Genomic DNA, 277,848 nt, shown 5'->3' with positions numbered 1-277,848 from the left:
TGTTCAAAACACTGACGCTGAACAAACGCTCATATAGCGTTAAACGTGCATTAAAGACGCATTAAAAACACCCAACAAATGCCCTATGCTTGTTTGACTGGTGTTAAGGGTGCATTAAAAATACACCCCGGACGTCTATTATTTATTTGCTTGAGTTGGCTTTTGTGAAAAAGCCTAAAGCCCCATACACACTATCAGTTTTCCTGACAGTTTTCTCTTCAGGTTTACCAAAACCATCTAATATGAGGTAAAACCTCAAGAGTTTCAATTTGTATGCAATCAGGCAGGCCCTTGCACTACATGGTTTTGGTAAACCTGAAGAGAAAACTGACAGGAAAACTGATAGTGTGTATGGGGCTTTAACGTGCTGCAAACACATTGCAAACGCGTGCTGGCGCGTTACCGCAGACTTAAATCGAATGGGTTAAGATGCTTCCAAACTTCACATTAAGCTTAATTTTTAACTGCTTGCTGGCCTGCAACAATACATCTGTGACAGGTCAGCTCCTACAGGCAAAATCATGTACCTGTACGTCGCGGCTTTCTTCTGGGTCCGCACGTGCACGTGGACCGGGAAGACTGTGCTGTTATTTGCTGTAGCACAAGCCAATCAGCTGATTTATGGCTGATACTAAAACAGGACTCTCTTCATATAGAAGCAATGTGCCGTTTTTTTTTTTTTTTTTATCTCTCTGCAAAGCATTTAACCCTTTGATCGCTCAAGATGGTAATCTATTCCCAGCCAGTGTCATTAGTATAGTGACAGTGCATATATTTAGCACCGATTACTGAATAAATGTCCATGGGCATCCGCAGAAATTTTTCAGGGGGGGGGGGCATCATTTTAAGGTCACGCATGCTCCGCCCCTTTTTGACAATGTCATGAAGGGCCTTCCCATTATCACATAAAACGCAGACATGCAAAGGTTTGAAAAACCTGATGCAAAAGCTTAATAGAAGGATCAAGCTGCCATTGTCTGATTAGCAATTTCTAAACTGTTTTAATGTTTACAGGGGTTTCTGAAAATGGCAGCACCTTGGCTCTGTTATTCCAATTTTTATATTCATTAACCTGGAGGAGGTATGCAGATAAGAATTTTTAAATGGGTCTTGCTAGAAAAAGTGCATAAAACACAGGGCGACTAAATGCTGTGAATGGTAATATTAGAGTGTACCAACGTCCTGATAATATGTAACTGGAATTTAATCTGGACTAAATGAAATGGACTTTAGACGGTACAAGTAAATATGGTAGAAAATCTATAGATATATTTATTCATAAAAAAAGGGTATACGAAGAAAGGGATGATATACAAAACTTTGTGAACAAAATAGTACAATATCAGCATATTATCACAGTACATAATTTAGGAAATATTACATAAAAGTTTATACTAGTGCACATATGCTTATAAGGATAAAATCATACAGCACCAGGAAGTGTAAAAAACTTTTAGATCCTTAGGACTGGATTCGATATGCGGAGTGATAGATGTTGCTTTTACTCAACATGTTTCGCGTTGAAAACGCTTCATCAGGAGCATAATGGTAAGTAGGATAAGTCTCCGCAGGAATGTGTGAAACAGACCATTGGGAATCAGTATATAGCATATACAATGCTGTTACCTGACCAGCCCTGTAGGCATGTGAAAGGTTATTTAAAACACCATAGTATATGAATGTAGAAAACTTCGGGCTAATGCACAGTTTATAAGGGTAAAAATGTTATCAAGCGGCAGAGGATACTCCGACTGGGTTTCCTAGATCGAGTCCCAGATATGGTAGTAGCTGGAATGGCTGGATAGCTTGTAGGCTTAAAGCGGAGGTTCACTCAAAAATCAACTTTCTGCCATTAAATCCAGCATACTGCTGACATCTGCAGTATGCTGTTTTTTTTTTATTTTGTACTTATCGTTTTATCAGCCGTTGATATCCGGCTCCGAGCGGGGATTTCTGCGGGGAATGTGCGTTCCTAAGCCAAGCGGATTTGATTGGTGGGCTGCTAAAGAGCGTCACGCCTTCCGAAAATACCCGAGGTGACACTCGGGTGTTTACGGCGCCTGCACCTGCCGTGTAGAGCTGACTGCGCAGGCGCAGTAAACATTTGAGTGTCACTTCGGGTATTTTCGGAAGGCGTGATGCGCTTTAGCAGCCCGTCAATCAACTCCGCTTGGCTTGGGAACGCCTATACCCGGAAGGAATCCCCGCTCGGAGCCGGATAACAACGGCTGATTAAACGATAAGTACAAAAAAAAAAAAACAGCATACTGCAGATGTCAGCAGTATGCTGGATCTAATGGCAGAAAGTTGATTTTTGGGTGAACCCCTGCTTTAATAGCCAGCGGAGCTTCAAACCCGGATCCAAAGGGAGCAGAGAGGGAGTGTGTGGTTTCCTTGTCGCACATACATGTGCAGCCTATTTTGTTCACAAAGTTTTGTCTATCATTCCTTTCTTCGTATTCCCTTTTTTTATGAATAAATATATCTATAGATTTTCTACCATATTTACTTGTACCGTCTAAAGTCCATTTAATTTAGTCCAATTAAATTCCAGTTACAGATAAGAATTTTTAAACTTTCCTTAAAGTTGATGTCACAATGTAGAGAATAAGATTTCCTATCATCTGTGCCCAGTCTTGCCACACAGAGTTAATCCAGCTCTGAGCAATCCTCTTTTTATTGTTCAGTGAAAATAAAAAGAATTGCAGAGAAAAACTGAAGTCCTTTCCGCACCCTTGCTTCGAGTGACAGGTTTTTTACATATCTCGTGCACTAGTCTGGAGTTCACAAAAAAAAGTTCACAATTCACCAGCCCTAAGTGGGTGTAAGTATAAAAAGTGAGAAATCCACCCCTCCCCCACATAACACATCCTGGTAATATAGGAATGTTGTATATGTGATCTGGTGACCTCAGACACACACACTGCAATATAACAATAATAATAAGAAGATCACTCAAGCTCTGACTAAATACATCTCCCCTAATCACTTGTCTATGTATATTCTGATGGCTGTTCACTGCAGCATCACACTGAACTGTGGATCACACCCCATATTATGAAAAACATCCAGGCAAAACAAAGGAAAGGCAGCCAATCCTGGGAGAGCTGGAGGGGAGAGGAGAGGGGGGGAGGGGGATGGGAATTGTGAACTTGTTTTTGTGAACTCCAGGCTAGTGCACGAGATATGTAAATAACCTGTCACTCGAAGCAAGGGGGCGGAAAGGACTTCAGTTTTTATTTTCACTGAACAATAAAATGAGGATTGCTCAGAGCTGGATTAACTCTGTGTGGCAAGACTGGGCACAGATGATAGGAAATCTTATTCTCTACATTGTGACATCCACTTTAACTAGATCCCGACCAGCCGCCGGGGTTGTAGTGCGGTAGGTTGGCTCTCCTGCACGAATCAACATCATTGTATTTTAGACGCATACACGCGATCTGTGGGTGCGCACGGGGGTGCCAATCAATCCACAGAGAGGCAGAACGGGCATCTGCAAGTGTAAACAAACAGACCCCTATTCTGTCAGAGGAGTAAAGTGAAATTTTCTGTTCCTAGTGATCAGGAACAGCGATCTCTCCCTACTCCCTGTCAGTCCACTGTTAGAAATAACCTTCCCAAGGAACATTTAACCTTTTGATTGCCCCTGGTTTTAACCCCTTCCCTGCCAGTGTCATTTGTACAGTAATCAGTGCATTTTTACAGCACTGATCACTGTATAAATGTCACTGGTTCCTAAAAATTGTCAAAAGTGTCCGATCTGTCCGCAGTCCCGATTTAATGTCACAGTCCCGATATAAATCACAGGTCACCGCCATTACTAGTAAAAATACCATAAATCTATCCCCTATTTTGTAGACACGAACTTTTGCGCAAATCAATCAATATACACTAATTGGGATTTTTTTTTCATCAAAAATATGTAGAAGAATACATATTGGCTTAAACCAGTGTTTCTCAATTCCAGTCCTCAGGCCCCCCCAACAGGTCAGGTTTTCAGGATTTCCCTCAGATGAAAAGGCTGTGGTGATTACTAAGGCAGTGAAACTGATCAAATCACCTGTGCAAAATAATGGAAATCCTGAAAACCTGACCTGTTGGGGGGGCCTGAGGACTGGAATTGAGAAACACTGGCTTAAACTAAGGAAGAAATTCTTTTTTTTTTTTTACTTTTTTGGGCATATTTATTATGGCAAAAAGTAACAACATTTTTCCTTTCCTCTCCATGAAGATTCTTCGGCTTCTCTCGAATCTTCTGCAATTGTTCATAATGAACTCTAAAATAATCGTGAATGGCCTCAAGCTGTTCAGAAGACATTGGAGGAAATGGATATAATCAACCACATCGATTTGTTTTTCTCCTTACAGCAATATCCAAAAATCTCAATTGTGCCATTGGTACCATTTTTGATTGTGTTTAGCGTGGGTATTTGTGTTTTTTTATTTTTCATGTATCTATTATGACTCTCTAATATAGCACACGTCAAATAAACCAGAATACTGTCTGTTTATCTATATATACAGTATATACATGCAGTTGTGTGAAAAAATATTTGCCCTCTTCCTGATTTTTTTTTACATTACACATAGATAACCTTAGTAAATCCAAGATGCAGTTTTTAAATTATTATTTCATTTATTAAGAGAAAAAAGCTGTTATAATGTCCCTGACCTTATGTGAAAAAGTAATTGCCTCCTCCCATGCTGAATCATAAATGAACTGTGATTAACCACAATTTTTGGGAAAGCTGAGTTAAATTTTACTTGCCACACCCAGGCCTGATTACTTCTTGAATCAAGAATTTGCATAAATAGAAGCTGTCTGACAAATAAAACAAGCTAACAGATCACAAAATGCCACACATCATGCCACAATCTAAAAAAAATTTAAAACAGATTACAAAGTAATGTACATGTATCGGTCTAGGAAGGGTTTCAAAGCCATTTCTAATGCCGCGTACACACAATTTCCTCCAGCAAAAGTCTGATGGTGTATGCTCCATCGCACTTTGGCTGTTGGAATTTTCACCAGCAAAAGTTGAGAGCAGGTTCTCAATTTTTCAGACGAAAAAAATTCTGATTGTCTGTAGCAATTCCGACGCGCAAAATTCCGACGCATGCTCGGAAACAATTCGACGCATTCTCAGAAGCATTGAACTTAATTTTCTCGGCTCATCGTAGTGTTGTACATCACCGCGTTCTTGACAGTCGGAAGTTCAGAGAACTTTTGTGTGACTGTGTGTATGCAAGCCAAGCTTGAGCGGAATTCCGTCTGAAAAACCATCCGACGGAAAATCCGCTCGTGTGTATGGGGCATAAGGCTTTGGAACTTCAGTGAACCACGGGGGGAGCCATTATCCATAAATGAAGATAACTTGGAACAATGGTGAACCTTCCCAGGAGTGGCCGGCCTACAAGAACATGACGAAGTAGACTTGTGCACAACAGAAAAATTTGTTTGGTTTCGCTTCTTTTCCGTCCTGTTGATTCGTAATCATTCGTAATTTTGCTAAACTGGATTTTTCGTGTTTGGCCTAATTAGTATTTTCGCAAGCGTAATTTTTTGTTGAATTGGAATGATTCGTATTAATGTAAGCCTTATTTTTAGTTGATTTATAATTCGTACTTTCGGTAGAGTACATTGTTTTTCGTTGATTCGTAACTTTTTTTGGTTCGTTGATTCGTAATTTTTTGTGTCTCTCTCACAATGGCACTGCCTAGCGTGCTTCGAATGGATTTGTACTTTTCTAAATACATTGCGGTTATTTGTAACGATGTGAAATCTCATATTTTTTTTTTGTTTTTTGACATGCGGCTATAGCCTCCGCCCCTGTACACCATTTTAAGAGGGAGTTTAGCATGGTGAGGGAGGAGCAGAGTGCAGAGCAGAGCCGAGGGTGTTATTGTTGGATGTGTGGTTGGGATCACAACAAGTTGACTTACTGTTGAATTAGGCCGCATTAACGCAACAACGAATTATGCCGAAGGCATTCGCTATATGCGATATAATTTATTTATGATTCGGTTTTATTTGTAATTGTTTTGTTCGGAAATTCGAATGCTTCCGAACCTCCGAAAGTTGCTAAATTTGTCAGAATTTTGATTCGTTACACAATGAATTGCACAAGCCTATGACGAAGACTCATCTAGGAGGTCATAAAAGAACCCAGTACAACATCTAAAAGAACTGCAGGCCTCACTTGCCTCAGGTAAGATCAGTGTTCATGATTCAACAATAACAAAGAGACTGGGCAAAAATGGCATCCATGGGACAGTTCCAAGGCAAAAGCCACTGCTGACCAAAAAGAACACAAAGGCTCATCTCACATTTACCAAAAAACATCTTAATTATCCCCTGGACTTTTAGGCAAATATTCTGTGGACTGATGAGACAAAAATGTAACTTTAACATTTTGGAAGGTGTGCGTCTCGTTACATCTGACATAAAACTAATACAGCATTTCATAACAAGAACATCATACCAACAGACATTCATGTTGGTGGTAGTGTGATGGTCTGGGGCTGCTTTGCAGCTTCAGGACCTGGACGACTTACCATAATTAATGGAACCATTTCTGAGCTCCAGAAAATCCTAAAGGAGAATGTCGGCCATCAGTTCGTGACCTCAAGCTCAAGTGCACTTGGGTTATGCAGCAGGACAATGATCCAAAACACAAGTCCACCTCCAAATGGTTCAAACAAAGCAAAATTTAGGTTTTGGAGTGGCCAAGTCAAAGCCCGGATTTAAATCCAATTAAGATGCTGTATCATGACCTTACACAGGCCATTCATGCTGGAAAACCCTCCAATGTGGCAGAATTAAAACAATTCCACAAAGAAGAGTGGGCCAAAATTGCTCCACAGTAATGTAAAATACTCTTTGGCAATTATCGCAAATGCTTGATGGCAGTTGTTGCCACCAAGGGTGGCACAATCAGTTGTTAGGTTTAGAGGCAATTACTTTTTCACATAAAGCCAGGCAGGTTTGGACAGCTTTTTGCCTTAATAAATTAAACCATTATTTAAAAACTGCATTTTGTATTTACTTGGGTTATCTTTGTGTAATAATAAAATGTATTTGATGATCTGAGTCATTTAAATGTGACAAATATTCAAACAAATTATAAATCAGAAAGGGGGCAAATATTTTTCACACAACTGTATGTACAATACACATGGGTCAATGGGTCCTGCTGTCAGAATACACTGATCAGTAACTGCGGTCGCTGATCGACAACATTTTCCCAATTTTTCTAACGACCAACTTCTGTTGAACAGGGATGGCTATACATTGTTCGAAATTCAGTTGGTCCCTGCTGAAATGGCTGAATTTAGATCCATCTATGGCCAACTTATGGGTGATGCTGGATAGCAGGAGTACTTGCAGAAACTTCAACAGCTCCAGAAGTGCTCTATAGAGTGGCAAGCTGTCAAAGCAGAGATGTAATATTGTAGCTTATGGTGCCTGCTATCCAACATCTGCTCTATGGCACCCATAGGTACAAGATGATGCTAGCTAGATACTTGCCATTTAGACTTATTCATTAATGAGGATGTGTGCTGAAAATCATACTAGACATGCTCTGCTGCTTACTGTTGGCTGAACATTTGACAGGGCTCTCCTGGGAAATTTTTATTTTGCGTGGAGGTCACTGTCCAACAAAATGGGATATCTCTGGTCTTTCATGGAATGTCAAAATGTTAATGATGCCAACGCACATGCATGGAAAATTTTAATGAAATTGTACTAAACAGTACTGATAATTGTGGTAATAATTTCCTATTGCTCAGAAGAGGTTCAGTATATCTATTTACCTGTCAAACAATGACAATGGAAGATACCATCTACACACTAAAAGCTGAACTCCAGCCTTCCTTTCAGGCTTGCACAATTGTACAGACTAATTCCCTATATTAAACATTGCTTACTCTGATTTCACTATATAATGTGAGCTTGTCACAGTGTTCATTAGAAGATGCAGCAAATCAGCTAGAGCCCACCTCATCTTGGCTGGAGGATGCCCAGCCTCTTCCAGGTCTTTCCTTTCCAATGTACTGTCTGTGGTACGCCCCTTTCATTCAATGGATTTCATTTATTTTTTTAATCATGGAGGCTCAGCACCACATGTGGGCTTTACCAGCATGCAACTGTGCTCTGCCTAGGACCTCCCACTTCCCAAGACTGACATTAACCCTTGAAAGCATTTTAGTATTTGCATTTCTCCTCCCAAGAGACATCCCCCTGCTTGCATCAGGGAATAGCATAGAGGCAGGTGCTGTGATGTTTTTGATAAGCTACATACAGCACTCTTCTGGTTCCTCCTACCAGCCATTATGTGCCCACATTACATAGAGAAGTACATAGACCCATCAATGACATCACAGTATCTAAAATGCAGTAAACTGCATTGAAAACTGAAAGATTTTCTTTAAAAATTTCAACAGCGTGGTGATGGGCAAAAGGGATGGAGGGGAGTCAAAATATCAGCTTTAACCACTTCCCGCCCGGCCTATGGCCGATTTATGTCCGGGAAGTGGTTTTGAAATCCTGACTGGACGTCCATGGACGTCCTGCAGGATTTCATGCCGCGCGCACCCGTGGGGGCGTGCAACGCGGCGATCGGTGATGCGGGGTGTCAGTCTGACACCCTGCATCTCCGATATCGGTAAAGAGCCTTCAGCGGAGGCTCTTTACCACGTGATCAGCCGTGTCCAGTCACGGCTGATGACGATGTAAACAGGAAGAGCCGTTGATGGCTCTTCCTCACTCTCGAGTAGAGGAGAGCCGATCGGCGGCTCATCTTTAGTGTTGCTCACGAATATTCGCATTGCGAATATTCGACTCGAATATAGCATATTCGAGAAATCACGCTATATTTCGAATTTCGCGGTGAATATTCGCAATTCCGAATATTCGATTTTTTACAATTTTTTTTTTAGAACAGATCACATCCTAGATATCTCCATCGACGTCTAAAAGCATTGTTGGTATGATTAGAGACCCTGGGCCGAGTAGCTGAAGCGTTCATTGAATTTTGCCGAAAAATCGCAATGCGATTATTCGGCAATCGCAATATCGCGCGATTATTTTCTTCGCCCCTATCTTCCGCATCAGAGCGATTTTTACAGTTTCATTTTTAAAACAGATCACATCCTAGTGATCTCCATAGACGTCTAAAAGCATTGCTGGTATGATTAGAGACCTTGGGCCGAGTAGCTGAAGCGATCATTTTATATTGCCGAATATTCGCAATGCGAATATTCGGCAATAGGAATATTGCGCGATTATTTTCTCCGCCCTTTTGCATCAGAGCCAATCAGAGTTCTCCTTCCACACTCGTCAGAGGTTAGCAACCAATAGGAACCTGCCTGCACGGACATTATATAAGGTCACTCCCAGCACCATTTCATTGCAGATTCAGAAGCTGGCTAGAGAGTGTGGAGGCTGTTTCTGTGTTCCTGTGTCTGTTCCTGATTGATTTATATCATCATCAGCATAGTGCTGCATTGCTATTTAGTGATTCCAGTGCATCTTTTCCAGTATATCAACTGCTTTTTTCAAAGCAATAGACCCAAGAGCTTTTTTCAAAGCTACGTTTTGTGCTGTTTCGTGCTGTTTTGTTCATCTTGTGTTACTGTTTGATCTTGCATCTTTGCTGTTCAGTGATATTTGCTAGTGATTTCAGTGCACATTTTGCTGAGCTTTCTAAAAGAGCTTTTTTCAAAGCTAAGTTTTGTTCATCTTGTGTTACTGTTTGATCTTGCAGCTTCGCTGTTCAGTGATATTTGCTAGTGATTTCAGTGCACATTTTGCTTAGTTTTTCCTAAAGAGCTTTTCTAAAAGCTAAGTTTTGTGTTCAGTTTAGTTAAATTTTGTGTAGTAAGTGTACACACTGTTAGTGTACATTTATTTCATCTAGCTTAGCTTAGTGTGTGTTTAGTGTCTGTGTTTTGTGTTTAAAAAAAAAAAAAAAGTTAGTGTTTGTTTAGTGCTTTTTTTTTTCTTTCATTTTGTAGTCCTTGTCTTTGGTGTACTACTTTTCTTATAGTTTAGTAGCTGTCTGTGTACGTCTTTGTCTGCGTGCCTGTCTTGTAAAAAAAACACATAAAAACACATTTTCCTCACATTTCCCCCCCCCAATAAAGTTTACCCCCCCACACACACATCAGCAATCATGAGCGGCATCCGTGGCCGTGGCAGCAGGGGTAGGGGAGTTACTCCCAGTGCTGGGTCGCTGCCAGCACGGGGTACCTCTCGTGCCCCTACTAGTGGTAGAGGATCGGGTGCAAGGGGAGTCCGCCTGATCCGGGAGTTCTTCCCATCGGGCAGCCGCCCGATATTGCCATCTCAGGCTGAAGTAGTGGTGGACTACATGGGGCACAGCAGTGCCACTGAGTCGTCGGTCCCGACTCACAGTAGTACCACCATTACACCGGTGCCTGTAGTACCCCCCCCCAGCCCCCAAGAGTCCAGCATCTTACTGTTCGACAGCGACAGTGAGAGGGATATCTTGGGGGAGGCCATGCATCAGGCAGACCTCCAGCTCTGTCCTGATGGTCAGGACCTTTTTGAAGGGATGGATGAGGAGGATGGGATACCTGCTGGCAGTATCCCAGAGACATCCCTTCAAACTGGTGCTGCTGTTTTGGTGCAGGAAACAGCAGCACCTAGTCAGACCCAGGCGTGGGTGAGGGGACAGCGGAGCCAGGCTAGAGGCTCCATGTCAGTTGGTTCCCTCAGACCAACACATCTCAGCCCTTGGTCTGACATCTCTGGGGGCGAAGAGGGTGACCCATCATGGTTGCCATCTGACGCGTCGGCTCACTACGTCAGTGACGACGGGGAAGGTAGGCACCCTGGTGAAACGGTGCGCCAGGTCACCACCAGGGAGACCATCGTCAGGGTCTCCACTGGTGATGGCAGCAGGAGGTGTCAGGAGGAGCAGCAGCAGCAGGCAGCTCCACCTGTGCGCACCGAGTCCCAGCAGGTGCAAGTAAGCGTCACCCCATCTGACAGGAGGGCGGTGCTGAAGTCACCTGTCTGGAACTACTTTACCCTGGTGGCAGACAACCCTACCGTGGCCATCTGCCGGATTTGTAAAGTGAGGGTGAAGAGAGGGAAGTGTTTGGCTCGGGTGGGTACCACAGCCCTGAACCAGCACCTGAGGATAAACCACTGGGCGGTGTTTGACGAGATGAAGCGTGGTGGTGGTAGCAGCGCCACCACCACAAGTGAGCAGGGTACAGCAGCCCCTGCCACATCTTCATCTCTTTCCAGCAGGTCATGCCCCCCCGCTCCCTCTAGTAGAGGTACTGGTACCGGCAGCCAGACCTCTACTTCCACAGGACCCTCCGCGTCTGTGTCCCGCACTGCCGTCCGGCGCCAGGCGTCAATTTCAGACGCCTTTGACCGCACCACTCCCTTCCCCCCTGGAGACCGACGTGTGCGTTCCCTCAATGGGCTCCTGGCAAGGGTTATTGCCCAACATATGCTGCCCTTCAACATAGTTGACAGCAACCCCTTCAGGCAGATGTTGGAGCAGGCCCAACCCCAATGGCGTGTCCCCAGCCGCCATTTCTTTGCCAGGACTGGTGTCCCTGCCCTACACCAGCACATTGTGCAGAATGTAACCCTGTCGCTGGATCACGCTGTCAGCGACAGGGTTCATCTGACAATGGATGGCTGGACCAGCAGGCATGGGCAGGGGCGCTACATCAGCTTCACGGCCCATTGGGTTTCCCTCCGAGGCGTCGGTGAGGGATCGGCGGCAACCGATCTTGTGGTGCCGCCCCGGGGTGTCCAGGGGAGAACTGCTGGTCTCCCTCAAGCCACTGTCTCCGCAGCTGCTGAGCCTCCCAGCAAGCGCCCCCGTAGCTACTCAAGTGTGGGGCACGTGCGCTGTCAGGCCGTGCTCCAGCTTATTAGTTTAGGGGACCGGAGACACACTGGACAAGAAGTGCTGAAAGCACTTCAGGCTCAGGTCCAGAAGTGGCTGACACCCCGAAGGCTCCAGGCAGGTATGGTTGTCTGCGATAACGGCAGCAACCTACTCGCCACCCTCAGTGCTGGCAGTCTGACCCACGTGCCCTGTCTGGCACATGTCCTAAACCTGGTGGTGCAGAAGTTCCTGCGCACTTATCCCGTGTTGAGTGACATTGTGCCAAAGGCGCGTAGGATTGCCAGCCACTTCAGGCGCTCCCCAACCACTACCGCGTCCCTGTCCGAGTTGCAGCGGATCAACAGGCTGCCCCTTCACAGGCTGATTGTGGACAGTGTGACGCGGTGGAACTCCACCCTCCACATGCTGAAGAGGTTGTGGGAGCAGCGAAGGGCGGTGAAGGAGTACCTGATGGACCTAGGCACTGAGAGGACTTCACTACAACTCCCTTTCATCACCTGTGCGGAGTGGGGGCAGATACACCAGGTCTGCCAAGTGTTGTCCTCCTTCGAGCAGGCGACCAAGATGGTCAGCAGTGAGCATGTCAGCCTCAATAACGTGCTGCCAATAGTGTTCATGCTGGAGAGGACACTAGATCGCCTGCTCGAAGCTGGGGAGAGTGCCTTGGTGGAGCAGGAGGAGTCAGCAATGCTCCACCGAGACCAGGGCCAGGACGAGGAGGAGGAGGAGGATGATGATGATGAGGAGGAGGTGGTTGCTGGTGTCATCCCGGAGTCAGGGCCTGGTCAGGAGGGAGAGCCGGTGTTGGGGGCACCGATAGTCCGGGGGTTGGGCATCTCTGAGCGTGACCAGCAGCGCCTCAGGGATGAAGAGTCGGACCTCATTGACCTGGGCAGCAGTGAGGAGTCACAGCGGGCTGTGCTCTTCCCCATGGCTGCCCACATGCTGAGATGCCTCAGGAGGGACCCCCGGGTTAAGACCATCAAGGCGAGGGATGATTTCTGGATGGCCACCCTTTTGGATCCCAGGTGCAAGGGGAAACTGGAGCAGTTCATCCCAGCCAGCCGGAGGCAGCACCGGATGGAGGAACTGCAGGCAGGCATTGTCAGGCGGTTGGAGCAGGCAACTCCCCGGCCTCCAGTTGTCCCCCCTCATCTCACCCAGCAGGTGGCAGCAGCCGAGCAGGGGACCTAATGGATGAGATGAGGATGTTCTTCCAAACCGAGCGACCCAGTACCAGCACCAGCAGCAGCAGTCACCACCAGCGGCTGGCCCACATGGTGGCAGACTACATGGCGTCCGTCGGTGCTTCTGACAGTATGAGCACCGACGACCCCATGGAGTACTGGGTTGCCAGATTGGACACCTGCCGCGAGCTCGCTCAGTATGCGCTGGAGTTATTGTCTTGCCCCCCCTCCAGCGTACTATCTGAGCGGACATTCAGCGCGGCAGGTGGGGTGGTCACGGACAAGAGGACCCGTCTGTCCACAGACTCCGTGGACAGACTCACATTCATAAAGATGAATGAGTCCTGGATCGGCGGTGACTTTCTGGCACCCGTCGTCGGTTCAGGGCGCTGAAGGGTCCCTTGTCATGCATTCCCTGATGGAGCCCCGGACCTGATGTATTTACAGTGCTGAATATAACTATTTTAACACCTGAGAAAATCAATGTTAATATTTGGTACAGTAGGCTTTCATTGCAATTACAGCGGTCAAACCTTTCTTGTAGTTTTACACCAGCTTTGCACACACTGGAGGAGGGATTTTGGCCCACTCCTCCACACAGATCTTCTCTACATCAGTCAGGTTTCTGGGCTCTCGCTGAGAAACACGGAGTTTGAGCTTCCTCCAAAGATTCTCTATTGGGTTTAGGTCTGGAGACTGGCTAGGCCACGCCAGAACCTTGATATGCTCCTTACAGAGCCAATCCTTGGTTATCCTGGCTGTGTGCTTTGGGTCATTGTCATGTTGGAAGACCCAGCCTCGACCCATCTTCAAAGCTCTAACTCAGGGAAGGAGGTTGTTGCCCAAAATCTCGCAATACATGGCCACGGTCATCCTCTCCTTAATACAGTGCAGTCACCCTGTCCCATGTGCAGAAAAACACCACCAAAGCATGATGCTACCACCCCCATGCTTCACATTAGGGATGGCGTTCTTGGCATGGTACTCATCATTATTCTTCCTCCGAACACGGTTAGTGAAATTATGATCAAAAAGTTATATTATGGTCTCATCTGACCACATGATTTTCTCCCATGACTCCTCTGGATCAGTCAAGACACCTATGTCAGCAGTTATTTCACACTCTATATACTCTTATTACCACTGCTGTTCATCATGGCACCTCCTGCCCAAGTGATATGACTCTGTATCAACTACTACTGCTAATACTACTACTGCTGCTTCTGCTGCTGCTGCTGCTGCCCAGTCAAGACACCTATGTCAGCAGTTATTTCACACCCTATATACTCTTATTAACACTGCTGTTCATCATGGCACCTCCTGCCCAAGTGATATGACTCTGTATCAACTACTACTGCTAATACTACTACTGCTGCTTCTGCTGCTGCTGCCCAGTCAAGACACCTATGTCAGCAGTTATTTCACACCCTATATACTCTTATTACCACTGCTGTTCATCATGGCACCTCCTGCCCAAGTGATATGACTCTGTATCAACTACTACTGCTAATACTACTACTGCTGCTGCTCAGTCAAGACACCTATGTCAGCAGTTATTTCACACTCTATATACTCTTATTACCACTGCTGTTCATCATGGCACCTCCTGCCCAAGTGATATGACTCTGTATCAACTACTACTGCTAATACTACTACTGCTGCTTCTGCTGCTGCTGCTGCCCAGTCAAGACACCTATGTCAGCAGTTATTTCACACCCTATATACTCTTATTACCACTGCTGTTCATCATGGCACCTCCTGCCCAAGTGATATGACTCTGTATCAACTACTACTGCTAATACTACTACTGCTGCTTCTGCTGCTCAGTCAATACACCTATGTCAGCAGTTAATTCACACTCTATATACTCCTATTACCACTGCTGTTCATCATGGCACCTCCTGCCCAAGTGATATGACTCTGTATTGTCAATGTCTACTACTACTACTACTGCTCAATCAAGACACCTATGTCACTAGTTATTTGCCACTCTATACTACTATTACCACTACTGATGCTGCTGCTGCTGTTCATCATGGCACCTCTTGCCCGAGTGATTTGACACTGTATTGTCAATGTCTACTATTACAGCTCAGTCAAGACACCTGTGTCCCAATTTTTTGGTACACTATTGACTACTATGACCACTACTGATGCTGTAAAGTCTTCCCCAAGTGTTTTTATGCTATCTAGTACTATTACCACTACTGCTTGTAAATCCTGCCTGTGTGATACTTAGTGGGAATGCTTTAATAAGCATTCCCAGTATGGATACCCGTAAATGTATTAATCTTAATTAGTGTGAATGCTTTAATAAACATTTCCAGTATTGATATCCGTAAATTTAGTAATCTTATTATTCCTTACGTTTTTTGGTTCTGCGTAACTTCGGCATACTTTCAGCTATTGAGACCATTCAACTGTAAAAATGTTCGTCTCGTTCAGCTAATGATGGGACTTCTTCAAGTTTTTTTCGACTATTTACACTTTTATAAATTTTAAGCTTTTAGACCCTTTTTTTTAACATTGAAGTCAATGAGAACATCCTTTTCCCCTTTGAATTCACATGCCCTGCCAAAAGTTTCAGCTACTTCATACTTTCACTTACAGACACTAAACAAACTTTAAAGCGGTCACAAAATATTTAGCTATCCGGCTATGACTTTTCAGATCGTTATCGTTTACAATTTTTTGGTGAAAACGCAATTTACGTTTGGCGAATTTTTAACAAAAATGCAATCGGTTATAATGTAATCCTATGGAGGGGATTTAGAGTCTGTCATGTGACCTTAACATTGGAGATCTTTGTAATTAAAAATATCTTTAGAAAAAGGGGAAACAAATTTCTCTCACGCCCACAAGATCTACTTTTCATACACAATTTTTATATCAAAACGTAGCTATGCTTGTCTGGTTTCTGGCAATGTGATCAATTCTGCGATACGTATTTTAGTTTTAGTTATTGGAGCAACAGCCAGAAATTATGTCTCATAGACTCTCATGTTAAATTATCTAAAAAATGTTGCTGCAGAACTCACAAAGACGCTCTTTTCTAAATCGCAGACATGGCCACATTTTTAAGTTTATCAACATAAATTTCATATCGATGCGTTCACAAGGGCCGTGTTTTTCAAACGGTGTAGTCGTTGTATCGATCGCATGTACGGTTGAGGATTTATTAAGCTTTGTTTGGAGGCTTAAATCATGTATTTGATCTGTGAATTAAAAGCGTTTGTAATGTTATTTCTTTCCATAAATAACTTTCCTGACCTCAGTGCAATATTCCTCCTCACTGACCTGGGGGGGAGGGGAAACCTCTTGAGGGGGGAGGGGCGACCAGGAAGTCAGCATACTCTATACTTTGCAGATAGAGAAAGAAGCTGTGTGTCCTAAAGATAGTGTAGTGGTTATGGTGAATGTCTTTGGCAAGGGGCTCAGCAATTAAGCTATTCAGCATTCCCACTCGCATTTTCCTCAGGAAATGCATTGTCTAGTTACATTATATTTTAATACTACTGCTGCTGCCTCCATGCTGAGTAAAGCTTCATGACCTCTCTGGCACAGCGGATCCACCAACAGCCTCCGCTACAAGCTACCAGACCGGATCTAAACAGCAAGTGTAACTATAACAATGAACCTTATGTTAAACCCTGTTTTGCGGCATTTATACTGCAACCATTGGGCTGTCTGCAAGAGCTCATCTGCATTCTCTCTCTTTCTTGCTCTCCCTCTCTCTCTCTTTGTATATATATATATATATTGTTGCTTTTGTTATGTTCATTTTTCAACAGTTTATTTTGTGTTCGTCGTGTCTGTGTCGTGTGCTTTAGTTTGTCCTAGGTTACTGTTAAATAAAATAATAGTATAAAATGTTTTTGCTTATTATGAAGTTAAATGTGTTGATGTTGATTTGTTTGATGTGAAGTTAGATGTGTTGAAAAACCTACAAATCTATCTCAAAAAGAAATGAAACATTTCCAAAAAATAAGATTTTTTAATAAAAAAATAAATTCAGATATAACTCTGATTGAGTTTCTGAAGCCGTTCCATTTCCGCAATATTTTTGGATTGCTGCTGCTCTAGCAGCGCATTTTGTTGCGTCAGGTAGCGGATCTTGCGTTGGTTTCCCAGGATCCTCTGGTGGGTTTTCTTGATGAGTGCGTTCTGCCTCATCATCTGTCTTGATACTGTTAGGATATAATAAAAAAACATTTGGATTTCAAAGAACGTTACCAAATAAATAAAATATTTTTTTTGCTTATTAATCAATCATTATCATGTGTATACACTTGTTATGTGTCTAACACATCCCGGGAGTGCAGAATTATTAGGCAAATGAGTATTTGGACCACATCATCCTCTTTATGCATGTTGTCTTACTCCAAGCTGTATAGGCTCGAAAGCCTACTACCGATTAGGCATATTAGGTAATGCACATCTCTGTAATGAGAAGGTGTGTGGTCTAATGACATCAACACTCTATATCAGGTGTGCATAATTATTAGTCAATTTCCTTTTCTTTGGCAAAATGGGCCAAAAGAAGGACTTGACAGACTCTGAAAAGTCCAAAATAGAGAGATATCTAGCAGAGGGATGCAGCACTCTTAAAATTGCAAAGCTTCTGAAGCGTGATCATCAAACAAAAGAAGCGTGTGGAAAAACAAAGGCGCAAAATAACTGCCCATGAACTGAGAAAAGTTAAGCGTGCAGCTGCCAAGATGCCACTTGCCACCAGATTGGCCATATTTCAGAGCTGCAACATCACTGGGGTGCCCAAAAGCACAAGGTGTGCAATACCCAGAGACATGGCCAAGGTAAGAAAGGCTGAAAGACGACGACCACTGAACAAGACACACAAGCTGCAACGTCAAGACTGTGCCAATAAATATCTCAAGAAAGATTTTTCTAAGGTTTTATGGACTGCTGAAATGAGAGTGAGTCTTGATGGGCCAGATGGAAGAGCCCGTGGCTGGATTGGTAAAGGGCAGGGAGCTCCAGTCCGACTCAGACGCCAGCAAGGTGGTGGTGGAGTACTGGTTTGGGCTGGTATCATCAAAGATGAGCTTGTGGGGCCTTTTCGGATTGAGGATGGAGTCAAGCTCAACTCCCAGTCCTACTGCCAGATTATGGAAGAGACCTTCTTCAAGCAGTGGTACAGGAAGAAGTCACCATCCTTCAAGAAAAACATGATTTTCATGCAGGACAATGCTCCATCACACGTGTCAAAGTACTCCACAGCGTGGCTGGCAAGAAAGGGTATTAAATAAAAAAAAGTAATGACATGGCCTCCTTGTTCACCTGATCTGAACCCCATTGAGAACCTGTGGTCCATCATCAAATGTGGGATTTACAAGGAGGGAAAACAGTACACCTCTCTGAACAGTGTCTGGGAGGCTGTGGTTGCTGCTGCACGCAATGTTGATGGTGAACAGATCAAAACACTGACAGAATCCATGGATGTCAGGCTTTTGAGTGTCCTTGCAAAGAAAGGTGGCTATATTGGTCACTGATTTGTTTTTGTTTTGTTTTTAAATGTCAGAAATGTGTATTTGTGAATGTTGAGATGTTATATTGGTTTCACTGTTAAAAATAAATCATTGAAATGGGTATATATTTATTTTTTTGTTAAGTTGCCTAATAATTCTGCACAGTAATAGTAGTCACCTGCACACACAGATATCCCCCGAAAATAGCTAACATTAAAAACAAACTAAAAACTACTTCCAAAAATATTCAGCTTTGATATTAATGAGTTTTTGGGGTTCATTGAGAACATGGTTGTTGTTCAATAATAAAATGAATCCTCAAAAATACAACTTGCCTAATAATTCTGCACTACCTGTATACTTCTATCATAAATACCATATTATGGTTCTACAATCTGACAGGTGCGCTTTATATGTTGTCCATTTTTATATCTACATTTTATTGTTGAAATGTTATTAATCATTGTGCACATATTTACCTTCCTGAGCGAGGCTCACAGGACCGCTGTCTTCCTCCTGCTCGTCTGCTTGAGAAGTTGGGGTGGGGGGGGGAAGCTCCTCAGCTTGCTCCTCAACAGGAGCTGGGGTTGGCGAGTGGGAGGGCCCTGGCTGCTCCTCCTCATCCATGTCCTCCTCTGCCGCATCCTCCTCTGCCGCATCCTCCTCCTCCTCCTCATCGGCCTGGCGCCTTCTGCGCTTGGCGCGAACAACTGGTATTGGAGCTCCTATAATAACACAATGTTCATATATTATAAAAATGTTTTCTAATGACGTATGCAAATTCTGTGTACTCTGCTGTATTGTATATGAATACAAATTGATTTATATAGACAGTTAACCAATGGGACAATGTTATATTAAAGGGTCTTGTGGGCACTACAGGGGACTAAGCGTGAGCTGGGATGCCACCATGTTAAAATGAGCTGTTTTTGTCTCCTTTGTTTTGTTCAGACGATCTCATGTTAAAAAAAGGGCCTGATGGAGCACACGGGATTACTATAACAACCCCACGGCTAACACAGGAATTTAGTGGGAATCTATATATATAAAACTCAACGTGTGTGTGCATGTATGTATGTATGTATGTTCCAGCATCACGTACAAACGGCTAAAGATATTTACATGAAACTTGGCACACAGGTTACTTATATGTCAGCCACAAACATAGGATAGGTGGTTTAACCCTTACCCACCCCCATTTGCCATGGTCGGGGTTTTTCTTTAAAGTCCCATTCAACTCTATGGGAAATACATGTTACTTCATAACAGCTGTAGATATTTCAATAACACTTGGTCACATGTTACCTATACGTCCACTTAAAGTATAGGATCGTTAATTTATCCCTTAACTACCCACTTTGGTGATGGTCTGGGTTTTTCTTTAAAGTCCCATGCAAAGCAATGGGAAAAGTATGTTCCCACATAACTTCTGTGTTCCTGTCTGCTGTCCCATGTCTTTTTTCAACAGTACTATGAATACCTTGGCTGGTGGTGATATATGTTAGCACAACATGGCATATTGGTTAACAACATCTGACCTTACATGAATTACATATGACCTTACATAACTGTCACCAAAGGAGCTGCGGTGGCTCCACGCGATTGCCACTGCGCTGACAAGCGATTCACCTCTGCAGCTAGGGGTTCGGATCCCGCTCTCGGCTACATGTGAATATAGTTTGGTGGTCTCAGCCCCGCCCCCGGTGGGTGTGCTATGCGAGGTGGGGTTGGGAGGACCCCCTCACACCCGCCATTGCCACCCGGGGCATGGAGAAAGGTGGCAGATTGCCTCTGGGGGAGGCCTCCCAACTCCTGCAGGCCGGCTCCTCTCTCTCTCGAGTTCACGCACAAAATACACTTTTGAAAAAAAAAACATAACTGTCAACAATAACTTACCTGGATGATATCTATCCCGAAGACGTCTGACCTGTTCCATGTGGCGCCTCTTCAGGTCAGACCACTTCTTCACAATCGCCAGCTGATTGTGTTGGCCGCCGAAGTCGGCCATTAGGGCGCTGACCACAGCCTTTTTCTCTGGCTGCCTGCGGAGCTGGTCGTACCCTGTTTCCAGGAACTTCTGCAAGATGAAGAACAAAGTATATTGTAATACTTCTGTTGACAGCCTTATGGATATATGACGTAAATGTATGCTATTCAACAATTGGAAGCATTCTCGCCTTATTAATCAATGACAGGGGTAACATGACAGATTTTATATCCTGCCATTTCGGTCGCCACCTTTTTTGCATAAATATAGCAGCCATTATCATTTGCATAATTATGTATATATTATTAACAACACAGGATACACGTATAGGGGAGATATGCGTTGCTAACTCTTTTCCCTGTCAGGAGCCTAACGCCCCGGGGGGTCAGAGACGGGACCTTTTCGGAGGACCACTGACGTATGCACCCGTCGCAGTTTTTTGTGATGTCACTCTTTAGGTGTGTGCACATTTTTCACTGCACCGGGTGGAGTTTTTGGGTTGTGTTTTGCACGCCACAGGCTTTTCAACAGAAAAAAAACAGCTGGAGGCAGAATGGTTGCAAAACACTACGGGTTTGTTACCTAACTCAGGGTTTCAAGACCAGTCCACCTCCAGCTGTTGCAAAACTACTACTCCCATCAGCCACGGTCTGTCAGTGCATGCTAATAATTTTACTTTTGCTGCATCTAGGGTGCCACAGTTTAGAGACCCGTGCATAAAGGCCTGAAAAATGTGGGCCTGCAGAACTTACAATACTAGAAGTGCCATCATTCCCAGGCATGCTGGAAGTTGTAGTTCTGCAACATCTAAAGGGCAATATGTATTCGAACGTCCTTGGGCCTTGAGGACCCTGAAGTCAGGACGTTCGCATACGTCCTATGTCCAAAAAAATGTTAAATTCATTATGCTAAATAACAAGGAAAAGTGCCTAAATACACATTTACCAACCAGGGTGTCTGCAGCTGTCCAGGCATGCTGGGACTTGTAGTTTTGTAAAAGCAGGAGACACATTGTTTGTGAAATACTAATATCTGATCATATATACTAACTTTTAAACTAGACTAAAATGCAGTTGAAGATAATGAAATAACAGTGGTCAAAATACTTACACAAATCAGCATCTTTTCCTCAGATGCAGTGAAATTACTTCCAACCATCTTGCTCTGCGATTGCGTTGCGATCATAAAGTTGGAAACTGGCAAGGCTCCAGGAAATGGTCGCGTGTTGTTCGCGCGATTGCGCATGCGCGATCGAAAAATCGCAATCGCAATATGTTTTTTGGCTAAAATATCATAAATATTCGATTTCAGAGTGCTGCTACAGCAGTTTTCGAAATATCTGCAATCAATTTCGCATTCGCATTTTGTGAAATTGCGTTAAAATATCTCGAATATTCGATTTCAGAGTGAGCCAATCAGAGCGCTCCTACAGCATTTCTCGAAATTGCGCAATAAATATCGCATTCGCATGTTGCGATATTTCGATAAAATATAACGAATATTCTGAGCCAATCGGAGTGCTCCTACAGCATTTCTCGAAATTGCGCAATAAATATCGCATTCGCATGTTGCGATATTTCGATAAAATATAACGAATATTCTGAGCCAATCGGAGTGCTCCTACAGCATTTCTCGAAATTGCGCAATAAATATCGCATTCGCATGTTGCGATATTTCGATAAAATATCACGAATATTCTGAGCCAATCAGAGCGCTCCTCCAGCATTTGTTGAAATTGCGCAATAAATATCGCATTCGCATTTTGCGAAATTTCGATAAAATATCACGAATATTCTGAGCCAATCAGAGTGCTCCTACCGCAGTTATCAAAAATTCGCAATTATTTTCGCAATAGCGAAAAATCGCAATCATTTAATTTCGATAAAATATCACGAATATTCGAATTTAGCGAATATATCTCGAATATTCGAATATATATTCGAGATATATCGCGAAATCGAATATGGCATATTCTGCTCAACACTACTCATCTTGACATGGGGGGTTCGCGCTGATTGTTTATCAGCGCAGCCCCCCCTCGGATCGCCACACTGGACCACCAGGGAAGCCCACCCTGGACCACCAAAAAAGTATTGAAAAAAAAAAAAGTCCTGAAAAAAAAAAAGCTTTAAAAATAAATAAATATGCCAATCAGTGCCCACAAATGGGCACTGACTGGCAACATGGGTAGATCAGTGCTGCCCCACAGTGTCCATCAGTGCCACCCCAGTGTCCATCAGTGCCACCCCACAGTGTCCATCAGTGCCACCCCACAGTGCCCATCCAAGCCCAGTGCCCACCTATCAGTGCCCATCTGTGCCACCCATAAGTATCCATCAGTGCCGCCCATCAGTGCCGCCCATGAGTGCCCATCAGTGCTGCCTATGTGTGCCCATCAGTGCCACCTATGTGTGCCCATCAGTACTACCTCATCGATGTCCATCAGTGGCATCTCATCGGTGCCCATCAGTGCCGCCATATCAGTGCCCGTAATTGAAAGAGAAAACTTACTTATTCACAAAAAAATTAACAGAAAAAAAAATCTCTGGTCATCTCGTGCAGTATGTCCGCAGTCTCTGGTAATCTCCTGCAGTATCTCTGCAGTCTCTGGTAATCTCCTGCAGTATCTCTACAGTCTCTGGTAATCTCCTGCAGTATGTCCGCAGTCTCTGGTAATCTTGTGCAGTATGTCTGCAGTCTCTGGTAATCTTGTGCAGTATGTCTGCAGTATCTGGAAATCTTGTGCAGTATATCCGCAGTATCTGGTAATCTAATGCAGTATGTCCGCAGTCTCTGGTCATCTCATGCAGTATGTCCGCATTCTCTGGTCATCTTGTGCAGTATGTCCGCAGTCTCTGGTCATCTCGTGCAGTATGTCCGCAGTCTCTGGTAATCTTGTGCAGTATGTCCGCAGTATCTGGCAATCTTGTGCAGTATGTCCGCAGTCTCTGGCAATCTTGTGCAGTATGTCCACAATCTCTGGTAATCTCGTGCAGTATGTCCATAGTATCTCGTAATTTCCTGCCCATTTAGAGTCCTTCATAACAGTGTAATTTTTTAGTTTGTTTGCGCCGATCTGTAAGGCTGCGCTATATACCATGATTTGTGATGCTGGGGCTATATACTCTGTCCTGTGATGCTGAGCTGTATACTCCTGACACTATGAGTGGAAGCAAGTGCAATACAGGGGACGGAGTGGGTGGATTCTATAAGGGTTGTGGCCTTATGAGAAGTGGGAGGGACCAAACATGGAGGGGCGTGGTCTTGCGCCCCCCCCCCCCATCCTAAAACTTCACCAGTCGCCACTGTTGGCTACCAGGAACAGCTGCACTAGATTTTGTAGTGAAATGAATCCCTTTGTGTCATCGTTTTTTTTTTTTTTATAAACTGGACTGGTTTATGGTCTAAGATATATGGGGCAATGCATAACAGCGAAATGTTCTCATGGAACAAAATAATCAGGAGGGTTAGAGATTTTTTAATATATTTTATATACAGGTTAGAAAGCTTTGCCCAATTACTTATTTCCCCCATTACAGGGCTGCATTGCAGATTACAGCTCTCTTTCTCTTTTCCTCCTAAGCAGGAGCAGTGGAATACCTGGGCTAGATGATATTCTGAATCAGTCAGTTTATACATGACAATGCAATCCTTCTCTGATGTTTATAGCCTGCTAAAGGGTGTAAAAGTGACAAAAATAAGCATTTATAATTGAACCAAACAGGCAGGCTAGTCCTAAAATAACCTACACAGCTGCCTGCATTCCTTTCCAATTGAAACATACATGTCAAGCTTGTAGAATATGGAGAAAGTGTGACCAATTATCAGAAGCCATGCAGCCTTGTGCCTACAAGAACTTTTAAAAGACCCAATTGCTACAAACAAAATTTGTACAAAGTAGATCCCACTCCTTGTAGAAAGAGACATGTTTAGTAGGCTGCCAAATCCAGTGACTGATGGTGTCCTTGGAAACCACATTCCTTTGCATCCATTACCACAATAAAGGAGTCAAACTTCCAGAAGACTAAAGTGACTTTGAGTTCTCTGGTCTCTGACCACATACTAAATATTTATAAAGATTCACCTCTCGTGCATATAAAGAAGGATGGTAGGAAAACGAAAGGTAGGGCTTTGTTCTTGTTAAGAAACTCATGCAGAAGAAAGTGGAGAAATGTTTTATGTTTATGTAGAATCAATAAAAAGTTTGCAAGGAAGCCCTGACAATTTTTAGATCCTCCTGACACAAGCACGACTACTAAGAATACAATCTTTTGCATTAAAGGGAGCAGTAGAGTGTCCCACAGATATTAGAATGTCAGTTCTGGAAAGGCCACAGCATCAGACTAAGATCCTATGGAGTGACTGAGGATTTGTTAGAAGGGCAAATATAGGCCATTGCTTTAAATAAAGGTGTAAATACTCAGATTGGAAGCCAAGAGGCACTGGCGTAGAACCCAGAGAAAACAGATCTGTCTCTCTTTGGTCAAAGTGAAAGGCGACTGTCAAGGTCTTACTGGAGGAACATGAGAATAAGAATAACATCACAGGGTTGAAACTGTTCCTGAACATTGAAAGTCAGATGGGATGGCATATCCTAGAAGTTAAAGGTCTGTTTTCTAGGGGCATCATCTGTATAGCAAAGTAAGTCCTTTTCTTTCAAAATTAAGACTTCTGCATCCACACTAAGTAAAGAGGGTTAAAGGGGTTGTAAAGGTAAAAAAAAATTTCCTAAATAGTTTTCTTTACCTTAGTGTAGTCCTCCTTCACTTACCTCATCCTTTGATTTTGCTTTTAAATGTCCTTATTTCTTCTGAGAAATCCTCACTTCCTGTTCTTCTGTCTGTAACTCCACACCAGGGAGAAAGCCTCCTGAGGGGGGAGGGGGCGAGCAAGAGTGTCAGGACGCCCACTAACACACAGCTCCTCTCTCTATCTGAAAAGTAGAGAGTGTTCTGACTTGCCTGCTCGCCCCCTCCCCCCTCAAGAGGCTTTCTCCACACCAGGGAGAAAGCCTTGAATTACTGTGTGTAGTTACAGACAGAAGAACAGGAATTGAGGATTTCTCAGAAGAAATAAGGACATTTAAAAGCAAAATCGAAGGATGGGGTAAGTGAAGGAGGACCGCACTAAGGTAAAGGAGGCTATTTAAGGGAATTTTTGTTTTACCTTTACAACCTCTTTAATAAAAACATAGTTGAAGTATTTGTGTCTATGCGAGAACATGTGGAATATAGGGAAGGTACAATGGGGCGTCTAAATGCCTGAACCAGTCAAATGTATCAAGAAATCTTTCTCGTCTCTTAGAAAACTCCTTTTTTCAAACCATGACCTGGTGCCCTGCAGTTGTATTCATGGTGCACTCTTGGGAATGGCTGCCTTGGATCCAATTAGAAAAGCACTTTAGTGGTCACCTTTAGTTGCTCAAGGAGACAAAGATGGGCTTCAGTTTAAGCTGAGCAAAGAAAAGAAGCACATCCTATATTTTTCCCCCTCCTTTGCATTTAAAGGAACCATGCACTAAGAGAAACATTGTGGCTGTCATTGGTATCCTCCACTTATTATTACTAGTGTTACTATTTGAGTCACTCACCTAGGACAAGCATATGGTAAGTAAAGTCCAGAGTATTTTCCATTAGTAAAACAGCCATGCCACTAACAATGCAAGGCCAGGCCAGGCCAGCATTGGCAGCCTACATATTTTCTCAGTCTAGGAATCCTTTAAGAAATTTTTTTATCAACAATTTTAATTTGGTTAGCCAGTCTCCCTATGAAACAGCCTAATTGCTTTATAATTATTTTGGCTTTGGCAAATTACAGGGATATTTTGTTTCCTTCCGGTTAGTTTTGTCCACAAAATAGATAGTACATGGCAATGGACATAGCAAATAAATATGGAATTTTCTAAATTAAATTCTGTCCAAGTTCAAAATAACCACACATGACATACACCTTGTAGCAGCCAAAATTTAATTAGATGAGTCAGAAGAGTTCTTTGAAAATAAATGCAGTCCCTCAATATAAAAGCTAGAATAACTGTTTTTCTACATAAAGTGGGGTTGATTTACTAAAGGAGTAGTAACTATTCACTTGGCAAAGAGAATGTTCACTGAATTTAGATAATAAAGTGATGTTGTGTTCTTTTTAGTCACCCTATCACATGTGTAGCATCCTCTAGTCTGTGTGCTAGATGTTACAGTAGGTACATTTAGTCACTCAGGGCTAAGTCTGAAGCGGCCGGGAATCTCGTCGGGAAAAAAAACGTTGTTTTTCCCGACTAAATTCCTGGCAAGCTTTTCTTGCAAAGCCGAGTGTACACACGGTACATTCAAAAGAACCCCCATTCTTATAAATGGCAAGAACGCGGTGACGTCATCGACACAACGAGCATGCGCTAGTGACATTCAATGCCGTCGCCGCCATCTTGCTTCACCCTACACTACCCTTGTAAGCTACCACGCATGCGCTGAAGTCTCATCGAGCATGCGCAGGCTTACAGGAGGACAGGTAAGCTTGTAGCCGCATACACACACACACACAGTTTTCTCGTCAGGAAACAGGCCGATGAGAATCTCAATGAGAAAATAAAGAGCAGGTTCTCTATTTTTCTCGTCGAGATTTCAGGCAGTTTTCTCAAAGAGAAAACATACACGCGGCCGGTTTTCTCTGTAAAAAGCTCTACCAGCAGTTTTCTTGCCGAGAAAACCGGCCATGTGTACGAGGCTTACGAGCTGTGAATCTGGTGTCAGGGACTCATCCAAGGAGCCTCTCTGGTGCCTCCCCTTTTTCTGGGACATTGAAGAATGTTCTAAACATAGTGAGTGGAGGTTAGGAGGAGCTGCTTGGAACATTTATATTGGCCTCAGCAAATCCCTAGTAAAGAGCTGACAGGGAGCAAGCCACCTCATAAATAGGTATAATTAATTCCAGAGGGGGAGTTGGTTGGAAGATGGCGATGGGTGCTAAGGAGGTTGTAGGTGGCCCTTTAGGGGTCCCCCTAGTCTGGCGGGTTGCCTTGGGACAGGGCTCAGGTGCTGGAAGGATCCTGCCAAAACACACAAAGCAAGCTCTACTGGGACATCTTTTGAGAGTCAGCCATGTGGCCTGGTGAGTGTCAGTCTGGAGGACTGTGGTGGAGAAGTTAGCCTGGAGGGCTAGTAAAAGGGGCAGCTGCAGCCAGTGCCTGAAAAGGTGGTGCTGTGATCAGTAGCCATAGAAGTGATACAAGCTGGACACTGTAAATTCTTGTTACCCAAAGAAGGGGCCTCAGGTAACTGCCTGTAATGGACCATTGCTTATAATCTGACTGAGTGACTGTCAAATCTTCACAGTGATCCAGCTGAGTTCTGCAAGCAAGTGCTGGAGGAAAAAGTGGAGCTGTATATAGAGGCTGTATATAGGAAGAGAGTTTTCTGAAGTTTATTGTTGAAATGTAGTGGGCATCGCATAACCTCCCATCCCTATACAAGTTGTTATCCCTCAATAAATAAAAAAAACAAAGTCATGGACTGTTCTTTGACTGTGGAGTGCCTGTGCCTTGCTGTGCAGGATGGGTTATCCCAGTTCATCAGCAGTCCCTACGGTGTGCTACAAAGCAAGAATCTTGTTTTATTTCATTTTCGTGGCACATGACTAGGTATTCAAAAGTAATATAGATTCAGCTTATTTACTAAACTCAGTGAGCATTCACTTTGTTATGTGAAAAGTCTTCGCCATTTTAGTAAATAAACCCTATTGACATGGTTTAAAATTAGCTGCCCTGTTCTATACTCAAACTTACCAAGATTAAAGTATTTCTAAAGGCAAAACTTTCTTCTAAACTTCGTATGGACTTGGATTAGAGCACCTATTTGTTTTTTATTGCTGCCAGTGTCCCTGTTAGGGAGATTCATGCTCTCTATTTGTCCTATTTATCATTATCATTGAAAGTTAAAGTAAATAAAAAAAAAAAAAATTTGGGTTGTTCCCAGAAAAGTAATAGAGGGGAAATCTTTCAATGAGGACACTAGTTTTGGTGAAGGCTCAACTCACAAAAATGGAAGCCTTCAGGTGAATACTGCCACCTTGAGGCTGCAATGTTTATCTGCCATATATTTAACAGTTAAACTGTCAGATGCAGTTGCACCTAATATAAATAATAACAGTTTAATAAAGATTTTAAAAAATTAAGACAGTGTAGAAAAACCTTATACGTCCTTAAAGTAGAATTACAGGTTTTGTTTCACTTTAAATAGTTTGTTTGGGTCAAGGTGAAAACCAACTATTTCTATTACTAAATGATGTGACCATTGTGTTTGCTGCAATACACTGTAGAAGCATTACCTACATACAGTAAGCTGCGTTGTGTTTTGGGAGAAGTATGGGCGACTTCATGTGTGCTGCCAACGAGAGTTGAGCTAAGTGCTTCTCCACCACTCAGGAGAAGCGTTGTATTTTATTAGTGAATATAAGGCTTCCTCTGATTGGTCGAAGTGAAAATTGTGATTTCATCTGCCCGTCACTTTGGCCAATCAAAGTTAAAATTTGTATTCATTGATAAAATCACAAGGCTTCTTCTGAGCAACTGGGAAACATTCAGCCCAACCTTCTGTATTTTTAACAGCGGACAGGAGGTTATCCGTACTGCTTCTGGATGCAGTACTGCTTATTGTATGTAGCTAATGCTACTACAGTACATTACAATGCACAGAACGACTACATCATTTAGTACTGGAAATAGTTTGTTTGGACCCACTTGTCCCAAACTAACTATTCAGAGTGAAATCAAACCATGAATTTTACTTAAAAAATATGTATATAATTATTTACTTGAAAATTAGTCGTCAGAATGGCATGGCTGCGCAAAGCAACTCGATGTCCACTGGTGTCCCGCGATCGTGTCACGGAGCTGCAGAAGAGGCATTTCCCTGTTCTGCCTAGTGACAGGACAGTGATGTACTGCTCCCTGTCACCGGGAGCAGTGATCACTGTCATGTCACTTGTAGCCCAGCACCCCCACAGTTAGAATCACTCCCTAGGACACACTTAACCCCTTCATCGCACCCTAGTGTTTAACCCCTTCCCTGCCAGTGTCATTTACACAGTAATCAGTGCATAGCACTGATCGCTGTATAAATGACAATGGTCCCAAAATAGTTTCAAAAGTGTCTGATGTGTCTGCCATAATGTCACAGTCACGATAAAAATCACTGATCGCTGCCATTACTAATAAAAAAATAATAATAAAAATGGCATAAAACTATTTTGAAGACACTATGGCCCAGATTCACAGAGAGCAAGGCGCACAGTACGCTGCCGTAGAGTAACCAATGTACGCTACGCTAAGGCAGCGCAGAGAGGCAAGCATTGAATTCAGCAAGACAGTGCTCCCAACGCTGCGCCAGCGTGGTGCGGGATTCGAAGGCGTACGCCAGCGTAGGTGGAAGTGGGCGTGACCCTTGCAAATGAGGCGTGATCCCATGCAAATGATGGGCCGAGCGCCAGACAGATACGTATCATGAACTGCGCATGCGCCATGACGTGGACGCATCCCCCTGCGCCTGCTCACAACCACGTCAGAACAACTGCCTAAACTACGCCGGATCACTGTGTATGGCGTGAACGTAACCTACGCCCAGCCAGACACACGTCCAACGTAAAATACGCCGGCTTGTGTTCCCTGGTGCAGACCTTTGCATGTCTGCTGCTGGGTTGCACCTCCTTTATGGGGAATAACTTTACGCCGGACGTACAACTTACAAGCAACCTTGCGTAGCCTGCGTCGGGCGCACGCAGGTTCGTGAATCGCCGTATTTCCCTCATTTGCATGTTTGAATGGCTAATCAATGGGAGCGGCACCATGCACCCAGCCTAAATGTGTGCCCACCCTACGCCGGCGTAGGCAGGCTACGTCGGCGGGTGTAGCCTGGTTTTAGGCGCATATCTGTTTGTGGGTCTTGCGCACAGATACGACGGCCCACATTTGCACTTACGTCGGCGTAACTTGTTATAGGTCGGCGTAAGTGCTTTGTGAATCTGGGCCTATAACTTTTGTGCAAACCAATCAATATATGCTTACTGCGATTTTTTTTACCAAAAATATGTAGAACATTACATATCGGCCTAAACTGTGAAAGAAATTATTTTTTTATATATTTTTGGGGGATATTTATTATAGCAAAAGTTACAAAATATTGCTTTTTTTTTAAATTGTCACACTTTTTTGTTTATAGCGCAAAAAATAAAAACCGCAGAGGTGATCAACTACCACCAAAAAAAAGCTCAATTTGTGGGGGGAAAAGGATGTCAATTTTGTTTGGGTGCAATGTCGCTCGACCACACATTTGTCAGTTAAAGTGATGCAGTGCCGAATCGCAAAAAGTGCTCTGGTCAGGAAGGGGGTAAATTCTTCCGGGGGTGAAGTGGTTAACCAACACATGATGTTGCTGATAAACTTGGTCTCCACATCTAGGTATCAATGACCCCTGGTCACAAAAGGGTTAAGGTAGTAAAGTTTAATAACTTAGCAAAGGTAATGCTCACAGAACTTAATGAAAAATGTGAAGCAGAGTTTACCTTGGGTATCTATTCTTCTGCAAGAGGAATAAAAAAAAAAAAAGATTTTATTTGTATGATTAAAATGAAACTGTATTCACTAATCTACAAGAACACTAAAATGTTCAGTTTGCATGTTTACTCTTTTAGTAAATCAACCATCTATGTACAGAATGCTCCCAAATGTTTACAAGCTACATTTGCATTTTTGTTTTCCGGTTTTAGATTGGCTACACACTGAAGTGGTAACATAACTTAAAGTGGAGTTCGACCCTAAAAATTTACTTTCTATTAACATTTAACAGCTTGCCTTTAACCTCCCTGGCGGTATGATTCTGTCTGGAATTACGTACCAAAAGCGGTACAATTATTTTGCAAGGAAATTTGGCTGTTTTATACTGTAGGCCTGTAGTTTTTAGAAATAACTCACTTAAATCTGACCAAGCAAGAGTCTAGTAGACATCCCGGGTATGATTTTTTTTTTAAAACAAAATTATAAATTATAATATAATAAATAATTATAGATAATTATAACAAATAATAATATAATTATAATAAAAATTATTCAATAATGTAATCAACTCAAAATCACTGAAATTTGCTCAGTTGCAGAATTGTCGCTGTCATTATTTTTTTTTTTTTATGACGAATTTCCCCACAAATCGCTATCGCATATTTCTGCAAGTGATTATAATTTATTATCGCTGTTTTCTAGCTGATCTAAAACCATTTTTGACATTAAGGGAGACTTTTGGACAATCTACAGTTTTTAGGCAGAAATTACATTTTTTATTTTTATAAAAGTACATGTAGGGCACTGGGCAGACCACTAGGGACAAGGGGGGTGTGTATTTTTTACATACAGTACTGTAATCTATAAGATTACAGTATACTGTATGTATTGTGTTTGTTTACTTTTTTGAATTTGGCGCCGTTCTTCGCTCCCGTGCGTCGTAACGTCGCAGGGAACGGAGATCAGCGGCACACGGGGAGACTGTGAATCGAGCGAGGAGGTCCCGCTCGCTCACACAGCGGGGTGGCATCGCTGGATCCAGGGACAAGGTGAGTAACTTGCCTGTGGATCCAGCGAAAGGTAAGCCGCGCCGCTGCACGTCCACCCCGAGCGTGACTCGGGGATACCGATCTTAGCATTGAAAACCAACCCCGAGTCACGCTCGGGTTTACCGCCAGGGAGGTTAATTAAAAAATTTTTTTTTTTTTTTACTCGCTTCTATCTGGCTGTTACTAGGCAAATTTCGGAATCTGCCTTGTTCCTGGTCCTAGGTGGTTCAACTTCCTGTATTAAGACCCCATTGCCTCCTGGGAATTGATGACACTCATTTCCCAGGAGTCTCTGGGCATTACTATGCCTAAAAATCGCCCAGCATGCACCTCTCCCTGAAAACCATGAAGAAAAAGGAACTGGGTTTCACATGCCCACACATATGATGGATACGGCCAAATATATTCCTTTGAAGAATTAAATATAGAGCATTGACAGCGTCACTATCTCTATAGGAATATATAGAGCAGCCTTTCTCGACCTTTTTAACACAGAGGAATTCTTGAAACAACTTTTAGGTCTTAGGAAATTCTAACTAATAATTACTGTATGTCCAGTAAAGTAGTGGGAACTTTAAGCAGAGATAAGTGAATAAGGAACATTGCATATTTTGTGTATTTGACACCAAAAGCTATTATATTTATCAATATTATTTTTGGTAATTTTTTTTTGGTAATAATACTGAAAGTAAACAATAAATAATATTGGCCAGAAAAGAAAGGCAGATAGTGAAAATTGTAGTCTCCCCTTGGCAGGGCCGGTGCAAGGATTTTTGCAAACTCAGGCGAAGGTGCATTTTGTCGCCCCCCCCCCCCCCAGCACGCACACACACCATACATTATATATGTATATATATCAGACCCCCCTCCACTAACTACAGACCCCCATCCCGCAGTATGGATTCCCCTCACTAAGAACAGACCCCCCTTCCTCAGTACATACCACCCTCCGCTAGTATAGACCCCCTCCCTCTAGTACAGACACCCCATCAGTGTAGAATCCCCCTTAGTGCAGACCCCCACAGTATAGACACCCCCCCATAGTGCATACTCCCCCATCAATATAGACACCCCCATCAGTATAGACATCCCCGTTAGTACAGACCCCCGCAGTATAGACACACCCCTTAGTTCAGACCCACCATCAGCATAGGCACCCCTCTCCCCTCCCATAGCGCCCCCCCCCCACATGTCCATCTACTTATAATAGCGTAATAAAGTGTACAGTACAGACCTCAAAACAGCGCGGCAGCAGACGTATACACACAGCAGTGTGTGTCTCTCGGATCCTCCTCCTCATTGTATGTAAAGAGCGAGGAGGAAGCGCCGGCGGCTTCAGTCCGCTACACCGAAACAGAGCAAGGTCAGATCAACAGGACAGCAGGCGGTGATAATGGTGCCGCTATCCGCGGGTGTCACCCAGGTGCAGTCTGCACCCCCCCGCACCCACCTAGCAACACCTGTGTCGGGCAGGCGACTGTCCCGGTCAATTTTCCGCCCTGGGCGGCGCTGGTGCCGTAAGGCAAGTGCGCATGTTGCCTTGCGCCAGCGCTGGCCCTGCCCCTTGGACAGTTCCTTAACCACTTAAGGACTGCCTAACGCCGATATATGTCAGCAGAATGGCACAGCTGGGCACAGGCACGTACAGGTACGTTGCCTTTAAGAGCCCAGTCGTGGGCGCGTGACCGCGACCTGGTCCGAAGCTCCGTGACCATATGACTCCAAATTGGAACTAGACATTAATTGCTCATTTAATGCTGCTGAATTGTCTAGCATATGGTCCGCCACTAAGTCTGCTTCTTCTAATCTCATTGCTGTGGAAGCAAATTTTAAGGTGGTAACCCGTTGGTATTTGGTCCCTACTAGAATATCCAAATATGCTTCTGATTACCCTGGAGCTTGTTTTTTTGGCTGTTCAGAGTCTGGCACTCAACTTCATATTTGGTAAAATTGCCCAATTGCCCAAAAATTCGGGAAGTTTTTGACTTAGCCTCCAAAATCTTTGATACACCTATACAGCCCAATCCTGCTAAAGCCCTATTAAACCTGAAACCTGATGGGATCACAGAGAATCAATTTTGCCTTCTTTTACAGCTTCTAACAGATGCAAAACAAACTATTTCTAAAACTCAATATTTAATTCTAGCTGAAACCATACACAGAACTAATAAAGCTCTTATTCATGCTAAAATGGAAGAAATTGAAAGAGATTGAATTGGTCAATTTGAGAAACTCTGGCCTCCTTGCTTTAAGCATTGTTTACCTCCAGACTTTGATGACACACTATTATTGTCTTGGCAATTTTACTCTCTTTGCCTTAACTATACTTTCTATTCATTTGGGATCGCATCACCACTTGTAAACCCCCCGTCATCCCCTTCCTCCATTTTTTTACCCTCTTCTCTCTATCTATTCCTATTTTTTGTTTGTTTTCTACCTTTTTTTTACTATTGTGTGGTACTTATAAACACATCATCTCTTCTGTTTTTAATATATACCTATTAAATTGATCTCCTAATTACTATTCTTGCAAAATTAACCAATAGTCACTAGATTACATTTTTCCTTCTGATGGAATTTTATAATGCTTTCGAAACTTTATTGGTTTAATCGTTTCTCTACTCATTCAATTTTTACATTGTTATGTGCTCATCCTGTAATCAATAGGTTTAGCTTTATTGCTATTTGCATATTGTACCACCATCATTGTATGTACTTAATTTGTAAATTTGTGATACACTTAAAAAATAATAAACAAATTGATGAGATCTGCATACTTACATTGATCCAAGCTAGACCAATGTCACTATGCATGACATTTCACATTTAGGCTTCAGCTTTAAAACATGGGTTAGGACCCAGCTGCGTCACAAACATGTTTGTGATGGGTCTTCAATTCACTGTGTAGCCTAATTTGTCCAAAATGTGAAATCAGTGGTGAACACATTTTTTGATGTATTATACAGTTGTGCTCATAAGTTTACATACCCTGGTAGAATTTATGATTTCTTGGCCATTTTTCAGAGAATATGAATGATAACACAAAAACTTTTCTTTCACTCATGGTTAGTGTTTGGCCGAAGCCATTTATTATCAATCAACTGTGTTTACTCTTTTTAAATCATAATCACAACAGAAAATACCCAAATGACCCTGATCAAAAGTTTACATACCCAAGTCTTTTGTGGTATTTGTGGATGAGGCTCTTTATCTTCTCAGATGGTAAAGCTGCCCATTCCTCTTGGAAGAAAGAAAGTCACCGCTCCAGGTGGGTCTACTATATGGTCATGCACTGGTACAGGATTCCAAGGGTGCTGGCGGTGCACTAGGCAAGCATAAAGGTTGAATGAAGGATGGATGGCCGCACTCCAAAAACCATACAGGTTGTCTTTTATTAAATGAACAGCAAAAGCATTACCAGATCACAGCAACAGAAACAGGGGACAGCCGACGATTCGCACAAAATCAGTGCTTATTCATGCCCATTCCTCTTGGCAAAAAGCCTGCAGTTCCTGTATATTCTTGAGATGTCTTGCATGAACTGCACGTTTGAGATCTCCCCAGAGTGGTTCAATGATATTGAGGTCAGGAGACTGATATGGTGGCCACTCCAGAACCTTCACTTTATTCTGCTGTAGCCAATGACAGGTCGAATTGGCCTTGTGTTTTGGATCATTGTCATGTTGGAATGTCCAAGTACGTCCCATGCGCAGCTTTCTGGCTAATGAATGCCAATATTCCTCCACTATTTTTTGATAACATACTGCATTCATCTTGCCATCTATTTTGACCAAATTTCCTGTGCCTTTGTAGCTCACACATCCCCAAAACATCAGCGATCCACCTCCGTGTTTCACAGTAGGAATGGTGAACCTTTCATAATAGGCTTTGCTGACTCCTCTCCAAATGAAGCGTTTATGGTTGTGGCCAAAAAGCTCAATTTTGGTCTCATCACTCCAAATGACTTTGTGCCAGAAGGTTTGAGGCTTGTCTTTGTGCTGTTTGTCATATTATAAGCAGGATACTTTGTGGCATTTGCATAGTAATGGCTTTCTTTTGGCGACTCGACCATGCAGCCCATCTTTCTTCAAGTGCCTCCTTATTGTGCATCTTGAAACAGCCACACCACGTGTTTTAAGAGAGTTCTGTATTTCACCTGAAGTTATTTGTGGGTTTTTCTTGGCATCCCGAATAATTTTCCTGGCAGTTGTTGCCGAAATTTTAGTTGGTCTACCTGACAGTGTTTTGGTTTCAACAGAACCCCTAATTTTTCACTTCTTGATTAGAGTTTGAACACAGCTGATTGGCATTATCAATTCCTTGGATATCTTTTCATATCCATTTCCTGTTTTATATAGTTCAACTACTTTTTCCCGCAGATCCTTTGACAATTCTTTTGCTTTCCCCATGACTCAGAATCCAGAAATGTCAGTGCAACACTGGATGAAAGATGCAAGGGTCTGTCAGGAGTCCAGAAGCTCATTGACCTTTTATACACACACACTAATTACAAGCAAACAGATCACAGGTGAGGATGGATACATTTAATAGCCATTCAACCCCCTTTGTGTCAACTTGTGTGCATGTTATCAGGCCAAAATCATCACGGTATGTATACTTTTGATCAGGGTCATTTGGGTAGTTTCTGTTGTGATTATGATTTAAAAAGAGTTAACACAGTTGATTGATAATAAATCGCTTCAGCCAAACACTAACCATGAGTGAAAGAAAAGTTTTTGTGTTATCATTCATATTCTCTGAAAAATGGCCAAGAAATCATAAATTCTGCCAGGGTTTGTAAACTTATGAGCACAACTGTAAATACAGAGATGCAGTGATGTATATCTTTTATATATACCTGGAGTGTAGCTTTAAATAGGTTTAGTATATGCGCAAGCATTTCAATTGGTATAGAATCTGTTCTCTGTTTTAAATTATACTTATCCTTTTGTTAATAATATCTTAGCTTTTCACTGCTATTATTGTATGGCTTTGCTGACATTTTGGTAATAAGTCTCCTCTTGGGTTCCAGTATGGTAATAATTTTCCTATTTGGGTTTTCGGATTGAAACATTTATGGACCCATGATTTAGATTCAGCAGATGGGCTTTGGTTCACTTTAGAACTGCTTCTTTTCCTAAAACAATTCTATGGAAATGCAAAAGCAGCTGAAGTCAAACAGAGGTTAACTGTACCTGCAATGACATCAGTTTAAGTGGAGTTCCACCCTAAAATGGAACTTCGGCTTTTCGGAATCCCCCCCCCCCCCTCCGGTGTGTCACATTTGGCACCTTTCAGGGGGGGGGAGCAGATACCTGTGTAATACAGGTATTTGCTCCAACTTCCGGGTACAGATAGCCGCAGTATCCACAGCTATCTATGCCATTGCCGGGCCCCTCCTCTGGCCCCCCGCTGTCTTCTGGGAGACACATGGGTCCCAGAAGACAGCAGGGACCATTTGGATCGCGCAGCGTGACTCGTGCATGCGCAGTAGGGAACCAGGAAGTGAAGAATGTTTCCATACTTAAGCTCAGATTGCCTAGGTGGTCTGAGCTGAAGTAGGAGTGGGTGCCTTCCAGAAATAGGTACCTGCTCCCTAAAAAAAAAGGGAAGTTCCGCTTTAAAGAGAGATTTTTCAAAGAGGTTAGGAATATGCTGTATGAAATAGCACTTCTCTGATTGTCTGGGGTGATTATTATCACTCCATATCATTACAGCAATGGCCTGAAAACCACAAGACATGCTCATAATCAGCAGTATCACTTGCTTTCATTGAGGTTTTTATGGCCATCTTTAGAGTTGTAATGTTAAATTGTACAAACAAGCCGAGGCTGCTGCAACAAATAGTAGATATGAAAATCATAGCCTCAGGGATCTTTTACAGAATTGTATGCATCTTCTGTGATGTTAATGTTTATGTTTAGTGTCACCCTATCTTAAAGAAATCCTGTATTTAGATTATAAACTAGCCTGATATGGTAGGAAGGCAACAACTTGCTTGCAGATGCCATTGCCAAAATTCAGTGATGTTTCACAACAACCTAGCAACCTACAAATCTTTGTAGAGAATGTCAAAGCAAAAAACACTCCCTGTTGTGCAAAAAGCAATTAGTGAAGATGCATTTTTGTACATTTTCAAAATAAAGTACAATGACTCTTGCATCATAAAAACTGCAACAATGTATAACATGCCAAAAAATAACATTGCTAAAAATAAGCATTCAAGGAACAAATCAGTACAATTTAACAACCACTATATACAGATAAGGATCCCTTGTAACAGCTAGACAACAAAGACATAAAACAATATTGAAATCAAGAATTCCTACTTGGATCACTATTTCATCTTTGATCTAATCCTAAAGCTCCATACACACGGTCGTACTTTTTGACAACAAACTTAAAAATTTCAACGCTTTCCAAAAAATCTGACCGTGTGTATGCTCCACCGGACAAACGTTTTCGCTTTTCATCGGACAAAAGTTCGCTCTGCAAATGGACAAACTTTTTGGTATCAAAAGCCCTACGGTGCAAAGTCCTGCCGTGTGTACAGAAATCAATTGGACTTTGTTCTGAAGTACAAATACACATGCTCAGAACCAATGTTAAAATCAACCAACAATAGCAGAAGTTGACCAAAGGGTGGCGGTAAAGAGCATAAAAGAGCAGAAAAAACATGTGATTTGGGGAAATTTTGTTGAAAAAGTCCTGTCGTGTGTATGCATACCAAGTTCACGGCCAACACCCTTCAAACAAAAATCCACGGAAAGGTTTGTTTGAAGTCCAACCGTGTGAATGAGGCTTAAAACTGACAAAGTTTACAGTAGCTATCATATCAGTACCGATCACTTTTCAAAGAAGGAATGGGTCAGTAAATGGCATGTTTACCAACCCCTTCCCCCGCTTTTCATCCTGAAACATCCCCTGCAGCAGGTGTCAGGAGAGGAGAGGAGGAAAGCTGGCAGCACTGTGGGGGGAAACCTGGGCAGCAGGGGGAATCAGCGTAGCACAGGGTGATTTGGGTGTTCCCTTGCACACCCCATGCGCATGTCTGTGTATACGGTATATGGACATTCAAACTCTTTGTATTACATAATGGGTATAGATTCTAAAGGATAACTAAATTTTTATAAGACTGGGGCTTATATTTCAACTTACCAAACCTTAAAGTGGTTCTATAAGATATATAATAGGATTTTTTAATACAGCTTACCTGTAAAATCCGTTTCTTGGGAATACATCACAGGATACAGAGCCTTAATAACTTAATGGGTTTTGTAGTCACCACAGGTGATTGGACACTGGCAAACCCAATTAAAATTGAGTTCCTCCCCTAGATAACCCCTCCCAAATGGAGAGTACCTCAGGTTTGTAGCAAAGCAATAAGTGTTCCACCTTAACTCCGAAGAGGGGTGGGAGCTCTGTGTCCCGTGATGTATTCCAAAGAAAAGGATTTTCCAGGTAAGCTGTATTAGAAATCCTATTTTCTTGATCATACATCACGGGACACAGAGCCTTAATTACTTAATGGGATGTCCCATAGCAATGCTAAAATTTGAGGGGAGGGAGACACAGATCAGAAAAAGACCACCATTGAGCCAGAGGATCTAAACTGCTGCCTGCAGCACACTACGCCCGAAGGCGGCATCCTCGTAACTTCTCACATATACCTGGTAGAATTTAGTAAATGTATGGACCGAAGACCATGTAGCAGCCTTACCTATCTGAGCCATGGAGGCCTGGTGATGCACTGCCCATGAAGCACCAACTGCTCTAGTCGAGTGCGCTTTCACCTGAAAAGGAAGGATCTTCTTTTCTAAACCATAGGTCTGAATAATGACTTGTCAAATCCACCTTGCAATAGTGGATTTTGATGCTGCCTGGCCCTTCTTCGGGCCTTGTGGCAGAATGAATAGACAATCAGTCTTCCTTATCTGAGCTGTAGCTTGCAGATAACCCTTCTTACAGCATCTAGAGAGTGTAGACTCTCTTCCTCTGCAGACTGCGGATCTGGAAAAAAAGATGGTAGGACTATATCTTGGTTCAGATGAAAGATGTGAGAAGAATATAAATCGCGCTACCTCTAAAGCAAAAAACACTTATTGAAAACACAAAATTATGAATTTACAAATAGGTGTTATATGGTGATATATATAGAACACACTACTATATTAAAAACATTGGAGTTTGATGGCCACTAGGGTGCACTATACAGCAATCTCAAAACCCCTCAGTAATAATGAAAAAGTGATATAATGGTGACTAATACAAGAAGAAAAAATATTACATCCTGCACACGGGAGACTTCAATTCGGCAAGGTCCGGCGGCTGCCGGTCCTTTAGCCGAGGATCCCCGCTGCGTATGCGCCGCTGCAATCAGCGGCGCATTGCTGGGGGAATATCTCCTAAACCGTACAGGTTTAGGAGATATTCTTTATACCTACAGGTAAGCCTTATTATAGGCTTACCTGTAGGTAAAAGTCAAAAAGTGGGGTTTACAGCAACTTTAAGGCCATCCTTGTCTGGCTGTGAAACTCAGAGGGTCCAAATCATTATCTCTCTGCTACAGGGTGACCCCCAGGCTTGGGCCTTTAACCTTGAACCAAACCATCCAGCCCTGCTAACAGTAGATGTCTTGTTTGAAGCCCTTGTGTTGCTGAATGATGATCCAGATCGCGCTGCTACTGCAGAATCAACCCTGCGTAACTTAAAGCAAGGAACTACCACAGCTGAAATGTATTGCTCAGAGTTTCACAGATGGGCCACGGAATCTGTCTGGAATGATGCAGCTCTACGCAGCCAGTTTAGAATAGGTCTTTCAGATGTGATTAAGGATGCTCTGGTCAACTTCTCCTACCCAGCCTCACTGGAGGAGGCTATGTGTCTAGCCATTAGAATTGACAGCCTTCAGCAAGAGAGGAGGCGAGAACAAACTACAGCTGTGGTGAACCATATACCTCCCTTGCCACCTGACCATTCCACCTCCAGTGCCAGTTCAGTGGAAGAACCTATGCAGTTAGGCGCCACCTGGTTATCTGCCCAGGAACACTCACGCCGGCGTAACATGGGACTTTGCTTATATTGTGGCCTCAGGGGTCATATGCTCCGTTCGTGCCCTACACGTTCGGGAAACTCCAGGACCTAGGTGATTATGGGGAGGTCACCTTAGGTCTGCTTTCATCTCCCCAGGGGGGGTTATTCACTTTGGGACAGAGACTCACGAACTGCTGGCCTTGGTAGATTCTGGAGCTGCTGAGAATTTTATTGTTAAGACTCTGATTACCTCTTTGTCCCTGGAAACTCATACGCTAGATTGCCCAGTCCGCCTGATTTCTCTGGATAATCGGCCTCTTTCACAAAATCTAGTGCTTTTTTTTGTGTCACATTTAAAGGAGAAGAACAGCCAAAGCCAAAGAAGAAAAAACCCACTCATGCTCAGAATCAAGTCGACGCATGCTCGGAAGCATTGAACTTAATTTTTCTATGCTCGCCATAGTGTTTTACGTCACCGCATTTTGGACAGTCGGAATTTCGTCTGACAGTGTGTATGCAAGACAGCTTTAACGAAATTCAGATGAAAAATTCCATCGGATTTCAGGCCATCGGAAATTCCGATCGTGTGTTAGGGGCATCAGTGTTAGGTTAGCACTTGCAAGTTAAGTTTTACAAGGTTTTTAACCAAAATATTTGAATAAACACAGTTGGTTCCCCCCTTCTTTGTTATATATGTTTTATATTGGTATCTTTGATGGTTTCTCCTTTCTTTGGTATATAACCAACTCCTGCATAATGCAGGAGTTGGGAAAACAGGAATAAGCACAGTAGACATATAGTAGATCCATAAGCACAGTAGACATATATATTCATTTAAGAGGTCAATATTATTCAGTGAGTTGCTCCCCAAAAGCAGGGCTAGACTGGGACAAAAATTTGGCCCTGGACTTCATCCAGACTGGCCCACTTTGACAGGTCTCTCCTATTGCGGCCGGACAACTAAAGCCCCCCCAAGCCCCCTCTCCCCCTTCACTAGCCGTTCTACTTTATTAGAGTAGAACGGCTGGTACTAGTACTCTTATAGGCAGTACCAGTGGGGAAGCTAGACATTATTTCACCCGGGGCAAAGAATCAGTTTGGTGCAGAAGTGAGAAACTCCCAGGCAATAGCTGTTGAGTCAGCAGTCTGTCCCCTCCCCCGTGCTCCTTATGGTCCCCCCCCATGTTCCTCTCTCCCCGCTCCTCTGGTCCTCCCCCTGCTTCTCTGTTCCCCCCAGGTGAGCACTGCAGGGAGGGAGAGGAGGTGAGCACTGCAGAAAGGGAGAGACAGAGGAGCGGAGGGGGGCCTATAGGTGGCAGCATATGGGAAAGAACAGATTTTGTGTATCCAAAAATGATGTCAAATCGGATGAACATACATACAGTATCTAACAATTGAAGTATATCTTCAATTACCTTACAACAGGGTACCTCAGGAATCAAAGGTGGGATAAGCAGATGCTTCAAACAACATCCAGGCAATCTTGATGGTGGTGAGTCACGGGGTGGCGCTTTTACTTGGTATTCACCGGTAGCAGCTAAATGCAAAGATCCCCTGTCAGGGATAAAACACTTTGGCAAACAACACAAACACTTAGGTGGTGGCATTACTTATGGTACACATGATACTACAGCACATACAGGGTCTGAGAAATCTAATAGGAACTCAGCCAGAGCAGATGATGATTTTTTAGAGCACAATTCCACACAGAGACAGATGCAATTCAAACACAAACACTATCCTAGAAAGCATGGATCAATACGTACTAGGACCCAATCTACTCCTCTCTGAGCTTGACAAATTCTGCAAATAGAGGACAGGTGGATACATAGGCTACAGAACACTGTTCTCCCTGGTTTGAATGATTCTTTGAGCTTTGCACCATTTCTGATAGAGACATGATGACGTACATATCTTCAGGTTTAGGCAGTGTGGGGTAATATGTTTAAATAGGGGTTATACTAGTATATGACCAATATTCTCAGCACTATGATATGTCATTGGGATTTTTTGAGAATGGAAGCCCCTTCACTTTCCTTTTGTTTTTTGTTCGCCTTGGGATTATTCCCTTTTGGGGTACGAAGTGTGCAGAAATGAATAAGTAAATATTTTTATTTATTTTTTGCATGGCTTTGTAGTCATCTTCTTCTGTTTTGTCAATTTTTTAATTGTGGTTTCACCGCTTTTACTTCCTGTTTGCGGCGCCATCTTGTGATCACGTGGTTATAGAGCAGGCCTTCTCTGAAAGAGAAGGGCATTTGCGGCCATGTGCAGAGCTGTCGTCCTCCTCCTAGAGCAGCCATGTTTCTTTGAGTTCTTTTGGTACTTGTCTTTGTCTGACGGGGAAGGGACTCCCCCTATCCGCATGGGGCATTTGCTGCAGGTGTGGCGAATGCCTGCTTTTTTAGGATTTGGTGGGTGGGTCCCCCAGAGGCCCAGAGACTATTTAAGGGTGGGGACTGTGTTTTGTCTCTTCATCTTTGGCTTGTGAGGACATAATCACTGTAGCTGAAAATTGTGAGGCAGGCACTTTTTGATATACATATAGCTTTTGGTAGTTTAGGCAGCGGCTCAAGCATATTTGGCAATCTGAAGAAGCGGCATGTTACTGCGAAACGTGTAATTGAACCATTGCATTGGACAGTAATTCTTCCTTTTTCTGTATGTTTTTTATATGTGGATCCAATTATGTTTCTAATCTTTTTCCATTGCTGTACAATAAAAGTTTATATATAAAAATTTTGTGTGTGTGTGCGTAATTGGACAATCATGTAAATACCAGCAGGCCACCCTTGGACCCCCTTTTTGGTTCTCTTTATGTTACTTTTCACTGGTTAGGCACGAGTCCTCTGCTTAAGTAAAACATCCAATTACTTTATTCCACCAAATAAAATGCGTTTTGTGGCATTATAATATTACATGTGACCCACCTAGATGACTTCCCTGCCACAAGTTCCACATTACACCTAGGGGCCAATAAAGAATATTGTCCAAGTGGATCTCACTACCAGCTATTCCTAGATACTAATTTTATCACTTTGATCTGGGGAAGTGGCAACTTAAGGCGGGGTTCACACCTATGCGAATTGGCTTTGTGGCTTAAACCAATTTCAATTCGCATAACATTATAAAATACATTGATTTCAATGAGGCTGGTTCACATATGTGCGATGCATTCACACTGCGCATTGCCGAAAAAAAAACGTGTGCATTTTCTAGGCATTGCAGTGTGGCTCAGGTGCGAATTCAGGCCCATTATCTTCTATGGGTACGCATCTAATTCACAGATGTGTTCATTTCTCTTCAGGATTTCTCTCATTCACCTCAATACACTTCCCCCCTCCCCTCTCCCAGGTCTCCAAATTCGCAGCTAAAATGGAGATGATCTGCTGAACAGTTCTCTTATCTCTCTGCAGAGATAAGAGAGCTGAAATTCGCACTGCACAAGTGTGAATCCGGCCTCAAGCCACGAAAAGTGTTTTATTTGGAGAAATAAAGTAATTGGATGTTTTGCTAAAGCAGACAACGCGTGCCTATCAGTTTAAAAACCACATTGGGTGCCTCTACCAATGAAACTAATGGCCCTTTTGCACTTTCCATTAGAAACATGGGGATCTTCTCCACCCACTCACTGTCACTATTAGTGCATATAATTGATTAACCACTTCACCCCCGGAAGGTTTTACCCCCTTAATGACCAGAGCAGTTTTTGCAATTCGGCACTGCGTTGCTTTAACTGACAATTACGCAGACGCGTGACTTTGTACCCAAACAAAATTGACGTCCCTTTTTCCACACAAATAGAGCTTTCTTTTGGTGGTATTTGATCATCTCTGCGTTTTTTTTTTTTTTTTGCGTTATAAACAAAAAAAGAGCAACAATTTTTTTTTAAACAATATTTTTTACTATAGTAAACATCCCACAATTCTTTTTATTTTTTAAATTTCTTCATCAGTTTAGGCCAATATGTATTCTTCTACATCTTTTTGGTAAAAAAAAATCGCAATATGCGTAATATATGATCAATCAATCAATATGATTGGTTTGCGCAAAAATTATATACAAAATAAGGAATAGATTTATGGCATTATTATACTTTTTTTTTCTAGTAATGACAGTGATCAGCGATTTTTAGCAGGACTGCAACATTGCGGCAGACAGATTGGACACTTTTTTTGGACCATTTATACAGCGATTGGTGCTATAAAAATGCACTGATTACTGTATAAATGTCACTGGCAGGGAAGGGGTTAACACTAAATGGCGATCAAGGGGTTAACTGTGTTCCCAATGATTGTTTCTAACTGTGGGGGGGGTGGGCTTACTGGGACATGACAGCAATCACTGTTCCTGACCACTGGGAACTGTGTATCCCTGTCATGTCACCTGTCAGAACGAGGAAATGCCTTGTTATATAGGCATCTCCCCGTTCTGCCTGTGTAAAAGGCAATTTTGGGCTGCCATAGGAAACCGAGTCCTCCCGACTTGAAAGCACACGCCCACAACTGAGCCTGCGCCACTCGCCTTAAGCCTACAGTGATTTGAGCAGGAGAGCCATTGTGCCACTGTCAAATGACGGCAGCCGGTTCTAAAGTAGTTAAATACCTCCAAAAGAAACCTCTATTTGTGGGAAAAAATATATAAAAATGTCATATGGGTACAGTGTTACATAACCACACAATTTTCATTCAAAGTGCGACAGCACTAAAAACTGAACATTGGCCTGGGCAGGAAGGGGGTGAAAGGGCCTTGTGGTTAAATATTCAGGTTTGAGGTTTATTAACATTTTGGATTGACTGAGAGCACTGTAGTTGTTCAATAATTAAATGAATCCTCAAAAACACAATTTGCCTAATAATTGTGCACAGGCAGTAATAATAAAATAAATACCCGAACAAAAAAATAATAATAATAATAATTTATGTATTTATTTTGTGTTAGGGTGTTTATTATTTTTTGAAGGATTAGGAGTTGTAAAGAGGGGTTGTAAAGGTTCGTGTTTTTTTGTCACCTTAATGCATCCTATGCAATCAAAATGGTCCCTCCTGTCTTCTGTCTCCCAGATGTGACGTAGACTCCCGCAGATACTTTGGCTGTCTATGCCCGGAAGTGGATGCAAATACCTATATTATAGAGGTATCTGCACCCCTCTCCCCCCTGAAAGGTGCCAAATGTGACACCGGAGGGTTCCGAAAAGCAGAGGTTCACTTTTTGTGTGGACCTCTGCTTTAAGGTGAAAAAACATCCGATGCTTACAGGCCCCCTCAGCCCCCCATTTACTTACCTAACTCCCTTGGGAAAGTGCTTCTCAGGGGGGTTAGCTGGGGAGGAGCCGAGACAGCCGCCGAGGGACTCCAGAAGACGAGGATCGGGGGCCACTCTGTGCAAAACGAACTGCACAGTGGAGGTAAGTATGACATGTTTGCTATTTAAAAAAAAAAAATGTAAACCTTTACAAGCCCTTTAATAGGGTGACCAGACATCCCCGGTTTCAGGGGACAGTCCCCAGATTGAGGACACTGTCCCCTGACCAAGTCTGTCCCCAGTTTTGTACCCGGATTCGATTTGAACAGGGGCTTGGGCAATTTCAAAGACAGTCAGTGCAGAATAAAAAAATTAAAAAATAAATAAATCAGAATTACACCTATTTTTTTCCATTATCTGTTCCCCTTTCTGATGATCATGTGCTGGTCAGAATGAATATTTCTTCAGTTTCGGGTGCATGCCCATTCATCCCTGCTCGCATGTTCTTCTGGCTCACGTCTCAGCCAGCCACCTGCCTGTTTATCTCCTTGGCTTCCCTGGCGGAGTGATCTTCCTCCACACCCCACCCAGTAATAGCTGGGGCCCGGAGAGTAAGACTTGACAGACTGTGAGGAGGCGGGGGTGGGCAGAGAGTCGCTGATTGCCGCCATTACTAGTAAAAAAAAAATATGTCCCCTGATTTCATTTTAAAAATCTGGTCACCTTACCCTTTAACTCTAACCGTCTACCCTAATGAATAATAATAATAAAAAAATAAAAATAAAAGCTGAAAAATCTAGTAACAAATAATGCAACATATTTTGCTCTATTGACTAATAAAAAAAGCTATATAATTAAAAACACACAAAAATACACCAAAATTGTGCATAAAATGTGCAAAAAAAATGCTTTGAAGATGCTACGCTCAGGTGTGAAAGCACCCGTAACATTTGACTTTGGAATGAATGGACATTATCGAACATAAACCACATACACTGGTAAAAAATTCTCGAATGAACATATTACTATCTGCTCCCTCAAAATTTCTCTAGATTGAGGTTGAAAAGAAAAGACGACTGATCCACTAATGATTATAAGAAAAAAAAAAATTCTTAGAACCTTCTTTACTTTTTTTCTTAAAATTACTGAAATTTCCCTCATGTATGGCCAACGTCAGACTTCTCGTGCTACCTCACAATTGTGTGGTGTTATTTCACAAGCAGACACATCTCATTCATTAAAGAGTAAGTGCTCCTCACAGTACAAGGACATACAAGTATTAGAATGGACTGAGCAGTAAACCCTGAGGTACACAGTCTCAGCGTCTAGCACACGTTTCACTATGTCTCTCCCTATCACACACACGGTCCACGAAGCCACCGCTCTACAGCCAGCAACACATTGCCCTCTTGTGTAAACTCTACTGAGATATTAGTGCGGAAGTGAAGCGACCGGTGACGTCATCTTAAAAGGGGCGTATTCTTTGTCGGCGTGCTTCAGGAAAATGGCGGCGCCCTTGTCGCAGGAGTTGGAGAGTTTGCTGAACCCCCAACCGCGATTTTGGGACCCCGAAGATGATGGGGACGAAGGTGAGAGATTCTTTTTAGTTTATTTACACCGGCGACAACATAAGTCTCTCTGGGAGGGAAAGGGTGGCTAGTTGAGGGCAGTCACGTGTGCTGGGTATGCCTAGCAACAGCACTTTTCAGCCAGCGGCAGCGAACATGTGCTGAGGGGACGCTCGTTATTTTCTCTATGTTATGGCTCTACATAGGGTTTCAACCCAGCCATGCTACTAGCTGCTGCGGAGTTCATAATGCAGACAGTCCAGTCCAGTGTTGGCATTAGCAAGTGATGTTATGCCATTAAAGTGGTTGTAAACCTAGTTGCACCATTTGTACCTACAGATAAGCACAAGGCTTACCTGTAGGTACTGTAAATATCTCCCAAACCTGCGCAGTTTGGGAGATATTTACCATATACGCTTGTGCCTATGTTATTGATGCGTGCACACTGAAGAAATGACCCACTCGAGCCGTAACTGACGGCTTCCACTTGCATGCGCAGGAATGGTGTTATTGTGGCTCTGGCCAATCACAGTGCCGGAGCCCGCGAGACATGTTGGCGGTCATAGCCGTGTTAAGTTTGGCAGCAAATTTCCTTGTCAAAAGATTTTATTGGCCCGGATTCTCGTAGCACTTACGCCGCGTAAGTGTTAATGTGCGCCCGAGTATCTATGCGCCGTGCCCATAGAACTAGATACGCATGAAAATATTCTTCCTCCGACCGACGTAACTTTCCTATGCCGTCGTATCCTGGGCGCATATTTACGCTGGCCGCAAGGGGCGCTCCCATTGATTTACGATTCAAATATGCAAATGAGTGAGATACGCCGATTCACGAACGTACTTGCGCCCGGCGCATTAATATATGCGGTTTACGTAAGTCGTACGTCCGGCGTAAAGTTAAGCCTCATAAAGCAGGTGTAAGTCATGTTAAGGTATGGACCAGCCGTCGTATGTTGCGTCGTTTACGTAGTAGTACGTGAATAGGGCTGGGCATAGGTTATGTTCACGTCGTAGGCAGTGATTCGACGTATCTTAGGGAGTATTTCCGACGTGATTCTGAGCATGCGCACTGGGATGCGTCCACGGGACGGCGCCGTTCGTTCGGCCCATCATTTGCATGGGGTCACGGTTCATTTAAATGGATCACGCCCACTTCAACCTACTTTGAATTAGGCCGGCTTACGCCGAAGAATTAACGTTACGCTGGCGCAACGTTGGGAGCAAGTGCTTTGTGAATACTGTGCTCGCCGCTCTGCGCAGCGTCTATTCGATACGCCGGCATAACTATGCGCCGAGGTGCTAGAATCCGGGCCATTGTGTGTACAATCAGGGTTCAAAATTTCAAGTCCTGAGCTACTAGCCAGGCCTCAAAGGTTCCTCGCCACCAGTGCCCCACTCAACCCCTACCATGCCCCGCCCCTAGACACGCCCTCATAAATTATCTCATGAAATGACACTTAAAGCGGAGGTTCACCCTAAAAAAATTATCTACCATCCCATCCAGCATACTTGCGTCACCTACAGTATGCTTTTTTTCCCCGCTGTACTTACCGTTTAATTGTTGATTTTCTTTTTTTCTTCCCGCGTGGAATAGGTGTTCCTATCAAGGGGCGTAGATGATTGACGTGCGGCTACAGCGCGTCACGCTTTCCAAAAATAGCCGACCTAGGACTCGGCTATATACGGCGCCTGCATAGTCAGCTCCTAGTCTGTGCGCAAGCGCCGTATAGCGCCGTGAAGAGCCGAGTCCTAGTCCAGCTATTTTCGGAAAGTGTGACGCGCTGTAGCCGCACGTCAATCATCTTCGCCCCTTCATAGGAACGCCTATTTCCCTGCGGGAAGAAGAAAAGAAAATCAACAATTAAACGGTAAGTACAGCGAAAAAAAAAAAAGCATACTGTAGCTGACGCAAGTATGCTGGTTGGGATGGTAGATAATTTTTTTAGGGTGAACCTCCGCTTTAAATGTTTTATGCAAAACTAAGTTACAAAAATAAATATTAACAACAACTTTATCAGTGCAGCCTCACCTGTGCCCACCATTGCAGCCCCACTGTGCACCAATCATTGCAGCCCCACTGTGCCCGTTGCAGCCCCACTGTGCCCGTTGCAGCCCCACTGTGCCCATTACAGCCCCACTGTGCCCATTACAGCCCTGCTGTAGCCACACTGTGCCCGTTGCAGCCACACTGTGCCCGTTGCAGCCATACTGTGCCCGTTGCAGCCATACTGTGCCCATTGCAGCCATACTGTGCCCATTGCAACCTCGCCTGGGCCGAGGAATGCATTGCTGGAGGAAGAGGAGAGCCGTGGGATAGCACGCTGTTACTGGCACTTACATTATGATTGTCTCCGCTTTGCTGGAAAATGAGTTCTTGCGAGCTGGGCTGCCTGCCTGGGAGAGCACCGCCGGCGGGGTGGATTGTAAGCATGGAGGAAGAGGAGAGCCGTGGGATAGCTGCTCGACTCAGCCCCTGTCTCTGCAGGTCAGGAGGAGGCGGGGCTGTGTGGAGCAGAGCGGAGACATCATGTAAGCGCCGTATTAGCGTGCTATCCAACGGCTCTCCTCTTCCTCCATGTTCACGATCAACCCCGCTGGCGGTGCTCCCCCTCTCCCAGGCAGGCAGCCCAGCTTGCAAGACCTAATTTTCCACTCGCACTTTTGTTTCACTACCCGGCTTCCGGCTTCCGGGTAGCTCCACTCACATTCTCCTGGAACGGATTATGCTTGTAATCCAAGGTACCACTGTATGTTATTATTTATGGTACTGAGGTATGAACATGCTGCATTTTTTAACTTAGTTTTTTAAAATGTCGTTTTTCGGGTTGTAAAAAATGATCGTGTGTGGGCTAAAATGACGTTTTAAACCCCGCGCATGCCCAGAAGCAGACGGAAGTGCTCGTTCTGGTAAAACTACCATTCATAATGAAGTAAGCACATTCATCACGCTGTAACAGACAAAAAAGCGCGAATCGTCTTTTACTAACAAGGAATCGGCTAAAAGCAGCCCAAAGGCGAATAGAACTTCCCCTTCAGAGTGCCGTCGTATGTGTTGTACGTCACCGCGCTTTGTTCATAATTTTTCAAAAACGATGGTGTGTAGGCAACATCGTTTTTAATGATGAAGTTGGAAAAATTTCGTTTTTTGGACATGCTGAAAAACGTCATTTCTTTTTAATGCCGAAAAACGACCGTGTGTACGCGGCATTAGTCTCTTTACTAAAATGCCATTTTAGTTTTAGTAGTATTTTAGTCATCGCAATTGTTTTAATTTTAGTCGATTTAAAATGGTATTAAAGTGGAGGTTCACCCGAAAAGTTAATTTTTAACATTAGATTGAGGCTCATTTTGTGAAGCAGAATCGGGTGTTTTTTTTAAAATCGAAGCCGTACTTACCGTTTTAGAGAGCGATCTTCTCCGCCGCTTCCGGGTATGGTCTTTGGCACTGGGCGTTCCTATTTGATTGACAGTCTTCCGACAGGCTTCCGACGGTTGCATCTATCGCGTCACGATTTTCCGAAAGTAGCCGAACGTCGGTGCGTATAGAGCCGCACCGACGTTCGGCTTCTTTCGGCTACTCGTGACGCGATGTATGCGACCGTCGGATGCCTGTAGGAAGCCTGTCAATCAAATAGGAACGCCCAGTCCCGAAGACCATACACGGAAGCGGCGGAGAAGATCGCTCTCTAAAACGGTAAGTACTGCTTCGATTTTAAAAAAACTACCCGATTCCCCTTCACAAAATGAGTCTCAATCTAAGGCCCCGTACACACGATAGAATCCATCCGCAGATAAATCCCAGCAAATGGGTTTCTGCGGATAGATCCTATGGTGTGTACACGCCAGCGGATCTGTTTCCGCGGAGAAATCTCCTCTGGGATGGATTCCAGCAGATCGGATATTTGCTGTGATGCACCACAAATCCATCTGCTGGAATCCATTCCAACGGATGGATCCGCTCGTCTGTACAGACTTACCGGATCCATTCGTCCAAAGGGATTCCCCGCACGCGTCATAATGATTTGACGCATGCGTGGAATTCCTTATATGACAGCGTCGCGCCCGTCGCCGCGTCATAATCGCGGCGACGGCGCGACACGTCATCGCCAGAGGATTTCCGCGCGGATTTCAATGCGATGGTGTGTACACTCCATCGCATCGAAATCTGCGGAAATCTTTGAGAGGATTTATCCGTGGAAACGGTCCGCTGGACCGTATCTGCGGATAAATCCTCTCGTGTGTATGGGGCCTAAGGTTAAAAAAAATTTCGGGTGAACTCCCGCTTTAAGGTAGTCGACTAAAATGTTTTAGTCGCCAAAATTAACACTGGCCACTGCAACAGTTTCGATCTGAGGTAAGTATACTGTAAAAGTGAGATACCCCTGCGAGGGGGGAGTAATTCTGGTGAGTGCATTACCTAAAGGGGGCACTGTAATAAGTACAAAGGAACACGTTTGAAGAGCACTTGTCACTTTTTTTAAAATTTAATTTTTTTTATATATTTTTTTATATTCTCAATTTATTACTTTTTTTTGCATATGGACTGAATAGCAAGGCATAATTTTTAAGTTTGCAATACTGCATAACAACCAGCACTGTTTTTCATATTACAGAATAACTTGGCACTTTGTACATAATTTACACAATTGCATATCATATCTGTATAGCAGATTTATGTTTACATATAGCATTGGCATATTTTTATTTACTTCTATAGCACTGTTAATTTACGCAGCACTTTACATACTGTGGGGCAAAAAAGTATTTAGTCAGCCACCAATTGTGCAAGTTCTCCCACTTAAAAAGATGAGAGAGGACTGTAATTGTCGTCATATGTACACCTCCACTATGAGAGACAAAATGTGGAAACAAATTCAATTTGGAAAGAATTTATTTGGAAATGATGGTGGAAAATAAGTATTTGGTCTCCTCTACAAACTACCGTAGCAAGATTTATGGCTCTCACAGACCTGTATCTTCTCCTGAGTCTCCTCTGTCCTCCACTCATTACCTGCATTGATGGCACCTGTTTGAACTTGTTATCATTATAAAATATACTTGTCCACAACCTCAAACAGTCGCACTCCAAACTCCACTATGGTGAAGACCAAAGAGCTGTCGAAGGACACCAGAAACACAATTGTAGACCTGCACCAGGCTGGGAAGACTGAATCTGCAATAGGCAAGCAGCTTGGTGTTAAGAAATCAACTGTGGAAGCAATAATTAGAAAATGGAAGACATACAAGACCGCTGATAATCTCCCTCGATCTGGGGCTCCACGCAAGATCTCAACCCATGGGGTCAAACTGATCACAAGAACGGTGAGCAAAAATCCCAGAACCACACGGGGAGACCTAGTGAATGACCTGCAGAGAGCTGGGACCAACGTAACAAAGGCTACCATCAGTAACGCACTATGCCGCCAGGGACTCAGATCCTGCAGTGCCAGATGTGTCCCCCTGCTTAAGCCAGTACATGTCTGGGCCCGTCTGAGGTTTGCTAGTGAGCATTTGGATGATCCAGAAGAGGATTGGGAGAATGTCATATGGTCAGATGAAACCAAAGTAGAACTGTTTGGTAGAAACACAACTCGTCGTGTTTGGAGGAGAGAGAATGCTGAGTTGCAAACAAAGAACACCATGCCTACTGTGAAGCATGGGGGTGGCAACATCATGCTTTGGGGATGTTTCTCTGCAAAGGGAACAGTACATGAAAGAATGAATGGGGCCATGTATCGTGAGATTTTGAGTGCAAACCTCCTCCCATCAGCAAGGGCATTGAAAATGAAACGTGGATGGGTCTTTCAGCATGACAATGATCGCAAACACACCGCCCAGGCAACGAAGGAGTGGCTTCATAAGAAGCATTTCAAGGTCCTGCACTGGCCTAGCCAGTCTCCAGATCTCAACCCCATAGAAAACCTTTGGAGGGAGTTAAAAGTCTGTGTTGCCCAGCAACAGCCCCAAAATATCACTGCTCTAGAGGAGATCTGCATGGAGGAATGGGCCAACATACCAGCAACAGTGTGTGACAACCTTGTGAAGACTTACAGAAAACCTTTGACCTCTGTCATTGCCAACAAAGGATATATAACAAAATATTGAGATGAACTTTTCATATTGACCAAATACTTATTTTCCACCATAATTTGCAAATACATTCTTTCCAAATCAGACAATGTGATTGTTTCCACATGTTGTCTCTCATAGTTGAGGTATACCTATGATGACAATTACAGGCCTCTCTCCTCTTTTTACACGGGAGAACTTGCACAATTGGTGGGGACTAAATACTTTTTTGCCCCACTGTATGTATTGTACATTCACATCAGTCCCTGCCCTCAAGGAACTTAGTCTAAGGTCCCTAACTCACCGTCGTACATATACATACTAGGGCCAATTTAGACAGGATCCAATTAACCTACAAGCATGTCTTTGGAGTGTGGGAGGAAACCGGAGTACCTGGAGTAAACCCACGCAGGCACAGGGAGAGCATGCAAACTCCAGGCAGATAGTGTCATGGTTGGGATTCGAACCAGCGACCCTTTTGCTAGATGAAAGTGCTACCCACTACACCACTGTGCTGCCCATCTCAGACCCTGATTAAGGGGTTGTCACCTGAACACACATCTTTTTGCAGGTAATTGAAAATGTTTTTTTTTTTTAAATTGTGACAGTAGGTTATTTCTACTGTTACACTATGGGGGCACAAACACATATGTCTTTATTTTATTTAAAAAACTTAATTGCTTACACTGTCTCTTTAATTATAAGCATGAGCAGTGACAGGTACTCTTTACTGAGACATCTGGGGCCTATTAGACTCTCCTCTGCCCTTAAAAGCATCTGATCAAACCAGTTTGAAATCGGTTTGATCAGTTATTTTCACTGGCCAGTAAGGGTCTGTTTACATGGGACCGAAAGTGGAAATGACAAAATACTCGTCACTTCCGGTTTCTTAGACCATAGAGATGATCAGGGATGTTCTGGTCATCTCTAGGATAAGCCAGAGGAACGCTGCCTGTAAAAGCAATCCAGCGGCTAATCATCAGCTAGGATTGCTTTTAGATGAAAAAGCATCCCCCGTTTCTAAAAAAAAAAATACTGTGGTTATGGCATACAGCTGCAACCATAACCCCAGGATTAACCACTTTGAAGCCAATCACGTACATGATGATATGGCGTCAAGTGGTTAGACGATCACTTGCCCATTCCTTGGTTATTAGCGCCTTGGTAGTTCATTGAGAACTTCAAGCCGACAGCCGCAATGGCTGGCGGTAGTTGTAGTTCCCCCATTCACAGAACTTTGTGAATGAATGATGCAGACGGTGGGTGGAACCTCGGCTGTGTGTTTTTCCAAATTGTGACAGTGGGTGCAGGGAGATCTCTGACTCGGAGTGGGGGGGAGTACGGTTGTAACATGTTATAGAGGGTGAACCTACCCTTCAAGTATACATTATTTTAGAGGTGCACCGAAATTTCGGCAAGCCGAAACATTATAGCTGAAAATTGTGTTTTCGTCATATTGCAGAAATAAAATGCAGATAATTGCGCAGTAGCGGTGGCCACTCCGCCGGGTGCCACCCATTGTGGGGTTTCTTCCTGGTAGCTCAAGGTCCTGCCCCCCCTCCTCCTCCTCCTTGCAGCACGGCAATTTCCCTGTATCAGGGAGCTGAATTGCCCGGGTCGCAGTAACAATGTTCCACCTCCTGTGATATACAGCAGATTGATCCAATGCCTGGACATTGATTCAGTGTGACAGTATCACAGGAGGTGGGACATTGTTACTGCAGCCGGGTAATTCAAATCCGCTCTGTGACACAGCGGGAGATCAACGTTCTGATCCAGGCACAGGCAGTTTGCATCCCACGGGCACTGGTGAGGGGCTGCGTTGATCTCTTGTATCATGTCTCCTAGAGGTGCACCAAATGGAAATTTTTCTTTTCGTCCATGGACGGACACCGCTCCTTAAATCTTGACAAGTTGGTTATGTTCCCTGTTTACAGGAGAGGACTAGGCAGAAACATGTTGGATAATTAAATACATGTTACATTAACAGAGTTGAACAGCCCCGCCCAGGGGGCGGTCCCTCCAGACATAACCCTCCTCACTGCAGCATGCAGCCTCAGTTTCGTTCTGCCAAGCAAGGAGAGGGACGTATGGCTCCCTTTGGGCCCTGCGCCCTGAGGAGAAATGTTATTTTATTTTACTTTTTCTTGAAGAATCTTCTTTCAACTGTCGGCTGAGAGACAGGCTGGATAATATAGATCCTTGTAGTCTACTCAGTCCGACCAGCAAGCGTGGGCACACCTTTGCAAAAAGACTGGGTCTGCCACGCCATACCCCATGACTCCTGCGGTGGCCGGTGAGCTTTGCTCCGAGGTCCACATATGACTGGGCTGTGGTGTTGTCTCACTCACAGTGGACCCGGCCGACAGCTACCTCCATTGCGGTTGTAGTTCTGTCAGGAATGCGTCAGCGAGTCCTCGCTCGGACAGGTAAGTACAGTCCCTCCCGCTTCGGGGGGTTGGTACGGCTGGGCATTCCTGGGGTTCGGTGGTCCTCTTCTCCTCCCTTCCCTGCTCCTTTCCATTTGCTGCATTGCTAACATTGCCGCTGTCAGGGGGGAGGGGGCCTTCCTGAGGGGACTGTGTTTTCTGGCCTGTGTTTTTTTTTCTTTTTTGTATGGAGCTTTCTTGTGAGGGGCTTTTCCTGTTTAAACACTGCATTTTGCCGCCATTTGGCACACAGGTCCCTGCAGATGCCGCACAGTTACCTCACGGTTCTTTCCTCTCGCACTGTGTGCTGAGAGCGGACGGCAGCGCTGGGCAGTCTCCTCCTGAGGTGAGTCTCCTGGGTACCCCTGATCAGCGCAGCAAGTGGGTGAGAGGCCCTGAATAGGGCTCTAGGAGCTTTTGTTTATTTGTAAGGACAGGTGTGCATATTATACATACACACTATGTAAATTTTATTAATATTTGGAGTCAGTATCTGGGTCCTTCCCCAACATGCTGGTGGTGGCAGCAGGTGTTAGCACCTGGGATTCCCACAGAGGTTTTATTGTTAGTCCTGGACACGTTTGTACCAGGGTGGGGGTGGACTGCGGACGGGCGGTAAAAGAGTGCCCCCTTCCCCCGTTATCCCCTGGGGAATTTTCTGTTATGGAGCCATGGACTGGGTACTGGGGTAGTAAAAAAAAAAAAAAAAGCAGGATAAGGCATTTATGGGTGCGCTTCTCACTGCTGCAAGGGACTCTCTTAAGCTGGATAGTGCAGCTGGGTTTCCGCCGAGGGCTCAGTCTTTTTTGGACCACACAAATCAGACCGCTCTGTGTAGGTTTTTTCCTTCTGTGCCCTTCTTTGATAATTTCTAAGAGGCGGAATGAGAACAGCCGCTGAGGGCTTTTGTAGTACCTCACCGCCGGGCGGTTCAGTGCCCATTTGAGGAGAGCCTTTTCAAAAGATGGGCTTCTTCTCCGGTGGTGGACCCTCCGGGTGTCATGTATAGGTGACCACTTTCCCTATTGTGGGAACCCCCACTTGTATGGATCTGACTGATAGAAGATCCGAAGTACTGACCCGTTTCATGTTTACCATGCTGGGGTCTGACTTACGGCCTATTGTGGCCACTACTCTGGGGTCTCAGTCGGCGCTGACGCCATTTTATGGGAAGTTTTTCAATTGCATTGAAAACTCTCATTGGCGGCCATTTTGTCGTAGCCGCGCTATGGCGCAGCTTACCTTGTGGTCGGCCATTTTCCTGTGGCCGCGTTCTGAACGCTCGGTGGCCATCTTGGAATAGTCCTGACCCCTAGTGCTGTATACAACTCACAGAGTGAGCATTTTGCACCAGACAGTGGAGGAGCACCGACTCTCTCCCAAAGTTATTAGGCTAGAGGACCAGCTGGTCCAGGGCCTCATATAGGTCTGTGATGCTTCATTGAATGCTGCACCCTTGTTATCCAGGGCTTCTGTTTCAGAATGGTTTTATGCACACGGAGGTGTAGTGGTTAACTCCATTACTTGGCAGCAAGAGAGTCATTGGTTTGAATCCGGAAACTGACGCCAATCTGCCTGGAGCTTGCATTGTCGCTCCCTGTGTCTGCGTGGGTTCCTCCGGGTACTCCGGTTTCCTCCAAAGGCATGTGCGCATACACCTACATAATATACATACACCCTATGTGTGTGTATTATTTAGGGGCAACCCTCCCAGGCTGTCAAAGGCCCAGCTGGGGGACTAATCCGTCCCTGGGTGCGTAAGCCGATCATGCCGGCACCCAAATCCTGCCAATGTATGTAGCCTTCCCTCCCTGTCTCTAGGTTGGGAGGGGCGGCTTGCAAGTTCACAATTCAGTGAAACCTCCCTGCTCTCTGACCAGTGGGTCTGCAAGGTGGTCTCTTCGGAGTACTAGATAGGGTTTCCTCCTATCCACAGAACAAAGTTCTTTCCTCGTATCCACAGAACAAAGTTATTTCCTCGTGTCTTCCTCCTCCGGCCCGTCCGTCTGCCTTGGGCAGTGTGGGACTTGCTAAGCTGCGGGGTAATTTTACCTTTCCTGCAGGACGAGAGGTTTGGGGTTTTCTTTGGGCCTCGGGCCCTAAATACCTTTTGTGAACGTCTGGTAGTTCCGCATGGAATCCATTCGTTCGGTGGTAGCTGCGCTTCATCCGGGGGACGTCCTGGCGTCCTCGGACATCAGGGACGCATACATGCATGTCCCGTTTTGCGCATGTCACAGTGTTTTTTTTTTTCTGTGCTTCGTGGTGAGAGAGGGTCTCTGCCAGCCTGTGGCCCTCCCTTTTGATCTGGCGTCAGCACCATGGGTTTTCAGATGGGAGCTCGCACTTATCCTAACTTTGTTGGGACAGCGAGACTTTGCCTCATTGGCTACTTGGATGACTTTCTTCTGACAGCAGCTTCTGTCTCCAACCTAGTGGATGTGTTATTCCCATTCAGACCCTCCGAAGATTCGGGTGGGTGTTAAACATTTTGACCAGAAGGTGTAGCTCAGTGGCAACAAGCCTGCCCTCCATGTGTGCGACCCAGGGTTCAAATCCTGGGCATGCTAGGTTCCGACTCAGTGTTGGAGTATCTAGGGTTGATCCGGACTCCTCGGTGGCGAAGGTCCTTCTTCCCCTGGAGAAATTGCAGACTCTTCAGTCTGCGGTGAAGGTATTGGCATCACGCAATCTGTCTTCTCTCCGGGCGCCTGCTGGTCTGGGTCCTGTGGGTAGCCTACTTCGAGGTGGTACTGTATGCCCAGTTCCACACTCAGGTTTTCCACGGAAAATACTGACCAGGTGGTAAAAATCTCTTGTCTCTGAAATCATCAGATTCCGGTGTGCCACCTAGTCAGTCTCTCTGAGTTGGTGACGGAGATCCCCCTGACTCTTCGGTCCGGGAAGTTGTTTCTTCCTTCCAGTGGTCGGTGTTTACGACGGATGCCAGCCTCACGGGTTGTGAACCTGGGGGGTCCAGTCGGCCCTAAGTCGCTGGACTTGCGTAGACCCACGGCCACACCTACCTGAATGTGCCCGCTTTTGTTTGGTCTCAGTAGCTACCCAGGGTTGGGCCTGGCTAGTGCCTGGGTGGGAGACCGCCTGAGAATACCAGGTGCTGTCTACCGTTCATTGTCCTACTATTTTAGGCGACCAGGCTATGCTTCTCCTCGTGGTCGAGGAGGTTGCAAGGTCGTCCGATCTGGTTTCAGCCGGACAACGCCACAGCCATATACCGGCAGGCGGACTACTAGAGTCGCCAGATGCTGGACCGGGGCGACTGGTCTTTGTGCTTGGGGTTTTTTGGCTCCCTTGCAGGGGCCAGGTCTAGTGATCTGTTACAGACGCGTAAGTCGCGCTGGTGGCCCTGTATCGGCGACTTTTTGCCGTTCCTCCATTGTAGTTGCTTCCTCGGCTGCTCCACAGAGTGGAGCCTGAGGAGATCCCGATGATTCTAATCGCTCCAGATTGACCTCAGCGTCCTTGGTACGCCAATATCGGGCACCTGGTAGCGGAGGTACCCTGGCGGTTGCCAGGGCGTGAGGTCCCTCTGTCTCGAGGTCCTATACTTCCTCCTGTTGTACAGTCACTGACTTGCTCAACATGGCTATTGGAAGCCAGACTTTAAGTGACCAGGGTCTGTCCGACTCGGTCATCTCAACAATGCTGAGGGCACGGTAGTCTTCTTCCAGAGGATCTACAGTCTCACCCGGCAGGCCTACATCTCTTGGTGCGAAGGGATGGAGTGACGTACTCGGTGTCCAGGGTCCTGCTGTTTTTAACAGCGGATCTAAAAATTTGCTTTTTGCAGCCCGTTCCCTGGTGGGTCCCTTTTTGTGTGCAGGGGGTTTGTTACATACTTTACCCTCTTGGCCCATCTCTTCCCCCCCATGAGTTTTGACTCTGGTGCTCTCGGTTCTTCAGGAAGGAACCTTCCTTTTGGAAACATCAGAGAGATTTTCTCTTGACACTATCTCAGAAGGTGGCCCCTTTAGTGGCCTTTACCTCTGTTAGAGGGGTTTCTGAGTTGGCGGTCTTGTCTTGCAAGCCGCCATGCTTGATCCTCCATATTGATTAGGTGGTTTCGGCCTTTCGCCGCAATAAGGACATTGTTCTTCCATCCTTCTGTCCTCGGCCGGCGCATCCTACGGAGGTTGTCTTTCATACTTTAGGCGTGGTACGCGCTTTGCTGGTGTACCAGCCTGCTACGTATCCGTTTCAGAGTTCTGACTGTCTATGCTCTTAAGGGGCGGGCCCCCCTTTCCGGTCACGGCACTTTCGACTAGGGCAATTGGTGCTTCCTGTTTTTTTTCCCGACATCATACGTCGGTCTCGCAGGTGTGCGAGGCGGCAACTTTCTCGTCCGTTCATGCTTTTTCCAGAATTTACATGGTTGCTGTGAGTGCATCTTCTGATGCTTTTTTCGGCCGCTAGTTTTTGCAGGCGGCTGTTTAAAGTTGCACCTCCTTCGTTGAGGAGCTCTGTTTGTTTTGGGGTGAAGTTAAAATTGGTTTTACTGATATATTTCCCACCCCTCGTTTTTTACACTACTTTCGGACGTCCCACTTGTCAAGATTTAAGGAGCTGTGTCCGTCCATAGACGATAAGAGAAAATAGGATTTTTTGTACTCGCCGTAAAATCATTTTCTCTGAGTCCATGGACGGACACAGCACCCACCCCTCCTTTTTTAGGTTTGTACTGCTCGTTACGAACTAAGGCTGCATGCTGCAGTGAGGAGGGTTATGTCTGGAGGGACCGCCCCCTGGGCGGGGCTGTTCAACTCTGTTAATGTAACATGTATTTTATTATCCAACATGTTTCTGCCTAGTCCTCTCCTGTAAACAGGGAACATAACTCATTTGTCAAGATTTAAGGAGCTGTGTCCGTCCATGGACTCAGAGAAAAGGATTTTACGGTGAGTACAAAAAATCCTATTTTTGCTAATACTATTAGCAGTGTGTTTTTAAGTAAGAGATTGCAGACATGATGCAAGAGATGGTCAGAGACTGCATTTTTCTTAAGCTTTTCTTGCACTAAAGGTGCCAATAATGACCAACAATAAATTCATGTTAATTTAAATGGATAATATTAAAAGTTGAATATATTACAATTTTATATATAAATATTTTTTTAAAACTGGCATCCAGCATTTTCTGTTTCGGCACCAAAATTTCCATTCAGTTATCCTTAAAGTATACCAAAGGCAAAACTTATTTTTTATTTATTTTTTTAGATTTGATATATTGGTAAGGGGTTGGAACCAATGATTTAAAAAAAAAAAAATCAAAATATTTTTATATATATATGTGTGTGTGTGTGTGTGTGTGTGTGTGTGTGTTTTTTTAAATCAAATTGTGGCATAAAAACTATTGAAAAATCGTTTTCTAATTAAAATATATTAATCGTTCGTTAACTAAGCTCCATTTCATGCTGAATAATGTAGCATGAGGCTGTATATTCTGCAATATTTACATTTTTGCTAAACTCATTCAATGAATGCAAGCTGTGATAACATGCACTGCATTGTGTGATATTCACACAATTTTACCATAGCCATGAGCTACAACGAAGTTTAGGAATATTCCTTTATGCTATTTTTTTGCAAAACTATGTACACTACAAACTGATTGAATCAGTTCCGATATCGCTGTTTAACTGACCTGATCGCCTATTATTCAAAATAGGAAAACTTAATTGTGTTTGCAAATCTTATAGATTCTAACTACCATCAAGAATAAGTCCTTACATTTAAAGAGCACCTGTCATTTCAAAACCATCATGGCAGCGCCTTTTAGTGGGCATCCACTCACCTGCTGCCTCTATGTCCCTCACCTTGTTGTGTCACTGCTGCATCACCAGCTATCCCATTAAAGTGAATGAGACTGTCGATGAATCAACAGCAGGTCAGAGGAGGAGCCGATACGGGACAGAGATGACAGCTGCTCTTTAAAAATTATGATTTAAATCAAGCCTTTTTACTAGTGATTTAAATCAAATCCACCCTGGTTAGAACTAGGGTTAAAAAAAAGTTTGGTCCAAACTTAGGTTCAGATTGAACCTGAAAGGAAGTGGTCACATGAGCACACAATCGGGCGCATCCAGGGCATTCCCTGCCTCAGGCTGGGTTCACACTGGTACGACACGACTGTGGATCTGACTTTGACTTGCGACTTGAAGTCTGACTTCCATCTGATTTCAATGAACTGGCTCTGACTTTGATCCCAACAATACCAGGCCCCTTGAGTCTTGTATGAATCTTTAGGGGAAACCCAACGCCAAATAAAAACGAAAAAAAAAGCAGGGTTTGCCATTCCAAGGGTCTGGTATGAGTTTTAAGGGGAATCCCCACGGCAAAATAAATGTGGGGAGTCCCCCCAAAATCCATACCAGACCCTTATCTGAGCACGCAGCCCAGCAGGTCAGGAAAGTGGGTGGGGATGAGTGGGCCCAGATATCGACCCCCCCCCCCCCCCACCCTATGTGGATGAGTATGGGGTACATTATACCCCTACTTTTTCTCCTAAAAAAAAGTGTCAAAAACCTGTGTGCCGTTTTTTTGTTTTTTTTGACAAAGTAATTTATTAAAGCAGCTCCGGCGTCTGTTTTCCTTCTGATTTTCTTCTCCCTCCGGTGATGTCCTCCATCCTCTAGTTCTTTTCCCTCCGCTGATGAACTCTTCCTCCGGTTATTCTCCTTACGCTGATGTCTTCTTCCGCTGCCGGTTCTCCTCTCTGCTGTCTTCTCCCTCCGGGGTTCTCTCAACGCTCTCTCCCACTGTAATGCTGGGTCCACAATGTGCCATTATTGATATAGCCATGGGTTGTGGCCACCAGGTGATGTCATCCAGAGGCCCTGCCCCTTGTGATGTCGCCTCCCCACCATGCCATAATTTTACTATAGGCTACAGGAGGGAAGTGGTTAAAATAAAGTTAATTTCTACTTTGGCATCTGTGCACCTGTGTGAGGGTGGCACTGATGAGCACTTACTGATGGGCACTGTACTGGCACTTTAGTGGCACTGATGGGGCACTCCTTGACTTTGATGGGGCACTCCTTGCCTCTGATAGGGCACTAATAGGGCACTACCCCACTCTTAGGCAGCCTCACGCTACAGCTTCAGCCTTTTCTCACACGATCGGTGTGAGGAGGGAGAGAACAGGTCATGGCGCGGGTTTGTTGACAGTGTTCGCTCTGTCCAATAGACCAATCACATGGTAAAGGGCCGAATCTGTGACACGGCGGATCCCTAGAACCCGGGAGTGAGACACTCCCGGGTGCGCGTCCCATGGGAGTGCGATTCTGGGAGGATGTCATAGTACGCCCTCCCAGAGTTATTCGACTGCGGTATAGCCATCATTCGGCTATGGCCTGGTCAGCAACTGGTTAATATTTTGTTGAGAATCCTAGTTTACGGGCAATGACTGCCTGAAGTCTGGAACCCATGGACATTATCAAAGACTGTGTTTCTTCCTTTCTGATGCTTTGCCAGGCTGTAACTGCAGCTGTCTTGAGTTGTTCTTTTTTTTGTGGGTCTTTCTGCTTTTTAGTTTTGCCTTCAAGTGAAATGCATGCTCAATTGGGTTGTGTTATTCCACTTTTATTCCTTTAAAAGCTCCTGGGTTGCTTTTGCGGTGTGTTTTGCATCATTGTCCATCTGTCTGACAAAATGTTGAAGACCATACTCACCCCTCTGGTTCTCTCTGTGCTCATTTGGCCACCAATATGGACCGACCCTGGGCTGTGCTCTCAGTTTTTGTGCCTGGCATCCTACTCCTGTGGGTAGCACTAAAACCAAAAGATCAATATCTCTGCTGTGTCCTTCAGTGAACTCTGAGAAGTATTTTACAGCGAGTACAAAGAAAATCCTATTTTTATTGGCTTGGATAAACATTATAATGAATAAAATGTAAATTCATACAAAGGCTAGGGTATGCTTTCCCTTTAATAATACTTTTGTTCATTTATTAAATAATGGTCCACATTTTCCCTAGACAGTGTGATTTGTTGGGGAGACAACATTGTGACCTAATTCTCATGTATCATGGTGTTAGACAGTGTAATATGACAGATCTGCACATGTTGCTGAGATTTGTGACTGCTACAAAGACATGAGCCTGTTGTCCAGAAGCTTCTTGTTAACTAATTATGATTTGGTAGAATTGTCATTTTCCAACATATATTGGTGTCTATGGCGTCAGTTGACTAAGCTGATTTTTATTTATTTTTTACAACTTTGTTGTTATACCTCATACATTTTTTTTCATTGTAACTGTAAGTTCACTTTTATAAATTTGTGTGTTTATATATATATATATATATACAGTGATACCTCGGTTCACGAACGCTTCTGTTCACGAACAACTCGGTTCACGAACAGAAAAGTTCATAGAAATATGCTCCGGTTCACGAACTCCGCCTCGGTTCACGAACAGGAGCCGCGGCCATTTTAATGCTATTTCCAGGCTCTCACATGGTCGTGACTTCCTGTAGGAAGACCGTGGAGAGAAGAAGACACACAGAAAGAAGTACTGTGAGTACTCTGCAAACATTTTAAGTGATGTTTGGATTTTTGGTGTGCTTTTTAGCACATACAGTACTGTACTGTACTATAGTACTGTAAGTGCGGAGCAGCAATGAAGGTGACAAGAACAGCAATGCAGGTGACAATGTGCAAAGTGGAAATGCAAGTGATAATGTGCAAAGTGGAAATGCAAGTGATAATGTGCAAAGTGGAAATGCAAGTGACAATGTGCAAAGTGGAAATGCAAGTGATAATGTGCAAAGTGGAAATGCAAGTGATAATGTGCAAAGTGGAAATGCAAGTGACAATGTGCAAAGTGGAAATGCAAGTGACAATGTGCAAAGTGGAAATGCAAGTGATAATGTGCAAAGTGGAAATGCAAGTGACAATGTGCAAAGTGGAAATGCAGGTGACAAGAATGTGCAGCACAAGCATGGTGGCAAAAAGAAAGTGCAGAGCAGTAGTAAAGGTGACAGCAAGGTTGTGAAGAAAATATACATTACTATACTGTACTAATGTGTATTGTAATTTGTTTCATATTTTTGTGCTTCAAAAACCCCCAAAAAAAGGTCAGCACAGATTAATCGGATTTACATTGAACCCTATGGGAAAATGTGCCTCGGTTCACAACCAATTCGGTTCGCGACCAGAGTCAGTTCACGAATTAAGTTCGTGAACCGAGGTATCACTGTATATATATATATATATATATATAGTGTGTGAATTTATATTTGTTGCATTAAATAGTTATGTAACCATTGCAAACCTTTTGTAATTGTTGTTTGGTACATTTTTGCAAAAAAAAAAAAAAGTCAATTAGAAGGCTAGCAATATTTCAAAGTTAATGTAAATGTAGAGTCTATTGATAAGCATATAACTAATGTCTTTATGTAAATAATTTTGTCTTAGTTTTTTGGTTCTGTGTATAATTGTAACTAAAAATATATCCATGAAGACAGTCATATTTGCTCATTGAATTATGCTTCACAGTACAAGTCGAAGTTGACTCGCCATGCACTAACTGCATGATGATTTCTTTGCTTATACTGCCCCACCCTCTATCTCAAATTGTTGTATTCTACCCGTATAAAATAAAAAAAAGAACCTGGGGAAAAATGTTAACCCTAACACTATAATACAAATTATAGCAGTTTACCTCAACACTTACCTTATCTGCTGCCACTTACCATATTTTTCGCACCATAAGACGCACCTAGGCTTTAGAGGAGGAAAAACAAGAAAACAAGAAAAAAATATATATAAAATATATAAATATGAACCAAATGGTGTACTAAAATATTTTCCAGTGCCCATAGGAATTGCAGCGTGACCATTGCCCATAGGAATTGCAGCGTGACCATTGCCCATAGGAAATGCAGCGTGACCATTGCCCATAGGAAATGCAGCGTGACCATTGCCCATAGGAAATGCAGCGTGACCATTGCTACAAACGCAGCCTTACCTGATGTTATCACTTCCGCCTTCCTCTGTCTCAGGAACCAGCCGGAAGATCACCTGGCACCCACAGGGGATTTGGAAGTCTGTCATCCGCTCTCCTGCCTCTCTTCCGGTGGTGGCGGCAGGGGGCAGTGCCAGCGGTGGCAGGGGGCGGTGCCTGTCATCTATTTGCACCATAAGACACAGGGACATTTTCCCCCATGTTTCTGGGGGGAAAAAGTGAGTCATAGTCCGAAAAATATGGTATTTTTCTTCTTTCAATGCTTGCCCTTCCTAAATGTGCCAATCCATATATCTCCGCTATATGTTTCCTAAGACGGCTCAGATGCCTCTGGAAGAGAAGACTCCAAACGAATGTTAGGATGCTTCCTGATTAGACACGTAGAGGCAACCAAAGAAGACTGGATAGGGCACACATGCATAGTGGTGCTTGGAGTTTTGCTAGCTTTGGTCCCATTGAAAGAGGATGTTCTGAGCAGTAGTGAGTGTGTTACCCGACCAGAGATTCGGGGAAACGCAAGTAAAAGCTGAGGATTGTTGGTTCTAAAAAGCCAATTGTCAGAGATTCTGTATTTTGGAAAGCAAACACTTTTTAAGTCCTTTTCTCAAAGGGCCAATGCAAATGTAATTGGGACAAAAACTATTTGGCTTAAGTACCACTTTAACTTACTATTCATCTATCGAAACTGCATGTACATGTGGCAAATTTAAATGTTTCAGGCTGTATTCCCTGCGATTAACGTTTGAATGCAGAAAATGACACCTTATGGCCATTGGGTGGCGCTGACTGTCATAGGAGGCAAGTGTGTTTCTCAGCCCCATAAACGTGGCCATATTGTTGTACTTTCCACATTCACACATTCAAATTTCAGAGAATATTGCCTGAGCACATTCAGATTTTCATATAAATACATCTTCGATCAAATAGGACTTTCCATCATGGCGCAGGAATATTTTTTTCTTTTTTTACTTTTCATATTTTTTTGGGGGGTGGTGGGAGCAGTATGTGAAAAAACAATTTTGCATTTTACTGCAGGGTCTACTTTAATAATGGAAGGTCATTGATATACATTGTTGGCTAATCCTATATATATATTTTTCTATTTTAAATACAATAACAAAGTATAGGAATATGTGAAAGAAATGTAAAAGTCGTATGAAAAAAGTCTGTGATGGTGATAGTGATATTTTCCCTTAAGGAGTAAAAATCTATTCAATAATATATATATATATATATATATATATATATATATATATATATATATATATATATATATATATATATATATATATATATATATATATATATATATATATATATTGATATATATATATATATATATATATATATATATATATTGATCCTTGTGCTAAACAAATACATTCACAATTTCCATACGTATGTTTACAGTTTTAGCTCTAAAGCCTCATACACACGACCAGATTTTCCGTAGGGAATTTTGTGTTGACTAAAATCCAACCGTTTTGTACGCTCCATCGGACAATTGTTGACGGATTTTCTGCGGACAATTGTTGGATGTCAGACTTTAAAATTTTCCATGGACACCGGTCTGTTATCAGATTTTCCGATCGTGTGTACACAAGTCCGTCAGTCCAAAGTACAAATACGCATGCTCGGAAGTAATGCTCACCAAACACAACATTAGCAGAAGGTGCCCAAAGGGTGGCGCTAAAGATCTGAAAAACCATGTAGTAAGTCACTACGTTCGTGTTTGTTGGCTGACAGTTGTGTGGCGTTTGGGTAGAAGACAAGTTCCTGGCCAACGCTCTTTGGACAAAAGTCTAACGCTTTGTCTGAAAAATCGGATCGTGTGTACGAGGCTTTAGGCTGCTTTCACACTGGGGTGGTAGTTTTAGCAGCGCTTTACCGTCATTTTAGCAATGCTATTCTGCCGGTATTAGGGCGGTTTTAACCCCCTAAAGGGTTAAATGCGATTTTATAGCACCGCTGCCGAGGCGCTTTGACAGCTGTGCCCATTCATTTCAATGGGCAGGAGCGGTGTATACAGCTCTCCTTCATCGCCCCAAAGATGCTGCTTACAGGACTTTTTATAACATCCTGCAAGTGCACCGCCCCGGTGTGAAAGCATCAGGGTGTTTTTCAGGCGCTATTTTTATCCCAAAAGTGCCTGAAAAACACCCCAGTTTGAAAGGGGTCTTTTTGTTTTTTTTGTAGAGCTAATGCACATCTGTACAGGCAGGAAGGCAACACTAATATTTCCTGCTTCAGCAATTATAGAGTAAAGGCGACCATACACGGTTTGAATTTCGAAATAATTTTCTTTCGAAAATCGTATCTAAGAATTTTCGTACGAATTTCGCACCGTTAGTGGGCTGTAGCAACAGCCGATTTTCGTACGGCAAACTAATTTGAGAAATCCGACATGTTGGACATTTTTTGAAAAACAAAAGATTTTCTGATCAATGATGGGAGAATCATGCGAGAAATGTAATAGAAAAAAAAATGCGCATGTGCTAGAAACGAATATTCCCGGCAACATGAAGGTTTTGTCGAAAATTTCGAAAATCAATGATGGCATAATCGGAGCACAAAAAAACGAACTTTCTGATTTTGAAAAAAATCCTACTTTTGTTATGAAAAAAAACATTCCCCTCTGGGTGATCTATGTACGTTGCAAGGATTATAACAACCTTTGTTGCAGATTCCTACCTTTTTGTTATTCTGAAGTAATCCCTGTATGTTCCTTTGAGCCTCAGTGATGAGTGGGTCTAATGGGAGTGGTTTCATAATTATCTATCAGGTGCGCACCTGCAGAACACTGAGGAAAGCTGCTGGGCCTGCATCCCCTTGGATGTGTTCCTACTGGGAGTGTCTCACCAAAAATGATTTGATAATTTTGTAAAATAATTGTTGCAGGGGATGCCTGAAATTTATTTTAGGCAGACTTCTGTGAAAATTTGGTGAGCCAATCACACAAGCACAAAATGTATGTTTCTGGGGAGTGTAGAGAACAACTCCAGGTAGCCATATTGCAATGTAGTATCAGAAAATTACAGAGGCTACAGATTAAAAAGGAAAGGTAATTTTCAATAACATTTAATTACGACTTGTATTGCAATTGCATAAGCTATATATATATATTTTTTTTTTGCCCCCCCCCCCCCCCCACACGAAAGTAGAATCGCCCTTTAAGGGTTTCTATGTCACCTTTCCACTCTGGCTTCTTAATTTGAAAACAAATTCCATTCATTATATTTTGCCAATTTTTAAACCGGTTTTCAGGAAGTAGTAAGGGTGCATTCATACCCTAGTATGGCATTTTCATGCTTCTTTGTAGATGCGCTTTGGAGCTCTGGTGTTTTTGTATTAGCTAGAAAAAAATCATGTGCAACATCCATTTGTTGCTGTGTGTTTTTGCTTCCTGGGCTATTTTCATTGCCTTCCTGGTTCTATTTCCTTAACCTCCCTGGCGGTATTCTCGAGAGTGGCTCGGGGGGAATTTTCTTTACCAAAAGCGGTAACCCTTAGCCACACTCGGGCTTGCATCCCAGGATCCAGGCAAAGTTACTTACCTTGACCCCAGGATCCTGCGACGTCTCCCCGCTGTATGTGCGAGCCGTGTCCTCCGCTCGATCTATTACAGTGACAGGCTTTGTTCCCTGCAAGCAACGCATGCTTATTTTATGGCATTTTTATTCTTTTTTTTTTTTTGATAGTTTTTTTTCTATCGTGACTGCAACATTATGGCGGACACATCAGACACTTTTGACACCATTTTGGGACCATTGTAATTTTTACAGAGATCGGTGCTATAAAAATGCACTGATTACTGTAAAAATGTCACTGGCGGTGAAGAGGTTAACCACTAGGTGGCACTGCAGGGGTTAAGTGTTCCCTAGGAAGCAATTCTTACTGTTAGGGGGCGTGGCTACACGTGACATGTCACTGATGACCGTTCCCAATCATGGGGAACGGTCATCAGTGTCACTAGGCAGAATAGGGGAATGTCTTGTTTGCCATTCGGTCGATTTAACCACTTGCCTACTGTGCACATACACCCCCTTCCTGCCCAGACAAAATTTTTGCTTCCGGCACTGCGTTGCTTTAACTGACCATTGCATGGTCGTGCGACGTGGCTCCCAAACAAAATTTACGTCCTTTTCCCCCCACAAATAGAGCTTTCTTTTGGTGGTATTTGATCGCCTGTGCGGTTTTTATTTTTTGGGCTATAAACAAAAAAACAGCGTACATTTTGAAAAAAAAACTATTTTTTACTTTTTGCTATAATAAATATCCCATTAAAAAAAAAAATATATTCTTTTATCTCAGTTTAGGCCGATACGTATTCTTCTACATATTTTTGTAAAAACAAAAATCGCAATAACCGTATAGTGACTGGTTTGCGCAAAAGTTATATTGCCTACAAAATTGGGGACATGATTTTTTTATTTATTTATTTTTTTACTAGGAATGGCGGCGATCTGCGATTTTTTTTTTCTTTTTTTCGGGACTGCGACATTATAGCGGACACATCGGACACTTTTGACACATTTTTGGGACCATTCACATTTATACGGTGAACAGTGCTATAAATATGCATTGATTACTGTATAAATGTGACTGGCAGGGAAGGGGTTAAATGTGTAGCCTAATGAGTGTTCTAACTGTAGGGGGAGGGGGGGTGACTGGGGGAGGTGACCGATCTGTGTCCCTATGTACAATGGACACAGTATCGGTCTCCTCTCCCTGACAGGACATGGATCTCTGTTTTTACACACAGAGATCCACTGTCCTGCTTAGTTACTGGGCAATCGCGGGGTGCCCGGCGGCCATCGCGGCCGCCGGGCACACGCATTGTGTTCCCAGTAACGCGACGGGTGCACGCGCGCGCCCCCTAGCTGCTTTAAATGACAGGGTCAGAACAACAGGGTATTCCGCCCGCCGTCATTTGACGCCGGGCGGGTGTTAAGCGGTTAAATAGGCGTGTGGCGGTTGGCAAGTGGATAAAAAATGTAACTTATAATAAAAATTTGTTTAAAATAAATAAGGATTTGTGTGTAATTTCAGGTATAGCATATTTCTTTAATATTTTATTGGGGGGAAGGGGCTGTCAGGTAGGCTGTATGGGGCCCCATGATTTCAAAATGCAGCCATGAGTGTAAAGCAAACGAATACACAGGTTGCAACCATAGCATTAGATGTCATTGCTAAACAGATGCAAAACATTACCTTTTGTCATCCGTGTCAGTAAAATCTTCCCAATTGGAAAAATCTTGCCCATCAATCTGCACCAGTGCCCTCCCCTTGGTTGCTCTAGGCTCGTAATGGGAGTCCTGAGGATCTTACAGATGGGAGTGCCTCCCTCACCATCCGAATAAAGGTCTCACGATTGAAAAGAGACACCATCTCTGCCTTTATTTTGCTTGGCATTGCTGACCAAAATTGATTTCCGTTGATTTCATTGACAATATTTGGCTTCAGGTGTTATGGAGTGGAGATGTTAACCACCACCATAGAAATGCATTGATTTTTATTTCCAAGAGGAGTCGTTCTAATGACCAACTCCTCTTGAACAGTACTACTGGTAATATTTGTATTCAATAGTGCAGGCTGCAGAACTGATCATTGTATTCTGACAGAGGAGACTAGAGGATTCAAAACGACTTAAAGAATATAATAGCGGCGAGGGGGAATCCATGAATCAATACATCTGCAGGACAGCCTTTTCTTACTGACTAGATCACCAATATTACTAATGTAGCCATCACATTTGGCTTTATTGAAGATTGAAATTGATTTAAATTTAAATCATTGATTTACCCATGGAAGTTCCTGTTCGAGAGGAGTGGATCGAATGGCTTATCAATCAGTGCTGCAGCCAATTGGTTGCAGTGCTGATCAGTGTATTCTGACAGCGGAGAACTCCCGTTGTCAGAATATAATAGCTTATATGTATGTGTAGATGGCGGGGGAATACAATTTTTTTTTTCAGTCGGCCCACTGGCTGATCAAAAAAAAAATGATCAATGAATGTCAGGCTTAAGGCTAATGCATGTGGGGTGTTACAAACATAGTACAAATTGAAATGGGGGTCACACAGTCTTTAATAATGCACAAAACTGACGTAAGGATTTGTTGTGGATAGCGTAATTCATTCTGTGCTTGACTTTTTAAATTCGACTTGCGTCGCTCCTATTAGAACGGTTCCATTGCATTGAATGGGACGCGACACGTCAGGTGGCTGAGCCGCCTGTCGTGTCGCCCCAGTGTGAACCAGGTCTAAAGATTTTTATTTTAATATTGTTTCATTTGCTAATGTTTTTTTAGTGCCTGTCTCCTTGTTTCACAGATTTTGTTTACTCAATAATGATGTTGCTGTCTTCTTTTCATTTGCAGCCACCGCAGCAAAAGTTATTGAAAAATTTGATGAAGGGGTAATTGAAGATGATGACGGCGCTATTATACTGAAGAACCTCAAGAAACGCACAGTAACCTTCCTTTCTGATGCAGATAAAAGGTATCAAGGAAAGACGACATCTCGGAAAGATTTGAAAGCAGAATTAGGGGAGCAGTCTTTCTCTGAAGAATCCGGTAAGTTTAAATTAAATGTAAAAACTTTTAATCATAGTGGGCTATTCATTGTGGTTGTCACTGACCACTTTTGGTCCCTACTAACAAGGTGAAACTAATACTGCACATGCAACAGTTAAAACATTTTTTTCAACTTGCAGAGACCACTGCAACCTGTCAGTGGCAGTATGCCTTTTTTGATACTGTAATTGTTTGATGCAATTTATAGTATTACAAAATTAGAACAGGAATATATAATTTAACAACTTCAGTACCGGACACTTTTACCCCCTTCCTGGCCAGGCCAATTTTCAGCACTGTTGCACTTGGAATGACAATTGTGCGGTCATGCAACACTGTACCCAAACTAATTTTTTTTTATTTTTTTTCGCACAACTTTCTTTTAGCGGTATTTAGGGATGAGCCGAACACCCACCAGCAGAGTGTGTGTATGTATGTGTGTGTGTGTGTGTGTGTGTGTGTGTGTGTATGTATATTTATATATATATAGTGGGAGATTAGCTTGTGGGATCACCTTTTCTGAAGCACAGTCCACAAACAGGCACTTTTCTTTAAAATCTGGCGGAAGGCAGGTTTATTTGGGAGAGGTTGCAAAAATAAATAAATAATCAAAACAGAAAATTAAATCCTTGCCGTCCAGCGATAAACTAAACAAAAGATTTATTTTTATTTTGACACATTTTTGGGACCATTGTCATTTTCACAGCAAAAAATGCATTTAAATTGCATTCTTTATTGTTAAAATGACAGTTGCAGTTCGGGAGTTAACCACAGGGGGCGCTGAATGTTTTAGGCTTCACCTAGTGTGTGTTTACAACAGTAGGGGGGTGTGGCTGTAGGTGTGACGTCATCGATTGTGTCTCCCCTATAAAGGGGATGACACGATCGATGCGCCGCCACAGTGAAGCACGGGGAAGCCGTGTTTACATACGGCTCTCCCCGTTCTTCAGCTCCGGGAAGCGATCGCGACGGAGCGGCTATAAACATCCCTGAGGTAATCCGCACGCAGCGGGGGGGGGGGGTCCCCGATCGGACCCCCCACCCGCGTCTAGGCAGGGACGTATATATACGTACTTCTGCCTGTCTGTGCCATTGTGTGGACGTATATAGTTGTGCGGCGGGCGTTAAGGGGTTAAACAAAAGTCAATACCAAAATGTCTAAAACGTAAACAATTACATTTAATGTGCAGCGATGCTTTGCATGTAGAGAAGAATTGGGTATGGGTACTAGTGGGATGTTAGTAGTAGCGTTGTCCTGATATCGATACTAGTATCGTTACCGAGCATTTGCCCGAGTACTTGTACTCGGGGGGGGGGGGGGGGGGGGAAATGCTCCGATACTTCACTCGATACCTGTGCAGTTAGTGTGATCAGTGCTGTGGAGGAGTTGCAAGCACTGATCACCCTGTATAGATTTAAAAGTCTGACAGCCACAGCCGGTCCTCTCTCTCTCAAACCCCCCACCGCGGCTTTCGGCGGTGATCGTTGCTTCTCTCCCACACATGATCACCGCTGGCTTTTCCCAATACTCCAGTCCCCATCCGTCCATCCTCCATGCTGTTCCGTGTCTCCCTCCATGCATCTGTCCCCCTCTCTCCACCGTGTCCCCCTCTGTGCATCTGTCCGCCTCTCTTCTACCCCTCCGTGCTGCCGTCCCCCTTGGTATCTCAGGATGGAGAGCGGAGGTAGGAGCCGGTGAACCCGGCTCCCTTGTTTTCTGAATGGACAGTCAGTGATTACTGACTCTGTCCATTCACATAACTGAAACATCGTAACCTCCTGTGATTACGATGTCTTGGTTAATGAATGAAGAGAAGCCGCTGTCTTCTCTCCTTTCATTTTCAGTGCAGCGGAGGCTGCTGAGAAAGGGACTGGGGAATATGTGTCCCTAGTCCCTTACTCTTTCTCAAATTTATTGAGGCCTAAAAATGTCAGGACGGTACAAATATCCCTCACACGACACCTTTTTTGGAAAGTTGACAGTCCATGGTATTTTTTTGGAAAACAAAAAATTTAACTATTTCAGGCTCGAAGAATTTACCCTCTTAATGACCAGGCCATTTTTTGCGATACGGCACTGCGTTGCTTAAACTAACAATTGCGCGGTAGTGCGACATTGTACCCAAACAAAATTGACGTCCCTTTTTTTCCCCACAAATAGAGCTTTCTTTTGGTGGTATTTGATCACCTCTGTTTTTCTTTTTTGAGCTATAAACAACAAAAGTCCAACAATTTTGAAAAAACTATCTTTTTTACTTTCTGCTATAATACACATCCAAAAAAAATATATTAAAAAAAAATGATTTATTCACAAGTTTATGCCAATATGCATTCTCTTACATATTTTTGATAAAAAAAAAATCACAATCAATAATCTTAATTAGTTTGCGCAAAAGTTATAGCGTCTAAAAACTATGGGATCGATTTATGGGGAACCACCAAGGCTGCCCACTCTCACCGCTCTTATTTTGGCTTTGGAGCCTTTGGCTGAGGCGGTTCGTACGCATCCAGATGGAGGCGTTGAGGTTGCGGGATCTGCTCATAAGATTTTGTTATTGGTTGATAACATATTGCTGACCTTAACACATCCTAGGGTCTCTTGGCCTAACCAATCTCTACTAGATACTTTTGCATCTCTCTCAGGACTGCATGTCAACCCGACTAAGTCTAAAGCAATGTTGGTTAATCTCTCATCCTCTGAATTGGCTGCTTTCCCATTTCAATGCCTTTCTTATTTGCCCTACCTTGGCATCCGGCTTACCCCCAGGTATGAAAGACTTTACCAGGCTAACCTTCCACCTCTTGTCAAAAAACAAACTGACTTGCTTTCCTCTTGGTCCCATTTTCCGTTGGCCTGGTTTGGCAGGATCGCGGCGGTTTGTATGACTTATCTCCCGAAACTGCTTTACTTTACAGTGCAAGCATTTGAAATTTATTTGGATTTTACCCATCCTCGAATTGGCAAACAGGTTCTTTTACGATCACAGGATCAATGGTGGCTTGTCGGTTCCCAATTTGCAAGCCTATTATATGGCATTGAATATGGCTCCCTTATCACATTTTCATGAAATGTTCCAATTGCCATTGTGGACCACCATTGATCTGGTGGATTCTCATCCTATCCCTATTTCCTTCCTGCCTTGGATCCCACCTATTCATTGCCCAACTACACTAGGCCCATGCATTGCTCACTTTCTTTGATGAATGGGATTCTGTCAAATTCTCTGTGGGTCTGATTTCTTCCCACCTACCTCTACTTTGCCTCTCTCATTGCCCACTATTTCCCGCTAGCTGTGAAAACCCTAAGCAGTTTTCCTGGTGTACTGATATTGCATTTGTTGATATCCATTCTCTGTTCACCCTCACAAGTATCGTGACCTTTCAGAGGCTTTTAGATCCTTTCACGATGTTCCTTTCCGTGAACATAGTTCTCTACAACTTAAGCACTTCCTCCAGCAGCTAATAAAACCCTGACCTACTCCATATACATTAACCCCCTTTGAAAGCCTTTGTAGAGCCCATCCTCATTCCCCAGGCCTAATATTACTGTATTCCTCAATCCTCTCCTCTAGGAGACCCCCCAGTATGCTCCTATCATTTGCAATGGGAGAAGGAATTAAGGAAAAGGTTAGATCCAGAGGATTGGCAGATCCTGTCGATTTAGTTTTCTCTAAAAGCTCTAAGGATGTCCTAATATTGGAAAACGCTTAGAAAGTGTTGTAAAGATGGTACTATACGCTGGCTAGACTGGCACAATTTATTCCATCTTCTCTTTGCTTTCAGGTAAGCTCTCAGGAAGGCACTATGGCACACAGGGATGCAGACTATGGGTTAGAGTATATTCCCTTCTTCGTAACATATTCCATTCCAACATTAAATTGGACCCTTACAAGGCCCTTCTTTATAAGCTGATTGTAGAATTGCTTTGCCCGGAGCGCCAGTTGGCCTTGCATCTTTTTAGTGCAACTAAGTTTGATCATAGTGAGGGCTTGGAAAACTCCTCTACTTAGCTTAGTAAGGCGCCGAAACACACCGTGTAGAACTCCTCTTCTTCTTTTTCTCTTTTGTCTGGCTTTTTTTTTTGTTTTTGCTTCAGTTTTTCTTTTTGTGCTTGTTCACTTTTAACACCCACTTAGCCAAAGGGCATGGTTTGGGCGTGTATGGTTACAGAGATGGTATCCTTTTAATAATTTATCCTATGCTTACACATATGGATTTCCATTGCTAACATGTTTAAATATTTTGCTCTCTATTATTATGCTGGATGTCTATGCTTTTGGTACACCATGTAGCATAATCCGTAACCTTGAGACTCTCTTTTAATCAGGGATTTATGGACTTTAAGAAATATTGATAAATTGCCCTCGCAAGTTATACAATTTATCTTGTTATATTCCTTTTGGGATTTTCTTTCCTGTTTTGTGATGTAACCATCTCAATGTTAACCTTTTACTGTCTGATCAAATTTGTTTTAGAATAAAACCCTTTGTAAAAGAAATGGTTAAAGTGGATGTAAATCCACTCTCATCCTTTCTAAACTACTGCCGTAGTGCTGATCTATAAGATTATACATGCCTCCTGCATGTATCTTTACCTGTCAAATGTCTCCCCTCTGTCTGTTCTAAGAACTGAAAAACTGCAGATTCTCTGGGTGGGTCTGTTATCTGGAGCTCGGTGGGTCAGTAGACTCCCCACCCTCCTCTACACTCCCCTTGTCAACATGCATTTTCTCCTGTGTATTATTTACACAAAATTCTACTATGATCACTAATATCCAGTCAAAATCCAGAAAAGTAACCATGTGTGGGAGTGGGAATTAAAAAATGCCTGTCTCAGGCTAGTGCATGAGATATGTAAATAACTTGTTATTCACAGCAAGGGGGAAGAACGGACACAAGTTTTCTCCTGTTTGTCCGTTTATCTCACTGAAAATAGAAAAGAGGTCTGCTCAGAGCTGGATTAATAACTCTTTGTGGCAAGACTGGGCACAGATGATTTATTCGTAGACTGAAGCACCACCTTATATATTCCATTGGTGACTCAAGCTAAAGTATTTCTGCAAAAAAATCCATTTATGGTCATCTGTTTATTAACCATAGCAAACAAATATGGTAATTTAGAAAAACAATAAATATCAGCAAAACTGCATGCTCCCCCCATCAGCCTATGTACAGGTTTACCAGAAATTAACCCCTATAAACTCCAAATCTGTACAGGTACAAAAAAAGTTGTGAGTTAAATGGTATCCTAGTATTCTTGTAGCTGGTTAGAATACTCAATGTGCATGACAATATATAATTAAAAACATAACACCCCTAAGACTAAATAGGTAGAAGGATATCTTTGCTTTTTCCTTAAAAAAAAAAAAAAAAATCGGTAGCAGTCCTGAGACTGTGAAAATGGCTTTGTTTAGTTTCACTACAAATGATTCCATTGCATTGGAGCTTGTCAAAATGTCTGCTTCCATTAGAGGCTTCAGTAGCATGAGTTTTGCCTCTTTACAGATTCTGTTTAAAACCGGCCATACACGGTTCGAATTTTGAATGAATTTTCTTTCGAAAATCGTATCAAAGAATTTTCGTACGAATTTCGCACCGTTAGTTAATTGCATTAACTGCAGCAACAGCCTATTTTCGTGCGGCAATCAAATTTGAGGAATCGGACAGGTTGGAAATTTTTAGAAAAATTTACGATTTTCTAATCAATGATGGGAGAATCGTGCGAGAAATGTAATAGAAAAAAAAAATGCGCATGTGCAAGAAAAGAAAATTCTCGGAGACAAAAGAATATTCCCGGCCATGAAAATTCTTTTCTGTAGCAACATGAATGCTTGGTCGGCCGAATTTTGAAAATCAATGGTGGCATGATCGGACCACAAAAAAAAAAACGAACTTTATGACTTTGAAAAGAAAATTTGTTCGAAATTCGACCGTGTATGGCCTGCTTAAGTAAAGCAAAGCTTTCATCCATGGTCATTGGAAATGTTTTAGACTGTAGATAGCAGTACAATTCTCCGTGTAGAATAATACATTTGAAGAAAAAGGAGCTAGATACGCTTTTTTGCATTTTTTTTGCACATATGTTTAAAAAAATTGTTTTAGCCCTAAAGATTATCCTCCTGCAATGTTGTACCTGTTTGTCTACAGTTATCTGTCCTGTAGATTCACCTGTTAATTGCTGACTAATAAGATTTGTTTGTTTTTGTAGATGATGCATTGGACAGCAGTCTTGAACTGAGGAGTGGTGATGAAGACAAAGAAACAGATGCTGAAGAAAATGAGTCTGAGGAGGGGGAGGATGATGATGACGACAGTGTCGATGATGATGAAATTGCTGAGCAGGACAGCAATGAAGATGAAGTTTCAACTCGGCATGATAGGGAGGAATCAGATTTGCAAGATGAAATGCAGACATTCTCCAAAGAAAAGGTTTCCTCAGATGTTGCTAAGGGTCAAGGCATTAAGAATCAGACCAGTAAGTCATATTTGTTCACATTTCACAATAAGGAGAGTGGTGTAAATGATGTGTAATGATCAGTGTATTTTTCCTTTCCTAATTTCTTTTTCTTTTACTATATTGCATTATTGTGAGTTGTACAATTTTAAGCCCCGTACACACAATTTTTTTTCTGCAGATTTTTGTCTTCAGATTTACCAAAATGTAGTGCAAGGGCCTACCTGATTGCATACACATTGAAACTCTAAAGCCTCGTACACACGATAGGTTAACGGTCTGAAGGACCGTTTTCATCGGTCAAAACCGATCGTGTGTGGGCCCCATAGGTTGTTTAACCATAGGTTTAAAAAAAGCCAACTTGCTTTAAAATTAACCTATGGACTCCTAACCAATGGGTCAAAACCGATCGTTGGCATGCAAAACCATCGGTTAAAAACCCGCGCATTGCTCAGAATCAAGTCGACGCATGCTTGGAAGCATTGAACTTTTTTCAGCACGTCGTTGTGTTTTACGTCACCACGTTCTGACACGAACGGTTATTTAACCTATGGTGTGTAGGCGTGACGGACCATCAGTCAGCTTTATCGGTTTAACCTAAGACAGCGATCCTTCAGACCGTTGTCCTCTGGTTAACCTATCGTGTGTACGAGGCTTTAACGTTTGAGCACCTATTATATGGTTTTGGTGAATCTCAAGACAAAAATCTGCAGAAAATCTAATAGTGTGTATGGGGCTTTAGCCACAAGTTTTGCTATAGTTTTTGTGTAAAGCTGTAACCATGAAGTAATATTTACCGGTACTTTTATTTGAAGAAATAAAACGTGTCTTGTATAGATTCCAGAGTTGAAAATGCTTTTGTGCATTATGGTTTGGCACCTCCCAATCACAAAATAAAAGGTGTGTCGTCCTTAAAAATGTTTCCCTGACAGAAGTCACTGAAAGCAGGGGATGCTAATGTATGAGCTTACGTTGAGTGTAAAAATGTTGCTAAAAGAAGCCATGCATTTTATTTTCTTAATGGGTCCCTTCTAAATGTTTTTTTTCTTTGTTTTCTTTGTCTGAATTTCTCACTTCCTGTTTCTAACCCCCAGCCAGAACGGCTCGGATAATGGGGACAAGCTTACTGAGGAGAAGCAGGAAGTGAGAAATTCAGACAAAGAAAAAAACATTTAGCTTAAAGCGGGGGTTCACCCTATATAAAAAAAAAAAATATTATTTTTTTTCCTCTAGCATTACATTCGGCATAGTAGCGCGAGCTACAGTATGCCTGTCTGTATTTTTTTTATCCCCGTACTCACTGTGCTATTGTACATTGAAGATTCCGGGGAATGGGCGTTCCTATGGAGAGAGAAGGTGATTGACGGCCGGCCCTGGCACGTCACGCTTCTCCGGAAATAGCCGAAATAGGCTTGGCTATTCACGGCGCCTGCGCATAGCCTGTGCGCAGGCGCCGTGAAGAGCCGAGACCTACTCCGGCTGTCTTCAGGGAGCGTGACGTGCCAGAGCCGGCCGTCAATCATCCTCCCTCTCCATAGGCACGCCCATTCCCCGCGGGAGTCAGAATCTTCAATGTACAATAGCACAGTGAGTACGGGGATAAAAAAATACAGACAGGCATACTGTAGCTCGCGCTACTATGCCGAATGTAATGCTATAATGATGTTAAGGAGGGTGAACCACCGCTTTAAAGAAACATAGTTATAAAATGTAAAAACGAACCTTTACAACCCCTTTAACCACTTAAGCCCCGGACCAATATGCTGCTAAATGCCCAAAGGCGTTTTTACAATTCGGCACTGCGTCGCTTTAACAGACAATTGCGCGGTCGTGCGACGTGGCTCCCAAACAAAATTGGCGTAATTTTTTCCCCACAAATAGAGCTTTCTTTTGGTTGTATTTGATTACCTCTGCGGTTTTTATTTTTTGCGCTATAAACAAAAATAGAGCGACAATTTTGAAAAAAATGCAATATTTTTTACTTTTTGCTATAATAAATATCCCCCAAAAACATATCTAAAAACATTTTTTTTCCAAAGTTTAGGCCGATACGTATTCTTCTACATATTTTTGGTAAAAAAAATTGCAATTGGTTTGCGCAAAATTTATAGCGTTTACAAATAGGGGATAGTTTTTTTGCATTTTTATAAATTTTTTTTTTTTTTACTACTATTGGCGGCGATCAGCGATTTTTTTCGTGAGTGCAACATTATGGCGGACACTTCGGACAATTTTGACACATTTTTGGGACCATTGTCATTTTCACAGCAAAAAATGCATTTAAATTGCATTGTTTGTTGTGAAAATGACAGTTGCAGTTTGGGAGTTAACCACATGGGGCGCTGTAGGAGTTAGGGTTCACCTAGTGTGTGTTTACAACTGTAGGAGGGTGTGGCTGTAGGACTGACGTCATCGATCGAGTCTCCCTATATAAGGGATCACTCGATCGATACGCCGCCACAGTGAAGCACGGGGAAGCCGTGTTTACACATGACTCTCCCCCTTCTTCAGCTCCGGGGAGCGATCACGACGGAGTGGCTATAAACGAAAAGCCGCGCCGTCGTCCCGGATCGCTCCCCGCGGGAATCTGCCCACCGCACGCAGCGGAGGGGGGGGTCCCCCGATCGGACCCCCCGCCCGCTAGAAGGCAAGGACGTATATATACGCCCTTCTGCCTGTCCGTGCCATTTTGCGGACGTAAATAGTCGTGCGGCGGGCGTTAAGTGGTTAACTGTTTTGCTTAACCACTTGCTTACTGGGCACTTAAACCCCCCTCCTGCCCTGACCATTTTCAGCTTTCAGTTCTCTCACACTTTGAATGACACTTACTCAATCACGCAACACTGTACTCTTTTTTTTTTTAAATATTTTATTGGATTTTTAAGAGAAAAATATACAACAATAAATAGGCACATAAAAGCTTATGAATATATAACGAAAACATGGTACATCATTACAAAGAGATACATGACGTGTCCATAAACATATTGAAAAAATATATATGAGTAGGGCAGGGTAAGGGAAGTATAGAGAAAGGTAAGAAGAGGGAGAAGGAGACGAACAGATCAAATTAAATCGGAAAAGAATATGAGAAACACAATATGGTATATTCATAAGATGACAATAGTAAGAACACAGTTCAGGAAGCTTTCAAAGAAGATAAATATAAATAAGGCCATATTCATGTAGTCAATAAAAGTTGAAATTCATTAGAGTTAGCAAAATGAAACCAGCAAGCCCATTTGTCATGAAAACATTTAGGAGAATCTCTGGATTGGTGAATTAAATCTTCCATGTTAGCAATATGTTGGACTCTGCGTAACCAATCTGAGACAGTAGGGGGAGAAGATTGTAACCATTTAGTGGGTATGCAAAGTTTAGCTGCATTGATAAGGTGTAGAATGATCGTATTTTTGTATACAGAATGAGGCAAGGAAGAGTGATGTAACAAATATTGTGCTGCCGTGAAATCTGGGACGTAGGACGTAATAAGGATAATTAAACGGTGGATTTCCTTCCAGAAGGGCTTAATAAGGTCACATTCCCACCAAATGTGAAATAATGAGCCTTGAGAAAAGTTACATCTCCAACATAAAGGGGAAGTTTTTGGATCATATTTTTGTATTATGCAAGGGGTTTTATACCATCTAGAATAGAGTTTAAAGCCATTCTCTTGAGTCAAAACATTAAGAGACCCCTTATGTATACGGCGGAAGATGACCTCCCACTCCTCACTGGAAAGGGAAATATTAAGATCTATCTCCCATTTCTGATTCGTAGAATCAGTATTGAGCTCACAAGTTGAGAAAAACATAGCATATAATGACGAAATCAGATGTCTCTGAGGGGAGTTTTTAAGACAAATAATTTCAAAGGGGGTTTTGGGTCTATACCAGTCTGAGCGTATATTGAGTTTATCAAAAAAACGAGTAATCAAACTGAAGTCAAATAGAGAGATATTACTGTCTGGATAATTGGTAAGGAAAGATTCATAGGGGACAAGATCATTATGTTCGAAAAACATTTCAGCTCTATATGTTTCATTAAGAGAAGTATTAAAAGGATTTTTTGCGGAGCGTTTTACAAAGACTTCAGGGTTGTTGTTTAGTGTAGTTATAGGACTATACACAGATGAAATATCAAATTTTTTACATAGGCGTCTAAAAATTTGCAAGGTACTTCCTGTAAGAAGGTGGGAAGCGATTTCTCGCGGAATTTTGCGCGTATTAATCCATGGTAGAATTTTTAGTGGTACAGATTGTGAAGAGGAGAGTTCTTCAAGAATTACCCAATCCCTAGTGTGAGAATGTAATTGCCAATCAATGATGCGCGTTAAAAAGCATGCCCAATAATACCTTTGTATATCAGGCAAGCCTATGCCTCCCATGAGTTTGGGTGTAATAAGTTTGTCCCATTTAATTTGTGGTTGTTGCATGTTGCAATTAAATTTCAAACAAATTTGCTTAAATTTTTAAAAAAATACAAGCGGAATTTTAATAGGCATAGTTTGTAATAAATATAAAATTCTAGGAAGAATATTCATCAAATTATTTTTTGTCCCTTTTTTTTATTTATTTTTTACAAATAGAGCTTTCTTTTGGTGCTATTTGATCACCTCTGTTTTTTTTGTTTTTTTACGCTATAAGGGCCAGTTCACACCAGACGCAATTCCGTACAGTTTTGTGTGCATTTTGTTCTGCACTAAAAATGCATGCACAGTGTTTTCCATGTATTCCAATGGCTCTAGTGCACACCATGCAGTCAGTTTCCAGTCAGACTGCATGGTGTGCACTAGAGCCATTGGAATACATGGAAAACACTGTGCATGCATTTTGTGCAGAAAAAAAGCACACGGAACTGAAGGAACTGCATCTGGTGTGAACTGGCCCTAAATGAAAAAAGACCAAAAATGTAAAAAAAAAAACAAAAAACAAATCTTAATTTCTGTGATACAATTTGGCAAATTTGTATTTTTTTTTTCATAAAGTTAGGCCACAATTTATACTGCTACATATCTTTGGTAAAAAATAACCCCAAATTTGTGGAAATTATTTGGTCTGTGTGAAAGTTTTTTTAGTCTACAAGCTATGGTTCAAATCATAAAAAAATTATCACATCGGGTGTACTGGCGGCCTATCTCATTTCTTGAGACCCTAACAAGCCAGAAAAGTACAAATGCCCCCCAAATAACCCCTTTTTGGAAAGTAGACATTCAAAGGTATTTAGTAAGAGGCATGGTGAGTTATTTGAAGTTGTAATTTTTTCCCTACATTTTTTGCAAAATTAAGATTTCTTTTTTCTTTTCTCAAAATTGTCATTGTAATGGCTTATTTCTCTCGCATGGCATGTGCATACCACAAATGACACCCTAAAATACATTCTGCTACTTCTCCTGAGTATTATGATACTATATGTGTGGGATTTTTTCACTGCCTGGCCACATACAGAGATCCAACATGCAAGGAACACCGTTAGGTGTTCCAGGGACACATAGCATGCACATACCAAGAATTACACCCCATAATATATTATGCTGAGCAAAGCGTAAACAAAAGATTACCTGCGGTTTTAGTAGCGCAGTTGTACACAGGAGGATAGCACTGGTCCAGGCAGCTGGCAGGGACTTGGTTTGCAACGGCATACACAATTGTCCAGGCAGCAGGCAGGGATACTGTCCATATACAGTCCAGGGTCAGTGCAGGCAGATATATTGTCAGCAGTGCCAAAAATATTGGTCATGGTAGTAGGCAGGAACATGTGGCGCGGTCAGTGCGACAGGCAGAGACATAATGGCAGTAAGTCCTACAGGCAGAAGTAGGGCCTTGTTCAGGAATCCCAATAGTCCAGTAGCAGGGTACAAGATCAGTCCATGAGGCAGGTAAAAAACATGGTCAAACAGTCCAAGGTCAGTTCCAGATCAGGCAGAGGTATGTAGAGATTCGGCAGACAGAAGCGTGGTCAAATAACAAGCCAGGGTATGTTACAGAGCAGGCAGTGGCATAAGGTGTGTGTGTGAAGGCAGGAACTGAGGATTACCATACTTCACTAATACAAACAAATATAGTGAAGATCAAGGCCTACTTTCACTATTTTGGTGCTATGGGCTAAAAGGAATTCGTAACAGAAAACTGATGATTAAAATTCTTATCAGTTACTACAGCGGGCTAGTTGTCACTATAGACTGTGAACCCTCTTTCCTATGACCATGCATAGAAGAAAATATTATTAAGATGAAGGGACATAAGCAAGAGTTCAGTGAAAGAAGTGCTCTATAAACAGTGATGAGCTCTCCACTGCAGGTGACATCAAACGTGCGAACTCCACCCTTCAGGCTTCTCCCTTGTCAATCTCCCCTCATGGGTAAAGAATGGGGGGTCCCAGGGAATCCCCACAAACCCTGAGGCTCCAACAGGAGAAAAGGTGGGCGGGGAGGACTATACCGGTACTTTAAAGATTGGTTGCAGACAACCAGAGTGAGTCACTCACTCTGGTTGTCTGCAACCAATCTTTAAAGTACCGCTATAGTCCTCCCCGCCCACCTTTTCTCCTGTTGGAGCCTCAGGGTTTGTGGGGATTTCCTGGGACCCCCCATTCTTTACTAGAATATTAGGATGATGGTACATTTTTTATTTTTGATTATATTCCCTCAATGATAAAAGGTTAAATTATATCTCCCCTCATGGGTATCTACTCACCAAAAGGTAGAGTTCAAAAATCTCTGAACCTCTGCATTATCCAACTTCCTCCAATTCCAAAGCCTGTAGTCGATCAGCACGCTATGCTCCTATTGATCCTGCTAGTAGATCTGTCATGTTTTTACTCCTGTGAGAATATAGGAAAAATAGGACAGAAGATTCACAATTAGGCAGAAAGTTTTTAGCTTTCTCCGTATTCTGTAGTTCAGTTCTGGGTTGAAACTTTCAATCTTGTGTCTGGGTTTTGCTGGACGCCTGCAATTTAATTGTTGGTTAATGGTGGTGATGCAACTACACAGGTGTGTGCTAAGCCTGCACTGATTATACAGATGTGCACTGATGAGGTGGCACTGAGTGCACAGATGTGCACTAATGAGGTGGCACAGATGGGCACTGATGATGCCATCACTAAAGGGCACTGATGAGGTGGCACTGAGGCGGCACAGATGGGCACGGATGAGGCCGTCACTAAAGGACACTGATGAGGCGGAACAGATGGGCACTGAGGTGGCACAGATGTGCACTGGCACTGAGGTGGCACTGGTGGGCCCTGATGAGGTGCCACAGGGGGGAACTTAAGTGGCACAGGTGGGCACTGATTGCAAAGTTGTGCACTGATCACTGATGGCACAGGTGGGTACAGATCCCTAATGGGTACCGATGGGGCACTGTAATTGCACAGTTAACTCACAGATCGCTCTCCCTCCTCACACGTGGTCTCTGTGTGAGGAGGGAGAGCCGGCAATGAGAGATGATCGCATATGTTTACATTTGAGATCATCTCTCATTGGCCACGCTGATCGCATAGTAAGTGGCCGCTGTAATTGGCCATTTACAGCGATCTGTGATTGACTGTGTCCAAGCGACACAGCCAGCACAGAAGTTCCCCCGATGCGCGCACAGGAGGGCATGCAGGGAACGAGGAAAGGGGAGGTCTATTGACGTCCTCCCAGCATTTCAGGTCCGCTCTGTAGCCGTCATTCGGCTATAGCGCAGGCCCCTAGAGGTTAAAAAGGCCCTGTCCCTATAGTTTTTTTGTTCTTTTTTGTTAAATTCTGTACTTACTGTTCATCTAGGTAAATATCTCTTGCTAGCACAAAATGCAGTTTTGATATATCGTATCAGCAGTTCTGGATCTTGTGCATGCCTGGTCTGATGCCAGCGAAAGTGTGTTCAAGGTGGCGTCTCCTTGTGTTGCATGTATTGTTAATCAGTAATGTGAGCAGACAGACGCATCAGTATAGAAATATTGCCAAGAAGTGAAAAAGTTAGCCCAATTTTTCTATGTAATGTGAAAGATGATGTTATGCTGTGAGAATTGTGATCTTTATTCTAAGAAAAAAAAAATTGCAGCTCTATTCGCAATCCTTGCAAGTGAAACTGACTGAACATGCTGCACATAAGTCTACTTAAGCCTAGGTTCAAAATCACGGTAAAATGCGCGATTTTACCGCGATTTTGCCGCAATTTAATGTAAATCGCGGCCCAAAATCGCAAAAAGTAGTACAGGAACTACTTTTTGAAATCGCAGATGCGGCGTCGCACTGATTAGGACAGTGCCATTGCCGACAATTGCCGCCGATTTGAGATGCGATTTGACATGTCAAATCGCATCTCAAATCGTTCCAAATCGTACCCAGTGTGAACCAGGGCTAAAGGATAAGTTCAAATTTGTAACATGTTCCACCCATATTTAGGGTGGAACATGGTTACATATAGTAGGTGAGGTTGAAAAAAGACACAAGTCCATCAAGTCCAACCTATGTGGACATGTTCCCGCTTCTGCCGCCTCTTCCCCTGAACCCCTTTCCCTCTGCACCCGCTGTCACTTTTGAACATAGCGGGGTCGTGTGGGGCTCCGCCCACACAGCTGCTTTATTCATTCACAGTTTCCTGTGAATGAATGAACTACAAGTCCTGTCTTCCACCATGGAAGGTGGCTTTTAGTTCTGAATGAACTGCAAGGGTGCCGATGAGACGGTTAACAAGGGATCAGAACAATCTGACAATTTGCATTAAGGCCAGGTCTGAGCATATAGGCCCTTTACAAGATAATTCGATGTCGATGACTGTGGACAGAGAGACAAATCTATCAAATATCTTCTTCAGCTCTGTTCATACAAAGAAAATGGTGGAGCTAAATAGCTTCCTTTACCTTAGTGCAGTCCTCCTTCAGTTACCTCATCCTTCGATTTTGCTTTTAAGTGTCCTTATTTCTTCTGAGAAATCCTCACTTCCTGTTCTTCTGTCTGTAACTCCACACAGTAATGTGAGGCTTTCTCCCTGGTGTGGAGTGTCGTGCTCGCCTCCTCCCTTGGACTACAGGAGAGTCAGGACGCCCACTAACGCACAGCTCCCTTCTCTATCTGCAACGTAGAGAGCGTCCTGACTCTCCTGTAGTCCAAGGGAGGGGGCGAGCACAACACTCCACACCAGGGAGAAAGCCTTGCATTACTGTGTGGAGTTACAGACAGAACAGGAAGTGAGGATTTCTCAGAAGAAATAAGGACATTTAAAAGCAAAATTGAAGGATGAGGTAAGTGAAGGAGGACTGCACTAAGGCAAAGGAAGCCATTTAGGATTTTTTTTTTACCTTTTACAACTCCTTTAAATTACTAGTAAAATAGCTGGATAGCTTTTGATCTGGTCAGCAACTTGCTTCCTGCCTTAGGGTGCCTTAACTCTGGATCAAGGAGAAACAAAAACTCCTTTTGGACAGTAGCATTATTATTCTGGGGGGAGTGAGAATTGGATGCACTAGCAGATTTAGATTCACATACAAAATTGAAGTCAAACTCCAGCTCACACATTTTAAATGAATTACAGCAAAATGTATTTTTCCTTTTTGGGATAAAGGTTTTGCATAAATTAACAAAAGATCATTGTAAAGCATCCTGTAAGTGTTCAAATGGGTTGTCTCAACCCTCAAAATGCTATATCTGCAGGACAGCTTGTTCTGCTGAAAAACAGATTTGCTGACCTGAAGCGCAGATTAAAATAAAGGAAAGAAAGCCTAAAAACAAAACAAATGCAGCTATCGCGTCTAAGAAGGGGTAAGCTGCAATATACTAAATGTACTTTACTTTACTTTAGAGTTTGGCAAAAAACAAAAGAACAAAAGCTGGACAGCCGCACTCCAAAATTTTCTTTAAAAGAGATGTCTTTATTTTCAACTGTGCATACAGTCACTGCAAGCCCACAAAAATCAGTATGGCCAACGTTTCGCACTGGCGTCAGTGCTTAGTCATGGCTAGCAAGGTTCACACTACAAATGAAATATATACACAAAACATACAATCATGTGATGAAAAGCCCTGCCTACAGCAGGGAGGAATCAATTAAGTTAATCAAGCAGTAAATCAAACGGCACTTTAAACAGCTGAAATATGGGTCAAACCTCCCATGTTTTTTGCCATTACCGCATTGCCAGCACCCTGGTGGTTCAACAACCCCTGATCATCACGAGGCTCACCTGGAGCGGTGAGAATTCTGTCTGTGTTACTTTAGAGTTTAATTCCGCTTAAAAAAGGGATTGTAAAGGTTTGTTTATTTTCTAAATAGGTTCCTTTTAGCTAGTGCATTGTTGGTTCACTTACCTTTTCCTTTGATTTCCCTTCTAAATGTTTGTTTTTCTTTGTCTGAATATCTCACTTCCTGTTTCTCCTCAGTAAGCTTGCCCTCATCATCTGGCTGGGGGTTAGTTAGCCAGAACAGCTTACTGAGGAGGAACAGGAAGTGAGAAATTCTGACAAAGAAAAAAAACATTTAAAAGGGAAATCGAAGGAAAAGGTAAGTGAACCAACAATGCACTAGCTTAAACGAACCCATTTAGAAAATAAAAAACGAACCTTTACAACCCCTTTAAGCTCCAAAACCGTTACTACTTTAATCTACATTATTTGGCCGTATGCTGGTTTTTTTTTTTTCCCTACATTAATATTCTGCCTGATAGTATATTAGCAGTTGTATCTGTGCATGTGTGGGTGTGGTTCCCCCACTTATTTTTTTTCCTTTTTTTATTTTGCATTTCATACCTGCAGGCCTTCAGGAGCCACTTGGGCGTTCTGAGATGAATGTTGTCTCTGCTCTTCTTACATGGAAGGCATGGTGTCTTTGATGGTAAAACCAGTTGCGCAGCCGAATACAGAGCGCGTTAGAAGAAGGAACCTATTTTGTACAGTGTAGAAGTGGTTGAGTGGCTTTGCTGTTTACAGAAAGAGCTGCATGATTAATCGGGAAAGGATCGCAATCTCGATTCACCCCCACCTCCCGCGATCTCCAGGCTGGATGAGCCACGGTTTTCTGTTGCGGCCATAGGAAAGTCCTCGGCTTCGGCCTAGCTCCAGAGCTCAAGGAGAAACCCTCGAAATGCAGGCCTTCAGGAGCCATTTGGGCGTTCTGAGATGAATGTTGTCTCTGCTCTTCTTACATGGAAGGCATGGTGTCTTTGATGGTAAAACCAGTTGCGCAGCCGAATACAGAGAGCGTTAGAAGAAGGAACCTATTTTGTACAGTGTAGAAGTGGTTGAGTGGCTTTGCTGTTTACAGAAAGAGCTGCATGATTAATCGGGAAAGGATCGCAATCTCGATTCACCCCCACCCCCCGCGATCTCCAGGCTGGATGAGCCACGGTTTTCTGTTGCGGCCATAGGAAAGTCCTCGGCTTCGGCCTAGCTCCAGAGCTCAAGGAGAAACCCTCGAAATGCAGGCCTTCAGGAGCCATTTGGGCGTTCTGAGATGAATGTTGTCTCTGCTCTTCTTACATGGAAGGCATGGTGTCTTTGATGGTAAAACCAGTTGCGCAGCCGAATACAGAGAGCGTTAGAAGAAGGAACCTATTTTGTACAGTGTAGAAGTGGTTGAGTGGCTTTGCTGTTTACAGAAAGCTACAGTATGATGTAGCGCTGCATGATTAATCGGGAAAGGATCGCAATCTCGATTCACACCCACCCCCCGCGATCTCCAGGCTGGATGAGCCGCGGTTTTCTGTTGTGGCCATAGGAAAGTCCCCGGCTTCGGCCTAGCTCCGGAGCGGCGGCCATCTTGGTACACCCGGCGGCGGCTGTCTTGTCAGGAAGTGACGTTTCGTCGCTGCCATTTTGCTCCGCCCCACACTCCTGCAGAGTAATGATCGTGAGAAGGATGTAAGCGGACATCTTGTTACACCCAACAGAGTGTTAGATTTCACAGTTATTTTCAACACAAAACGGAGCTTATGTGCTTAAATACAGTATATGTAAATCTGGACTGTTTACATGTTAAATTTTAAAAGCAGCAGCAAACCTTACATGCTTGCTAATGTGAAAGAACACCTCTGATTTTCACGTTTAGTTAAATGTGAAAATTAGGTGTTCTGTCACATTAGCAAGCATGTAAGGTCAGCAGTTTTGCTGCGGCTTTTTAAATTTAACATGTAAACAGTCTGTCAGATTTACATATACAGGGCTATATTCGGTAAGATTTCGGCGGGCGTAGCGTATCTCAGATACACTAAGCTGCCGTAAGTTATAGCAGCAGATCCTGTATTCACAAAGAAGTTGCGCTCTAACTTACGGCGGCGTAGTGTAACTGGGCCGGCGTAAACCCGCCTAATTCAAAATAGGCTGGTTGGGGGCGTGTTCTATGCTAAATACTGTTGACCCCACGTATTTGACGTTCCTAACGAACGGCGCATGCGCGATCCGTGAACGTATCCCAGTGCGCATGCTCGAAATCACGTCGCAAATAGTCAATGCTTTAGACGTGAACGTAACTTACGCACAGCCCTATTCGCGTACGACTTGTGTAAACAATGGAAAATTCTACGCTGTCCTGACGTCCATACTTAACATTGCCTGCGCCTCATATAGCAGGGGTAACTTTACGCCGGTCTGACGCCTTGCGTAAACGACGTATATAGATACTTCGGGCGCAACTACGTTCGTGAATCGGCGTATCTAGCTCATTACCATATTTGACTCGTAAATCTACGGAAGCGCCACCTAGCGGCCAGCGTAAATATGCAACTAAGATACGACGGCGTAAGAGACTTAAGTTGGTTGTATCTTAGCCAAATTTCGGCGTATCTTGCTTTCTGAATACAGAAAAAAGATACGCCGGCGCATCCTAGAACTTACGCGGCGTATCAATAGATACGCCAATGTAAATTCTTACTGAATCTAGCCCACTGTATTTAAGCACATAAGCTCAGTTTTTGTGTTGAAAATAACTTTAAATAAATACATTTTTGAGAATCGTGAGAGAATCGTGATCTTCATCTTATGCAAAAGAATCGCGATTCTCCCTTTTCCCAGAATCGTGCAGCTCTGGTATGATGTAGTTGTGTTACTGAGATAAGGGTTGGATAACAGCTGTGTACTCTTTGGGGCTAACCTCTCGTGAAGCTCTGATGCCTTGGGGCAATGCAAAAGAGGTGTGTATAGTGTGTGGAGTTTTACTTTTCCAACAACAGGACTCTAGAATGATTTCTCTGTTTCTAGGTTAAATCATCTTACATGTGATTGTATAATATTTTACAAGTTAAAGGCTTTTGGTAAAAACCATGATAATAGATGAAAATGTGAGTTACTCAAAAGGTAATCCTTTTTATTAGTTCATTTGAAGGTGTCTTTGGGAGGTAATTGTTTTAAAGAATGAAATCATTAATTTTCTGCAGCCAACACATCTCGGCAGGTTTGACAAGTAATCCTGCTGGCTCACCATACATAATGCACCGCCCCACGGTTCAGACACACTCTCTTTAATTATGGGGCTTCTAATTTTGGCTTGTGCCCAGATGTGACTGTCTTTTGGAACTGTAGGAGATTATATGAGCCCACTAAAACGACTCTTCCCCCACAATTCATTTTATCATACAGACAACTGGTATAATGAAGCACGGTCTTTTCTGTATGATAAGTAAAACGCTGTTACATTGTGGGTGCTTTGTGTAATTTTCTATAGACCTTTACTTCATGTATGGAATAAAATATTTATTATATGGTCTTGTATACATTGGTCCAGATCCCTATGAGAACTCGGAGGATGCACACATTGCCTAGGCCAGTTCTCAAAATATGAGGTGTGCAAAGGCTTCACAACTTGATTTGCTGGTTGAACAATACCTGCTGCGTGCACACACTTCTCTGGCAAAACGAGGGCATGTTCAAAGGCAGTGACTTATACATTTTAAGTATAAATGCATAACAATTTAAAGGTTCAGTATTTTTTATTCGGACATAGAACTTAAAGCGGAGTTCCGGCCACAATTTCACTTTTTAAATATAAATACCCCTGTAATACACAAGCTTAATGTATTCTAGTAAAGTTAGTCTGTAAACTAAGGTCCGTTTTGTTAGGTTGTTACAGCATTTAGACACTTTATAAAATAGAAATTGACTGGGGCCATCTTAAGTGTGGGCATCATGAAGCCAGACTGTATGACTTCCTGGATTTCAGCCTTGCAAATCTCGCACATGCTCAGTGCTGCACAAGCAGTGTCAGATCAGGTTTCAGCACCTGTGCTGTCCAAGTCACATGATTCTTTGAGACTGGGGAATGGACAGACTCCTGGAAAGTTACACCCAATACATTCCCAGGAGTCTGTGCGGTGTAGGTTAGGAAGCATTAAGCACCTAGGTGCAGGAAGTGGGAAGATTAACTATTCTGCCTAGCAACAACACTTTGAATTTTAAAACTACTGATGTAATGTTATATTTATGGGTGGAACTCCACTTTAAGTTGGCAGAAAAGCAGAAATGTTTTGATTACATAATTAATCACCTATCTTAGTCAGTAACTAGATTCACCTTTGGTTGTAAACGCAGCTTAGAGTCTTTTCACAATGGAATTCTGCAGCATTGCCCCTTTTCTTGGCCACGTTTTGCTAGCTTGCTCAGGTTGGATGGTACTGCTGGTGAAGTTGAGGTTTGGGCATTGATTCAGAAATCCCAACACACAACTTTTGGCTGTGTTCTGCTGGAAGATGAGTCTTCTTCTCAGATACAGGTCTCTTGCAGGCTGAAACCGATTTTACTCCTAGCTGTGTTTTGGTTTTATTTAGCTCGTTCACAGGCTTGATCAGTTTCTATGTTTCTAAATGAAAAGCCTTTCCACAGCATGTTACCACCATGTTTTACCATTGACATCTTATTCTTTAGTTGATAAATAATGTTGGCTTACTACCAGACACAGTGGGTGATATTTACTATAACTGCAGTGCTCAGAATCTGGTGCAGCTGACCATGGTAGCCAATCAGCCACTAACTTCTGCTTGTTTAACCACTTCAGCCCCAGAAGATTTGGCTGCTCAATGACCAGGCCATTTTTTGCGGCGCTTTACCCAAACCAAATTGACGTCCTTTTTTCCCACAAATAGAGCTTTCTTTTGGTGGTATTTTGATCACCTCTGCGGTTTTCATAAACAAAAGAAGAGCGACAATTTTGAAAAGAAATACACTATCTTACTTTTTGCTATAATAAATTTCCCTTTTTTTTAAACACATTTTTTCCTCATTTTAGGCCCATATGGTATTCCTCTACATATTTTTGGTAAAAAAATCACAATAAGCGTATATTGACCGGTTTGCGCAAAAGTTAGCGTGTACAAAATAGGGGATATACAGCGATTAGTTCTATAAAAATGCACTGATTACTGTATAAATGTCACTGGCAGGGAAGGGGTTAACTCTGTTCCCTAATGTGTGTTCTAACTGTAGGGGGGTGGGACTGACTAGGGGAAGAGATTGATCAGTGTTTATACATTGTATGAATACACGATCATTCTATTTGCCCCTGAGAGAACCGGGATTTGTGTGTTTGCACACACACACACACACACATCTCCATTCCCGTTCTGTAATGAGCAATCGTCGGTGTCCGACCCCTGGACCCCTTTTTGTCGCGTGAATTGGGCTGATTTGGGCGTTTTTGAACGTTTGTATTCCCATAGAAACTAATGTAAACGCTCGATTCAAGTGTCTAGTGCGACAACAAGCGTTTCTACTGGCGTTTTGTCGTTTTAATCTGTTCTGTGAAATAGAATATTCACCCTCGAAGAAGATAAAATAATCTATAAACATAGCAACAAATGATGAAAGAGATGATCATTTTTCCTATTGGCTAAAATAAAAAATGACGAAGTTCAAAAACGTCGGACAGCGCTGTATGCATACGCGCGACAAAACGTGCGTCAAAACGCCGGAAAAAACGCTCAGAAACGCTACACTCAGGTGTGAATGGGGCCTAAGAAGTTGGTTACAACCCTGACTGTAGGTCTACATTGACGAGGGTTATTCACCTAGTGAGTGAATCCTAAAATGTTGTATGTTTAGCCTTCAGTCTGAGCAACTGATAATGATCAGGTTTAGAATCTTTAGGGTTTAAAGCGGGAGTTCACCCAATGGAGTTCTTTTTTCTCTTTTCCCCTTAGATGGATGCTCGTTTTGTCTAGGGGAATTGGCTAGTTGTTTTAAAATATGATCCGTACTTACCGTTTTCGAGATGCATCTTCTCCGTCGCTTCCGGGTATGGGTCTTCGGGAGCGGGCGTTCCTTCTTGATTGACAGTCTTCCGAGAGGCTTCCGACGGTCGCATCCATCGCGTCACTAGTAGCCGAAAGAAGCCGAACGTCGGTGCGGCTCTATACTGCGCCTGCGCACCGACGTTCGGCTTCTTTCGGAAAATCGTGACGCGATGGATGCGACCGTCGGAAGCCTCTCGGAAGACTGTCAATCAAAATAGGAACGCCCAGTCCCGCAGCCCATACCCGGAAGTGGCGGAGAAGATGCATCGCGTAAATGGTAAGTACAGCTCATATTTTAAAACAACTAGCCGATTCCCCTAGACAAAACGAGCATCCATCTAAGGGGAAAAAGTGTTATGTGCGGGTGAACCTCCGCTTTAAGCCGTATAATATAGTGTCAATTCATACTACTTAAAAGACCCACTCCAAGAAAAAAAACTACCTTCAGTAAGTAGTCTGTTAGGCAGATGTACGCCTTTTAAAAAAGTTAACCTCATTTACTTTTTAGCAGCAGCATTATCATTTCATCCACCCAAATAGACAATTTTCAGAGGCTTTCTTTGCCATTTTCTGATACCTGTGGCTGCTATATGCTAAGCAAGGTGATCAGTCCTCTCATCGTCCTGTGTAGTCTGAAATTGTACAACCTCATCATGTGAGTGTGAAAGAAACAGTGGGCAAATCTATTATATTTAATCATGCAATTGCTGCCTGTCGGTGCTTATTCCTGCCCAGCCATGCCCACTGTTGATCAGCTCACCCCACTGTACCATGTATTCCCGTATGATACTTGCACATCGTTAGAGCAGAAGATTCTAAGCAGGTAGCTAGCAATTACAAGAGCTGCTTATGTGGGGTATTACCTGCCCTGCAATATAATGCACTTCATCATTCTTTTCACATTATTGTTTATTAATCATGCTGATTAGAAACATAGTGGTGGTGGGGGGTTGACTTTTTATTTTTTTTAATACTAGTGACATAACATGCTGTTACATACCCATCTGCCTAGCATACGTGGTGAGCAGCTACTGGGAGGTGATGGCAGATGACAAGATAACTCCCCTTACATCACCTACAGACCCACCCAATAAATGTTTTACAATAGATTACCCACCCCCTTCCCCATGGCACATCAGGAAGTAAAAGGTGCAAACGGTTACATCACAGGTGATTATTTTTTTGGTGTCATTTTTAGGTTTTGTTCCTCATGAATAACCTGAGGAGATCTTTAATAAAGGTTAGGCAGTTTCTTGTTTGTAACCTGGAGATATGCTTTAACATTTCAGATTTTGTAAGATCCCTTTGAGGTAAAACATTTGCTAGATTCATATACCTTTCTAAAATTGGATGCAAAATCTTTCCAGTGCAGTTCTTGGCTCTCCTCATTTTTAACTTCCATTCTTATTTTTCCTATTTTACCGGAAACCTTTATGTCCTCCTAGCTTTTGTAACATTAAGTAAATTAATTCTGTAATGGGGAGCGTCGGACACCTCGGGTCCTGTGTGGAGCACAAGAGTGAAGCGGGGATTTTAAGTGCATTGATCTTGCTGGCGGAGACAAAAACAGATAAACGCTGCTGCTTGATTCAGTTTTGATATATACATAAAACTAAAATCTGTTTTTGGGAGACATATCCTTTCCTGTAAATGAGCGTAAATCTTACAACGAAAATTACATTTCTAGATGTGTTCCACAAAGGTATTTTAAAAAAAAAGTATTTTTTAATGAATATCGTACATTTCTTTCTGCAACATAAATGGGAACTCCAAAATAATCCAGCCTTGAAAAAACCAATCACTCCTTTTTAAAATTGATGTACTACTTTATTGCTAAAACAACGATTTGCTGTTTGCATAGGGTGGTATATTTTTATAACACTGGAAAATAATTTTGCTTCCATTTATGTGCTGATTTCAGAAATGCAATAAATGGATTTTATAAAAATGTGTTTTGTGTTTGCTTTTTAGCCATTTGGGACCAGCTTCTGGAAGGACGAATAAAAATTCAGAAAGCACTTCTTTCAGCTAATCAACTTCCACAACATGATACGCTTGCATTGTTCAAAGAGAGAGGGGGGCCTGAGCTGGTAACCCCGCTAATGAATAGTAAGTATATTTTGTCTCTCTTGTGTAGGATAGAGGAATATACACATAAGTTCACCTTTAGTAATATCTTATATGCTACACATGTTCAGAGTGTAACATGTTACTAAAGCACCTGCCCGCAACCCCAGAACTTCAGTTTTTATTTTATTAATATAACAAACATGTTATCTACCTGCTCTGTGCAAAGGTTTAGCACAGAGCAGCTCTGATCCTCCTGTTTTAGGTCCCCATCTGACGCTTCTGGCTCCACCACCAAGCCTACTGCCCCTATAGCCAGCCGCTTGCTGACGGGGCACTCGTACATGCTCTTTCCTGAAACCGATCTCGATCATTGGCTCCCGCTGCTGTCAATTGGAGCCAGTGCTGAGTGATCTCCTTCAGCACTGGCTCTAATTGACAGCAACAGGAGCCAATGACTCCTGCTGCTGCATTTGAGTGAAAGAGAGTCTGGCCCATTAGTGGTGCTGCTTTTCGTTTACTGACTAGCCAAAGGGTGGGAGATGGTCAAGGCCTGTATGCATTAGTTAACTGTAGCAGAGAAAATTAGCATGTGCTTTGTGTCAACACAATGGTAACCTCAGGAATAGATAAATAGATGGCAATACAAATCATTTGCCAGGAAAACCACAGACAAATATGTTTTCATCTGTGTATTTACCTGTTTTCTGGAGTTCAGCTTTAATGTGGACCTGAACTTAAAACATGAAGATTTGCAAAGTTAAACGGAACAATTAGAAATGTTGTTTGTACACTATCCCTAACCACTTCAGCCCCGGAAGAATTTACCCCCTTCCTGACCAGAGCACCTTTTGCGATACGGAGCTGCGACTTTGTACCCAAACAAAATTGACGTACTTTTTCCCACACACATAGAGATTTCTTTTGGTGGTATTTGATCACCTCTGCGGTTTTTATTTTTTGCGCTATAAACAAAAAAAGAGCAACAATTTGTATATATAAAAATTCCTTTTTCAGTTAAGGCCGATATGTATTCTTCTACATATTTTTGGTAAAAAATCGCAATAAGCGTATATTGATTGGTTTGCACAAAAGTTATAGCGTCTACAAAATAGGGGATAGATTAATGGCATTTTTTTTATTCGCAATGGCGGCGATCTGCGGTTTTTATTTTTTTATCGGGACTGCGACATTATGGTGGACACATTGGACACTTTTTTGGGACCATTGTCATTTATACAGCAATCGGTGCTATAAAAATGCACTGATTACTGTGTAAATGACACTGGCAGGGAAGGTGTTAACCCCTTGATCGCCGTCTAGTGTTTAAGTGTGTCCTAGGGAATGATTCTAACTGTGGGGAGGGTGAGCTACCACTGACATGACGGCGATCACTGCTTCAGATGACAGGGAGCAGTAGATCCCTGTCATGTCACTAAGCAGAACAGGGAAATGCCTTGTTTACATAGGCATCTCCCCGTTCTGCCTCTCAGTCTCACGATCGCAGGCCACTGGTGAACATTGAGTTTGCGAGACCCGTGGGCACACTCCCACGGTGGGCACGCACGCAAGGCAGCAAATTCAAAGGGACGTACCTATATGCCCATTTGCCTGTTTGTGCCATTCTGCCGACGTATATGTGTGTGCGGCGGTCGGCAAGTGGTTAAAAATAAAAATGGTACCCATTGCCTGGAGTTCCTACTAAAACACATCAGTGCAATACCTGGTGTGTAAGATTGCCCCTTGTCCTTATAGTTGTATATCTGTAGTGTGAGATCTAAGGCACTGTTACCTAGGGGTGGCCCATCCATCAGTCAAATCCAGTGATGATGAGGAGGCAAGGTGGGACTGAGCTTCACTACGCATGTTAATAGACTGTGTGGCTCTGGATCAAGTCTACATGAGCACACCCCTTGCAAGCAGCTTGCTTGGGGGGCATACTTGAAGGCAGGGGGAGCCAGGAGTGCCATTGGGGGACCCCAGAAGAGTAGGTTTGGGACTGCTCTGTGAAAAACCATTGCACAGAGCAAGTAAGTATACCGTGTTTTTATATATAAAAATATAAATAAAATCCTTTACAATTACTTTAACGTACACTTGAGTTGCAGCCTTCATTGGGTATGAACAACGCATTTAATTGCCACAGTGTGTTGTTTGTACAGATGTCATTTACTGAAGTGCTGTAGATCATTCATGCAAGGCATGTTTTATAGTGGTGATTCTCATATTTTAAACCAAAAGGGAATTAAGGTTGTTATAGAGACATTCAATGACCTTATAAAAGTTTAAAGCCAAATTAAGTGTTTTTACTAGTCCTGCCATTTTGTTTCTTTTTGTCTTTTTTTTCTTCATATTTCATTTAATAACTGCCTTCAGAGATCTCTGATAAGCCTTGTTTTCTAGACCTCCAGATAAAAACAAAATTATTTAACTAGTTAGATTTTGAAAGGGCGATGAGAATACTAGTCCACAAGAGCTATATTTCTTAAACGTGGATCCATGTTTTAAAACAAGCTGTAAATATTACTCTTTTATAAAGTGCCTTTATAGCTTTGTATGTATGTATGTATGTATGTGATTCTAATACAGTTTAAAGTAAAAGATGAATTGGTACTGGCCCTGCATCACTGCTAAACTGGTAACTTCTATTCATTAAGAAGGTAACTATGACAGGACACTTTAAATTAACCTCAATTTGCATTTAAGCTAAAATGGAGAAGGCACATGCTGTGTCCATGCTGCTTTGAGTAATGAAAATGCGTATCTACGAATAACTACAAGTCTGTGGTTGGCTGAGTTCATATCTATGTATTACTGGAGTATTACTGGTTTTGTCCTGTAGTGCAGATATAATGCGCGCACACACACACACAGTTGTGTGCAAAGATAAGTACACCCAGATGGAAAGGGTTGAGTCTTTTTTTTTTTTTTTTTTACATATTTGGACAGGCAAACATATCTTGATTCCGTTAGAACCCCAAAACAAAAGTGATATACTTAGGACAAATAACATATAAAATATGAAGTGGTGTATTCCTTTTTATTATGTGAATTACATGTAAGTAAATGCCTACATTTACTACCATTTTCAGTCCATGAAATTTAAGTTGGTGTTTATAATTGGGTGTCAGCTATATATTCTGCATCATTTAATGAAAATGTGAGGTCATCTGTCCAAAAGTTGAGATTTAAACCAGTCTTTCAACATAATGATCTGAAGTTTGCTAGGAAACCTACAAAGAGATGTCTCGGAAAAAAAAAGAAATGGAGAATTACACTAAATGTACCCTTATTTGAATCCCATTGAAATGTTGTGGAGGGATTTGCAATAGGAAGTCCATGCAAGGAAACCCACAAACCTCTTGCAACTGAAGGAATTTTACTTTAAGGCTCCATTCACACCTAGGCGTTTTAACGCCTGAAGCCCGACGCTATTGCAGCCTAAAATACGCTGGAGGGGTGATTTAACATTGTTCTCTATGGAGATGGTTCACATCTCCACGCCATACGCCTGAAGCTCAAAACAAGTCCCTGACCCTTTTTTTCAGGCGGCTTCGGCGTTCGGCATAGCAGACATGTGTAAATCACCCCTCCAGCGAAAACCGCGCATTTGTCGCTGCAAATCGCGGTAAACGCTGCAATTTGTCACGGCAAATCGCGGTACAAAACGCCGCGCTAAGGTGTGAATGCAGCCTAAGTAGTCAACAATTTTAGTGGCATTAACTAATGGGCAGTTATGCATAATGGCTACAAGATGTCATATTTGTTAAATGGAACAATACCATTTTATGATGCCAAGGTTATACTTTTTCCACAGTGCACTATAGCATCTATTATTCACGTGGAATAAATTGCTAAAAGTGCAAATGTTTTCTTTTTGGTTTGTCTAAACCATGCCAGGCCATATGCCCTCAAAATGGTGGGGTGCTTTGGGGAAGGGGGGGCTCCCCTCCCAAAGTACCTTGTTCCCATGTTGATGAGGACAAGGAACTCTTCCCCACAACCCTGGCCCAGTGACTGTGTGTGTGTGTGTGTGTGTGTGGGGGGGGGGGGGGACTTGGCAGAATCTGGAAGCCCCCTTTAACAAGGAACCTCAGCTCCTGCTCCCCTATGTGAATGAGTATGGGGTGCATACTACATATATAAATGTAGGTGTAAGTCCGGTGTCCTTAACGATAAACGCTGACCCACACAAAAAAATAAACTGCCTCCCGCCAAGCACGACAATCTCGAGAGAACTCACTGAATGACAGGTAAACATGGGGTGGAGTCACCCTAGTGACAACAGGAAGTGAATAATCTCCATCCTGGGGCCCATCACAAAAATAAAAACCTAGGTACTAACCCTTCATTAATCTATCAAAAAAAAAAAACTTGGATGGAGTTCTACAAGTTAATATTTACTGCTTTACATTCAGGTGAAAATGTTTTCTTTAAATAAAACATATGAGCAATGTGCGAAAAACCAACTATTCAATTTTGAAAAATTGGATAGTTTGCCATCTTTGGAAATGATTTACAGACCCCCAAACAACTTTAATAAGATGACCTTTGCATTACCTTAAGCTATTAATGTGTTTAATTGGATATATTGCAAGTATTGCTAAGCACAATTTAATTTACTTGTCTGGAAAAGAAAACATGACTATAGGTTAACCAAAAACACAGTGCTTGACATTTTAGGCTTTTAAATAATTAAAACGTTCAAGACATACACATTTTAATAAACTTCAATTTTGTGGTCGAGGCCCTCTGTCTCGGAAAAATACATTTCAACTTGTATCTTTATTGGTTACAACAACAATCAACCAGTTTCCATGTGTGAATGCCATGTTCCTTAGGCTGCAATTGTTTAAGACCTGTTCCTCCATCTGTGGCAGGGTTGGGCATTGAGAGCTTGACTTGTATCCAATTTCAGCTTTACTCAGCTTTTGTAAGTGTTATGTACTTGAAAAGCTAGGTCATCTTCTCTGGGGCATAGTTTCAACCACTGTCATAAATTACAATTGGGTTATGTGTCCAGTGGTATTGCAAGAATGATGCTAAATTGTGGGAGGAGATAACAATATATTTTCCCTTTAAAGCAGAACTAAATCCTGCTCTCCTTCACAGCCAACGAAGCTGCCACCTTAGTCTCTATTTGATCTGCAGTTCCCATAGTGCTGCACATGTAATCTGCTATGTTACCAACCATTTGATGGCTTGACAGTCCTTTTGAGAGCACAACTGAACATTTAACCAATTGGGTTTAGTCCCGCTTTATTCCAAGAATTGGTATAGTTTCACAAAATAGATTAAAGCAGTTTCTAAAAGCGAATTCATCACGTCCTCCTTTGAACCTAGTATCATTTAAAAAAGTTGTATCCTTTTTATACTATATATACTATACACAGTAACCCGCAAGAAACATACGGTAAAGGATGGATACTGTATAAAATGTATTTTAATTTGAGAAAAACAATGTAATATATTGCAGCTTTTAAATCTTGACAACATTTAATTTAATTTATTCAAGCAAGGTACATTGTCTACAAGTACAGAGAAATACCTATTGAATTCTGACAGTGTTTGTAACTTCCTGTTCATTAAGCTGAAATTCTTAACAATATTATGAGTCTTACCTGTTATCTTCTTAAACCACAGAACACCTCTTCTATGCAATGAGGATTATGTGAGGGGGAAGTGGCTTTTAGTCTGTAATCAATCAATAGAGAATCTTGGTTGACAGTGCTGCTCATCTATAGACTGCATTACAGTGTTTGAAAGTTGTCACTGAAAGGAAGTGTGATGGGAAATTTCATATTTTTTTATTAAGTTGTCTCAAAATATTTGAGGGCCTCCAAAGCATTACCATAGCTGACTTAATACCAAAGGAATGTCATTACAACTGACCAAATAATTAATGGGTCATGTAGTTTTTAAAGGGGTTGGGCGTTTACTTACACTGAAGTCCTATATATAACACAACTAAAAGTTGGAATAATCAGTTTCTTATCAGGACTGCTTAAACGCATGTGCATGATTAGCATCATCTGTGCCACGCCGTTAAAGTGGGCAGGACTCTGTGGTGTAAAGACATCTTTAGTTACTGTATATACTTGGGTATAAGCCGACTCTAGTATAAGCCGAGGTACCTAATTTTACCCCAAAAAATGGGAAACTTATTGATTCGAGTATAAGCCTAGGGTGAGAATGCAGCAGCTACTGTAAGCGGAAAAGAGGGTCAACAATGCCTCACTGTGCCCATTGCTGCCTCACTGTGCCCAACCTCACTGTGCCCATTGCCACCTCACTGTGCCCAACCTCACTGTGCCTATTGCCACCTCACTGCCCATTGCCACTGTGCCCATTGCAGCCTCACTGTGCCCGAGTCGGTGTACCTGAAATTTTTACAGGCTGCGGGCGTTCATTCATTGTTTAAAAGTCGTGGTCTCCTCCTGGTCCCGTTCTGTGATAGGCGTTTCCCAGCAGCCTATCATGGACGTCTTTTCATCCTCAGACTCGGTTTCCCAGCAGACACTGTGTTCAGTGTTCCACCTATCACGGACGTTCTCTTGTCCGAGGATGAAAAGATGTCTGTGATTGGCGGAACACTGAACACAGCGACTGCTGGGAAACGCCTATCATGGAAGGGACCAGGGGGAAGCCGCGTCTTCTAAACAATGGATGCTCGCAGCCCTTCAGGTACACTGATTCGAGTATAAGCCAAAAAGGGTATTTCAGCCCTAAAAAAAATGCTGAAAAACTTGGCTTATGCCGCGTACACACAACCGTTTTTCGGGATGTAAAAAAATGTCATTAAAATTTAATGTCATTAAAAACGATCGTGTGTGGGCTCCAGAGCATTTTTCACAACGTAAAAAATGGCCATTAAAAATTTAGAACATGCTCTAATTTTCCACGTCGTTTTTAAGGTTGTCGTTTTCAACATCGTAAAAAATGGTCGTGTGTGGGCTTTAACGACCTGAAAAAAACGTGCATTCTCAGAAGCAAGTTATGAGACGGGAGCACTCGTTCTGGTAAAACTAGTGTTCGTAATGGAGATGGCACATTCATCACGCTGTAACAGACTGAAAAGTGCAAATCGTCTTTTACTAACACAAAATCAGCAAAAGCAGCCCCAAGGGTGGCGCCATCCCAATGGAACTTCCCCTTTATAGTGCCGTTGTACGTGTTGTACGTCACCGCGCTTTGCTAGAGCATTTTTTTTCACGATCTTGTGTAGGCAAGGCCAGTTTAACAATAATCGGGTTAAAAATGGTCGTGTGTATGCGGCATTATATTCGAGTATATACAGTAAGTATTCTTGTTATATTTTCTAATATTAAATTTATTATCTGTATCTGTCATTAATTAATTAAATGTTATACCTACAAGTGTTTGTGTGATCAATCTATGTAAGTGATATGAGCCCAAAAATGTGGCATTGCTTTAAGGGGCACATCTCTCCTCTATCTTTTTTTTTTTTTTTTTTGCTTTAACATTAGTCGTGACTTTACAAGATTTGGCTGTCCTAGGATTCTCAAGATCCCAAGTTCAGCTTGATGATTTACTGCAAAATTGCTCCTAAATTGAAGTAGAAAATATTTTGCAGACCTGGCAGCTTTCAAACCTTGCACCCATTTGTCACCCAGCATTTCCCTTTGTGTATGGAACAAGAATTAATTAGGCTGCTCGGCAGGAAAACTTTATGGCAATAATTTATATAGGAAAAATCTCTATTAAAGAGACAGCCTTTCTTTGTTTGCAACTTTTACTATTTCAATAGTAAAGCTTTGGTGTGTGTGTATATACAGAGGGATGCAATTCTAAGTAAAGATGTTATACCGAAAAAAAAGGAGATAAAGAAGCTAGGAGTCCTTTTTTAATGATATACTGAACATGCATGTGGCTGCAACTTTTTAGTGTACATTGTGTTCAGTGTTTCTGCGATGACAGCCTATGCATGTTTATATATTGTTTTCCAGGCAATACACTCGTTTTATTGCTTTTTATCGGCAGCATAGCCTTAGTATTCTAATTTGATGGCACTAGTGTTGGAGAAACAAGATCAAATAGCCAAATCATTGTGTGCTGTGTACTTAAAGCATAACTTTTAAGGAGTTACCCTGTAAAGCAAAGGTCCAAGCATTCCCAACATTTTTAAAATGCCCCTTTCCTGCTAATAATACATTGAATGCAGAGTCCCATCATAACCAGCAGTGCAGTCCTATTTATTTTTGCGTTGGAATGTGAGCAGGCATTCTTACGTCATTGGGTACAATGCAGCGCTAGTGGCTGTTGGTTTGCATTGTACTTACTGACGTCTGGTATGGTGTAAATTATTGCGCTGCTAAATGTGTATGTATCAAGCTGCTAAACACAGCTACTGAAAACAAGAAGCAAAAAAACAGAATATAGACAAAAAAGTGTAGCGCTCTGATACAAAAAAGGTATGACAATAAAATCAAAAACCGTGCGTGGTCAATATGCAACAATATGAAATGCACATGTGTAAGAAGATACAAATGTCATAAACAAATATGTAAATGTCCAAAATGAACCGAGTGATGAGTGGATACAAAGTTCAAAATTGGAATGTGAGATGAAATCTTCAAAAAATAAGTGAATATAAGTGAATTTCCAAATGAAGAAATATCCCGTCACCAGTGCGGATGCAGGCTTACCGGAACGTGTGGACTCTGCGAAATATATATTTCCAGAGTCGATCAGGATTGGTATAGACTGCAAACCACGGTGTGGAGTTGCTTCAGAAAGGGGTCCACGAATGATCTTAATACCATAACCTGGGGAGAACTGGAAGGTCTCTCGCTCAGGGAATGCAGGAGATGGTCATCCGTTAGTGAAGGTCACCTCTTTGCAGCAGATCCTCTCACTCAGGCCGTGCGTGTTCTATTGAGCTGCAGCGCTGAGGTCACTTCCTGTGCTTGGAGACTGTGTTGCTGTCTGTTATAGAGACAGCAACAAGATAGGTACTAGCAAGAGAAGCATCCTTAGGGGGTGGTTGTTGCAAACAAAACTGGTGGGTAGCAAGTGCATGGGACCCTGCATTAAAGTAAAATTTAAAAGCTATTTTTTTTTTACTTTTGGATAGAGTGGAGATGAAATAGAACACCTACTAGGTTGTTATTGCTGTCTGTGCCCCGTTATGGAGATTCACCCTCTAATAAGTGAAAGTAAATGAAAACCCAAAATTGTGGGTTGTCTTCAGAAAAGTATGAGTAGAAATCTTCCAATGGGGACACTAATTCTGGTGGTGAATTAGGGGGCCCCAAGGGATTGTGTTAATTTGCAGGGATTTCCTCTCACTTCCTGTTTTGGCAAACCTCCTTTACTCTATCCAAAATGGAAAAATTAAAGTTTTGACTATAGTTCTATTTTACCACTAGATACCAAACGTAGTGTTTTTAGATTACGTATGCCCATGGAATGGTGACAAACTAAAACTGTAGTTCTTAGAAATCTCCATTGGCGATGATTTTACAAGCCTTTACAGGTTACCAGTTTAGCGTTACACAGGAGGTCTGATGCACATGCATACCCCTTTAGGGGGGATGGGGTGTTTTTTTTTTATTTATTTACATTATTGCTATCACAAAGGTTGAACAACCTCTCGAGATTGCATGGGCAGTGACAGGTTCTATTTACTGAAACATCTGGGGTCCGGTTATGGCTTGTTAAAGCGGAGCTCCACCAAGAAATATTTTTTTCTAAAATGCTGCAAAAATAAAAAATACAAAAAAAAATACTTTTTTTTATACATACCTGAAGTGCCTTTTGCTAGGCAGATCATCCTAATCTGCCACTTTCTGATCCGCGGTACGTCTTCTTTCTTCTGCTCCTCGGCTGCCTCCTGTGGAATGGGGGAGCTGTGTCTTCTGGGACCTTGTATGTGTCCCAGGAGACCTCATCCATTCACGTCGCGCCACGCCGCTCGCGCATGCACAGTAGGGAATCGGTCGGTGAAGCCACAAGGCTTCACTTACTGATTCCCTCATCGAGGATGACAGCGGGGCAGCCAAGACCCGAGTGTTTGCTCTGCTTTTGCTACCGGCATGGCGGGCACCCTGGACAGGTAAGTCTCCTTATTAAAAGTCAGCAGCTACAGTGTTAGTAGCTGACTTTTAATATTTTTTTTTTAAACCGGACCTCCGCTTTAACAACAATATGAAAGTGACAAAATCCTCTTAGCTTCCGGTTTCATAAACCATAGAGATGATCGGGGTACTTCTGTTCCTCCCTTATCTCTATGATCAATCGGCAAAAACGTTGGCTTCAGTCCTAGGCTCCCCAGTGGAACAGGAGAGCATAGAAGGCGGCGGGGTGGGGGACATCTTCTGCCAAGTGTAAAAGTAATCCAGCAGCTATAACCGTGGTATATAATCGCTGAAACCCTAGAATGTACAGCTATGTCCTAAGGGCAACAATTAGTTAAAGTAGTGTAATACCTACACCCCTCATACAATCTAGACAACCCTTAACCACCTCCATGGCTTTTCGTATTATCTCGCAACATCGCCCTGTACCAAATGGAGAACCTAATCTATTACATAGGAGGTACAGATCCGTCCATCTTCTGGAGTTCTGTTCCTGCATCCTGACTTTTTTTTATTTTATTTTTTCAATAAGCATGTACACTTATAACTTCTGATATATATGGCAGGACAATTACCGGTTGCCATGGCTATTAAAGGCATGCCTCGCCCGCTCTCTGCAGCTTGCTCTGTCGCACAGTCCACAGATTGTAGGTACATTCCACCAGGCTGTCAGTGCATTGTATCAGTAAAGAGGGAAAGCAGATCGTCCTTGGCTTCCCATGGAATTGAAGAAGCAACGGCTGCAGACAGTGCAGCTTGTGTTGACCACTCTACTTTTCACAAATAGAGACAACTGGAAAACACTGGGCTCCTGGAGACACAGGCGAAGAATTCTACATGTCATGGCAACTGAGTAGACATGTTCCCCAACTTCTGCACTTGAACTGTGAGTGTCTGAAACGCATGTGCCAGAGGTGTCGTCATCTGAAACCTAATTGCCAGTAGTGTAAAGCCCCACGCACATGGGCCGAATGTCGGGAGACGTCGGCCCATTCAATACGACCAACCGACAGTGGGCCCATGTGCAAAGAACCTGGTCCGACAGAAGCCAGTAGTTTGGCTGGCTTCTGTCAGGCGAGCATGCTTGACAACCAGCAGCCGACCGACTCCCAATCAGCGCTCAGCCAATGGCGGAGAGCACTTACCAGAGTGTTTGTCAGAACACAACAGCTCAGCGGGGGAGATCGCTGTACTAACATTGGATCTTTAGTACAGTGGCTCCAACTGGAGCTGCCAGTTTTTTTTCATTCAACCCATTGGGGGGGATCTGTTTTGCGCAGACTAGCAACTGCATCAGAGCAGGGAAAGGTTCCCTCTCACAAGTGGCTCCTTGATAGATGCTGTCTGCAGAGGTTCATGGCTAATGACATTTCATTTACTGAAAATCCTATCATTCATTTCATTGTGGTGAGTTTGGGGGCGAGTGTTTACGAGTGGTGGATTGAGAAGAGTGTGGTGGAAGGTGCACGCTGCTATATTCTTTCTAAACATTCCTCCCCTTGGACATTTTTCAGAAACACTTACCTGCTGTCTTCCATCTATTTTGTTATTTATGGTGGTGGTAATCACGCCACTTAAACATCAGCGCTGTTTGTACTTGATTTTATTGAATGGACTGACTTGTTTCATTTATAAATGTTGGAGTACTTTTTTACACACAAGAGATTACTCACCCTGCAGCAAAATGCTTGTGACATCATTGAACTAATATGGTCACATGGCAATATTGGGTCAATGACCGCTAACTTCCAGGTTTGGACCAACCAAATCCAAACCTGAACCACAGGGGGCTTGCTCAATGCTATTCTGTTTTTTGCCAAGCTGACTTACTGTTAGACTGAATCGCGCATAGAAAAAAGATAGATATACCTGTGCTCAAATCCCAATATCTTGTACATATATTAAACTATCAGGTGCTAAATGGAGTGTGACCACATATTAACACTACAATTTCTGGATGGACCCTCTGCTTCCTAGCAGTGTGAATAGCACGTTCTCTTCTGTTCAGGTTTCTTCTCAGTACAGACATGGCTAACTTAGAAGAGAAGAAACATACCCTCTCCCTTTTGACAGATCAACAAGGGTTTAAATGGCACGGCTGGGCACAATCACGTACCTGTACGTCCTCTTTAAGTGCCCAGCTGTGGGTCGCGCGCCCACGACCCGGTCGGAAGCTTCGTGACCGCTGCCCCAATCGCCGCCGGAATCCCGCGATCGGCCACAGGAGCTGAAGAACGGGGAGAGGTGTGTGTAAACACACCTTCCCGGTTCTTCACAGTGGCACTGTCATTGATCGTCTGTTCCCTGATATAGGGAAAGGCGATCAATGACGTCACACGTCCAGCCCCGCCCCCTACAGTTAGAAACACATATGAGGTCACACTTAACCCCTTCAGCGCCCCCCTAGCGGTTAACTCCCAAACTACAATTATCATTTTCACAGTACACAATGCATTTTTATAGCACTTTTTGCTGTGAAAATTACAAAAATGTGTCAAAATTGTCCGATGTGTCCCCCATAATGTCGCAGTCATGAAAAAAAATCGCTGATCGCCACCATTAGTAGTAAAAAAAAACTATTAATTAAAATGCAATAAAACTATCCCCTAATTTGTAAACGCTATACATTTTGCGCAAACCAATCGATAAACGCTTATTGCGTTTTTTTTTTACCAAAAATGGGTAGAAGAATACGTATCGGCCTAAACTGAGGATAAAAAAAGGGGCCTGGTCCTTTTACCTGCATATTGGTCCGGGTCTCAAGTGGTTAAGCTGCATTAGTGAAATAAATGAACTTTTGCACGATATTCAAATTTTTCGAGTTTCACCAGTAGTGTTGTCAGCCTGCTATGTTGAGCTCCTTTGGTCAGCTGCCTAACTGATAGACCTGGTAGGCATCAATCAAGCAAGTAGAGGAGTTCACACAGCAGGCCAACAATGTTCCTGCTAATTGCAAGGCAGTAGCTTAGCACTGTCAGTCTGAAACAGGAAAAGCTGTTTCTGGCCGGGTTTGCAGTAAGACTTTGCCACAGATTCACAAAAAATAGTTTGCTTAAGAAAACGTTATACCTTTCCCCCTTCTCTCCACCCCCCCCCCCCCCACCTCTACACACCCTATTGGTATCTGTATCAGGAACCTAGCCGTACCTACTTGCATATATCCCAGAGAGGTTGCTTTACTCTCTCTAAGTAAATCGGGGAGAATGACATAAAGAGGGGTAAAGGGAGTGGGAGAGGATGAAGTATCTTGTTTTCTTCTTTTAAGAAGGGATAGGGATGGGAGAAGGGAGAGAGGGAAGGAGGAAGAAGAAGGAGGGGAGAAAAGGAGAGAAACAAGGGCCACCATTGAATAAATTACATAAGGGGTTACAAGGAGACCATGTATGTGTTGTTATATGTATGTTAATATATAAATGTAAGAATGTGTTGATGTCAAGTCTGTGTCAAAAAAAATATTTAATAAAAATTTTTGGGGAAAAAAAAGAAAACTTTATACAGTAAGGCATGATACCAAAAATATTAGATTTTTTGTCTTTTAAAAAAAATAAATAGTTATAACTTGTGGTAGGGGTGCAACGGATCAAAAACCTCACGGATCGGATCGATCCTCGGATCAGGAGTCACGGATCGGATCATTTTTGGATCAGCAAAAAAAAAAAAAAAAAGTCCCTTTTCATCAGTCCAAAAAAAAAAAAAAAATGATATATATATATATATATAATCACACACACACACTTTATAGTCATTGTCAGAACTGGGGGGAAATAACATGCAGTAGTAGTAAATAATAGTAAATAATCAAGTCCTGTCCAAACAGCCTCTTTAATCCACCCTTGTGAATTGCTACTGTGCTCTTTTTTTTTTTTCCCCCCTCTCAACCAGTGCTTCACTAACATTCCCTCTCCAAGTCTGCTTGCCAGAGCCCAATGCACAGCGTGACATGCCTCCCCGGGGAGGCATGTCACGCTGCGCTCTGGCAAGCAGACTGGATAGAGCAAGATGGCCGCCGCTCCGGAGCTAGGCCGAAGCCGGGGACTTTCCTAGGCCTAGGCTCCGGAGCGCTCCGCGGATCGCGGGGTTTGCCGATCCCAACGGGGTGACCAGTTCGGATCACGTATCGGTGACGATCCGTTGCACCCCTAACTTGTGGGGATTTTTTATTTTTTTTAACCTATCATTAGAAAAATACGTAGGTTCTGTTTGCTGACCCACCACCTAAAATATGCTATTTCCCTTGCTATTATATTGATCTTTTGAGTTCAGCACTTTGAGTCACTGACCTGTGAAAATAAGCAGTATTAAATTAATCTTGAATTTTTTTGATCGATCAAAATCTTTTTGATCGATTTAAAATTCTTTGGATTGGTACTCACCTCTCCGCCGGCTTCTGGGCCTTCAGGGAGTTCCGTCAGAGATCCAGTAACGTCACGGACGCCGGCGGGGCTTGCCGTGTCCATCTGAAGGGCTCCTTTGCTGTGCCTTCATATCTGCATGCTGGCGGAACCTTACTATCTGCCACACGCAAGGGCTGTTACACTTCCCTCTATCACTTCCCTCTATCAACCTGGGATTCTACAACCATCCACTGGGAGTTGTGATAGTTCCCTTCATGGGACATCTACATGCCGACGGACTGATGTTACCACTGCTGAATCCAGATGAGGAGAGGTTATCGTTGTACACATTTTTATACCAGTATCATACTTGGCTACATGTTTTTATGACTGCTTTTGGTACCGTTTGGTATTACTCGCACCATTTTTACAGTTTATGTAGCTACATCAATTTTACCTCCAGTGCAGTATTTGGTTACCTACTTGAAGACTATAAGTTTTAATGCTATTCCCATCGAGCGCTGCCTTTGTTTGTTTTTTGTATCCTGCTATCCATTTTTCCAGTGGTTGGTAGCTGCACTGGGAATCGGCCTGCAAGGAGATCAGCTAAAAGTCTTCAAAGAAAGGAAAAAAATTGAAAACAAGACCTTTAGTTTGATTTCAGTTGGCTTTATCAAACAGATTGTCATTCAGTTATGGTTTACATTTAACACCATTACCTAGCAAGATTTAAGTCACAAACTCCCATCACTTCTTAGTGTGTAGAATTAAAAAATCAAATGCCTATCGTAGCAGAGAGCTCGAGCACGCTCCTTAATGACCTGAAGTTTAATTATTTATAATTATGTTTTAGCTGGCAGTGGAGCCAATTACAGATTTTTAACCATTGTATTAGCAGATTGTAAGCATTTTAAACATTTTTATAACACTACTTGGCACAGCACCCGCGATCGCAGTTCTGCTCCCTGAAATAAAGGCACCAGAATGCTTTGCTTTCTTTTCCATTGTTTTGTTCTCCTAGGGTGTCTGGTGCTTCTTCCTTTTCTCATTCAAACGATACATACACAGTCTCTTCTGTCATAAAAACAGCCTGCCTGTCAGCATGTTTTACAAAAGCAAATGTATTTCAGCTTTGAATGATCTAAATTATCCACAGAAATTCAGACTCCACTGGACCCTAATCAATTACTAGATGGCTGTTAAACTTACTGATTCTGTTGCCAAACTCAGGAAAATGTGTAACTCGTGGATTACACAGACATTGATGGCCATTTACTAGACTTCCTTAATCCTGCCCAGCAGATGTAGAGCAAATGTTCCCTTTTGCTTCCCGGGGTTCTCAACTCTTTACCTCCCTACCTCATCTACTCGACCCCATCACCTCTCCTGCTTAATCGTCTTTTTCATCATCACTTTCTAATTGTATAAGGCAGGGCTCAACAAAATCCGGTGCCCGGTCGCAATTGCGACTAAAATTAGCGACCTGTCGCCCGGGGAAACTTAGGCCTACAGAAGGCCGCAAAGCCGCGGACTCAATGGCCGACGCAACCGTGCGCTCCCCCGCCGCGCCGGCCGGTAATTGAGGCCGCGGCTTTGCTGCCTTCTGCAGGCCTAAGCTTCCTTCCGTGATCTTGCGCCATCTTGTGGTGGCCGTTGGCATGACAAGTAAACCAGCAATTCTAATGGAGCTTCCCCAGTGTGTTCACTGCCATCTCCTTCCCTTTAATTGGAGCCCCCAAACATTATATATATTTTTTATTCTAACACCCTAGAGAATAAAATGGCGGTCGTTGCAATACTTTCTGTCACACCGTATTTGCGCAGCGGTCTTACAAGTGCACTTTTTTGGGGAAAAAATACACTTTTCTTAATTAAAAAATAAGACAACAGTGAAGTTAGCCTTTTATTTTTTTATATTGTGAAAGATATTGTTACACTGAGTAAATTGATACCCAACATGTCACGCTTCAAAATTGTGTCCGCTCGTGGAATGGCGACAAACTTTTACCCTTTAAAATCTCTATAGGCAACGTTTAAAAGATTCTACAGGTTGCATGTTTTGAGTTAGTTAGTCTAGGGCTAGAATTATTGCTCTCGCTCTAGCAATCGCGGTGATACCTCACATGTGTTTCTTTGAATACCGTTTACATATGCGGGCACTACTCACGTAAGCGTTCGGTTCTGCGCGCAAGCTCGGCGGGACGGGGCGCGTTTTCTGGCTCCTAACTTTTTTAGCTGGCTTCTAGATTCCAAGCAAATTTTGTCAAAACCTGGTATAAGGCTACTTCCACACTGGCAGTGCGGGTTATTTTTTGCTAAAGTGCCGCTTGTTTTCGCGCGTTAGTGGACAGGTTTTACCCCCAAAAAAGGGCAGTGCTTTAAAATCGCTTTTGTGGTGCTTTGGAAGTGATGCCCATTCAGCGCAATGGGCTGGCCATTTTGAAAACGCTAAATACAGCACTCCCAACCCTCCCTAAAGATGCTGCTTGCAGGACTTTTCCTAAAGTCCCACAAGCGCACCACCCCAGTGTGAAAGCACACACTGCACAGAATGGGAGGCAGTTTTCAGATGCTTTTTAGAGGCTATTTCAAGCGCTAGAAGACCGGAACACTGCCTCAGTGTGAAAGGGTCTAAGGACTACAAAGTTTCCATGTGCTGGTAGACACTGCTATATAACATACTCATGAAACATCAATATCATCTGAACCACACTAAGCTTTGTTTTTTACCTTTTTTGTAGCTTCCAATTTACCCTTAAAATTTTTAAATAAATTATTTAACAAGAAAACTAGGGCATACTAGTCATTATCTGAAGTCATAGCTCAGCACTAGTAGGCTGTTTTCCAATTTGAACCCCAGTACATGGTGGATTCATTTGGTCAGTAAAGCCTATTGTGTAGCATTCATAATTGTTCCGGCTTGTTTGTTTTTATATATGATATAATAAAAGGATGTGAAGCACTACCCTCTGACCAAGTCAAAATATAAAAGTGTCAATACTAAAAAACGTGAATACTCAAAATCATAATATAATCAAAACATACATCAATGGTCATGACCCCCAAATCTAAAACAAACAAGCAATGCAAGTACCTCCCGTGTATTTATAAATGTCTCAAATATGTGACAATTAGGGATGAGCCCGATGTTCGAGTTGAATGTATGTTCGACTCGAACATTCGGTGTTCGCCAAATAACAAACAATTTGGGGTGTTCACAGCAAATTTGAAAGCTGCGGAACACCCTTTAAAAGTCTATTGGAGAAATCAAAAGTACTTATTCTAAAGGCTTATATGCATGGTATTGTCATAAATTGTTTGGGGACCTGGGTCCTGCCCCAGGGGAAATTTTTCCAAGCAAAAAAAGTTTTAAAAACTGAATTTTTTTCGGGAGCAGTGATTTTTAATAATGCTTAAAGTGAAATATTCCTTAAAATGTTGTACCTGGGGGGATGTCTATAGTATGCCTGTAAAGTGGCGCATTTTTCCCGCAAAATGAAATTTCTAAAGGAAAAAAGGTAATTTAAAACTACTCGTGGCTATAATGAATTGTTGGGGCCTGTAATACAGATAAGTCATTAAAAAAAGTAATGGGTTGTCCCCCCCCCCCTACCCCTTCATCCATTACCAGGCCCTTTAGGTCTGGTATGAATATTAGGGGGAACCCCTGAACCAAAAATAAATAAAAAATATTGTGTGGGGGTCCCCCCAAATTCCATACCAAACTCTTCAGGTCTGGTATGGATATTAAAAGCACCATGTCCCCATGTTGACTCATCCCCACAACCCTTGCCCGGTGGTTGTGGGAGTCTGCGGGCGGGGGCTTATCGGAACCTGGAAGCCCCCTTAAAAAAATGGTGATTTGAAGTGCTTAAAGCAAACACACTTCTGTGGAGTCTTCTTCAAAATCCAACTTAGTTTCATATCTAAAAGCTAGAGTAGGGCAGGGTCAAACCCAGGTTCTTTCTATTTTTGCTATCAGTTTCATTCGTGAGATTTTCCTTAACTTCATGTCCAGTAGACTCAACATGAAATTAGAGGATATCTTTCCAATGCAAGGGAAATCCCTTTTGCATCAGTTTTTTTTTTTTTATCTTTTATTTTTATGTCACCAATGTTTCACAAACATATTTAATACATTACATGGAATTCATAGAGCACTATTGGGTTTCTTAAGATAAAGCATAGCAGAAGCTATTTACTTATGCCCGGTACACACGATCAGATTATCGGACGAATGAGCGTTCATTTTTTTTTGTATGCTAATCTCACGTCGAATCTGATGAGTTTACTAAAGTCACGAAAATTCTCGTACGGCAGAATAAAAAATCGGAAGTGATGTCATGTGTTGTAATGCATTTGTATTGCATTTTCGAACGACGGCTGTGCTGATTAAACGAAAATCGTACGATCTGGCATCGTACGAAAAAAAATTCCGTGCATGTCCGATAGAATAAAATTGGATGAACTGTCCTGATCGGCTCTCGGAAGCTCTGTACTAACGATCCGATTATCGTACGATCGATTCGAAAGCGGCATTTTTCATACGATTTTCGGATCGTGTGTACGGGGCATAAGTAAGCGTCTTTCTGATAGAAGCTTCTTATTAGAACATGTTTGAGAGAGGGAGAGGGACTAAAGAGCTCCATCCACTGGCTAAATATAAGAGTACAGAATATTCACATGCAGGATTTCATATTTTTACCAATTTTAAAATGTTGCTGTTTAGGCCTATGATGTCTCTACAACCATTATAAACCCTAAATGAAATCTGAATCTGATGCAATAAACCTGTACACTTCAGAATTCATACTGCTGCTTCAGTCCGCAATTGATTTCTCAGTATTAACTAGTGGCCAAGTTCAATTGGCAGTCATGCATACCCACACTGTACCATGTCTCATAGAGAATTTGGTATGCTGCGGAATGTAAGCTACCCCTTCCTTTTTTCATGCTCCCATCTTGTCATAATTTGGTACATGATGTTCTTTGTTTCATCTGTCCAAAGAATATTGCTCCAGAACTTTTTAAATGTTTTCTGGCAAAGTCTATCTAGACTTCCCTTGCATACATTAACACCAAGTCTAGTACACACGATGAGAAAATTGGATAAAAAATACCGCTTTTGAAGCGAACATGCTATAATCTCATCATTAGTACACCGCTTTCAAGAACTGATCATGACCGTTAATGCGAAACTGACTAAGGGGACAAACAATTTTTTTCTTGTACAATACCAGAAAGAAAGTTTTTCGTTTAATCAGTACAGTATTTATCCGAAAAAAAAAAACGGAAAAACCAAAACCATGCACGCTCTTAAAATGAAACAAACATTGCAATACAACACATTACATCACTTTCGAACTTGCATTCTGTCATGCGAGAATTTTCGTAACTTTAGTGTAACCTATTGGTTTTCGATACAAGACTAGCATGGAAAAAAAACGTTCATTCGTCCGATAATATGATTGTGTGTACAAGCCATTAGACAACTCCTCCACACTCAAATGCAATAAATCACAATGGCACACAGCTGGAGAACATAATTCAGTGGATATTCTCGTAGCCTTGGATTTTTTACAGGTCACCAGATAGTCCTCATGACTTTGCAATCCTTTTGGACAGGGGGGGGGGGGGTCCAAATTCTGGACTACAAAAATCAAAAAGGGTGCACCAGTGTGTTACCAATGGTACCATTTATTAGAATGTGAAACACAGGTAATTATACTCACAAAGCCAGATCAATATAAGGCACAAAAAAATAAATGAAAATGCGACTCTAATTGTAGCCTCAATTTGTAGCTCTAGATAGGCACAAATGACACCCAATGCAAAGCAGGCTATTATGCTTTTTAAGGGCAAACCCTCTTCCTCAAAGCTATCAGTCTGCCATTAACCACATGTTTATATAGTGCCTAGTGGTTTGGATTCATAGTCCCACCCCAATCGTGGGGGGTCTGCAACTCAGAACATGGTAACAGTCACATGTTAGCCGAGGCTTGACAATCACATGATCATAGTATCACAGATGGGAAGCTTTGATCAGAGTCTCCAAGTCGCACTAAAACATCAAATTCATACATAATAAAGCAAAACAGTCCAACTTTCATGATACAAACCAAACAGAATGCTGTATTACTCAGGGGCTGTGGCCAATCCTTAGCTTCTCTATTTAGGCTTCAATTTAACATCTGCAGTCTAGAAACTGATAAATAGAAGTAGTAGGAATAAGGGATTATCCCAGGGCATTTCAAGTGTAGTTGTTTCTCGGTGTGACATTACCTTTGCTGGTAACATTACATCAGTTATCCTATTGCAGTAACTAAGAAGCGTAAATGATCAGAATAAGGGGGAACAATGTGCCTTTATTTCAAGGCAGCCACCAGCTCTCCCAGTGAAAATGTGTCCAAGACAGACACTGTACTGGATAGAATACTTTCTGGAGCTGGGAAGTATCTTATAAGGCCACGCCCAGGGCCGGCCTTAGGCCTTTAGGCGCCCAGTGCGAGAAAGCTTTACAGCGCCCCCCTAGTGACCACGCCCCTCAGTAACCACACCCTTTCAGTGTCCACACCCATTTCTCCAATACCGGCTCCATTTAAAGCCTTCCATTCCGTTAAGTTCCCAAAAAAAACAGATTACAAGCTATGATAAAAATACAACTTTTATTCACATGGTATAATAACGCCACCTATACTGCAAATCACACGCTATAATAATGCCACATATACTGTATATCACACGGTATAACACCACCACCTATACTGCAAATCACATGGTATAATAACGCCACATATAAAGTAAATCACATGGTATAATACCACTACCTGTAAATTTACAATCAAATATCAAACATAATTACAATAAAGTATTTTTTAACTTTTGTATTTACTGTTCCTTTAAGAAACACCCTATTTAAATAAGAAAATACAAAACGGATATTAAGCAGTACACTGCATTTATAAAAAAATAATTTACTTACAGAAAAAAGTTTTTACATCTGCTGCCTGCTTCTGTGGATTCTTGCCCTCCTTTGTCTCATAGCAAGGAAAGGACAGCCGCCCACGCCCGGGGTGGATCCTATATCTGCCCCCCACGGTAAAATGTAAAAACATCCCACTGTGCCCCCTGCATCCTTCAATATCTCTGTCACTACTGTGTACCCCTATCCACAACTGCACCTCTGGACCCCTCTACATTACACAGCACCCTGCATCACTGGACCCCTTTACATTTCACAGCACCCTGCACCTCTGGGTCCCTTTACATTACACAGCACCCTGCACCTCTGGGCCCCTTTACATTACACAGCACCTCTGGACCCCGTTACATTACACAGCACCCTGCACCACTGGACCCCTTACATTACACAGCACCCTGCACTTCTGGACCCCTTTACACTACACAGCCCCCTGCACCTCTGGACCCCTACACATTAACCTTGCACCCTTGGACCCCTTCACATTACATAGCACCCTGCACCACTGGACCCCTTTACATTACACAGCACCCTGCACCACTGGACCCCTTTACATTGCACAGCACCCTGCATCTCTTGACCCATATAAATTACACAGCACCCTGCACCCCTTTACATTACACAGCACCCCACAGCTCTAGACACCTGTATGTTACACAGACACCCCCCTACAGTGCAGACCCCTCCCCCTACAGTGCAGACCCCCCCCCCCTTACAATACAGACTCACCCCCACAGTGCAGACCCCCCTCACCTACAATACAGTCCCCTCCTTACAATACAGAACCCCCTCTACAATACAGATTCACCCCTAAAGAGCAGACCCCCCTCCTACAATACAGAACCCTCCTCCTACAATACAGAACCCCCCTACAATACAGAACCCCCCTCCTACAATACAGAACTCCCCCCTACAACACAGAACCCCCCCCTCCTACAATACAGACCCCCTCCTACAATACAGAACTCCCCCCTTCTACAATACAGAACTCCCCCCTTCTACAATACAGAACTCCCCCCTTCTACAACACAGAACTCCCCCCTTCTACAACACAGAACTCCCCCCTTCTTCAACACAGAACTCCCCCCTTCTACAACACAGAACTCCCCCCTTCTACAACACAGAACTCCCCCCTCCTACAACACAGAACTCCCCCCTCCTACAACACAGAACTCCCCCCTCCTACAACACAGAACTCCCCCCTCCTACAACACAGAACTCCCCCCTCCTACAATACAGAACCCCCCTACAGTGCCGACCCCCTACAATACAACCCCCCCTTCAGACCCATAAAGCAGGCTCAGATAATGTGCTTGCCGCGTGCTGCAGTGCACACATGGCACAGTGCAGAAAAGGGGAGGCGGCTTCATTGCTCGGCTGCGTGACTGTAAGACAGTCACAGGCAGCCGAGACTCATTAGACCTGCAGCGCTGTCGCAGAGAAGGGGGATCATTGCGGCCAGGTCCCGGGTGTGCCGATGGCTTGCTCGGGTGCGGCTTGCACCCCCCCCGCAAAGCCAGGCGCCTGTCACCACGCCATGCTGCCCAAAGTCCTCTTCAGTCGCGGGGGGGGGGGGGGGCGCCGGCATGCCCCCCCTGCCCACTACTTAGTACGCGGGCGATATTAAAGAATTTGTGCCGGTCGCCAGGTGCCCATGTTGCTATGTCGCCCTGTGCGACCGCACATCCTGCACACCCCAAAGGCCGGCCCTGGCCACGCCCCAATGCCCTGCCCATTAATAAGGGAACAAAGTAGAAATCCATCAAGGCGATACATACCAGCATATGTCAAACAACTAGCTTCATCATTCAGATGTGATGAATTCACTCCCTGTCAGCTAGCCCAGGGCTGCCCTGTAGAGAAATGCCAGGAGCTGGAATGAAAAACAAATGCCACTACCGCAAGATAAACCCCCACTCTCTCCAGCTAAACATACTCTGGTTGATGTGGCACCACTCTCCTTTTTACCCCAGAAACTCTGCTAAAACTCTGCTTTGACATCTGCACACAGACATGAGATGGGGAGGGGATATTGTTCCACAGTTTAAAATAAACTTTCCTGATGACAGCTTGACAAGCCACAATAACTAAAATAATTTGACAACCCCATATTGTCAAATTTTTCAGACAAATAATAAAAAAATATTTTAAACTAAATATACCTTATAGCAGGGCTCAAAATTTCAAGTCCTGAGCTACTAGCCAGGCCTCAAGGGTTACTCGCCACCAGTTGCCCCACCCAACCACTACCCTGTCCTGCCTCTAATTCCGCCCCTAAACACGCCCTCATATATTATCTCATGAAATTACACTTAAATGTTCTATGCAGAATTAAGTTATAAAAATATTAACAACAACTTTATCCATACCCAAAAATGCAGCCTGCCCGTGTCCGCCAATGCAGCCTGTGCCTGCCCGTGTCCGCCAATGCAGCCTGTGCATGCCAGTGCAGCCTGTTTCCCGGTCCTCAGTGCAGCCTGTGTCCCCAATGCAGCATGTGTCCCCAGTTTCAACCTTTTTCCCCAGTTCAGAGTTTCTTTAGCCTGTGTCCCCAGTTTCAGCCGCCTGTGTCCGCAGTTTCAGCCGCCTGTGTCCCTGCGATCGTAGGGGATGAGAGGGGAGAGCCGCCGCTTAGCTAATTGCAGCTGGGGAACATAACGGCTTTCGTTACAATAGCTGTGTGTTTCCCCACCGTGCAGCGTCATATACAGCCCCTCCCCCTTTTTCCGGGGAACTTTGATAGCCTGTGTCCCTGGGACAGTGATCTGTCTATCAAAGTGCCCAGACAAGGGGGAGAGGCTGTACATGACGCCGCACGGCAGGGAAACAAACAGCTATTATGTTCCCCAGTGCTCTAAACAGCCAGGCAGCGGCGACTCTCCTCTACCATACCTAACGATCGCTGGGACAAAAGCTCCAATACAACTCGGACCGACGGCGGTGTTCGCCCCTCGCGCTCCCAGGCAGCCCACACCCCCCCTCTTAAAATCCACTCGCAAAATGCGAGCAGGCGAGTGGATTTTTTGAGGGCTGCCTTATAGCATATAAGGAAACATTTTTGTTTATACATATATAGAAAATTTTTAATTTTTACATTCTATACTGAAAACGTTTCATGTACCTCATATTTCATTACTTACCCAGATATATTTTTAGTTAAAGACCGGTCACTGCCCACTAGTATGACATAAAATCATCACCATAAAAAAAAAAAATCTTTAACATGTACATAATCAAGTAAATGGATATTGCATTGCATAATCAATATATATAATTTCTAGGATAAAATATAAGTACATAAAAAATGCATACATACTGTATATACATACATAAATACTTTTAGCAATCCAATGAGATGCAAATGGATATAGCACAAACATGCTCCTGTTTGGTACGTAGTAGCACAGATGTGTATTAGCCCAAGAGTAAAAAAAAAGAGCATTCTCTCCAAAACCTAAACCCAAAACACACTACTACATCAGGAAAAAGAAGAGAAGCTACACCAGTTTCTCAAAAAAGTGGACTTTGAAGGGACAGCATGAGGCGATTTGTATATAAAAGCTTAATACTTTATTGGATATACATTAAAATACAACAAACATAAAGAGGATCCTTTTTGCTATATGTTTTGGATGTTGGCATGGTGAGGGTTCTCCTTTCACTACACTAATATCCCAATTATTTTAAAATGTATATTCAAGCAGATGGATAAGGAGAAATCTTTTATGTTCAAATGGGAATGACACCTACTTGAGGTGAAACTAATGCTTTATCCAGGTCGATAGCTGTTGATTTATAGTTATAATTTTTATTGTTTTTCTGGCTCACTTCCAGGTCAAAAATCTTCACATGAGTTTATAAGAAGATCGTAAATAGATGTGCCTATAACTATATGTATCTGCATATTAAGCCTTGTTTCTAACAATTATATATCACTTATACTAAACCTCCCAACCCCCTGAAAAAATTTAATGATTCAACAAGCTAAGTCTAAATCAATGACTGGACTTCCAAATCCGCATTTAGTCCACAAGGTGCCAAACTGCCAAGACTATAAATCCAATTAGACTCCCTACTACAGGTTTTCGGGTGTTTCCTACCAATATCGGAGTCACTTATGAAGGCATTTATCCCAGGTAGCAATAAGGTCCTGAAGCGCTCAACCTGGTAGTCAGTGGGGGGTCTAAGTTTAGTGAAGTTGAGCCCCAGTGCAGCTGCCGACCACTGGAGCAATGGATATGTAGATATGTAGAAAAAAAACAAAGGCAGCACTCTATGGGGAAAAGTCAAAGTTGTATCAATATGTGTGAATATATAGTGGTATTTTTACTTGGATTCAGTTAAAACTGTTTATTTCACTTTAAAGTGTAACCCAGCGGTAAATACAGGTGTAAACTGCAGCAGAAAATGAAAAGCGTGTAGCCATACGTTTTGTCAAAATGGATTAAAAACGGTACCACCATACATTCTTGGTAGAAAAGGGGCTAGCTGCTCTTGTGAAGTTTGCTGTCACAGGTGGAAGAGGGTCATCGGTGGATTTATAGAGGACGATCCGGCTCTTATCTGTTGGCGTGGGGTGGTGGAAAGATTCCTCCTGCTGACACAGGGTTGTGGCTGTGCGGAATAGAAAGGAGGGGAGGGGGCTGGCTGCCACGATGGTCAGCGCTCGCTTCGACAAACCCCAGGCACAGGATTGTCGTCAGGAGAAAGCTTTCCATCACCCCACTCCTCCAGATTAAAGCCAGATCATCCTCCATGCATCCACTGATGATCCTCTTCCATCTGTGACGGCCAGAGCAGCCCCTTTTCTACCTAGAATGTATGGTGGTACGGTTTTTAATCAACTTTGACAAATCGTATAGCTACACGTTTTTCATTTTCTGCTGCAGTTCACACCCGTATTTACAGCTGTGGATACCGCTGGGTTACACTACAAAGTGCAATAAATTGTTTTTAAACTGCATCCAAGGTGTATATACCTCTATAAATCCACACATATATTGATACAACTTTTACCTTCCCCCATAGAGTGCTGCCTTTTTTCCTACATTTATCCCAGGTAATCTGAGCACTACTGTATCTTTGTTGTGCTCAGGGGCCTCAAAGTGCGGCCTACATTCAACAAGCTACATGGATAGTAGAGACCATATATAATGAATTGGGTTCCACAGTTGATGAACTGTTTGATATTATGGTCTAATTGTCTGTGTTTTACATTCTAATAAATGGTATCGTTGGTAATGCACTAGGCTGGTATGTCCTTCTTATTTTCTTTTCCTTAAATCAAAACTACCCTTTCACCTGTGCTACCAGCTATGACAGATCAAACTGACCCTCAGTTCCCCTTCCATGCCACTGCCGTCTATCGCTACAGTCTTCAGGGATCCCACATTGTCTACCTCCACCCATTTGATAGACCGTTTTGATGCAATTCCTGCACGCATTGTCATTGACATCTGGCTTAATTTCCTGCATCCAACAGGCATGAGCCAGCATTTACAAAAGTGCTCTGTGAGAGGATAATTTGTTTATTTTTAGCAAAAGAGCCATTTAAAGTCTCTCATTTTAAAAACCTCATTGCAGTTTTTGAAAAGTGATCTAAACATCTGCATTAAGAGCTTAATAATGGTTTTCACCTTGTGGCAAGACCTCTTTTGGGGGAGAGTACATTTTATGTACCAGAAAAGAGGGAAAAGGGCTCCTGAAGATGAAAGTTTTTTTTGTTCAAGTCCGACACAGGTCTGCCATAAAACCTGGACCTTCAGAAACAAGTTCTTCTCCCAGCAAGGGTTGAGACCCCACTTGTTAGAGTAGGGAGATGTCTGTCTACCCTTTCTGCTATCTGGGCCCAGAACATTTTAGAAGTGTTGTATCCAGTGGCTACAAACTGGAGTTTCGTTCTATGTCTCCACTATGCTTCATGCTGTTAACTTTGCCAACTTCCCTGTAAAGGTGAGCATATTACCACACTGTTCTCTGGCAGCTCCTCCTCTGAAGTGGTCATAGTTCCTGCCCCAACAGAGGAAAGATACCAGGGTTTCTGCTCAAACCTGGTTGACATCCCCAAGGTAAAGGGAGACATTCACTTAAATTTGGATGTAAAGATTCCTTCAGGTTCTAAAAATCACATTGCATGTAATCTGTCTGTCAGTCATTGGTTTCCCCTCAACTGAGGGATTTTATGTCCTCCATGGATATAAGAATGTCTCTTTGCACTTCACCTGCATTTTGCAGTGGGCATGCAACACTACCAATATGTTGCCATTCCCTTTTAGCATGTCAACAGCACCTCAGGGCTTCACCAAGGTTCTAGCATCTGTCCTAGCTGTTCCTTTCTTCATCCCTATCCCTATCCCCATCTTATGATATCTGGATGATATCCTGTTAAAGGAACAGTCAACTCCTGTCAATCAATGTCCTTCAAACAGTGCAAACCCTGCAGAGATTCCTATGGATCCTAACTCCCCAGAAATCAACACTGGATCTAAATCTGCAACCTGTAGATCATGAGCTACCAGTAGATCATAGACAGATGACTGGTAGATCTGGTTCTGGGCTTGCTGACCCGCCGCTCCAGAGCATTAAACAGAGTACAATGCAGAGGGATTACTTGTAAACTTGGATCTACAGTAGGGAGCAAGAGCAGCATAAGCCAATGTCTCCTCTAGTGCTGGTTCATGTCCCATGTGGAGTGATATCAATTACACTCTACCTCTTATCATGGCTAGCGGTCTCCAGAGTGGTTCCAGCAGCAGGAAAGAAAAGACTTTCATGTTGGTGTGAAGCAATACACTGGGCATATTAGTATCGCGCTGCTTTTACACTGATGTACTGACGTTTAACCACAAAGTGGGCGCAGTGCAGTGTACCTGCGGGTTTGCTGCGCTTAGCCATAGACTTCTATTATATCCTGCTGTTTTAGAACACCTCAACTTTAGTGTGAACGAGCCGTAAGGGTGCCGCGGCTGAATTGATCTAAGAGCTCATTCACAATTGCAGCAGGCACTGCTGCTGCTCTGAAAAGTGATCCAAATGTGTGTTTGCAGGTGGTGAGGAGGCGATATGTTGCTTCTTCACCACCTGCATTAAACCCATGAATGCTGTGCAATGCATGCATTTGTTTCACGGTAGTACGGCAGTTAGAGGTTTAAATCTGGTGTGAGGAGGCGACACTGTGCCTGGTGACCTGTTCTGAACCCACCCAACCATTGTATTTTGCATAAGTATTCAGGGATAATTTTAGCCTCCTAATATTTAGGCAGCATGGGACAAGCGGTCTCCTTCTCTAGACTGAATCGTACACCTGAACAGCAAAATTAGGCTTGCCCTGGGGAATATCTTTTTACCTCAAGACCTGGAAGGTGCTAATGACAGATGTCAGACTAAAGAGGTGCTCTGAATGCCCTCTTGGTGCAGGAGACTTGGTAACAGGGAAAGCTAGGATTCCAATCCATATCTTTGAAATTAGGGCAATTCCGTGGACTTTTTACCTACAAGGTTACCAGACTAGAATTAAGCTGGATAATGCAATAGCAGTGGCTTACATCAAACATCCAGGTGGCACCAGAAGTTGCACAAAGAACTAGGTTCAACAGCAGACTGGTTCATTGCCAGGATCTGAAATATATCTTTCCTCTTGTAAAGCATCTTCCCTGCATACTCCAAGGGCATTCCGGAGATCTTCATTGTACTGAACCGGCCCAGAAAGACACGTTGCTCTGACATACTGACACTCCTGGAAGACTCTCTGGACCTTCCTTGATCTTTCAGGTCTTCTGTTACAGGAGCTGGTACACCATCCTGCTTCATGGTCACTGGCTTTAATGGCCTTGTTACCCTTGCAGTTCCTGAGGGACAGGGTGCAATTGGATTTAGTCATTCCTATGCCTCTGAAAGTTAAGGGGTGTACACACTGGGCCAGATTCAAGAAGCACTTGCGCCCGCGCAACCATAGGTTGCGCGGCGCAAGGGCTTACTTGCTCCGGTGTAACGAGTGCTCCTGATTCAGGAACCTCGTTACACCGACTGCAGCCTAGGATGTGACAGACATAAGCCTCCTTATGCCTTCACATCCCAGGCTGCATTCTTGCGTTGGCCGCTAGGGGGGCGCGGCCATTGTGATCGGCGTATAGTATGCAAATTGCATACTACCACCGATTCACAAAAGTTCGGGGCCCTGGGCACGCAAGGTACGGAGTTTCCGTACGGCAACTTTAGCGCAAGGTTGCTCCTGCTAATAGCAGGGGCAGCCAATGCTAAAGTATAGCTGCGCTTCCCGCTCGTGAAATTTTAATTTCACGTCGGTTACGTAAGTGATTCGTGAATGGCGCTGGACGCCATTCACGTTCACTTAGAAGCAAATGACGTCCTTGCGACGTCATTTGCCGCAATGCACGTCGGGAAAGTTTCCTGACGGAGCATGCGCTGTTCGCTCGGTGCGGGAGCGCGCCTAATTTAAATGATTCCCGCCCCCGGCGGGATCATTTACATTAGGCGCCCTTACGCAGGGCTAATTAGCATTGCGCCCGCAAAATTTACGGAGCTAATGCTCCGTGAATCACGGGCAAAACTAAATATTTGCGTGGGCGCAGAGAAAAATCTTTGCTCTTTGCCCACGCAAATATTGCCCCGATCTACCTGAATCTGGGCCACTGGGTGAATTTCTGGTGCAGTAGAAACCGGCCAATGTTCGGCCTGTGTATATGGCAGCTGTGTATATGGCAGCTGGTCTGACAGAAGCCGGCTGTTGGGCCGGCTTCTGTCAAAGAGGCATGACTGACCGGCAAAGATATGCTGATCGACACCCATTGGCTGTGATCGCTGACCGGTGTGTTCTGGTGTGGGGGGCTGTCCCCCTGTCAGAACACAATAGATTAACTGGGAAGATCGCTGTACGAATATCAGATAGTTGGTACAGAGGCTCCTCTGGTTTTTTTTCTGTTTTTTTTCAGCCTGCGTGTACCAGGCTTTAGGAAATCGTCTTCTTGCAAAGTCTACCATTGCTCTTTGAAGGTATACTTTTTCATGGTGCAAGTCTAGGTAAATCCATCCTAAGAGGTGCTCTGTGAGGCAAATCCTGTTTGTTTGTTTTGTTTTTTTCCCTCCAATCTAGATCAGCATTTGGCCTTGAGTACCATCAAAGGCAGTTTCAAATAAGACATGGTCTAAGACTATGATCGTATTTAACAGGTAAGACAAATTCCTTTTTTATTTACTCTTGCTACCATAAAAGATCTTTCTTGTTTCCAAAACTGAATTTGATTTATTAGATGCAGTGAGGGTAGAAGGGTTTAATAATGCAACTTTTCTTTAGTGTGTAGGAAGCCACATTCTTTTCACCTAGAAAGGGCATTTTAAGTTTTAAATAACATTTCTGCAGCTGTGTTTATTCACATTTCATAGTTTTTTCTTGCCCTGCAGTGTAAAACTGATGGGGCTGCTGTAAAGCCTCCTGGATCACTTTTACATAAAAAAAGTACAGTATAAAAGCTTGCAGTCCAGAACATTTTATATCTGTATACTGGGCAACAAGTGGCTAAAGGTATCTAGATCAAATAGGTTCAAGTGAACCTGGTGCAAAGGTCATGTGTAAAAACGTTTGAGCTAACACCCTATCTCTCCCAGGACACCACTCTGTAAGATGTCTGCAAAAATCCCCAAGGACTTTTTAAGGCCCAACAGGTAATCCCTGCAAGCTGCAGAGTGGTAGCATACTAAATCCCTGTTTTTACGTATACAAGTTTCTGAACCAAGAACAGATGTAATAGTACAAAATTACTGCAAAACTTTTATTTTTGTTAAACCCCGTCCAAATGTGCCAAATGTCTAAAGACATCAGCTGGTTCAATAGAAACCTTCCAACATTCGGCTTGTGTGAACTTCACCAGCTTCTGTTGAAGGCGCGTGACTGGAAAAAGGTCTTTTGATTGGCTCCCAATCAGCAGTTGGCTGAGAGCGCTGACTGGAGTGTTCTGGTGGGGTGGGGGGAGGGGAACGGTGAATGGGGCATCTCCTGTCGGAACACAATAGCACAACATGCGGAGACCGATGTACTAACATTGGATTCTTAGTACAGCGGCTCAGACCTGAGTTGTCAGTTTTCTTTCGTTCAACCCGCTAGGTTGAACATAAAAAAAAAAACAGTAGTGTGTACGAGGCTATAGAGTAAGAGAGCGTTGTAAACCTGATCAGTTATTTTTCCTCCAAATGCCTCCAAAGTGAGGGAAGACCTTAGTAGTCACCAGAATCGCCAGAACTATTGTCCATTTGGAAGAATTCCCCTTTATTACTATTCTTTCACCTTAATTTTTCAATCACCAGGACACATAAAGTGAGTTGATCTCCCTAATGAGCCTACAAGTGGCCCTGCTGCCACACATTGCACAGGCATGTTCTGTTGTTCCCTGGTAAATGATTTGCATTTGCCGCCCTATTCGCGAACGACTTGCGCAAACGACGTACAATTTTCAAAATTCGACGCAGGAACGACGTCCATACTTAACATTGGTACGCCTCATGTACGCCTCATATAGCGGGGGTAACCTTACGCCGGGAAAAGCCTAACGTAAACGGCGTATCTGTACTTCGTCGACCGGGCATACGTTCGTGAATTCGCCTATCTAGCTGATTTACATATTTCTAGGCGGAAATCAGCGTACACGCCCCTAGCGGCCAGCGTAAATATGCAGTTAAGATCCGACGGCGTAAGAGGCTTACGCCGGTCGGATCTAATACAAATCTATGCGTAACTGATTCTAAGAATCAGGCGCATAGATACGACGACTCAGAGTTACGACGGCGTATCTGAAGATACGCCGGCGTAACTCGTACGAGAATCCGGGCCTAACTCTGTAACTCAAAACAAGCAACCTGTAGAATTTTTTAAACGTCGCATATGGAGATTTTTAAGGGTAAAGGTTTGACTGCTTTCTACGAGCGGGTGCAATTTTAAAGCATGACATGTTGGGTATCAAATTACTCGGTGTAACATTATCTTTCACAATATAAAAAGAAAATGGGCTAACTTTACTGATGTCTTATTTTTTTATTTAAAAAAAAGTAAATAAAAAAAAACAAAAAAAGTGCGCTTGTAAGACTGCTGCACAAATACGGTGTGACAAAAAGTATTGCAATGACCTCCATTTTATTCTCTAGGGTGTTGGAGGAAAAAAAGTATGTTTGGGGGTTCTAAGTAATTTTTTGCAAAAAAAAATGTTTTTAACATGTAAACAAAGAGTCTGAAAAACAGGCTCGGTACGTAAGTGGTTAACTTGCTACCATCGAAGGACTTGGAAGAGCCTGGAATTCCTATGACTGGCAATGTCAAAATCTTAAGCCTGTTTAGAACTACTTTCTTTTTAAACAAGACTGCTAAAGAGTGGTTGTATGTCAAATCTGATAGTTTTCCCACTATGTCTTAACCAATATAATGTACAAGGCAAGATTTCCCACTTGCTATGCAGGTTAAATAGAAGCCAAATCCTGATCTCAATAAGGACCCTAGCTATGCTGTGCTGAAATCTGACTTTCGTCTTAACGCAACTAATTCATTCTGGCTGACGTGCACTGCTCTGTACAAGCAGCCTGTAAACATCCAACTCTGTTATCTCCATTCTGTAGAGAAAAATTGTGTTCTATTGATTTCTGAACTCATTGGGAAAGCTACATGGTAGCAGCCAAGATTTGAAACTGTGCATTGATTCAGGCATTGCAGGATCATGTTGACTCAGTTGCAGCTTCCTCCTGCTGTGTAGCTTCTTCCTGGTTCCACATTGATAGCGGGTGAGTTTCTGTCCTTCTGTATCATAACTGACATTTGCATGTCTAGCTAAACTTTTATTGTCCAGTAAGTTCATTTACAACTGCAAATGTCTCCCAAGTAGTAATGTGCACTTCTCTTAACCTTTTTATAAAATAAAAATGTTCCTTTTTATGGAATGTGTGACAAAGAGGAAAGTGGCCCCTGGAATGTACCCAATGATAAACATGGCCTTATTTATAATGCGAAAAGTGGTAGTTTAATGCAGCTGTGATGTTTTAGTTATAATTTATTATTATTTATTTATTTTTCAAAATTTTACATACAAACAATTTTTACTAAATACATTTGGAATAGTTTATTTACCAAGACTAGCAAAGCTCTAAGAGCCGGTTAACACTGGGGCGACTCCCAAGTCGCCCAAGTCGCATCCCATTCTATTCACCAGAACCATTCTAATAGGAGCGATGCAAGTCGCTCCGACTTAGAAAAAGGTTCTTGTACGACTTTGGGGAAGACCCGGGGCGACTTGCATTGACTTCTATACAGAAGTCATTTTGCAAGTCGCCTCTGAAGTCGTCTTCAGGACGCCTTGCCGAGTCGCCCCCGAAGTCGTGCCACCGCAGTGTGAACCGGCTCTTAGGGTCCTCAAGATGATATACTCACACTCGTCTGTAATTTGGAGCAGTATGTTTAAACTCGCATTTGGTGGCATTTCTTTCCTTGTTTTTTAGTAACATTATAAGACACATGCTTACTGATCGTGTGTGTAATATTTTTACAAAAAAGCACAAACTGCTTACTTGCCTTACCATTTTGTCTGTATGGAAATAACAGATCCCATTCCTGTACATCCTCTAACCTCTTACTGCTCTATGCCATAGTTTTCTCTTCTGGTTCAACTTTATTCAATTAATCTTTACTGTCTTGCCTATTCGACAGCTGTGCCTCCCCAACATTTATGTATTTTAAGGAATTTAAGGGTCTAAATGTTAAAAGCTTATTGTTATTCTGAGTTTATAATCTCTGTCGTGCTTTAATAATTTTTCCTTATGCCTGGGTAAGCCGCAAGTTGCACAATAATCACTCTCACAGCTTTGTAATCAATGCCCACAGTAATAGGATTCCTCTGGCCACTGGCAATTAATAAATTTGTGTCTTTAAAAAAAAAAAAAAAAACACACTAGCAAGTCTGATCTGAAATACGACTGACTGGCTTTCCTCATTTGCATATTTATTGCAGTGGAAAAATTCTTGCCGAATGATTGATGTCAGCCCTGCCTCTTGAATTCCAAGCAGCACATTATTATGAAATGAAAAATGCCGGCCCTAGAGTTGATTAAAGTTGAAGACAGTGGAATCTGTGTTTTTTAAGATTATGGGAGAATTAAAGGCATATTTTAATGGATGTTGACAAGAAGTGAGCCAACAAAAGCAAAGCAAAGGATTTGCTTGAAAAGATTTAATCAGATGTGTTTCTTGGGGGATTAATTGCTGGGTATGACTGGTGCAATTGGTAGTCATCGTGGATTTAAATTATTATTGTTCTTGAGCTTACAGAAATGGGAAGGCTGGAAAAAAAGTAAAATATACACATATTCCTCTGATGATATGTTACAAGTTATACCTATCCACATGAGTTTATTTTTTGTCTATTTTGTATTTAGCATAATTAAATTTGTTTGTTTTTGTGTGCCATTATTTTATGCTATTGTTTTTAACTTATTTATTTTTATTTATTTTTTTATGTCTATTAGCATTTTATATTCTGTAGATTTTACAGTTTTTGATCAATCTGCAATTTGGTGAATGAAGATGAAAAACAGGTTTTTGGGGTACATGGGGTACAGTGATTCACCACATTAACCCTAATTCGTTCGTTGTAATCCCTGCTTTATTTTTACCTACAGGTAAGCCTATAATAAGGCTTACCTGTAGGTAAAATGAATGTCTCCTTAACGTGCACCATTTAGGAACTATTCACCCAGATCGCATGCTGACGTCAGCGGTGCATGCGATCTGAAGGTCTGGCATAACGTGCTTAAACCGAGGGCTCCCGCACATCACGAATCGGCCACTAACAGTGCTGGAGCCGTGAACTCGGAAGAAAGGTCGGCGAACATGTCAGCCCTTTTAGCGTTGACCAGGCACTGCTGGAAGGGCTTTGTTCTAAGGTATTTCATAATGAGCTGGTATACTGCATACTAGCACATTATGCCATTGTCTTGCCGTTTTTTTTCAGCAGTTTACTACCGCTTTAAGCTGCAGTACCACTTAAAGTGGGGGTTCACCCAAAAATACATTTTTAACATTACATTCAGCCGAGTTGTCCTAATGACAATCGGCTGTTTTTTTTTTTTTTATGTACATACCGTATTTCACCGCTGCTTCCGGGTATGTCTTCTGCGGGACTGGGCGTTCCTATTTGATTGACAGGCTTCCGACCGTCGCGTACAGCGCATCACAAGTTGCCGAAAGAAGCCGAGCGTCGGTGCGGCTCTATATGGCGCCTGCGCACCAACGTTCGGCTTCTTTCGGCAACTCGTGATGCGTAGTATGCGACGGTCGGAAGCCTGTCAATCGGATAGGAACGCCCAGTCCCGCAGAAGACATACCTGGAATCGGCGGTGAAAATAAGGTATGTACGGGGAAAAAAACAGCCGATTGTCATTAGGACAACTCGGCTGAATGTAATGTTAAAAATAATTTTTTTGGGTGAACCCCCGCTTTTAAGTGGTACTGCAGCTTAAGTTTTAATAAACTTAAATTATGCTCTAGTGGTCACAGTCAGTATTTATATGTAGACATCTTCTTTTTTTTTTTTGCTTTAATTTTACCTTTTTCCTCTGGTGATCTTTTTAGTAAAGCAGTCCATAGATCATGAAGTATTCTTTCCTTCCACCATGGGTGGTTTTTGTAATTTACAGAGATGGATGTATTTATTGTAACTGATGAGCGTGCATCACAGACATCTATCTGTTCTCATGATTTTTGTCTGGATGTACAGGTTTTTTTGGACATTCTAAACCTATATAGCAAAATGGTATATTCTCCTTGTCTTCACTCTTCCATGAAAAAGAGGCAATGGATGGACCATTCTTACCATTTAAGAATAAAAGTGGCAGGCTCACTGTTCTGAGACTTCCTTGAGGACAGGTTTATAGTACTGTCCTCCGTCATTTTATGACCATGAATAATTGCCCAACGCTAAATTGTCACAGAACCTAAGTGGGAAATTATATATATATATATATATATATATATATATATATATATATATATATATATATATATATATATATATATATATATATATATATATATATATATATATATATATTAATCCATGCAAGCTCAAATCCCTTGTAATGGGGCTGTGCATGCAATGTAGGTGGTAATTGCTTGTTTTGATGTAGGGCAAGGGTCTCCAACTCCAAACAAAAAAGGGCTAATTTACTGTGCTTCAGAGGGGGAGGAGGGGGGTGGTACTGTGGCCAGTGGGAGTAGAAAATGCCCCAGCGACACTGAGAGTAAAAACAATACATAGCACCTGTGGTCAGTTGGAGGAGGAATTGGGCCCCATTGTTGGTGTCAGTGGAAGGAATAATGCACCATTGTTGGTGTCAGTGGGAAGAATATTGCCCCATCATGGTGTCAGTTGGCGGTATTACACCCCACTGTTGGTGTCAGTGGATGGACTAGCACCTCCTCATTGGTGTTTGTGGAAAACATAGTGCCTTGTATCAGTGGGAGGAATAGTTAACACTTATCAGTATCTTTTCAGCAATACAGCAATCCTTTTCAGAAAGACCTGTATATGAAATGCATGTTTATCAATAAAAGTATTAAACCATAAACAAGTATGTAATATAAACACATGCAAAAAAGTTAATTTTTAATGTACATTTTTAAAAGACCCATTTTATTTTATGTGCAGTGGGAGCACCATCTTCTGACCCCTTAAAGTTAAGATTTTAAAGGAAGATTTTTAACTATTATGCATGAGAAGGAAGAATTCAGGGGAAGGGAATGATTGTGAGGAAAAATGAAAGAGAGAGTAGATGTCAAGGCATGTATGATATGGGTGCATTTAAAATACAGTAGGTATTCTGTCACAATATTTAGATTGTGAGCACATTATATTCTGTGTTTGAGTTTTTAATCCACAGTATTTCCACAAAATAGGTTATTTATCCTCATCATATTTATTAAATTATATATTTTTTCCAGGTTATAAAGCATTGAAGGAGTTGATGAGATCTTTGGTCCAGTTGCAAGATGAGCTGCTTTTCCAGTTTCCAGAAACCCGCTACCTAATAGATGGAAAAAAGTGCAATGCAGACAGGTAAATAATTTTTGTGCAAGTATTTCTCCTCTTTGTAATGCAGGCTGGGGTACCTTCAGTACAATGCTCGGGGAAGTCGTCTTTCCTACTATAATTTTAGAAGGGGCTCATGTCTGTTTATTTTAACTTGCAAAGCATCGGTGAGAACTTACTCACTTGCTACCAAAAAGCTGAGTGAGCAGCATTCTGCCTTATTGTGTCTCATTGTAATACTGTGTGTAGACCCTGACAAATTAGCCATTATTGTCCATAATTCTGAACCAAGGACATTGTTTACTAAAGTGTAGTATTCTTTAAAATAAGTGTAGAGAAAATTGTCCACAACCGCAGACCTCCCTTTTCGGAAAGCATTTGTCTTGCAAGCAATCAGTGAGATGTGGTGGATACATGCAGCAAAGGGGTGACATATCACTGAAACACACAGGTTGGCAATCACTTTTGCTGGTGACCACAATCCTCAGGCATGGGAATACCTGGTAGTTTATTTTTCACTTGAGAACTTATGGGGTGACGTGATTGCCTGTGATGTGGTGAAACTGAGAATCATCTTAATTTCTAATTGGAATACGACTACCTAAAGGCATGCCAATCGCACCAGGCGCTAAACATAATTAAACAAAAAAAGCTTAAGGCTGGATGTTTAGCTTGTATAGACTAATTTTTTTTTTGGGTGCCTGGGAAGTACAGGTGCAGCATACAGTCAGCAAAAAGCAGCCCGTCAAAGTCAACGATGGACTGAAATGCGGTGCTCACGGTCCGGAATGGATACAGGCCTTAGGGTGGGTACAGATCAAAACAATTTCCAGCTGTGTAAAGCTTCTGCATATTTCAGCCTGGCATTGATTTTAAAGGGCTCCTTGCAGGAGGTTATACACAACTCCGGTGCCTCCCGGGAGCACAAAAAATGCCAATTAGGCTATATATGACCCAAACTGCCTGTGTACATGAGCACTTAATGTACAGTAAGCATGCAGCCTCTGTTCATTTTGGAAAGATGCAGTTTGGAAGGCAACTGTTTACATTATAAGTATAATTAAATGGAAGAACAAAAATGTAATGTAGCACTACCCACGGAGGAGCTGGTTTTTCGGGTGGCACGATTACCTCATGGCTCCCCTGAATTCCTAGGGATGAATGATGCGTATTGCATTTGGTAGAAGTAAAGGAATGTCCACAACAGGTTCTCTTTGCTCTTTATTACCCAGCCGGGTAAAAACAAACTTGTGGTGAGGAAAGTAAAGTTGAAGAATAAAGGAGAACAGCAGATTCAGGCGTGATGATAGGGAAACAGTCCTGCTCCCAAGCGTAACAATTCTCTGCGCCACTCCTGCCTGAGTGGGTTTAGTGTACCCGGACAGGCCCCTCTCACTGACCTGGCAGCCGGAGTATCACTCGAACATTTGTAGGATAAAGTCCCTGCCACAGACCCTCCTTGGTGAACTTGAGCTTAAGGAAAAGTCTCTGCCACAGTAGTTACGAAGGCAATCCTCCTTGGATAAATGACACCTGGATCTCCTTCAACTTGTCGCTCAGCTACCTTGATCCCCGGTGGTTTGTCAAGGCCCTTTTGGATTGTCAGCCTCTCAATGGTGCTCCTCAGACGGACTCCCCATCGAAAAGCAATACAGCTTGGGATCCTCAAAGGTGGGAACTTAGTCGCTTACTGGGTTCCCGTCGCTGTTCAGATGCTCCGGGCCAACATCGTCCCAGAACCAGGAACACCGTGTGGCACGCACGCCCCAGCCAGGTAGGCCAAAACACTGTGGTGCCGTGATGTGGCCACCCTCGAAGAAAAAGACCCAGAGCAATGGCATCTGCCCCATAAATACCCTCCCCCAGCATGCACAGCGAGGCCACACCCCGCAGATTGGCTGCTGGGGAAGAGCACCCAAACCTTGACTTCACTGCTGCCATCTATCGCACAAGGATGGGAAGAGCACCCCAATGCAACAGAATAGCCTACAGCACAGCCAAGCTGAGACAGAGACCCTGCTTTGCACTCAACAATTTGGATCAGAGTTTAACTACACTCCATCTCCCTCTAAATTTAACTAGCACCGGTACCATAAAGTACACAGGCGCTACAGTAATGTAGCTTACCAGTCATGTAGTAGCTACATTAGTTTTTTATTTTACAGGTTAAGGATATTTTCAGCAAATACAGAAAATACCTGACAACTTAGGAAGGCCATACACGGTTTGAACCCATGGTTGCAGGAAAGATATTCAGTCGGTGTTTGGCCGGCCTTATGCAGTGTAACTCCCTAGCTGGACAGAAAGAAGTACAATCTTCTCTTCTTTTCTACTAACCCCATCATCCTCTTTTTACCCCATCATCCTCTTTATATTGGAGATGAATAAAGAAAGATATGTGGAAAGTCTAGCCTCGGTAGAAACCATTATTTTTTTTTATTTTTTTTGCCAAGAAAGGTGTTTATAGATATGGTGTTCCTGATCAAGCAAAATAAAAAACAAACAAAAACTTTGTGGTGAGATTTGTGTCAATACAAAGAAAATTGGCGCAAATCGCACTGCAAACAACCGCATGCGATTTCCGTGTGTGTATGTGTACATAGGGATTAAAGGGACACTAAAGGCAGAATTTTTTTTAAATAACAAACATGTTATACTTACCTCCGCTGTGCAGTTCGTTTTGCACAGAGTGACCCGGATCTGTGTCTTCTGGGGTCCCTCGGCGGCTGTCTCGGCTCCTCCTCGCAAAAGCTTTCCACGTTCATGCGAGCTCCCCTCGCATGGTGGAAAGCTTTTGCGAGCGCGCTCCCGTGATACATCGGCGGCCATAGCCGCCGACTGTATCACTCGGCCCGCCCCCCGGCGCGCCACGTCATCCACTGTGATTGACAACAGTGCCAGCCAATGGCTGCGCTGCTATCAATCTGCCCAGCCTAGCCAATCAACGGCCAGGCTGGGAAACCAAGAACATCACGTGAACGCGCCCGGGAATTTCGAACGGTCAGGTAAGTAAAACGGGGGCTCGGAGGGGGGCGGTACCATCGGATGTTTTTTCACCTTAATGCATAGGATGCATTAAGGTGAAAAAACGTTTACCTTTACAACCCCTTTAATATATATACGTATAATCCGTTTAAACCATGTTAAAACTCGCAGTACATATTTGGTAGAAAATCAGGGCTGCTGGAGGTGCTCACAGGGCTGGAGGAGAAGTTCAGGGACCCTGGGGGTATAGGGCGAAAGTGATGTCCGCTTGGAGACAGACTGCCTCTACATCTCCTCCAGCCCTATGAGCCCCTTCAGCGGCCCTGATTTGCTACCAGATATGTACTAAGTTCTAAACTGCCCACTGGATCTCCCGTTAATCCCTTTCTATACACACACACCCTGTGGAAAATCAAATGCGATTTGGAAAGGAACCGCACTGCATTCCTGTTCAAATTGCATGCGACTTTGACGTTCGTTTTGTATTGACGCAAATCACACCTCAAAGTATCGGTGTTGGGAGCGTTAGGGCAAATACAGATGCTTGCTCAAATGCCTTGCATCGGTGCATCTCTATCTACAAGCTATTCACAGACAGTGTTTTGGGACGACAGGTAAAAAAAAAACCTTGTCCAATTCATTTTGCTTTTCTCCTGTTAAGCCAATGCCAGAGAGGTCTGCACTGCACTGCACTTCCCTGACTTCAACCTTAGGCTAAACATGAACATTTTGACGATCTGCCCGACCCGCTGCACTCTGTTTACAGACAGCTATAGACATACATTGTGGATTGCATTAAAGGGGTTGCATTAAAGGTACAATTTTTTTCTTTCCTAAAAAGCAAAATCGACGGATGAGGTAAGTGAAGGGGGACTGCACTAAGGTAAACTTAGTGCAGTCCCCCTTCACTTACCTCATCCGTCGATTTTGCTTTTAAATGTCCTTATTTCTTCTGAGAAAGCAAAATCGAAGGATAAGGACATTTAAAAGCAAAATTGACGGATGAGGTAAGTGAAGGAGGACTGCACTAAGGTAAAGGAAGCTATTTAGGAAAAATGTACAACCCCTTTAAAGCTGGGTACACACGGGCCAAAAATTGGCCGAAAGTGTTTGGTTCGACATGAACTGTATGATTTTCAGCCCATCAGTCAGAAGCCAGTCTCATGACTGGCTTCTGTTGAACCAGAATGCTGGAAAATCAGCATCTGATAAGCCAATGGCTGCGAACAGTAATCACTGTTTGGGGGGGTGGGGGCAGTTCTCCTATTGGAACACAATAGCTCAGTCAGGAGATCACTGCACTAAAATGTGATCTGACTACGGCCAATGAGGTGAGCAGAAAAAAAACATCCCAGGTGTACCCAGCATAAGAGACCTACCCTGTTGTTATCTGTCCAGCTAGGCCCCATATACACAGGACTCTGCTAAACGTACGTTCAGAGGCAGTTGGACGCTTTTTTCAACTGCCCCTGAACTCATGCAATGTTATCCTATGTGACCATGTACACTGTCTCGTTTATTGCCGTTTTCTAGGCAGTTGCATTTAACAGCGTTTCTTTGAAAGCAAAAAAATGGGTTCAGACACTGAAGAGTTCCATGTTTCAGACGCCAAACGTGGTAACCTGCATTTAGCAGCGTTTAGTTTTTCGTTTTTGCCCATTTAAAAAAAAAATATATATATATAATGTATTTTAAATGCTTCTAAATGCAAAACGCTGCTAAACGCGGCATGTAAATGAGGCAAAACTAACGTTTTAAATGTGGGTTACTATCTGTCAAAATTAATCATTTAGGGGCAGTTGTAAAAACGTCCCGTGTACATGAAGCCCTTACACTTATTTAGAAACTGCTGACAGGTATGCAGGCAATGCTAGACTTTTTATTTCTTTTTTACCAAGCACAATTTGCAAACTACGTTTTTATGAAATAAAATGGAATTCGGATCAAACATCAGGTTTAATCATGTAATATTAAAAGTTGGCAGCATTGTGCGTAAAACATTTTAAAATGGCTCTAAACCATTATACTTTTCCTCTAAGCACTTTTATCGATAGACATATTGCTTTTGTGCGCATTGTGTGTACTTTTTTTTTTTATATATATGTAAAACATTTTAAATCGTAAATGTTTTCTAACATTGCTTTGTATGCAGTGATGAGGAAATCCCCAGCGATGAGGAAGAAATGGAAAAAAGCGATTCGGAAACCCTAAAGAATAAAGGTGCTCCCAAACGGAAGCTAAATATTAGTGAATATCCTGAGTTTATGGCAAAACGATTTGCAGACTTTAGATCCTACAGAAACACCACCTTACAGAAGTGGCACGACAAGACAAAACTTTCTGGTAAAATAAGCAAGGTGAGTGTCTGTGTAATTGCCTCTCAAAGAGAACCAGAACTGTGGAAGCTGTGTCCAAAAATGGCAAGCTGAGGACAAAAGACTAGTTCTGAATATTCCCTGTGGGCCGCCTGCAGCTGTTCTTTATCCCAATACTGCCTTACCATACCTTGTTCCACACTGTGTCTCTGTGTGGAGACGACCTTCTAGTAGAAGCAGTGTATAGCTTCCTCCTGTGAGAGCTTGCCCCCTGATGATTGGTGGTCAGATAACTGATGGAGAAATAATCAAGCAGCAGATTAAGAGGTTCAGAAAGCACAGATCCACAGAATGAATAAAGGCAAAAGCGGGAATATTTTTGTCTGCGGGTCCTCCAGTACAGCTTGCTCTTTAGCAATCAGAGAAATGAACAGCCCAGTAATGACCTCGCACTCCAAATCTTGAAAGTCTAGCAGTCAAAAGTCAAGTGCCTTAGTTGATCTCCTATTGCATATACAAAGCTATTAGGCAAATATGAAGGCCCACAGCAGCCAGGTTTTAGGTGTCACCATGTATCTTCAGGTTTTTGTTTTTATTTTTTTAAACATGTACGTTGCTTTCTTAGAAATATCTCAGTACAGTGTTCAAATGGCTTAATTTCCTTATGCTTATGTTTTCCAGGGTCTCGGTAGTGGTTCAGATCGATCCATAATGCTGCAAATAGAGCAGATCATGATGGACAAAGAAAGATTATTGAGGCGCACACAGACAAAACGTTCACTTTATAGGATATTCGGAAAACCTGAGCCAGATTCCCCTTTGCCAGAGCATGTTCCTGATGAAGCAATGGTATTTAAATTATAGCTGTATTGACTAACATGAATTTACTTTGATGCTTTTTGTTCTTCTTATACATTTATGTTGTACTCTTAAGGGTCCATGCCCACTGGCTTACAAAAATCGCTGCTTCTACAAGCGTTTTGTGTTTTTCCTGTAGAGGCAATGCTATCCTATGTGTCAATGCACATTGGGATGATTAGAGGCATATTTTGAGCTCTGCGATTAGTGGCAAGAAAAAAAACCTTCTGGTATGGGATTTTCTGGCAGAAAGTCCTAAGCTTGCCTAAACTGTGTGCAAAAACTCTATAAAGGAGCGATTTTTTTATTAAATTTTTTTCTGCCAAAGGAATTGGTATATTTTTAAGCCCAGTGTTTATGGAGCCAAAGAATACTGATGTATGAATCAGAAGACATTATGTAACATAATCTCATATTGACTGACCTGTCAGTTTTCTTTGGAACAGAAGCTGCGATTAAACCTGGTTCCACATTTGTTCCAGTATAATGGTGCTTTTATGAGTGTTGTACCAGAATGGAGAGACTTTATATGAAATTGTCTAAATACCTTAATGCACATGTATCAGTTCTCAAAAGCCTAAAATTCAGTATTTCATTCCTATGCATAACTTGTTAAAAATATTATTAAAATTTGGTGTCTGTTGACTAAAGCTTTTATTGCATTGATGTGCTGAATTTTATATTGAGTTATGCAGTATTTTGTATGTAGAAGTCAACTCGTAACATGGTTTTTGCTAAAAATACGAGGTCTCTGCTGATAAGTTCTTGATTACTATTAGTGGATAGTGATCAAATGACACGTGCTTAAAGCAGTTTTTTGTATTAAATTGTCTTGTAGATGATGGTGTGATTAAATCATAGCAGGGCAAATCTTTGCTTGCATTTTCTTAAACACAAGTAAAATCATAATGTGATTAAATGATTTTATGTTGCTAATGGTTTAATCTAGTTTCTAAGAAGACCTACAGAATTAGTGGTCCCTGTCAACATGGCTGTTGTATGAGATATTTTCTACCAACGGGATATAAAAATGGAAGTTCCTATACTTGCCAGGTGCCATGGCAATGCAGGTTTCTCTACCAGTGGCAATGTTTTACTAGAAAGTCTTGCATCTTAAGCCCTTTTGACACCGGTGTACTTAAACTTAAGCCTGTGTCAGGGCTGTATTAGCCTGCACAGCGATACACCAGTATTTTGTGTATCCCTGGGCAGGCAGTCCCATTCATGTCAGTTGGGATGCAGCGGCTGCATGGACACAGCCGCTGCACCCAATATGATAGCCATGCGGTTGTGAAAGTGGCAAGAATGAGACTTCTTGCACAGGGATGCACGGAACACCCGTGCATCCTCGTGCAGGAAAACAGGGCCCTTGCATGGGTGTATGCTTAAGTACGTCCATGTGAATCAGGCCTTCGATAGGAGAGACTGAACCTGGCTTTATCCCAGCTTGGTACATTTGTGAAATGTTTCTGTGTGCAAAGGAGGGTGGCTTTTGGCTGCCAAGGTGGTTCTGTCTGAATCACATTTACATCAATGCATTTCGCTGTTAAAACCAACATTTATTATTCTTGTTAATATTTTACAGAACATCCAGGTAGAGGGAAAATCTAATGCTCAGGTTAAAGAATTCGATGAAGAAATTTTTGATGATGATGATTTCTACCACCAGGTAAATTTTAACCTTGAAGTTCCAAACGTTTTGTTAAAATAATCATACCTTTAAAAAAAAAAAATGTACTTAAAACATTTTGTTAACTGGTACTGAAGCCTTGGTATAGAAAAACAAATAGGGAAATGTTTGGCTGTCTGATCATTCTGTGACCTGCCACTGTCATGTACATATATTATCCTGAAGAAGACTTGGTTGGTTGTTTAGAGATTTCTCAACAATGTAACAGCACTGGTAATTTAGTGTGGTTGTAAAATAGAATGATTTGAGGGGTGTGGTCAGGTCAGCGTGTGGATTATGATGACCCTAGCCCACAGTTTTTTTTTCTTGTATGTGCCCTTGCCTACGTCTACCAAGGGATAGCTGACACAAACTGAAGTCAGGTGAACCTCATGTAAGCAAAGGTCCTTTAGCATTCGGTTTTATTATCACATAACAATTCCGTAAATGTTCTCGCCCAAGATGGTGTACAGCCATGGAATGCTTCCCTATACTAACCTAACTGGGTGTGTGACGTTTATTATTGTTAAAGCTGAACGTTAGCGATTTTACTTGCAGAAGGCTTTATATTTCTGGACATTCAGTCCTGAGATGTACACATCCTCTTATAGCAAGCCAGGATAACCAATTTCAGCAACACAGGTGTTATCCTTCCTCTTGCCTGTAACCGGACAGTGAAAGTGGAACAAGCATACTGATGAGCTATGTTCTGTCGCACCACTCTGTCCTCCTAGCAGCATGTCCATTGTAAGCACATGAGCACCGCAGCTTAACTAACTGGCTCCTGGTACTGCTTCTCGTTCTCCCAGACTGATCTGTGCTTTGCAAGGGTGAAACTAGTCTGTGAAATTCAGGTACTTACACTGCTATCATCAAAAAAAAAATAGATATATATATTTTAACAAGCTGCATTATTTTGCCTTTTATATCCACCTAAAGTTCAGATTTAAGGTGATTTGTAAAGCTTTATATATATATATATATATATATATATATATATATATATATATATATATATAGTGTTATACTTGCCTCCTCTGCACAAGGGTTTGGCACGGAGTGGCCCCAAACATCCTTTTCTTGAGTGCCCCCACGGAGAGTCGCTTTCCATGGGGGCACTTGTGCGGGTGCGCTCCCATGTCCTGCTGCTGCGTCCATTGACACAGACAGCAGGACTCGGCCCTGCCCCCTGATTCCCATATTAATGGATTTGATTGACAGCAGCAGAAGCCAATAGAATGCATTAAGGTGAAAAACCGTGCGGGTTAACAATCCCTTTAATCATGACACTGTAAATAAAAATTTTGGGGGAATCAAAAAATAAAGGAGGGAGGAGGAATATGATGGTGGGTATGGAAAAGTTGATTGCACTATACTTTTATTGACTTACAGCACTTCCATCTAATGTGTAAAGCATTGTCCTGGCCTTACCATTTTTATGTGATTTATTTTGGTTTTACCTGAAGTTCTTTTAATTACTGAAATAAAGAATGGAAGTTTTTTTTTTTTTTCCCACAAAAAAGTTTTTATTAAGGAAAAGATAGTCATACATATACGCGTACAAAAATGCACAAGTAGAAAAACATGGCAATACTTCTGGTAGTGCAATTATGGCATAACATAAACAAGGTAACACAATTTATCACGGCATCAATGAGCACGTAAAGTAGAACCATGCAGTACTTAAAATAATAACACCAGGTAAATACCATAAGCCTATGGACAAACCATGAATAACCGACACTTGTGGTTCAAACAGGGGGCCTGGAGGAGGTGTTGGTCGGCTATATCGCCAGAGGGGCCAAGGGCCCTAGTTGGAGAGGGGGAAGGAGAGAGAAAAGAAGAAGAAAAAAGGAAGAGAAAAAGGGGGAGTGGGGTGGGTCCAGGTCGTGAGAATCCTTCTGACAAGTAATTTCTTGCTAGCAAGGGAAGAGGGACTTGTAAAAATCTGAGTTCCTGAAGTGTGACCAACAGGCCCACGTCGTTGTAAACTTCTGAATACGATCTTGGGCAATATAAATCAATTCTTCCATCTCCTCAATTTTGGACACCCTGGCCAGCCACGCTCTGATGGTTGGGATATCCGATGAACGCCAGTGGGTGGGGATGCAGAGTCTGGCCGCATTGACCATGTGCATGGCCAGTGATTTCTGGTAGGCGTGTCGGGAGAGGGATGTGTGGTGTAAAAGGTACTGAGCTGGGGTGTAGTCTAAGGTATAGGTGGTGACCGAGGAAATTATGGAGTGAACTTCTCTCCAGAATGGTTGGAGCAAAGGGCATTCCCACCAGATATGAATCATGGAGCCTATTGCATTTTGACACCTCCAACAGGTGTTCGGAACTGAGGGCGAGAACTTGTGTAAGCGAGCTGGGGTCCTATACCATTTTGTAATGATTTTATATCCATTTTCCTGGATAGCTACATTCATCGATCCTTTGTGAGCAAATGTATAGATGGATTCCCAGTCTTCTTCCATAAGAGTTAGTTGTAGATCTGCTTCCCAGGAAGTATGTAGCGAATGTGTCAGGGAGGGGTCCTTGTCAGCTTGCAGAAGGGCATAAATATATGAGATTAGATGTCTCTGGGGCGTAGAGCGTGTGCATAGTGTTTCAAATGGCGTGAGACGTCTATTCCAAGGGTCGCTTGAGTTTGTGGAGGTAAGGAAGTGCGACAGCTGTCTGTATGACCAGAAGGGAAAGGCACCCGTACAAGAATCGGAGTTCAACTCATCGTAAGAACGCCGACGGCCTTTATGAAAGAAATGACAAGCCAGAACCTCCTCGTGTGGCCATTCCCTTTGCAGGAATGTTTTGGACTCTCCCGGTGGAAACTCAGGGTTCTCTCTCACGGGAGTCAGCGGACCTGGTTGTGAGGATAGGTTGAAGAGAGACTTGTGAGCATAGGTTGAAGAGAGACATCGCTTTCCTGAAGGCCAGAAGTGAGAGGAGAATGAGAGGGTGCTGTCTAATAGATGGGGGCCAGTATCTGGGCGTCAACCAAGGTAGTGTATGTGTCAAGAACTGTGAGAAGGAGTTTTCTAACATCACCCAGGGTTTCCTTTGTTTGTGAGTTTTCCAGTCGACTACTCTGGTTAGATGGCAAGCTAGGTAATATTTATACAGGTCAGGGAGCCCAATTCCACCCGACGTCTTAGCACAGGTCAGGCGCGAATATTTAATGCGTGGGGTTGAATTCTTCCATATGAAGGCTGTGCAGGCCTTTTTGTAGGTCGCAAAAAAGGAGGGGGGTAGGTGGATTGGGATAGTTTGCATTATGTATAAAAGGCGAGGTAGGACAACCATTTTAACGAAAAAGAATGGAAGTTTTATGACAATTCTTTGGAAGTGAAGGAATGCAGTTTTAACTAAATAACTAAATGAATAAGAGTTAATCATTGTAAGCACCATTGTTTGTGGCAAATGGTTTGTCCCTCTAACTTCCACTTTTGCTGCACAGCTTGGTCTGTTGAAGGAAATGGGGGGGGGGGGGGGAAGTAGGATCAACAGGTGAAAAACTAATTTGCAGGAAAGACTCAAACGCAAAGATTGCTTTGGTAATGCTAGTGACAGACTGCATCATATATCATTTTTTTTTATATTTCCTTTAGTACCACTTTAAGAGTTTGGTAGTGTAGGGAAGGCTTAGAAGCATGGTAAAGTTGTGATTTGTCAGAGAGATTTCCCATCACTTCCTGTTTTGATTTCCACTTAATAGTGAGCACACACACACATACACAAAATGGGACACAGCTAAATCTTGCCACACTACTCAAAATTTCCAAAAAAAAAAAAAATGAATGGGATTTGGCTTACTTAATGTTCTGATTACCACTTAGAAAACAAGCATATATCTCCACAACAGATGGCAGTAAAATTTTGACCATTCTAACCTAAAGGTTAGATTAACCTCAAAAAAACTATTAACCTCCCAACCAAATTAACCAACTAGTCATGTGTTATCTGTCTCTGATATGCACAGAGTAACTAAAGGAAAAAAATAAACATTTGGTAGTTCAGCCGAAGTCAACATATGTATTTTACTTTGATAGGTACTGTAATTAGATTATATATTTTCTATTAACCACTTGACAACCGGGCCTATTTTGGCACTTCTCTCCTTCATGTAAATATCACAATTTTTTAGCTAGAAAATTAATCAGAACCCCCAAACAGGGGCGTTTTTAAAAAAAAAATTAAATTGTATTTTTATTTTACTTCATTTTTTTATTTTTACACTTTTTTATTTTTACATAATTATTTTTTTTTTATCACTTTTATTCCTATTACAAGGAATGTAAACATCCCTTGTAATAGGAATCACTGTGACAGGTCCTCTTTATAGAGAGATGTGGGGTCAATAAAACCCCACATCTCTCCTCAAGGCTTACCAAGCATTAGATCGTGAAAAAAATTCACTGATCTATTGCCGACAGCCGCAATTGCGGCTTTGTTTACTTCCGGGTACCGAGCGTGACGTTCATAACGTCACGCCCGGACTTCCGACGGTCATAGAGATGACTGGTGACCATCTGTTTACCAGTCAGCTCTATGCTTTCCCAGCTAGCACCGGCCGATTCGCTCTCCGCACCGAATGGCGGCAGGAGGGGGGGACGTCCCCCCCCGCTGCCTATAAGAACGATCAATCGGTGGAACTGCGGCTTTGATCGTTCTTATCGTGCAGAGAATCTGCAGCTGAAGACGATGTTATCTGAATGATGCCTGTAGCTGAAGGCATCATTCAGATATCACCGCACAAAGTCGAGGACGTCCTCGGTCATCAAGTGGTTAAAGCAGTTCAGAACCTCTGTAGTTTTTTCACTTTCAATACATTTTTGTTAAGATTTAACCACTTCAGCCCCGGACGACTTTACCCCCCTTCCTGACCAGAGCACTTTTTACAATCTGGCACTGCATTGTTTTTAACTGACAATTTCGCAGTCGTGCGACGCTTCTTTTGGATGGTATTTGATCACCTCTGCGGTTTTTATTTTTTGCACTGTAAACTAAAAAAAAAGACAGACCATTTAAAAAAAACAAAAAAAAAAACATTTTTTTTACTTTCTGCTACAATAAATATCCCCCCAAAAATATATATAAAAAAAATGTCTTCCTCAGGCCAATATGTATTCTTCTACATATTTTTGGTAAATAAAATCACAATTGTATTGTGTATATTGATTGGTTTGCGCAAAAGTTAGTGTCTACAAAATAAAAGATAGATTTATGGCAATTTTATTATTATTATTATTTTTAAATAGTAATGGCAGTGATCTGTGTTTTTTATCGGGAATGCGACATTGCGGCGGACAGATCAGACTTTTGATACTATTTTGGGACAATTTACATTTATACAGCGATCAGAGCTAAACATAGCCACTGATTACTGTATAAATGTCACTGACAGGGAAGGGGTTAAACACAAGGGGGCGATTAAGGGGTTAAGTGTGTTCCCTCAACGTGTTCTAACTGTACAGGGTATGGACTACCAATGACATGAGAGATCGATGTTCCATATTTTTACAAACTTCTCATGGGTGTCTAGGAAAATGCTAGTGACCATTTCATTGATAATAAAGAAGGCTAAGCAACGGCCGACTTCTGTAAAGGAAACAAATGTTTCTAAGCTCTTGCTATGGTTTGTTTTGCTGCCAGTAATACATGCATTATTTATAACGTCCGTAGGTATTTACTGATTTCTATGAAGTGTGTTCTCGCTTCTTATGCAGGATCTCTTGCAGAAGCTTCTAATTGGGAAGAAGGAAGCTTTTTGGGTTCTCATTGTAGTGATTTTGCTCATGTCCTGTACTGGTGACCATATGAGGGCAAATCTCCTTAAATAGGTAGGGTAAGGCAAAATTCTAACCCTTCCCCATGCCTTCCAAAACTTACAAAAAAAATTTGAATGAGGCCTGGCTTTAAACTTAGATATTGTTTTCTGGTTTGCAACTCAGTATTGCAAATCTAAATCTGAGAAAAGTACAAATTGTATTTCCCACACTAATTCAGTTTTCAGAAGGACTGAGAATTTTTTTTGTCTGGACTCGTGGTAAATTTGCACGACTTTCTGCCTGAAAACGCTATGCTCAGGTGTGAATGGGGCCTAAAGGTTTAAGGTGTTTTACATTAATGCATATAATAAAAAATTGAATACAAAACTTTCAGTGTGCACCTTCCCCCTCAGCCCCCCTAATAGTTACCTAAGCCTGATCTTGATTCAGTGATGTGCACAAGAGTCAAGTCTCCCAGGTCACCCCCTCCTCATTGGCTGACTTGCATCCTGCTGATATCAATCACAGTCAGTGAGGAAGGAGCGGAGGATGGGGCTGAGCCACGCTCTGTGTTGTATGAACAAACATGAATGGCTCCATAGCAAGCGGCAGGAGGGAGGGGCCCAGAGCGTCAGCAGGGGACCCGAGAAGAGGAGTATCGGGGCTACTCTGTGCAAAACTATTTTACGGAGTAAGTATGTACCCAAACTTTTGCAGACGCCATTTTTTTGTTTTCTGTAATTTTGAAAGTGTAAATGATGGAAATAAAATCGAACTTTTTTTTGACATATTATAAGAATGTCTAATCTGTAATTTGATGCCTTTTGGAGATTTTTCCATCTTTCTTTGTTATGCACATTAAGCCTAGGTTCACATTGGAGCGATTTGTCATGCGATTTGAGAGATCAAATCGCATGACAAGTCGCAGCCTATTGGCGGCAATAGCACTGTTCCAATCGGTGCGACACCGATTTTGCGGCGCCGCACCGATTTGCAAAAGTAGTTCCTGCACTACTTTTGCCGATTTCAGGTGCGATTTCTATAGACATCTGTGTATGAAGCCACACAAATGTCTATCAAGTAGCACCTGAAATCGCGCTGACCTTGCTACTTTGAAATCGTGCTACTTTACTGGAAGTAGTGCGATTTCAAAGTAGCATCAGTGTGAACCAGGGCTAATACAAATTTTTACCTGGGGTGCCCGAACTTTCGATCCCCACTGTATGACTTGTTTATTAAAAGAATAAAATACATTTTTTTGCCTTTACAAACACAAGTACTTACTATATTATAATTTTATTTATTTCTGCAAAAAATACATTTCTGCAAATAAACATTCTTTAATACAAAATATAATCTCATTACAGTACAGTTCACTGTGAAATATATATATATATATATATATTGAATTCAGCTGAGCTACCAAATAGTCTTTTTATTTTTTTTATAACCATCAACTATTTTTATTTTTAATTCACCCTGCACAGATGAGTTCACAGACAGATAGCACCGAGTGACCACTCTCTTATGCTGCTTCATAATTTTGTCTCTGATAAATTCCAAATTCAGAGTTATGAGTAGTCACATCTTATCTTTTTTCCTGGTGACTGGTTAATTGGGGTGGCGGGGTTAATCTAAATTAAAACTTAAACTAATAGAGGTCAGTAAGGCAACAGAAACACCTGAGTAAAACAAATGAGGCTGCCAGCCGCAACTTTATCTTGGCTGGCTCCCAGGAGGCGATTGGCAGAGAATTAAAGTCGCTCTGGCGTTCTGTAAAGGTGAATAATGGGCGACACTTGTCAACACACAGCGTCTCCACAAATGTTCCAGATTGCAGGACTTCCGTGCCAACTGCTGCCATCCGTGCCGAGTGAATGAGAACAGGAGCAGTTGTCAACATCTGGCAGCACAGCAAGGAATGGGTGCAAGCCTGGGGAACCCTGCAGATTCTAAGTATGGTGCTTGGAGCTGTGGAGACTTTAATCACTTACCGCTCCTTGGCAGCAGGCAACAACAGCATATCCCAGCCTCGTTCATCACATGCAGACATCTGCTGAGCCGTAAGGCAGCTACGCATTAATTTCCCTTTCTTGCTTCCCATACCCCCCTGTCCTAACGTACCCCCCCTCCCTTACAAACACACACACGCACGCCACTACCACCACCATTTTCCCCTTTGACCAACTCCTCCCTCTGCTCTATTCCCCGACAACGGTGTTTCTTCTGAGAGATGATCTGTAAAGATTACCACTTCAATGTGTGCCAGTAATTGTAGGGAAGAGAGGGCCCCCTGACAGACACAGTATAGCACCTGTTCAGCTGACCGGGTTAATTTCTTCTGCTGAGTGGGATTAGGCAGAGATTCAACTTGAAGCCCATTCAACAAAAAGGATGAAGAAAATTGCTTTTTGTTTTCTGTCACATCTTACATTAAAACAGAGTGTCTTTCCTTTATTTGCCTGGACACTAAGCTGGCGAAGAGTCTTATATTTAGACACACCTTAACCAAAAGCAGTGCTTTGGGGTGGAAGAAGCTTTTTTTTCCCTTCTTCTTTTTTGGCCTGTGTGGGGGTTGATCTGGCAGAATAAGCAGAAGATCATATGTTTCAAGGGATGTTTGCTCTGTTAATCTGTTTAACAGAGATGTCACAGGTGTGATGTACAGAATGCATATATTTTAACGCTGTTTATTGCCATTTTGTATATATGGCAAGACACTTTTATGGGAAAACATTGCATTCTAAGAATACATACAATTAAAACATTTTTTTTAGGCACAACATAGTCCATCCAAATTAAACCGCTTCAGAAGTCTCAGCTGCTTTATTTGTAGTCAAGTGGAGCTCTGCATAGATTTCTAGTCTCTACTGCCCGTTTATGAGTTAAAAATCAGTTCACTTCAGTGTTCACACATCAGAGCTTAATGCTCAGCATGATTTACTCACACTTCCTAGTTAATTATTAGACATAGGGAGACATCATATATCACTCTCAAAAGAATATATTGAGTTTTGACGAGAGATATTTCTGTTTTGACTAATAAATTCAGAGCATAAAACAGGATGATGAATGGAGCTCTGGGTAGGGATAGGGTGGTGTTTTCCTCTTTAACACTAGCGGTGCTGAAATCTTGTATACCTTCTACCTGCATAATTTGCTTAAAGCGGGATTCCAGGGATGTATATCAAAAACACGATTTATTCCAGTTATATAGTAACTGAACATTTTAAATGTATTTTTGCATAGAGTTAGCATAGATACATGAATCTGTCTTGGGTTGAGCCCTCTGTAACCCCCTAAATGGCAGTACCCAGCCTGGGAAGGAAGAGTCTGCACTCTGAGCCAATCGGAACATTACAACTTTGTAGAGGGCACTCAGTCAGCAGAATTACAGGAGGTGATAACGCAGTGGTGAGCTCATCGATATGTTGCTAAAAATTCTGTATGAACCCTCTGCAGACTACTATACACCATTTCTAGTAAACTTTTCAATAAAAAATACAGGGATTTTTAGTTCACATACACTGCAATATATGTTTAAGCTGGCCAGTTGGACAACAGCTGTCTCACATTTAACATATGCAGGTGGTGTGGCTCTCTTTGGGCGGCCATAGCAGCCCATTCAATTGAGCACCTGCATTTTCTGCAAGGCAAAAATCCCTGACCTATTTTTTTTTTTAAAACCTAGGTGCATGGAACCAGGTGGTGACTTGCAGGTTCACGCACCCAAAAATCGCCACATTTTCTAATGCTTGTGTTCTGTCATTATTCCAAGCATCAACTACCCTTTCAGTAAAATAATACTTCTTAAGGTTAGTTTTGAACTTTCCTCTAGTTAGTTTGCAGTCATGTCCCTGTGTTCTTGATTTTGGTTTGATATTGAAAATTTGCCCTCCTGGTCCTTATTCAACCCCTTGATGTATTTTAAAGGTTTCAATCATGTCTCCCCTTTCCCTTCTTTCCTCCAGACTGTAAATATTAAGTTTATGAAGTCACTCTCGATATGTTATACCTTTTACCATTTCGGTTACCTGTGTCTGGACTCATTGTATCTTATCAATATCTTTGTGTAAGTGAGGTCTCCAGAGTGGAACACAGTATTCTAAATGCGGTTTTACTAAAGATCTTTATATGGGAATCGGAACCTCCTTCCTCCTGCTGGTGACCCCTCTAGTGATCCATCCTAAATTTATATTTGCTTTTCCCACTGCCTGGTCACACTGTTTGCTCATTTTGCAATCATCTGAAATAAGTACCCCTAAATCTTTGTCTTGTGTAGTGCTGGCTAACACTGTACCTCCAAATCTCTCAGGTACATTATTTTACATTTCGAAACCTTGAACTGCAGTCTCCACTGCTTTGACCAACCTTCCAACAATGCCAAATCACATTTCATGTTACAGACACCTCCAGGGATATCAACCCTATTGTACACCTTTTTGTGTCATCAGAAAAAAGACATACCTTGCCCAACAAACCTTTAGTTTTATCATTTACACATAGATTAAATAGAAGAGGACCCAGTGCAGAGCCTTGTGGTACACCACTAGTGTTTACGCTCTGTTCTGAGTGAACCCCATTTACAACCACACTCTGGTATCTATCCTTTAGTCAAATGCATATCCACTGAACCACCCAAGGGTTAAGTCCTAGCTTGTACAAGTTTTGTTGTGGAACTGTATCAAATGCCTTGCTGACATCAAGATATGCTATGTCCACAGCACCACCCTGGTCCAAAACATCAGTACAGTAATATAGCCAAAAATGATTATTAGGGAATGGCAGCCACCACGTTCTTAACAACTGACGAGTCATCAGCTGTGAGCAGGGTTCCCCGCTGACAGCTGAAATTAATCTAAAAAAAGAATTGCTGGCAATAAAAAATTCAGGGAAGAACGGTGTGCCCCCCCCCCCCCCCCAATTTACACAGGGGTCTGGTATGGATTTTGAGAGGAACCTCTCAAAATCCATACCAGACCTTACCCCCTACTTATTTACCCCCCAAAAAATGTGTAGTGTAAAAAAAAACGCCCTTGACATGTCGTTTATTTAAAAAATAAAAATAAATGTTCCCCGATGTAGATCCATCGGCATCACAACGCCTGCCGCACCGAAGGCTCCCGCTGTCTGACAAAGTTCTTTAATAACTAAGGGGCGGGTCCAGTGGCATGCTGGGTTGATGGTGCAAGGGGGTGGGGTCACCGGTGGCCGCACACCTTAAGTTATTAACTGGCAGACAGCGGGAGCCTTTGGCACGAGCTGACTTTTTTTTTTAGGGGGGCTTTTTTTTCCGCTATACATTTTTTTTTGGGGGGGGGGAAATGAGTAGGGGTCCTATGTACCCCATACTTACATGGGGGAGGGTGGGATCTAGGGGGCCCAATAATTCTGATTAGCCCCCTGCCCGAAGACCCCCACAACCACCGGCTGGGGTTGCGGGGGAAGAGGCCCTTGTCCCAAAGCACCCCCCCATGTTGAGGGTATGTGGTCTGGTATAGTTCAGGAGGGGGGTTTTGCTTAAAGCGGAGGTTCACCCAAATAACACGTGTATAACATTACATTCTGCATACTTCCAACATGTACAGTAGTTCGGCTACTTTCGGAAACTCGTGACGCGCCTTATCCGCCGGGGGGAAGTTTTTCTCAAGACGTCAATCATCTGGGCGAAGTCCCAGGTAACATTGCGCGTCTGCATAGGAACGCCTACTCCCGCAGGAGTGAGTACCCGGAAGCCGGGTGGAAAATAGCAATAATACGGTATGTAGAGCCAAAAAATTTAAAATAAACGGCATACTGTACATGTTGGAAGTATGCAGAATGTAATGTTATATACATGTTATTTGAACCTCCGCTTTAAGCTTTGACAATTTGTAAAAATGCCCCCCAAACCATACATTTTCTAATATCGCAGGACCCGTAGAATAAAAAGATGGGGCTGCTTATTAATCACATACTTGGATATTTTCTTGAAAGTCATAGGCCCTGAATTATAGGCTGGTACATTCAGTTAATTGGAGACTGGCAAAGATTTTGAGGACATGCCCAAATCCATGAAACCTCTGTTTTTTTGCTGAAAACCCCAAGGTGAAGGACGACTTCTCCCTAGAAATCACTTTACTTTTAAAGTGTTTGTAAAGGCAGAAGGTTTGCAGTAAGGTAAAATAAACCACCTGCATGCAGCTCCCCCCTGGCTCAGATGTCGGAGCCATTGGCTCCTACTGCTGTCAATCAGAGCCAGTAACAAGGAAGCAGGGACGAGCCTGAGCCTTGCTTTGCGTGTCTTATGGACACTCGGGTGGGGGCTTAGGAGCGAGCACACACGAGTGCCCCTCAGCAAGTGGCTATGGATAGCATTAAGTGGGGGGGGGGGGGCTTGCTGGGATGGGGGGTTGGAGCCATGAGCGCTGTCAGGGGATCCCAGAAGAAGAAGTTGGTGTGAACAGAGCTGGTAAATATAACATATTTGTTTTAAGAAAAAAAGAAACCAAAGCTTTACAAACACTTTAACCACTTAAGGACCGCCTAACGCCGATATACGTCGGCATAATGGCACATCTGGGCACAATCACGTACCTGTATGTGATTGCTTAATGCCCAGTCGTGGGCACGCGCCCGCGACCCGGTCTGAAGCTCCATGACCGCGGGACCGATCGTCGCCGGAGTCCCGTGATCGGTCACAGGAGCTGAAGAACGCAGAGATGTGTGTGTAAACACACCTTCCCCGTTCTTCACAGTGGCGCTGTCATTGATCGTTTGTTCCCTGATATAGGGAAAGGCGATCAATGATGTCACACGTCCAGCTCCGCCCCCCTACAGTTAGAAACACATATGAGGTCACACTTAAGCCCTTCAGCGCCCCCCTAGTGGTTAACTCCCAAACTGCAGTTGTCATTTTCACAGTAAACAGTGCATTTTTATAGAATTTTTTTGCTGTGAAAATGGCAATGGTCCCAAAAATGTGTCAAAATTGTCTGATGTGTCCGCCATAATGTCGCAGCCACGAAAAAAATCGCTGATCGCCGCCATTAGTAGTAAAAAAAAAATGATTAATAAAAATGCAGTAAAACTAGCCCCTATTTTGTAAACTCTATACATTTTGCGCAAACCAATCGATAAACGCTTATTGTGATTTTTTTTTTACCAAAAATAGGTAGAAGAATACGTATCGGCCTAAACTGAGGAATTTTTTTTTTTTTTTTTAATATATTTTTGGGGGATATTTATTATAGCAAAAAGTAAAAAATATTGAATTTTTTTCAGAACTGTCGCTCTATTTTTGTTTATAGCGCAAAAAAATAAAAACCGCTGAGGTGATCAAATACCACCAAAAGAAAGCTCTATTTGTGGGAAAAAAAGGACGCCAATTTTGTTTGGGAGCCACGTCGCACGATTGCACACTTGTCAATTAAAGCGACGCAGTGCCGAATCACAAAAAGGGGACTGGTCCTTTTACCTGCATATTGGTCTGGGTCTTAAGTGGTTAAGTAGCTTAACTACATAGGAACCAGCCACATTGACTGGTAAGACAGTATCACCCTGTATCTGTTACTGTGACCAACTAAGCAAGACTTTTCTGCAACTAAGTCACCCAGACAAATGATATCTTTAATACAGCCATCATTGTCCAAGGCTCAAAAGAGCCAGGCTCCTTCTCCATCCCCACCATCTCTACCTGAGTCAAATGCCAATATTCCTTCTCTAGAATACGTAGATATAGACTGAGGACAATGACGAGGACCTAAAAACGGTGTTAGAGGAGGTCACAGAAGATTTCTCATGACCTGATGTTATAGCTTCACACAATCTGCCTTCCAATGTTGATATGCTCACTTTTGCTGTATGCAAAACCTCAACATTGCCACACCTGACTCTGCTCCGGTATGCCAGGCCTCTTTGGGTATTTAGACCTGCTAAGTCTAAAAAGACATTCCCCATTCATTAACAAATAGAATGAGCAATGTGTGAAGATTGGATCAATCTGGAAAAGATTTTCAGCCCTCCTAGAATCATTGCCAAGCTCTATCCTGTAGAAAAAGGGTTCACAAAATAGTGGTTTTAAACAATCCTCTTACAGAATTTTTAGACGTTATTCCTTCTTTCAAAGTCTGTTCTTGACAGAAAGTTTGAAACACTCTGGCTTCATATACTCTCACAGGCCCAGCTCTGCAACCAGCTATTGCTACAATTTCTATTTGTCAAACTGCAGCGAATTGCACTAGAGAAATAAACAACAATGACGATCCTGTATTTCAGGACCGTACCTTGGCTGAGAAATGAATGCAGTTACCTTCTGACTTGCCCTTTTTGTGGGGATACCCTAGAACAAGTTGTGTGCACAATGGCGCTGATTTCCGTTCACGTGTGCTGAATTCATCAGATGTCACAATCGTAAAAGTCCTTCTTCCACAACATAAGGTTCCAAAACCCCCTTCTGGGGATTTTGCCTCCTCAAACCGCAAAACACCTCAGTTCCCTCAACAGGCTTCAACTTTTCCTAAGCCAAAACAGCCAGTGATTATTGTATATGTTTTTTTTTTTTTTTTTTTTTTTTTTTAACCAGTGGGGAATTCAGGAAATTGGACCCCTGATATTTTACTTTTTGAGATAGTGAAAGAAATTAAGGAGGCAAAGTTCGTCTTTGCAGCCCCGCTCAAACACAAACACTTGAACACAGAATTGCTCAGGACAGAACAATTCAATGTTCATTCACAAATTAAAGAGATGGTAAACATGCCATTCATGTATACTATCTCTTCAGTTACTGAACACCGGAGTGTGCAGATTTTTAATGAATGGCTGTGAACAGCAGCTGACAGCTATTCATTAATCATTAGTCTAGGGTCCCGTTTGCTATAAGTTCATAGTCACTGAAGCGACCATGAGCTTATAGCTGGAAAGAAAGCAGCGTACATAAGGCTTACTGAGCCATTCTTTACCGCTGTAAGAGTTATGAAAGTGGTAGCAAAACAGTTAAGAGCAGGTTACACATTGTTTCAAAGACTCAACTGTCTCCCAGTGTTTTGCTACACCTAAAATGTTAATCCCCATTCAGCTGAATATATTGTAAAGATATGTGTTCCTGACGTCAAACGAATGCTCTTAGTGTTAACATATAGTTAAGTCTTGTTTATTTTTCTGTTATTACAAAAACAAATCACTAAACAGAACAGATTGATTGATTTAACTGCTTCCCACCCTATTGTTCTGGGAAGATGTCATATGATGTCCTCTTGAGAACGCACCTTGCGCAGACGCTCCGTGCCAGACTCTGTCGGACACAACAGATGACTCATCACTATACTGGCCCACTGCCAGTATCATGTGATGACTGTGACCAATCACAGTGATCACAGGGTACATACATTGCCAATCACAGCCCATTTGTACCACGTGATTAGCTGTGGCCAATCGCAGCTAATCACAACAAAAGACAGTGTCTACACACTGTCATTTAGTAAAAATATTTGCTTAGTAAAATTCACTGTATGTAAAAATAATAAATAAAAAATCCAGAGTTACTATGGTAACGCTGTATTGCTGTGGTCACAGTATGTAAAACATCCCAAAAATTGTGACAAAAAAATTACAACTTCAAAAAACGTGCCACGCCTTTTTCCAAATACTGTCTACTTTCCAGAAAGTAGACATTTGGCAGGTATTTGAACTGTCCTGGCATTTTCGTGCCTCGAGAAATTAGATATTTGTGGACTCTAACTTTCCTACAGGCTGAATAATAAACACTGATTTTGGTTATTTTTACCAAGGAATACAATTTTGCCTAAATTTGTGAAGAAAGATTATTTGCAAACTGTTATAACCGAAACCAAGAAAATTTGGCCTTTTTGTTTGTTCCCAAAACAAAAAAAAGAAAACTGGGATTACATACCGCCAAAAGAAAGCTCTATTTTTGTGAAAAAAATTATGGAAGTTTGATATGTTTACAGTTTTGCATGACCGCGCAATTGTCATTCAAAGTGCGACAGCGCTGAAAGCTGAAAATTTGGCCTAGGCAGGTGGTTTAAGGATTATAGGTTTGTTTACACTGTACAAGGAAATGATGGCGACTTTTGGTGAACCTGGGTTTGATTACCCAATCATGTGCTGGGGGAAAAAAAGGGCGCACGCGATGGGATAGATCGATTTGAAGTAAACGCAGCATCTTATTTGCTTTGCCAATGAAACGGCCTCTATTAAATCAATCCTAATGTCTTGCAGTTGCAATATTGCAAGTTCTCTGCACTAACACTGTAATCTTAAGGCCTCATTCATGGGTACTGAGGCACATAGGCTATGAATGGGCTATGTGTGTTTGTGACTTGAGCCTCCATATTCTGGTTACAGGCAACCCTTGTAAGTATATGGGAATGCAGGTATTCAGATCAGATAAGCAGGCCTGATCGCACACACTGTCTGTGCACTTTTAGGAACCTGTGTACAGCAGCTTGCTATCCCTTCCTAACAGCAATGATCTCCCTGTATTGGATAGAGAACACAGAGACCCAGTGATATAATCACTAGGGTCAAAATAGGGTATGTAGTAAAACTGGAAAGGCTTTATTTATACAGTTAAATAACTATAAGAGACAAAATTTAGTTTAGCTTTAATCACACTTGCACTCACGGTTATATACCTAATAATAGGAAGGGGTCAAACCTTTTGAAATATTTGCAATTATGGTATAAACTAGATTTAGATAAATTCACACGATTGGATATCTATGCCAGATTATTTTGATAATTGTTATTAAATAAACATTCATAAAAATGTGATGCATTGTGAGCTGGTCCTACCCTGTTCTGTATATCGGATAAAATAAAGGATGAAACTGTTGTTCAATACGGCTATAACTGTTCAGTGCCCTAATGACTCGGAGAGTAAAATAAATGTGTAATAGGGGAGGAAGAAAAGGCTTTCATTTTACAACCATAAATATTTTAATCATTTTATGCTATTTATTTTGCACACCCATGAGAGAATAGTTTTGTCCATAAAATATATTGCTGGGCACGGCCCTGTTCATTTGTGGTGGTCATGACCAGCACATTGAGCTTGTTTCTTATCTCTGGTATAATGCAATTAATTTTTGTGTCATGTTTGCTAGTGTGGCTGAATATAGAACAGTTTGCTTAGAAACACTGCATCGAGCTATTCTGTACATGTCCTCTGTCAGTACTGCGTCCTAAGAAGTACAATTTAGAAATGTTTGTTAAAAGCCAGCGGTAGAATTTTGTATAGTTGTTCCTTTACCAAGTTTGAAAATGTTCAATTATGGCTACTTTATGAAAAAAAAAAAAATCGTTCTTTTTGTTCTTTTTCAGTTTTGCCAGTATTTCGATATAGAGGTTATTCTGTATTTCATGTTCTTCAAATTTGTGCAATGGAATTCAGACTTCTCCAATTTTTTGGACTTATTGAAATTTAGTTTTGTGATGTTTTCAACCTAAAATATTTTTACACTCTTTAGTATATCTTTTATATTTTTTTCAATCAGAAAATATTATTTTTTTAAGAGAAAAGAGAGTGGGGAAGAGAGCGAGACCCATCCCAGCCTAAGATTATACCAGAATACCTCCCATCCCTAAATATATTATGCAAAAACAGAGGTAGTGGAGTCGGGACTTTAGATGAGGTATAAAGGTGTAATAAATTGGATAAATGAAATAACTTGGATGTGAAAGTTCCCTAAAAATTGTCATGATACAGTATAAATAAACCAGTAACCACGTTTCATTTATGATACAAAAATGTAGTCACAAAAGAGCAATTCATAATCATCATTAATTTAATAACACATGATTAGTTAGGGAAACATAATTGATGACATACATACATAGTAATAAATACATCAACTAGTAATAAATGAACTACATGATCAACATGTGCAAAAATAAATGGTTAATAATATGGGCTTGTGTAGAGCATCCGAGGTTGTGCACTCTACACGTTTCGTGGTCGCCCGCCACTCATCAGGAGTTTGGATGCATAGAGAATGAGCTAAAATTAGTTAAATGTAAAGATTTGTAGTAGAAAGGGAGAAGAAAATAGAAAAAAAAAATTTTTTTAAGAGAATAGTGAAATTACTAGGGAGGAAACCATTATTTTGGCAAAATGTTTTTATAACTATTGCTCTGTCATCCTAATGGGCCGCCAATTCACCACAGTACACCATTTATTATTTAGACACAGCACACACGGCATCTAGCTGTGCATTGTGGTGCACTGCAATGCACATTTAATGAGATTAATTTGCAAGGTGCTGAGGTGTGCCTTTTAAAATGGCACTGCATTTGCAATATTGCATTGAGGTAGCACGTTTTACTGCGCATTTGTTCAACATACAGATGCAATGCCAATCTAAAAGGAAATAGTCCTGTATTTTGAAATATACTTTTTATGGTTTGACCTATTATATCTATGAATGAATGTTTTTAGTTGGTTTACTGTTTTGTATAGGTTGTTTTCTCATTTGTTTCAGTGATATTTCTATGAGATAAGTATTCTTGGTGACATATATCAACCCTTGAACAACTCCAGTCAAAAAATGGTGAAGCTTCTAATGGCAGAACAGTTTAGTTGGAGGTTTTCATTAAGGATATCTCTGTACTTTGCTCCATTCAGCTTTCCCTCAACACTCTCTCCCAGTCCCTGCTGCTGAAAAAAAAAAACATAGCATGATGCTGCCACCACCATGTTTCACTGTTGCAATTGGTATTGGGCATTTAATGAGCAGTGCCTAATCTTTCTCCAGACATATGGTTTAGAATTAAGGCCAAAGAGTTTAGTCTTGGTTTCATCAGACCAGAAAATCTTCCTCACAGTCAGAGTATTTTCGGATGCTTTTTTTTTTGCAAACTCCAAGCAGGCTTCATGAGTTTTGAAAAAACTCGCTATCGCAGTAAGCAGCATTGGAAGGCTGAAAAGGGTAACAACAAAGCCAGGGGAATGCCCAGGAAAAACCCAAGCCTACTTGCCAACCAGCTCGCAGACAATCAAATGAACCTGTCTAACCGTATGCGTTAAAAACAGGGGTTTAGTCGGATCGCATTTGAAAACCCATGCGTAAGCCACAGAGCCTCGTCACGGCACCCTGGTATCTGTGGTCCTAACGCAAAGCTAATGAGTGTCTCCACAATGGAGGCACATGCATTCTGATGGCTAGATAAGAGCAGGTGGACTGAAGGGGAGCACTGAGGAGAGGCTTTCTTCTAGCCACACTGCCATAAAGCCCAGATCGATGGGGGGCTGCAGTGATGGTTGTCTTTCTGGAACTTTTGATCCATCTCCACACAGGATCTCTGGAGCTCAGTCAGAGTGACTATTGGGTTATTGGTCACCTCTTACTAAAGCCCTCTTCCCCTGATTGCTCAGTTTGGCCAGACGACCAGCTCCTAGAGTCCTAGTTGTGCTAAACTTCTTCCATTTGGGAAATATGAAGCCACTGTGCTCTTGGGAACCTTCAGTGCAGCAGATTTTTTTGTAGCCTTCTTTGCCTTGCAATAATTCAGTCTCTGAGCTCTGCAGGCAGTTCCTGTTGATCTCATGGCTTTTGCTCTGATACAGTGTGCCATTTTGTGAATGAATGAATGAATGAATGAAAAACTTATAAAGCGCGGCGCATGCGAACTGAATCGCTTCTGGGCGCTAGTTGTTCGTGTCTCATGTCATCAAAAGAGCAGAGTTTTGATTCGTCTTCTGAAAGTCAGGTGGTTTTCCTCCAACCGAATGCTGGTTGGTAAAGCGTTCCATAGTCTAGGACCCTGAAAAGCAAACCTTCTTTCTCCTTTGGACTTGTATTTGGTTTTTGGTACCCTGACCAGATTTTGGTCGGTGGATCGCAGAACGCGATTCGAATTGTGAGGTTCTATCTTGTCGCAAAGATATTGCGGAGCCTTCCCATGGATGCACTTATGTGTCAGGCAGAGTGCTTTAAATGCAATTCTGTCTTTTACTGGCAGCCAGTGAAGGGTTCTCAACGAAGGTGAGATTGATTCCCATTTTTTTTTCCCAGTCACAAGTCTGGCGGCCGTATTCTGTACGACTTGCAGACGAGAGATTTGGTACTTTGGGAGTCCGAGGTAAAGGGCATTTGCATAGTCCAGTCTGGAATTCACGATTGTTCCCACCACGACTGCTACGTCTTCTTTGGGGATAAATGGAATAAGTCTGCGTAGTAGGCGCAACAGATGGTGCGCTCCGCTGACTACTGACCCTATTTGTGCGTCCATTGTCATGAAGGTGTCGAAGATGACCCCGAGACTTTTGACTTTGGAGCTAGGGGTGATGATTTGGCCCAGAATGGGCGGGGGTGTCCAGGTTGTTGCCAGTTGACTCTTTCGGCTGGCGTGAAACATAAGGAGTTCTGTTTTTGAACTGTTGAGTTTAAGATAACTCTTAGTCATCCAGTTTTCTATCAAAGAGAGACATTTCTCTAAACTGAGATGATGATCCTTTTTGTTGCAGATGCGAAAATACAGTTGCGTATCGTCTGCATAAGAGTGATAGAGTAGTTCTTGGCTACTGATAATATCAAAGAGAGGGCGAAGATAGATGTTGAAAAGCACCGGTGACAGGGGGGATCCTTGGGGGACTCCACATGACACCGTGCGCTTTTCCGACGTGAAACAACCCAATTTAACTGTTTGTGATCGGTTTTCAAGAAAGGAAGAAAACCATGGTAAATCACCTTCTGCGACTTCTGCTACCTTGGCTAGTCGCATCAGTAACAGTTTGTGGTCTACCGTGTCAAAGGCTGCGCTTAGGTCCAGCAGAACCAGGAGACAAGATTCTCCTTCGTCTGCGGCCTCGAGGGCATTTGTGAGGCCTTTTATAGAGAGGTGTGTGCCTTTCCAAATCCTATCCAGTCAGTATTTTACCACAGGTGGACTCCAAGGTTTAAAAACTTCTCCACAACAGTCAACAGAAATGGGAGGCACCAGAGCTAAATTTCAAGTGTTGTTGCAAAGGGTCTGGAATACTTTGTGATATTTTATTTTTTTTCTTATTCATACATTTGCAAACTTTTCTAAAATTCTGTTTTCACTTTGTCATTATGGGATACTGAGTGTAGATTAATCACTTCAGCCCCAGAAGGTTTTACCCCCTTAATGACCAGGCCATTTTTTTTCGATATACTGCGTTAATTTAACTGACAATTGCGTGATCATGCGATGTTGTACCTAAATAAAATTGATGCCCCCCCCCCACAAATAGAGCTTTCTTTTTGTGGTATTTGATCACCTCTGCAGTTTTTTTTCACTAGAAACAAAAAAAGATTCACAATTTTGAAAAAATAATATATATTTTTTACATTCTGCTATAAAACGTAACTTAATGCAAATAAAAAAAAAATGTAAAAATCAAATTGCCCCATCAATTTAGGCCAATTTTGCTACATATTTTTGTAAAAAAAACGCACAAAGTATTATTGATTGGTTTGCGCAAAAATTATCACGTCTACAAACAATGGTATATTTTAATTTTTTGTTTTTACTAGTAATGGCAGCGATGAGCAATTTTTAGCCGGACTGCAACATTGTGGCGGACAAATCGGACACCTAATACTTTTTGACACTTTTTGGGAACAGTTATATTAATCGGTGCTAAAAATAGGGCAAAGGTTCTAAATAGCATAACATCATTTCTGTTCTTGGGTCTGTCCCCTGTAACTGCTCCACACCCTTGTTTTCTTAGATTGTTCCTTCCCCAAGGTACTCGTAGACTCACCTATGAGTGTGTCTGAGTACCTTGGGGCAGGAACATTCAAAGAAAGCAAGGTCTCTTTTTGGTGCCCAACTCCTATCCAACTCAGTAAGTGATATCAGAAGTGTGGAGAAGCCCTGAGATGTGGAGAAAGGCCCGGCTGTGTTTTAGGCCACAGGTGTACACCGACCCCCTATAATAAGGGCTCTACAGGAGCTGGTAAGCAGTTTCTACAGCTGGTGGTGGATTCTATGTGGTTTTTGGTGATGGATGATGGACACTGCCATTAAAGAGATTGATTTATTATCACATTGCTTGTTTGGACATTTTAGCACACATGAATATAATCCATATGGATTCACCTTTGGACTTCAAATGTATTATTTAGTGCGAATTCTTATTTATTTTCTATTTACTGTTTGTGATTGTGTTACACAAAAGAATTTCTGCTTTATAACCGCAAGTGCAAGTGAAGCAAGTGCAATATCCTGTTTGTATCAAAAGAACAGTAAAGAGGCTGCATTGAAGTTAGGATATCTGCAATGGAGCCTTAGGGACAATTGTTTGTTGCACAGTAAAAGAAGGGTTTTACTTTAAATTGACTTAGAATGCAGACCTGTTTATAGTTTAAATTACAATCTAATGTTTTTTTTATTTCGGACAACCACTGTTACTGTGCTTAATTCTAACAGTTCCAAAACAAACAAAAAAAAAAACGAATTATGCTTTTCATAATATAGGGACTGCTAATCTGTAGATTGTATTTATTGGCCCTAGAACTGCAAGAAATGACTGCTGTATTCCAGGCATATTGGCTGAACCATGTCTTATTTACAATATTATACCTTACAATCTTTTACAGTTGCTGCGAGAGCTGATAGAACGCAAGACAAGTTCTGTGGACCCCAATGACCAAGTAGCCATGGGCAGGTAAGTGAGCGGTATTAACATCTGACTCTGTGTCTGACGCTAGCTTCCCTGTCTTCTCGCATGAGAGGGGAAATGTAGGACAGTACAGAGGTCAAGTACAATTACATGAGCCATAAAGACTGGATAAAACTATTCTTCTTGACATTAATCATGGTCGGTAATGTTTTCCAGTGATGTCACAGCCATTATTTCTTAGCAGAAATTTCATTAGGCCAACATTACACGTACAATAACTTATTTCAGTGCCCCTCTTCCTACTATTTCACGCTGTGCTGTAAAGGCATTTGCAGACATGTCCCCATTCTTTTGTGTAGATATATTTATTTAATCCTCCATGGTAGGCTACATATTTTGGATGTGCTTATAAATTTCCATACAGTAGGGAATTTTGAATCAAAGATAGATAAGATGATAAAGAAAAATTTGCACATCTGGTACTTTTTAGCACCTATAATGTCCATTGAAATTAAAGTTAGAGAGTAGCACTGAAGGCTGCCCTTTAGAACAGAAAGGCGTCATTCCATAGTTTGCATAAAAGAGCATCTACAGATGAAATCTGGTAATGCAACTTGACCTTGCCTTTTATATAGATTTAAAAGTTGATGGTGGATAAAGTGGCTAAATGGAAAGTGGATGTTCCAGTATTTTTTTTTATATACAATTAACCCGATTTTGCACATTTTCCAGCGATAGTAAATAATCCCCATTGTGTACTTAAAAGTGGGGTATGCCTGTAGATGGCCTATTTAAATTGGGTTGATAAATCTTAGTAGTATTTTGCTGTCTTCACTATAACAACTTAAGCAGTCTATAGCGTAAGTGGTATCTTTTCGTTGTTTGATTTAAAAAGCTAAACTTGCAAGTTTTCAAGACTCCTCAGATCTCTTCAGCAGGCATAGTTTAATACATGAAGTAAATATACAAATTTTCCCCACATTTTATTATAATTTTCACTCATTCAAGTGTTTTTCTAGAAAGGCATCAATATCCTTGAAAATCTTCATCAAAAGCATCAATTCCCACACTGGGGAAAAAACTTGCAAAACCGATCAGCCCATCAAAATTTATAATGGGTTTTCCATTTTAACCTGCTGTGCTATATCCGTTAAAATATGTATTGGTAATAATGTTTGGTTCACATGTTAAAGCAGCTTTTAAAACCTCCTGCCCTTTTCCAGGGCAGGTAGTAATACCCTTTATTGATTAACCATTGATCATCTCCATAATTATTATTTAACTCTCTAGCTTCAACTCTACTGCTAAATCTCTGTGGACCAAAGTAAATTATTAGTGAAACAGACACTGCTTCCTAGTTGCAAGGTTTTTATTTTTATTTAATATGCATTTATTTATCCTACTGTAACACATCAAATGCAGTAGATGAAATATCCTGTTCTTTGGATTTTTTTCTTTTAACCTCCTGTTGCTAATGTAGCAAATGTATCAAGAACCTTATTTGTTTTGTGTGATATGTGACTTTTATTTTAAATAATATGTGTTTATTTAAAACCTGTATTGGATTATCGATAGGAACAGTTATTTACTATAGTGATTTGCAGTTGATGCTGGAGGGAGTGAGGATGTTAAGGAAGTGGCTGAAAAAGGCTGGAGGTGATTAAACGGCCCTCAAGCCATGTACACACAATCGGTCCATCCGTGTTAAAAAAATAAAACATGTTTTACATTTTTCCTATGGATAAAAAACTGATGGAAAAACCGAGAGTTGTTTGTTAAACAGTAAAGCAGATTTTTTTTTTTTTTTTTACATAAAATTGGCTTGGTGTGAAGATCTAAAATATAACCCTAGTTTTATCGGTTGCACTACTTTCTGAGCAATGTTTCCAGAGTCGGAAGCACAAGTTTAGAATGTTAACCATATGGTCTTATATTAGGAAATTGATGCTGTTTAAAGTAAAACTGTGACCACTAATTTACTTACATATTTCAAAGGGAACTGTCACATTATGTTCAGACCTTGATATGTCCTTTTATACATTTACAGACAGTGGCTTGCAATTCAGAAGCTTAGGAGCAAAATAAAGAAGAAAGTAGATACCAAAGCTAGCAAAGGGAGAAAAGTGAGGTAAGTGCTACAGTGTTTGTCACTTTTGCATACAAAATCCACAGATCCATTTATATTTGTTTCTTAGACACCACAGAAACTATAATAAAGTGGTTGTAAAACTGAAATGAAAAATGAAGAAAGTATATCCTTTTAGTGTGTTCTTGCCTTGATGCTAAGCACCTAGTGTGATTTCCATCTACTCTGATTTCCCTCTGTTATGTGCAAGTTACTTAAGACAAGTTATGTTGACAGCACAGAATCCTGGCAGAGGCCTTACATTCCCAACTCACCCCCCCTCCCCCCCAATCCTCCAGCACACAGTAGGTGATTGATTGCCTTAGCTGTGCATGTTTACCTTTGTGACTGTGTAAAGGGGCGGGGGTGTCCATTGCCTTCATGTAAGCATCAAATTGCACTCAGCTCCTTCCTCCGATGCTGTGCAGTGTGTGACTTCAAATCCCTGTCCCCACCTCCAGAGCAGAGAAAATAGCCTTTGATTTGTGTAGTTTGAACAGCTGTAAAGGAAAGAGGCTGCAGATAAACAGGTACAAATTGTATGTTGGAGATTTGTTTCATCTCTGTGTATCACATGAGGCTAATCACTCCAGTGGGTATATGTAAAGTTTTACAACTAGTTTAACCACTTCAGCCCCGGACCATTTGGCTGCCCAAAGACCAGAGCACTTTTTGCGATTCGCCACTGTGTCGCTTTAACTTACTTTTGTGCGGTCATGCAACGTGGCTCCCAAATAAAATTGATATCCCCCCCCCACACACAAATAGAGCCTTCTTTTGGTGGTATTTGATCACATCTGCGTTTTTTTTTTTTTTTTTCATATTTATTTCTGCACCCGGCAGGACATTGGATCAATGCTGGGATACTGCATAATCTCAGTATAGCTGTCTACCCTTACAGGCAGACAGTTACTGGAATGCAGGAAGATCCATGAACTACGAGAGACCTCACCAGAGCCCTCGCAGTTCATTGAGAACTACAAGCCATCTGCCACAATAACAGATGGTAGTTGTAGTTCATTCATTCACAGCAATCTGTGCGGGCATAGCCCTGCATGTCTGCACTCTTTTTAAATTATGACAGCAGGTGCGGGGTTACATGCACCCTCAATATGGTTGTACCATGTTACCAAAGGTGAACATATCCTTTAAAAATACATATTACTATCTTTATGAAGGGTAAATATATTGTGTGCTTGTTAGTTTGTAGATGCACTTTTTTTAGCCTGATGGGTTGTTCTTTAAAGCCCTGTTTACACATCGCTTAGCAGGAGCGCAGATTCCATCTAGAGATTCCCATGCGGAAAAGCATGCCAGCTATAGGACAGCCCATTCACTTAAATGGACTTCCCTATATGCGTCTGTCACGCCAAAGAAGCTCAAGCACCAAATATTGGCCATGAGCCAGGTGCAATTTTATATGCGCCTTTTCCCACGATTCTGACCACGATTCCAAATCACATGTATGTATGTGAACTGGGCCTAGGGGTCTCTAGAATGCAGGGACAGCTACCTAAGCAGCCAGGATGGTTCACAAGAGACCCCACTCTGTTTGGGTCTTTTATATGAATGGAGCACTCAGCAGGACTAAGTGACACAGCTGCTCTTCAAACAGTGTATCTGGAGAGTATTCACAGCGCTTCACTTTTTCCACATTTTGTTATGTTTCAACCTTATTCCAAAATGGATTACATTCATTATTTTCCTCAAAATTCTACAAACAATATCACATAAACAACGTGAAAGAAGTTTATTTGAAATCTTTGCAAATTACAAAAAAAAATAAAAGATTTACATGTACTTATGTATTCACAGCCTTTGTTCAATACTTTGTTAAAGAATCTTTGGCCCAAATTACAGCTTCAAGTCTTTTTGTATTCCAATAGTGTTTATTGAAGTTTCACAAAAGTTTTACAAAACAAGGGGGAAAAGGGGAAAAAAATAAAGTTCTTAGCTTTACAATGCATGGTATACAACAGGGTAAGGGAGTTAAACATTATACATCTCATAGGGCTCAAGGATACTCCTCAAATTATATTCATGGATCAGACGCTATTCCTAGCAAAAGTTGTGAGCATCCGACCCGTAAACCGATTCACCATGCCCACAACCCAAGGTTTCCCTCCAAGATAAAATCTTAAAACACATACTTCCCGCTTGGACGAACCAGCTCCCCATCAAACTCTCCAGGGGAGTCAGGCTCCTCTCGCAGCGCGGAAGCCTCCCGCCTTATCCCAAATCAGCAATGGTTCACCAAGAATAAATGGAGTAAAGAAAAGACATCAAAACCCAGCAATGCCAGGGTTGAGACCTGGCAAGTAAAAACAATAAAGAAAAACAAGATTTGAGGGGGGTATAACAGTAAATAGAAAAAGTAAAGAAGAAAGGACAGGAAAGACAAGAAAGGAAACAAGAGGGAGGGAGCTACGGCACTATGACCAAAAGATCTGATCCCTGGGTATATGGTTACCTGGGGTCGTTTGTTAGATATCCAATCCAAGGGTCCCATACTTTATGAAATTGTTTCATTTTGTCTTGTACCATAGCCGTCAGCCTCTCATTTAACATGAGCCACGACAGTTCATGCCTCAGCTGATCGAACGGCGACCTCCAGTTCCTGGCTATAGTTATTTTAGCCGAAATAAAAATAAACGTAAGAAGCCACCTTTGTTACTTAGAGGCCTCCAATACCCCGACACCCAGCAGCGCGTGTCTTGCCAACTTTTTCAGGTTAACCTGGGTAAGGATATAAATAAAATTGTACACCCTGATCCAACATTTCCTGACTCTAGGGCAGGTCCAACAAATGTGATAGGTGGAACCCTCCTGACCACAGCCTCTAAAACACTTTGGAGAGGCTCCAGATACATAAGTGGCCAACCTGGCCGGTGCCATATACCATCTTCAAGTCTTTTTGAATATGATTCTACAAGCTTGGCACACCTATTTTTGGGCAGTTTCTCCCATTCTTCTTTGCAGGACCTCTCAAGCTTCATCAGGTTAGATGGGGAGCATCGGTGCACGGTTATTTTCAGATCTCGCCAGAACCAATCAGGTTCAAGTCGGGTCCACTCAAGGACATTCACAGAGTTGTCCCATAGTCACTCATTTGATATCTTGGTTGTGTGCTTAGGGTCATTGTCCTGTTGGAAGATGAACCTTTGCCTCAGTCTGAGGTCCAGAGCACTCTGGAGCAGATTTTCATCAAGGATGTCTCTGTACATTGCTGCATTCATCTTTCCCTCGATTTTTGACTAGTCTCCCAGTTCCTGCCACTGAAAAATATGCCCATAGCATGATGCTGCCACCACCATGCTTCACTGAAGGGATGGTAGTGGCCAGGTGATGAGTGGTACCTGGTTTCCACCAGACATGATGCTTGCCATTCAGACCAAAGCTTTCAATCTTTGTTTCATCAGACCAGAAAATGTTGTTTCTCATGGTCTGAGAGTCCTTAAGATGCCTTTTGACAAACTCCAGGCGGGCTGTCATATGTGCCTCTTATTGAGGAGTGGCTTTTGTATGGCCACTCTGTCATACAGGCCTGATTGGTAGAGCTTTGCAGAGATGGTTGTTATTCTGGAAGGTTCTCCTCCCTCCACAGAGAAATGCTAGAGCTTTGTCAGAGTGACAATCAGGTTTTTGGTCACCTCTCTGACTGAGGCCCTTCTCCCCGATTCGCTCAGTTTAGCTCGCTCTAGGAGTCCTGGTGATTCTAGGCTTCTTCCATTTACGGATGATGGAGACCACTGTGCTTATTGGGATCTTCAATGCTGCAGAAATTTTTCTGTACCCTTCCCCAGATCTGTGCCTCAATACAATCCTGTCTTGGAGGTCTACAGACAATTCCTTGGACTTAAATGGCTTGGTTTGTGTTCTGACATGCCCTGTTAACTGTGGGACCTTATATAACAAGTGTGTGCCTTTCCAAATCATATCCATATAGCTGAATTTACCACAGGTGGGCTCCAATCAAGTTGTAGAAACATCTCAAGGATGATCAGTGGAAACAGGATGCACCTGAGCTAAATTTTCAGTGTCACGGCAAAGGCTGTGAGTAAAAAAATATATATATCTTTCACGTTGTCATTATGGGGTATTGTTTGTAGAATTTTTAGGAAAATAATGGATTTAATCCATTTTGGAATAAGGCAGGTAACATAACAAAATGTGGAAAAAGTGAAGCACTGGGAATACTTTTTGGATGCACTGTAAATGTGATTGATTTCCACAATGATGACAGAGGGCTAGCTTCTTTCTGGTGATTTAGCTGCCCTTAATCAATTTTTGTCGTTGAAGTGCAAAGAAACACGCATGTTTACTTACTTTATGCCTCCATTTGGCTGCAAGCAAAAAGAAAAAGCCCTTTGTTCTAATTTTTCACATACACAGAGGCCCAATGTGACAGCGCCATGCAGCAAAACACTAGTAAGCTCATGCGGGAGGGTGGTGAGTAAGCCACATGCTTTCCATCTATCTGGAAGTACTGGGTATTTCTCTTTGGCTTTGTCAGCTGACCAAAGCAAGGACAGAGGAGCATGTGCTGCTGGGAAGGGCAGGGTGTCAATTTACCGAACCTGTTTCTTTGCCTTACATGGGGGAAAAAAAAGAACAAGTTCTTTAAAATCAAGTTACAAGGGATGTGTTTTGCTTAGACAGTCTAGCCACTCTTTGATTAAGGCTGAGTTCACACTATTGCGAATTGGATGCATCCAATTCGCCTAGCAGGAGATTGTGACTGGCTTTTTATGGAGCCGATTCACACATCTCCGGAGCAACTCCGGTGCAAATTGCACAGGGGTCCTGTGCGTCTTTTGGTCTGTTTCAGGTCTGAATTCAGCCAAAAAGTTTGCCTGAATTTAGACTGGAACCATTGAATGTAGACGTATCGGACCCCCTGCTGTAAGCCGCTCCGTGCTCTTGTGTGAACCCAGCCTAAAATAAATTGTAAGTAAACGGATATTTTCTAAATCCATATTTGCAGATGAGGCTACTTCAGTCACATTGAAACATGGTAATATATTATGCTTGAGATATGTTTAATAGGAGTTTTAACAGTTAACACATTTTGTGCTGTTCCAAAGCAGCCTTCAAGTAGCTCTAATCACAGAGATATGCCTGAATGATAAAAATGATGGTTGGCAGTGTCAAAGACTGTGCAAGCTCATTCACGCTGAGGCTTTTTAAGAGAGTTTCATAGATGGGATTTAGTCTGAGTAGGGTGGTTTTGACTCTTTTACGACAGCGGCCAACATCACTAATAAATTTCTTCTGACGTAGCCGCACTTGTATTGAACTCTGCAATGGCACTATACTGTTGCTGCTTGCAACTTTAAAGTAATGCTGTTCCACAATGCTTTAAAGGCTAATGTGAATAAATCCCACAGTGTAGCTAGCAAAATCTTCTCTATGGATACAATAAGGAGCTGTCCAATTATGTGCTGTGATTTAAAATAATATATTTTCATACTGTTAAACTGTGCATTTCTGAACTTGTAATAAAAAGCCAGGATATGTCAACATCCAGCCTTTAGTTGCAACCACATCAGATAGAAAGTCATACAAGCCAGTCTGGGTCAGTTGTGGCATAGTAATTTTTAAGATTGATGTTCTTGGATAATTTATTAAAAGAGGAAAGAGCTGCTTTGTTGGCCTGAAAAGCCTGTAATTATTGGCTATCAATATTCTTTTCTGTCAGCATCACACATAATTGGATGTATTCATGATTCAGTCAAAAGCCGCTGACAACATCACACAACTGAGTCACACTCTCAAAGCTTTTGAAATAATGCTGCCCCATCTTTGTGTGTGTGACATGGACTGTACTTGTTCACTGAGATCAAGGCCCTAGCATGGCAATCTTATTACCCAGTTCTAGATAACAATTGAGCAGACCCAGCCAGATCATCAGCAGAGTGTTGATCAAAATGTTCAATTACAATTTGAGCGAAACATCCATCTTTTGTGAAAAGTTTAAGCATGTTATACTTTATATCCAGCAAAATACATATAAAAAAATGTAAATACAGAATGTCATGGATTTGCGGATTCTGTTCTGAGTCCTGCAATCGTAAAATGGCTTTGCAGTGTTTATTCCCGTAGAAAAGTAGAAAATTCACAATACTTCAAACCACATATGGATTTCAGACAACAAAAATTACAGAATGTATTCTTCCTAGCTCACGTAAAAGAAATTTGTGAAAGTGCATCCTTACATTCTGCTTGTGGACAATTCGGTGACCCATTAAAAAGTATCATTCTAGATATTGTTTAAAAAGTATTTTCCTTTGAATGTTAATGCCCAAAGTATTTATTATTTTTTTTAAAGTTCATTATTTTATGGAACTCTCCCGTTTCTAATTCTGAGATATTTTTTTTTCTCCTGTTCTCCGTACAATATGTATGTATACGATCTTCACAATGTTATTGCTTTGTGTCCTGCTACAAAATTATAAATGGGAGATCACTGGGGTGATCATATAGTCAGTCGGCTTGCCCTGAATATTTAAAAATAATACAAATTATAATGGAATGGGGCCTTGCACCAAATTTGTAAGCAAGTGTACAGATGTGTTATACAAAGCTTAAAACTTATTTCCATTTTTGCAACTAAAATGGGGTAACACCTACTTTATACATGGCCTGTTTTGATAAATGTGGATGGCCAGGTGTGCACGTGCGTCACTTATCTGGGGAAGAGATGGCACCAGGATGCAGTGTGGGAAGAGGGCAAGCCAGCAGTGGCAGTGTGATGCTTTGGGCAATGTTGTGCTAGAAAATCTTGGGCCCTGCTATGAATGTTGCTTTGACACGTACCACCATGACACCCCTGACCAAAGACACTTCTTCATGGAAACGATGTTCCCTGATGGCAGTGGCCTCTTTGAGCAGGATAATGTGTCCTGCCACATTGCAAAAATGGTTCAAGAATGGTTTGAGGAGCACAACAATGAGTTTGAGGTGTTGCCTCAAAATTTTCCAGATCTCAATGCAATCAAGTATCAGTGGAATGTGTTGGAAAAACAAGTTTGATCCATGTAGGCCCCACCTGGCAACATGCAGGACTTAAAGGATCTTCTACAGACAGCTTGGTGGCAGATACCACAGCATACCTTCAGAGGTCTAGTGGTTACATAATTAGTGAGGTAGAAAAAAGACACTAGTATATCTAGTTCAATCAACAAGTGGTGTCTATGCTTCGCTGAGTCTGCTGATTTTTAATAAACTATGATATTTTATATCAATTATTTGTGTAATACTGGGAGATTTTTGTGAGTGCTAACATTTAAGGATACATTCACCGTTTGGAACTTGTTACATGTTCCGCCTGTATTTGGGGAGAAGCCCACCTTCCTGGGATAATGTGACTACTGCTAGCGACTATAATAGCCTCTAGCAATAATCGCATGTAAAATGCGACAGGCTGGTTGTTGCGAAGTTGATCAGTCGATCGATCAACTTGGGTACATTCAGCCAGCACATACATGGTTTGAATCTCCGCCGGTCCCTGCTGAACTGACCATGATGCGAGCAGTCTATTGCTGGCTTTAGGCTCCATTCAAAGACATTGTGAAGCATTCCCTTATACAGGGAAGCCAGAGCTGCTGTCTCATGTAGCCAGACCAGATTAAAAAAGGTAAACATACAGATGTTTTTTTTATACAGGGTATGTATGATAGGTAGGAGGAGGGGGGAGGGAATGTTTTTAAGAATGATTGATTGGATGTAGCCTTTACTATCACTTTAAGGTTCACAGGTCCCTCCCCTTTGTTCTTATGATCCACTCCTAATATTGTTTGCTGCAAAACTGAGGACGGCTGAGAGTGGGAGAGGTTATACTAGGCTGACCTTAAAGCTTTGTTTGACGTTGTCCGATCTAAAGGCAGCAACATAAACTAGTGTACCCTAATACTTTATCCTGTGTACTATTGTACTTCAGAAAAATATTTCATTGTAGGTTAAAATTGCTATTTTTAGGTATGCTGTGTAACAAGAAACACAACAGCCTTTTCTGCCATTAGAATTTACAATTGCTTAGTTGGGGTCAAAGTGGCTATAGTTCTGCACTGCCATTTCTACATACTTGTATGTACAGCAAAGTGTACAGAATGTGGTGGTGTAAAAAAATGGAATGTACAGTGCAGTGTACATAAAGAAGTACTGTGTAATAGGACTGTGTGAAATGTAAATCCCTATGTTGAGGACATGTGGCCTGGTATGATTCAGGAGGGCGGCCCTCGCTCGCCCCCCTTCCTGAACTGCAGGGCTGCATGCTCGGATAAGGGGTTGGTATGGATTTTGGTGGGGACCCCACGCCATTTTTTTTTTTTTTTTTTTTTTGGCGTGGGGTTCCATACCAAACCCAAAAGCCCTGGTATGGACTGGGGAGGACCATATGCTGTTTTTCTTCTTTTTTTTTTTATTCAGCTATCAGCGGGGAAACCCATTGACAGTTGATGACTCATCGGTTAAGGACGCTGCAGCCAGCTTCCCGGCCCCATTCATTAACAACCAGCTTACACTGCGCTCTGATTGGGAAAATCTTTGCCAAATCATGGCACAGAATGCAATGTACAGCGCTCAGTGCATTACAGTGTTCATCGGAGCGAACACCCTGCAAATTTGCGTGTGTCTGCAAACGGCCAAACTCGTGCTCAGGCAGAACCGTTTGCCCATCCCTATTGATTTGAATAGTCTGGATGTTGTCAGAGTTTATCTAACTGGCTCCCACCCACTGTATAGGAAAATGAAGGACAGGCGGGCCGCTCTTGTTCAGGAAGGACGTCCTATGACATCCCATTATTGCTGCTTATGAGGGCATGCAGCGCGGCGATCTGTGGTAAAGCACATAACTGATCGTGGTATAGAACCAATGACAATGGCTCTTTACCATGGGATCGGCTGTGTCCAATCACAAATCTAAACAAAGACTGGTAACTCACTGTTACTGGCTTCTTCTCCTCACACACCGATCCAGTGTGAGGAGAGCGTCAGCTAACAGTAAGTTACCAATCTGTGTTACACAATGTACTGCACAAACACCACAGCAAAGAGAACCTGTCACAGCGCCCATCAGCAGTGTTACTGTCACACACCAGTGCACCTGTCACCCATCAGTGCAGTTAATGTCGACCATCACCAGTGCACCTGTCGCCAATCATTGAGAAAGGGCGATAGCCTCCCGAAACACGTCAAATTTCCAACCATAGAGATGTGTCTTCCTTGATACTAGAGTTGTATATGATATGCCTTTTATCCTTTTTATGTTTGAGTATGCTTTTGGCATTTTTTAATAACATTTCTGAGATGTCTATAAGTGCCGATGTCTGCAGTATACCCGTCACACAGCCACCATTAGCAGTCTACCTGTTCCAGTGTGACCAGAGCCCGCCTTGTCCAAAAAAGTTTACACTAGTGAGAAGGTGTTTTCAAATCCTCAGCATGACTGATGAGAGCAGCGGGGAGCTCTCACAGTCTGATTCCGATTCAATGCATGAACTCGTCAAAAGCAGTGGATTAGTGACTGAATCCCAGGATGAAAAGCCTAGCACCAGTACTGGAGTATCGCATGCCCCAAGAATCAGTACTTGCACATACCTCCCAGATGCTCTTACCAGCCCATTATGGCTGTCTTCCAACTCTGGATCAGCAAGTATTCCCCATTTCACCGCATAGCCAGGTGTGCAGACCAGTACTGAATTTTTGTTTTGTTTTATAATGTATTTTTGCCCGACCGTTTACTTTTATTGTGGACCAGATAAATCCTTTTGCCAAACTGTATATTTGTAATAAACCCCAGTTCCTCCTATGCCCATCCGTATGAGTGGAAATGTTTTACTTTGAAGGAGTTAGTTATTTATGGGACTCACCCTTGACATGGGGCTTACAAAAAATAAATAAAATGAAGGACATGCCTACCGGTCCACCCACTCCATCCCTCACATGCACATTTATTCTTCCGTAATGCCACAGTCGGGCTATTAGATGATCATGCACTGCCTTCATTTCAGTGACAATACCCAGCGCCCTCACCGAGATCATCCCAACCATGACAAATTATACAAAACTTGTCCACTTATTTTTTTTCCCCAATGATTTGCTGAACTTTACGTCCATGACCAAAACATGTGTGGATAAAGTCCCTTGTCCATTTTACTGGTCGGCTGGGAATCGAACAATTCCAATCAAAAGGGTCAGATATTGAGTAGAGTTTTACAAACTTTGTGAAAGAGCCACAGGATATTTGTATGCATTTCACATACACAAAGGAAAAGATTCCCAGCTCCAGCCCCCTGAGCGCCCAACCTACATCGGTACAAGTAGAAAAACTATCTGTGACCTGGCATACCCACTTTTCCAAAAAGGTTATCACATCTAATAAGACAATTTATATACCAGTCTGCCCCTTTTCCACCACCTGCACCATGAAAAAACCTTGGCCTGCGGTATTGCCAGAAAAAACAGGAAGGGCTTCCCACAAACTTTGGTGAACATAAGGCTACAAAGGGGTGAAGTGTTGGCTGTGAAGTGGAAGGATAAGAGATGTCTACATCCTGTCCACCATCCACAATAACATCTCAGTGGAGATTCCCAGAAGACATGGTCCTAGTTAACCACTTCAATACAGGGCTTTAAAACCCACCTCCATACCGGGCCTATTCTGGCACTTCTCTTCTACATGTACAAATCATCATTCTTTTGCTAGAAAATTACTCAGAACCCCCAAACATTATATATGTTTTTTTAGCAGACACCCTAGGGAATAAAATGGTGGTCATTGCAACTTTTTATCTTGCACGGTATTTGCGCAATCATTTTTCAAACACCTTTTTTTTGTAAAAAAAAATGGTTTCATGAATTAAAAAATGACAAAACAGTAAAGTTAGCCCAATTTTTTTGTAAAATATGAAAGATGATGTTACGTCGAGTAAATAGATACCTAACATGTCATGCTTTAAAATTGCGTACGCTCATGGAATGGTGCCAAACTTTGTTACTTAAAGTGGAGGTTCACCCGAAAAGTTAATTTTTAACCTTGGATTAATGCTCATTTTGTCAAGGGGAATCGGGTAGTTTTTTTAAAATCTAAGCAGTACTTACCGTTTTAGAGAGCGATCTTCTCTGCTGCTTCCGGGTATGGACTGCGGGACTGGGCGTTCCTACTTGATTGACAGTTTTCCGACAGACTTCCGACGGTCGCATACATCGCGTCACGATTTTCCGAAAGTAGCCGAACGTCGGTGCGCAGGCGCCGTATAGAGCCGCACCGACGTTCGGCTTCTTTCGGCGACTCGTGACGCGATGTGTGTGACCGTCGGAAGCCTGCCGGAAGACTGTCAATCAAATAGGAACGCCCAGTCCCGAAGACCATACCCGGAAGCGGCGGAGAAGATCGCTCTCTAAAACGGTAAGTACTGCTTAGATTTTAAAAAAACTACCCGATTCCCCTTGACAAAATGAGCATTAATCTAAGGTTAAAAAATGTTTTTCGGGTGAACTCCCGCTTTAAAAATCTCCATAGACGACACTTTAATTTTTTTACAGGTTACCAGTTACAGAGGAGGGTCTAGTGCTAGAATTGTTGCACACGCTCTAACGCACGTAGCGATACCTTACATGTGTGGTTTGAACGACGTTTACATATGTGGGCGGGACTTACGTGTGCGTTCGCTTCTGGGCGCGAGCTACCGGGGACAGGGGCGTTTTTAATTTTTTTATTTTACTTACTTATTTATTTTTTACACTTTTTTTACAATTTTTTTTTTTTCAAAAGCTTTTATTCCTATTACAAGGAATGTAAACATCCCTTGTAATAGGAATAGTGTGTGACAGGTCCTCATTAAGGAGATATGCAGGATCAATAAGTCCCTACATCGCTCCTCCAGGCTGGAAAGAATTGGATTGTGAAAAAAAATTCACAGATCTCATTCTTACTAGCCGCAATTGCGGTTTGTTTACTTACGGATACCTGGGTGTGACGTCATCACATCGCGCCCTGGCCTCCGACGGTCATAGAGACGACTGGTCACCAGTCATCTCTATGCTTCACATCCCGCGGACGGCGATCATCTCTCCGGGCCCCCGATGGCACAGGAGAGCCCGGAGAAGCACCGGATGGTGGCAGGAGGGGGGGGGTGTCCCGTCCCGCCACCTATAAGAACGATCAAGCAGCGAAACTGCCGCTATGATCGTTCTTATGCTGCGCAGAATCGCCGTCGGAAGAAAATGATATCTGAATGATGCCTCTAGGTGCAGGCATCATTCAGATATCCCCGCACAAAGTACAGGACGTCATATGATGTCCACCCAGGATAAGAGATCCCCTTTTTGGACGTCACATGATGGCGTGCGGTTTTGAAGTGGTTAAAATGCCTGTATGCATCTAAGATTCTAATCTTTACATGGGGAGGAGTGGATTTCAATGATTAAATGGTACAGCCCTAATTGGCAACAAGGAGGTCCCATTTCTGGTATAAAAAAGTTACTTCTAGTAAAGTTTTATATCAATTTATCTTATTCATTTGGTCATTTTATAATGCTTATGTCCTCTACACTAAATCCACAGTAAGACCCACCACCTTCCTCAGCCTGACATTTCCTCTGTTTTTAATATCTGTGCTGACCATTCGCCTGCTGCCTCAACCAACCATGCCACTGTCTTCCACCTTAACTGACCCTGGCCTGTTTATAGACTATGCTTCTGCCTGCTATCTGCATTGTTGATCCACTACGTTTCTGCCTTCCACCTGAACTGAACCTGGCCTGTTAATCGACTATGTTTTTTGCCTGCCACTTGGACTGATCTTTTTCCCTGCTACTGTAGTAGACGGATTCATGGTAACACAGGGGTCTCATGTATGTTGGGGGCTCCAAAATAGTTTTTCCAGATAAAGAAAAATAGTTTTTTTGTTTTTCTCCGGGTTTTGTAATTCCCATATTAGGGTCTGGAGACCAAAGGCGTCAGAGATTTTGGTGGCAGAAGCCTTTACCCCTGTGCCCAGGTCTTATCTGACTGAGGCCCTAAGCCTGATATTTCTGCCTGCTGCCAACTTACTACCATCATGCCTCTGCCTCCCGCATCAACTGACCACACCTCTACTTGCTACCTAAATTATGGAACATGTTACTGCCTACTACCAGGACCTGCCTTGTCTTTGCCTGGACAATTCCTTTTGGCTGTTGCTGACCACATCTCTGCCTGCTGCCTGGACTAGTGCTTTGGCTGTGCTGACAATATCGCTGCCTGTACAGATTATGAACAACATTCCTGCCTGCTGCCTAGAGAATTCCTTTCGCTGTCACTGACCATGTCCCTGCCTGCTGCCTGGACCAATGCGCTCCTCTTTGGACAACTGCACAACTAAAACCACATGTAATCTTTTGTTTACCCTTTGCTCAACAGAATGTATTTTGGGGTGTAATTGAGAAATTAGAAATATGAAGGGCCTTTAAAAATGATAGGTTGTCAAGAAATTAGATGTGTATTTTATGTCCCTAGAACACCTGATGATGCTCCTGGCATGTTGGAGCTCTATATGTGGCCAGGCAGTGCAAAAGTCTCCCACGTGTGGTATCACCATACTCTGGAGGAGTAGCAGAATGTATTTTGGGGTGTAATTTTTGGTATGTACATGCTATGTGTGAGAACTATCTTATAATGGACACCTTTGTGTAAAAAAAGTTGTAATTTTTCCTCTTTTCACATTTTTAAAAATGTGTGGAAAAAATACATGTTTAAAAGACTCACTATAGTTACATAGTAGGTGAGGTTGAAAAAAAAGACACAAGTCCAAGTCCAACCTATGTGTGTGATTATATGTCAGTATTACATCCCTGTATGTTGCGGTCGTTCAGGTGCTTTTCTAATATTTTTTTGAAACTCTCGATGCCCCCTGCGGAGACCACCGCCTGTGGAAAGGAATTCCACATCCTTGCCACTCTTACAGTAAAGAACCCTCTACATAGTTTAAGGCTAAACCTCTTTTCTTCTAATTTTAATGAGTGGCCACGTGTCTTGTTAAACTCCCTTCCACTAAAAAGTTTTATCCCTATTGTGGGGTCACCAGTATGGTATTTGTGAATTGAAATAATATCCCCTCTCAAGCGTGTCCTCCAGAGAGAATAAGTTCAGTGCTCCGCGCAACCTTTCTTCATAACTCCAGACCCTTTATTAGCTTTATTAGCTATGCCTTATAGAATATACGTTGGGATGTTTTCTTCTCAAAATGGGGTCAATTTGTGGGTAATTCTATTGTCCTGGTGCTTCAGGGCCTTCAAAAGTGTAATAGATGGTCCATAAATTCAATGTGTAATTTATGTCCCTAGAACATCTGATGGTGCTCCTTGCATGTTGGCCTCTCTATTTAGCTAGGCTATGAAAAAGTCTCAATAGGAGAGGTAACTGTCAGCGCAGATACAAAGTACATATATGGGTAGGAGTATGGTGATTAGTCCATTGGAAATAGTAGTAACAGGCAGTTCAATGGTTAAAAATGCAGGTGATGTGGCTGTTCGATGGCGGCTGCTGTCCTCAGAGAGCTGACTCTGTGGTAAACAAAAAAGGGGTAGAGAAAGGACTGGGCTGCTTTAGAAGTGAAGAAAGCAGATCGTGTGGAGACTCCACACAATCTGCTTTCTACACTTCTAAAGCAGCCCATGGATCCGGGACGAACACTACAGGATGTTACAGATGAGCCTTCTTTCCTTACCTTCTTGTAAGTGTGTTTTTTACAATGTGTCATTAAAAGAACCTCTTTAATACTGCACTTAGGTGGCGCTTCCTTTCTCTACCCCTTTTTTATGAAAAAGTCTCACACGTGGTATCGCCACACTCAGGAGGAGTAGCAGAATGTGCTTTGGGGTGTAGTTGCAAATATGCATATGCCACGTGAGAAATAATCTGTTAATATGACAATTTTGTGGATTTTTTTTTTTTAATTTTCCTTAAAAAAAAATTACAACTTCAAATGACTTGCCATGCCTCTTACGAAATACCTTGGAATGTCTGCTTTCCAAAAAGGGGTAATTTGGGGGGATTTTCTACTGTCCCAAAATTTTCGTCTTTTTTCATTTATAGCGCAAAAAAAAAAAAAACAGTGCTGGTTAAATCCCACCAAAATAAAGCTCTATTTGTGTGAAAAAAAGGAACACTTTCATATGGATACAGTGTTACATGACTGAGTAGTTGTCATTTAAAGTGTGAGCACTAAAAGCTGAAAATTGGTCTGGGCAGGAATGGGGTAAAAGTGCCCATTAGCAAGTGGTTAAAAGCTATGGCTTATATAAAGAAGATGGATTATCTCTCTATTCTCTGTCTTTCATCAGGGACTCATTAACCACTTCAGCCCCGGACCATTTTGCTGGTCAATGACCAGGCCACTTTTTGCGATTCGGCACTGTGTCGATTTAACTGACAATTGCGCGGTCGTGCGACGTGGCTCCCAAACAAAATGTACGTTCTTTTCTCCCCACAAATAAAGCTTTCTTTCAGTGGTATTTTGATCACCTCTGCGGTTTTTATTTTTTGCGCTATAAACAACAATAGAGCGGCAATTTTGAAAAAAAATCAATTTTTTTACCTTTTTCTATAATATCCCCTAAAAATATATAAAAAATATATTTTTTTCCTCGGTTTAGGCCGATACGTATACTTCTACATATTTTTCGTAAAAAAAAATCGCAATAGGCGTTTTATTGATTGGTTTGCGCAAAAGTTATAGTGTCTACAAAATAGAGGATAGTTTTATGGCATTTTTTTTTTTACTAGTAATGGCAGCGATCTGCAATTTTTATCGGTACTGCAACCTTATGCCGGACACATCGGACACTTTTGACACATTTTTGGGACCATTGGCATTTTTATAGCGATCAGTGCTATAAAAATGCATTAATTACTGTAAAAATGTCACTGGCAGGGAAGGGGTTAACACTAGGGGGCGATCAAGGGGTTAATTATGTTCCCTCATTGTGTTATAACTGAAGGGGGGGTGGGACTGACTAGGGGAATTGAAATATCGCTGTTCATACATTGTATGAACATACGATTAGTCGTTTCTCCCCCTGAAAGAACCGGGAGCTGTGTGTAAACAAACACAGCTCCCGGTTCTCGCTCTGTGACGAGTGATCGCAGGTGCCCGGCGGTTAGTGGGTGTTTCCGGGGGGCGTTCCAACATCAAGCCTTTGTTTCCCAGCTGTGCAAGGCCTCCACTTGGTCTTCCGTTCATACTTTCTCTTCTGCAAGGTGAACGTCCAAGCTTCTGCGGAAGCAGCTTTTAGCTGCAGGGTTCTTGCAGCAGCACTCTAAGTTGGATCTGTTGACCCTTATTATTGTGGGACCTGTTAGCACAGTGCTGTTAGCACAAGTTGTTCATTACTTGTGGACGTCCCAGAGTCTGTGAATATCCAGTGTCCTACACTATAAAATTAGGATTTTTAATTGTATGTAAATTCCATATCTTGGAGTCCAGGACAGAGGACACCCTGACCTGTGTTCCTGTGTTAGACCGGCCATAGATGGTTTGAATCTCAGCCGGTTCAGTAGGAACCAGCTGAGATTCAAACCATGTATGACCAGGGGGTCGTGGCCAGCAAAGCTTTGTCTAATCACCTGAAGCTACGAGCCTATAACCCAGGGTCTATGAATAATACAGCCTTTGACCTGTACTGTACTATTATTTTTATTAATTTTTTTCTTTAAATGGCGAGTTGTTGCAATTTAAAGAGTAATTCCACTTTTGAGGAAAAAAAAAACATTCCCCCCAGAATGGTCTATGTACATTGCAGAGATTTTAACAAACTTTGTAGCAGTTTCTTACCTTTTTTTTTATTCTGAAGGAATATATGTTTGTCTTTGTCCATGTGTAAAGTGAATCTGTATGGGAGTGCTTTTATAATTGTCAGTAAGCTGCTGCAGGGCTCTGAGAATAGTTGCAGGGTCTGCATCCCTTTTTAGATGTGATTTCTCTTTGAGAGTATCTCGCCAAAAATGGCATGTTGCAGGGGATGCTCAAAATCTGATTTGAATATAAGCACAGATTTTGGGGAAATCCAGTAAGCCAATCGCATAAGCAGGAAATTACATTTCTGGGGGACATTCTATGCCTCCAGGTAGCCATATTGCATTACATTTTACAGAAAATTACAGCACTGCAGATTGAAAAGGAAAAGTCATTTTATTAACATTGAAATACAATATGACTTGTGTTGCAATTGTATACGTATTGTATACGTATTGTATTTTTTCTTCCACAGAACAATTATCAGTTCGGATTTCATTGGAGATTGGGGATAAAAATGACTCCAAAAACCAATCATCATTGTAGAATGTTGCATCTGGTGGTAGAACTAATACATATTTATTTATGTAATCATACAGCCATTTCCTCTCACAGGTTAGCAGTTTGCTAAGGTGAAATTAGTCCAGAAAGTTTTATTTGAGGTCTACAGTTGTAGTTTCCTGTGTTAAAATCTATTTTCCATAGTGCTTGAATGTATAGACAAAAGAAACCATATATTCTGAGAGTGGTTTGAACAGGTGAAATGCGATGAATGCAACAATGTAAATTTTACAGCAGAAATCAGCATGCTGCCTTAAAATGTGGTTCATCCTTGATAGCAAAAGATTTATGAATACTTACAAACAGCAGGCATCACATTAGAACTCAGTGTTAAAGCTGCAGAGAACACCATGAAATTATGCATGCATTTTACTACGGCTGGAAGGTAATAAAGCTCTGCCAATGTGTAGATCCATTATAAGGGTTCTCAGAAGTGTGTCAGCTGTACTTTATGTAGTAGATGATGGCTGTTATCTTCTCGTATCAAATCTCTATTGTGAATAAACAGTTCCATTTTTTTTTTTTTTTTTAACAAATGCTGGTGGACTTTGAGCCTTATTAATATGATTGAGGTATTGTCATTGTTATGTTGAACAAAACAAATTGGTTTACATTGTTCTTTTGCACTGTAACTGTAGATAATTAAAATTTTTAAGTGTGTGTGTGTGTGTGTGTTTTTTTGTTATGCTAGTTTTAGGGTTTGACCTGAAAATAAGCAATTGCAGCATCTGTATATGTACATAAGCAAGTTGTTCTTTCGGTTTTATCAATTTTGGAGACTTTGGTAGGGATAGCTATTTGGTCTTTGGAATATTCAGTTTTAAAGTGATTATTTAGAAGTGTATATATTTGCCAGACACCATTCATCTTCTGGAACATCAGATTAGGATGATACACCTGCTACAGACATTTCTCCTAAACTAAAGGAGACTCATTTTTCTGTTTATTGAATTTGTATGCTTGTATTTAACATTCCAGTAGCCAGAGTATGCTTACCCAAAGGTATGCAGTGGAGTCTCTAAAATTCCATTTTTTTTTTACCCTCTTAAACATTTCACCCAACAATATCTTTCTTTAGGGAAGTTTCCATTGTATGAGATTGAGGTTTTCTGTAGGTAATCTGGTAATTTCTTGCCTTAACAAGACCATGTGGAGGACAGAAGTGATAAGAAGCTAGATGCTCTCCTTAACACTATATATGCCCTGGGGGGCCCTGCTAGGCAACTCACAGTTGTGTCTATGACCCAGGCTCCCAGTTCCATTCTTAGGGATCCCTCTGTCCATAGTCAGTTGAACCTTTAATGGCATTGTTGTTGAAACCACTGTCCTGAGGGAAAGATTCCATAATTCACACCTTGAAGTCTGAGAAGTTGACTTCTAAAGTCTAGCATTGCATCTGGTAGGCCTGCTTTGCTTGGTGCAAAGCAAAGAACTTACATTCTAGAAAGTACTCTTTTGCATGTGTTCTGTCCTTCCTCCAGTCTGGTCTGGACCAACATATGGCATTGGGTAGCATTAAAACCAGTCTTGGGCTCTCTCTCTCTCTTTCTCTCTCTCACCTGTAGTGTGAACAATGGGGTTCCTTCATTCCATGTTAAAACACTAAAGCCCTGTATACACGATCGTATATCGGTCAAAAATCCAACTCCAAGTGACGTAAAACACTATGACGTGCTGAGAAAAATTAAGTTTGATGCTTCCGAGCAAGCTTTGACTTGATTCTGAGCATGCGTGGATTTTTGACCGATGGACTTCCACACAGACGATCGTTTTTTTTTTCTATTGTTTTTTTTTCCCCCCATAGGAACATTTTAAAACATGTTCTGATTTTTTTTTTCACCGATGGGGCCCACACGCGATCGGTTTGTCCGATGAAACCGGTCTCTACGTCTTAGAGACTTCAAGGAGGTGTGAATTACTGGGTGTGCCGCAATGCATACTGGGAAATGTAGTTCTTACATGAACGAGCGCCGCAAACCAGGAAGTGAATGAGAGAACAGAAACTAAAATGCCGGAAGTGATATAGATGAAGGAATTTAATAGGTATTTACTTGTTTTTTAACAGAATCATTACGCTATTCTGTCTGTCTACCTTGCAGACATTAATTTTAGGCAAAACATTTTTTGCCTTTACAACTCCTTTAAAGAAGCCAGTGTCCTGTACTGTACTCCAGGAAACTGATTATATTGGCAAGTCAAAAATCCTATTTGTTTTAGTTGTACATCCAAAGCAATGAGGCAGACAAAGAGCTTTTCCACTTTACATTAGACTACATTTTAGTCTTGTAATACTGGCAGACAGCTTACTTGACTGTCTGCAGGGTCCAGGCTTTGCACCGCTGTTCTGCTGTTTGCAGGTGCAATGCCTTACAGACCGCAGTAAAAACAAAAAATTCTATTTTTTTTATTATTATTTTCAAAAAGATGTGCATTTATTATTTTTTGCAAAAGGTAAACTTATTTTAAAGTGGGAATTGAGGGAATTATAATTTTTTTTTCTTTTTTTTATATTTTCTGGGTCCAGCTCAGTTCTCTAAATGCTGGTATAGCTCCAGAGGGCTGCTGACCTTAGTTGTCTTATGCCGTATACCACTGTCAGCTTTGATCTTCCAACCCAGCTGCTTTGCATTCCTCCAGTCATACAGTAATGATAGCGGGTCACTCGCTCCTCCATTCAGAAAATGTATTGTATACCTCTGTGTTTCAATGTTTTTATTTATTTTTTTATATTAAAAAATTTGTTACAAACAAGCCAACTTGCGATGCTTACAGTCAGAGAACAAAGCATAAATCCATCTTACAAAACATAGCTGTGAAATTATGCATCCATAGTGTACAACTTGTGTACAAAATACAAGGCATACTGTGATTGGACAAGGGAAGTGCCATTCAAAGTCGACAATGGTATGCAGCATATTGCAGCAAATGTTTTTAGTATCCCCTGCAGCCTACTGAACAAGGGAATGCAGGTTTTTTTTTTTTTGTGTGTGCACACACAGTATAGATATATATTTTTTGCTATTTTTATTATTTGTATTGGTGCGCAGTGCATTATTTTTATATTGCGGTGTAATGTGACAATAGATGGTGTTGTGCTATACTAATCCTTCAAAGATTGATTTTCAACTTTTAAATATTTTTTATTTTTATTTTTTACCTATTGGTCTACTATGCAATTATAAAAGCGTTTGTTCTCCTGTAGTAAATAAGCAGTGTTAATTGGTGGAGGAAAGTTGCCGTATTCACATCGACAACCTTTCGTCATTTATGATGCCGGGTTTCCATAGGTACCATCAAACAACAATACGTGCATATAAACAGCCAGACATTATTCATACTTGGATATTTATTTTTTAATGTAAACAATTTTTTTTTTTTAAAGGTAAACTTATATTTTAAAGTGGTTGTAAATCTATAGATATACCCAGAGATTAAACAAATCCTCCTACATAAGTTGTACCTGTTCATCTGGTGTCTTCTCTTCTCTAGTCCAGAGTTTATACAGCTTGTCTGAGCTTCCAGAAAGCAGGAAGCTGAAGTAACACTCAGTGAAGAGAGCTGATTGGACGGAAGGGATACAACCCCACCACACAGCAAACAGGAATAGAACTGAGGCTGTCCATCACAGAATTTGTGGCAGAGAACTCTCCATGTCACGTTTTATTTCACTTGGTGTCAGGGAAACTTGTCAGAAGTGACTTCTGTAGATGGCAGATGAATGAGGCAGCAGAGAGAAATGACCGAGAAAAGATAAAACTATTCATGAAATTTTATCCATAGAAGAACAAAGAGCCAATAATATTTGGCTGCATGTTTACTGTGAGCTCCGAGCTGAAATTTAAATCCATTACATGATTTACCTATGACTTTATACAAGTCTCCATAATTTATTATTGAAAATAGATCAAATGTGTCACAATGCAATGGTTTTGTTTTAAAGGGAGCACTTATTTTATTTTTATTTTTTTATAGGTATCATGTACATAGCAAACTGGTAAGCTTCATGGCTCCCATTGGTCACAGCACAATGAATGATGAGGCCAGGTGAGTAATAGACTAATAATGTTTATCAAATGCTTTCATGGCAGCATGATATCGACTTGTTCTTCACACTGTCGTCCTCTGCTTTTTTTTCTTATCAGTTAAGCATTTGTCACCACTGTCAGGGCAGGACATCCCCTGCACATCAGTTTTAGTAATCTAACCAGTTTACATTATCATAATCATTGTAAAATCCAGCAGAATGTTAAAATGACCCTGATAAAAATACAAGCCAGCAGAAGTATTGCAAGTGTATCCTACATTCAGATAGATGTGTAAATCTGCATCTCATTTCTTTGCTGGAAACTGTCAGTGCCTGCGTCGGTCACATGGGTGTAGGAACAATTCTAATTATGTATGTTCATTGGAATATAAAAATGTTGCTTTGAAAATGCAGGATGCATTTGCAGGGTTTCTAAAAAATAACTTGAGCTTTACTAAAAGCCTTGTATAAGCATTGATTTTCTTTTTTCTTTTTGGGGGGGTTTAGTTAAATGAATTCAGCACACTTAAGAAACTAAAATACCTGGTAGGTAGGCTCTTAAATTGATGCAGGACTACCCTATCACATACATAGCTGATACACCAGTGTTGCACCTTTAACTCTTATGTAGTTCTGCCGACTCCCAAAATGAAGCTAGCAGATTCCATTGCTAAAAAGCACATATATAAATTAATGCAGAAATGCATCTTAAAGCATTAAAAAAAACACAAAAATGTAGAATTATGAATGAACCCTTAAGCCACCCACGATCTCAGATTTTCCACAAAGAGTCAGACTTTTGTCCGAAGGGTACTGGCCAGGAACTTGTCTTGTATACAAACGGCACACAATTGTCAACCAACAAACACGAACGTAGTGACGTACTAAGTGACATTTTGGCTCTTGAGCGCACCCCTTTGGGCACCTTCTGCTAATGTCCTGTTTGGTGAGCATTGATTCCGAGCATGCGTGTTTGTACGTTTGTCTGACAGACTTGTGTGCACACAATAGAAAAATCTGACAACAGACCGTTGTCCGCGGAAAATTTATTAGCCTGCCATCCAACATTTTTCGGCAGAATGTCTAACAAAAATTGTCTGATGGAGCGTACAAAAGGTCGGATTTTAGGCCAACAGTCTGTCATCCCACAATTCCCGTCTGAAAATCCAATTGTGTGTACGAGGCTTTAGTGTTGCGTTGGTATACTGCAATGGTGGAAGCAGTATTTTCTGTTTAATGTTTGTTTCAGGAGTATGCGTTAATTCACTTAAAGGGTAAGTTCACCTTTTACAGAAAAATCTGTAAGGGGAACTTACACAGGACCCCCTGTGCACCACCCCCAGTAGCGCTGACCTGGAGTGCGGCAATTGCCCGCTATGACACCTCGTATAGATGCTTCACAGGTCCGGGGCTTAGAAATCCCCTCAGTTTACTCTCCAAAACTAACCTTGTCAGGAGGTACGTTTATGAGCATTCTAATTGGTCGGCGCCATCACATGGGTGGGCCAACCAATCGGAACCCACGTAGTCCGTCCTGTCACCACAGACGAAGAGGAAAGAAAGCTGCAGGAATTTCAAATTCCCTGACTGGTAAAGCGCCAATACGATGTGTCAGAATGGGTGATCGCCGGACTCCGGGTTAGCAGGACCAGGTGCGATGGGCACAGGGACCAACCAGTGTTTTTTGTGTTCAGATTTTCTGTAAAGGTGAACTTGCACTTTAATTCAATTTAAATAACATATAAATTGTTTGCTACAAGGCTTATTATTTAGGGGTTTTGTCTGACAACATGCAAGGCATAGATCTGTGAAAACGATGCTACTGAGAGCTTTTTTTTTTTTTTTTTGTGTGAAAAGCTTTAACCTTCTTATTAAGCCCAGCCTATTTTTAAGAGTAGAGTTGCTTCGGCAATGTATTTAGCCTATTATTCTTAACATCAGCTAGAAGTTTTCTGAGAATGGCATGTGGCTTGAGAAGTGACTTTTTAAAATCTGTGGCCTATAACTATGTGGTTTATACCTGTTGGAGCAGTTGATTCATGTGTTTGTATCTGTGCAATTTACCGCAAATGGAGCAATGCTTCTCAGCCTAACAGAGACCCAGCTTTCCACACACAACTGTATGTGCTAATGATCTCTGTGCTTTATAGCTATGTGCAGCCTTCTCACTCACCCAGGATGTACAGTGATTATACCATCAGTAAGACACAGCTCCTGAAAACTTGACACTTCTCACTGAGGCATTGGAGATTGAAATTAAAAAGTAAAGATAAGGCGTAGAAGAGGACGAATCGTTCAGACAACAAACATTTATTATACCTCTATTCTGTGCAAATGTGTTTATTACAGGAGATCAGTGCATCTGGCTATAGTTAGTAATTATAAAGGAATGCGATGATTACTGTATTGTAGAAATCAATTTATTTTCTTCTAAACAATGATCAGGAAGTACCAATTTTTATTTTTATTTTTCTTGAACAATGCAGAAGTGAAAGGTGTGTCTCAGGCACTTTGCACAAAATACATAGGTTCTGCACAGTTTTTTTTTTCAATCAGTAGTATTAATTCTGTTACTGCCCTCTCAACAATTGTGTCCTTCTCTTACTTAAATTGTTTAAGGCAGTGCACACAGCCACTGCCAAACCCCTCTGCTAGGATTACATGATGTATATACTATATGCTATTTTCTAAAATTCTTGGGATGGGGGGGATGACTACGACAAAGGAGCAGAGAGGAGAGCGGCAGATAGCATGCCGCTGATGTCTGAGGGCTCTTTCACACGGAGCGGACCGTTTCTGGGTCCGCTCCGTGTGTCCGCCAAAGCTCAGCGGGAATCCCCGCTGAGCTGTCGGCGGATAGGGCGGTCCCCGCACACAGTGCAAGGACCGCCCTGTCTCTGCTCCGCTGTCTCCTATGGGGGACCGGATGCAGACGGACCGTCTGTCCGTCTGCATCCGGTCCGTTCCGCCGAACGGAAGAAAAATAGGGTTTCTTCCGTTCGGAAAAGCGGATCCCGACTGACGCGGACGCTAGCGGATGCTCCATCCGCTAACGGATGCGTTCCCATAGGGATTCATTACAAGTCCGTTAACGGACTTGTAATGAACGGACGAACGGTCCGCTCGTGTGAAAGGACCCTAAGGCGCGTAAACTGACCACGGTGTCAGGCTCAGCAGCCATGATGCACCGTGGTCAGTTTACAGGGGGGGAGAAGGCAGAAACTGGATCAGCCAGGTATTACAGATGTTGCAGGGAGCCAAATCACACATCACAAGTACTGTGCTGTATAACATGCTTTAAAGAAACCAGATCAATATTTTTATATATTTTTTATAATCAGCAATGCAATCTTCACTTTTTCAGCTCTATAACTGGACAAGCAAACAGTTGACATTACCTAGTATTCCTGGTGCATAGTATAACAGGCTAAATTTATAAGTTGTTGCTCTATATCAGCCGTCACTAAATGGCGGCCCGCGGTCCGAGTCCGGACCGAGTGACGCTTCTCCCCGGACCGCCAGTATAATTGTAAATGGCAGCGTTGGTTTGCTGGGATCGCGGGTTTCCTCAGCAACCACTGACGCTGCGTGCATGTGCCCGCCCCCTGCTCCTCACCGCAGGTCTCGGTGAAAACAAAAGTTGACGGGGCGTGAGTAGGGGCGTAACGTCACGCGCGCCCTGCCCCCATGCTGCTCGTGGTTCCCGGCTCTCCCTGCGAGTAGAGTCGTGAGGTCACGGGCGCGCCCCGCCCCCCCCTCCCCCCTGGCTGTTCGCGGTTCCCGGGTCCTGGCTCCCAATGTCTCGCAGCTTCCGCCTCTTCGATTTTTAAGATGTGCCCTCCTGCATGCAAGGTATGTGTTATACACCTAACTAGTGGTCACTAAAAGTATTTCTATTGTGCACACTGCTGGGCATATTTAAATTAATGGTCAGGCTGATGGGCACCTTTCTTTATTTTAAGGGGCACTCTGATGGACAAATTTAAATTTAAGGGGAACACTGATGGACAAATTTTATTTTAAGGGGCACACTGATGGGTATATTTTTAATGTGCACACTGATGGGCATATTTTGTTAAGGGGCACACTGATGGACTATTTTGTTGTACCCATCAGAGTGCCCCTTAATTTAAAATGTGGCCATCAGTGTGCACATTAAAAATATACCCATCAGCGTGACCCTTAAAATAAACTTTGTCCATCAGCATGCCTCATAAAATAAAATTTGTCATTCAGCGTGCCCCTTAAAATAAAATGTGCCCATCAGAGTACCCCTTAAAATAAAACGTGCCCATCAGCGTGACCCTTATTTTATGTTAAGGGACACACTGATGGGCACATTTATATTAAGGGGCACGCTGTTGGACATATTTTATGTTAAGGGACACTCTGAAGGGCACATTTTTGGTAATGAGCACTCTGGTGGGCATATTTTATGTTAAGGGGCACGTTTTGTTGTGCTCATCGGAGTGCCCCTTAATATAAAATGTGCCCATCAGAGGGTCCCTTAACATATAATGTGCCCATCAGCGTGATCCTTATTTTATGTTAAGGGGCATGCTGATGGGCACATTTTATGTTAAGGGGGACTCTGATGGGACATCTGATGTAAGGATGCACTCTGACGGGAATGCCTGATTTAAAGGAGCACTGTGATGGGGACACCAGATGCAAAGGGGCACTGTGATGGGGACACCAGATGCAAAGGGGCACTGTGATGGGGACACCAGATGCAAAGGGGCACTGTGATGGGGACACCAGATGCAAAGGGGCACTGTGATGGGGACACCAGATGCAAAGGGGCACTGTGATGGGGACACCAGATGCAAAGGGGCACTGTGATGGGGACACCAGATGCAAAGGGGCACTGTGATGGGGACACCAGATGCAAAGGGGCACTGTGATGGGGACACCTGATGTAAAGGGGCACTGTGATGGGGACACCTGATGTAAGAGGGGCACTGTGATGGGGACACCTGATGTAAGAGGGGCACTGTGATGGGGACACCTGATGTAAGAGGGGCACTGTGATGGGGACACCTGATGTAAGAGGGCACTGTGATGGGGACACCTGATGTAAAGGGGGACACCTGATGTAAAGGGGCACTGTGATGGGGACACCTGATGTAAGAGGGCACTGTGATGGGGACACCTGATGTAAAGGGGCACTGTGATGGGGACACCTGATGTAAAGGGGCACTGTGATGGGGACACCTGATGTAAGAGGGGCACTGTGATGGGGACACCTGATGTAAGAGGGCACTGTGATGGGGACACCTGATGTAAAGGGGGACACCTGATGTAAAGGGGGACACCTGATGTAAAGGGGCACTGTGATGGGGACACCTGATGTAAAGGGGGACACCTGATGTAAGAGGGGCACTGTGATGGGGACACCTGATGTAAGAGGGCACTGTGATGGGGACACCTGATGTAAAGGGGGACACCTGATGTAAAGGGGGACACCTGATGTAAAGGGGCACTGTGATGGGGACACCTGATGTAAAGGGGCACTGTGATGGGGACACCTGATGTAAAGGGGCACTGTGATGAGGACACCTGATGTAAAGGGGCACTGTGATGGGGACACCTGATGTAAAGGGGGACACCTGATGTAAAAGGGGCACTGTGATGGGGACACCTGATGTAAAGGGGCACTGTGATGGGGACACCTGATGTAAGAGGGCACTGTGATGGGGACACCTGATGTAAGAGGGCACTGTGATGGGGACACCTGATGTAAGAGGGCACTGTGATGGGGACACCTGATGTTAAGGGGGACACCTGATGTAAAAGGGGGACTGTGATGGGGACACCTGATGTAAGAGGGCCCTGTGATGGGGACACCTGATGTAAAAGGGGCACTGTGATGGGGACACCTGATGTAAGAGGGCACTGTGATGGGGACACCTGATGTTAAGGGGGACACCTGATGTAAAAGGGGCACTGTGATGGGGACACCTGATGTAAGAGGGCCCTGTGATGGGGACACCTGATGTAAAAGGGGCACTGTGATGGGGACACCTGAAACTTGACAATAAATATTGTTGAAATTGTACATTACTCATGTTTTAATAGAAATACAACGACTACAATCTTTCTCAGAGTCATAACACAGACTTGAGATTCGGACCTCGGCTCAAAGAAAATTTTGCCGACCGGACCTCCTTGAATTTTAATTAAGTACCCCTGCTCTATATGGACTTTTTTTTAATAGCAAACATACTGTGATGGCTTGAGGTCAGTTTTTTTTTTTTTTTTTTATATTATTGATTTAATAAAACTATGTTATGCCAATTATCTAAAGTCTTTGTTTTACAAAAAATATTTAGGGCTCATGCACACAGGACATTAAAAAAATGCCAGCGCTGCTGCCAGGAAAAAGCAGCACTAAATATGCACTGTTAGCCGTGTTTTTGAAGAGCGTTTAAGGGCGTTTTCCCCCTTTTTTTTTTCAGTAAAAACACGAATGTAAAAATGCTAGTTACAGCATTTAGCATCCTCTGCTCGTGGATGCACAGGCTGTCGTTTTCTTTTACTGCCCCTAAATGCTTATGCCTCCAAACGCCTCTTAAAAGTTTATGTGCATGGACACATATGCTAACTGGAGGGGCGTTTAAAGACAGTTAAAACAATAGACGCCCCTAACAGTAGCTGTAAAAACTTCCTGTGTGCGTGAGCCCTTAATACAGGATGCACCCATGACATCGGATTCACAGAAAAATTATAGATTTAGAACAAAGCAAAAGCTGTTTTTGTTTTTAAGCTCCCTATCTGGTTGAACCTAAGTAGTCCACTGAGTAGAGGGGGCAAATGATTCATTTCTCAGTCTCAATAAATTTGGTGTTTGAATTTCATCATAGAGTATTTTTTAAGGTAGTAGCAAAATTTACCCCCAACATCTCAACACCCATCTAGAGCATGTCCCAGCATAGGTTTTTTTATTTTTTTTTACCTTGTTTATGTGGCAAGAAATGTCTTTTACCCCCCCCCCCCCCCCATTTTGACATTATCATTAAAAATGTTTGCAGGGGCAGTTGCTGGGAGGGGGCCAGTTCTTTATAAAATAAGCACACCCCCAGAAATACATTTCCCAATGTGTTAGTAAGGCTCTTAACAATCAAAGGAAGCAGGAAGGTTTGGCTGGGAAATAAATCGCTGTATGCATGTGAAAGTAGGGCAGGGTTTTGTAGTCGAGCAGTCGGTTATAACGTTTTTTTTTTTTTTTTTTTGTTTTTTACATTAAGATACAGTTGAATCGGCAGAGCTTTCTATACAACTGGCTTTTTTTTCTTCTTTAATTAGAAACCTAAAAACCATGTGGAAAAACTTTTGCGTGCCACCTCCTGGCTAAATATGAAAATACAGTTTATTCATATGCATTATAGTATTCTATATTTGGCAAACTAAACACTTTTTTACATCTACAGTATATTTGTAATCCTGTTATTTGTAATCTTAAAGCGGAGTTCCGGCCACAATTTCACTTTTTAAATATAAATACCCCTGTAATACACAAGCTTAATGTATTCTAGTAAAGTTAGTCTGTAAACTAAGGTCCGTTTTGTTAGGTTGTTACAGCATTTAGACACTTTATAAAATAGAAATTGACTGGGGCCATCTTAAGTGTGGGCATCATGAAGCCAGACTGTATGACTTCCTGGATTTCAGCCTTGCAAATCTCGCACATGCTCAGTGCTGCACAACCAGTGTCAGATCAGGTTTCAGCACCTGTGCTGTCCAAGTCACATGATTCTTTGAGACTGAGGAGTGCACAGAAAGTTACACCCACTACATTCCCAGGAGTCTGTGCGGTGTAGGTTAGGAAGCATTAAGCACCTAGGTGCAGGAAGTGGGAAGATTAACTATTCTGCCTAGCAACAACACTTTGAAGGCATCTAAAAAAAAAAAAAATTTTCGTAAAGGACTAATGACATTTTTTTAAAACTACTGATGTAATGTTATATTTATGGGTGGAACTCCACTTTAAATGAACTACACTTATATCTCCTCCTGAAAGATTTGGCTTCCTTTAACCACTTCAGCCCCGGAAAATGTTACCCCCCCTAAGTTTGGATTCACACCTATGCAGCTTTAGTGCTTTTTGCAGATTTGAAATAGATAATGTGTTCCATAGGAAACCATGTTTAACCACTTAACTCCCGCCGCAATCCTATTTACGTCCACAGAATGGCACGTACAGGCAGATGGGCGTATATATACGTCCCTGCCTTCTAGCGGGTCGGGGGTCCGATCGGGACCCCCTCCACTGCGTGCGGTGGGCGGCTTACCTCGGGGAGCGATCCGGGACGACGGCGCGGCTATTCGTTTCTAGCCGCCCCGTCGCGATCGCTCCCCGGAGCTGAAGAACGGGGAGAGCCGTATGTAAACACGGCTTCCCCGTGCTTCACTGTGGCGGCTGCATCGATCGAGTGATCCCTTTTATAGGGAGACTCGATCGATGACGTCAGTCCTACAGCCACACCCCCCTACAGTTGTAAACACACTAGGTGAACCCTAACTCCTACAGCGCCCCCTGTGGTTAACTCCCAAACTGCAACTGTCATTTTCACAATAAACAATGCAATTTAAATGCATTTTTTGCTGTGAAAATGACAATGGTCCCAAAAATTTGTCAAAATTGTCCGAAGTGTCCGCCATAATGTCGCAGTCACGAAAAAAATTGCTGATCGCCGCCAATAGTAGTAAAAAAAATAAAAAAAATAAAAATGCAATAAAACTATCCCCTATTTTGTAAACGCTATAAATTTTGTGCAAACCAATCGATAAACACTTATTGCGATTTTTTTTTAACCAAAAATAGGTAGGAGAATACGTATCGGCCTAAACTGAGGGAAAAAAAATGTTTTTATATATGTTTTTGGGGGATATTTATTATAGCAAAAAGTAAAAAATATTGCCTTTTTTTCAAAATTGTCGCTCTATTTTTGTTTATAGCGCAAAAAATAAAAACCGCAGAGGTGATCAAATACCACCAAAAGAAAGCTCTATTTGTGGGGAAAAAAGGACGCCAATTTTGTTTGGGAGCCACGTCACACGACCGCACAATTGTTAACCGCTTAAGCCCCGGACCATTTTGCAGCTAAATGCCCAGGCCAGGTTTTGCGATTCGGGACTGCGTCGCTTTAACAGACAATTGCGCGGTCGTGCGACATGGCTCCCAAACAAAATTGGCGTCCTTTTTCCCCCACAAATAGAGCTTTCTTTTGGTGGTATTTGATCACCTCTGCGGTTTTTATTTTTTGCGCTATAAACAAAAATAGAGCGACAATTTTGAAAAAAATTCAATATTTTTTACTTTTTGCAATAATAAAAATCCCCCAAAAACATATATAAAAATGTTTTTTTTCCTCAGTTTAGGCCGATACGTATTCTTCTACCTATTTTTGGTAAAAAAAATCGCAATAAGCGTTTATCGATTGGTTTGCGCAAGATTTATAGTGTTTACAAAATAGGGGATAGTTTTATTGCATTTTTATTAATTTTTTTTTTTTTTACTACTATTGGCGGCGATCAGCGATTTTTTTCGTGACTGCGACATTATGGCGGACACTTCGGACAATTTTGACACATTTTTGGGACCATTGTCATTTTCACAGCAAAAAATGCATTTAAATTGCATTGTTTGTTGTGAAAATGACAGTTGCAGTTTGGGAGTTAACAACAGGGGGCGCTGTAGGAGTTAAGGATCACTGTGTGTGTGTTTACAACTGTAGGGGGGTGTGGCTGTAGGATGGACGTCATCGATCGAGTCTCCCTATATAAGGGATCACTCGATCGATGCGCCGCCACAGTGAAGCACGGGGAAGCCGTGTTTACATACGGCTCTCCCCGTTCTTCAGCTCCGGGGAGCGGCTATAAACGAATAGCCGCGCCGTCGTCCCGGATCGCTCCCCGAGGGGACCCGACCGCCGCACGCAGCGGAGGGGGTCCCGATCGGACCCCCCACCCGCTAGAAGGCAAGGGCGTATATATACGCCCTTCTGCCTGTCCGTGCCATTGTGCGGACGTATATAGGCGTGCGGCGGTCGTTAAGTGGTTAAAGCGACGCAGTGCCGAATCGCAAAACCTGGCCTGGGCATTTAGCAACAAAATGGTCCGGGGCTTAAGTGGTTAATGGACTGTAGTGCAAAATGCAAAGTGCGAATCCATCCTTAACGACCAGAGCATTTTTTGTGATACGGCACTGCGTCGGTTTAACTGACAATTGCGCGGTCGTACCCAAACAATATTGACGTCCTTTTTTCCCCCCACAAATAGAGCTTTTTTGGTGGTATTTGATCACCAGATATGTGCACAGCTTAAATTTCATGAATCGGGTTTACATCCACTCTAAGGGCTCATTTATGCACACTGCAGCTCAAAGAAGCGGCTCCTACAGGCTTTTGAGCTTTTTTTCAGCTCTTATGTTTTCTGCCTGGAAATTCCCCTCTGTTAGTCAATGGGGTTGATTTACTAAAACCGGACAGTACAAAATCTGATGCAGCTGTGCATGATAGCGAATCAGCCTCTAACTTCAGCTTGTTTAATTTGGCTTTGACAGAAAAACCTGGAAGCTGATTGGTTTCTAGGCAGAGCTGCACCGGATTGTGAACTCCCTGGTTTTAGTAAATCAACCCCAATGTTTCCATGTACACAATGGCTTTTTCAGTCATACGCTCTAACAGGCAGAAAAAAAACCCCACCAAACTCGCGTATGCAAGAAACCTTGTGAAAGAGCAAAAAAAGCTAAAGCTTGAAAATGCACAATTTTTCTTTTTAAAATGTGCTGAGGGGGAGGTTTTGTGAAAAAAAAACAAAAAAAAAAAACACTCATGCTCAAAGGAGCTAAAATAATTTTAATTAAAATGTGCAAAAGAGCCCAAAAAAGTACAAGCCTCTTCAAGCTGAAATGAAAACTCGTGAGCCCTAACGGTTCTTTATCAGTATGTGATATTGAATTTTATTATTCAGCTTTTTTTTTTTTTTTGTCAAATATGTTGAAAACTTATATATTTAAACTTGAAGTTTAATTTTCTAGGAGAAGTATTTATTGCAGTTTCTGCAGGAGTGCCAAAGCCATTTTTTTCTCCTCAGTTTAGTAAAGCTAGAAAATGTATCGCTTACATTCTTATAGAAGGTTTTTTTTTTTTTTCTTCAATTGTGCTTACAGCTCTGTCTGGTCACAGCATTGATTACTAAAGTAGTACACAGTAAAGACCCATACGCACCATCAGATTATCTGCAGATTTTTGTCTTCAGATTTACCAAAACCATGTAGTAAAAGGGCCTGCCTGATTGCATACAAATTGAAACTCTTAGGCCGCGTACACACGACCGGTCCAAACCGATGAAAACGGACCAAAGTCCAGTTTCATCGGTCCAAACCGACCGTGTGTACGGCCCATCAGACTTTTGTCCTTCAGACCAAAGTTTTAGAACTTGCTTTAAAATCGAATCGATGGACGGCTGACCATCGGACAAAACCGATGGTTAGTACACAAAAGCATCGGTTCAAAACCCGCACATGCTCAGAATCAAGTTGACGCATGCTTGGAAGCATTGAAATTCGTTTTTTTTTTAGCACGTTGTGTGTTTTCCGTCACCGCGTTCGGACCCGATCGGTTTTTGAACTGATGGTGTGTACGTACATCAGACTATCAGTCTGCTTCAGCGGTGAACCGATTAAAACGGTCCGTCGGACCATTCTCATCGGATGGATCGACCGTGTGTACACGGCCTTAAAGTTTTACCTCATATTATATGGTTTTGGTAAATCTGAAGACAAAAATCTGCAGAAAATCTGATGGTGTGTATGTGGCTTTAGTCCATGGGCTAGCACAAAGGTAGTTGAATAAAAGACTAACACACCAATATAATCCAACACTTCTTTATTAGTGGTAAAAATCGGCCACGGTGTTATGATAAACGGGGGGTTACAATTTTATTAAAATAAATAATTAAATAATAAATAAATAAATAAGCCATCTTTGGCTAAGATGTTACAATAACAGGTGTCCATCCAGCAAAGCTGGACGACTACTCCCCAACTTGGACAATCCATAGGACTCAAGGTGACAAACCAAAAACAAAAGGGGAGGGGGGGTGGGCGCTGCTTCTGACTGGAAGCTGACAACTTCCCGCCGCTCCGTGGAACTTATATAGCCTCCAGCGCAGGGGGCTCGGCGGCGCTCAGCCAATCAGCGCTCTTCTTCTACAGCCAATCCGCGGCTGTTGCTGCCCGCGGCGGCCCGACCTGGAAAGACAAAGGGGACAGGCGAGAAAGCTGTCGTGTCCCCTTTGAGCTCGCCCATGTTGGTACAGCTTAACGCTGTGACCCGTCATGGGCTAGCACAAAGGTAGTTGAATAAAAGACTAACACACCAATATAATCCAACACTTCTTTATTAGTGGTAAAAATCGGCCACGGTGTTATGATAAACGGGGGGTTACAATTTTATTAAAATAAATAATTAAATAATAAATAAATAAATAAGCCATCTTTGGCTAAGATGTTACAATAACAGGTGTCCATCCAGCAAAGCTGGACGACTACTCCCCACCGGCCGAAACCTGCTGAGCATCAGCCGGTTGAGGCCCCCCCACCACCGTGGCTGATTCAATCAAAGCTTGCAGTCCCATATTGAAAATATCCAGTCCAATTGGTGATAAATGAACCCTATCGTTTCTAAATAAACCTGGAATAAAACCTTCCAACTCCGAATGGCGGAGAGACACCCCGCCGGTCGAAGCCAGAAAGCTATGGATAGTTCTATTCAATCTCCTCCGGATCCTGTCTAAATAAAACAGGCCCCCCGGGGGGGACCACAGCAATCTGGGAATCATTTCAGAAAATGCTAAAATTGCAAAGGGGAACATTAGCTGTATTAAATTGATATCCCTCTTCATCTCACACAAGAGGACCCATGTACCCATTTTACCCAGGTCATTGCCACCGGCATGAATGACCAAGATTTGAGGGGTTGGCCAGATGGTAGCTAAATATTCTAAATGATCTTTAACTTGTCGCCATCGTAGGCCTCTAATACCTGACCATAAAATTAAGAAAGAATTAGTATCGAGACCTAAATTGGAGGAGTAGGATCTGGAATCTGAATGCTTGGCGGCCCAGAACACGTATGAATGTCCTACAATCCACACCACTTTCCTGGAAGGATCTGAAAGAAAAATCACAGTATTAACAGGTCCGGGCGCACATACAGTCTATATCTAGAACTATCCCAGCGACCAATACGTTTCAACTTATCTTCAGGAAAACCCAGAGAGCTAGCTGTGGTGGCCGCCCCGATCCTAAAAGAGTGGGAAGAAAAACAAAAACCCGACAGATTCAAATGTTTAAGACAAGCAGAGAAAACCGCCGAAAATTGGAACCTGGTCAAGGGGGATAAGTCATTATGCACAAAGAAAGAGACTGGGGAACCGGGCCTGACAAGAATATATTCTCTAACTAGCCGAACAGGGCATAAGGCTCCGATAGGCGAGCTGGATAAGGAGAGCCACCGGCCTCTACCGATCGGGAAAGACTTGGACCTGCAAATAAAAACATACAAACAACCATCACTGATATACACGTGATCCGCTCTAAGGAAGGGCAGGGAACCTTTGTTAGCGGCCGTAAACTCACCAATCCTGAGAGCTCCAAAGAAAGCCAACGAAAATGCAGCACCAAAAAGAGTAGCCTCGAACTTAGAAGAGCATACCTTATCCAGCGAACCAATGAGGTCTACCAGCAACGGAATTGAGATGGGGCGCCTGATGTCGATAGAGGGATTGGATCTCCTGAAACCCTTGAGCACCTGGGATACCTGAAAAAATGAAGTTAGGGCTGGACGGCCCGCAAATTTTAGAAAGAAGGAAACCCCCGCTAGAATCTTGCTCACTGACGCTGGACTAAGGCTAGACTGAATCAGGGAAGACAAAAAAGATAAAGCCACATAAGAGCTGACATCCATAGGATCCATACCACCATTATGACAAAAGGAACACCATCTGGACCATGAATTAACATAGTCTAGCCAAGTCTTACTCGATACCGAATTCTTAAGGTTGTAGAATATCACTCCCATATCAAGCCCCAGAGGAAATCTGGGCATGGGGTCCCCTGTTGATCTGCATCCGGAGCCAACTCCCGAAACCTCTTCAGCTGTAGGCGAGATAAGGCATCGGCGATGTTATTATGCACTCCTGCTATATGCTCAGCTTTCAACCATATATTAAAGCGCATGCAGTGTAACACTAAGAACCGTAATAATTTCAACACTGGGTCTGACTTGGAAGACAGAGCATTAACTGCAAAGAACACTCCTTTGTTATCTGTGTGCACAAGTATTCTCCTGTTCGCAAAGGCATCCTTCCAAATTACCACCGCCACTATGACTGGAAATAATTCGAGGAGAACCAGATTCTGCAAAATTTCTTCTTGTAACCAACTCTCATGCCATTCAACCGCACACCAACGACCATTCAGGAAGGCACCGAAGCCCACTGAACCAGCGGCGTCAGTGAAAAATTCTAACTGACCGCTGGTCTTAAACTCCTGTTGCCACATTGTAGCACCATTAAAATTGCTTAAAAAGGCATTCCAAATCTTAAGATCTTCTTTAATGCTTTTAGATAAGCGGATATGGGCATGTGGGTTACTTACACTTCTGATAGACAAAGAAAATCTGCGGGAGAATACTCTGGCCATGGGGATGACTCTCGCTGCGAATGCAAATAGCCCCAGAAGAGACTGGGCTTCTTTTAACAAGACTTTCTTTCTAGCTAGGAATGACTCAATTAATGACCATCTTCTGCAATTTTTGATTCGGCAGCCTAAATTCCATGCTCTCCGAATCAATCACTATGCCTAGAAACTCTATCTCCGTGGAAGGCAAACAAGTTTTTTCTTGTGCCAAAGGCACCCCAAAATCCTTACATATCCTACAAAAAGACTGCAAAGCCTCATGGCACTCGACGGATCCACTCGCCCCTATGAAAAGAAAATCATCTAGATAGTGGAGGGAAGCCCCATGCGGGAAACTAACGGAGAAAACCCAGTGTAGAAATGTAGAGAAAACCTCGAAGTAGAAGCAAGATAGAGAGAACCCCATGGGCATACATTTATCGAAGGTTTTCATTTTCAAGGAAAATTTTTCTAACGAGTTAAAACCTTGGGGATGCACTGGTAGAAGGCGGAAGGCCGACTTGATGTCTGCTTTCGCCATCAAGGAACCTTGGCCAATTCGCCGTAACATGACCAGGGCCTCGTCAAAGGAAGAGTAGCAAACTGGAGCTAACACCTCAGCAACCTCGTCATTTAACGATGCCTTCGGAGGGTAAGAGAGATGGTGAATCATCCTGAAAGCCCCAGTCTCCTTCTTGGGGACTATCCCTAACGGGGATAAGCGGAAATTCACAAAGGGGGGGGCCGAGAAGGGGCCCGCAATCCTGCCGTCTGCCAACTCCTTTGTAATTTTCTCCAGCACCACACTCTCGTGTGTGCGAGCCGACAATAAATTTGGAAAGACTTTACAGCCTGCACCTTGAAAAGAAGGTACTAAGAACCCTTCACTGAAGCCCTCCACTAAGAGAGCCGCCATCCTGTGGTCTGGGTAGCGGTCTAACCACGGGCGCATTCTTATGAGGTTCACTGGCGTCGGTGCCCTTTCCATGCAATGCCTGATAGGTGGATGCGGATGACTTACGAAAACACCTACAGGCTGGGTGCGTACCGCTACAGTGTGAGCACTCGTGCTTATATCTACAATTCGTGAGGTACCTGCACTGGCCCTCATTAAAGGCAAAGCAAAGGCCCTTACGCAAGGTAGACTGAGCCGGGCTGGCCGGTGGTCTAGCGGTGAACTGTGGTTTAGCCGGCAACATCAGGTTGAGCCAAAGGCCTACGTCCTTTGATCCCCAATTCAGCGAGGGGTGAACAGCCAGCTTCTGACGAAAGTTTTCATCATATGTGAACCAAGCTGATCCGCCGAAATGGCGAAAAGCCTCCGCTATTATGTCCACATGCTGGAACAGGCCGGAACACTTATTAGGGAAACGCTCCCCCATTACTGCTGCATAAATGCAGAATGCTTGTAACCAGTTCTGGAATGTCCTAGGGACCGCCCGCCTCCTATCTTCTTCTCTGTCACTAACTGGTTTATCTGTTTTTGCAAGGAACTCCTTAGAAGCGGGCAGAAGTGACAATAAGTCCACAAATTCACCCCTCCAGATTTTATCCTTAACCGCCTTAGGTAGATGGAAGCCCAGCGGGGATAAAACACACGGAAGAGGTTCCTTAAATGATGATTCCCCCACTGTCGTCGCTGACGACCTGAGGGGAACCGCATGGTTAATTACATTTGGGCGACTGACATTCTGAAATGGGGCCACTCTCCTAGGATCCTGCATAACAGGGCCAGCTACATCTTGCCATACAGCGCCAATATCGTCCATACATTGTACCTCATAATCCTCTCTCACCTCCCCGTCATGCAAGTCATAACTAGCACCAGCCACCTGTGCACTCTGATAACTCCCAGCTGCGCTTTTACTCTGCAGCTGCGGATACTGTTCAGCACCAAAAACTCTTTGTGCCCCTGACACTGTACCCGCACCAGCCACCTGTGCACACTGTAAAACCTCATTAGCACCACTATTATGTGCCCCTTTAAACTGCTGTAAGACATTTGTTAAAGTATCCACTAAAACATTAAACTGTGAAACCGCAGGTGACATACCTTCTCCATCACCCTGCACTGCAACCAACTGCTCACTCGCCTCCATAGCAGGGGGGGGAGTAGCTTTGCACCCCCGGTTCCGGAGTGCCCCTCTTGTCACAGGCCTGCCAACCTTCCTCTGACCGGGTTGCTGAGGGGCGGCAGCCGCACTCTTGCCTTTGGGCTGCTTTTTTGTCCCACTTCCAGCTGCCTTGGAGCCTTTTGTTAGCACTGGGGGGGCGGGAGCAGGGGGAGCCGTGACACTCTCCCCCCTCAGGCACTGTCGTAGCCATTCCTCACCACCGCTGCCCTCTGCCTTCTCAAGCAGCTGGCACAATAGTGCTTCCCGGTCTCCAGGCGCGCGGCGCTTCATGATAGAAGCTGTGCGCGCTGCTTCTGACTGGAAGCTGACAACTTCCCGCCGCTCCGTGGAACTTATATAGCCTCCAGCGCAGGGGGCTCGGCGGCGCTCAGCCAATCAGCGCTCTTCTTCTACAGCCAATCCGCGGCTGTTGCTGCCCGCGGCGGCCCGACCTGGAAAGACAAAGGGGACAGGCGAGAAAGCTGTCGTGTCCCCTTTGAGCTCGCCCATGTTGGTACAGCTTAACGCTGTGACCCGTCATTCCGTTTTCCCTCACCTGGGTGGAATAAACATATTACTTAATATTAACAGTAGCAAAAGCCAACAATGAGAGCCCAGTGTAGCCATTATATATCTGAAAAAGTAGCCTACTGTTCTGCAGTTTAAAAGGAATTTTGTAAGCTATTATACAAAATAACATGGGAAGCAAATTTAACAGATTTATATTATAAACTTTATCTGTGTTTTTTTTTTTTTTTTTTTATATATCATTTATAATGCCTTTTCATTTTGGGGCTTGTATTTTACCTTGAGAAATGTACTATTTTTAAGGACCCATTCATGTAATCTTTAATATCCCATAATGTGCATGTAAATGTGTTTGTACCTGAACTAAGATAGCACATATACAGTATAATAGAGTTTTTAGCAAAAAGCAAAAAATAAATGATTTTTTTGCAGCTTACCATTTCTTAAATGTGGCTGTTTTTTATTTATTTTTTTAATTTTATTTTCATCTGGAGATCCAGCCAGTAAGTCCGTTTTAAAAGACAGAGCCAAACCAAAGCTCACAATGGTTACTATTTATTATCCCCTTCCCGCTGAGCGTACGCATACATGTGGCTTCGGCTTTAGGGGGTTATAACGGGATGAAAATTGTACCGTTTTATAGAGCCATCGGACGACTTTCCAGGGATAACAATCAATGCGGCTGAAAGCCGCTCAATTGTTATCCCGGAGGAGTGGGAGGGGACATCCTCCTTCCGCCGCTCTTACGGGAGACCCGATCCGCAATACGCCAGTTCCGGCACCTAGAGACAGACTGGCACGAAGCCGGAAACTGCTTTGTTCCAGTCTTCTCTCTGTAAACATGGAAACAACGTCACTACGTCGCTTCCGGTTTACTCGGCTGCCAATGGCGCCGGATTTTAAAAAAAATACAGTATTCAGAATCGCCGCTTTCGGCGATCTGAACACTTTGAAGTACAAAGGAGGGATTGGAGGTCTTTCAGAGGTGCCCACATATGTAAACGGTGTTTAAATCACGCATGTGAGGTATTGCCGCGATCTTCAGAGCAAGAGCAATCATGCTAGCACTAGACCTCCTCTGTAACTCTAACCTGATAACCCGTATTTTTTTTTTAAAGAGTCGCCTATGGAGAGTTTTAGCTACCGTAGTTTGTCGCCATTCCACGAGTGTGTGCAATTTTAAAGCGGGACATGTTTGGTATCTATTTACTCGGCGTAACATATCGTGTGACATAAAATATTGCAACAATCGCCTTTTTAATTTCTAGATTCTCTGCTAATTTTTTTTATATTTATTTATTTATTTAAATATAATAATAATGTTTGGGGGTTCCAAGTAATTGTCTAGCAAAAAATACGGATTTTAACTTGTAAACACCAAATGTCAGAAATGGGCTTAGGCATGAAAAGGTTAATCTATAAAAAAAATCTTTATCCCCAAAGGAAAACAATGTTGCTGTAAATTCTTTGTGTTAAGGAGTTCAGCTTTTATTTAGTATATCAAGTCCATCTAAATCTGCTAGTGCATCGAACACTACCCACTTCATAGATTGACAGTGCTGCTGTCCAAGGGTAGCTCTGTTGTACCTCCTGCCTTAGGGTGGCTTCACTCTTTGGAAGTGTTACTGCCTGGACTACCAGGTGAAAAGAAAAAAGCTATCCAATTCAGCCACCACAGTTAAGGATTGGTAGGCTGTGCTATATTAAAGGGGAAAAAAATTGAGGTGGAGAGGCTGCAGGTACTGAAACTGAAGCCCTACATACTAGTAGAACATTCTGATCAGGAAATTATGATGCAAACTGTGCCACATCCCTAAACTTGATGCATCAAAACTATTGAAATAGTAAAGGTGTGGGACTTTTAAGGCACAGCATATATTTTGGTAAAATTAACATTTATTCAAATTTGCTAAAATTCGTCAAGTCCCGTCCTTATAACAGCAACTTGCAATAAAATACAGTTGTATATAAAACCAATGAATTTCAATACTGTGGTGATTGCGTATAGTAGTCTTTACAGATCAACGCGTTTCTTAGACAAAGTCTTCTTTATCAGGAGCTATCAATATAGACTTTCTATAAATGCCATCTAAATGGAATGACAAACTTTTTAATTGTATCATAATAATTGAAATACAACAAAATACAAAGACAATTAAAATGTAATGGCCTAATACCCTGCACAATGATGTCCCCTCAGGGGTGGAGATGCCAGGGCCCAGAGTACACATGCATATAAGCACAGTAAGCATAATAATAAATAATAAAAGCATAATACCCTATTCTGTGCATATATGTATGTGTACCTATGGGGGAGCAAATTTGAATACATTTCTCCTTTAAGTTTTTGTTATTGGATTTATACATGCTGTAAGGTTTGACTCTTTATGTATCTCTGTGTTTTTAAGGATTAGAATATGTGAAATCTTTATTCTTAAATAATTTTTGCTATTGCACAGGGGCAATTTATGCATGGTATATTTGCACTATAGGTGACTTTTTGTTTTCTCCTTGTCAAGACATAACTTTATTATACTGCAGTATGTCCTCAAGCTCCCTCCATCACGCCTCAACGTCCCTAAATGATTCCAATTTCCAGAGTCCTGTACAAATGCTTATTGCAGCTGTCAGCATTATCCAAGTTAATTTCTCTCTCTCTCCTTTGTTGTAATGTATCTGGATGCATCCCAAGTTGTATTTTTGGACCGAGATCAATACCTAAGGGAGCAGGAATTTTTTTTATGAAATACAGCTCTTTAGTTCAGTATTAAAGTAATTTATAACACAGGAGTGCCAGTCATGTGTAATTTTTTATGCCTGTTATATTGTATCCCTCTTCATACAATATTTCAAGTTAGTGATTTTTCTTTACGTGTTTAGTAAATTTAGTTGAGCCTTGAAATATGAATTATGTATATTTTGATCATCCTCCCTTTTTTGATAAATACATTTGAGAAAATACTACACAAGCTATGGCATAGTTATATTTACAAAAAAAAAATGAATAAAGTCTTATAAGATGTTGCTTGTACGAATCAGTTGGGGATTGATTAAGATTTTCTAACTGCATTGAAATAACTTATGATGGCATGTAGTTGCGTGTAATATAATTATTTTTTCTCAAGTTTTTAAAAATTGTTTCAATTGATGTCTTAACTAATTTATAATACTTTTTCGATTTTCTTATTATATTTTTTTAGTTTGGTTTTAAACCGTTTTTATATCTTTCTTTTTTTTTTTATTGTATGTACACATTTTCTGTTTTACAAAAAGCAACAAATACACTTTAATATATTTCAATACAATGCAATACACAAAGCACTTTTGGTATATCTAAAGAGCAGTATCTGTCTGCCTTTTGTCTGACATTGTCACTGCTCTGACTTTACGTCTACGTCTAGCTTAAGCTATTGAGGTCAGTAAATTGGTGTTTTTTGTTTTTTAATTTTATTTTTCTTAGAAACAATCAAAAAACATACAAATTATTGTTATGCAGTATTTTATATTGCCCTAACAAATATTGTTTTAAAAAAAAAATATTAGTGCAAACAGTAAGAAACGTAAGAAAATATGTATAAAGCTAGGAGATTTACCCTTTTTAATGAAATTTTCTCCAAAAAGTTCTTGGCAACCAATAGCGAGATGGCTGCTTTGCCTGAGTTCAGGGTTTTCCCAGAAGTACTGAACAGCTGTACATATATACAAAGACCTCTGTTAGGGCTTGAATACTTGAATAAGCTCTAGTCATGTTAATAAGACACTATAAGACAACTGCTGTATGAAGTGTCGCTCATACTAAAGCCTTGTACACATGGGACGAAATTTGGGCAACATCGGCCGGTTCAATCAAAATCGGCTGACGCTTGGCCAGTGTGTAAGGCAGCTGGTCTGAAAGAAGCCTGTCTTCTGTCCGACAAGCATGCTGGAAAACCAGCAACCGACTGACTCCCAATCGGCACTCTCAGCCAATGGCAGAGAGCGCTGATCTGAGTGTTCTGTCAAGGGGGCCATCCCCCTGTCAGAACACCACATCTCAGCTGGGGAGATCGTTCTACGAACGTCGCATCTGTTAGTACAGCTACTCCGTTCGGAAATGTCAGTTTTTTTTTTCCGTTCAACCCGCTGGTTGAGCAAAAAAATACATTATTAGTGTGTACCAGGCTTAAGCTGAAGTCTGTGTGGCTGGGACCTAAATGGTTACTCCACTTTGGTTGAAGTGATTACAGCTGTGGGCCATATGTCGTGGAGGAATCTAACCTTATGCCGCGTACACACGATAATGTTTCGGCATGTAAAAAATGTTTTAAAAAAAATGTCATTAAAAAATGATCATGTGTGGGCTTCACATAATTTTTCGGGTTCCGAAAAACGACAAAAAAAAATTCGGACATGCTGCATTTCTTAATGAAGTTTTAAACGATGTTTTTTGGGTTGTAAAAAATGATCGTGTGTGGGCTAAAACGACATTAAAAACCTGCGCATGCTCAGAAGCAAGATATGAGACGGGAGCGCTCGTTCTGGTAAAACTACCGTTTGTAATGGAGTAAGCACATTTATCATGCTGTAACGGACAGAATCGTCTTTTACTTACACAAATTTTACTTACACAAAATCAGCTAAAGCAGCCCAAAGGGTGGCGTCATCCGAATGGAACTTCCCCTTTATAGTGCCGTTGTACGAGTTGTACGTCACCGCGCTTTGCTAGAGCATTTATTTTTTTAACGATGGTGTGTGGGCCCACATCGTTTTAATGATGAAGTTGGAAAAACATTGTTGTTTACGAGCCGAAAAATGATCGGCATCACTCTTTTTGATGAGATGCTTTAGATGGGCAACACTTTTTGATTGTGAAGCAGGAACAAATCTCTTTTAAGCTGAACATGTCTGTCCAATTCAAGTGGACTTTTTTATTTAAGCCATTTATAATTTTTTTGTAAATGTTTTATCCATTTCATAAATGCTTAGTTGCTGCATGGTCCAGATACATCAGCTGAGACTCATGGACTGATGTCTTAAAATAATTTTCTTCATGAATTCTGTACATTTCTGTGGAAAAAAATGTGTCAAGAAAAAAGCATTGTGCCTTCCCTCTCTTTTTTTGGTATACTTGGCAGGGACAAACTGTTTTTTTTTTCTCAGTATATTTGCTGTATTCCTACATATTTTTTTTTTTTTTATTTTGCAAATGGGTTCTCCTAATTTTTAAAATGTGAATGAGGAGTGAAGAGATTTGTTCGTATGCAGTTCCGACCGTTGGAACATTCCGTGAGCTTCATTTTGCCTGTGATGGTCCGGAGAGAACATTGGTGCTTTAAGAGAAAGCAGACACATGTTCACTTTTACTGCAATGAAACACCGTTAAAATGAGTGTGTTTGGGGTGCATTCAATCCATTTGAATTCTTTTAAACTAAAACTCACTGCACTCTTCCTGAGAGTGAATTAGTTATATTGAGGTTTCCTGAACTGTTTATCTTTTCTAAATTCACAGGTTAGCCTGACAGGTAGGACAAGGCTGCATATATGCAACATTGATTTAATCGGTTAGAACAAGAGCAATAATTTAACTTGTGATACCTTTTAACAGCATCATTAAGGCCTCTCATTACTCTTTTATTAGAGACTTGCTCTGTTTCTTATCTGATTACAGACTGAACATAACTCATGACACTGATTTGATCTCTTGTTAAAGAGGATTACAGCTTTGCATTAACCCAGATTGACATGGTTTATAATTCGATTGTTGATACCCAGCCTAGTAGTGTCATATGTTTGACCCCCCCACACACACATACCTCCTCCCAGTTGAGCAGCAGAAAAGGACAGCCATATATCATCATTAAAGATGGCACACAGCATTCGGAAAGAGGCAGGAGAGGTCCTATGTGCTGGAATTATGGATAAGACCGAAATGCTGCCTCTTACTGAAATTGTGGAGGACAAAAAAGGTTGCTTGCATTTAGCATATTTCTAATAAACTGCAAAATTTTGCAAACACAATCTGTTAATCATTTCAATATGTTTTAATTGTGTATCAAAAGCTTACCACTATTTTCAAATCTTGCCTAAAGAGATTACCCTGATGCTTTCTTTTAAACGGTCTATAGATGGAATATAGTATCTAGAACCGCTGCTAAAGCTGACAATAAATGGATTGAAATTCAGCCGATTCAGCAGGACTGTCTTGAATTGCGATTCATCTATGGCCATGAGTGTTGACTCCTCTCAAACGACTATTGGTTCATTCAGTCAGTGATGCAGTCAATCATCTGCAGGTCTGATCAGTGTGTTCTTACAGTGGAGCAGTCCCGGCTGTCAGAATAAAATAGCACAGTGGGAAGGATACCTCCATCCACCGCACTTGTGTGGATAGGATAATCCATACAGGTATCAGCCCACTGATAAAAAAAAAAGCAGTCCTCTTTTTCAAGCTTTAGTTCATGTGGGTGTATTTTAACTAGAGGTATTTAAAATGACTTTACAGTCCTATGGAACCCTTATCGGGGAGTTATTAACCCACAAAGGACAGTCCTGTGCCGTCATGTGTTTGTTTAAAGCAAGGGACTCCAAACTATGATGCATGGTTACATCCAACTAACTACAATATTTTATCTGGCCCACAGCTATGGACGGATACAATCCTCAATGTGCCCAGATTGAGAATTAAAGTCAGCAGAGGCTGCCTATGATCTATTTTTTTTACCCCCTTCGCCCAAGCGCAAATTACCCCCTGCTCCACTACCATCATTCCCATTGTTGGTTGGTAGTACAGCCAGCATGCTTGTCCTAGCATTCACTGGGAGAGGAAACTTCCTCTGTTCAGACCTGCTCCACTTCTTGGCTCTTGCCCTGCTGCTGCAGCCACCCTTACAGTGGTAGGGGGACCTTGATGGGGACACTGATGCAAGGGAGGGATTCTGATCGGGACACTAATGAAAAGGGAGGGGGCTATGATGTAAAGGAGACACTGATCTGGCGGAGGGGGCTTTGATTGGGACTGTGATTTAAGGAAGGCTTTTTTTGTTTATAGCGAGAGAAAAAAAATCGCAGAAGGGATCAAATGCCACCAAAAGAAAGCTCTATTTGTGGGGAAAAAAAGGACATCAATTTTATTTGGGTACATCGTCGCACAACCACGCAATTGTTAGGAAGTGGGTAAATCCTTCCGGGGCTGAAGTGGTTTAAGTGTTAATCAGCACTCCCATTTGGATCTGCGTTCAACATTTACAAACTTGAGCTGAATGGTAGTTTAAAGGCTTCAACAAAGCTTGCTGAAAACTCTGCAAATACTTTTTTAAAAACTTGCTGTTCACACTGCTCTTATACAAGCTGAAGCTGCTGGAAACTGGCCTTTTTTATTGCAAGCTTGTGTGGACAAAACAATGTACGACTCCCATTACCTAAAAATTATTTATTTTATACAATCTTCATGTTACTGTGTGGCCACAACACAGTGGACAGCAAAAGCAGCTACATAAATTGTGCCTAGTAGCATTTTTCTTAAGGAAATAAATACTTAGTTATGTTATAGCTTATAACATAACAACAATTCCCTCCTATTGGTATTGATCATTTAACTCTCACAGGGTGCGTCTACCCACACACTAGGAAACCTAAGGACGATGCCTAAAAATGTTTAGGACTTTATTAAAGTAAATTTGCTTGATGTATGTTTTACTTATCATGGTCTTTTCCACCAGAGGGTTGCACATTTTTAACTAGATAAAGGGTCAGTGCATGGCTGTCCACCCACGCTCCTTTATGGCTTTAACGTGTATGCATTGTTTAAAAACACTGGGCCAGATTCATAAAGAAGATACGACGTATCTCTGAATCTGGCCGGTCGTATCTATGCGCCTGATTCATAGAATCAGGTTACGCATAGATCTCCCTAAGATCCGACAGGTGTAAGTGACTTACACCGTCGGATTTTAGGCTGCAATTCTAGGCCGGCCGCTAGGTGGCGATTCCATTGCGGTCAGCGTAGAATATGCAAATGAGTCGTTACACCAATTCACGAACGTACGCTTGCCCGTCGCAGTAAATTTACGCCGTTTGCGTAAGAGATATGCGGCGTAAAGATAAAGCTGCCCCCTAGGTGGTCTAGCCAATGTTAAGTATGGCCGTCGTTCCCGTGTTGAAATTTGAAATTGAACGTTGTTTGCGTAAGTCGTCCGTGAATGGCGCTGGACGCCATTTACGTTAACGTCGAAACCAATGACGTCCTTGCGACGTCATTTAGCGCAATGCACGTTGGGAAATTTTAGGGACGGAGCATGCGCGGTACGTTCGGCGCAGGAACGCGCCTAATTTAAATGATCCACGCCCCATTTGAATTAGGCGGGCTTGCGCCGGGCGGATTTCCGCTACGCCGCCGCAACTTCACAGGCAAGTGCTTTGTGAATCAAGCACTTGCCCGTAAAACTTGCGGCGGTGTAACGTAAATGTGATGCGTTACGCCGCCGCAGATTTACGCGAAAATACGTGAATCTGGCCCACTGACTTTAAAGATGGGGGAGATGCACAAGCAGTGTTAACTTAGTAAAAAAGGGCATATCAAGACAATTGGCATGTCTAGAGTAATAAACCACTAAAGCCATTTGTAAACATCAATTTTTGCATTACAAGTCAAACTCCACCCCACATTTTGTTACCTTCTAAACCTCCCTAGAAATCACAAAGATCACCTGTATTAAAGAGACAGTAGCGGCTCTACTGAACAGTTTTTCTTTTCATGCAAAGTTAAAATTTGCATACCAGTTTAGCTGCCTATTTGCCTGGAACCGTAATTATTATGCCATTTGGTTTTCACTGTGTGATCTTTGCTATTTTTTTACATCAAAATGCTTTGTTCAAATTGCTCAGGCTGGGACAAGTTTACTTTAAATGTTGGTGTCTTACTCACGAACTGGGGCTGTACCAGAAAGTATGCATACTTTACAACTTGGAAACGCATGTCCAGCCCACATTTTACACAGAACAAAAAATTAGCTGTCAGTCATTCACAAAAAAACATCAGTCTGTTTCACACACTCAGCTTGTCTGTCACTTTTGGGGGGAGAGGGGGAGCAGGTACCTGTTTTTGACAGGTAGTCGCTCCCATTTTTTTATTTTAAGAATCGGCACAGGTGAGGACACCGCTGGATGCCTGGACAAGGTAACTGCCCTGATATAAAAATTCAGCAGCTACAGTATTTGTAGCTGCCGACTTTTCATTTTTTGGGGGACAGAGTCTGGAGCTCCTCTTTAATTTATTTCAAGTCTTCATACAGATTCACCAAGCTCTATTCTGTATAACACAAATACTAACTGCCTGAAATATTTTGTTTAGTTAGCCAGGAAAAAAAAAGTATGTGATTAACAAGAAATGTAATTTACGTGCTATCCTTGCCCTTGGCTTTGTGTGGTGGGCACTGCTCCATCAGTTTATTGATAGACCTTTGGCACACATGAGCTTTAATTTTGGGGAAATGATTGTTTAGCTGCTGAATCAGTATTAGAATGCAATGCAACTTTAAACTTGCTGGAAAGTACTTATCAGCAGCTCATTCCCTAACCTGTCTTTCTGAGGTTTTCCTGATGAAGTTCTTGTATACAGTATGTACTGAAGGTATGTTTCCCAGACATGTCTTCCAGTCTCTGCACCAGTTCAAATTTATACAGGTGAATACATAGCTTTGCTAAAACCATACACCCAACTTTCTTTTTTTTTTTTTTTTCTGTTTCAAAAGAAGTTTATTGAAGAGCAGTACAGTACATTTTAAATGCCACCAGAACAACCTGGGGCGGAATGGTATACATACATTTCAAAATCAAGAGTTCAACATAGAATAAAATCATCACTCTACACAGAACAGGATATCCTCATTCACTTTGTGCATAACATTTTGAAAGGGTAGAATACCCGAAAAAAGCACGTAGTACTAACATCAGTCCCGGCACCCCTTATGGGTACACACTGTGCCGGGGACTGACCAATACGTTAAGCTCGAAGAGCGTGCCTAATAATGGCAAGATTGCACACTCGGCTCCGGAATAACAGAGGTTTCCAGAGCCGCAAGACAATCCCAGAGTGAGGAATATATTAACATATTCCAGTGGCTCGGTTAAGTCTGGAGTATCCTGAAAATAACATTCAAAGTAAATAATATCTCCAATGGTCGTGTCACCGTAGAAGATATAATCTCTAACGTAAGCAAACAAATTGAAACTGACTGCTATCAGACAATGTAGTAGCTAGATAAAATAACAAAAAAAAGAGAAAAAGAAAAGGAGCAGAAAAGAGAGAAGATAGAACAATGTTGCCAGCTACAGACTTTATATGTTTACATAAGACGCCTAAATTCCTGAAATGATATATATGCCTAACCCAACTTTCTAAGATGGTACAACGTATGTAGCTAAAAGACCGTAATACCAGGTTACACAGGCCATAAAAAAATGAATATGCAAAAATTATGTTAAGTGCTTTTTTTAACCATTATTTTCCTTTTCAAATTAACAAGTGCAATAATGAAGATGTTGGATAAACCATCTAGTGTAGAATAAAAAAAGAATTGTAGTTTAGTATGAAATTTTATAGCGCTCCAAACCTCTGAACATGAAGAGGAACAACCTGAGCAAGAAAGAGGGACAGAGGGCTTTGGCTCAAATAAGAGGGACAGTTGCGAGGTATGGCTGCGACACACATGGCTCTACCTTTTACATGTTCAGTTACTTGAAAATCATGAACTGTTTTATAAGCTTAACAAAAATGAAATGTATGTGAAGAAAAACATTTTATATTTCTCAGTTGTCTTCCAGAACAGCCTCTGAGACTTATGCTCTGTACACACGATCGGAAAGTCCGATGCTTATGAACGGAAATTCCGACCGTGTGTATGCTCCATTAGACTTTTGGGGTCAGAATTTCCGCCAGCAAAAGATTGGGAGCTGGTTCTCAAATCCTCTGACGGAAAACATTCCCATTGGAAAATCTGGTCGTCTGTAGCAATTCCGACGCGCAAAATTCCAACGCATGCTCGGAAACAATTTGACGCATGCTCGGAAGCATTGAACTTAATTTTCTTGGCTCATTGTAGTGTTGTATGTCACCACGCTGACGGACGAAAGTTCAGAGAACTTTTGTGTGACCGTGTGTATGCAAGCCAAGCTTGAGCGGAATTCCGTCGGAAAAACTATCCAAGGTTTCTCAGACGGAAAATCTGATCGTGTGTACGGGGCTTAGAGCTCCTCCCTTTGGGACAGGAAACACGTTAACAATCCAACATAAAAGGATTGGAAGAATAGGTTTCACGTGGACGGAATCTGCTTCATCTGGCACCAGCTCCTCGCAGGTAAGCTTGGGGATTTCTCTGGTCCCTCTTTCAAATCCTGGGTAGGTTTTCCAAAATGGGCTATAGTGATAGCTGTCATTGGGCACTGTTTTGGTTACTTCACTGCACAGTGTAAATGGGATGGGAACCTGGCTTAAACTGCATTTGTTTTTTCTCATGTTTTGATTGTAGAGACATTCACACCAGTGGCCTGCTGGAGGTCATTTTGTAGGGCTCTGGCAGTGCTCATCCTGTTCCTCCTTGCACGAAGGAGCAGTTACCGGTCCTGCTGATGGGTTAAGGATATTCTTCGGCTCTGTTTAGCTCTCCTAGAGTAACTGCCTGTCTCCTGGAATCTCCTCCATGCTCTTGAGACTGTGCTGGGAGACACGGCAAACCTGGCAATGACATGTATTGATCTGCCATCCTAGAGGAGTTGGGCTGCCTGTGCAACCTTTATAGGGTCCAAGTATCGCTTCGTGCTGCCAGTTGTGACACTGACCCTAGCCAAATGCAAAACTAGTGAAAAACAGTCAGAAAAGATGAGTAGAGGAAAAAAAAGTCAGACACCTCCACCTGAAAAACCATTCCTGTTTTGGAGGTCGTCTCATTGTTGCCCATCTAGTGCCCCTGTTGTTAATTTAAATTAACAGCAAAGCATCTGAAACTGATTAACAACCCCCTCTGTATACACTCCCCCTCTGCTTTTTAACTGACCAGATCAATATCCCAGGAGTTCTGATTCAAAAGTGTTCCTTTAATTTTTTTGAGCAGTGTATACCTTTTGGCTTTAATGGTAATATCTTCTGCAGGTGTTTGTCTGTAAAATATGCCAGTGCCATTTGACAATCTTTTCTATCTTTTTGTATTGGATATTAAAATCCAAGATTATGTGTACTAGGTCAATCAAATTTTCTTGTGGAATTGTATCAATAACTAGATAATTTCTCTCCATTTTGGCTACTGCTTTTATTCTATATACGTTTTTTATCATAGCCCTTGTTAGCAAATCTCAGCCTCATTTGGTCTGCTTGAGTGAACTAATCTCCTATATTTGTACAATTCCTTCTTAGGTGCATGAATTGGCGCCTATATGTTAATAAGCCAGTTTTTGTGGAGGCCACTTTCCACAGGGAGATAGCTATTTCAGTTCATATTTTTGAAATGCACCGTCGTACTACTTTTCTGTTAGTCTTGTATGATTTCCAGATCCAGGAGATGTTTTATTACTTTTTTTCCATATGAGTGATCTATTTCGATCATTCATTCTATTCAGGAATCCTAAGCGCTCTTGGTCTCCCTTCCACAATATAAATATATCATCAATATATCTTCCATATAATACCAATTCTGGTGTAGTTTCTGTGAAGATGGCAATCTCTTCCCATTGAGCCATAAACAATCCTGCCACACTTGGTGCAATTCTCACTCCCATTGCCACTCCTGTTTTCTGTTGATAAAATCTCTTGTCATACCAGAAATGGCTATTGAGACAAAAATCTAAGCATGTAATAATATACTTTCTTTGTACACATGGAAGTGTAGTAAGTGTGCGAAGTCCCCATTTGGTCGCCTCACACGCCTGGTGATGATGAATAATTGTATAGTAAAGGACACATCAGCTGTGGCCATAATTAATGGTCCTCCTTCAAATTGTATATTACCTAGTAATTGTAGTATATATTTAGTATCTCTTAGATATGCTTTAGTTTTTTGGACAGCCAGTTGCAGATATTTATATAGTGACCCATCCTCGCAGTGATTGATTTAATGCCATTCACCATCGGTCTAGGTGGTGGGTCGTTTTTATCCTTGTGAATCTTCGGCATTAAATATATGATCAGTGTTCTGCAGGCTTCAGATATAAGGAACTTTGCCTCTTTCTTGTCTAATATATTTCTCTTCTGACCTAAATGTCCTATTCTTTCAATTTTTTTTCTACAATTATAGAGGGGGTTACTGCGTAATGTTGAGTATGTATCCCTATGTTCCCGGGTGGCCCACGTTTGCGGTTGGCAAAGGCAGAACAGGGGGATGCCTTTGTAAACTAGTCATTTCCCTGTTCTACCTAGTGACATGTCAGGGACCTACTGTTCCCTGTGATCGGGAACAGTGATCGCTGATGTGTCACTGGTCGCTCCTCCCCCTAATACTTATAATCAATCCCTAGGACACATTTAACCCCTTCAACGCCACCTAGTGGTTAACCTTTTCACTGCCAGTGTAATTTCTTACAGTAATCGGTGCATTTTATAGCACTGTTCGCTGTATAAATGACAATGGTCCCAAAAATGTGTCCGCCATAATGTTGCAGTCAAGATAAAAATCGCCATAAAACTACCCCCTATTTTGTAGCCGCTATAACTTTTGCACAAACCAATCAATATATGCTTATTGAATTTTATTTAAACAAAAATATGTAGAAGAATACATATCGGCCTAAACTGAGATATTTTTTTTTTTAAATTGGGCATATTTATTATAGCAAAAAGTATAAAATAGTGCTTTTTTTTTTTAAATTGTCGCTCTACTTTTGTTTATAGCGCAAAAAAAACGCAGAGGTGATCAAATACCAACAGAGAAAGCTCTATTTGTTGGAAAAAAAAATTCAATTTTGTTTGGGAGCCACATCGCATGACCACGCAATTGTTGGTTAAAAACGACGCAGTGCCGAATCGCAAAAAGTGGCCCAGTCATTTGGCAGCCAAATGGTTCGTGGCTGAAGTGGTTGATATAACTAGGTTCTTCTTAATCGTAAGGTTAACAATGTCATGTACAACCAATTATTTGAACACCTCAATGTGTTTATTATCATTGGTAGGCGGCTTGAAGAGAGATTTATTCCGTGGGCCGATATGTACTATACTGTCATCTTCCAATTGGGTTCTAGGTTTAATGGGCTTCCCAAGTATATACTTCTTGATATTAAGTTTCCTTATATATTTCTGAACCCCTATATAAGTTTGGAATTTGTCAAGGTTCTTTATTTGTGCATATTTAAGTCCTTTATCCAACACACCTATTTTTCCTGTGTGAGAGGTATATTGCTAAGATTAAAGATCCCTTCTCCCTTTTATTATTTTTCTTTTGTTTTCTCTTCCCTGTTCAACATCCTCTTTTCTTTTCATGCTGCTTCTTCCTTCCATTCTTCTTGGGGAATGCTCCTCCACTCCTCTTCCTAAAAAAGATCTGTTGTGTCCTTGCTCTGGATGATTGACATAGTAATATCTGTCTTGTCTTGTTGTTCTTCCTGCCTACCTCTTAAGGGGGCTTATTAATTATTTGTCGGTATTGGACTCCTATCATACGGACGATGGACTTCTTGGGGTGGTTTTCTTTTACCCCATGTCCATTGTCATATGTTGATCTAGGACTCCATTCACTGTATCTATATGCTTCTTGTGGTGGTCCCCTGGTGTCTTTGTCACTGTTGGGGTCTCTTCCAATTATTGTTATAATTGTTATTCGGTTTTCTATTATTCTTCCAGTATTGCGTTTTTTTCCATGTGTTTTGGGGGTTTCGGTCCCAATTCAGCGGTCTTCTCCATGAATTCCTTGGGTATGGTAGTTTTGGTTCCTATATCCTTCATCATTCTTCTAATGTCTGGGGGTCTTGGCTCGTGTTCCATGTTCACCCTGTTCCCTAGAATGATTATCTGGGTGAGGTCTATACGTTTCCCTTTTAAAATCATTGATATCCTTGAAATTTTTTTTTACTGAGGTCTTTATTTTTTAGGGAAGTCCTTATTTAATTGGGCTGTAAGTTCTCTACATTCAGCTGTATCTTTATATACTTCTAGTTGTTCTTTGAGTTCACCTATGATTTGATCAATCTTCCCGAATTTTCTTCTGCTTCCTCTTTAAGGGAAATTTGAGTAACTCAAGACCTTTATCTTTAAAAAAATAAAACCACTCATCTACAGATTCCTTGTCCAAGAGACCATCATTCAGTAGGACATCCCACTTCGGACGTCTCGGGACAATTTTTGCTTTAATATATCTAATGTAATAGTATCCCACCATAGACTAACTTTCATTTCCATGTTATTGCCAAGTTTTCTCATTAAACATTTAACATTTCCTGATGTTTCCACGTTAGCAGCATTGAATACATCATCTAGGTTGACTTGCCTTTGTTTCCAACGAAGGTGAATATATCCATGACTGCAGCAATAGCGAGGCGGATGTGAGACAAGAGATAAAATATGTAAGGTTCTCTTGCGCAATCACAAAGTGAAATCTAACTAAACCGCATAAACAGAAATGTGTATAAAGAATGATGCTGCGCTATAAAATTAACTAAACTTTAAGAACAAAAAAAATGTATAAATACAATAATTTTTAACTGTATACAATAAAGTGACAAGTATATGTAAAAAAATGGGCAGAGAGCTGGTGCCTCACCAGAGCAAATTTGCAACATATTCATGCTACTCTACCTTTACGAAGCACTATCGCCTGAATCTGCTTTCAAGCAAAAATTAGGCTTATGGACGTAAGGTCCTCCAGGCAGTGGTCCTGCCCTAAGGAGTAAGTTCTTGCACATAGTCTCGGAGGCTGTCCTGGAAGACAATTTGAGAAAACCAGAGTTAAACTTACTGGTAACTAATTTTCTGAGAGTCTTCCAGGACAGCTGGGCCCCCCCCCCCCCAAGTTATCCTGCTTTGATTGTTTTTTGTCTTCTAGTGCCCTACGGTCCTTGATAATACTGAAGTGTGGGCCTGGATGATCGCCCTTTATGTTGGATTGTTAACATGTTTCCTGTCCCGAGAGGAGGCGCTCTAAAGTCTCAAAGGCTGTCCTGGAGGAATCTTAGAAAATGAGTTAACGGTATTTATAAACTGTTTTTTTTTTTTTCATATATATTTAGGGTGCAAGAAAGCGTTGGACCCTATGTCAAGTTTTTATTGTTTTCTGTGTCTGAGCTGGGGAGGGTTACCTTTTTATTTGTCTTGGCCTTCCCTTGTCCCTGAGGCAAAAAGTGAGTGGAAATCCAGAATTTTAGACTTGACACTTAGGTGTCCGTTTATAAAGCAGTGATCAGTGGTGATCCCAAGGATTGCCGCTGATCACAGCTCATAAACAGTTTATGAAACGGAGATAATCGGGGGGGGGGGGGGGACGTGTTTGAACATATTCACCTGCCGATGATCTCTGTACAGTGAGAATCCTCATTGAATGACACAGAAACAGCCAGTTTACGAAGCTGCGATCTCAGCGCTTCACTGGCGATCTGAGTCAGAATTCACCTCCCAGATTCACCAAAATCGGGGAGTGAAGAGGGAATCTGGGGGGATCTGAGGGGGAAGGAGGAAGATTTTTAACTTCCTTCTACCTCGTTCAGACCCCCGCAGACGGTAACCATGTCCCCCTGTCATATTTATGTGTGTGTGTGTGTGTGTGTGTGTGTGTGTGTATATATATATATATATGTATGTGTATGTATATGTATATATATATATATATATATATATATATATATATATATATATATATGTGTATGTATGTATATGTGTATATATATATATGGGGTTAGCTTGGTAGCGGGGTGTGTGCAGAAAAACAATAGTCTTTTGATTTTTATCACACAGAAAAAGTCAATTTCCTCCTCACCTCCTTAGAAGACTTTCAGCTACTGCTCTCTTTCACTCAGAAAGCCTCAGGGTGCAGCAAATCAGTGGTAATCCTCTGGATTACTTATAGAGGCCTTAATTGCCTCATTCGGAACAGCTGAAGTCTTCCAACGGCCTTAAACCTTTTCTGGCTGCTTCTGCAGCCGACGCCTAATAACAATTGGTGCATTGTCTAAACAAGGCAAAAATGTAACTCCCGTCTGTGACAACACCCACAGATTTACCTGACTTCCTGTCACAATATATATATATAATATAGTGTGTGTATATATTATGAAGGGGGACTCGTATTTTAGAAACATTAACCATGCCGTCTGTCCGTGTATTGTATTGTATTAATAAACTGACATCTCTGTGTCTGTGAATTTCTGGTGCTGTAATCTCGTAAAGTCTCACGAGATTCCAGTGTTTGAAGCGTTTGTAGATTTTTGATCGCTTCACCTTTGGAGGAGCGAAGCAAAGATTCATAAACTGGCATCCGGAGGAGAGAGCTCTCCTCTGAGAGTAGTGGTATTTTACCGCTGTATGATAAACGGACACCTTAGTGTAAGAGGTCAGGTGCATTATCCAATTCGCACAAATGTTCTAGAAACATTTGCCTAAAATGGGAATTACCCTCACTTAAGGGAGATTTCCCCTCATTTCCTACTGTGTTTGAAAATACAGAAAGTAAAGGAGTATAGAGGCTACTAAAAATAACATACACTTTAATCTAAACAGATTAGCCAGAGAAGATGCACGGTATATATTTGTTTGGTTAAGGTAGAGTGCCTAAAGGGGTTGTAAAGGTATTTTTTTCTCCTAAATAGCTTCCTTTACCTTAGTGCAGTCCTTCAGTTACCTCATCCTTCGATTTTGCTTTTAAATGTCCTTATTTCTTCTGAGAAATCCTCACTTCCTGTTCTTCTGTCTGTAACTCCACACAGTAATGCAAGGCTTTCTCCCTAGTGTGGAGAAAGCCTCTTGAGGGGGGCAGGGGGCGAGCAGGAGGGTCAGGACACTCTCTACTTTGCAGATAGAGAAAGGAACTGTGTGTTAGTGGGCGTTCTGACCCATCCTGCTTGCCCCCTCCCCCCTCAAGAGGCTTTCTACACACCAGGGAGAAAGCCTCGCATTACTGTGTGGAGTTACAGACAGAAGAACAGGAAGTGAGGATTTCTCAGAAGAAATAAGGACATTTAAAAGCAAAATGGAAGGATGAGGTAAGTGAAGGAGGACTGCACTAAGGTAAAGGAAGCTATTTAGGGAAAACATGTTCTACTTTTACAACCCCTTTAAAACTCTGGGTTTTTCTTTTTTTGCTGTGTTTTGGATATGTTCCCTCATTTTCTGTGTTGGAGACAAAAAAAGTAAGAGATGGGCTCTCCATAATGAGTGGAAAATCCTTCAGTGGGGAGCTCTCCCCTGTGCTGTTGTTTTGGTGACAACTCAAAATTTTGGGTTATATCTCCGATATACAAAAAAATCCTTGGCTTTGGCTATACTTTATTTAAATGTAGCAAAAGGAAGTATTGAAGCAGTGATTATATGCACATATACCAGTGTACCAAATCATCTTTAGGTCCTTCTGTTATGACATAACCCATAAAACCAGGATCCTCTACAACCAACTACTTGATGCTAAAGTGGTAATGCTTTTTTAATTGCAGAAAGGTTAAAAGAACCATAGGCCTCATTTGCAGGCCATATTTAATCTAAATATTTAACTGGAAATAATGTTATCCAGTCCTATGATACTGACACTTGATAAGTACACTGTGACTGCATCTACTGTTATTTATAAAGTTCATTCAATAAGTTAATGATCTCATGCTCATTACACATTCATCTGGTCAGGTAAAGAAGGCACACTGCACTGCTTTCATTCTAGTGTGCTTGTGCACAGAAGCGTGGTCTATACAATCTCTGTACTGTGAGGGCACAGCAAGGTGAAACACTTAAGCTTGATGTTTTTTTTTTTTTTTATGTCATGATCTATAAAATGTTAACTCTTGTAAATATACTGTATTATTTACACTATATTTAAATGTGCACTTTTTAAACCCTTAATTATTTGTAGTTGGGTAACTTTTTTTTTTTTTTTTTACTTTCTATCACTCATCCTGTGTGTTTAGAGCAATACTGACCTTAAATATTTATAAATCTTACAGCTGATCTCATGAGAGGCAAGGCACAGGTCACATGTCATCTTTTGTAATTTAAAGCCGCAGGGCTAAAAGCATTTGCACAGGCTTAAAGTACCCAATCCTGACCTGACCAAAAGAGAGGGAATTGAGGCAGACCTTCCTGAATCCCCTCCAAGCGTTGGGATGATGATGGTGATGATGGTGGCTGGCTTACTATGTAATTTATGGCCTGTGCTTGCAAACATATAGTTTTGTAACCCCTCTGGAAATGAATGTTACAGTGCCACCTTGTGACCACCTGACTGCAATTTGTCTACTGTTATTACATATATATAGTGTATCACATATTTCTTATTGCAAGAATTTTTTCTCAATATTTATGAATTGATATTACTTAATCTCTAGACTGGTATTAAGAGCAAATTTTTTGTTAAGTTTGTAACATTTCAAGCATTTTAAAGCAAACACATGCACAGTTGCCGACATATCGTTTCTTGGGGCACAGAGCCCGGTGTGCAGCTGATCAATGACAATACAGTCTTGATTTGCCACATAATAGTGCAATCTGCATACCAAAATGCTGAGGGGACACAACAGTTTCTTCCCGAGATAAGCATTGTGCCCCATCTTCTTTGCACCATGTTAATCCTTCCCATGACCCTAATAAATGGCCTGTAGCAAGATATTTATTACAGGGGCTGCTATTGCTGGTGACTTTCTGAAAATGCTAGTTGCTTGGCTGTATTTTGGCTTCAGTGCCCAAAAACAAGCATGCAGATGATAAGTTCAGAGCTCCCGATCAGTATACTTGTTCCAAGGCTGTTCCTCAAAGTATTGAAATCACTCAATCATTTACAGAAGGAGCGATCCCTAGTGGGAGCACCAGTAATTTTAAAGTACACATTTCCTTTAAATTAAACCTATCTTTGAAAAAATATGGGGGTTGCCATTACAGACCTTCATCTCAAATTAATAGGTGGCCTAGCTGGTATGCTGACTTATTGGCTTTAGGATAGTTAAAGGATGGTCACAGGGACAGTCCCTGCAAATATAGGACAGTTGCGAGGTATGGCTGAGACACAGATGACTCTTACCTGTACGGCTTGGTTAACACCTATGCAGTTTGCTTTTGATATGTTTCTGCAGTGCATTCTGTGGTTTTGCGCATGCGTTTTGATGCATGTTTCACACTTTGTGGATTTAAAAAAAAATGCAAATCGTGGCAAAAAATACACTACATGCTTTTCTGCAGCTTCTCCATTGAAGTCTATTGAACCAAAAAAAGCACAGTTTTTGCATTTTAAAAAGTCCCTGACCCTTTCCAAAAATGCAGCGGCTGAAAAAAACATAGATGTAAACATGTCCCATAGGAAACCATGTTAAATGAACTGTAGTGCATTTCTGTAAAATGCAGCAAAAAAAAAACACATAGGTGTGAACCAGGCCTACATGTCCCAGGTGGGGAGATTCGCTTTTTTATTTGTCCTGGTGTTCCTTCTTCTTGAGACAGAAAGTGAGTGGAAATCCTAAATTTTAGAGTTGGCACTTGGAGCAAGAGGTAAGGTGCATTATGCAATTGGCACCAATGCTTTGGTAACAGTTGTCTTAAATGAGAATTGCCCTCACTTCAGGGGGATTTCCCCTCATTTCCTGTTCGGTACAGGAAGGAAAAAATCCCTTGGAGAGACTGCAAACAATAACGTACACTTTAATCTCTGCTTAAGCCCAGGTTCACACTGGGCTGCGGGAGTGAAGCCGTGTGAGTTCAGCTGAACTCGCACAATTTCACTCCCGCTAGCAGTCCCGATTTTGGCCACGATTATAGAGACATCTGCACAGATGTCAATGTAAATCGTGGGCTGAAATCGCAAATGGTACTACAGAAACTACTTTTTGAAATTGGTGCAGCGCCGCAGATGCGGCGTCGCACCAATTAAGACGGTGCCATTTCTGGCAATTTGCGGCAAATATCGCTGTTTTGACATGCGATTTGACATGCCAAATCGCATGTCAAAACGCACCAGTGTGAACCAGGCCTAAGCCTAGGTTCACACTGGGCTGTGGGAGTAAAGCCTTGCGAGTTCAGCTGAACTCGCACGATTTCACTCCCGCTGGCAGTCCCGATTTTGGCCGCGATTATAGAGACATCTGTGCAGGTTTCTGCACAGATGTCAATGGAAATCGCGCCCGGAAATCGCAAAAAGTAGTTTAGATGCGGCGTCGCACCGATTAGGACGGTGCCATTCCTGGCAATTTGCGGCAAATACCGCCCTTTTGACGTGCAATTTTACATGCCAAATCGCACGTCAAAACGCACCAGTGTGAACCAGGCCTTAAACAAAGATTAGCTGAAGAGGATATTTGTAAAAGAATATCTTTTTGTTGTAGGTTTTCGATAGATTAGGGAATGCTATGACTATGTTTGGAGATGTTGCCTCATTTTCTGTCTTGGAGGCAAAAAAGAAGGAAAAATTTTGCTCTGCATGATGTGGGGAAAACTTCTCTTAAATGGGTAACTTCAATCAGATGATTTCCCCTATGTTGCTGTTTTGATGACAACTGGCTTTAGGAAAGTTAAAGGATGGTCACAAGTCCTGATCTACCTATGTTTTCGGGCCCATGACTCATAAGTGGCCAAAAGATTGACCGTGGTTTATTTTACAGATAAGGTAAAGTGCATTGCATTCGAAATCTAAAGCCATACAATATATATATAATTTTCTTCTTTTTTTTTTTTTTTTATTTACCTTCAACTATGTAGTGCAAGGGCCTGCCTGATTGCATACCATCTAAAGTGTTTAGGTTTGACCTCAAATTATTTGGTCCTGGTTAGAGCTGCACTATTCTGGATAAAATGAGAATCACAATTTTTTTTTTCGTGCTTAGAATAATTCTCTCATAATTCTCGATGTAACCTCTTTAATATTATACAAAATTGGGCTAAATTTTCTGTCTATTTGTTTAATTAATTGAAGTGTATTTTCTCTTAAAGTGCGCAACCGCCATTTTATTCTTTAGGATCTCTACTAAAAAAAAACATATAATGTTTATAAGTAATTTGTAACGGAACCCCAAATGGGACTGGGGTTAAAACCGTTTAGGATATTCCATTCCCGCACACAAGGCAGCTATCGACACTCCACAATCCGGCGAACACGACCCATACGAATTCCCCCATTAACGAGACACACACAGCTCTCTATGAAGTTCAAGCAGGTCTGATAATCTTTATTGAAAAATACAGCTCTTATATACACAAAGAATACTGCAGTAATCAAATGAACAATGACCCAACTCCACCCACAACATCATACAATGCTTACTTAATGAGCCCCAATACACATCTTTCAGTAGACATTCTGGCTCCAGCTCTGACATAATTTATATGAGCTAATTAACTACAACTAATAATTCAGACACCTTTAGGCTGTCTGTTAACTTAAAATACACACATTATCATCAATAGACCTTCACACAATACAGGGTCAATTAGCACAAGCCACAATGAAAGATCCTCAGAAGCCATCCTAGATTCATTTACATCACAACAGACAGACAGGTGGCTGAAGTTGATGACATTAACACCCCACATTATGAATGAGTCACTTTCAATTAACCTGTTGAGTTCAGAATCAACAAACAGCAACCAGTTCTCCACAGATATCCTGGAATATATTGTGGATAATAATTGCATAATAGTCCCATCTCAGGTAGTCCAAGATATATTGTGACTGTCCATTATTTTCTGGCTCATACTTTGTAAGAGCTTCTGGGTCCCACAGGCCCTTTCGTTACATAATTTTCTTGCAAAAAATACTGATTACAACTTGTAAGCAACAAGTGTCAAAAAGGCTAAGCCTACTTTCACACTGAAGCATCAGCTGTTTTTGCTGTGGTTTAGCGGTGCTTTTTGGGCGCTAGTGGGCCTTTTTTTTTTTTTTAAGGTCCCGTGACAACGGAACCTTTAAAAAAGAAAAACGAAAAATTGCCTGTTTTGCAGCGCTTTCAAATCGCTTTTAAGGCGCTTTGGAAGTACTGCCCATTCATTTTAATGAGGGGCGTTTTGGGAGTGCTATAAATACACCCCAAAGACACTTTTTTCAGGACTTTTGCCAACATCCTGCAAGTGCACCGCCTGAGTATGAAAGCACACATTGAAGTGAATGGGAGGCAGTTTTTAGGTGCCATTTCTAGCTTAGTCTTTAAGTGGTTAAACTGACCTTATTTGAATATATCCTTGCTTATGAGACTGGCATGACTTGTATTTGAGAAACTTTGCTATAATAACAATAAAGGAATAAAAAAAACTGACCTTATTTGCAGACCAAAGTTCATCCCTTTGATCTCTAAAAGGACAGTTTACATATGCAGGCACAACTTGCGTATGAGTTCACTTCTGTGCGCGTTTATTTTATTTTTACACTGCCCCCACCCCCCACACTTTTTTTTATCACTATGGTTTCTTTTACAAGGAATGTAAGCATCCATTGTAACAAAAATTAGCATGACCAGTCCTCTTTGTTAAGAGATCTGAGGTCAAAAAGACTCCAGATCTCTTATTTACCTATAAAAAGAAAAGAAAATTGTCATTTTGACTTAAAAAAAATATATTATTTTGTGTTATGGTCGTGAACTGTCAGAGGTCACTCCGATCCTCCAAGGCAGTGGTTCTCAACCTTGCTAGTGCCGTGACTCCTTGATAAAATTTCCCAAGTCGCGGGGACCCCTAGTAGTAAAATTATTTTCGTAGCATGGGTTGTCAGCACCCAAGACAAGACAAGTAGTTTGCGCCCCTAACCCACGGACATTTAGCTCTCCCTGAGTCCCTTTCACTCAGACAGTATTAAAACCCTTATGGTACTATTTAGGATGTACCACTCTTTCCCTTTGTTCTTCTTTCTTTCCCTTTTATATCGCTCTATCCTAATTTCTTGTTTTTATCCCCCATCCCTCTCTAATTTCTTGTTTTTTCTCCTATTCTTTCCCTCACTTTTCCTTTGTACTGGGAGAGTGGTGCGGGCTTCAGTAACAGCCCAGGATTTGGTGACCCCTGGCAAATCATCATTCTACCCCCGAGGGGGTCCCGACCCCCAGGTTGAGAACCACTGCTCCAAGGGCAAAATGCAGAGTGGGAGCCATCTTGCCCTCCCTTAACTTCCTGCCCAGCTAATGGCTGCATTGGATCTTATCCAGGCTTAAAAGGTGTTGTAAAGGTAAAAAAATTATTCCTAAATGGCTTCCTTTACCTTAGTGCAGTCCTCCTTCACTTACCTCATCCTTCGATTGTCCTTATTTCTTATGAGGAATCCTCACTTCCTGTTCTGTTGCCTGTAACTCCACACAGTAATGCAAGGCTTTCTCCCTGGTGTGGAGTGTCGTGCTCGCCCCCTCCCTTGGACAACAGGAGAGTCAGGACCCTCTCTACGTTGCAGATAGAGAAAGGAGCTGTGTGTTAGTTGTCGTCCCGACTCTCCTGATATACCAAAAAAACTGGTTGAATAATTCATGATATCATAAAATGCTTAGAAAAGTTTCCCAGTTTGTTGCGTGCCACATAAAGGAGAACCTCACCCTTATCTTAAAAATTACAACAATCGGCACCTTTTAGAAATGTTTAGTAATGGTAATCTACAAACAGATACAGATAATTGCAGGCTTTTTATTTGCATACCATTTTTCCCTCCCAATTCTTCTCACTGTGGCCATTTTCACTAAAGGCAAATTTAAGGATAAGTTTACCTTTAAATAAAATAAATAAATGCTAATTTTTTTTGCAGATAAAAAAATCTGCATTTTCTATTTATTTTTTTATTTTTTTAGGAGCCTGTAAAGCATGGCACCCACGATCAGCAAATCTTCTGCAGGCTGTCAGTGTAAAACTGCCTGCCCATATGATGTAGACAGACAGACAGATTACACCAACAGGAAAAAATCGTTGAACTACCACAGCGCTCAACAGCATTGTAATGCCGCATACACACGATTGGAATTTCTGACAAGAAAAGTTCGATGTCCGCTTTTGGTTGGAAAATCCGACCGTGTGTAGGCCCCATCTGACTTTCTGTCGGAATTTCCAACAGCAAAAATTTTGAGAGCTGGTTCTCAAATTTTCTGACGGGAAAAGTTCTTGTCGGAAATTCTGATTGTCTGTATGCAAATCCAACGCGCAAAAAAAGCATGCTCGCAATCAATTCGACGCATGCTTGGAATCATTGAACTTCATTTTCTCGGCTCGTTGTACTGTTGTACGTCACCGCTTTCTTGACAGTCGGAATTTTGTGTGACTGTGTGTATGCAACACAAGTTTGAGCCAAAATTCCGTCATAAAAAAATCCACGTTTTTCTTGTCGGAATTTTCGATTGTGTGTACTCTGCATAAGTAGTTCATTGAGAACTACAAGCCAACAGCTGCAAAGGATGTCAATACTTGTAGTTGATTTAGTAACATAACTGTTCATGGATGATGCAGCCACGCTTGTTTCGAAAAGTGACAGCTGGTATGGGGAACTACTGCTCGCAAATAGGGGGCTCGGATCGCGGAGTGGCTGAAGGAGCGGAACAGGTTACATGTTCCACCAAAAAAAATAGGAGGAACATGTAACGTGTCCCTGAAGGTGAACTTATCCTTTAGCACCCGGTCACACCAGTGCGATTCGTCATGCAATCTGACAGGTCCAAATGGCACGACAAGTCATACCCTATTGTCAGCAATGAAACTGTACATATTGGTGCAACACTGACTTTGCAGTGCTGCATCGTTTTGACAAAAAGACATTCCTGCACTATTTTTTTGCAACTCCCTTTTACAGCTGTGCATGAAATCACACAGATGTCAGCCAAGTCACACTGACATTCAGCTTTGAAATTGTGCGATTTCAAGTAAATTCGCACAATTTAAAAGTCAAATATGGCGTGAACAGCGGCAGTAATCCATCTCCCTTTACTTCCCGGATCTCTGGGTCTGCCTCCTGAAACATGTGACAGAGTGCATCATCTGAGGGAGTAGGCACTGCATAAGTAGCCTGCACCAGAAATCACGTTTTTAATTGCTTTTTTAATTTGCACCTAGTCAGGAGGCTAGTATTACAATTCAGGATTGCAGCTTTTCTGCTTCCTTTGTTGTTTGGCTGCCTACTATGGATACTGATCATCTCATTGCTTTCATAGTTCAGCTATGCCTCTAAACCAGGGTTTCTCAACTATAGTCCTCAAGGCGCACCCCAAGAGGTGATAAAAGCACTACAAAACACAGCACAGCAAGCAGTGGGATATAAAAAAAGCTGATGCGTTTCGCACAGAGGTCTAGTGCTTTTTTTTTTTTCAAATTTTTCTTTTAAGCACATATATTTTGAGTCTTTTTTTATTAGACATTTATATCTATTCACACACACATTGGTTCTCATCATACATTCTGTGTTTTCTTTATCTTTCATATATATAATATGCATCGATTTTACAATGAGATCATGTGGGTTGGAATATATACATATAACAATGTTTGATTCATTACATAAGACTATTGCTTTCACAATTTCATATTTCCCTTGTTTTTATGTACATCAATCTTGTGTATATGTGTATTGGTGTTAGTTTTAGTGAATTTAATTAGATTTAGATCTAATTTTATAATAATAATTCTCTTTTTTATTTGTTTTTTAACTTATGTGTCATTTTATTCAGTCCACACCCGCCTGTGATGGTCTTAGCTGTAGCCTGTTTAGACATAAGCAGTAAGATTCCACCATTGGCGGCAGTGGTTTATGTGACTGACTGACTGACTGACTGACTGAGCAGCCCAGGTGAAAAAACAAGCAGTGGCTTCAGCCTACAAGTCTCCACCAAACCATACACCCTGATGTATTTTACCCGCGATCCTTTCCTCTTTACAGTTACTAGCCCTCTATATTGGCATCAGAACAAGCCTCCACCCCATGTTCTGGGATACAGGGGTATGCTTTCACCCCTGCTTTAAGCGGCGCCAAAAGCAATATAAGGGGTCGCTGTGTTTAAAATTACATTAAATGTTTTTTTTCTTTTATTAACACATTAGCAGACTTAAAAGTGTTTATTTACCATCTTTATTTCTGGATGTGTAACTTCACATTTTTCTAATTTTGCAAAACTATGTCCAGTTTATGGCCAAACCTCATTTCCTTGACTCGTTCAGGTAATGCATTACTGCCAGCAGTTTGAATCTTCTGAAAATTAACTATTTTCGATTACATATTAAAGCTTTTTGTTTTATTTCTTATTCAGTGAGACCATGCTTACATAGATATTGGTACACACATTTTGTTAAACAGACAGATTTTACCTGGAATGGATCTAGATGTAACAATAATATTGTAAGTTTTCATATAGTAGTGCATATAATGTGGATCTTTAGCCTGGCTAGTAGTGGGTATGTTTTGCCCCTCTTGGTTCAGATTTGGTTGTTTCATTTTGTTTAATGAATAGCTTAGAAATAGTTGTGACCAGGATTCAGGAATGTGAAAGTGCTTAAAATCCAATTGTGGTATAGAACAATCCTGTGAAAGTAAAGCCCTGCACCACTTGTAATATTAACCTGTTTTGTGTGGCTGGGAGGAATAGATAACGAAAATACATTGCTGCAGAAACCTGTATATGTACACTATATTATGCTGCAGGTGTAGAATTGTCTCTGGGAAGGACAAATGACTTGGGTAAGGTCACACTGTGCAGCATGTGAGCTTTATTCTTTCAGTTCACAGTCCAGTGCTTTGGCACAATCCCATTATTCCAAAACACATTTTCACTTGCAGGAGCAAACATTGGTGACATGCAATGTTTATTATAGAATTATTGAGATTCATTTTTTTTTTTAAACAAAGTTTTATTATTAATGACATTAATGTGACATATAAAGTGTTATTTAATATACACTAATGAGCATTGTCATCTGAAAATGTATTAAAAAAAGACAAAATTGTGGCTACATACATCCGAACTCCTTTTCAGAATTTGGTGCAATTTCACATGCATAGTGAACAATTGCCCTTTCTGGTATATGGCAATGTCAGAGCATCAGTGGATGCATTGCACTAGTGTCCGACAATGCACAAAGCTATCAACAGCATAATCCCATGATAATATACCTTCCCCCAGAAGAATATATACCCCCTCCCATCAGTAGCTCTTCTAGTAGTATATTTACCCCAAGTGTCATACCTGATTTCAAAAACTGTATACCCTCTAGGTCATTTATCAACACTTTTACTTTCTGGAAGTGTACTGTAGATCCCAGCTGCTGACCCAGAGAGGGCCTTCAGGCTATTAAACATACGTACCTTACCCCTGGCATCTAGTGGCGCTGTCACTATGCTTCTTTCCACTCTGCATTCCCCAGGATCTCATTACAGGGGTGTCGAACACAGTTTCATCATGGACTGCATCAGCATGGTTGTCCTCAAAGGGCCAGTTGTATCTGTATAGTCTGTAAATGTATTTACTCTTTATCATTTGAAATAAGTGCTTCGGCATTCAATTATTACTGGTTTTAGTAAGAACTTAAGGCCTAAGATGTGAAGGACAGGTGCAGATCAGCACGGCGCCCACTCACACTCCTGTAGCAGATGATTCAAGTCTGAAAAGGAGGGTTACACACCCTCTGGTATCAGCCGCAAGAAACCTTATTGCAGACTGCTCAGACAGAGCATGGTCCTGCCATGGTGTTCTGTCTAAACCATCTCCAATCAAGTTTCTAGTGGATGATACCAACAGTGTGCGACTCTCCTTTTCAACTGGCACATTCTCATAATAATTCTAACCAGATGTCCAGAGCACCCCACTCCCCCCTTATCTTAGATGTTAAGAGCCCCCACCATCAGAAATCAAGAGTCCTCCACCCTTACACCACAGCTGCTAGTGGAGCTAGGAAGCAGGGAAAGTGCAGGGTCTGGAGGAGGACTGGAGTCTGCTGAATGCTGAGAAGGAGATAAGGGGATGCTGTGACTGCACAGAGAGGTGTGGGATCTCTAGGAGCTTTGTCTTCCTCTCTGCTGCCGACTGCTGAGACAAAGTGGAGGCGGAGACAAAGGGGGGTTTTGCAGCTGCAGGAGAGGTGCGAGGGCCAGCATGAAATGACCACATCAATTATTCTTGCACACAGTTTTGGAAGGAACTTGTCAGGTAGGTTGTTCCAAACATCTTGGACTAACCACAGATCTTATTTGGATTTAGGCTGCCTCAAATCCTTCGGCCTCTTCATGTAATCCAAGACGGACTTGATGTTGAGATCAGGGCACTGTGGGCGCCAAATTTTCACTTCCAGGACTCCTCTTTCTTTTTTATGCTGAAGATCGTTTTTCATTACATTGGCTGTATGTTTGGGGTTATGGTCTTGCTGCAAAATAAATTTGGGCAAATCACATGTCTTCCTGATGGTATGGTATGATTGATAAGTATCTGCCGGTATTTGTAAGCATTGAGGGCACCATTAATTGTAACCAAATCTCCAAAACCATTTGCAACCCCCAAACTTAACAGAAACCTACACCATGCTTCACTGTTGCCTGCAGACACTCATTATTGTACCGCTCTCCAGCCTTTCAGTGAACAAACTGCCTCCTGCTACAGCCAAGTATTTAAAATTTTGACTCATCAGTCCAAAGCACCTGCTGCCATTTTTCTGCACCCCAGTTCCTGTTTTCCTCCATAGTTGAGTCGCTTAGCCTGTCGGAAGGTATGGCTTTTTGGATGGGTATGACTTTTTCTTCCATGAAGACCACTTCTGGCCACACTTCCCCCAGACAGTAGGTGGATGTATCTGGGTCCCACTTGTTTCTGCCAGTTCTGTGCTGATGGCACTGCTGGACCTCTTCTGATGTTGAAAGGACGTAAGCGTTCTATGTCTTTTTATTTGCTGCATTGTTTCCTTGGTTGACTACTGTTTCTATAGTTCTCAACATTGCCCATTTCTTTGTGCTTCTTCAAAAGAGCTTGAACCACACATCTTGAAACCCCAGTCTGCTTGAAATCTTTGTGTAGGAGAGACAGATGATGCAGTATAACTACCTTGTCTTGTCGCTGTGCTCAGCCTTGCCATGGTGTGTGACCTGTGACATGAAACGGTCTTCCACAACCTCACCTTAGTAGCAAAGTTTGGATGTTCCTCACCCAGTTTTAAGCCTCCTACACAGCTTTTTTTTATTCAGTTAACAACTGTGTTTCAACCTACTGTACATATAAAATTAATCATTAGGAACTGATTTGTATAATTGGTTAATCATACACCTGACTGTAATACATCAAAAACAAGAAGTGCGCACAGACCTAGGGCAATTCCATTACGTTTTTTTTTTGTTAAAATATGTACATGATACTCGTGTGTATGTTGTATACACGCATGTCAGAACAAAATCGCAGACAAGTCGCCTCAAGGATCACTGGAGGATTCCAACGGCTTAACTTGCGCGTTTTTGAGCGAGAAACCTCTTTCTCAGAGCTAGTGTTTATCTTACCAACAGTGGAGAGCCATAAAGCCTGGACTATACCCAATGCAGCCATTTGATCACAAATCTGTTATGTCATGTCTTTGTAAATCCCAAGAATTAAGTGAAGTACACAAAATTCTACTTGACACAGAATATTTTTTCAGATCCTTAGCTATTATCTAATATTACATTATGTATGGTTGAATAAATGGCATAATATGTACTTATAACAGTAACTGGCATAGAAGAGTATGGTGCCTATAGATAAAGGGTCCTTAATTAACTGTCTGCATGTAAATGTGGAGAAAATAAAAATACAGGTATGTGATATTTAAAAAAGAATTCAGAGACTGATTACGGTTCTTACATGTGGAAACCACATTGAGTATTCACAGTAAAACAGTTTTTCTGATAGTGGACCTTAATGTGTAGGGAACAATTACTTTTTCATATATTGACACCTGTTGTGAGGAAACTTTTTTTTCAGTTAATTAAAATACAGCATTTAAAAATATATATATATATTTATTTGTTTATACAATTAACTTTTTTGTAAGATTTTAGTTGAACATTGTTTCAAAATTTCACATATAGCCAGAAAGCAAGATGAGGACAAATCCTTTCACATTGAACTGATATATAAGCAGCATTACTGTTATCAAACCTCCAAAAACTGCAGGTTATATAATGTCTGTACCTTTGTATCCATAACACAGTTGATTCTTGCTATTACAGTGTGCAGTCCCATACAGTGCATTTTATGTCGCACACAAACAGTTCCCCAAAGGAGCTCTATTGGTTTGAACACAGGCAACTTTGCAGGCTGGCTTGATGTGAGAAAAACGGCATGTTCATCAGCATTGCCTACCTGTGTGTGAAATGATGCTTTGTGAAAATACCAGTTTCAGCAATGCGACGGCAGCTGCTGACATGTAAACCCTGCTGTGGACAGTAAGTGGTGCTTACTACCTAGAAATTACACTGGCATAGCAGTGCATGGAGAAGGCAAGATCCACATAAGAGGACACATTCCCTGACCTCTGATTGTACTTCAGTTTTAACCATTCCATGACAACAGAGTGAGGGCAAAGGATAGTGGTGTGTCTGATACTTTTCAGAAATGCTATAGATCTGTCAAAACACAAACACTGGCTGCTTTATAAATCGGAAATATTTGCACTTTGACATTCATATACAGTATAGCAATTTTCAGATCCAACTCCTGGCTGAAATAGTGACAGACAGCATTGTATGTGTTTCTTTTTTAGGCTGTTATTTATTTGTGTGACTGATTCATTGGATTTTTTCTGTGCCCTTCTTTGTGACATCTGTATGTGACTGAATTTAAAGATGACTAAGAGCTGATATTCATAGATACAATGTACATCTTTTGTGTGTTTTAGAAGTGAACTTTGTGTTTACCTGTGTTCTTCTTTTTTTTTTTTTTCTCACACATGCACATTTACTTAGTGATATTCTGAAAATGTGTAATGTCTCCAAATGATAAAACAGCGCTAAAATTGGATAAAATGTCCAAATACACATATAACATTTGAATGATGACGTTGCAACAGTAAGTTCTAACGTGATGAGTGCCTCTAGTATTCGATCAGTGATGCTTCCTACACCTGCTCCCAATATCCACCATAAGTGAGGCACTCTCCCCATCCGGGGTACAAACTCACCAGAAAGATGAATAATGTGGGCCTTATGTAGTGACAAGAACTCTCCCTCTCATTTGAACATCCGTCACCAGCAGTGGAGGCAGCATTGGTTAAACTCTGTATAAATTCATATAAAACACAAAAAAGAACTAGATAGTGTAATCCCATTTTTTAATGAGTATAATAAAAACCCTCAAAGCAATAAACCCCCGCTTCAAATGCACATACAATAGTTCAACTTGTAATGCACACATAGTTAGGAAATGTATTCACCAATAACATCCGGTCCAAAGAATCGCCCGTGTTAGAGTGTTCCTTCCTGGTTTGGACCAGGTAGCAGTGGAATGCAGTCGTCACTTCCGGTTATGGTCACGCCGTTGTAGCCACGCCCTGACCGGTTTCGTCACTCGTCGACTTCAACAGTTATATGTGTAGTTGGACATTTTATCAAAATTTAGCGCTGTTTTATCATTTGGACTATTTTTAGTTCCATGATCTGTCACTTTTATTTATATTTGCGTACTTTTTATGAGTTTTTCTCATTTTTGTACTTTAAACAGCTGCTGCTTCACTTTTATCATTGTTTTATCACTGTGATATTAGTTTATTCTGTTTAATCGTATTTCTTACTCTTTTATTTAATTTAATTAGTTAATAAGAGAGAGAGCTCAGAATTGGTTATTTATTTTATGGCGCTGGGAAGTGCATTATAGGCCTCGTTTTTTATGCACCTTTCTGATACAATCTTAATATGTATGTCAAGTGAAAACTGTGTTGTTTAATTTAAATAGAGTAGGGAAGAGTTAAAAACCCTAATGGTCAGGTTTTTTTTTTGTTTTTTTTGTTTTTTTTTGCATCCCTTGTCCTGCTGCAGAGATTTTTTGGGGCATTTACTGCCCTTGAGACACAATGGAAAATGAGAGGAATTGTCTGCAAAGTGAACAGAATTCCCATAATCACAAGAAATGTTGTCCTTATTAATGGCTTTTCACCTCTTGCTCCAAGGACACTAAAATATTTGGCTTTCCTCTAACTTTCTGTCTTGATTACAAAGGTCACCAGGACAAATAAAAGAGGGTAGATTCCCCCCAGAACAAAGATGGCCATAAAGACCTGATGAAGGGTCTAACCTTTTATGTATTCAATTCAAAGCCGAAAAAAGTTGCCTTTACATACACCTTAAATACACCTTAATACTGCCCACTATATTTCATAATGTGGCATTTATCCCCCAGATTCCACCTCTCAAAACTTAGTTTAAGCAATGCTTTGGGCCAAAATTATAGATTTGCATTCAGTTTTGCTGCTACTTCCCCACTGAAAAACTGTGAGCAGATATACTACCATTTAAAAATATAATTGCAGAGGGGCGCATGCGCGGCGCGATGCTGAACGGACTGGCCTGAGCCGCGCTCCACGAGACCCGGGCCTTCTAGGCGGATTTCCCAGGGCAATTCAGCACTCTCAGCGGCGATTTCACCAAGCACCCCTGCAGGAACACCCAGTGTATGCCATCCGCTAGGAAGAAGCGGAATCGGAGACCCGAGCACACCCTGACGAACTTTCTCCTTAACATGGAGCAAAGACACAAGAAGGTGTCCCAAGATGGCGCCGACCAGCACATGTGGACACAGCCCTGCACCGACAAACATCCGACGGAGATCGCGGCTGTACAACCCCACAACAGTGAGTACAACTCACCGCTATCTAAAGCGGATCTAGATGACAGTCTGACAGCCATATTCAATAAACTTGTGGATAAAATTGAACATGAAGTTCATAAGTCCACAGCGGCTCTCTCCCAGGAAATTGCCAATATAGGCAGTCGCACAGACCTTCTAGAAACAAAACACGATGAGCTCTCCCTAGCTCACAATGATCTTAGGAAGGATTTTGAAAACCTAGCAGACAACTTTGCCTTCATGCAGGCTCAGGTCGAGGACCTTGACAACAGAAATTGCCGCCATAATATTAGGCTGCGTGGAGTCCCTGAGACAGTCACTGACCTGATGCCTGCAGTTTCAAAATTCTTTCAAAATCTTCTACCAGAAAAGCCCCCATCTGCCTTCATTTGTGACAGAATACACAGAGCATTGCGGCCTAAACCTCCCCCTGAAGGTCCCCCCAGGGACATAGTGATGTGCATGAGGGACTTTTTAATCAAGGAAGACATAATGCGCGCTGCAAGGAATTCACATAATCTGAATATGGAGGGCAAAAGAATCCAAATATATCCAGATATTTCACCTGCGACTCTGGACAGGAGACGCAGAATGAAAGAAGTCACTACTGTGTTACAAGCTGCTAGAATTAGGTACCGTTGGGGGTTCCCCTTTAAGCTTACGGTCCCACACAATGGATCTACATATACGGTCTACAACGTCATAGAAGGGAAGGAACTCTTGGTAAAATTGGGCCTGATTACTCAAGATCCCCCTTCTCGTCCCCCAGCTACACCCAGGCCTTCCCCCATTTGGTCGACACCTCCCACCAGACGCAATCAGAGGGATCAGAGGAGACTGATCCAGTCCTTCCAATCATAATTCTCATTGACCATGTATGGTCCACCTCACATTAATTTGTGAATCCGTTCTGTTCCCTGGTTCTCTCTGTTACCTCTCCCACTGTTGGTCTATTGACCCTTTTATCACCCAGTCCCCCCTCTTTGGAGCAAGACTGCGAACCAGATCTGGTCACCAATCTATCTTCCAGACTCTCACCCTGCTTGCACTTTGGAGGACAGTTGCTGCGGATACATGAATAACTGAATACTCACCTTAGAAGATTTATTACTACTCCCTGAACAAGCGGACAAATGTATTGTTCACTTCACAAACTTTGTGAACCTTCAAATTCCATGTTGCCATACAAAAAAATGCACGCATCTCTTTGCCCGATTGGATCCAACTTTAATAGACCTGGCTGACTCATCTTCACTGCAACATCGAATTTGGGGTGGGGGCTCCCACCCTAAGTAGCTCTCCGCAAATTTTGATTATGCCCATTATTTTATCTCAGGGGGTCCCACTTTTTTTTTTTTTTTTTTTTTTTTTTTTTTTTTTTTTTTTTTTTGTTTTGTTTTATTATCTCCCTCTGCTTCTTCCAGCTCACTGATAACCAAATACCTTTACAATGCATTACTGCTTTGATATATATAATACAAGATGCCTAGAACATCCGTCGTCGCTAGATTGACCCCACTTCCACAGCTGTTCTCGATTGCTGCTCCATCCTCGGATGGGACATCACCCGAGCAGTTTGTGGTCCAGGGACATTTTGGTCCCACCTTCTACAACCCAGTGTTGGGTAATGTCTGACAGGATTTCTCCTGTCCCCAAGTTATATCCTACTATGTTGATGATTCAATGGTATATGTTGTTGGCCACTAGGGCCCTTTTCATTTCGGATAAGCTCACTCAGAGACAATCATTTTACGGTTTTATATATGCTGGTTTCTTTCTGATGCATTTTGCTCCCAAAATTATCACTGCCTCATGCAGACTGAGAATACATGACTCACACATCCCCTATGGCTACGTTCAGCACTTCAGAGATAGTTACCATATGTGTATACTAACCCTATGTAAGATAAATATGCTCCAGAATGCAACTTTGTGGTCTGATACCCCAATAGATAATACTCAGAAGATAATACTATTATTTCTTACCAATGAACCTTAAAATAGTTTCCCACAATACACAGGGATTTAACTCACCGCACAAACGAAAAAAAGCATTTCAACATTATAAAAGACTTGGTGCGGACATAATCATGCTACAAGAGACACATTTTGCCACGGCAAACCACCCGACATTCTTTAATAGGACATATAGCCAACACTACTACACCACTTACACTAACAAAACGAGGGGAGTTGCAATCTTTATTCGTAATACAATTATTTTTGATATACAACAAATGTATAAAGACCCGGACAGCCGATTTCTAATTCTTAAGGGTACTATCAATAACAAAGAGATCACAATAGCATCTATATATGCTCCAAATGAATCACAAACAACGTTTTTCTCAAATTTCTTCAATGTACTTGATAGATTCCACTCCCCACATACAATCCTGGGTGGAGATTTTAACCTGACAGCGCATCCTGCTCTGGACAGAAGTAAAATCTCACCCTCCTCAAAATCCTTCTCCAAAACTATTAATAGGCTAATTAATAGAAATCAATTAATTGACACCTGGAGGGCCCACAATGTAGGGATCAAGGCCTATTCGCACTATTCCCACCCACACAACTGCTATGCCAGATTGGACTACATCTTCTGTACTCCTGTCTTGTTGGCTAACTCTTCACATGCTTGTATACACCCTTGCCCGTGGTCTGATCATAATATCATTTCCTTCGACACATCTCACATCGGCCTTGCCCCCTCAGTATACAACTGGAGACTTAATGATGCCCTTTTGACTGACCCAATAAATAGAGATTCGATCGCCTCCCATATAGATAATTACTTTGAGGATAACATAAATGATGTCACCCCCCCAACCTCTATCTGGGTGGCCCATAAGGCAGTTCTTAGGGGCCACATCATTAAAATGGCTGCAGCTAAAAATAGAGAAAGACTGGCACAAATTAGAAGCCTGACCAATGACCTGAACCAACTGTATCACAAATTACAACACTCAGCCTCACCAGAAACGACGCAACAGATCCAATCAAAACGTAAAGCCCTTGATCTAATTTTATCAGCTAATACAGAGAGATCTCTGAGGTTCTCGAAAGCCAAATTTTTACTATACAGTAACTCCCCCTCGGCAATGTTCGCCAGAAAATTGAATCAAGACATTAACCCCTCCCATACTTATAAATTAAGAGACTCTCAGGGCAACTTGGTGACACACCCCAAAGGTGTACTTGACATCTTCACCAATTTCTACCAAAAACTATTATCTGACCCAGGTACAAACCCAGATGCCATTGCGAACACGTGGCTAGACAACCTTAGACTTCCCTCGCTTGACCTCAACCAATCTGAATCCCTGAATAAACCCTGTACAGCTGAGGAGATAACCCAAGTAATTAAATCTCTAAAGGTTTCAACGGCCCCGGGCCCTGATGGTTTCACAACCATGTATTATAAAAAATTCTCCTCCCGTTTAACCCCTAGTCTTATGAAATTATTTAATTATGTCCTAGACGGTAATCAATTCCCAGATGAGATGTTGCTGGCAAACCTCTCCCTGATCCCTAAACCAGACAAAGACCACACCCTCCCTCAAAATTTTCGCCCCATTTCAGTTTTGAATAATGATCTTAAGATATTTGGCAGAATCCTTGCAAACAGACTGGCCTCTGTTATCTCCCCATTAATCCATCATGATCAATCAGGCTTTATCCCAGGTAGACAGATAGTAGACAACATAAGATTAGTTACTAATATTATACAAGACGCTAATCTGAAATCCAAACAGGCCTGCCTCTTGAGTTTGGACATACACAAGGCCTTTGACAGCGTTAGCTGGTCCTATTTGAATAAACTTCTCCCTAAATTCGGCATTACAGGTAACTTCCTACAGGGATTTAATGCCCTTTACCACGCCCCAAAAACCCGTATAAAAATTCCGGGACATAACTCAGAATTCTTCACACTGGGTAGAGGAACCAGACAAGGCTGCCCCTTATCCCCACTCCTTTTTGCGTTGGCTATAGAGCCGCTGGCACAGGCCATCAGGCACAACACTGACATACGGGGATACCCTTGCAAGGACTCGGAGTTCAAGATCAGTTTATACGCGGACGACGCACTGGTATTCCTCACAGAACCCCTCCTGTCTATTCCGGTGTTGTTGGATACCTTAAATACCTTTCACACGGTCTCGGGTCTCAAAGTTAACCCCACCAAATGTTCAGCTCTTTCACTAAACTTACCCCCTGATCTATTAATCAGATTGAGCAGCAACTTTCAGTTCAATTGGTGTCAGGATTCCCTAAAATATCTAGGAGTCAATATTACCTCCTCATATCCACAACTATACAAGGCAAACTACCCCTCTATCATCGCTCGTGTTGAACACCTCTTGAACTCTTGGTCTTCTCATCACATTTCCTTTCTAGGCAGAGTCTGCGCTATAAAAATGAGTATAATTCCAAAACTATTATACTACTTCCGCTCCCTCCCCATTTTAGTCCCCAAATCCAAGATTGAAGGTATTCAGAAATCAATCAACAAATTTATTTGGGAGGGTAGGAAACCCAGATATAGTTATGCACTCTTACACAGACCCCAATCAAAAGGAGGCCTGGGCCTACCAAACCTATGGCACTATTACCTGGCCACGAAACTCTCCCAGATATCACAATGGTTCTCCCCGCTACAAAACATACCCTGGAAGAGATTTGAATCTTCCTCAATCCTGCCATATCATCTCCAAGGTATACTATGGTCTCGAAACATTCTATATAGAAAACTCTCCAAATATAACCTAGTAGTAGCACATCTTTTCCAACTGTGGATGAAGATCAACAATATTCACTCCCTCTCCTCCCCCATTTCCCCACTTACCTCATACTTAGGCGACATTAGATTCAACCTTGCTTTTACCAACAAAAGTCACTTTACATTATGGTTAGATAATAACTTAAGCACCTTATCAGCACTACAATCCAAATGGGAATTTAAGACTTTTGAAATGATCCAAAAAGACCATGGCCTCCCGCATTCGGAGATAGGAAATTACAGACTCATAAAATCCTTCTACGCAGATCACTTCTCATTATCCACTCTCCCTACCAAAACATTATTTGAAAAAATATGCCTCTCTTCCTCACGGGATAAAGGGATGATCTCTCTGTTGTATAACTACATTAACAATTTTAGGGCAGAAGAGAAATCCACACAAATGCTTCATTGGGAGGCAGACCTAGGAATCACACTTACACCTGAAACCTGGTATTCCATGGCAGAAAACCTACGGAAAAGCAATAAGGCTATCCCCTTTAGAGAAACGCCAATTAAGATCTTCTCCAGGTGGTACCTCACACCCTATAAACTTCACTCCTTTTATACATCAGTCTCCCCATACTGCTTCAGAGGGTGCTCTGATCAGGGGACTTTACTACACACATTCTGGAGCTGCCCTTACATAGAACAAGTGTGGAAAACCGCAGCAACTAAATTTGAGGAGTCTTCTGGCCTTAAGATTTCCTTCACCCCTCAAATCTGCATCCTTTATGCTGGGATCCCAGACATCCCCATCCCATATATTAGACTGCTTCATTCCCTCTGTAGTTCAGTTCAGTGGATGGTTGCATTGAACTGGAGATCCAACAACATCTCGTGGCAACAGGTGTTGGATCGGATGGATACCCTTAAGCTTACGGAGAAAATTTTTCACTCCCTCAACGATTCCATGCAAACATATAACGATAAATGGTCCAATTGGCCCTTAGTTCACTAGGTTCACCTTAGGTTACACTACCCTATACACAATCCTCTCACTTCATACACTATGGATAACTCATAGATAGGGTATGTCGAGTCATCAGAGATTGTAATAGCTGTTTTCTGTATTACATAGATACATATGTATATTTTCACAATTATAAATGTTTTGTCATCCATAGAGACTATGCTAAACAATGTATTGTCCATATATTCCACAATGTACGTTTGCTTATCCACATCTATATTTGAAATAAACTTTGGTAAACAAAAAAAATAAAAATATAATTGCCGATCTTGGTCACCTCATTAAAGCACTTAAACTAGAGCTTCAACAACAGGAATGCGGAATTGTTGGTAACATTTGCAGCCACTGAATGTTTTTATTTTTTCCACATCAGTGATTTGCCAATAGGTGATTCGCCTATTAAGCCTAGCTACACGCAAAGTGAAAAAAAGATTACATCATCAAAACTCAACTTATTTTAATCTAAGTAAAATGTTTGCCAAGCACCAGCTTATTGTTCTGAGCCATTTGCTTCCTTTTTTTTTGTTTTCTGTTTTTTTTATGTAGTTTGTATTAAGACCTAAGAAGTGTCGACCTGGAACTCTTATGCTGCGTACACACGATCAGTCTGTCTGATAAAAACGGTCTGATGGACCGTTTTCATCAGACTAACCTATCGTGTGTGGGCCCCATCGTTTTTTTATCCATCAGTCAAAAAACTAGGAACTTGTTTTAAAATTATCTGATGGATAAAAAACCTATAGAAAAAAACGATAGTCTGTGGGGTACGTCCATCGGTTAAAAATCCACGCATGCTCAGAATCAAGTCGACGCATGCTTGGAAGCATTGAACTTCATTTTTTTCAGCACGTCGTTGTGTTTTTCGTCACCGCGTTCTGACATGATCGTTTTTTTAACTGATGGTGTGTAGGCACAACTGATTATCGGTCAGCTTCATCGGATAACTGATGGAAGAATCCATCAGACCGTTTTCATCAGACGAACTGATCGTGTGTACAGGGCATTAGCATTCTTGCTTTTGAAGACAATTTTTCTTAGCAATTCTATAGCTTACTAATCACCTCAACATTAAGGCCTCACGCACACTGGACGTTAAAATAACATTATAAAAAAGTTTTTCAACATTTTTTGCAATAGCGTTTTTTCGTGTTAACTTTTTATTATTTTTATTATTATTATATATATTTTTTTCAATGGATCAAAAACATCCCAGAAACTTTTTTGAGCGTTTTTACAGCTGAAAACCGTCTCTCGGAACCCACCATTTTTTTTATTTTTTTACTGCTCAAAAAGGCCACTGCCCAAAACTGTTGATAACAATCTATGTGTGCATGGACACATAGGATAACATGATGGAGAGTTTAATGACTGTAGAAAAAAACAGCTGCTGTAAAAACTTCAAAAAATGTCCAGTGTGCATGAGGCCTAAAGCAAATGGAGCACACGCCTCCCCTGCTCAGCAATGCATTTTGATGCATAGCACACTGCGTTTCTCAGTCTTGAGTTTTAAAGACTATGTTCACCTTTTCGGGCAGAATTTCAGTTTTAATAATAAATAGAAGCCTTTTAAAATGTATTTTCTGCCTAAGCCAACCCAATGTGCTTATCTCTCACTTACCTCGTCCATGGCAGCCGTCACATTTCTGTTTGAAAATGTAAAACATGCCTTCTGCATACATCACTTCTTGTAGATCATATCCCATATGCACTGCCTTATGAATGATGGAAAATACCTTTTTTTTATCACTCTGGACCATGCCTTCCTCATTACTATACCACCTCTTGTTTTATTTTCACCCACTTTCCTAATTCCTCCTATAAAGTGATTGTAAAGGTTCATTTAAAAAAAAAACTAACATGTTATACTTACCTGCCCAGTGCAAGGGTTTACCTCCTTTTCTGGGGTGCTCCTGGCTCCTCCTCTTTTTTGGGTGCTACTGTGGGAGCCGCTTTCCCATCGGGGCACCCATGCAGGCGCGCTCCCGAGTTCTGCTGCTGCCGAGTCCATTGACACAGACAGCAGGTCTCAGCCCCACCCCCCAGCTCCTGTGTCACTGGATTTGAGACAAGACTGCTCCTGATGCTATCCATCTATTCGATGAGGACCCGAGACAGTGGCTGCAGCTGCTGGGCTTGTGCTCATCGCTGGATGATCAGGTTCAAGTAAGAAAAAGGGGGCTCTGGGGGGCAGCCACAGCACAGAAGGTTTTTCATTTTTTATGCATAAAATGCATTAGGGTGAAAAACCTTGAGACTTTACAACTCCCTTTTAAGGTGACCATACATTGTACAATCTGTAGTACAAGGGCCTGTCTGATATGATACAGATTTAATTAATTGTTCAGGTGGGTCCTCCTATGCCATTGTTTTGGTAAATCTAAAGTAAATTGTACAGAGAATATACAATCAGATTGCATAGTGAATGGCTATCTTTATACAAGTGCAGGGGGGAGTGGATGAAGACATTTAGCTGCAACAGAGGTACACTTATGGTATATTTGTACATGGGAAAGCTGGAATTTAGAAAAAAAAAGGTGAACCTATGATTACTGTACACAATACCACAGTAAATACACCTCTATGTCCACTGTGTCTGTTAAACACTTCCAGGAGTGGAGCTTGAGAATGCACAGGATAACGTTTGTGGCTATTTAGCTTATGTGCACTTTGTCACTTTGTATCAGTCTCAAAGAAAATTTTACAATCTATTGTGTGACAATTATACTTCACATTACTAAAAGTAGTTTTTCTTATATTCCCACAGAACTGAACTCTATCAGTCATTATTTGGAAGAATGAAACACCTAGAAGATGAAAAGACTTTGTAACTACAATTGGAGTCATCGTGCCATATTTCATTTTTGGGGACCCTGCACAGAGTCTTGACGGAATCACCCTATGCAGTTTTATAGTCTGCAAATTAAAAAACTTGGAAAGAAAAAATTCTTTGTTTTATAAGGAACCCATTTCATCCTTGGGTATTTTTTGTGAAAAATGGTGCTTCTTGCTCTTTTATATGAAATTAAGATATTAAAAACATTTTATGATGTAATTAGTGTACTAACAGTAAACCTGGAGCGTGACAACTTTACATGCATAAATTATCATTTTACTATTGAACCTGCAACAATTTTTATATTGGTGTATCTAAGGTCAAAATATAAAATCCCATATTTACACATTTGAATTTGAATTATTTCTATCCTACCCCTAAACAAGCTTGAAGTATGAAAACATACTTTTGCATGAATCCCACGCATTTACTTCCTTGAATACAGTGACGCATTCAATATGCCCAGAAAAAATTCACTGCTCGTGTCTATCAAAAACCATAAACCAGATGGAGACCGAAAGATCAGTTAAAATCACACCTTCAATGAAATTACAAAAATAACAGTTCAGGAACATAGTCAAAAAACAAACTAGGGTTTGGATACCAGAGCTTGTAATCAGATGAGCCGGAGTCAGGAAACCAGAAGTTAGCGTAGACAGGAGAAAAAAAAAATCAAGAAGTGTAATTGGAAGGGAAGACAGCAGGGCTAAGTTATACAGAGAGAAGGGACGCACTTAGAGATCATGGACCACGCAAGGGCAAGGAGGAAATTAGCTAAGCTCCCTAAATAGCAAAAAGGGTCTGGCTGTAGGCTGTACTAATGAGGCAGGTAAATGGTATTCACTGTGGTAACAAACAGTGGCTGGTAATTAACCGAACTGAGCACGGAAAGAAAAGAGCTGCATGTTAAGAAGCTGTAGTCAAGCCCTCACAGTGTCACACGTTTCACAGAGTTGTTTCAAGAGGCAGCAAGGTACCATGGCACACGTAGTATTTAATAATCCAAAGCAATCATCACAGAAGAAGCCACAAAGCATGCAAAATTAGAAAATAACTTAAATTTTTATTGCTATTAATGCTGATGTTATAAAATGAAAGTATATGTTGTGACTTTAGAATTCCTATAACCTTGCACTGGTGCACATTTAAGACCTGATCAGGGATATGTACAGGGGGGAAAACAAATATTTGATACCCTGCAGATTTTGTAAGTTTGCCCACTTACAAAGAAATGAAGGGTCTATAATTTTTATCTCAGGTGTATTTTAAATGATAAAGATAGAATATCAACCAAAAAACACATGATACAAATGTTATAAATTGAGTTGTAGACTCAGGCCCAGATTCTCAAAGGGCTTGCGACGGCGCAACGCAATGTGCGCCGTCGTAAGTCCTAATCTGGGCCGTCGTATCTATGCGACTGATTCTTGGTTATCTATGCGTAACTGATTCTATTAGATCCGACAGGCGTAAGGCTCTTACGCTGTCGGATCTTAAATGCAATTTTTTTTTTCACCGCTAGGTGTCGCCTCCGTCGTTCCCGGTCGAGTATGCAAATTGTCAAAATACGCGAATTCCCGAACGTACGCGCGGTCGACGCAGTGAAGATACAACGTTTACGTTAGATTTGCGACGCGTAAAGTTGCCCCTGCTATATGAGGGGCAACCAATGTTAAGTATGGCCATCGTTCCCGCGTCGAAATTTCAAAATTTAAGTCGTCCGTGAATGGGGCTGGACGTCAGTTACGTTCACGTCGAAACCAATGACGTCCTTGCGACGTCATTTAGCGCAATGCACATCGGGAAATTTTAGGGACGGCGCATGCGCAGCACGTTCGGCGTGAGAACGCGCCTAATTGAAATGATCCACACCCCCTACCCGGATCATTTGAATTAGGCGGGCTTGCGCCGGGGGATTTACGCCGCCGCAACTTTACAGGCAAGTTCTTTGTGAATAAAGCACTTGCCTGTAAAACTTGCGGCGTAACGTAAATGACATACATTACGCCGCCGCAGTTTTACTCCCAGATACGAGAATCTGGGCCTAAGTATATGATCCTCAAGCAAAACATGACTTTGTACTTGGTAGATAAACCCTTGTTGGCAAGCACCGAGTCGGCCCCAGTGTCGCATTTGGACCTGACATCAAATCTTGTCTCAACATCCTTTCCGGTCCTGCTGTTCCAACGTCACTACCGCTTCAGCCACAGGGTCTGCTCTACGGAAAAATAAATGGTGGCTATTGCAGGGGTAACATGCCTGTTTTTATTCCTGTGTTTTTTGGCATTCTTGTAACAAGAAGCTGATTGCTTTATGCCACGTACACACGATCTGATGGACCGTTTTCATCAGACGAACCGATCGTGTGTGGGCCCCATCAGTTTTTTTCCCATCGGTGAAAAAACGTAGAACCTGTTTTAAAATGATCTGATGGTTAAAAACCGATAGAAAAAAACGATCGTTTGTGGGGAAATCCATCGGTTAAAAATCAACGCATGCTCAGAATCAAGCCGACGCATGCTCGGAAGCATTGAACTTCATTTTTCTCAGCACGTCGTTGTGTTTTACGTCACCGCGTTCTGACACGGTCGTTTTTTTAACTGATGGTGTGTAGGCAAGACTGATGAAAGTCAGCTTCATCGGATATCTGATGAAAAAATCCATCAGACCGTTTTCATCGGATGAACCGATCGTGTGTACAGGGTATTAGAGATTTCTCCTTCTATGATGGACTTCATGACCTCCGAGGTCAGAGATGGTTTTCAGAGTTTAATCCTTTTTTGCCTCCAAATGATGGCCCCAGTGACAGTGTCTCCTTCGAAACTGGTTAATGTTAAGGCCCTCCCCTGCATTGATTATAGATGACACAGGGCATAAAATCTTCTTTGTTCAAAAGAGAAATAAGAGGTAGACTATAGCCAGGAGTGGAGGGAAAATGGATCAAACAAAGGTCTCTTCCCAGTAGAAGATTTTGAGGAGCTGATACAGGCTGTTAATGCAACTGACCTGTTTTCCCGTCAGTAGTATCGGTGCAAGATGGAATGTACAGTGGGTTACAAAAGTAGCAGGGCCTTTCCATCAATCATTCAAGAATTGAACCCCTAAAGAATGGTAAGAACCAGAAAAAAAAGTATACGGTCATGTAAAAGGAGGTTTCCCTTTAAATGAGGTTCGAGAGGGAGTGGAAAAATTAGGAAATGTATTATTTTCAATGCTTGAGTCTTGATGCAGCACTGACACAGGTTTCTGAAAATTCAGATTTGTCCTTTGAGTATTCCTGTACCATCAAAGATCAAAGGGACCAGAAGCTCTTCAGAGAGCATTGGATGCTAGATTCACAGACTTATTGAACTTGGCTAGAAGATCCATTTCATTAAAGCGGTAGTTCACCCTCACTGACTTGATTTTACCATCGAGACAGGCATTGTAGCGCGAGCTACAGTATGCCTGTCCCGATTTTTTTAACCCCGGACTCACCTTGTAATCGTACATTGTAGATTTCGGCTCCCGCGGGGAATGGGCGTGCCTATGGAGAGGGAGGATGATTGACGGCCGGCCCTGGCACGTCACTCTCCCCGAAGACAGCCGGAGTAGGTCTCGGCTCTTCACGGCGCCTGCGCACAGGCTATGCGCAGGCGCCGTGAAGAGCCAAGCCTATTTCGGCTATTTCCTGAGAAGCGTGACGCGCCAGAGCCGGCCGTCAATCATCCTCCGTCTCCATAGGCACGCCCATTCCCCGGTATCTTCGATGTACGATTACAAGGTGAGTACGGGGGTAAAAAATTCGGGACAGGCATACTGTAGCTCGCGCTACAATGCCTGATTTTATGGTAAAAGAAAAAAAAAATGTTTTTTTTTCGTTGATAGGGTGAACCCCCGCTTTAAAGACAAGGTGTCAAGGCCTGGACTTAAACTTGGAGCCTCTGCTGTGTCTGGCAATGACTCTTCCTGCTGAACTACCTGAGATGCTGGACAGTGCTTGGTCTGATCCATTGAAGCACCCCACCTTGTGCTGTGACTTCCGCTGAACCTTTGAGCCTTTGCTCCCCCCATGAGCGTCTGATTTAAGCCATGTCTCTGCACATCCTGTTTGCCAGATTATTGTGCTCTCTTCAGCCATTATCTCACTCTCGTCTTCCCTGATGCTGTCCATATTGTGCTACCATTCATTAGCGACCCTTGACTTGTTTCTTGACTATGCTTCTGCCTGATGCCAACCTGCAACTACTCATTACTGGCCTTCGACTTGTTTTACTGACTATGCTTCTGTTTAATCCTTACCTGCTTTTCTGCATCTGGATCCCCCAGCTTGCTCACCTCCTGGTGGGGAAATCCTGAGGACTGTGACCTGGTACTAACAAGCAGAAAAATCCATCTCCACCATCAGAAGCTCTGGTGAACACTGGTTAGTATTTAAACTCCGAATCTCAGGTGAGCCCGCATCATCCACTGGGGTGACTGCCTGTGTAGCAACTGGTCTTTGAGCCTGATCACGAAAATGGGTGGAGATATGCTCTCACCAGGTGGTGTTCTGAAATACGATTGGGGAGAACTGATGCAGCCATCATATCTAATTTAACAACAAAAATACTGCGCTTGTGTATAATGTGCAAACAGATAAGCAGCAACAAAAAATATGAGAAACATATACACATAAACAAACATAGAATTCAAAGTAATTTGCGCTAAGTGAACGTAATATAAATGTGGATGGATGGTAAAGTCCAAAAAAAAATTGGCACAAAATAAATAAGTCCAATTCCTTGAAACATATGTTGATTAAAGTGTTGGGTGCTGCGAGCTCTAAGGCCCCTTTCACATTGAGGAGTTTTTCAGGCGGTACAGCGCTAAAAATAGCGCTGCTATGCCGCCTGAAAAACTCCTTCACTGCACACTCAATGTGAAAGCCCGAGGGCTTTCACACTGAGGCGATGCGCTGGCGGGAGACAAAAAAATCTCCTGTCAGCAGCATCTTTGGAGCGGTGAGAGGAGCGGCATGTATACCGCTCCTTCCCATTGAAAACAATGGGAAACCGCGGAAATACAGCCCGCAATGCGCCTCTATAGAGGCGCATTGCGGGCGGTATTAACCCTTTATCGGCCACTAGCGGGGGTTAATACCGCACCGCTAGCGGCTGATTCCCGCGGCAATCCCGGCGGTATAGCGCCGCTATTTTTTAGCTCCCGCCCCAGTCTGAAAGGGGCCTAAATGGTATCCTTCACCTGGTGAATCACCAACATAAAGCAAGGTTGTACTGTACTCTTACCCCACACGGTGGACCCTCTGTTATGGAAGGTCAGACAAGCATAGGAAAATATCAGCTCCTGGTGCTAAGGGGAAACGATGATATAAGAAATATACCTATCTCCAACAGCTCCTCCAGATGACTGGATCAGGACCACTGAACAGATTCCCAAAAGAAATAAGAAGGGGGGCTTCCAATAGTGTAAAAAAACTTTTTAAAGGTAATTTATTCAGACAATGTGCACAACATAAGATACACAGTGCATAAAAACTGCAGTTTAAAATTCACACAGTGCATATAAAGCATAAATACTGCAGTTTAAAATTCAAATTTAAAAACTTGTGGTGGCGTAGATAGTGTCTCGTCGCCCGACCAGTTTCGTTACTACAAGGACTTCTTCCAGGGCATAGAGATTGCCATCTGTCACCGCTATGAACACAAATGCGCCACCAGCCAAGTTTCACTTTCATTTCCTGTTTGGCACATGGTATAAGCAAGCCTCAGTATGGATCATGCAACACATTGGTTGCTACGAGGCCGGTGGAAGTGACTATAGTTAGCCACACCTCCCTATCATAGGGGAAGTGAATACTGTGATCCAGAACTATAACACAGTATATTCCCATAACAGAATAACCTACTCATGCACTGGTAGGTCCCTCACTCACCAGATCCAGGCACCCTCAAGGGGTGTAAAGCCTTCACAGTGTTAGCCCTGTGTCGCTCTCTGGAAAACCTCCACTTGTTTACTCTGGTATGTAGCTCAAAATAAGAGAGAGAGAGTCCCACATAGTGTAGTATAGTCGATCAAAGTTTTATTTCACACCGGGCTCGGTATGCGAGATATGGTGGACATATAAACTGGGAGGTGGAGACTGGGCGGGGCCGGGATTGACTAATGACATGTATGTGGATGGTGCAGTGGTATGCTTTGTTTTTGCTAGATTTTGTAATGCATTGCTGCTTATTTTTCTACCGGAGAGTAATCTCGATGTATGTAAGTTTATACTGGTGCTTTAATAAACTTTTTTCTGGATAAAAAAAAAAGTTTTATTTCACAGAAAGAAAAAAGTCAGGTACTCACATTTGACAAATGAAATTCGAGCGTTTCAATATGGATATCTCACTTGTGTTTACGACTGAAATGCTGCTTTCAGTCGTAAACACAAGTGAGATATCCATATTGAAACGCTGGAATTTCATTTGTCAAATGTGAGTACCTGACTTTTTTCTTTCTGTGAAATAAAACTTTGATCGACTATGCTACACTATGTGGGACTCTCTCTCTCTTTTTGAGCTACATACCAGAGTAAACAAGTGGAGGTTTTCCAGAGAGCGACACAGGGCTAACACTGAAGGCTTTACACCCCTTGAGGGTGCCTGGATCTGGAGAGTGAGGGACCTACCAGTGCATGAGAAGAGGGAGCACTGAGTGAACACTGCCAATTGCATACTATATGAAGCACGGAGCACCCCCCTTTTTTTGCATGGACTGTTATAATCAGCATTAGATATTACTTTAATATAAGCACGGCACAGAGCACTTTAACTATTGAACTACAGTCATATATTGTATATATTCTTTCTTTTTCTTTTTATATTTATTAATTTTTATTTTTAAATAATAGCACGGATTCACGCATTTTTATTTCTTTCATGGTTTAACATATGGTTTAGTTTGCTCACCTAATGAGACACATGTGGACCAAGCTATAGCATTATATGGGATAAGTATTGTATTTATCATTTATTATTGTGTTTCTCACATATCAACTAAGAGGCGCCAACACCTACTACCTCACCCCTTATCAAGAAGGGTACAGGCATTCCCTCTGCACTGTAGCTCTGGCTCAAAGAGTAGAGGGGCTTGTAGCTGTCGTCTCAGGTGAACCCCAGGAGGCTCATGCTTAATGGAGGGTATGGGGCATATTTGAGGATTTTTAATCTGCTTTAAATCTAAATCATCTTTGTCTATCCAAAAAAATCTTGGGGCAAGCCCCCGTGGAAAACATGCATTGCTACCTTGGGAGTAGGAGTCTCTTCAAATGTAGTGAATTTATTGTTTCAGTAAAACAGGAGTTGGAAAATATTTTTCAACCTTCCCTCTCCATGATGGATAATTTTCCAATGCTACAGGCCCGCAGTCAGCATGTAGTTCACCCCAATCTTCTGCCGTCCTCAGCTGTTAGAGGCCAGGTACCCAGAAGAGAAAAGTTTAATGTCTCAGTCTCACAAGGGTTCTTTAGGATGAGGAGGAACAGTATTAAAGATCCTCTAGGTACAATTTGTTTCTGAAGCAATCTACACTACTATTCTATTTACCAGGCATTGGATGAGGTGAAATGTAGGTTTTCCTGGTACATAAAGTGCTTACTGAGGCAGTCTAGAGGGAATGGAAAGACCCAGAAAGAGGTTTGTTCTTTTCTAAAGCCTTGTACACACGATCAGATATCAGATGGAATCTAAACCCATGCACTTTTTCGTCGGAAATCCGATGAAGCTGACTTTCATCAGTCTTGCCTACACACCATCAGTAAAAAATCCGATCGTGTCCAAACGTGGTGACGTACAAAACTACAAGCCGAGAAAAATGAAGTTCGATGCTTCCAAGCATGCATCGACTTGATTCTGAGCATGCGTGGATTTTTGACTGATAGAGTTCCATACAGACGATCGGATTTTTCTATCGTTTTTTTATCCATAGGTAAAATTTAAAACGTTCTATTTTTTTTCACCGATGGAAAACAAACCGATTTGGGCCCACACACGATCGGTTTGTCCGATGAAAACAGGCCATTGGTCTGTTTTCATCGGACAAACCGATCGTGTGTACAGGGCTTAAGGCTCTATTTCCACTTGTGCAACTTGAACAGATCTATTCTATACCAACAAATGTATATGAACGCAATCTTTTTGGTGAAAAGTATACTCAACCTGGGTTGCTTCATGGCATCAATTGATCTCAGAGGTGCATACCTTCACATTCCATTTGTTGGAATACCCAAAAGCATCTTCGATTTGAGGTGAAGATGGAGAGCAGGATTTTTCATTTGCAATTCAGAGCCCTCCGTTTTAGGTTGTCCTCTGTGCTGAGGATTTTCACCAAGGTAGCTCTGAAGCCTCTGAGAATGAAAGGAATGTCAATGCTACCATATTTATAGGACCCTCTTCTGTTCGCCGGTTCCAGATATCAGATAGTGGCAAACCTAAAACCAACTCAAACTCATCTGGAAAGTCTGGGATGGCGGCTGAACATGCAAAAATCAGATCTTGTGCCAGCCCAAGTGGTTACTTTCCTGGGTTACACAGGAAAAAGTTTCTGTCAGCGTTAGGTCTGCTCTCAACCTCTAGTTCAGAGGTGCAGTGGGCTTGTCTGCCCTCTCATTCACTTCAACAGTTGATTATGCTGAGATGGGATCATCGTCAACAGTCACTGGAAAACACCATCAAGATCTCCTATCATGTAAAAAGAGCTCTCTGGTGGTAGAGGGACCAAGCTAATCTTTCTAGGAGTATTGATGGATGCCAGTGCTTGGGGCCCACTTGAAAAGGAAAATAGTCCAGGGTCCCTGGTCAAGACAGAAATCCAGAAAATCTTCCAATTGGAATTTATTGAAATCTATAGATCTATCTCTCATCACTTTTCATCAGTCTCTTCAGGGTCACCATGTCCGGATCCTTTCAGTCAATGCCTCAGCAGTAGCATTAATTTCAAAACAAGAGGGCACCAGAAGCCAAACCCTCTTGTTCTTGGCAGGTCAAATTCTAAGCTGGTCAGAATGGAATCTCTACTGTATGTGTGCCATTTTTGGGACCCAGGAAAGGTCTTAGTCACCAAGCGTACTTTAGGCAGGTGTTAAGACTGGCCAGCAAGGAGGCCTGCACAGCACATTTAAGCAGGCAATTCACCAGTCCTCTTAACAGAGGTCTGGTGCATCTCCAGATCAGATATGCAAAGCAACCACATGGTCAAGTTTTGCACAGTTCAGGGCAGTCATTTGTCAGGAAGATCCTGCAGGTGGTTGTCCCACGCTAGGGGTAAATTCTCGTTTATCTTCTCTAGGTGTGCTGTTCTGAAAGACAATTTTGGAAAATCTTAGACTTACCACAACACAATCAGGGTGGGTAGTAGCTGCTGTCCTAAAAGACTCCTAGAAATACTTTACTTGTATGTTTTTGTCTTATGCCATTTTTGGCAATGGTAGAAGCATTCTAATTTTAAAGATCAAAGATGAAAGCTGCAGTGTTTCCTGGGAAAATAAGTAAAGCTACCCTCTCTCGAGATGCTGTCCTGAAAGACTCCTAGAAATACCATTATCAATAAGTCTAACAAAGGTTTATTCTTTAGCCTTTACCCCCCCCTAATTTTCACCACTGATCTGGCTAGTAACACACATCCTGTATTAGCCTGCCCCCACTCTGGAAGAATGAGGACAGGGGGCACCTTTGGACAGCAGCATTGTCAGTCTGAGGGAGGGCTAGATGTACTAGCAGATTTAAATACACCAACAAATTGAAGCCAAATTCCAGCTAATATTTTATAAGCCGCTACAGCAAATCATTGTAAGCACTCCTGGTAGTGTTAAATTATTATTTCTCTTATCGTCCATGGACGGACACAGCTCCTTAAATCTTGACAAGTGGGTTATGTTCCCTGTTTACATGAGAGGACTAGGCAGAAACATGTTGGATAATTAAATACATGTTACATTAACAGAGTTGAACAGCCCCGCCCAGGCGGCGGTCCCTCCAGACATAACCCTCCTCACTGCAGCATACACCCTTAGTTTTGTTCTGCCTAGCAAGGAGAAGGACGTATGGCTCCCTTTGGGCCCAGCGCCCTGAGGAGAAATTGTATTTTATTTTGTTTTATTTTAACTTTTCTTGAAGAATCTTCTTTCAACTGTTGGCTAAGAGACAGGCTGGATAATATAGATCCTTGTAGTCTACTCTGTCCGACCAGCAAGCGTGGGCACACCTTTGCAAAGAGGCTGGGTCTGCCACGCCATACCCCATGACTCCTGGGGTGCCCGATGAGCTGTGCTCCGAGGTCCACATATGACTGGGCTGTGGTGTTGTCTCACTCACAGTGGACAGGGCCGACTGCTACCTCCATTGCGGTTGTAGTTCTGTCAGGAATGCGGACTCCGGATGGGCAGGGGTTAAGAGTGCCCCCTCCCCCCATTATCCCCTGGGGAATGCTCTGTTATGAAGCCACGGACCAGATACCTGTGTCGGCGCAGGATAAGGCATTTATGGGTGCGCTTCTCACTGCTGCAAGGGACTCTCTAAAGCTGGATAGTGCAGCTGGGTTTCCGCCGAGGGCTCTGTCTTTTTTGGATCACACAAATCAGACCGCTCTGTGTAGGTTTTTTCCTTCTATGCCCTTCTTTGATCATTTCTAAGATGCAGAATGAGTAAAGCCGCTGAGGGCTTTTGTAGTCCCTCGCAGCCGGGCGGTTCAGTGCCCCTTTGAGTAGAGCCCTTTCAAGAGGTGGGCTTCTTCTCCGGTGGTGGACCCTGCGGGTGTCATGTATAGGTGACCACTCTCCCTATTGCGGGAGTCCCCGCTTGTATGGATCTGACTGTTAGAAGATCCGAAGCACTGGCCCCTTCCATGTTTACTATTCTGGGGTCTGACTTGCGGCCTATTGTGGCCACTACTCTGGGGTCTCGGTCACTCAGAGTGAGCATTTTGCACCAGACAGTGGAGGAGCACCGACTCTCTCCCGAAGTTACTAGGCTAGCGGACCTGCTGGTCCAGGGCCTCGTATAGGTCTGTGATGCTTCATTGAATGCTGCACCCTGGTTATTCAGGGCTTCTGATTCAGAGATGGTTTTATGCATACAGTGGTGTAGTGGTTATCTCCATGACTTGGCAGCAAGAGAGTCATTGATTCGATTCCGGACACTGACACCAATCTGCCTGGAGCTTGCATTATCGCTCCCTGTGTCTGCGTGGGTTTCCTCCGGGTACTCCGGTTTCCTCCCATCCTCCAAATACATATGTGCATACACCTACATAATATACATACACACTATGTGTATGTATTATTAAAGGGCAACCCTCCCAGGCCGACAAAGGCTCAGCTGGGGGACTAATCCATCCCTGGGTGAGTAAGCCGATCAGGCCGGCACACAAACCCCGCCAATGTATGTAGCCTTCCCTCCCTGCTCTAGGTGGGGGGGCGGCTTACAGGTTCACAATTCAGGGAACCTCCCTGATCTCTGACAAGTGGGTCTGCGAGGTGGTCTCTTTGGAGTACTAGATAGGGTTTACTCCTATCCACAGAACAGAGTTCCTTCCTCGTGTCTTCCTCTCCCGGCTCGTCGGTCTGCCTTGGGCAGTGTGGGACTAAGCTGCAGGGTAATTTTACCTTTCCTGCAGGACAGGAGGTTTGGGGTTTTCTATGGGCCTCCGGCCCTGAATACCTTTTGTGAACGTTGGGTAGTTCCGCAGGGACACATACATGCATGTCCTGTTTTGCACATGTCACAGAATTTTCTGTGCTTCGTGAGGGCTTCTGTCAGTCTGTGGCCCTCCTTTTGATCAGGCGTCAGCACCAAGGGTTTTCACCTAGGATAAGTGCGAGCTCCTAACTTTGTTGGGACAGCGAGGCTTTGCCTCGTTGGCTACTTGGACGACCTTCTTCTGAGAGCAGCTTCTGTCTCAGACCTAGTGGATGTGTTTATAGCCATTCAGACCCTCCGAAGATTCGGGTGGGTGCTAAACATTTGAAGCCGGTCCTGGTTCCGACTCTATGGTGGAGTATCTAGGGTTGATCCGGACTCCTCGGTGGCGAAGGTCCTTCTTCCCCTGGAGAAATTGCAGACTCTTCAGTCTGCAGTGAGGGTATTGGCTTCACGCTATCGGTCTTCTCTCCGGGTACATGCAGGTCCGGGGCCTGTGGGTAGCCTCCTTCGAGGCGGTACTGTATGCCCAGTTCCACACTCGGGCTTTACAGGGGAAATACTGTCAAGGTGGTAAAAAAGTTTGAGGAGGTTGCAAGGTCATCCGATCTGGATTCAGCCGGACAACGCCACGGCCGTGGCTTCGGTCTACCATCAGATATACCGGCAGGCGGACTACTGGAGTCGCCAGATGCTGGACCAGGGCGACTGATATTTGTGCTTGGGGGTGTTTCGGCTCCCTTGCAGGAGGTGAGTCTCACAGGGCATTCTAGCTCAGCGGTAGACTGCCTGCCCTGCATGCATTTGACTCTGGGTTCAAGCCCAGGGAGGTCTGCGTTGTCACGTGGCCAGGGCTCGCCGTGGGCTTCTCCACCCATGGATCTCCTGGCCGCTCGTCTCCACCGCAAGGGTGTCGAAGTTAGTGGCCAGGTCTAGTGCTCTGGTACAGACGTGTCAGTCGCGCTGGTGGCCCGGTGGGGTCTGTATCGGCGGCTTTATGCCGTTCCATTGCTGTTGCTTCCTCGGCTGCTCCAAAGAGTGGAGGTTGAGGGGATCCCAATGGTTCTAATCGCTCCAGATTGGCCTTGGAGTCCTTTGTACAACGATTTCGGGCGCCTCGTAGCGGATGTACCCTGGCGGTCCTTCTGTCTTGAGGTCCCATACTTCCTCCTGTTGTACAGTCACTGACTTGCTCAACATGGCTATTCATAGCCAGACTTTAAGAGACCGGGGTCTGTCCGACTCGGTCATCTCAACCATGCTGAGGGCACTGTAGTCTTCTTCCGGAGGATCTACCGTCACACCTGGCAGGCCTACATCTCTTGGTGCGAAGAGATGAAGTGCCGTTCACGGACGTACTCGGTGGCCAGGGTCCTGCTGTTTTTACAGCTTGGAGTGGATCTCAAATTACTTAAAGCACCGTTTGGGGGGCAGATTTCAGCCTTGGCTGTGTTCTTTCAGTGGCCTTTTTGCGGCCCATTCCCTGGTGGGTACCTCTTTGTGCAGGGGGTTTGTCATATACTTTCCCCTCTTGGCCCATCTCTTCCCCCATGAGTTTTGACTCTGGTGCTCTCGGTTCTTCAGGAACCTTCCGTTTGGAAACAGAGAGATTTTGTCTTGATACTATTTTATCAGGTGGCCCTTTTAGTGGCCTTTACCTCTGTTAGAGGGGTCTCTGAGTTGGCGGGCTTGTCTTGCAAGCCGCTATGCTTGATCCTCCATAAGGATTAGGTGGTGGTTCGCCCGCGACATTCCCTTCTTCCGAAGGTGGTTTCGGCCTTTCGCCTGAATAAGGGCATTGTTCCATCCTTAAGTCCTCGGCCGGCGCATCCTACGGAAGTTGCTTTTCATACGTTAGGCGTGATACGCGCTTTACGGATGTACCTGCCTGCTATGGCTCCGTTTTGGAGATCTGACCCTCTTTTGTGTCGGTGTCTGGTCAACAAAAGCGCCTAGCGGTCTCGTCGACCACCCTTTCCTCTTTGGATCAGGCAAACCGTCATACAGGCCTATGTTCTTAGGGGCGGGCCCCCCTTTTCTGGTTGCGGCATTTTCCACCATGCGGCGGACACATCAAACACTTTTGACGCTATTTTGCGACCATTGTCATTTATACAGTGATCAGTGCTATAAAAATGCACTGATTACTGTGTAAATGACACTGGCAGGAAAGGGGTTAACACTAGGGGGCGATCAAGGGATTAAATGTGTCCTAGGGAGTGATTTTAACTGTGGGGGGATGGGCTACCAGTGACATGACAGAGATCACTGCTTCCGATGACAGGGAGCAGTAAATCTCTGTCCTGTCACTAGGCAGAACAGGGAAATGTCTTGTTTACATAGGCATCTTCCTGTTCTGCCTCTCCATGACATGATCACGGGCTGCCAGTGTACATCAAATTCGCGGGGCCCATGGGCACGGTCACGGAAAGCACGGTAACATCACTGAAAAAAATGACACTTTGCTACAATGTAAAGTAGTGAGTGTACAGCTTGTATAACAGTGTAAATGTGCTGTCCCCTCAAAATAACTTAACACGCAGCCATTAATGTCTAAACCGCTGGCAACAAAAGTGAGTACACCCCGATGTAAAAATGTCCAAATTGGGCACAAAGTGTCAATATTTTGTGTGGCCACCATTATTTTCCAGCACTGCCTTAACCCTCTTGGGCATGGAGTTCACCAGAGCTTCACAGGTTGCCACTGGAGTCCTCTTCCACTCCTCCAAGACGACATTACTGAGTTGGTGGATGTTGGAGACCTTGGAGGAGTCTCCACCTTCCATTTGAGGATGCCTCACAGATGCTCAATAGGGTTTAGATCTGGAGTCATGCTTTACCAGTCCATCACCTTTACACTCAGCTTCTTTAGCAAGGCAGTGGTCATCTTGGAGGTGTGTTTGGGGTTGTTACATTATCATGTTGGAAGGGAGGGGATCATGCTCTGCTTCAGTATGTCACAGTACAGTCCCTGACAAAAGTCTTGTCGCTTCTCTATTTTGTAGAAACTCCTGCTATTAACCTGACTTTTAATTAATCAATTGGTGTTAGAAATAGCTCATATGAAAAGCTAAAGCCCTCCCAAATGATGTTTAATGCACTGAAATAAATTAGTTTCACTGAAAAAAAGATTTATCATTTAATCAAGACAGAAGGGTCAAATTTTGGCAAGACAAAAGTTTTGTCGCCTATACAGAAATTGAACAACTTTACTGAAAATCCAAACATATGTCAGCAAATTAAGTAGTGGTGCTGTGAGATCCAAATGTAATATCTTGTATGACTTCCATGAGCTTGAAGAACAGCATCCATGCGGTTTGGCAAGGATTCATACAATTTATTGATGAAGTCATCAGGAATAGCAAAGAAAACAGTCTTGCATGCCTCCCAGAGTTCATCAATATTCTTTGGTTTCATCTTCCATGCTTCCTCTTTCATCCTACACCACATATGCTCAATGATGTTCTTGTCTGGTGACTGGGCTGGGCAATCCTGGAGCATCTTGATCTTCTTCGCCTTAAGGAACTTTGATGTGGAGATGGAAGTATGCGATGGAGCACCATCTTGCTGCAAAATTTGGCCTTTTTTATGGTTGGGAATATAAGGCCGAGTACTCACGGCAGGACATGTCCGATGAAAACGGTCTGCAGACCGTTTCCATCGGACATGTCTGGCCGGGGACTGCCCGGGGACTTCTGTTCGATGGCTATACACACCATCGAACAGAAGCCCGCGCGTAAACATTACGCGGGGCGTGTCCGCGGTGTCGCCGCGACAATGACGCGGCGACGTGGGCGGGCCGCCTTAAAAATGCTTCCACGCATGCGTCAAAGTCATTCGACGCATTCGAGGGATGCGGGCGGCAGGACATGTACGGTAGGTCTGTACAGACGACCGTACATGTCCGGGCGGACAGGTTTCCAGCGGACTGTTTTAAAACAAGTCCGGGAAACAGTTGTCCGCTGGAAACCTGTCCGATCCGTCCCAAAATGGTCCGCTCGGGCCAACACACGGCCAAACATGTCTGCTGAAACTGGTCTGCGGACCAGTTTCAGCAGACATGTTTGGTCGTGAGTACGGGGCCTAAGAGGTAGCTAGGATTTCTTGGTATTTTGGACTATTGATGATGCCTTCCACCCTGCAGATCCCTCGCACACCCCCATACTGGATGTAACCCCAGACCATGATTTTGCCTCCACCAAACTTCACTGTTTTCTGGGTAAATCTCGGCTCCATGCGGGTTCCAGTAGGTCTCCTGCAATATTTGCGGCGACTGTGGTGTAATTCAACAGAAGATTCATCTTAAAAATCCACCTTCTGCCACTTTTCCAGAGTCCATCCTTTTAGCAGGCTGTGGCCCTTGGCAAATGCCACACAGTTTTCTAATTGTCTTTTGTTTAGTGCTGGCTTATGGGCACTGATTCGACCATGGAGGCCATTTCGAGACAGAATCCGACAAACTGTTCTGGTTGACACAGGGACTTCAGATGACCAGGTCACGTGGAGCTCTGCTGCAGTGGAAAATGGGCTGGCCTTGGATTTTCGAGCCAACAAACGGTCCTCACAAGCAGTTGTCTTGCGGGGTCGGCCTGACCTGGCCTTGTCCAAAACGTCTTCAGTCTCTTCAAATCTTTTTTTTATCCTCTGAACTTGACGCTGAGACACATTGAAGGTGTCTGCCACATCAGCAGTTGATCTTGTTCTTCAGCCTCTTCATAATCAACACTTTAGTCTCTGGGTGAATCTTAGGCATGTTTGCAGAGGTCTAGTTGAAGTTGAGAAGGTCTAGTGTACTGGTGTTCTTTTTATACACACCTGAGACCTAATTGATCCATTATTAGTCACAGGTGAAGCTCATATGACAAGGCGACAACACTTATGTCTTGGCAAAAATTGACTCAATGGGCTTTACCAAGCTGTGAATATTAGAATACTTTTTGTCAGTTTCGTTTTGCACTGAAACATTATTACAAAAGCTGGTGGTATTAAAATGACCCATTTCTTGTAACAAAATATTGATTAGAAATATATTTTAGCGGCACTTCAGGTCAATTTGTACACAAGCAACAAGACTTTAGTCAGGGACTGTACATGTTGCCATGGTTCCCTCAATGAACTGTATCTCCCCAGTGCCGGCAGCACTCATGCAGCCCCAGACCATGACACTCCCACCACCACTTTTGTGAGATATTGTACTTTATAATACCATTAGCGCTTGGACATAATATAGTTATATTGAGAAATAAAAAAGTTTAATGAATATTGCAGTCTTTTGTGTGTGTGCATGTGAGGGGCTGCTGTAAGCTTTAAAGTTTGATTCCTTGTCTTGGCTAGCTGAATTGAATGCTTGGGAGTTTTGTCTTAGGCAACAAGGCATGGGTCTCAATTTATGATAAATACATTGAGACCCATGCCTTGTTGAGGGACTCCTGAATGCCTCTTAATCTGCTATGCAGGAGAGCTCTGCTTACAGCTGGTGACTCTTCTCTGTGTTTTGTCAAAGCTAAAAGTACTGATAGGTTATTCATTATGGGCCTCATTTATCACAGTGACAAATGAAGAACCTCAGAAAGTTTATAATAAAATTTGAGATCCAATAGGTTATTGTAAAAACAGGAGAGATCTTTCCTCCACATTTTTGTTTTGAAAAAAAAAAATCCAATTGATTTTATGACTGCTGTTCTATGAAAGACTATATGTTATCAAATTTTTTCTTTTAGTCAAATAAAAATAATTTTAGGTTAATATTTGTTTAAAAGCAGGAGTACAGCATTTCATTATAATACATCCATATTATGTTATGTATACTGTTCATATCAAGATAAATTGGCCCTTGGATGCAGCTTTCTGTCCCGAATGGGAAATTGTGCTAAATAAAAATTAATATAGCTCATTATTTGGAGAGAGGATAGAAAATCTGGAGACTGTGACATTTAGCAACTTTCTGCATGGCTGAATCAGGCTCGTCACAGGGCAAAAGAAAAAAAAAAGAAAATCAATATTTCAATATCGGCCATTCAGAAATTGTTGTTTGGGTGAACAAGAGTAACAGGCAAGATACACACATTTGTATGAAGAAAGTCAATATTCAACCTTGAGCGTTAACAACTATTGATATCTGCACAAAGCATGAAACACACCATGTTTGACAAACGGCTCTTCTCATGACTTTAAAACAGCATGAAATGTCACTGTGCTCAGGGAGAAAAATGTAAAAATTGTTCACCTGTCTTCACTACAGAACACTACGAGTTAAAGCTGTTAACATGAGATTATTTTCTGTTATTACCCAGAGAACATTAAAGCTTTTTTGTATGAAGGCGATGTGATGATTTTACAGTTGGCAAGGAAGTAAAAAAAACAAAACTGAAAAATAGAGCCTAGTTATAAGAAAATAATATATTGAACCATACTTGATTTTTTTTATTTTTTTTATTTGTTGCAACCCATTGTTTATTTTTTTTTTACCTTGGTTAATGGAAGTTACATTTTACAAGATATTGTGGAGAAAAAAAGAGATTTGATTATGCACTGCTATAGGATCAGGGCAAATTTATACAAAATTGGCATTGTATAAATATGTGAAAAAAATAACAACAGATTTTAATGCAGGGTTAATGTATCCCTGCAATTTCTTTTTCTTTTTTTGTCATGTTGCTTCTCTTTTTCACTGATAGTATTTTCAATTGTGAAATCGAATTGTGAACACAATTATATACATTTAATTGCTGAGCATTTATTAAAGAGGAAAAATGTTATGTACATTATACACGTATCATGGTTAACATAGCAGGGTGCGTATGTTCAATGCAGAATTATAAGTCTTTCTGTAGTAGAACTATGTCTGTGGAAACCATTTTTACATTGTTGGCAAATGTGTCACATGATGAGCTCTTAAAAGGACCCTGTTGTCACTAAGAAGAAAAACTCCAAACCGGTATACTTGTAAAAGAAGAGAACACCACTCTGTTCAAGAGAAATCCTCTGCTAAGGTCAATTCGGAAACTAAAGCCCTGCACACAAGATCGGTTTGTCCGATGAAACGGACCGATGGACTGTTTTCATCCGACAAACCGATCATGTGTGGGCCCCATCGGTTTGTTTTCCATCTGTGAAAAAAAATAGAACATGTTTTAAATTTTTCCTATGGATAAAAAACTGATAGAAAAATCCGATCGTCTGTGTGGAACTCCATCGGACAAAAATCCACGCATGCTCAGAATCAAGTTGACGCATGCTCAGAAGCATTGAACTTAATTTTTTTCGGCTCGTCATAGTGTTGTACGTCACCGCGTTTGGACACGGTGGGATTTTTGACTGATGGTGTGTAGGCAAGACTGATGAAAGTCAGCTTCTTCGGATATCCGACGAAAAAATCCATCGGATTAGATTTCATCAGATATCCGATCGTGTGTACGAGGCTTTACACTTTCAAGAGTGTCAGCCTCTTTGGTGCCCCCTGCACTTAATGGTTACTTCTGCCAACCTCCACATCATTATGAACACAGTAATGATATGCAAAAAGTGAGAAGAACAAGTAAGTACTGTGAGAGACCAAGAAGATCGGCACTCCTGCAAGTGGCAGTTTCCAAGTGAACTTAAAGGATAAGTTCACCTTTGTAAAAAAGATAATAAATGCACATCTTATTGCAGGTTAAAAAAAAAATCATTTTTTTATTTGTTACTAGGAGCCTATAAAGCATTGCATCTGTGATCAGCAGATTGCGGGTGCCATGCAAGGACTGTAAGTTGTCTGCTCATATGGGCAGGCAGTTACACACTGAGAGGAAGAGACAATGAACTACCTAGAGCACTCAACAGAGCTACAGCCGCAAAGGCTGTCAGCAGTTTTAGTTCTACCATTTACAGACCTCTGTGAATGCCGAAATATTTTTTTAAATTGTGGCAACGAGTTCGGGAAGAAGGTCCCCGGCTTGCTGTCACCAAATGCAGCAGATTGGGGAGTGGCTACAGGAGCGGAAACGTTAAATTTTCCACCCTAACAACGGGTGAAACATTTAACATGTTCCCAAAGTTGAGCTTATCCTTTAAGTAGAGGATTTCAACTTGAATGGAATGGCATTCAAACTTAAAGGGTAACTCCACTTTCATGGGGAAAAATGTGTATACAATTGCTACACAAGTCATATTGTAATTGAATGTTATTAAAAATTACCTTTCCTTTTCAATCAGCAGCTCTGTAATTTTCTGAAAATGCAATGCAATATGGCTACCTGGAGTTGTTCTATACACAGAGTGTGTACTGACCACCCCCAAAAAACATAATTTCCTGCTTGTGCGATTAGCTCACCAATTTTCGTTTGAATTTGGACTTGAATTGTTTAAAACACGTGTCTTCCTCATGAGAGATCCCCCTGAGGAATATACGTGACCCTGTGTCGAAAAAGTGTAGGGGAGGGGCCAGGACGGTAAAGGTACTTGAGTTCTATAGCGATTTAATGAGCTGATCGAGATTTTGGATGTGCGGCTCTATGTTGCACTTTAAACCCATGTTCATATTAGTGTGGTGCGCTGGAAGCACCTGCATATTGTGAGTACCCTGTACATTTTAATAAATGCATGTTAAAGTGTTTTAAACAATTCAAGCACTATTGGAGTCTTTTTCTCTGTATATACTCTGCTGCTGACATACTGAGGAGAAGAGGTTTAGGAGCCAGCTGTGTTTAGATATCTCGCTTGAGTCCTTGGGTGGGTCATAGGTGCTTTTTGACCCTCTTTCGTTGTAGGTCGTGCTCCCAGAGTTGAGCCTCTACCCATTGGAGGGAGGGGGAGCATGAGTGAGGTGATTAGTTGGTGGTGGTCTGGAAGTTTTAAATACAAGATTTTACAATTATAAACACGTTAAGTGTTCTAAACAATTTAAGCACTATTTGAGTCATTTTCTCTGCATATACTCTGCTGCTGACTAGGGATGAGCGCCGGTGTGTTTGCACACTCCACGTGTAGAGCCTGCCAGGAAGTCGGCATTGTGCTGCGCCATTCACAGGCAGGGAGACATTTCCTGATCTCTGCAGCCGAGCATCGGGACAATGGTCTTCCCTGCCTGTGATTAGCACAGCTCCATGCCGACTCTGCACGTGGACTGTGCGAACACACCGGAGCTCAGCCCTACTGCTGACATTAGGAGGAGATCTTGGGAGAAGTTTAGGAGCCAGCTGTGTTGGATATCTCACTGAGTCCTGGGGTGGGTCACAGGGGGTCGCACTCCCAGAGGTGAGCACGAGTGAGGTGATTCGTTGGTGGTCTGGAAACTTTTATATAGGATTTCACAACTACATTTAGTTGTTCATCATTCAACATCCATTTGTGGAATTTTCACTGTTTTAATATGGACTTTTTGTTGCACCTTATTGTATGGACATTTAATTATGCACTTTATATGTTGTTTGATTCATTAATTTTTTTTCATATTTGTTTATATATTCGGATTCAGGGCTGCACCTTTATATATTGAGTTTTGTAAACATGCATATGGGGATGTGATCAGTGCTAGCAGCTGGTCTTTTGAACATCTTTCACACACACTGGGGGTTATTTACGAAAGACAAATCCACTTTGCGCTACAAGTGCACTTGAAAATGTGCAATTGCTGTAGATCTGAGGGGAAGCTCTGCTGATTTTATCCTCAAATCATGTGCAAGCTAAAATGCTGTTTTTTATTTTCCTTACAAGTCCCCCTTTAGATCTACTTGCAGTGCACAGTGGATTTGCCTTTCGTAAATGACCCCCACTGTGTTTCTAGTACATATATAGTTACTTTTTGGGTAGCTCGCAAGTCTCTATCACATGTACAATAATCTTATTGGGGCTGAAAGATAGACTTGTTATTGGCATCTGGGCTATTAGATTTGTATGTGCAGTTAGTAACATTGGCCCGGATTCAAGAAGCAATTGCGTCTGCGTAACCATAGTTACGCAGCGCAATTGCTCACTTGCCCCGGCGTAACGAGTTCTCCTGATTCAGAGAGCTTGTTACGCCGACTACAGCCTAAGATATGCGTGGCATAAGCCTCCTTATGCCTTCATATCTTAGGCTGCATTCTTGCGTTGGCCGCTAGGGGGCGTTCCCATTGTGGTCAGCGTATAGTATGCAAATTGCATACTAACGCCGATTCACAACGTTACGCGAGCCCTGCGTACGCAATTTACGTAGTTTCCGTACGGCGTGTTTAGCATAAGGCTGCCCCTTCTAATAGCAGGGGCAGCCAATGCTAAAGTATACCCGTCGTTCCCGCGTCGCGACGTTTGAATTTTACGTAATTTGCGTAAGTGATTCGTGAATGGTGCTGGACGTCATTCACGTTCACTTTGAAGCAAATGACGTCCTTGCGACGTCATTTGCCGCAATGCACGTTGGGAAAGTTTCCCGACGGAGCATGCGCTCTACGCTCGGTGTGGGAGTGCGCCTAATTTAAATTATTCCCGCCCCCTACGGGATCATTTACATTAGGCGCCCTTACGCAGGGCAAGTTTACACAGCGCACACGCAATTTACGAAGCTACTGCTCCATGAATCGTGGGTAGCGCAGGAAATTTGCAGGGCGCAGGGCAAAAACGCTGCCCTTCGCCTCCGTAACAAAGGGGCAAATCTACCTGAATCCGGGCCATTGTGTAGTGTGGCTCTAAACCTGTTTTGTATTGTTTATAAAATAATCATGGAGACAGTAGAGACTATTCACGTAGTTCACTTCTGTTCACCGATCATGTTAACAAAAATATTTTATCTTTATTATTCCTGTAGGGCCACAAGTACTGTGTTAGCTAGCTGCAGGGCACTCTTCAGGTCCATGGCACAACCTTTGGTGTGACCCAGTCTCTGAAAGCTCATTCTATAGGTTATGTTCTCTGCATTATTTTTGTAATATATCAGAAGAATGTGAATGTTCTCTAGTTTCAGAGCCATGGTACAGCCTCTTGACCTTCTCAGCCCCGCCCCCCACCCTCATCAGAACCAACTGCTCGTGTGTGTGTCCAAGGCCTTGCCTTATTTTTGGGCTTAGTTGTGTTACACCACTTATCGGTAAGTGTCTTTCAATTACTTACAACAAATGCATTTTATGAGTACAATAATAATTATCTTTATGGCAATCAAAAGTTATGTTTTTTACCAGTGGCATTAGGTGCATGGGAAAACACACCCTTGTTAGTGTTGAAAGTTTTTATTAAGGATTTTATAATAAATTGTATATAAACAACTGTGTGTGTTTTTGAGAGTCAGGCTCCTTTTAGATTTACCAAAACCATATAGTATGAGGTCAAACCTTAATACTTTTAATTTGTATGCAATCAAGCAGATCCTTGTTCTACATAGTGTACAGTAATTCTAAAGGAAATTGAATAGTATAATGTATAGTCAGCTTAATATTGAACAAGTGTTGATGGTCAGTAATTATCACAGGTGAAGAGAGTTTTGCAAACTCTCACCTGTCCCTCCTAATCAGAGAGAAAAGGACCATAGGGACCCTACTCTGCAACCAAAAGGGGGAAATTTTCCCTGCAAAGCACAAAGTTAGAGCTATAGGTGCAAAAATTATCCAAATTCGGTAAAACTAATTTTGTAAACCATGGCAATAAAATAACTGCCTTTGTGGAAATTATTTCTCACACAATCACCTCTATAATAGAATAGTGTGGATACCAAAAGTTTGCAGGATTCCTAAATGAGTTATTAAACATTACCCTGCTTTACTGGCTTCACCCTATCTATTCAACAGGCTTCTAAAACTTCAGGGGTTGCTAAATAAATTGCTACAATTATCTCTGCCCGTGCCACTACTTCTCACTGACTATTGATAGGCTATGGATAAATACCCTGGAATCCCTAAAACAATCTTTCAGTATGGAGATCTTAATAATATTCCTATATAATGGTCTCCAAATCTGCCTGCCTATCAGGTAACCTCTCTTCTTCCAATAGGCTGGCTATAGGTACCTATAGTACTCTGGAGTACCTCAGCTCACTGTGCCATTTCTTCACACTGATGATAAGCTGTAAATACCTGGAATCCCTATCAATCTTTCAGTATGGAGATCTTAATCAATTTCACAAAGGCAGTTCTTTTATTGCCATGGTTTACACAATTAAGTTTCACACAATTTGGATCATTTTTGCACCTCCTAGTTCTAACTTTGTGCTTTGCAAGTACAATTCCCCCTTTTCTTTGGTTGCAGAATGGGGTCCCTGTAGGGTTGCCACCTCATCCTTTTAAAACAGAACACATATTAATTACACAGGTTCTGTGGCTAATTAAGGTGGTAATTAGACTCATTTGGTTCCTTACCTGCATTAAATTAGCCTCAGAACCTGTGTAATTCATATGTGTTCTGTTTTAAAGGGATGAGGTCCCTGTATAGTGTTTTTTTTTTTTTTTTTTGTCTTTTTCGCTCTGATTAGGAGGGACAGGTGCAAGTTTGCAGAGCAGAGCTCTCTTCACTTGTGATAATTACTGACCATCAACACTTGTTCAATCTAACGCTCCCTTGAGGTAAAGCAACACACACACACAGTTGTTTATATTCAATTTATTAAAATACCCTTAATAAAGGTTTATTAAAATACCCTTAATAAAGGTTACATTTTATATCAGTAACATGTCTTTCAAGAAATGCACAGAGGACAGCTTGCTGCAATGGGAGACCTTGCCCCTTATTATCCCATTGTTTCTGGAGATGATTCACTGGTGTTCCCAGAAAATAACGATGCCTGTAACCTGGATCTGGGGACCTCTGTTTCTATATGGTCATCCGTTCAGCTGATTCTCAAACTCTGCTGGCTGAGCTTAAGACCTGTGCTGTGTCTACAAGGCCTTTTAGATTCACTTCTGATTTGATGTCGGTCTGTGCACAATTAATGGAGCAATCTGCTCTCAGAAGCACTTTTCACAGCAGAATCTGTCTCTGACCTTACTGGGCCTTTAACGCTGAGTGCCTGAAGCCTCTATCATCATCTATGATTCAGAGCTTTTACAACCTGCCTTTAATAATGTTTTTAAGCAGATTCCATATACAGCAACTCACATGTGCAAACTGTAGTTTTTAATCTGATTGCAGCAGCACAAAAAGACCCTATACTTAGTACAGCATTTTGATCCCTTAAATGAATAGCAAATCATACTGCATCAAAGGCCTTCCCTATGCACTTGGTAAATGAAACATTTTCTCTTTGGAGACTAGGAACATCCCATGCAATAATGGCTTTCCCCTGACAATGTAATGAAGTTCTGTCCCTTTTGTGGACCCTTTAGTTCTCCACCTTAACCAAGGTACCACCACACAGGCTAATTGAGTCTTAGGAATTTTACCAATAGACAGTTGGACATTTGATTTAGGTCTCAGTTTTGTTCTTTCAAAGCATGAATAACAGCACAGTGCTTGTGCTGTGTCATTTGGCCATTTGTATCATCTAAAATACCTGGTTGATCCTGCCTGGTGTTGCCCTCCCCTCTGTAAACTGACCACATTTATCATGGCTGCTGAGCCATGATACCATGCTCAGTTTAAGTGCCTCCATCATCCCATTGGGGGTTATTTACGAAAGACAAATCCACTTTGCACTGAAAGTGCACTTGGAAGTGCAGTCGCTGTAAATCTGAGGGGTAGATCTGAAATGAGGGGAAGCTCTGCTGATTTTATCATCCAATCACGTGCAAGCTAAAATGCCTTTTTTTTTCTATTTTCCTTGCCTGTCCCCCTCGGATCTACAGCGAATGCACTTTCAGTGCACTTGTAGTGCAAAGTGGATTTGGTCAATCAACCCCATTGTCTCTCTTTGCTTCTTCTCTCCCCCTCCCTCCCTGCCTGTCAGCTAGTGAAAGTGTCAATCTGCTCCCCACCCCTCCTGCTGCTATAATAACTGTGTGTTATTCCTACATTCCTCTATGTTAAATTAATCTATGTGTCCTAGTGTATGTGCTTTTTGAAATATGTCGCTTTAAACCCTATTTTATAGCGCCGCTCAGTGCTCACGTCACTCTCCTCATCTCCTTTCCTCCTCCCGACTGACTTTAGTGGGGGAATTTAAGCCGGCTGTAGTTCTCAGATCAGGAAAGGAGAGCAGCAGGAAGCCACGTGCGCAACAAGCAACACTATAAAATACGGTATAATACAGCAAATTTTTAAAAAGCACATACACTGGGGCACATAATTGAATGTAACAAAGGGGATTGTGGGAATAACACAGTGGCTTTACAACCACTTTAACCGAAGTAACTGTCTATCTCCTGTTGGAAAAGGCTTTCATGGAAAAGTATGTCATCAATGGTGGCACGGTTTAACTCTTTCACTGCCACAGCTTTTTTTTTGTGTTTTGTGCACATACGTTTAAAAAAACATTTTAGGCATGAAGATTGCTTAAAATCCCCAAGCAACATATATTTTCTGAACGCAGGCACCCTGTAGAATAAAATGTTGGTAATTCCAATTTGTTATGTCACCCGATATTTGCGCAACGGTTTATCAAGCACAACATTTCAGTAAGCAATATATTTTTTGGTAAAATATAAAAGATGCGGTTGCGCCCAGTAATTAAAAATTAGCGTTATATGATGATGTCACTGGGTGATTCTGTCCCCTTTGATGCCAAGTGGTATCCCTCTAAGACCACCCATGACGTTCTAGGGCAAGGTCTCATCTGGGTAACCCCCCCTTTGTTTGCTCAAAGGCAGGGCGAATGGGTGCTGTTGTTTAGTGAGTGTCAAGCGTTGGTTGTGTTCGGTGGGCGACAGGTTTCTTTTTTCATGCAGGCTGACGGCCACAATTGGTGATGGATTTACATTGGCAGTTTTTGTTTGTTTAATAAAGGACTTGTCAAACACTCTCTTATGTTTTTATTCACGTTTGACATTTTTTTGGAGAAAGAGTAGGGGTACTATATACCTCATACCCATTCACAGGCGGGCCCTTGTTAAAAAAAAAAAAAAGGGGGCTTGCAGATTCTGATAAGCTACCCCCCACAATTACTGAGCCATGGGTGTGGAGAAAAGGCCCTTGTTCTCATCAACACGAAGACAATGTGCTTTGCAAGGGGGCACTCTCCCTCCCCCTGGCAAAGTGCTCCCCCCATGTTAAGGTCTGGTATGGTTCAGAAGGTGGGAGACCATTTGCCGCCCCCTCCCCTTTCCTGGCCTATCAGGCTGCATGCTCGTAAAAGGGTTTGTTTATTTATTTTTTATTTCTGGCTCTTTTGTTTACAATCTGCTGTCTGTGGGAAATCCCCCCGCTGACAGCAGGGATGGCTCATCATTGTTAGGAAGCCGGCGGGTGCTGGATCTTTATTGATTACTCGTCCGTAGTAACACATGCATTAAAAACGTGTCAAAAACGCACCAAGTCACAATGAACTACAAAATTGCAATAAGAATTGAATCAAAATTGTACTGCACTAGTGTGAACCTAGCCTAAATGTAATTTCTGTCTGCTGCCTCATTCCCTTGATACCAAGTCAAATTCAGCCACCAAAGAATAACAACCTCATGTTGTCTTTTATACAGCAGAACCAAGAGGTGGGGGAGTAAGAAAAAGCAGAAGGAGATAATCTAATGTGGTGTAGTGAAAGGAACATAATGAGATAGCAGAGTGGCAGAGATATGAGCTGAACAGTCTGCTGCTTCTCCTGTCACTTCTCAGTCACAGAATGATGGTAGGAAGGAGACCTGTAGGTGAAGGTAAAACATCAGCAGAGTAACATCAGATCTCCTGATGGGCTGTGCTCTGTGGCAGGGATGTGTAAATCTCAGCAACAGATAGACAATTATAATGCCCCTAGCAGGTAAAATATAAATATATACAGAAGCTATTTCTTCGTTGTAATTAGTTGTTAGTGAAATAAAATGTAGGAACCAATGGGTTCCAAACCAGTAACCAAAAAAACAAACAAATCACAATAAAGATCTGCGTGTTGAGAAAAACTCCAGGTCCTGGTGGACACCCTACAGAGTTTTATAAAACTGACCTAGAAGTTATAGGCCCCTACTAGTTTGAAATACTCCATAAAGCATTAGAGGTGCACTGCCTCCCACCCTCCGTGTCGAAGGCTGTAGTTGTTGTCATATTTAAGCCCGGAAAAGACCTTGAGTTATGTTCATTCTATAGGCCAATATCGCTACTTAACATAGATGCCAAAATCCTGACTGAACTCTGGTCTCCGTGTATTAGGGATAGTATAACGGACAGGTTTTATGCCGGTCAAGGGTACGGACATAAACATTCGTTGACTCCACAATAATATAGCCATTTTTAGAGATAAAACCACACAGGGGGTGGTGGCCTCATTAGACACAGAAAAGTCCTTTGACTCAGTGGAATGGAACTATCTGTGGCTGGTACTCAGTCGATTTAATTTTGACCCAAAGTTCATCACCTGGATTCAGTTGCTATATAAGACCCCTGTGGCCCATGCGCAAACTAATGGTATCCTCTCCCCTCCCTTTCCACTTTGCAGGGGAATAAGACAGGGGTGCTCCTTGTCCCCGGGGCTATTTGTCTTGGCCATTGAGCCCATGGCTTCCCTGCTCCGTTCTACAGACACAGGTGGGCTGATGGTGGGGCCTTTGGTGGAGCGTGTATCATTATCTGCAGATAACACTCTTCTCTGCGTTAAAACTCTCTTGTAGCGGCTCTAGCAATTATAGTTAAATACAGTGACTTTTTCCGGGTAAGAATTTACTGGAGTAAGTCTAATATATATTCTGGCTGCAGATGTTAATACTAAAATGCCAGATATGGAAAACACTCCCTTTGACCCCAGTTGAATGCGTAAATCTACTTCACCAATCTACTTTTTCCCCACAAATAGATCTTTCTTTTGGTGGCATTTCATCACCTCTGCGGTTTTTTTTTTTGCGCTATAAACAATAACAAAGTGTAAATTTTTGGAAAATATATATATTTTTTTACTTTCTGCTATATTACATATTCAAAAAAATATATAAAAAATAATTTATTCATGAGTTTAGACCAGGGGTGTCCAAACTATGGCCCTCCAGTTGTTCCAAGACTGACATTCACAGACACGATTAGGCATGATGGGAATTGTAGAGTTTTTCATTGCCTCATGGGAAGTGTAGTTCCGCAACAGCTGGAGGGCCATAGTTTGGACACCCCTGGTTTAGACCGATATATATTCTTCTACATATTTTTGGTAAAAAAATAAAAATAAATCGCATTAGGCGTATATTCATTGGTTTGCGCAAAAGTTATCACGACTACAAACTACGGTATCGTTTATTTTTTTATTGTTTTTACTGGTAATGGCGGCGATCTGCAATTTTTAGCATGACTGCGACATTGTGGCGGACAAATCCGAGCCCATATTACACTTTTTGGGGACCAGTGACATTATTACATTGATCAGTGCTATAAAAATGCACTGATCAATGAAAACATGACACCTGCTGGGAAGGGGTTAACACTAGGGGGCTATCAAGGGGTCAAGTGTGTTCTAACTGTAGGGGGATGGGCTTACT

The 277,848-nt window shown here is 42.2% G+C and overlaps 1 protein-coding gene across 1 annotated transcript; it reads left to right on the top strand.

The window, feature by feature from the left end:
* Window positions 1–47,879: 47,879 nt before the first annotated feature.
* AATF (apoptosis antagonizing transcription factor) lies at window positions 47,880–249,056 on the top strand. Its single transcript, XM_040337825.1, has 12 exons — window positions 47,880–48,021; window positions 72,858–73,052; window positions 79,260–79,526; window positions 97,674–97,811; window positions 135,168–135,282; window positions 140,393–140,597; window positions 141,237–141,404; window positions 142,999–143,082; window positions 165,416–165,483; window positions 167,486–167,566; window positions 188,872–188,943; window positions 248,640–249,056. Exons 1-12 carry the CDS (start codon window positions 47,937–47,939, stop codon window positions 248,701–248,703), a joined length of 1,542 nt encoding a protein of 513 aa, XP_040193759.1. The 5' UTR covers window positions 47,880–47,936; the 3' UTR covers window positions 248,704–249,056.
* Window positions 249,057–277,848: the final 28,792 nt, after the last annotated feature.

This window comes from Rana temporaria, chromosome 2 (assembly GCF_905171775.1).
Source record: "Rana temporaria chromosome 2, aRanTem1.1, whole genome shotgun sequence".
Taxonomy (NCBI): Eukaryota; Metazoa; Chordata; class Amphibia; order Anura; family Ranidae; genus Rana; species Rana temporaria.
The sequence above is the reverse complement of the archived record's forward strand: the minus strand, read 5'-3'. Positions and strand labels throughout refer to the sequence as shown.

What these genes read in the sequence shown, in the direction of transcription:
- AATF (XM_040337825.1), top strand. Translation starts at nt 47,937, where the DNA reads ATGGCGGCGCCCTTGTCGCAGGAGTTGGAGAGTTTGCTGAACCCCCAA. An exon ending in TTTCTGGTAAAATAAGCAAG is followed by an intron (nt 140,598 to 141,236) that starts GTGAGTGTCTGT and finishes TATGTTTTCCAG; the next exon opens with GGTCTCGGTAGTGGTTCAGA. An exon ending in AGCAAAGGGAGAAAAGTGAG is followed by an intron (nt 167,567 to 188,871) that starts GTAAGTGCTACA and finishes ATTTTTTTATAG; the next exon opens with GTATCATGTACATAGCAAAC.